Source organism: Bubalus bubalis, chromosome 3, assembly GCF_019923935.1.
Source record: "Bubalus bubalis isolate 160015118507 breed Murrah chromosome 3, NDDB_SH_1, whole genome shotgun sequence".
Taxonomy (NCBI): Eukaryota; Metazoa; Chordata; class Mammalia; order Artiodactyla; family Bovidae; genus Bubalus; species Bubalus bubalis.
The window spans coordinates 158,374,082-158,662,439 of NC_059159.1; the positions used below are offsets into that span (position 1 = coordinate 158,374,082).

Consider the following 288,358-nt stretch of genomic DNA (forward strand, 5'->3'; position numbering starts at 1 on the left):
CATTTATATTATTTTATCATCATATTTTACCATTATTATAACTTTCACTTCCACAATTATTAGAGACAAGATTTCTTCCTAATATACATTTTGCCCTTTTTGAAGACCTCCTGGGCTTGATGATCCCCTATGTTCATTTAAAAATTGTAGATTGTCTTTTTCTTATTGGATAAGAATAATAATGTTTACCCTTTGTTATATATGTGGTAAATGTCTTCTCCAGGTCTATCATCTGGCTTTTAACTTTCTTCACCTATAACATTTATTATGTAGATTAATTGGTCAATCTATGTCATTTTAGAAAATCCTTTCACACCCAAGATTATAAAAATATTTCTCAATGACTCCAGTATGCTACAGTTTTGTTTTTCTGTCCTTATAATTTTAATCCATCTGGAATTTATTTTTGTACATGGTGTGAGAAAGGAATATAATTATTTCTTCCCAAGTGGAGACATTTTTCCAAAATTAAATCTAAAATAATCAATTATTTCCAACTGATTTGAAATAGTAAATTCATTATACACTAATCTTCATGTGTACATAGGTGGTTTTGAGTTTGTATTCTATTCTTCATTGTGCTCCATTCTTACTTTGCTATTTATATTCTATTCTTGTGCCAGTACCACACTGTATTCGTCACTGTATCTGTATAATTGTTTTGATATATGATGAGGAGTTTGGCTTCATACTATTCCTATTTTTTTTTTAATTTCCTCTTATAAATAAACTTTAGAATCAGTTATCCAGTTAAAAAAGAAAAGGCCATTTTGATTTGGACCACTACTAATTTGTAGATTATTATATAGAGAATAAAATTTTACCATATTAAGGATTTTCATATGAGAGCGTGATGTGTCTCCATTTTTTCCAAGTCTTATAAAGTATTTCAGTAAAATTTCTTTATATCATCACACAGGTTTTACATATTTCATTGCTTATTTATTTTAGAAATGTTATGAATTTTTACTTTATTTAAGTATTGTTGCTTTATAATGTTAATTTCCACTATACAGCAAAGTGATTCAGTTATACATATATATATATATGTTCTTTTTTCATACTCTTTTTTATCAGAGGATATTGAATATTTTCCCCTGTGCTATACTGTAGGACCTTGTTGTTTATCCATTCTATATATAATAGTTTTCATTTGCTAATCCTAAACTCCCAATCTGTCCTGTTACGATTTTCATATAAGTGATTGGGATCGTCTATTCTTATCATATTTTCTACTTGATATAGTGACATGCTGTGGGAGGCATCTACCAAGTAGTTCTCTGATTACTTGTCCGTTGCTAACAAAATCCTAATTTTATTTGAGGTCAGCAATGGACCCATTCCCAGAGGATGAATCATCCATCTTTGGTCTAAGCCAGTCATGGCAATCCAAATGATTGTGACTTCTGCTACTTGCTCACATTTCCTGGCATACTTGCTACCAAGGCTAGCCATATTACCTAGCATTATGCAAATTATGATACTTATTCCTCCTTGACCAAAGTAAAACCCCTTTGCTTCTGCCCTCCTGTCTTCCTACTCTTACTGCCAATGAGCAGGCATGACACCTGACTGGGATAGCCATAACGTGACCATGAGGCCACAAACACAAAGAAAGAAAGGCAACAACTTGAGATGATGGGCAGAAAGATGCAAACTGCCTAAGCTCTTGTAGACGCTACAGGGCCACTGAACATACCAGTCAACCACCTTCTTCCATATTCCCTTTTCAGTTCTAGTGGTTGTTTAGTTGCTAAGTCATGTCTGACTCTTTCGTAAGCAAAGGTTCCTGTAACTGAAGCTGAATGCAACCAAACCTATTTAAATATTACTGGAACATGGGGAAATTATTGATTTTTGTATGTTTCCCTTGTCTTCAGTGTTCTTACAAAATTCTGAGTTCTACTAATTTTTAAGAGGTTTGTTTGAGAGTTTCTAATTTGCTTTTGCAAATAATGATAGTTTGGCCCCAATATTTCTGATACTTATTCTTATATTTCTTGAATTATTTTGAAGGTTGAGACTTTACTGAAATGTTGAATTGTGTCTATGGATAACAGATATTTTCCTTTTCAGTTCCTGACTTTAATGGGAATGCTTCTCATACTTCAGTAATAAGATATTGCTATTATTTTAGAAAAATATTCTGTTAATTTTTAAAAATATCCTTTAAGTCATGGAGCACTAAAAATTCAATTTTGTTTTTTTTTTATCAGAAATAGGTATTAAATTTTATCAACTACTTGTTTGATGTCTATTATGTTACTAAGTTTATCACATAGTAATTCTACTGTGTTCAGTTAATGTGATGAATTATAGATATCCTGGGTTTGAACATCCTTGCTTTCTGGGCATAACCTTATTTATTTTCATTCATACACTGTTGGATTTTTATATAAAATATTTCATAGTGACTTTTTAATCTATATTTATAGGTCACATTCTTATGAAGTTTGATATATTTGGTTTTCTTTGTTGGATGGTGGGATGACAGAATAACAACATAAAGAATGAGCATAAACTGTTTCAATAGCATAGGACTTATATTTAAAAGTCTGTATTTTAAAAAAAATTCTGTGAATATCTATTACTTTACAATAAGAGTTTAAAAATAAATACATAAATACATGCATATATCTATAAAGAGGAATTATCAGTTTCTATAATGTACACTAGAATTTACCTAGTACCCTCTGGTGTGGTGCAGAAGGCAATGGCACCCCACTCCAGTACTCTTGCCTGGAAAATCCCATGGACGGAGGAGCCTGATAGGTTGCAATCCACGGGGTCGCTGAGGGTCAGATTTGACTGAGCAACTTCACTTTCACTTTTCACTTTCATGCATTGGAGAAGGAAATGGCAACCCACTCCAGTGCTCTTGCCTGGAGACTCCCAGGGACAGGGAAGCCTGGTGGGCTACTGTCTATGGGGTCACACAGAGTCCGGCATGACTGAAGTGACTTAGCAGCAGCAGCGGGTAGTATCACATAAGCCTCAATATTTAGTATTCTCTCTATCGTTCATATTTACATAGTTTATGTTTCAGTTTGGTTTTCTCTTTGACTAAAGGTTATTATGAAGTTTCCTATTATATAGTTTGTGTACAGTTATGTTTCCATCCTTTGGCAGTTGTTTATAGTTATATTGCACTCTGATACATGTGTTCTGCTTGCAATAGTTTTTTTTGGCTACACCACTCAGCTTGTGAGATATTAGTTCCCCAACCAAGGATGGAACCCAGGCCTCTGGCTGTGGAAGTGTAGAGTCCTAACCACTGGGAAACCAGACAATTCCTGATTTCAATATTTATTGAGTTTTTAGAGCTTTTATTTTTGTGGATGAATGAATAGCCAATTTGAGTAAATGTTCCATGAGTATTAGAAAAAGAGTATCAGGCACTTTGTTCTATACATATATCTATGATGAATTTTAATGATTTTGTTATTCAATTCTTCTATATCCTTTCATATTTGGGGGCCACTTGTTGAGGCATGTCAAAGATCTACAATTATTGTTATAGTTTTGTAAACTTTTTGGTGGATATAACAGACTGCATATATTTTAAAGTTATATTATTAGATACAAAAATGGTAATTATTCCTTTTATCAACTAAAATGTTTTTTTAGTCTGATGTTTTTGGTCTTGAATTTTGTCTGTTATCATATTTTCTCCTGCTTTCTTTATGGTAACACTTACCTGATTTCTGATTACTACCTTTTATCTTCAAAAATTTCTGGTCATTTCTTTTATTTATGACCTATTTAAATAGCTGTTTACCCTTTCTATTTCTAGGACTATCATGTTGTTTAATATCTAAAAACTGACAGATTCTGTGAACTTCAGATTTCAAAAAGGATATAGAAGAATTATATAACCCATTTAATAAATTTGATCAAAGTTCATGGCTACTTTGATTTATTGGTATGAGAGTTTCTATATCTTAATAGAGTAATTTCATCCATTAAGATTTATTCTGAAAATTGACATGAGCATATTAACCAAACAGTTTTATTTCTGACATCTTATTCTTATTCTGATATTGTATTTGTGTTTTCTCTTTTAATTTCTTCTTGTTTGTTTACATCTTTTTTCTTTTACTGCATTGATTGTGGCTCAGACGGTAAAGCGTCAGCCTGCAGCGTGGGAGACCCAGGTTCGATCCCTGGGTTAGGAAGATCCCCTGGAGAAGGAAATGGCAACCCACTCCAGTATTCTTGCCTGGAAAATTCCATGGACTGAGTGGCTCTTCAGAGCCTGGTAGGCTACAGTCCATGGGGTCACAAAGAGTTGGACACGACTGAGCGACTTCACTTTACTTTTACTTTACTTTACCTTTTATCTTCAAAAATTTCTGGTCATTTACTTTTATTTATGATCTATTTAAATAGCTATAACCATTTCTATTTCTAGAACTATCATGTTGTTTAACATCTAAAAACTGACAGATTCTGTGAACTTCAGATTTCAAAAAGGATATAGAAGAATTATACAACCCATGTAATAAATTTGATTAAAGTTCATGGGTACTTTGATTTATTGGTATGAAACTTTCCATATCTTAATAGAGTAATTTCATCCATTAAGATTTATTCTGAAAATTGACATGAGCATATTAACCAAACAGTTTTATTTCTGACATCTTATTCTTATTCTGACATTGTATTTGTGTTTTCTCTTTTAATTTCTTCTTGTTTACATCTTATTTCTTTTACTGCATTGATTGAATTTTCTTATTCCTTTTTCCTTTATGAATTTTGATTCTCTATTACTTTAACTGACTTAGTATTGAGATGAAATAAAGTTGAAAAGTGAAGGGCAGTGTAAGGCATTAGATTCAGAGACCTGAACCTAACTATATTAAGAAAAAAGCTGAGAATTCTCTGGTGGTCCAGTAGGTGGGACTCTGTGATTTTTAACTGCAACAAGCACAGGTTCAATCCCTGTTTGGGAAACTCAGATTCCACATCCTTTGGGACATGGCCAAAAAAAAGAAAAAGAAAAGAAAAAAACTCATGTAAAGTTTGAATGAATTTTTAATCCACTAATGTGCCTATAATTTTGTGAAATGATAAAGCCACCATTTAGGGGCATGAGCTAAACAATAACCTATGTTCTTGAGGGAATTCAGACTGAGTTATACAGAGGGAAATTTTGCTCAAAGAATTAATAATATCTAAAGAATACTGTGATCTTTTTCAGTTTAAAGGGATAAATCTGATAATAAAAGGGTAAATAAAAGCCAAGAATAAAACTGACACACATCTCCTAAGTTCAGTTCAGTTCAGTTCAGTCACTCAGTTGTGTCCGACTCTTTGCGACCCCATGAATCAGAGCATGCCAGGCCTCCCTGTCCATCACCAACTCCTGGAGTCCACCCAAACCCATGTCCATCGAGTTAGTGATGCCATCCAACCATCTCATCCTCTGTCATCCCCTTCTCCTGCCCTCAATCTTTCCCAGCATCAGGGTCTTTTCCGATGAGTCAGCTCTTCGCATCAGGTGGCCAGAGTATTGTAGTTTCAGCTTCAACATCAGTCCTTCCAATGAACACCCAGGACTGATCTCCTTTAGGATGGACTGGTTGGATCTCCTTGCAGTCCAAGGGACTCTCAAGAGTCTTCTCCAACTGCTACTGCTAAGTCACTTCAGTCGTGTTGGACTCTGTGCGACCCCATAGACGGCAGCCCACCAGGCTCCCCCGTCCCTGGGATTCTCCAGGCAAGAACACTGGAGTGGGTTGCCATTTCCTTCTCCAATGCATGAGAGTGAAAAGTGAAAATGAAGTCGTTCAGTCGTGTCCGACCCTCAGAGACCCCATGGACTGCAGCCTTCCAGGCTCCTCATCCATGGGATTTTCCAGGCAAGAGTACTGGAGTGGGGTGCCATTGCCTTCTCCGGTCTTCTCCAACACCACAATTCAAAGCATCAATTCTTGGGCACTCAGCTTTCTTCACAGTCCAACTCTCACATCCATACATGACCACTGGAAAAACCATAGCCTTGACTAGACGGACCTTTGTTGGGAAAGTAATGTCTCTGCTTTTTAATATGCTATCTAGGTTGGTCATAACTTTCCTTCCAAGGAGTAAGTGTCTTTTAATTTCATGGCTGCAGTCACCATCTGCCGTGATTTTGGAGCCCCCCAAAATAAAATCTGACACTGTTTCCACTGTTTCCCCATCTATTTGCCATGAAGTGATGGGACCAGATGCCATGATCTTAGTTTTCTGAATGTTGAGCTTTAAGCCAACTTTTTCACTCTCCTCTTTCTCTTTCATCAAGAGGCTCTTTAGTTCTTCTTCACTTTCTGCCATAAGGGTGGTGTCATCTGCATATCTGAGGTTATTGATATTTCTCCTGGCAATCTTGATTCCAGCTTGTGCTTCTTCCAGCCCAGTGTTTCTCATGATGTGCTCTGCGTATAAGTTAAATAAGCAGGGTGACAATACACAGCCTTGACATACTCCATTTCCTATTTGGAACCAGTCTGTTGTTCCGTGTCTAGTTCGAACTGTTGCTTCCTGACCTACATACAGGTTTCTCAAGAGGCAGGTCAGGTGGTCTGGTATGCCCATCTCTTTCAGAATTTTCCACAGTTTATTGTGATCCACACAAAGGCTTTGGCATAGTCAATAAAGCAGAAATAGATGTTTTTCTGGAACTCTCTTGCTTTTTTTAGAAAAGGCAGAAGAACCAGAGATCAAATTGCCAACATCTCCTAAAGTAGATGGATAAATGGAAACAGATGGATAATCTAAAACCTAATGTCACTACATACAAAATTATAGTGTGCAACAAAGGTGACCTTCCAATTAATTGGGTAAAGAAAGAATGTTTTTTGAAATAATTCTGAGACAATTTAGTTAATGATTTGGAAAACAATTGCATTTAATATCTACCTCATATCACATTTTAAAAATTAAATTCTATATCAATTGTAGAATTAAATGTGAAAATAAAAATCTTGGAATTAGTGAAAACATAACAAATCATGTAAAAGAATTGTTGTCCTATTACGGGGAGTGAAAGCCTTTCTTATACTATACCAACAAGAGACACTATAAAGAAAGTGATCAATAAATTTAAACACACATTTTTAAACTTTTAGGTATCTAAAAGCATTATTAAAGTTAAAAGTAAATAAAAACTAAGAAAAATATTTTACTACATATTAGAACAAATTAACATTCTTAATCTATAAAGTGAACATCACAAGTCAATGAAAGATACATACACAAAATATACATAAACAAAAAAATACACATTTAAAAAAAAAGCAAGAACAGAAACTATCAAACTGCAACAGGAGAAATATAAAGATACACGGAAAATAATAATAATTCTCTCTAAGTTTTGGAACTAGATTTTAAAATTTTTTCTGTGTTTCCTACGTTTGCTAAAATATATGTTACTTTTATAATCAGGAAATACATCTATAAATAGATAGAAAAAACATATTACTATGTCATGTTGGGAGTTTAACACTTGACAGTGTGGAAAGATGATGCTATCTGGAATCAGAAGTCCTGAGTTCAAGTCCAAGTGTTCGTTGAATGACCTTGGGCAAAGTCACTGGACTGATTGGAGCCTTGGTTTCTCCAAACAGAAAATAGAAGAAATAATCTTCATGTCATGAATTGTTGTGAAGAATAGATTTTTTTAAATGTATGTGGGAAATATTTTGTGAGATCATTTAGAGATGTGTAAGATTCCTATTTCTGATCTAGTGCATTGGGACTTTTCCCAGCTTTGGGCAAAATCGGTGCATCTTCTCACAAATACCGTGTCCCTTTGCTGGGTGAGGGCTTATGTTTCTGAGTTGTTCAGGTGACATCTTAGCTGAGATGTCTTGGATTCTGTAGTCATCTCAGTGGATGGGACAGGAGCATCCACTAGATCTTCACTGTGGTCAAATGAAGCTGAAATAACAATCACTGTTGCTTTTCTTCTTCCATGTTATATGCTTTACCATTCGGCTCTAGTATCCACAGAATTAATCTGACAACCAAGTTGATACTATAATTCCAGGTTCATGACATTTAAAAAGTCCATACTAATTTCAAATTCAGGGCACTGTTGTAAGTCAAATGAGACCACCGGCCGATCTCCTTTTCCAATGGTAGAAATAATTCCTTTGTGAATGCTGCGTGATATCGAGTGAGGACAAAACAGCCAGAACAATCAACTTTTCTTCTTTCACATGATCCCCGATAAGCAGAATAGTGCTATCTTTCTACATTTATATCTCTATGAGAAATAAAAGTAGAATTATAATTGTCCCTGTGAAAAACCTTACACTGCCTTTGTCTTTTTTTTTTTTCCTCTTGGTCCAAAGCCTATAAGAACCCTTTTAGAGTGAAAGATGAAAAGAAAAAGGTGAAGGGAAATCCCTAAACATCCCCAAGGAACAGCAGATGTGGATCTATGGAGAACACAATTAGCTGTTCTGCTAATCCTGTGAGGTTAGAAAAAAAGGATGAAATGAATTGAAAGTCATCGAAATAATTTAGAGAAAGCATTAAATTATTTATTGGTTGACTAAGCTGTTAATTACTGCTGGTTATGTAAAGTACAGTTTCTCATGTCTGGGAAACCTTAGAAAGGAAGAGAGAGAAGCAGGAGAGTGGGAAGGAGGGATGGAAAAGTTCAATACCAGCTCAAGGAACTCTCTTTTGCTAGAAGAGATAAAGTAGAAGTGATGGAAATTGCCATAAAGAGGATCTGGGTAGGTCTGGATCTTTAATAACTTGGTCTGTAATCATGGGCAAATCACTTTTCCTTGAGACCATTTTCTCATCTGCAACAGATTAGTGGTTTTCAATGTGCTCCCATAGAACAGTGCTGATCCAGAAGCTAGACTAATGAATGATGGTGATGTCTCTACAACTCACAGAAAAATGAAGTGAAAGAAAATGCTCCCCATCTGCTATAGTTTACTTATTTACATTTATTATAACAATTCCTACATTGTGTGGACTTTTCTGAGCATACACAACCATTTCTTGGATTTGAGATATCAATAAAAAAATATTTTTCTTGATTTTAAGATTTTTCTTTTCCACTTTCAAAAAACCTGTGGCTCTACTGCCACGTCTGGTGGCTGAGCTTTAGCAAATGACAAAGTAAACTAATGAAGAGAAATAAATGGTAAGAGAGGAACTTAGATACAATTAACCATACTTAGTTTTTTATTTCAAATGACCGCTGTTGATTTTTAAGATTTGTTTACATAGTAATGAATTTCTTTCATTATGTGTGCATATTCTGTTTTTGATTTCCTGGACTAGATACCTAACTCTTGACTCCAAATTTAAGGCTCTTCACCTATGCCATCTCACATTAAAACTTTGAGAACACAGTTCATATTAGCTTGCAGTTACATATCTTCATATTCTTTACATGCATTAAAAAAATCCTCATAACTACAACATTATAAATCAACACCAATGCAAATTAATTTTTAAAAATCCTCATAGCAATTCTATAAGTATTTAATTATACTTCTTTTACAGATGTGGAAACTGACACACAGAGCCCAGGGTTATCACTTGTAAGACCAGGAGTTGGAAACTAGTGAGTAGATGTTCATTGTTAGAGCTGGATCTGTCTTTAGTATAAACATAAAATCAATAAACACTCACTTAAAATCTGCACCTTGAAAAATATCAGAAAGATAGTAAAAAATAAACTTGTTCTGCATTGGAGACACTTAAAAGAACATGTATCCATGACTAACTTTTGTGAAATACTGTTTTTAGCCCTTGCTGGGAAATTAAACCTCAACATAGTAGACAGGAGAGAATATGTTTCAGGATATGTTTTATCCTGAAACAGCAATGCCTATGAAATCTACAAGGGTCAGTCACCAGGTGGTGGGTAGTAGATGCAAGGTCAAGTTACCTTGGTGCTGACAGTTATTATCCAAAATCTGTTCTAGAAGCATGGAACTGTGGGTAAAGGCTGTTTGGGAGGCTAAATGAATGGGTGCAAAAATTTCTAGGTGTGTGCATTTTAATTAAATTAGACAAATATTTGATTTTGTCAATCTTTATGATAGAAGAGAAATCTTGTGGGACTTCCCTGGTGATCCAGTAGCTAAGACTCTGCGCTCCCAGTGCAGGGGTCTCAGGTTCAATCCCTGGTTGGGGAATTAGATCTTGCATATGAAAACTAAAGATCCCAAGTGCTGCAACTAAGACCTGACTCAGCCAAATAAATAAATATTTTAAAAAAGAGAGAGAGTGAGAGAAATCTTGTAAAGCTAGCAAACTTTATTTGGAAGTTCTAACGTTTTATCTTTCTAATTGAAAAAGATATTCATTGTACAAATGTTTAAAAATCTAAGAAGCCACAGCAGAAAATGATATATAATGTACCCATAATTACATTACCTAGAAAAAATTACATCACCTAGAAACAATTACACCACCTGGAAAAAAACTAGTTAACATTTTGATTACACATTTCTAATAATTCTTCAATGCCTAGATATACACACATATTTACAAATATGGGACAGTGTTATTATATTGTTTCAAAATCTATTTTTCTCCTTATCAAAAATCATGTAACTATTTCACTATCATTTAATTTTTCTTATAGAATTTATAGATATATAACTTCCTACAGGGATTTATCTGGCAGTCCAGTGGTTGGGACCCATCACTTCTGATGCAGGGGGTACAGGTTTGATCCCTGATCAGGGAACTAAGATCCCACATGCTTCAGGGTACAGCCAATAAATAAACACATCTTCCTGTTACACGGATAAACATAATTTAACCATCACTTATCGTTGGGTATTAATGCCATAATTAACTCCTTTGTACAAAAAATTTTGACGATAGTTGAGTTTTCCTAAGTCAATTTTTAAAAGTTAAATTCCTGGGTTAAAGATCTCTATCAATAACCTCAGATATGCAGATGACACCACCCTTATGGCAGAAAGTGAAGAGGAACTAAAAAGCCTCTTGATGAAAGTGAAAGAGGAGAGTGAAAAAGTTGGCTTAAAGCTCAACTTTCAGAAAACTAAGATCATGGCATCTGGTCCCATCACTTCATGGGAAAGAGATGGGGAAACAATGGAAACAGTGTCAGATTTTATTTTGGGGGGCTTGAAAATCACTGCCAATGGTGACTGCAGGCATGAAATTAAAAGACCCTTACTCTTTGGAAGGAAAGTTATGACCAGCCTAGATAGCATATTAAAAAGCAGAGATACTACTTTGCCAACAAAGGTCAAGGCTATGGTTTTTCCAGTAGTCATGTATGGATGTGAGAGTTGGACTGTGAAAAAAGCTGAGTGCCAAAGAATTGGTGCTTTTGAACTGTGGTGTTGGAGAAGACTCTTGCAAGTCCCTTGGACTGCAAGGAGATCCAACCAGTCCATCCTAAAGGAGACCAGTCCTGGGTGTTCATTGGAAGGACTGATGCTAAAGCTGAAATTCCAATACTTTGGCCATCTCATGCAAAGAGTTGACTCATTGGAAAAGACTCTGATGCTGGGAGGGATTGGGGGCAGGAGAAGGGGCCGACAGAGGATGAGATGGCTGGATGGCATCACCGACTCAATGGATGTGAGTTTGAGTGAACTCCGGGAGTTGGTGATGGACAGGGAGGCCTGGCGTGCTGCGATTCATGGGGTTGCAAAGAGTCAGACACGACTAAGTGACTGAACTGAACTGAACACATTGAGAAAGATTGAAGTTTTTCATATTTCCACTAACAGTGAACTAGAGGATCTATTTTTCCATATCTTCAGGAACTGGGAATTATATATATGCTTAACAAATGGAAAAGGTAAATAAACATACATATATATATATAATATATATATACACACACACAGTATCTATTTTAATTTTTAGGTATAAAAGAGCATCAGAGCTTTCATTCACAAAACTGATAAAGATAACCTTTTTTCATATAGGTCATTAGAAAATTTCCTTTGATAATATTTGGTAATGTTTTTGAGATTATATGGAAGTCTAGATTTCAAAATATAAGAGTAGAAATTGGGAGAACTGGATTTTAGTCTTCTTTACATTATAGGGTTGGAAGATCTTAAGTTAAATCACTGGTCCTAAATTTCCTTTTATATATAAAATGAACTCATAATACTCAAATATTCCTATTGTCCCTGTAAAAAGCAAATTAAATTATCTTTGTGAAAACCAGATACAGTGACACTGTTCTATTAGCAGTATTAATAAGACACATTAATAATTACTAGATACAAGAAAGTGGGTTCCACCATTTAGCTTTAAAATGTTTTGAAATACTTGAACAGATAGACAATTCAGTTCAAACAGTCAATACTATGTATGTATATGTATATATACACATGTATATGTATATATGGTTTATATATTTACAGAACTTATAGAGATCATTTAAAAGTTCTACAGTTTCTAAAATTTTTATAAGTCAATTTACTATTGATACCCTTTCAAGGTGATTTCTGAGTGTATGCCTTATGAAAAATATTCAGTGATCTTAATTTTATATCTAGGTTTTTAACATAGTATGAGGCCATTTTTCTGTTTAATTACAAAATCTTCATAAATAATTGTAAGTGGCTTAATATGTCATAGTGAGGATTTATTGACTATGATTCCTCTTCTCTTAATCACAAGTTACTCTCAATTGTTTATTTTATGCTATCATTTTTTTTAATATAAATCTTTTCTACATTTTTGACTGTTTCCTTAGGGTAGGTTCTAAGAGGTGGAATTAAGGGAACAAAAAGTGTGAACATTTTAAGACTTTAAATATGTATTGTTAAATTGCACTGAAAAGCCTTGTGTTAATGTTTAACTCCTCTGAGAATGTATAATGCAAAGGCTTACTTTGGGGTTATACTAGGGACCACTAGACCATACAACCTTTTTCTTATTTTTTAAATTATAAAAATGATTCCTGTTTGTACACCAAAAAGTAATTCAAACACTTTCTTTTACACCTTTCTCATTCCTTACCATTAAGAGTTCGGCAGGTATACTTTCAGACTAATTTTTTAATCCAAAATCTTTTTTTCTTTATTCTAGTTTTAATAATAAATTTCTTTTGATGTGTATTGAAATTTTATATATAAATAGCCCACCAGATGTGTGATTTCATGAGTATTATTTTTGATGGAGATAAGATTTTTTTAAAGTTTATTTTAAAATAATATATGTTAAGTAAATAACAGTACAAGTAGTATGGAAGCATGTCAAAACAAAAGAAAGAAAGAAATCAGAATGATAACTTTTAGGAAGCTGTGTTCCTGACCAGGTTACATCTCTTCTCCGAGGTTCAGTTTGAGTGTGAGTGGTAGGAATCTGGAAATACTGGTGTGTCTGCTGGATGGGACACTCAAAAAATGGCCAATCTTTCAGCTGTGTCTTTTTCTTATGAATTTCGGTTAATACAATCATAGATGGTCTAACACATCTCCTTCTTCCTAAAAAGATCTTCTCTAGTTAGAATTTCATGTTAAATTATAAGTTAAGGCAAGACATTGGCTTTAAAGTAAAATCCCAAAATTTTAACAGAATATTACTGCCTAATAACTCTGTAGTATAAACAAAAATGTTTAAATTAATGTTTCCTTATTGGCCAATGTCCTGTATTGTTTTCGAGTGAGTAGAAATCTAAAGTTCTGTGTAAGTCCACATAATGGGATTTTAAAGCCAATGGTTCCTGGAGAACATCATGCATTTAGACTTCGACTTATTGTCTCTTATTCATCTTTGTACCACTAGTATTCAGCTGAGTATGCCATATCGTAGATGCTAAACAAATATTCAATTGTTGATGGGTATTCCACCGAATGTTCCATACTACAGAACCTAGTTTGGTAGGAGTGTAAATTTAACTTCTACCATTTGGGGAAAAGACTTTAAAAAAAGGAACATTGGTATTGAAACATCTTTGTTATCCACAGGTATATATGCAAAGATTGACGTAGGGTAAGTTTAATATTAGTTATTGCAATTTCTCTTCCTTTGAGAGATATTCAGAATCATGAATTATCTGTGTTTGTCTTCTTCCAGTCACTTCTTGCTAGGCATGGACACCAGTCAACTAGTTACATGTGTTTAGATTTGGGTTTATGAGAAAATACTGATTTTTCTGTAAGGGATCAGAAAGATGTGTTAGTGACTTCACTTATTTGATATCTGAAGTCCATAGTTATCCAATTTGAAGTCTTAAAAAAAAAAACTTTTTAAAGACTAATTTTCAACAAGAGTAAAAGATTTTGAAAATTCAAAATAAATAGCCCATTGAAAATAATAAATGCAAATAGTAAAATGACTATATTGAATTGAATGGAAAAGTAGTTTTACATAGGGCAGGAAAGAAAATACCTCCAAGTTCAAGAGGTGTGTGGTCAAACGTTTAAAGATGAAATATTGTTTTGCTAAAATCATCAGCTTGAACAGTTTTCCAGCTGAAATTTAGAAAGTGGGATTTATAAACTGGAATTTTTTTTTGCACAGTTTTCAGGAAGCAGGGCTTTTTTTTTATATGATATAATGTCAGTATTGAACCAATGACATTAAAACATTTATTCACTCTTGTTTCGGTTGAAATTCTATCTTTTTAACGGAGCTTCTGGACCAACTCTTCTTTCTTTCCATGATTCCTTCCTACAGGGGATAGACATCCCCTTTCCCTTCATAAGCACTTTTCTTTGAGACGTTTGGGTGCTTTCCTTTCCTAACCTTTAGAAACCAAAATGATTTATAGATTATCCCTATCCTGCTAGGGTTGGGCAAGTAAGTGGATCATATTTGCATGGGTCACTTTGATTATAAGACTCTACTATTTCTTGAACTAAAATTGCAAGATTTATTATTCTATTAATGCTCATAAAGGCACTCTTCTGATGAGCCATAACTTCCCTTTATGAGGACTGTGTATGCTAGTCACCCACGATAAGGGAGAAGGTCCCGGCTTCCCACATATTCCTATTTCCTGGAACATAAACAGAGTCCTGAAATACCATATCACTCCAGGGGAATAATGGCATAGGGTACAGTAACAAAAGGCAAATTTCACGGAGTCAACATGTCCTCAGGAGACTTGCTTCACATTGTTGCCTGTGTACAAAATCTAAGCTTTTCCATTTTAATTAAGAATTTTATAAATTAACCCTCCTGGTGGAGAAGAGAGCCCACCAATGAGGCTTATATTATCTTTGTGAATATTCTTAGGGAATGAAATAGCAGGAGGTGTGAACTTTCTCCTGTTTATCTTAATGGTCCGCTAATGGCAAAGCATAATTACAGTTACTTAAGCGCCAAGTCTGTCAAGGTTTTCACTAAAACCTTCAGCTTCAACACTTTACTTGAGTGACCTAGCTTTTATTTATCCAAATAACTTTCTTATCATTTGAAAGAAAACCACCCCCAATAAAAACAAGCAAGCAACAAAAAGCACATTCCCCGACCATGTTTATTTCTTTCATGTTAATTTCTTTCGACTATTTTTAGATGGATAGTTCAGGCACTTGTGACTTCAAAAAATGTCGAAAAATTTGTGTATGGTGTCATGAACTGAATTTTTAGCCTTCTCACATTCAAAAACCAGGGCTATGCAGGAGTTTTCCAGTAGCTTGCTTCACGGCTTTGGGAAGTCAATTTGCTTCTAAACCAGAAGATGGTCTTCTCAAGAGTATCCTGTATTTGGAATGGAAACTGAGCCATTGTCCCTTTCACCCAAAGCGCCCATTTGAGAAGCCCGAAAGCCACCTATCTCTCCATCAGTCTCTGGATCTCCTCGCTGCCTTTGTCCCTTCTAGACGTGGAGGCTTGGAGAGGAGGTTTAGTTTCCAAGGATTGGAGCGTTTGAAGGGCGGGGCCATCTCCAAGTCCATCTCCCCTTTTTGTCCTCTTCTCCTGGGACGGGAGGGAGGAGCCAGGTCCCCCCACGGCCGGTTCGGGAGCTATCTCGGTCGCTCGAGGTGAGTCTGAAAGGGCGGCAGCCCGTTTAATTGCAGCGCAGGTTAATTTCTTGAGTTCACCGCAGTCGGTCCGCCAGCCGCTTCCCCGGTCTTTGCCAAGTGGGTTTATGAGGTCTGAGGCGTGTTGGGGCGCGCTCACGTTCTCGCGAAAGGCTCCTCCCCAGGGCTCATTCCCCGACTGCGGGAAGCCCTTTGGTGCCCCAGGAGCCCTGCGTTTCCTCTGACCTCGTCGCTTCCTCCTCTCTCCGCACCGCCGGGTTCCCCGCGCCCCTGCCCCCCTGCCCCCAGGGAAGAGCGGCCCCCATCTTAGGACTTCCGACCCAAGCCATCCCAGAAGGTACCTTCACGTCGATGAAGATTTTATCACAGCCTCCAAAACCCGACAGTGATAGGAGCTTTCAACCTGAAATAACGATTGTTATTTTCCCGGTGCAGAGCTTGACAGAAAAAGTCAGCTTTTTATTAAAGACAAAGAGGTAAATTATCAGCCGGGGCAGTGGAGGGACGATGGAGACCTGGCGCGCTTCCTCTTGGTGCCACGAGGAATTTATGGGGGAGCGGCGGCCAGCGCTCAGACATCCCTGGGGTCCTGTGGGGGAGGAGCTCGGGGCAGAAGGACTTCCCCAGGTCCCTCCAGGCACCTGGAAGGGGGAGTCCTCCCAAGTCTGTACAAAGCCAGGGTCACTTCAGTCCTGCCGAGTCTTCCCGTCCTCCTCTCTCCTTTCTTCTTTCTCGGATTCCCGTTTCCCTTTCGCCTCGGAGCTTTCCCCTCCAGGTTTTCCTCTCCCTACTTTTTCTCTTCCCTCTCCCTCCCCCCTCCTTTCTTCTCCACCGCACGCGTAGAGTGTCATTTATTTATTTATTTATCACCCCCGCCATCAACACCCTTTTAGGGCTCCCAAGCTTTTCAATGTGAGTGGGAGGAGAAAAGGGCAGGAAGTGTTGACTGGAAGGGGTTGAAATCGTGCCTCTGGGTGAGAGATTCTGCCCCAGAATAAACGATTGGGGAAAAGCTGGGAAAAGGAGTCAGATCTGTTTCTAAAACCCCGCTATCTGGTGGGAACCAACTCCGCGCGCGTCTCCTCCTCCCCTTTATTGTATGGGCTTATGGGGATGTCTGCCCGGACTGTTTTTGGGGGTGGGTGGGGTGGCGGGGAGGTAGTGATATTACAGAGGACAATCTTGCCTTGGATCCTCTACACCGCGCCTTCTCCACCGGATGCGCGCTCCCCAATGTAAAGGAATCCAGCAACATCCCCCAATTCAGACGCGGACAAAAGAAACTTTAATTAAGGTCTCTGCCCCTCGCGCTGTGTGTTTCTCTCTCTCTCGAGACTGTTGATGTCCAACTCGAGGATGCGAGGAATAGAAATGGTACAAGCAGCCCATGCCCTTGAACTTCAATTGCTTCTGACTTGCTGTATTGATTTTTTTATACTGTAGGCACCACCTCCCGCCCCCTCCCCCATCAAATTAAAGCCTTAGGAGACGTTGGACTTAGAGAGGAGGGTAAACGCACTCCTTTGCAAAATAAATAGTTCAGAACGATTTGTGGGAAATTACACCAAATAAAAATTCAAGGTGTGAAAGCTTCATCTTGGTTCTCTTGTCTTCAACACCATGACACCTTATCATTAGTAGCTCTGATTGTTACTTTCTGAGCTTTTAGATGATCAGCCAGAAAGTGCAAACAACGCCGGGCTGGAGGGTGTAAAGTTATTTAAGTAGGCTTTTTTCCCCCTTTTGGTGCGCCGTCAAAACACTTAACAAGTTAGGAAAAGAAAGTGGTGGTCCCGAGGCTCAGAATGATGGGTTCTTTCGCTCCCCCAGCCCCCCTCCCATATCAGAAAAGAAATAAAATGCACAATGAGTCTTTATTTCGGAGGAGAAGACTTCAAAATACGTGCCAGTAATGGACAATTTGAGCTTTTCACTGGAGATACTCACACCGCAAGCTGGAAAGGGATTAAAAAGCCCCACGTGGTTGATCTGGGTTTAGACTTGCAACCTCTAGTTCCCCATGTATGTTCTTTTGCAAAGATTGGCCTCTAGATGGATGCGTGTGAGGGACTCTCTGGGGCCAAGACTCGGCTCCTCGGGCAGGGCTGATGGTGGGAGAGCTATGAGCGGCCGGGCAGGGTCCTCACTGGGGGCTTCCTCTGCCGGCCGGGGCGGCCGGGTGCCTCCGGGACGCGAGCGCGCACGCCTCAGTCCGGCCGCCGCGCTCCTCGCACCGCCTTCTCCGCAGGTCTTTATTCATCTCATCTGCCTCTTCCCCTTCTCCTCCTCCTCTGCCTCCTTCTCCTCCTCTTCCTCCTCCTCCTCCACCACCTCCTCCTCCGCCGCCGCCACCGCCTCCTCTTGCATCTCACTGGCCTGGCTCTGTGTTGCTCTGAGTGACAAAGACAATGTCCCAGCCTTAACTTTGCAACCACCTTGCCTCCTTCTGGGGTTCAGCGAGGGGGAGGGGGGACAGCAGCCGCAGCCTCAGCATCTCCTCCACCTTCTTCTGCTCTTCTCCAGCTCTTGGATAATTCTTCGCGTTCCCCCCCACCTCCAGCCCTTTCCTCATTTCTTTCTTTCTTTCTTTCTTTTTTTTTTTCTTCTTCTCTCCCGCACGTTGTTGTTGTTATTAGAAAGGCTTCGCGCACCCCCTGGTGCTCCGGCGTTTTGTGTGGCAGAAGATTGTCTGCCTTCTCTCTTTCTGTCTTGCTTTCTCTCTCCCTCTGGTTGCTCATTATTCAGAGAGAGACACAGAGGGAGGGAGAGAGAGAGAGAGCGCGCGAGGGAAAGGGAGAGGAGAGAGAAGAGGAGAGAGAGAGAGGGAGAGAGTGAGAGGGAGAGGGAGGGAGGGAGAGAGAGGGAGAGAGAGAGACGGATATCTCAGGTCATCTGCAGCTGCAGCGAGTCTGAGGAGCCGAGGAAGGCAGGGAAGATGGCGATCCTCCATTGCTGAGACCCGGCAGAAGCACATGAGACTCCCAAACAACTTCCACAACAATAACCCGAGCAGGAAGAGGAGAAAGAGAAAGAGGATAAGGAGGCGGTGGGGCTGGAGAACCCGAAACACCTCCCGGCGCCGGGACGCTTCTTCTGTAAGTTACTGCAATTAACCAGCACCTCGGGGTGGTCCGAGTGCTGCGGGGAGGAGAGCGCGGGGTGGTGGAGGCACAAACGCGCTCATTCATTCGGCCGAGGAGGGTTGGTGGAGCCGGGAGGAGAGGAAGTCCCCTGCATGGACTGGCTGTTGGAAGAGGAGAAGAAGCGAGAGAGAAGAGGGGGAGGAGGAGGAGGAGGGAGAGAGCTGGAGGGGGAGGAGGAAGAGGAGGAGGAGGAGAAGCGAGGGAGGAAGAGGAGGAGAAGGTGGTGGTGGTGGCAGCGGAGGTGGCTGTGCTTTTCCTGCTGGCTGCTCCTTCTGCTGGGGGGCGGGGGGGGGAGCGGAGCGCTGTGGCTTAATTAATTTCGTGTAGTTCTAGGGAGAGAAGAGAAAATGAAAGATGAGTGAGAAGAGAGCTGGAGGCTTAGGACGGATGCTCCGGGTGTGGGGACAGGAGTAGGGACCGAGAGCGGGGCGGAGGGCGGGAGTCGAGGAGACCTGAGCCGAGAGAGCCAGAGGGAGCGAGCGAGGGGCAGAGGAGGGAGCGCTCCCGGCCGCCCCGACCTGAGCGGGTTGACCTCTTTCTTTCTGTCCCTCTCCTTCTTTCCCCCTCTCTGTCTGCCTGTCCCCAGCCCGATGGCAAAGCCGTGCGGATTGGCACCCCCCCTCTTCCTCAGGTATTTGGCTCTCTCTCTCTCTCTCTCTCTCTCCCCGAAGTTGGGATGCGGGGTCGGGATGTGTCGGGGGGTGGCGGCGGCGGCGGTGAGCAGAGAGGCGAGGAGCGGGGGGCGCCGGCCGGGTGGCGGGGCTGTGGGAGTCGGGGAGGGGGGCGCAGGTTCAGGAGCCGCTGAGGAGCTGTCTCCAGGCTAGGGGTTCAGAAGCGTCTGGTGGAGGAGACAACGGTTTCTGGAGAGGAGAAGCCATTACACACGCTTGGCTCTCCTCTGAGGAAGGGAGAAAGGACCCCCAGGCAGAGGCCCGGGGGTCGCCTGACTCCTGGTGCAGTTCCCAGGGGTCTGCTCTCCTTCCAGGCGCGAGGGGAAGCCGCAGCCGCCCCCCATTGGAGCAGCCCCTCTCTTTCCCTTTCTTTATCTCCCTGTCCTCCATTTGCAAGCTGTCTGCTTTGGTTCCAGTCCAGACTCCAAAACACAAAGCTTCTTCTCACGTTCATTCTCCAGGCTTTTCACCATTCCTGGAGGAACCCTCATTTTCTTTTCATTGTATCTTCTAACCTACCGAGAGGGAGGGAGGCTGCCTGGAGTTCCTTTTATATTCCTCCCCTACTTAAAAAAAAAAAAAAAAAAGTTTCATTTTTAAGCACGCGTCTGGGATGGGAAAAGACCAACCAGTTGGGGCTTTCTCCCAGGGCTCCCGGGGGCTGTGTCTGAGTGTCTGTGTTGGCTGTTTGGTTTGCTTTGGTTTTGTTTCTGGAGGTGGCTTGCAGGATTTTTGAGGAAGTAACTAGTTTGGTTGAGAGCTGGGAACTGAGTCAGGTAAGCCCGTGTCATGTTGTAACTCCACCAGAAAATGGAGGAGAGCGGGTCTCCAGGAGACAAAGCTGAGAAGTGTTTATAAAATTATGGATGTCTCCATTTTGAAGCTCTGTTGGTGATGGCTGGAAGAGGAGGCTTGCCTGCCTTCTCCTTCTCCCTTTCTAGGGGGCGAATCTATGGTGGTTCCTCACTATCTGTTCATTATGCAAGGAAATGAGGGGCTTGGAAGGGCTTCTCAGATATTTCTCCCACCCAAGGAGTACTTTCACAAGTTATGGAGGCATTTGTTTCCATTTTAAAGTAAACTTTTGGGATTTTTCTCTCTCCTTTTGAGTGGACCTGTAGGGTTTTGACCTCCTTTGGGAAAGGCAAGGCAAAACCTTAAACATTTTTCCACTGAGGTCCTTCACAGAACTTTTAAGCTGCTCCAGGTCTCCTGCAAGTCACCAGGAAATGTGATTTCCTCATTGTGAAGATGGTGGTGGCCCTGAGCTGAGATTTTTGGAGTTCTGGGGCTTGATTATCATCATGTTTTGATGCACTGCAAGACTTTATTGTCTGGTTGGGGTTGATTTCTGCAAAACAACAGCAGCAACAGCAAATCTTGCAAGATCTCAGAGGAACTCTTTAAGACTGGCTGACACCAGTTTCTGGAAGGTCTACATTTCTTTTCAGGATGCTCCATTTGTGTACTAGGCCTTCTTTTAGTTCCTTTGTTTTCCCTCTTCTCTTCCATACTGCCTTTTTTTTTTTTTCCTTTCTTTTTCTGTGTTCTCAAGTATTGTAAGTCTTCAGGAATATCAGATGTCTTCTTAACAATGTCACTATGGAAACAAAATTTTAAAATATTATGTCAGTTGAGAAAACCTTCTGTCCAGGTAGCTTCACCTTTCTAATTGGGAGGAATTTATTAGTCTTAGAGGAAGACATTTTGTGAGGATGATTTGAAGAAAGGACCCAAATCTACCTAGTCCACACACACACTGATTGGAGTTCTTCACGGATTAGTTCTAGAGAATGTATGTAATCAATCCCAGTAAAGAACTAAATCCTGAAATGCTTGAGGAATTTATAAAAGCCAACCATGAACATGTTGCTTTTCCATTAGGTAAGGTAGCCATCTTGAGGATGAGGGAAGATGTTGGAAGAATATTAGATGGGCTCTTGAAGATAGGTGAGAAATGCTCCACAGTGGAATGGAGGAGATTCAGAACCAGTTAATTTATTGGAAGGAGGCTGATTGGACCTTGTTTTCAATTAAGGAGGAATATAGAAAGGTACCAGCTTCAACAGAAATAAGGAACACATTGGTGAGCGACTTATACCAGCTTTTTTCTGGCTTTGCTTTCTCATTATATGTCAGATTTGTGTGTGTATATAAAGTTCTTTATGTCTACAGTATTTCTGTACAGATTGAGGTGGTTTTAGATTCCAGATGTAATTATATTCTGTTGAGTAACTGGGAGCAGTGTCATTCAGTAAATGCACCGTGCTGTATATGACAACATCACATTTTTCGAACCAAACTGTTGTGTCATTAATTGAGGGTTATTGTTCTTCTGAGAGGTGTGAAAGGAGAGAAGAAATACATGGTTCTTTAGCTGATAATTGTCCATGATCAATGAAGTAAAACCCTGCTTTTGCAGACACAGATGTATGGTTTTCAGGATTCTCAGTTGATGTGTATACTTATTTAAAAATACTCTTCAGAACTCTGCTTCTTTATTAATAACCTAGGGCTCTCCAAGAGCACTTAAAAAAAATCTTACTTGCCATCGTACCTTTAATTACTCATTTTTGAATGTTATTTCTGATATCATAACTTTTGCTCTTAAGTAGAATGTCATCAATGTTATATTTAAATTTGCTAATGTATATATGTATATATATGCATGCTACGTGTTCAAACTCAGAAGTTCAAATGCGATGGGATAAAAAGAGTTATTTGGGGAAGTAATTACCAGATAATTTTGCACCTAATTAACCATATATGATTATGTAAACATAAATAAATTATTTGTTGATCTTGAAGCAAACTTCTATGATATCTTTGTTGGTGGTGGTGATACCAGAACAACCAGTTAATTACTTCTCTCAGTGGGGGGAAGAATCTGACAAACTTGTTGCCAGTCTAGCAGTTTGACTCATATTTTTTACTTTGCAACCAAATATTTTGGTGTTTTTGTATGTAGACAGCCTTAGAGCTAAGCTTTTCGGGGGTGGGGGTGGAATTAGGTATCTAAGAGGCATTTTGGAATTTGCGAATGTGTTCCAACCTAAGACTCATCCATCTCTGATGCTCATCACCAAGAGAAGCACCATTATATTCAAGACATGGTTTCTTGATTTTTTCTAGATATGTGCATTTGAAATGGGACAGTTACTTTGGATAAACCACCATGAGAGAAATAAAGAAAGTGTCCAATGGAACCTTCTCATTTGATGTCAAAACTCAGAGATCCTTTTTGTTTTGAGACACCAAGTTGATGAGGCTTGGTAGGCAAGCTTTTACCTAATTTGCTGTGATATAATCACAGAGAGAAATCATTCTGGAGACTGTGTGAACTGTGATGTACCCTGCCATAAAAAATACTCTTGCTGGGTCTTCAGATTCCATAATTTTTCTCATATTTGATTTATGTCTGCCTAATTCATTGATCACATTCTCCCAGGACTTGGTTTTTTTCCTTAATCTTTGGAATTGGAGATAACTTTTAGATGAAAACATTATATATATATACACACATATATATATGGTAATATAATATACATATACACGTATATTCTTTTTTTCTAATGAGTCTTCTGTAAGACAACAGGGGAAAAAGAAGTCCAACTCTACTAGTGGACTTTAAAGTACTTGTAGTTTTCCTGAAAGGAAAGAATGGTAAAGTTGCCTTGGGAAAGAGTCCTGTTTTCTGTGTGATGGAGTTTAATAAGGTCTAGCCTGTCTTGGATTCTTCCTAGTGTTGAGATTTCTTGGTTAAGGTAACCTTACTTATCTTCTTTGGTATGTGCCTTTATCAGTCTTACAGTTCACTGCCTCTTGGGACAGAACATTGACAAAGCTGCATTGAGTGTTTCGAGTTGATGGCTAGGAAACAAGCTATTTCTCGATGCCATACTCAAATTAGGAAATAATAATGAACTCAAATTGCAAAGGATCTGACATGGGTAGATGATTGGATGGTTGGTATATGGAAACTAAGGAAATTCAGAGGAAGTGGGGGGAAATACTTCCAGTGTCTATTACTAAAATCTAGTGAACTGAAAAAAAAAAGTCATTATCCATGAATGTGTGTGTGTGTAAGCCAGTATCTTGTGAAGTTCACATACTTAGAAAGTTGGCGGCTTTGAGAGAAACATTAGGTGGGTGTTGGTGACCTGTTAATTGATTATGAGAAAACAGAGAGGAAAGTAGATAATGTTAGAAGAAAATTCCTCTTTTTGTGCGATATGCCAAGACATCTGGCAGATGTTATGTTGGACCCTAAGGAATGGACAGTTTAATTTTAGCGCTAGCAAGGAAATGGGAAGTTCTAAGCTCTTTTAATAGCACAAGTCTTAAGTTTGGGGAAGGTTGCTTAAAAAAAGAAAGGAAAAGAGACATTTATTGTAAGATAAAAGAAGGCTGGAGAACATGGGGATTAAACTGAGATTTTGGGGCTGGTGGACAAATGCATTATTTCCCAAGTAGAAATTAACACTAAAAATCATGTCAAAGCTGACTGCTTGATAACACCCTAAACAATGAATATGAAGTCAGAACTTCTCACTGAGTTGCTTTGTGCCTTAGAGAGATCTTCTCCTTCACCTCTGCCCCTCCCCCTGCATTGTAAGGAGGAGGAAACTGGCACAGAGACCTTGCACAGGTCAGAAAGTTCATTTGTAACAAAGCCAGGCCTAGAACTCAGGTCTGCTGACTCCCGCCCCAGTGCCCTTTCCACTGCCTGTGAGTGTAGCAGTTTGTGAAATACCAGCTCTCCTCTCCCGAGTGCAAGGCTGTCTCAGAAACTCTGAAACCATATGCTAGCGGGGCAGGAGTATTGATTTTTTTTTTTTTTAGTTGGTCTAGCTCGTTGGGGAGCCTGAGGCGGAGCGTGGTCATTCACAGGAGTAATATGCTCCAGAGGCCTGTTTTGTTCATGGGACTTGCAGCTCTTGGGTTTGAAGCTGTGTCTTTCTTCTGATTGTCCTCCTCCCTGTACTTCTGTCATTCAGGGATGGGGAGTCCTTTTCAAATGCCCTTTCTTTGGAAGTTTGTCTGGGTCTATTGCAACTTCCCGAAGTGCCCACAATTGGACTCTGAGGATCTGTTTTGCAACCTGGTACAGATTTCAACTGGCTTGCAGATATGCCATTTTGTAATACTGATGAATGGCTGAGAGTGAAATCTGGTCTTTAGTGATGACTGGTGGCTTCCCAGTTTTCCAGACGCATCTAAAAATGTGTCCTCCATGTATCTTGTCGAGACCCAGTTCTCTCCTGCAGACCTGTGACTAGCTATTTCCTGTGCCCCAGTAGACACGACGTCTTCCTTAAAATGCTGTTTGAAAGGCACGTGCCACATTTAACCACGACAGAGGGATGGGATAGTGCTTAAAGGGTGACCGTGGGTTTCCATTCCCCATTCCACTTGGACAAGTGAGAGTAACTTTGTAAAGAAGAAGAAGGATGTTTGGAAGTTTCCACGTTTTCTAAGCTTCTTCCAAACGAAAGCATAAATTCTTAATCCAGGAGGCAGTCTGGAGAAGGTAGGGCTGTATGTGGACTTCTGGCAGAAACACAGTTAACGCTATAAACAGTTGGACCTCAGTGTGGCACTCCTCCAGATGAGTTGACTGTCGAAAATAAAATGTTCCAGAAGAACTGGGAGAACAGGAAAGAAGTTAAAACAGCATGGTTTGCATGCCAGTACTGAAGGAAGAAAAAAAGTGTGGGGTTGGGTTGGCGGGGCCTGGGGGGTGGGGGGGTGTGGATTGGAGAGAAGATAATTCTAAGGGGAACTGTCTCTGGGATTTATAAAAAGAGGAGAAGTTTCCAAGTGAGGGGAAAAGGCATTTTTATGAATTTAGGTTGCATTGACAGTTTATTAGGAAGCTCTTTGGAATCTTTTGACCCCTTGAACTTTGTATCGGGAAACTGCACGCACTGGGAATCTGGATTTACGTTTTCCGCTCTGAAATGCTGTTGTCAAATGTATCTACTTTCTAAGGGATCCTGTCCTTATCAGTTGACCCACGCCTAGGATTTGTAGCCTTGGGATGTGTGGCTCCAACACCAGGCTGGATTTTTCAGGGCTTGGAAGGACAAGAGGTAGAGTAGTTTGGGGTGAGAGGTTCGTCGTATGGTTCACCTGCAAAAGCATTGTGTTTCTTAATTCTGGTGAGCAGATGACTTGGTGTCTTCAAAGCATTCTTGCCCAATTCCTACCTGGAGACAGTTTCTTTCTTCTTGGGTTATTCTTGGAGAGAAGGTTTCTTTTTGTGCCACATCATGGGTATTTTGGTATTGATTTCCTTGCTTTCATGTATTTGCTTGTGTAGTTCACTGCATGTTGCTTCTGAATATTAAGAAAGCACTTCTGTCAGGTCTGACCACAGCTTATCCTACCAGAGGGTAACAGGAAGATGAGGGGAGGGAGAGGACTTATTTGTCCAAAAAAAAAACACAAACCTTTGAAGGCTTAATTCAAAAAGTGACTTGCCAGGCTTTCTAGTAGGTTTTTCACCAAGACCATACAAGAAAAGATGAGGAACATTCCTCTAGCAAACCCATGGGTCCTGACGAAAATGTTTTAGGATCCCTTAGTGGGAAATGAAGCATTTGTCTAAGATGAGGAGGCCAAGACTTACCTTTGGATTGAGATTGGTTTGAACACAAAAGGAGCTGGAAGCCCAGGCGAGACAACTGTGTCAGAAGCAATTAAGCCCAGGATCTGTGGAGAGGCTTAGCTGCCACAGAGCCCAGCTGGGGAAGGCCAAACTCGCTCCCTAAGCCCTCGTCTGGCCAGTTGAACCAGAACACGAGCTAAAGCCTTCGTATTTTGGAATTCTTCTCTTCCCTGTTCAGGTTTAAGACTGGGAAAGTCTTCAGTTTTGCTCCCCATCAGCTGAGCGCTTTTCTCTTGAACTGGGAAATACCAGAGGCTGGGTGGGGGAGGGGGCGGTGGTGATCTTCTCAGAGGGAACATTCTCCCTTTTTAACGTGACAAATGTGCCTCTAACGTTGTACTTATTAGTCAGACAATAATTGTGCGGTGGCACAATGTGGGATACTTGAAAGATGTTTGCTGCACAAAGGTTCCCATACTCACCTGCAGATTAAGAAATGGGTTTCTAAACCATCTGATTTCTCTTGCTAATGAAAAGCTTTGGAAAGCACCTGTGAATCAGAACTCCAGCTGCTTTCATGCTAGGGGAAGTTAGGCCTTGAAAGGATACACGGATTAGCCCGTCAGAAAAGCAAACAGTGGCATCAGCACAAGTAGAAAATAGACAGGGTTGTTAAGCTAACAGAAAAGTAGGCTAAAGCATTGCCATAATTATGTGGTGGAAATTTGCTGGGGAGGAGAGACTGCTTGGATAAGAGGAGGAGAAGAAGAAGAGAGGTGGGAGAATGATTGACAAGTCAGGGGAGAGAGGGCTGTCCACTGGGAAGAGCCTACAGGAAGAAGGGCATTGCTTTTAAGAAAACAATAAAGCAAGTGGAAAAAGACCTTGTAATTTGGTACCTAGTGCACGTGAAATATGAAGACCAGGGCTCAGATCCACATTCTTTGGTCAGTCCTTATTGTAAAAAAATAGAATTGGTCTTGGGAGACAATTTATGACTTTGGGGTTAAAAATACGGGGTTGCTGGTAAAGGACAGATGGAAGGTTGATGGAGCTGGTTAAGTAGATGTTGGTGGAGATTTTCCTGGAAAAGGAGTGAAGTCGAGAATAGAGCACAGCAGAAAGTAGCTGCATTATTAATGGGCAGAACATGTGATAGTCCACGCTAAGGTTATCCATAGAGCTTCTCTACCTGCATTCTGGGTGTTAGAAGTGAGGAACAAAGAAGTGCTTATTTCAGAGGCCAAAGGCATGGAGCATGATGCCTACCTGTGTCCAGCTTGGGATTAAGCTGTTTGCTGGAGCCAGGCATCACAGGCTGGTCTGTCAATCCAATCCTGGTATTTTAATGTCCAAAATAAGGCCACCATGGTCCAGAATGTTCAGCTATTCTAATCCTTAATTACATCATCCTCTGTGTCATGACCAGTAAGTTTGCAGCCGAGCATCAGATCACCCAACCCAGACTGTACCCGATCTGGGGGGTCCTACTGTGGGGTAAAAATTGAACACTGAGTTATAGGCTGAAGATGGCCAAAATGTAGATACCAGCTAGAGATTATGTAAAGATTTCTATAATAAAGTACTTATCACCCAGAAATTTTTCTCTTCAATGGTTTCTATCTTAAATGGTCTTCTCTGAAGACTGTTAATTAGTATTTCATAATGATAACTGGGGAAGGGGTCTGGATGGAAGAGACCATTTTCATTTGAATGTCAGAGTTCAGCTACAAGAACTTCTGGGCCGGCGGGGGTGGGGGGTGGGTAGGGGGAAGGAAGAAGCGGAGGTGGATGTCAGTCAGGGGTTAGCAGATGCACACTATTCTATTTAGAATGGATAAACAATGAGGTCCTATATAGCATGGGGAGCTATACCCAATCTCCTGGGAGAAAACATAATGGAAAAGAATATAAAAAAAAGAAAGCAAATGTGCATACAACTGAGTCACTTTGCTCTGAAGCAGAAGTTAATACAATACTATACTTCCATTGGAAAAAACAAAACAAAACAGATTTCTCCCCCTTCTGCTGTCAACTGAGTATTGTCCCTTCTGATGTTGGGCAAGAAGAAGACCTTGCAAAAGGAGATTAAATATGATTGCTTCATCAAAAATTTCAGCCAACTTCTCTGTAGAGTGGGAATATCACATAAACCGTTAACAAAACACTCACAGTTAATATTTAATACGAGGTAACATTTGTTTAACATTGAATATGAACCAGGAGCTGTTTGAATGGTAGAGAAGGCTGAGGTTTGGGGAGGTAAAGTAATTTACGCAAGTTTCATGGAGATAGGGGGAGCCAGGATGCACGCACAGGGGGACCACCTCCTGACTCGCAGCTGCTGGGAACTGGCCTCGGTTATTACTTAGTATGCTAATAGCTTATGTTCCTGATGGTTTATCTCTTACAGTTGCTTATGCCAGGAGTATATCCTGGTGTTCTGGAAGGAAATCTGAGCTTAATGGAAAATTAATTGTAATATATTAGTTGATATGAGAGATATAACTTATTGTAATAGCTTGACAAAGTGTGTTTAACTAGAGTGCCCTCTCTTTGTTCTTCTGAGTTACAGAGGAGATGGTGGGGGGGGGGGGGGGGGGAAACACAAAAAACCCAAGAGACCATGTGGGTGGAAATTTAGAGAATAAATATTTAAAAATTGTACTGTATTGAACTCTATTATAATGTAATTATACACCTGGCTGTTTAAAAGGTGCCCCTCCCTGTTACAAGCAGAAAGATAATGCTGTGTGACTTTTTTTTTTTTAGGAAGAGATGATGGTTTTTTTCCTTGTGAGGGCCCCCTTTGAAAGTCTCAGTGCCCTATGTTGGCTCTGTTTACTGGAAGCACAAGAAATGTTTTTCAAAAGCCACACAGACATATTTGAAAATTAGTTCCACTGTCTAAGAGTGATTTTTGGAAAATAATGCCAGTACTCTTCAAAGCATGGGTGCTAGTATCCTCCAAGCCTTTAGTGATCACCATGTGCTCTATTTAGATCCTGGAGACATGATGGGTGTTTGAGTTTTATTTGCCTCTCCCTGAAACATCACAGTACAGTAAGGAAGCTGTTGTTCAGGGATGACCACAAATGCCCTTAATAGAGTAACAAGCTGTACTAAGGGCCATGGAGCAGGTCCAAAAATCCCTCAGATATCTAGGACAGTAGCTTTTCTGTAGGACAGACAGTTGGGCGTTAATTGCTGAGTAGACTCTTTAACCTCCAGGCAACTCCTGGTGGTTTTCTAAAACCTTTTTAACTTTGCCATGGATCTTTTCAGGTGATTGTCTGTCCTTAGACAGACTCCAACCCAAAACCTGGCTAGGAGGAGAAGCATGTGTCCTGTTTATAAAGTGTCCCAGAGGAGTCACAGAGCCATTCGTTTTTAACCTGTCATCTGTATCATTATCTACCAAACTTATCAGAACCATTATTTTCTTAGATTAAAAGCTTGTAATGGGAAAAAGGCTCAAAAACAACAACAACAAAAAACCCCAAACAAAAACTCAACAGATCACATAGTTGAAAAGAGTAAAATTGACCTGTACCAAAGCATGGGATTCTTTGGGTGGAATTTCTAACGTAAGAACCACAAAGACTCTCTTCAGCCTTCACCATAGTGCCTAGACATCTAAGATGCTCCCTCACACCAGCCTGTCTCAAGGACCAGACCTTCAAATATTTCTTCAATCTTCCTCTTAATTCTTTAAAGAGTCATCTCCCTAGGCTACCCTCAGGAGCATTGCAGAAAGTGTAGGTAAATTGAGTCAAGGTCTCTTTATCGGTGCAGTGACATCCACTTGGGAACAGGACATTGAATTTGAGAATACCCAAGATCTAGGGAGGAGAGGGAGCTTTAGAATGTGTTTGAGGAGGTAAATGTATAAAGTTTATGTATTTAGGGCTGGTGGAGAAATCTTCCATTAACCTGAAAAAAAAAAGACAAAAATCACTCAACACAGATTGCATTATAATGTGAAAAAGCACATTGTATAGATCACATAAAATAGCACGTGCTTAAGAGAACTGACCTGCATCCTTCCACTGGTGTGAAGTTCCCATCATTTTTTCCATCTTCTCCCATGGTCTTGCCTCTCAGTAATTTTGGGTGTGCTGAGCAGCGAAGTGGAATTGAAGAACAGATTTCAGCTGTCCCTGAATTTCGTCCCCACCCCTTGGTTGCTTCTCATGTTTGAATCCCTCATTCAGTCTCTCTGACCAGTGGCTGTTGCTTGTTAATAGTGAATGAACATCACCCATAGGTCCTAAAATGAGCAAGTGTTAAATGTTATGTGATTATTAGGGGAAAAACAAGATAATCTAGTCAGTGAGCTTAATTAGGTTGTGATTGCCCAATTGCTGCTTCATGATAATTATATTCATAACCCCGTTTCTAGACGTCAACTACAATTATCAAAATTGACCCCAACTCAGGTAAGTGTTAGCAGTCTTCTCTGAAGCAGCTTCTGAAGGGTGAATTTCGGATGTTTCCAGTATTTTCCTCCTGTCCTTTTTCCCTTCTTGCCAACTTCCCATCCTCTTTTCCTCTACTTTAGTAAAGAAGTTGGTGGCAACATCATCTGTCTGTGTCCCCATGCATACATTATATGGCTTGAACTGATGTCTACAGAAAAATAAACTCTTCAGTTTTTAAGAGTAAAACATGGCTGGAAAACATTAATAAATCAGCGCATGGGAATCTTGAAGCATAAAAAAAATAAAAAACCGGCTAGATTTTCCCCTCAGGCCATGATACCTTTTCAGTAGATTGGAAATGATTCATTTGAATAGATCTTTTATTTTATAGGGCATAGTCTTAAAGTGAAAAAGAGAGTTATCTGTGTTTAAGATGCTGCCTTAGCCATATGATCATGAAAGTCTGAGGAGTATAGAGCAAGGGCTTTTAACTTTATAGGATCCTCCCCCTCCTTGTTTGCAAATTCATCACATTTGCTGCCAGTGTATTCCAAGAGACAAAGAACATGTTATTGCTAGGGGACATCCTTTACTGTTACCTCTTATATGAAGTCAGTGATTTCTAGGAAATACAAACAGCAACCTGTATCTGAAGTGGGTATGTCAGTGTGACACTGTGAATCACTGGGCCAGATTGTCACTTGGCAGCCTTCCCTTTCCGACATGCAGTTTTATGGGGAAGTCATGCAATTAAAATTTGCACAGTATGGCTGAACTTCATTGCGTTGAACTGTCTGAAGAACAACTAGGAACTTGGCTACCATGTCTGTGGGTATATGGGGGTGTGTGTGTGTATTAATATATAAATATGTGTAAGTATGTAAATATATGTTAGTTACATAGACAGGATATTCTTTTTGGGATAAGGTGCTTATTTTTTGCTGAAGCATCAGGAATGCAGATTTCTCAGGTTTTCTGTGTGAACATGCAGTTCTTTGTGCTGGCATCTTATGAAAAGCAGTGTGTAGTGGGTGGAACATACTCTTTGAATCTTGCACAATTGCAGGATAAAATTTTTCTATGTTCCTTCCTAGCTGTGTGACCTTGAATATAATCACTTAACCTCTCTGTTCCCGCGATTGCCTATCCAGTAAAATGGGGATAACATTATGAATCTGTAGAACTGACATAAGGGCTAAAAAGTATCATGTGTGTAAGGATTCTCGTTCATAATGGGCCCTAGGAAAACGATAGTGTCTTCCTCATGGATAGAGAAACTGAGGTCGAGGTCTGCTCTGAGGGATTTTTCAGGTGTGAATTGTTTTGTCCTTGGTCTTAGACTCCATGTTTGGATTAACTTTGCACCATTTCTGTCTTACGTGATGAGTGGTCCTCGTTGCCATGGTCCATTCACAGGTAGACTTTTCCAGGTTGTGACCCTCTGGTCTGGCTGGCTGTGGACCCTGCCATACTCCGCATGTTCCCATGTGCCCAGTAGGGATTCTGTCAACCACTCGAGGATGACGCCACATCCTCTTGGAAAAGTGTACTTACTGTCTCACCTTACAGAAATATTCCCTGCAGAGTTGTGGGAACAATTTTTAATCAATGTGAACTTCTTCGAGCTTTTTAGGAGAAAGGTGTCATTCCTCCTGTTTGGCATCATTCTGGCAAAAATGATCTAAGAATACCGTATTTGTTCAATGAGAACACTGGGCCGTGCTGTCTTTTATAAATGTTGATTGCTTCTGTATGGCTTCACTCGGGTAGGTAGCTCTGAGCCGGCTGGAGGGCTATCCTGTGGCCTTGCTTTGAATTGCTTTGGTCCTGTCTGTGCAAATGTTTATTTTAATAGTCCATGTCCACTTTGTCTTACTTATGTCCTGTAATATCAGATGCTTAGAGATCTCAAGGGTAAGGAGGCTAATTTTAGAGTGCCTTCAGGGTAGATGATATTTCAAAATGTGGAAGGGTGTTGGTAGGGCCTAACAAGACTTAGCTACTGGTCTGCTCCAAGTCACAAGAACATTCATTGGTGGCTCCTTGGTGGCAGTGTGGTGGTGATGGTGGCAGAGATGGAGAACATGTAAGTGGTTCTTGGGTAGGCCAGTTGTGATTCTTCACCTTTCAAAGTGGATTACCCATGGAGCCTTATGTATTTAGTTTTACATTTTGAACATTTACAGAGACATAAAGAAATGTTTAATTCTTTAAAAAAAATTACAGTTGCTGCTTTAAAATTGTGTGCAGAGACTTTTGAGGAGGAGGAAAAAAAAGTGACCATTCATTGCTTTATTTACTGGTGTTCAGATCTTTAGGATGATCTCAAATGAGAGCTTTTTGGTCTCAAAGGGTGGACCCCTAAATTAAAAAAGTAGCGGTAACTCTGTGGGTGTAATCTTTGGTTGTAATAATGTGGAATGCCCTCAGGAAAGTAAGAAATGCTGGAAGACACAGGAGGGGGTGTAACTAGGCCTTCCTGGGCTGGCAGAAAAGCTCTGGGACTGGAAAGATCTTTCCATTTTCCTGGAGACCTCAGGCAGGGATAGTTTGGAGGGGGGGCGGGGACGGGGGCGGGGGTTGCGGGTTGCCACCTTCCTCTGTGCCAGTTCTTTCTAAGTTGTAAGATCCTTACTCATCTGTGACAAGCAAGTTGTAGAAAAGTGATCGACTTCGCTTGGGTCAGGTTCCTCATTTGCTCCTGGCCTCTAGTTTATCTTTAGAGTGGAATTCCCTCTCTGGTGAAGGCTCAGAGGCATAATGTATGTAAAATACCCAGCACCCTGCCAGGTACTCAGTGGACGGCCAGCCACCTCTGCAGTTCATTTGCAGTGATCAATTACTGACCATCCACTGCCTCTGGCACAGATGGCTTGCTTCTTGCCATTTATCCGCTGCCTGGCTTTGCGCTCCTAGTTAGTAGTTGTGGGATGATGATAGAGCTGGAAAGAATTTAGTGTCTTCACTCTCATAAAATGTGTTTTATTGATGCTGTTATATTTAAGAACTACGTGCCCATTCATCTCTATTCATTCATCAACCATTTACTGAGGGCCCCGGGAGTACCTGGCATGCCTGCAAGAGTGCCTAGGTGGTCAAACCCAGGGGAGGTGCGATCTCTTAACCAGTTGTGTTAGCTCCTTTGTTTTGGTAATTGGAGTGATTATGGTGGAGATGGCTGTCCTTAACCACATTTAACTGCGCCAGAGGGTGGTGAACCCTTGGCTGGAGGCTGGATTCCTATTTAGATGTGTGTATTTCTGAATCTTTGTGTGTATGTATTTACAATATAATTTGCTAACCTTGTCGTTAATGCTGCTGGGGTGCGGAATCTGGCAGATCATTTAAATATTTACTCCAAAATATCTTGTTCTCTGTTGGTGTGAAGTCGAGTTTCCAGTTATTTTTAGGTCATTTTCATCTTAGCAACCCTGTTGGAGATGAACTAGACACACTGCTGTAAACTGTCCCCACATTTTGGTAGAATTTAATAAAGTAAAGTTGAATGGTTTGGTCTCAAGAGGCAAACAGACCATCTGGTTAGCAGAAGGGTTAGGTTGAGTATTGCATGGCTGCTGAGAGGGCCACAAAGCAGCCCTGACCAACGCACTGGTAATACGTCCAGTTGCTGAACGCATAAAGCATTGAAATGGTGCTTTCAAGTCTGCCGAGCCAGCAGTTCTGTTACCACCGCTGTGACGCAGGAGATAATTCAGCTGGGCAAGCGGCAGCATGGGGGTGGATCTACAGTACAGGATGTGTAATGTCAACATGAAGGATTGGAGCTGGCAGAAGGAAGGGAAGCACTCATTTCATGCCAGTGCAGGAAGCCTAGAGAGATGCTTCCCGCCCCTCCACCTCCGCTTTGCATCTTGTCCTCTTCTGGAGCTTTCCTATGATGTGTTAAATGACTACCTTGTGTATGGTCCATGGCACAACTTCAGCTGATTTTCTGCCTCTTTTGGAATCTGTCAGCATAAATGGAGTGAAGCACATTCTGCACACATGTAGGGCGGACAGAGGCAGGAGTTCGCCACACAGCCCTGGAGGAGGAGAAAGGGCTTCATGAGGCCAGAGCATCTTTGCGCTTGAGATGGAATCCCATTGTACATCCCTTTGTGCTCAGCTTTGAGACCGGCCATCCGTTCAAAGGCTGCAGTCATCTCGGAGCATTGTCCTGCAGCTGTAGTCAGGATAAGGCTGCAGAATGGCTCCAGAATGATTCTGCAGAAGCTCAGCAATTACATAATTGCTATGTAACTGGAGAGAGCCATCAGGGTTGTCTAGTTCTTCTGGAAAAGAAAGCTTCTACAATTCGAGGGGGAGATTGTTTTCCCTTGTGAAACCTGAAAGCTGATGAGCAAGTACAGCAAGCCACCAGGCTGGAACGGGGTCCTCTCATGGGCTTGAGAGGGCACGAAATGCACAAGTACACTTGGCTGGACACTCAGTGGACTTCGCAGCTGTGTTAAAGGAGAGAGAGAGGGGGTGAAGTCACTGACGCCTTGAAAAGTGGATTCTCATATCAGCTGAACTCGCTTCTCATACCTGGGACTCCCTTCTGTATGCATTTGAAGTATAGAGTATTCCAGGCTTCCGTTCCTAGGAATGGGACCAGCAGAGTTGCACTTGATCACCAAGAGCCCTCTCAATTTCTGCTGCCTGCTTCTCAGAAGGATCTCGCAGCCTCTCTTGAATGAATACTCCCAGATGCAGATCAGCAGAAGCCCTGTGAGACCTGCCTGTCATCAGCTGTTCCTAAATGCTGCAGCCCTCTTGTGTGTCAACTCCTGACACAGCGCTCGGCAGCCTGGGGGCTGGAGCAGACCCGACAGTTTGCCTGGGAAGACCTCACAGTCAGAAATGAATTCCTTCTTTCAGCCACCTTACCACTTGTTTTCCCCTGTGGAGAAAATACTGAGGTGGAGTTGCTTAGATGTAGGCTTGAGGGTTGCATTAAACCAGTCAGAAAGCCCAGGCTCCAGATTTCATCAGATAGATGGAGCAGTCACCTAAAATTAGCCACACCTCCTAACCCAAGTGTGGGTTTCATGTGTATTTATGTTAAGTAGCTCTAAATTTCACCAAACCCGCCTTTCTCGGGTCAGTTTTGTGGGGCTGGTAGAATAGAAAGAGTGGTTGTTGGGGCACATTTTTATTAATGGCAGAAGCTAGGCTTTTCATAACTATGATACTCATCTATAGTTTTCTATTTCAGTGTGTTTATAGTTAGAACTTCAGTGTAAGGGAAAATTGTACATTGCAACTCCTTTGTGAATTAAAGAATAGCCAGCAAGCAGTATAAGGACTTGGACTTCCAACATGGTTTAGGTCCATAGATTCCTAGACCTTTTACCTTTAGACCGCTGCTTGACTCTGTACCCGGGTTGAATGCTGAGGTTGACGGATGCAAGGAATTTCTCTCAGAGGTTTGAACCCTGTGAAATGGTGCTGGTGGGTTTTTAAGGAGCCAGCCTATTGCAGCACCGAGCTTTTATTTTGTAGCAGTCTGGAAGGATATAGGATCACCCATGGTGACCCTCGTCTGCGTCATTCCTGGCAGGCCTTGGCATGCTCCAGCAGATGAGTAAGGACGAGGGCAATTGGCAGGAGGACCTGCTGAGTTCATCTTGCTTCATATCTTAGGAACTGGCCTGACCTTGTTCCATCATCAGTGTTTGGGCACTTTGAGAAACACTGGACCCTCTTTGAAGGGTCCTGGAGATTGTGTTGGGAGCAGTGTGCTCTCTTACTGGGAAGGAACATCTGACTCTAATGCAGAGATCCAGCAGAAGGGAACCCTTTGCTATCAGTGTTTGGAGGCCCCCGAAGACCTTGGCAGTGAGGGCCATGATATGTAGTGGGAAGAACTTAGGCCACAGAGCCAGTGAGTAGCTGTGTGACCTTGAGTGAATGATTTAATCTCTGATCCTCAGCTTCCTGATCTAGAAAGAAAACTCATTTTGTAAGCTTTTTGTGGGGAATAAATAAGATCACCAGTGTCAGCCTCTACACAGCCTGATACATTGTGGGCACATAAAAAATACTAATTCCCTCTTCTCCCACCCTCGAGTCTCTATAGAACCCTGATTGTAGGTAGGGCAACTGTTGAACAGGAGTCAGAACACACTTGAATCCACATGAGATCCCTGTGAAGGGGCTCCTTGAAGCTTGTCCTGGTGGGACTGATAAACATTTAGCTTCTTGGCTTTAGGAGCCAAGCGGTATCTTTTATTACATGGTGATTTTTAAGAGCCAGGGTGCTCCTCAGTGAAACAGGACTCCAAAATCTGGTAAAGGGGAAGAAAAGTAACCTTAACCTCTGTTTGCACTATCTTGAGCATTCTATGTAATAGATTATTTATTAAATTCCTTCGATGAGGTTCTGGTGTTTTCGTTTTGACTGAGTCCCTGAAAAGAGAAACCTGACATTTCCTAAGAAGAGCACTGATGGGAGAGATATGGGTATCCAGAATTCAAAAGATGGCCCAACACGGGTGACTCTTACGGGCTTCTTTTCTTTGATCTCCAGCCTAGAGTGTCATTCCTTAGGTTGGTGCTCAAGAAAGCCTTGATGACTGTTTCCCAGGGAAAAGGCCTTACTTAGTTAAAATTTAGCTGTATCAATTTGGAAGGCCAACCACTGGTTTGTCTCATGGTCAGTTACTGAATGGAACCAGCCAGAAGCTGCAGAAGGGCTGGTGCAGGGTTTCATCTCTGTATGTCAGTGCCTTGCAGAGTGCCTGGCCAGATATAATCGGTGAGTATGGGTTGAGTTTGTTAACCAAGTCTAGCACTTTTCAAAAGGTTGTATTGCTCCTAAATGTCTTGTTCCCCAAACACATCTAGCTCTCTGAAAACAATCGTTTTCTCTTAGTTGCTTTTAAGCCGTGGTGGCTACTGAAAACCTCCTAGACATCCAGCATTCAATTTTAGTAAGCGGAGTTTTTTTTAAATGGGGATTTGGCACTGACATTTTAATTGAAAAATGAGAATTAATATAAATGCTTAATCAAGGGAAACTGCCCAACTCTACGATCTGTATTAAATATGTTTTGGAAGTAAGAATGTGTAGATTGCAGTCTAGGTCAAAGAAGCCAAAGAGATTTTGATTGTTGGTAGTTTCTGAAGGCTGCTAATTTGAGCATGATGGTTTACTGGTAGGATCCTAAATGACTCTGCAGGCCATTGTAAAGTTAGATTTCATAGAGTTGAGCCTGAAACATTGGAGAGGAAACGTTCAAACTCGGGAGTACTCAATGATTCAAGGCCAATGGTTCTAGAGGAAATTCATTTGTTGTTTTATATGAAAAAAGAAGACAGATATTTTCCCAAGACTTTATTTGGCTTATCAAGCCTAAGTGGATCGTGGCATATATTTCATGGAAGCTCAAGGAATATAGAAAAGTTATAGAGAGAAAAGATGAGCATGCAGTGTTTCCTATTGTTTAACAAATTGGAAGAATGAATCAGGGGAACCAGGATAGTAGTCATGCCCCTTGAAGATGGTCAAGCAGGTTCAGAAACCATGTTTCCTCACCTTTGTCTTTGGTTCCTGAACATTTCAGTAGAATGTTTAAACCACTGAAAGTCTAGGATGTGCAGAAGCCTTCTAGGTATGAGGTGACCTTGCACTATTAGAGAAACCCTTGGTTCCTGTTAGTTCCAACCTCACTGAAGGACATATTCTGAAGAGCCAGCTCATTAAGCAAGCTTTTGAAGGGTGTGCGCTGCAGAGCAGTTTCCTGTTATTTGGTTAATGGTTGACCTAGTTCTATTGCCATATGCTTCCTGGAACGCATTCTAATATAAAGTATGTGTTAAAGCAAGACTAGGATAATAGCAGGAAAGTCAAAGCCTTTCTGAAGCAGAGACCCTGTGAATGTTGGCCCAGTGAAGGCAGAAGAGTGTATGAACAGAAAATGAAAAGACTTCTCTTCATGGTCTTATTTTCTGATTCTGATTTTAATCCTCCTGTTGCATCCCAGTCTATTCTCAGGAGTTGCATTTTCCCAGGGTACCTCATACAGAAGCCCTGCATCTGTGTCCTTAGTTATTTCCCATGCATGCGAGGCTAAGTTTGACGTTCAGGTACCCTGAGAAAAGTTATTGCTTAAAGGGAAGATGTGATTTGATGTGCCTAAGGACAGTTGATTTTATTCTTGTGTTCTTATTTCTGTTTCTGTATGGCCAGCAAGGGATTAGTCCATCTTTTGGTCTGAAATTTGGTTGGAATCCAGTCTAAGTCTGAGACTCCTTTGAATTTTTTTTTTTTTTTTTTTTCATTTTACCTGGACTCAGCAGCCTTGGTTGGTTCATTTAGATGGATAAGGGAGCCCACACAACCCCGGGGGCTGCTGAGCAAACTTTGCACCAGACACAGTGTTTGTTTTAACAGCTTCAGAATGTGAAGAATCTGTGGGTCTCATGTGCTGAGTGCTGGATATTTGGGTGGTGGTGGAGGCGACTGCTGTTCTCTTCGTTGCTCAGAAAGCAAATGTTTGAGGAACCACAAACGTGGGGAATCAGGTGGGAGGGGGTGGACAGGTCCTTTTAAATTTGTTTTTTGGCTTTTGAATCACCATTAATTGTATAGAGCTGTGATTCCTACAAACTGGGCTGATCTTCAGAATCATTTGGAGAACTTGGAAACAAAAAAGAAGATTATTAAAAATAAATTTTCAGTTTCTACCATTGGAGAGGGATTTAGTAGGTCTGGGGTGGGACCCCAGAACGTGTGTTCTTTGAAGTCAGGTTTAGGAACCACTGGTCTTGGAAATCGTTAGGTTGGCACAGAGGAGAGAAGCAGCCCCTGGTGCTTTCCTGTCTCACATGCAGGATGTAGGAAAAGGAAAAGAGATGCTGTCAGAACTTGGTATTTGTAGCTGCTGATAATTTGAGCTATGGAATAGGCTTTCGTCTTTCCTTCCCCAGGAATTAAGTACCTCCAGGGCACCTTAAGGGTACAGTATACCAAGTGCTTTAGGTTTGGAGAAATGTCATCTTAGTGGCAGACCACTTACTATGCTTCACCACCGTTATCCCCCATCCCCCTTCCCCTCCCTCCGCCATGGAGGCCCATGTTAGCAGAATATCTGTCATTCATCAATTAAATTAGATGCAGTTTTTTTCATATTAGTACCTTTGGCAGAAACAAACGGAGGTTACATTGTGCTGATTTCTATATACAAAGAGATTGCTGCTGAGCCATCCAATTAGCTGTGTGTGTGTGTGTATTCTGTTAACAATAAAGAGATGCACCTGTAGACCAAGGGTTTGCTCCATATGACTGCCTGCCTGTCCCGTTCCCTCTGATATTGGGCCATTTGTGGGTCACTGACCCATTTGTGAATCAGAATGACCTTGACTACAGGATCACCCTGATCTGGGGTCTAGTAATGTGCCTGATAAGTGATAGATCTTCAGTGCTTGGTTGGTGACGAATGAATGAATGACCCAGTTAAATAAACATTGTCCCCAACAGAGAAGAGGTAGCTTAGAGAGAAGATTCTGCTTCAAAGCAATGTGTTTGGTCAATGTAACCTTTTTAGGGTGTTTCTTCATTAATCTCAACAAAAAGGAAGATGCTCCTGTTGCAGAATTTGACTGATCACTTTGCCTGGCTTTTTCTCAGGAAGCCAATTATTTTTCTTTTTCAAAATTTTATTGGAGAGTAGTTGATTTACAATGTCGTGTTAATTTCTGCTGTACAGCAAAGTGATTCAAGTATACATATATGCATAGTCTTTTTCATATTCTTTTGCATCATGGCTTGTAACAGGCTATTGAATATAGTTCCCTGTGCTAAACAGTAGGACCTTATTGTTCAGGAAAATTATTTTTTTTCTTTATGGTGTTTGTCCCCCAAATAATCATCAACATTATGGCAGAAAATCCCCCACACATAAAAGAGTGGCTACAGAACAAATATTTTAAAGATGTTTGATGTTCTTTCTCCATTCTTCCTCTGAACTTTGAAGGTCTTCTTGTAGGGAGTGAGAAGCAGGTTGTTTTAGAAGCAGCAGAGAAGAAACAGTTGAGTAGAAAGAAGAAAGTTGAATGTCTCTTCTTGACGGTCATTTGTTAGGAACCGAGAACAGTGATCACGGCCTCAGAACTCATGGTCATGTCCTTGGCATGCTTAGAAGCTCCAAGAATGGAAGAGAGTCTCTTCAAAGTTATTTTGAGGAGTTGGACACTACCTACCAGGCTTCTAACGCTTACCCAAGTTAAGAGGTTGAAGTCCCTCCAAGGCTTTAAGTAGCAGCTGAACATGTGATCTTGTTAACCCCGAGATGTTGCTGAGCAGTGACTCAGATCACTGTGGCAAGCGATCCTGGCCCATTCCAGCTGCCCCAGCAGAAATCAGCATGAGGTCACCCTTCAGGCATATGGTACAGAGCTCATGCCCCCATCAGGACTTTAGAACCAAGACAACCTGAATTGGCTCTTCTGCACGAGGGACTGCTGTTGAGGACCACTTGGTGCTTGGGACCCATCTGATTCCTCAGTGTTTCCAGTTCCTTCCTCCATCCCTGACCCTCTCCCCTCACACACACCACCTGAAGACACAGGGAAGATGCCAGACAGAGTCCTCACAGTGCTTTGCTCTTTGGATGTCTCCTCATCTAGATAGACGGAGGCTTGTGTTTGCCCCCGGAGAAGGTAAAGTATGTTCAAGGTCGCCTGACAAATGTGCGATGCCTGTTTGGAATCAGATAACAGCCTTGAACCGTTTGGCTTTTACTAAATACTAATCAACTCATACCCAAGGCGCTGGCATGTTGGTCTTCTCAGGAGAGATGACTCATGGAACGTCTTCGATTTTGTACAAAAGGCAGAATGAGGGGTGGGGTGGCAAGAAGGTAGCTGAGGTGGTTTACTCACCAGACCACCCTTGAAACTTCTCTGCCTTTTCATGATGACTCCAGTATGTTTGTGTAAATCTGAAATTATTTTGAAGCTTGAAACATCTTTCTGTTGAGCCGAGTAAATGTGTGCCTGTTTCGAAAGTTGATAATGACTCAAGGGTTTCCAGCTCTCAGGATTCAAGCCACTGCATGTTGGCAGTGACATTGGATCCCAGTTTTATAAATAAAATGCTGGGGTGCCGCCTGCAGGATCCAGACATAGTCTGTGAGCACATTCTAAATCTTGACCCATGGGTACACAGCAGGTGTCAACTACAAAAAACAGGAGGAGATAGGGTCCAAAAGGGAAAGGAGTTCCTGTCTTTCTGCCTTGAATGTCAAGTCACTGGTTATATTCAAAGGGACAACATCTCAGGCTAGAAGAGGCCCATGAAATCATCGTGGCCAACCCCGGTATTGTGCATTTCTGGAAAGGCTACGGTGATTTGTCCAAAGTCCACAATGTAAGGAGTTACTTAAGAAGCCTGAGATGGAATTTCAGTTTGCTGTCTAGACCATCTATGCATATTCCCCTACCATAGTGCTGGCAAAGAGCTTCCAGTTCTTGTGCCAATTTTAAGCGATTGGTGGAGACCGCCTGGAGCCCCACTTGGAGGAGTCTGTGCCTTGTCTAGGCTTGTTGGGAAAGAGTGTGGAGATGAAGCAGAGAAGGAGAAGCCTGTAGGAGAGGGGAAATCCTTGGTGGGGGCACTTCCTCATAGTTGCAAGTATGTGTTTTAAAGTCACAGACTCACTCCCTCCCAAGTGCCTACTCTCTCAATTCATCCCACCCTCCCCTTTTCCCACTGTGTCCACAAGTCCTTTCTCTGTGTCTGTGACTGTGTCTCTATTCCTGCCCCGCAAATAGGTTCATCAGTCCGGTTTTTCTATATCATACTTGTGTTCAGTCTTGCCTGACTCTTTGTGACCCCATGCACTGTAGCCCGCCAGGCTCCTCTGTCCATGGAATTTTCCAGGCAGGAATATTAGAAATTCCTACTGCAGGGGATCTTCCAACCCAGGGGTAGAACCTGAGTGTGTTGTGTCTGTTGAATTGGCAGGTGGATTTTTTTTACCATCGCGCCACCAGAAAAGCCCCAGATTCCATATATCTGTGCATCAATGCTATCTTCTTCTTTGTTCTTACATGTTGTCCACAGTTTGCCTTTCATTGCCAACCTGCTGGAAGGGACCTCCCAGAACATCTACATTAAATCCCTTCCCTCTGCAGATGGTTCAGGAAGGTTGTAAACTTGTCCAGGGTCAAGCAGTTAAGTTGCAGAAGCCAGCCAAGCTAAGATCCCTGGGTCCTGACCATCATGGCACCAAGATATTGCCTGATAGTCTCCCTACCTGTTAGATGAGATTTTGAAAGTAGATGGAACTTGGAGATCATTTATTTAATCTCATTTTATGCCAGAGAAATTGGATCCAAGATCGAGCACTTGCCCAATGTAACTAAGTTGTTGAGAAGCACAAAAACCCTCTAGATCTTGAGGAACAAAGCCAAACCCACAGTGTACACTTTGTTTCTCTCTCTTTCCTTTATTTTAATGAGAAACATGAACTGTTGATCACAGAATCCACCGGGGGCGTGATTGCCTTGCCTCATGTTAGAACCTGTAGATGTTATACCGATAGAATGACCAAACTGTCTTTAAAGAGGACTTTTAGAAGTTATTTTTCGGTAGTTGATGTAGTAAATTTGGAAGGAAAAACTTTGGTCATAAATTTTCTTGTGATGTGACCCCTCACGAGGTTTTAAATATAAGTTTAGAACCCTTTCTACTGCCAGCGATGAGCTGTCATTAGGACCAGTGGTAGGTATAAATGTGCCTGGGAATTTCAAGAGCATTGTGAGTTTGTGGCTGTCAAGCCCAGCTCTAGGCAGGCAGGGGAGTGGTGGTGTATAGATGCAGCTTTGTTTATCTGCAGGGTGTGGATCATTGACTACCAGAACTCTGCCATCGTTTTCCTGTGTATGAACAAAGTGTGATAATACTTTGCCCGGAACCGGGTCAGCATTTGGCAGGGAGGGAGCTCTGTTTCACAGGCAGAGCAATCTGTTAACGTGTAATTTGAGATCACCGCTATTGATAACAGCATAGTAAGGGCTCTGTGATTTCTCATGCAGGTGCCTCCGTTGGCCCCTCTTGGCTGGTCTGGAAAACAGAATTGAGGCTTTCCTGTATTTTAGCATCTTCAGCGGCCAGTAGCTCCTCTTAAGCAATGCCGCTGCCGGCTGTTCCCATTGGCCATCTCACCTGTATACCTGTTCCTACCATGTTAGCCAGTGAATAGGAAAAGTCATCCAGATCTTGGTATTCAAAAGAATGTTGACTTCAGACCTTTTGGCAAGTAGGTGAGGTAGCCCACCTTGGTGCTTTTGCCCTCCGCTGGAACATTTCCTTTAGAAACATTGCTGCTTTTAGAATCATCAATAAAAAAACGTTTCTTTAGCTCCTTCTGGAACAGCCATCTAACCTTGAGCCTTTGTTTTGGAAGATAATGGTCTAATTTCTGCACAAACCGGGGAAACAAACCACTCTTAAATTTCTTTCCCTCCCAGTCGGTTGTTTCAGCAAAATGATCCCCTTTCACTTTAACAAAAAGATTCCCTTTCTAGTTTAAAATATTCCGGATATGCTTTAACTTGCCTTGGGGTCATAGCACTTGTCTTCCAGGACTGATGAGTCTTGTCAGTTGCCCCAGGGTGAGAACTTTAATAAGCAAATTGCACACACCTGGTTTTCCAAAATATTGGCCTAATGGGGCACCTAGGTGGAAGTCAGTACTTCCCCTCCCTCCATACACACCCTTCCTCTGCACCCCCTTTAAAAGAGAGGGCTCAGAAATTGAGCCTCCCTGCCATTTGTCTTACAAAACTTGCCTGTCTCTTTGCTCCCCTGTTGGGATTGTTAACAAGCTCAGGTTGCTGCCATCCCCGCTGCTGTCTTTTGGATTTGAAAGTCATGCCCATGGTGGGATATGGGATATGGAGCGGACAGTCTAGTTAAAAGGGAACAGAGCTGCTGAGCGCTTCTTTGTCAGGTTGCGCAGCCCCTGCCCTGCTCTTTGATTTGGGGTTGCCCTTGGTGCTAGCATAGTCTTTCCTGGCTCAGACTCTTGGTTCGTTGAAGAAAGAAAGCCTGGTAACCTGGCTTTGAAGGCTAGACACCAGACTTACTTGTATTTTACTCATTCATTTTGTCATTCATTCAAGCATTTACTGAACGTTTGTGCTAAACATTGGAGATGGACAGAAAGACCAGCTCCTGTCTTCTAGAAGCTCATAATCTAGTGTTTCTATCTCCCATAGTCAGCAGGTGTAACGCATGGCCACACCTCGTAGGGTGCACCGTCATGAATTTTCTTGGGCTTCTGTGCTCTCTCTACTTGCTGAAGATCAGCCCCCTCAATAAAGAGATTGGATGTCTTTCTTGTGATCTATTCTTGCAGATATGTCAGGACAGCCAGGTGATCAGAATGCAGGATCAGTTTCTTAAGAAGCTGCACGTGGCATTGATGTAGAGGTATATCCATACCAGTGAATGGACATCACCCTCCCCTTGAATGCTTTATGCTCTAGACTGATTTCTGCATTGACTGTGTTCCTTCTGCCTTCTTCTAATATGCCTATAGGATTCTTTGTTGTGGTTAAGTTGCTGAGTCGTGTCTGAATCTTTTGCCCCGCCATGGACTGTAGCCCACCAGTAGTCTTAGGCTAGGCTCTTTCTGTAGAGGGCAACCTCTGTACGTGTCATTGCTTGACATTCTGCTAAAAGTTGATAAAAATCTAGTGACGGCATGCAGTTCTTTAGGCAATTAAAACCACAAATACGGCTTCCCTGGCTCTGAGTGGGCTGTGGATGACCTTCTTCTTCAAGTTTGTTGTCAGTCTGTGTTCAAGCCTTATTTGCATGTATGTACCTCAGAAATTCCAGTCATCACCCCAGCAACCCCTGAAGTACCTCTTTCAGGAACAGTGGAGATTTTTCTGGTTTCTTGCTTTGGAGGAGTTTCCCAAACATCTTTAGGAAAATTTGTTCATCTACTTCTAGAGGCCCTTTTCAGGCATATAAAAACCTAGCACACTCTATAGCACATGAAACAGTTCAGTTAAATAATCTATATCTATATTTCACAGTTCTCTGTGCCCACAACCACAATGGGTATTCATTGTTTTATTATGTGATTAGGCTAAACACTGTTTGTGATGAGAAACAGTCGAGACTTGTCTCCACTCACGGGGCTACATTTTGGCTTACCTTCATTGTATGGGTGAGTGTCTCAGGCTAGCCCAATGTGTCCAGGTCAGAGGGCATGTGCTTTGCTATGGAATTCCAGAGGTCACTCTCTGCCTTTGTCTTCGACACCAAAGCTCATGTCACTTGCATCATGCTGTGACATGAAACAATATTGCATCGTAGGGAGTGCATAATGGGGCTGTGTTGTCCAATTATCATGAGATTACCAAATACTTTTGCCTGGAAACTTGCCAGCAAGTGTGAACAGAGAGATGCCCCAAGCCACTTTCTCATCTTTATTCCTGAAGACTAAATGGCATTCCTAATATCCTCTGTACCTTTCTAGTTAAGTAAAAGGATGAGGCCTTTTTTTTTTTTTTTTTGGGAGGAGGGGCACAAAGAATGTGGCTAGCGCAGGAAATCAAGATTTTTTTTTTAAGCTAATTTGATGAGAATTAGTTTAAAAAGTCAAAAGGGTGGGGCAGAGAATACACTGGCTCGAAAAAGGAGATGATGGATTTCTAGGAAATGGGAGATGGAGATAATTACCATATTGAAGAAAAGTTCTTGCTGGAATAAGAGTACTGAAGAAGTAACAAAAAGAGGCAAAAGAAAGCATTTTTTTTCTAGCACACAAGCTATGAAGCCCATTCTTTTTGGTACTGGAAATTCTGACATTTCTTGACTTCTCCCACTTTCTTGATTTTTTAATTCCAACAATGAATTCCCAAATCATCTTTCTTCATCTCTGTGTTTTCATCCCCCCTGAGTTATCTGTGTCCTTGGAAAGTTTAAAAACAAGTGGTATTTTCTTTTTTCTTTCTCTTTTCTCTTGGCGGACACACACAATGGGCTGCCTTTCCCCTTCTCTGTGTAAAGAATGGAAACAGAGTCAGCCGCCAGAGGAGCTCCATACGGATTGACATTCCTTGCTTCTGCTTTTGAAGTTAAGATGGTCACGAGAGAGAAAAATATTTTCGGTTCCAAGCCTAAGAAAAGGACATTCCTTTCCGTCTTGGCACTCTTGTTTTCATGGTGTTGATTTCTCTGCGAATCATCTTTGGTCCCGTTAATACATCACATCTGAAAATGAAATCACTTGTGTAAGTTCTTTTCCTCACCACATCCTTGATTATAGACAAGGTGATGTTTTCTTAGATTTATCTGAAGTTGCTTAAGATATATTTTCCTGGCATTTTTTTTTTTTAAATCCTGGATCAGTTCCCATTGTTGATCAAGCACATTCAGAGTTTTCCAGAGCCCTGAGAGACCCATCCGTGAATTTTGTTCTGTTAAACAAGGAAGAAAAAGGGGGGGAAAAGTTTCATTTTCACCTTGCTGTAGAGAAGGGAATCTCAGAGGAATCATTTTCCTTTCAGGAAGATTGGGGTTTGTAGGTTAAATTCCACATTACACAAATTCCCTGGTGACAAAGAAGCCATGCGATCAACAGTCTTTCTTCAAAATGCATTTCTCAGTTGAAAGAGGAGGGGATTCCATTTGAAGCTGTTGATTAAGACATGAAGATAAGGTCTGAAATTGGTGGTGGCCCAAGGTCATTGGTAGAACGAATGGACCATTTGAAAATTATTAGCAGCTGGTTTAATAGACTTGTAATAACTACAGCTGTGTGAGAAAATCCACGCACAAGATATTTGGAATGTCCCCTTTGAGGTCCTTTCCTATTGTTCTAGAATGATCCTGGCATCCATTTAACAAAAGCACAGCTTCAATAGAAGATTAAGTAGCTTTATGCATGAGCATGTAATACAGGCTTTATTTGGTTTAGATTTTGGACCATCTTTGTTTTTTTTTTAATTTTAACTTAGAAAAAAATTCTGGCATCATTAAGCCTCTCACACAACCCCATATATCCCTGTGTCCCACATACTAAACCATGACTTCAGAGGTTCACAACATTTGAGAATTTTAATGGCTTGTCAGAGGAGTTCTCTTCCTTTTTACCTAACATTTTTTATTAAAAATATTTAATTTGTATCATAGGATTTATGGCGTTTAATTTGCCAAACTCCGAGGCAATGAAGAAGACACCTGAAGAGATGCTATACTTTCTACAACCCTTTTCTTAAAACACAGTGTTGATTTCTGCTTTTATACAGCCTAATAGATCTTGACCTTTGTAGCTAGAGGCAGGTGCACACACATGCATTCATGTATGTGTGCCTATATAAAAATTTGGTCTGCAGAGAAATAACGCCTGTTTCCTCCCTGTGTCATCTGTACCTTGCTAACCCAGAGACTTGACAGGGAAGAGAAATACAGAGAGCATTCCACCGGCTTAGGAATTCCACAGCCATGAGTCACCCTGGCCTCAGGCTTCTTGCCTCTTTGCCTCATCCTATTCTTGCTTTCAGAGTCAGAGGTCTGGATCTCCAGTTCTTAACTCTGGAACTGGGAAAAGAGGTAGAAGATGATACAGCTGACTTAAGGCTATTCTTTATCTTAGAACAAATTTCCAAAATATGCGACCAAGGCAGTAAAGTGTGGAAGTCAAGTTCATCTCGCCTTGTGTGTTGATCTGCTGAACTCTTCATCAATGAGGCAGGGCTTTCAGTACACACTACGTACATTTGTTCTCCACCACAATGCTATGAAGCACATGTGCTCTCTTACCCACAAAGGTCAAGTGACTTCCCCAAAGTCACAGTTGGTGGAAAGCCAGGACAAAGTCCCAAACCTTGCCTTCTGACCAGTCCTTTCCAGGACACCATGCATGACTCACCCATGAATGACAAATGCTTTGTAGGCTTTTAAAGGAAGTTGAGGATATTCAGGAGACATCCTCTAACCTTGTGAGAATGTATCATTGTGGAAGGAAATTGCCATGCTCTTCATAGAATAGTCCTTCTTGGAGCCAGTGACTCTGATGGCTTGCTGTGGCTTATGTGGAATGGATTTTGGTGATGATTAAAGACACGGTAAAGATTTGATAAGACAGTAGATGCCCACTGAAATAGTAAACAGTCCTGTCATAATGGTTTCCCTTTGCCTTCACTCAGAAGAGATGCACCCTAATTCATTCCCAAATTAATGTGTTTTGTTAGGCTCTGATGGAGGAGGGGAAGGGAAATGTAAGTAGTACTCAAGAGAGGGCAGGCCCTATCATTTCTAAGGGCCAGATGACCCACTCTGTTGTCTAGTCTTCACCATTATTATTCAGTAGATCCTATTTAGCAGATGAGAAAACGGATGCTCAGAGAGGTTAAGTAATTGTCACGTGGTCACATCTGTGTTAGGTGTCAATGCAGGGATATGAACGCAGGTCAGCTGTGCTCTTGCCCTTGGGCAGTACTGGTACAGACCTCTCTGAGATTGTTGAAAAACATGGTTCTGGTGTTTCTGGAGGACCAAGAAGTCCTTGAAAATAATGGCTAAGAATTACTGGTGACAGACTACGTGCCCAAGTAGTTTTTATATATTACCTCACTTGATCCTCATTTGATACTATAATTCTGTGAATAGTACTATCTTTTTTAAAACATTTCTTTTTGCAGGTGAAGAAATGGAGGCATAGAGGGGGTATACAATTTACTAAGACCAGACAATAAGTAAGTGGGTACAAACCCAGGCAAATATGATCTGAGCCCATGCTGTTAACTGCCATGCTGGATGCTGCTGGGCAGGCCATTTGCCAGGTTCAAAACAGCCCTTGTTGGCCCAAGGTGTTTTTCAGCTGGATCAGCCCTGGGGTTGGTGCATTACAAAACCAGCTTGACTTTATAGGTAGAGAGAGTGTGCTTTAAGGCAGATCTTTGTATCTCTGTTCTTATAGAAGATGTCAAGATGTTATTTCGATAATCCATAAAACTTAATGTGACAGACTCTCCTTGAATGGAAGAGATCCCTAACTGGTTAGTCTTGAGGCAAATGTAAAGATATTGTAGGGCTGTAGGTCAAGGAAGTGGTGTGATTAGATTAGCATTTAAAAATCTTTTACTCCAGATGTTCAGCTGCAGTAGAGGCTACCTCAAGGTGAATTACAGTGAAAACTCAATTGAATAAGTGCTTTGTTTTTGGACCCCCCCCATTGTCCAATACAGTAGCCCTGAGCTATTTTGAGCATTTGAAATGTGCCTGGTCTGAATGGAGATGGTGCTATAAGTCTCAAATAGACTAAATTTTTGAGACTTAATGGAAGAAAAATGTAAAATATCTCATGAATGTGTTTTTGTTATATGTTGAAATAATACTTTTGGATATATTAGGCTAAATAGACTATATTACTGAAACTAATGACACCTGTTCCTAGCTGTCAAAAAATTTAAAATTTCTCTATCTGTGGCTTGCATTTATTTCTTTCTGACAGTGCTAGTCTAGGTAATTTCCTTGCTATCTTGGAAAATACATGCAAATGCCATTATCATATGTTGATGGAAGTATTATAGCTTGATGGAGTATCTCTGAGTACCATCCAGTGAAGTATTCCACCCTAAAGACTGTTGCTTCTTAAAGTTCTTGGATAATAGTCTACACCTTCATTGGCACTGTTCTTTTTAAAAATGCAGTTAAAAAATACAATTTTTCATCAATCATTGAAGAACTAACTCTTCTTGACAGTGTTGAATAAAAATCAACTTGGACCACATCTTGACAGTTACTTGCTGTGTCAGAAAGTGTTGACCAGGTGGTTAGATCAGCCCTCAGAGCATTAGCTCTTGTCATCTCTCCCTTCTAAATACTGTGTAGGTTTTACCACCTCCTCCTCACCTCCAGGACATCTTCCTGGCCAGTCCTACTTTGTCTCATCCCTGGACCATCTCAGCAGCTGCTTTAGCAGCGTGTGTCTCTTCCTGCCCTCCTCGCTCCCCTAGAAGTCCTTCCTATTGCTGCCAAAATCATCTTGAGAGGATGTAGCTTTCATTATATCACATTCCCCTGATTAAGGATGGTAAGAGTTCCCTGATGCTCTCCCACTGAAGGGAGGGAGGGTGGGAGGGGCCTGACATTTGAGACGCCATTGACATTATCTTATTTCATCCCTATGAGATGGATATTTTTAGTTCCATTATACAGGTGAGGAAGCAGTTGAATATCTAGCCTGAGGTCAGGTGGTGGGCAGTAAAGCTAGATCCTAACTTCTAGGGCGAGATCCTTTTATCTCTCTTCGCTCATACCTGGGCGAGTTCTACTGACCCAGCTGGCTGCTTAGCTTTCAAGAACATTCATTATCAAACCCATGGACCCACTGTGTCCTTTGCTTTCCCAGCTGTTCTCTTCATCTTTGTACTTGGAAACTGTGCCGTAACAATCCACGGTTCATTATCAAGTGTTTAGAATTCTTTATTCTCTACTTTCTTTTCTGTTAGTCTTGTCCCAACTCTATTTTAACTTCCATGAGAAGGAGCATGGCTCACACCTACCTTTTGTCTCCCCATATAGTGCCTTTCATACCCCCGACCATGTTTCTTTGTTCCCCCAGGTCTAGAACCATACTAGCCATCTAGGAGGCACTCAAGTGTTCAATAAATGTTTGATGCTGGCACATGGTAGCTGGTCAATAAATGTGTTTTGGACTCAGTTGAAAATGATTTTTCTTTTAAATGAGGGCAGAGAGCTCCAGGTCAACGACTCCATTTTCACCCGCCTAGATGTGTGATGTAATGGTCTTGGCAATGAGAAGATACTTCTAAGCCAGACTTTACCTCATTGAGTCTCAGATTTCTCACCTTATCTCAGTTGTGGGATGAAGTGGTCATGACTGGTGTCCCATGTGTCTCCAGGGGGCTAATGGATTATGTTGCCTCTAATATTTCCTGCAGGGACATTTAAGATGTACCTGTTTTGAAGTATAAGATAAAGGGTGCAGTCCCTGGTGAACAGTCTTTGTCTTTCTTGGGCCGCATAGAACAAAACTGAACATTAGATGGAATGGTTTGTTAACTGGGTTCGCTGATTGATTAAAGTTTGTGTTCCAGCCGAACCTTGCTTTCTCAAGTGGTATGGGATGCACCTGCTCCCGTGTGAAATTCCTGTAGAGAGCTAGCAAAGCATTGCCATTGGGCCCATCTGCTAATAGGCAGTTAGTGTTCTGTGGTCAGTCTTGGCTGTGCTGCTTTTGTTAACATGCCCACATTATTATGTGGACACATATTAAGTATTTACACACCAAAGTGATCACACACCCACATGTTCCCTAATATGTGGGCTGACTTGTTGGACCTGGGGATTTTTTTTTTAAGGGGAACTGTTTTGCTTGTTTATTTCTCTGAAAACACTCAAACTTTTAAAAAATCATCTGCAGCTCGTAAAACTGACATACTAATAACAAATATACAAACATTCTAGAAGCTGGAATTCAGGGAAAGTGAAAGTCCTTTTTAACTCCACTCCCAGAGATCACTTCACCGTGGAGGGTTTGGGGAATATATTTTCTCATTGTTTTCCTGTATTTATATACTAACATCATTGTTATTACCATCATTATTTAACTAGCAAGAGACAGTGCATTCTGTTGTGCAGCTAATTTTTTCACTGATTTATACCTGTGAAAATTCTTTAGAATTTTCCCCTAAGAATTCCTTAAGGAGAAGCACGGGCTTTGTAATGCAGGCCAAGGAGCTGGATGCCTGGGGTACTTAGCTTTGGAGACGAGAGCTTTGCCTACTCTGTAGTGAACCTTGACCATCAGTGACCTCATTTCTGTTTAATATGTGGGCCTTCAAAGACATTTTTTTTTTTTGAGAAATTCCATAGAAATAAACTGTTTGGAGACCAGTTAGTTCTTTTCAATCCTGACATTTCCCATCCCTCCAATACATCAGCTTCCTGGAATACAGCAATGTTTTATGAGTGAAAATGGTATTTTGTAAGGACACTCTTCTTTGTCTGAAATTTCATTGCCAGAGGCAGGGACAGTATAAGGAGCGTAGTAATGCGCACAAGGATATGAAGGGAGGAGGATGAAGGTAGAAACGTATCGGTAAGTTTCAAAATTTCCAAATCAGCCAGGAAGTCTTAAGACAAGGACAGCATTAAGATTAGGAAGGAGATAACTTAAATTTGAGAATACAGAGGGAAACCAGCAGAAGGGTCTTGCTGATCTCCTGGTAGAACAGGCCCCCAGTTCGTGGCCATGGAGGACTGAGGCTAAAGCCCATCTCTCATTGTGATGCTCAGCTCATGCATTAACATTCCACCTGCCCCCGCCAGACACATGCTGCCCTTCGGTCCAGCCTGATGCCTTATTTTCTAGCTACTGAGACACTTGCCCCCACATTTGTACAAGAAGGATGCATGTTACAATCCAAGTTTACATTTTTTGCATGGGGTTTTCTAATCTTGAAAATCTATATTAAAGTGTTGGGGTGGTGTTGTTTAGTTGCTAAATCATGTTCAGTTCTTTTGCGACCCCGTGGACTGTAGCCTGCCAGGCTCCTCTGTCCATGGAATTCTCCAGGCAAAAATACTGGAGTGGGTTGCCTTCTCCAGGGGATCTTCCCACCCAGGGTTCAAAGCCATGTCTTCTGTGTTGGTAGACAGATTCTTTATCACTGAGCCCCCAGGGAAGCCTATTAGAGTGTCTTATAACCAGTTTGTTTTCAGCGGGAGGAAGAAGAGTATGTGGGTTCCAGAAACTGGCATGGGCTGAGGTTGAACCAAATAGACCCGGCTGCCAAGGAATTTACACTGCAGTGTGAGGAGACAGGCAATTAGGCAGACAGTGCTGTGTGGGAAATGCTTGGGAGGGTTAGGAACACCTAGGAAGGGTCTCAGCTCAGCCCTGCAGTGCTGGACAGGGTTTTCTGGAGAGAGTGGTTCTCACTGGGGATGATTTCCCCCAAGTGTCTCCAGTGAGACCAGCAGAAATTTTTGGTTGTCACTACTGGGGGTGAGTAGGGGAAGGGAGGGAGATGACACTGGAATCTATTGGATGCAGGCCAGGGGTAATGCCAAGCATCCTCCAGTGCCCAGGACAGCCCTCCAACAACAAAATCTGGCCCCAGATGTCAGTGATGCTGAGGTTGAGAGACCCTGGTCCCAAGTGAGACTGAAAGATGAATGCAGTTCTGGGGGAGACAGGCAGTTCTGGGGGAGACATTTCTTCTGTATCCAGGGGAAAGAGTTATTTTAAAGGAGAAAGCAGGTTATGATAGAGAATGGTGCAGAAGTCACCGTTGAGTTACATAAGGAGTGGAAGTATTCTTTCATTGGTCCGAAGAAGGTCATTCCTGACCATGGGTGCGTTTGTTTCTGCAGAATGGTAGTTACAATACCAGATGGAGAGGACTGAGGGAGAAGGAAGGAGCACGAAAGCAGCTTGTCTGTGAAAAGGGGGAATTCTTGGTAACTATGGCAATTACAGTTACATCTTCCTATATGCCAGCTACTATGCCAAATGCTTTGTGGTCATTATCCAGATTATTCCACACAACTACCCTATGAAATGTGGATTTCTGTGTGTGGATGAGGAAATAAAGGTTTGGAGAATTTATATATTTGTCAAGAATTCATATAGCTCATAAGGCATAGAGTTGAGATTCAACCCGAGGTGGTTTTGACTGTACTTGTGTTGTTTTCCCAGGGGAGAATATAGGTCAGGGGGATGTGGAGTGTGTAAGTGTGTTTGTGTGTGTTTTGAGGAGGGGTGAGTGGATAGGAGACTTTAAGATGGGAAAGACTTAGCTGTAATCAGAGAGAAATTGAAAATGCAGACTAGGTGGGCTCCCAGGTGAGGCAGGAAAGGGTTGGTCAGAGCCCAGGTCTTAGATAGAAAGGAGTGCAGCCTGCCTTCCATTGTGGCAAGAGAGGAGGGAGAGGATAGGTACCCATGGGCAAGAGAAATGGAAAGGGAGACAGAAGCTGGAAACCTCTTCCACTTCTCAGACTGCAGACTATGGGTAAGTTTGAAACCATGAATTTGCAGGGATACCACTGCAGAGTAGGGAGACAACATTGAGTAACACAGATCCAAGGCTGAGATTCTTCTAGATGGTTATGAGGGAAAGACATTGGTTTGGGCCTCTTAATTTGATTTCAGGAGGTCATCCTTACAGTTTTCCACCCACTTGCTTAAAATTCCTTAAAGGAGGAGATAGAGTATAGCTTCAATACATGGGTGGAGCAACCTGTTGCTTCAGACTTGATTATATGCAGATATAATCCATGAAAAATTGTCTTTCTGACCTTAAAGCTGGAGTTCCTGAAATTACTAGATAGGGATCATCTGACATTATTGACTTAAGGAAAGAAAGGAAAGGAAAGGAAGTTGCTCAGTCGTGTCCGACTCTTTGTGACCCCGTGGACTGTAGCCTACCAGGCTCCTCTGTCCATGGGATTTTCCAGGCAATAGTACTGGAGTGGATTGCCATTTCCTTCTCCAGCAGATCTTCCTGACCCAGGGATGGAACCCAGGTCTCCCGAATTGTAGACAGACGCTTTACCATCTGAGCCACCAAGGAAGTCCATTATTGACTTAAAGAGTCATTAAAGAGTCAAATTGGGTAGAAAATGGAATGCCAGGGTTGGCAGAAGAGTCAATATTCTTGGTGAACTGAGGTACAAACCACTGATAACTAACAATACCTTGCCAGCTCACTCTGGTGCTTGACATTTCATGGTGGTTTTAAATGTTAAAGTAATAACATCTTGTTGAAAGAAAAATATGTTAAATTATTAAGTAGAAAGTGTCATTCACCTGGGCCCACACTCAGGTGAATTATCTGGTAAATATTAGAGACTTTATCTCATATTTTCCAATTGTTATGTCTCTCTGTTTTCTTGTACAAGTGCATTGGCTAGGATTTCCACAATGCTAGGTAATAGTGATGATCCTTGTCTGATTTTTATTTGAATTTTTATAATGTATTATTATTAAGCATGCTGCTGAGTTTTATATATATATACATTAAAATGTTTATATATATCTTACTAAAACATCTTAATAATAAATAGTTCTGGGATTTCATCAAATGGTGTCCAGTCCCTCTATGTTGATGAAATCATTTTTTTCTTCTTTGACTTCCTAATATGGTAGAATATAGATTTTCTTTTTTGGCTGTGCATGGCTTCTGGGATCTTAGTTCTCCAACCAGGGGTTGAACTGCGCCCTCAGCAGTGACAGTCTTAACCACTGGACCACCAGAGAGTTCCCTAGATTTTCTTGTACTGAAATACTGCCTTCCTTTAGTGAACCCCACTTGAGCATGGAGTGATATTCTTGTAATATGCACCTGGATTTTATTGTGAATTTTTTCCCTGATGTTTCTAAGTGCATTGGTCTACTTTTATTATTTTTATATTACTATTTGTTGTTTTGGCAGTGAGCTTTGGTATTTATGCTACACTGTAGTGTGTTTGGAGATAAATTGGTGAAACTCTTATGCTTTAGACTTTGGACCAATTTAAAAATCATCTGATATACTGAATTTTTGAAAACCTTCTTTGATTGGGTTTCTTTTCTTGGATTAATTTTGGTAGTGTATGTGTTTCCAGACAATCATCTCTGACACTTAGGTTTACAAATATTATTATGAGTTGTACATAGTAATTTTTAAATTATATTTTATTTTCATTTACATTCTGGATGTTTTCTGCTTATAATTTTTTTATATTTGTGTTTTGCCTTCCCTCCACTTATTAGGCTAGATAGTGGTTTTTATTTAATTTTGCACAGAATTGCATTTTTAAAAAATAAGTGATTACTCAGTCAGTTTTATTGGGGTTTTTTTTGACTCCTGATTTTTTTATCTTTATCTTAATTAAATTCTTTCTTGCTGTTTTTCTTGAGTTAGGTGTTTAATTCATTTATTCTTATTTCTTGATTTACAAGAAGTATTATTATTTCTTCATAATTTTCATAGAGCTATGAAATTTCCTCTGAGTACAGCTTTTCTAAATTCCACATTTTACATAATAAGATTTTTAAAGTCACATTCTGTAGTTGAGTTTTTGTTTCTGGTTATCCTGATTGTTTAAAAGAATGTTAACGATTTTTTTTCAAGTGTTTGGAATTTCTAGTTTTCTTTTATCCCCAGGTTTTGCTGCAGTGTAAATAGAAATGATAGACTACTTTTTTTCTATTTGTAATTTATTATCTCTTAATTCTGGCATTATAGACACTTGTAAGCCTCCATGGGCATTTGAAAACCTTTGTAAATGTGTCATGCTGCTGCTGCTGCTGCTAAGTCGATTCAGTCGTGTCTGACTCTGTGCGACCCCATAGACGGCAGCCCACCAGGCTCCCCTGTCCTTGGGATTCTCCAGGCAAGAACACTCGAGTGGGTTGCCATTTCCTTCTCCAAAACATGAAAGTGAAAAGTGAAAGTGAAGTCTCTCAGTTGTGTGCGACTCTTAGTGACCCCATGGACTGCAGCCCCCCAGGCTCCTCCACCCATGGATTTTCCAGGCAAGAGTACTGGAGTGGGGTAAATGTATCATACTTGCTTGAAATGAAGATGTGCTTCCTGTTTACACGATACAGAATTTGAAATGTATCTCAACTCAATTTTATTAATTCTGTTAATTCTATCCTTAGTTTTCTTTCTCCATTTAACATATTAAGAACTTACGTCTGTTTCTTCTTGTATCACCTTTTTTTTCTTTCTCCAGTTGGTGCTGTTGGAGGCATAAATATTCATGATCAATCTTCATTGTGATTTTTTTTTTACATAATTTTTTACATTATTAAATATTCACGTTTGGGGTTTTTTTTTTGGCTATGCCACATGGCATGTAGGATCTTAGTTCCCTGACCAGGGATCAAACTTGTACCCCCTACAGTGAAAGGGTGAAGTCCTAACCACAGGACAGGCAGGGAATTCCCTGAATATTCACTTTTAAACTTTTAAAAATAGAATTTATTTTCTTCTACATTTGTTGTTATTTTCTCTCTCTATTTTTACAAAAATTTGAAGCTAAGCTTATAGGCTTTTTTATCTTGAATTGAACCATGATTAATATTTATCAATATCCCTACTTTTCTTTTCTTGATATACTTTGACCATAATTTTAAAGCATTTGTGTCATTTTGCTATATGTGTGTCCCTTGTAGACAAAATGCATTTGGAGTTTGTTTTTGAATCTAGTCTTGGAATATTTTCCATAGTCATTGTCCAGTTCACATTTATGGTTTATCTTCTGTACTTGATTCTGATTAATTTTTTGCATGTACTTGTGTATTTCTATGCACTTTCCTTTGTTCTCTGTTTTTTACTCCATGGGCTGTGTTTTCTTTGATCAAAAAGAAATTAAAAGTTATGCAGTCAATTTTTATTTTTATTATTAATTAAAATTTTAACTTTAACACCTCTGTTTATAAACTCTAGAAAGAATGCTATCACATATTTGTATATATCCTTCTGTGAGACTTGAGAATGTTCTCCCACATCTGTTTATCTTCTAAGGCCTCTTCACCCCCACATCTTTATTTTTGTTGTTATGCTTGAGGATTCCCAATTCTATATAATTTTATTGTTATTATTATATGGAATAACCTATTGTTATTATAATTGTTCCCCTGAAGGGATTGTAATTTTGTTTTGTAATTATTATAAATTGATCAGTCTTTGTTTTTAATGTAAGTGGATTCAGTGTTCACATCCTTTCCTTACCTCTAAATTCCCTGTTCTTGAGATCTTGATTTTGAACTTTCCCTTGGATATACTACATCACTGAATAGAAATAGATTCTGAAGAAAACTCACTAAGTGCTGCATTCTCTTACCATGCTGATTGGAAAATGTGGGGTTTTTTTATTATTACTTTTATACATGGTTGCAAATTCAGTTGGGAAATGAATACTCTGATCATGCTCTTTCTCTGTAGACATCCACTCACTTCTTTCCATCATTGAAAGTTACTGGGAAGAACTCTGTGGCTGTCTGGACTTATCTCCCTGCAATTGACTAAAAATCTTGACTTTATGGAAATCAGTGTTTATCCTAGAAAACTGTAACTTTACCAGAATGTCTCAATTTTGATGATTCTGTTACTTTTCTTTGGAACATCAGATATTCCTTTATTTCAAGGAAGTTAGTTTCCATCACGGATTTGAGCATCTTTTGTTTTGCTGTCTACTTCGAGAATACCTTTTATCTGTATGTTGGGTCTGTGTTTTCAAGCCCTCTTATCTGTCATCTTCTCTGTTTGCTTTCATCTACTTGTCCTTTTCCTCTGCATTTTGTGCAGTGTTTTGAAGACTGTTTTCCATATCATCAACTCTGTTTTTGGTTTGTGGATTTTGCCTCTTATTACTTTAATGTATTTATTGGTTCTGCAGTGATATTATTTTTGTTGTCAGTTTCTTTCTTCAACTGCCAGCTTCTCTTTTATCTCATTCTGATGTTTTATCACCTTATCTTTGATATCTTCTTTTATATTATCTGTTGTTTTATATAATATTCTTCTGTGCCCTGTTCTTTCAAAATAGATTGTTCATTGGTCTTTTCCATGCCATGTTTCTTTCACTTTTTTTTGACCTCAGTTCATTTTTTCCTAACTTATATTTAATTAGGATATACCTCTGAGAACTTTCTTTTGCCTTCCAAGTAAGGAGGGTAGTATCTTAAATTTCGTTCTGAAGTCCTGCTTACTTCTGCTTTCACAACCTGAATCTGGGTGTTGATGGCTTGTCTTTCTTCTGTAGCCTTCAGCAATCTACAAAGGTCCTGGTTAGATGCGTTGGTACGACACAGTTGATGAACTCTGTGATTCTAAGTTTTAAATCCTGCTTTTGATTTGAGGGTCCAGTGGATCTACTGGTTTGGGGTGGGCAATTTTTTTTCTTTGTTTATATTTTCCTCTTTCTTTTCCTTTACTCAAGCCTTTGTTTGTAATTTGAGACAGTTAGCCACCTTTTTTTTTTTTCTGGAAGTCCCTTGGTCAGCTGAAAGCACATACCCTTCTTTTGAGGGATTTCCAAACACATTTATGTTTTCAAATGTTGATTCTTACAACAGATTTAACTCAGAACTGCAGCTTTAGTGTGATAATCAAATAACCACTCCAAGTTTGAAAGTGTTTTCTAGTAAGATTTTGTTTACTAAGAAAGCTTCCTGTCATGGAAGAGTCTAGGGTCCTCAGGATTTACCCAACTCTTTGTATTTTTTGGATGAAGCACTCCAATTCTTTCCTTTGTGGATTGCCACATCCCACTTTAGAAATATCAAGGACACCATGTCATGAATGGTTTGAAATTATTCAGTGAGATGAATATCAGTATCAGCATTGTCTTGGCCACAGTGTTCATTCTTTCACAGATATTAACTTTGTTTTTTACGGGTGTGCTCTTACTAACTTCTGATGCTCGATTCTACAACTTAGTATTTTCCCAGTAATTGCTAAATAAGAAGTGAAATATTTGCAAACATGAGTCCTCTCCTAGGCTCTTTAAAGACTGCATAGCTATTATCATATTCACTCAATCAACAGCCCTTGTAAGTAGGATTCCCAGTGCAAAGAGAAGGAAACTCAGCATTTTAGCTGGTGGTCTCAGGGACTGGAAGGAAAAGTTGAGCTTTATCTTAAAACTGGAGTGAGCATCAAAATCACCCTGAGGGCTTGTTAAAAATATGGATTGTGGGCCCTACCCCAGAGTTTCTGATTCACTGAGTCTGGAGTGGAACATGAGAAATTCCATTCTTAATGAATTCTTGGCGGATGATGATATTGCTGGTCTAGGGACCTCTCTTTGAGAATCATTTACTTAAAGGATGAAAATTACGTGGATCTTCAAAATGTCCATGCAAGTATTCTATGGGAAGAAAAACACGGACAAACATGGAGATCTCAGCATCTTCCTGATTTCCAAGTCATTCTTTTCATTATGATAAGGGACCCTTTCCTAAGAGATTTTACAGGGAATATTTGAAAAGTTAAAGATGATTTCTGGCCTTTTGGATACATTTAGCTTTTAAAAAATTTTTAAATTTATTTTTGGCTGTTCTGAGTCTGTGTTGCTGCACATGGGCTTTCTCTGTTTGCTGCGAATGGGGGCCACTCTAGTTTCGGTACGCAGACCTCTCATTGCAGCGGCTTCTCGTGTGGAACATGGGCTCTAGAGAGCCTGGGCTTCTGTAGATGTAACGCCTGGGCTCAGTGGTTGTGGCTCCTGGGCTTAGTTGCTCCGTGGCATGTGGGATCTTACTGGATCAGAGATCGAATCTGTGTCTCCTGCGTTGGCAGGCAAATTCTTTACCACTGAGCCAACAGGGAAGTCCACATTTAGGTTTTCATATCCAACAAATGGATAGAGAGATCTATTAGGAATATAGATAAATCTATATACTTAATATATATGGTATTAGTAAACATGGTGAAATATTCTAAGTTGTGGTTGGTTCTAGGACATGATAACATAATTTGGAGTGATGGCTTCACCAATAGTCTGGAATTATCGGTCTGAGCCACTTACTAGCTGTGCCACAAGGAGAAAGCTTTCCTGCCAGTCGTTTGGAGGACTGACTGCTCTTCGCCTTTGTTTAAATGAACTGACCCTGATATTTCCAGATACCCCTAAGACTCATTCAGCCAGCCTCTTCAGTGACTTTGTTGGCAGAGCACATTTTCCATAAGAAACAAGACGATGTTTCTCATGGGGTAGATTTGGCGGGCATAAAGCTACTACATAACCTTGTTCTGATTCTACGAGGTTGGATTCTGAGGGAAGATAATTCAGTGTTATAGCTCTCGTCCTTCTGTGTATACCTTTGTCAGCAACTTTCAGGCTTCCAAATGTGTTTCCAAAGCAGGGGCACACTGTTTGCATGCCTAAGAAGATCTTTGAACAGTCAAACTGCAGACGATGGATTTTGCACCTTTTCAGTTAAGCTCCTGAGTATAGAATTCAGAGTGGAGGAGACACTGGGGGTTATGCTGGAATCTGCCTCCTCAGTGAAGAAACACTCCTGTTAGTGAGAATATATGGAGTATGGACTTCAAGTGTGAATAGCTATTAATGAACTGAATAACATTTATAGAGCATTTTCACTGCTGATTTCCTTTCCCAAATTATGGAATTCAACAGATTTTTTTTCCTCCTGCTCCAGAGAATATGTTCCAGAAACCTTGGGCAGACTAATTTTCCTGAGACCTTCAGTTTCACAAGCTAAAAAATGAAAATATTGGGCCATGTTGGACTAAATGGTCTTTGAGATCTCCTCTCATAATTTATTGTTGCAATATTTTTAGAGAAGCCAAGGAGAGAAAACTCTAAAGTGTTAGTCCACTCAGTCATGTCCAACTCTTTGGGACCCCATGGACTATCGCCCGCCAGGCTCCTCTGTTCATGAAATTATCCAGGCAAGAATACTGGAGTGGGTTGCCATTTCCTTCCTCCCAGGGGATCTTCCTGAACCAGGGATCAAACCTGGGTCTCCTGCATTGCAGGCAGATTCTTTACCCTCTGAGCCACCAGGGAAGAGCTTGAGAAACTCTGCTTTTGTCTAATGTTGTTATATTGCTTTGGCCAAAAAGTTCATTTAGATTTTTCTGTACCACCTTACAGAAAAATCCTGAATGATTGTTTTGACCAACATGATAGTTCCCTCTACTGAAAAGGTTTATACAGTTTTGAGCTACAGGGGAGAATGGTTCCTCTGGGTTTCCAGAATCTTTGCAAACAAGAATTGAAAGGTTTTTTGGTGGAGTGTAGGCAACCAGACTGGAGAAGGAAATGGCAACCCACTCCAGTACTCTTGCCTGGAAAATTCCATGGATGGGGGAGCCTGGTAGGCTGCAGTCCATGGGGTCGCACAGAGTTGGACACGACTGAAGCGACTTAACAGCAGCAGCAGCAGGCAACCAGACAGTCCAGTGAAGACCCAGGTGATGATTCCAGGTGTCACATCAGTTCAGGGGAGCTGAGCAGTGTTAGAAATACGTGGTGGAATGGTGTCACCAGAGTACCTTCTCCCATTTGATCCTTTTTGTTTCCTTATTTGGCTGCACGGGGTCTTCGTTGCTGCATGTGGCCTTTCTCTAGTTGTGGTGAGCGGGGGCTACGCTCTGGTTGTGGTCTGCAGGCTTCTCGTTGCAGTGGCCTCTCTTGTTGCTGAGCACGGACTCTAGAGCGCAAGCTCAGTAGTAGCGGCACATGGGCTTAGCTGCCCTAAGGCGTGTGGAATCTTTCCAAACCAGGGATAGTCCAGTCCCCTGCACTGGCAGGTGGATTCTTACCCACTGGACCACCAGGGAAGTCCCTCAGATAGTGAGGAAAGTAAGATGGCCTCTTCACATATGACGAACAAGTGGGAACTTAGAAGTCTTCCTATCTCAGTCGTCAGCCAAGCACTGTGATGTGGCTTCATGAACTTTATTAGCTGACTGGGGGCAGGATCATATGGTGCTAAGTTTTATTTTGCTTTTCTGGTCATGGAAGCTCTCTGGAATTGCTTAGCTTCCTAAATGTTTAGTTTGTGTTGGTACCACTGGTTTAATTTCCTCCTGGAATGCAGGCATGCGTACACTCATTCATCCCACAGGTCATGTCAGGGAGGGCCAGATCTATGCTGGACCCTGAGGATATAAGAACCAGAAGGAACATAGTACTTATCCTTTGAAGAGTGATTTTGATTAGCCTGGGGCCCCATCACTTTGAGAGAAGATATTTTTTTATGTTGGAGAAGAGAAAGTGTGCATGATATTTTTCATAGAAATTTTAGTTGGACGCCGTGTGCTAACTTCAGGACTTGACAATTTTTAATGATGTTAAGCCCTTATCCACAAAACCCATAGGGTCATCATCAGTGCAAGGGGCTTATCACTAAAGAAAGATGGACCAGTAGCATGCCTTAATGTTGGATTTTTCTTGAAACATTTATAGTAAAATGCCCAAATCAGAAAAATAAAATCATAGGACAGGAAGGCTGCTGAAGTCATTATGAATCATAGAATCATAGAATATTTGAGCTTGCTGAACATCTAGTCCAGAGTTTCCCCGGCCAGGACCACATGAAAGGCTTATGAAGGCAGGTGGCTTATATTCAGAAACTGAAAATACCTCAAGACCACTCGTGACAGGGTTTCCAGCCTCCCCATTTTTGTCATTTTGAACCAGATCATTCTTTCTTACGGGGTTTGTCCTGTGCATTGTAGGATGTTTAGCAACATCCCTGACCTCTCCCCATTAGATGCCAGTAACACCACCTCCTCAGCCAGTTGTGAGAACTGAAAATGTCTCGAAATATTCCTGGGCTGCAGTCTGTGGGGGCAAGAGTGCCCCTTCTTGCGACCACTGCTCTATGACAGCGTAGGACAGAAGAAGACTCTAACTCTCATGGCCAATCTTTTTATGTTCGATTGGAATCCAGTCATTCCTAAGGTCTGCTTCATTCATTCATTTGTTCATTCATTCAACGCATTTGCTGAGTACCCGTGGTGTGAATTGTCTCCAGTGCTGAAAATACCCATGTAAATAGACAGGCCTGCTCTCAGGCCTCTGTTCTTGCAGAGGGAGACCCCACGGGTGTCATAGCCGCAGTGAAGCAACTTACAAGGCAGCATACCATGGTAGAGAGGATGTGAGTACGGTCAGAGTGGTGGATGGGGACTCGGTTTCATGGGAGTAGGGAAAGCGGGCTAGTTCGATGGACTTGTGAGGAAGCTCCTAGAACTTTGAGCCCAGAACTGCATGAGGAGGAGTCAGCCATATAAAACAGGGCATTTATTTGCCTCTGAGTATAATAAAAAGCGAAGGATGAATTAAGTCAGAAAAAAATCTTTCAAACTGTGAGAAGAAAATTTTATAAAACCCTCCCATTGTACAAAAAGGTTGACTATCATAGTCTAATCTCTTCATTTAGCGAATAGTCCAAGTAAACGCTTCCAAAGACTTGTTCAAGGTGAAGGTGGGAGGAGAGGTTGTCACACCTGCTGAGAACGAATTCTTTTACTTGTTGGAGAGGCATTTCTGTATCCTTGTCTTTTTTTTTTTTTTTTTTTTGAGCGGCTCGATAGTGAATAAGCTGAAAAGTTTGTTGCAAAGTGAGATTTATCATTAAGGATTTATGGAATGTGGGGCTTGGTCAAGTGCCTGGGCCACTGTAGTGTTTTCACATGGTGATAAAAAAGAAAATTCTGTTGTGTTGGCAGACAAATGTCTTAACTTTCTGCTTAGAAGTTCTTGAGGTGCAGCAAGTAAACTTACTTGGTGAGAGTAGATTGAAGATTACAAGAGAAAAGAAATTCCTTCAGTTCAGTTCAGTTCAGTCGCTTAGTCGTGTCCGACTCTTTGCAACCCCGTGGACTGCAGCATGCCAGCCTTCTCTGTCCATCACCAACTCCTGGAGCTTACTTAAACTCATGTCCATTGAGTTGGTGATGCCATCCAACCATCTCATCCTCTGTCATCCCCTTCTCCTCCCACCTTCAATCTTTCCCAGCATCAGGGTCTTTTCCAGTGAGTCACTTCTTTGCATCAGGTGGCCAAAGAATTGGAGTTTCAGCTTCAACATCAGTCCTTCCAATGAACACTCAGAACTGATCTTTAGAATGGACTGGTGGATCTCCTTGCAGTCCAAGGGAGTCTCAAGAGTCTTCTCCAACACCACAGTTCAAAAGCATCAATTCTTTGGTGCTCAGCTTTCTTTATAGTCCAACTCTCACATCCATACATGACCACTGGAAAAACCATAGCCTTGACTAGACAGATCTTTGTTGGTAAAGTAATATCTCTGCTTTTTAACATGCTGTCTAGGTTGATCATAGCTTTCCTTCCAAGGAGCAAGCGTCTTTTAAATTCATGGCTGCAGTCACCATCTGCAGTGATTTTCAAACCCAAAAACATAAAATGTCTCACTGTTTCCATTGTTTCCCCATCTATTTAAATTCCTTAGCTATCATTAAAAATATATATATTCCTAATTCTTGGGTATCTGCCAAATCCATACATAAACACATAGTTTGTTTTTCCTGTTTTCCTGGAATAAGGGTGGGAGAACCAGTGGATCTGAATGGGCTAGTTGGTTAGTTTAATAAGAGGAAAGACAACCTTCTAATGATTTCTGATTGAGGTGGAAACCAAGGGGAGAAAGAAAGAAATCACAATCTTCATGAACAGGAGGACTTCGGAGTGTTCACAATTCATGATTCACACAAGCCCAGCCACTGTTTACCTTTCTAGAAAGCAATCTGCTTAGGGCTTTCATCCTGACAGGTAGTTAGATCAGGAACTAGGGTGTGATTATATTTTGTCAAATATAAGAAAGACTGGAAAGGTCATTGCATTGCGTGAGTCAGGGCTTTGTGTACCACAGATAGAGGCATTCTTGGGGCAATTCTCATTTAAAGAAGTGACTTGTCTGAATTTTCTGAGCGAACCATGAGCACAAAGCCATGAATAAGTCTTGCAGGGATTAAACTGGGATTTTTGTGGGCTTTCCCTCAAATACAAAAGGTTCTTATACTTCCATATACTTTCAAAAGCCATAGATCCTTTCATTTTGTTTTGTTTTTCACCAAAAGTAATAGGGAGCAAGGTAAGTTGTTCAAACGGTTTCTGGATTCATTCACTCTGTGTGTGTATTCATCTCAGTCGTGTCTGACTCTTTGTGACCCCATGGACTGTAACCTGCCAGGCTCCTCTGTCCATGGAATTTTCCCAGCAAGAATATTGGAATGGGTTGCCATTTCCTTCTCCATTTCACTCACTGAAACTGTAGAATTTAGACTTTGTGGAGTTGGCCAGACTTCCTGGGCCAGGCACAGATCTGGCCCTGAAGACATGCTCAAGGCCTGTGGTCACAGAGACCTTCAAACCCACAGAGGAGCTGCTCAGAGCGTGGTTTGGTCTTTCATGATGTGGAAGATGTCTTTGAATGCAGCTTGTGCTTACTCTGCGTCTTAATCAGTTCTGTAATGAAGACCCAGCAGCATATCTGCAACTTCCCTTTAATTTTACAATTTTTATAATGAGAGTTCTTGTAGTGTGCAAAGTGCCTGTGGAAATGCAGCCAGCATTCTGAAGAGTCTATGAAGGAACACCGTGATTCTCTGTCTCCGCCACTGGGGCAAGGTTTGGCTTTAGAGGCAAGAAATCGGGTCTTTCTTGGTCTCAGACAAGAATGTCTTCAGAGTTTCCAAGGAACTTCCAGATGGACTCATGACATTTCAGAGAATTCATTCAATCCAGAGAATAGTTTTCTGTCATTTGGAAGAACAAAATGAGCCGGGATCTCATTTGTCATGGTTGCCTTTTGAGAATTTTAGCATGTGGAGGCATCTTCATTTGTTTTGTTTCTCAAGGAGAATATTGTTGAGACGCTTCTCAGAACAGGATTTATCTGGCGAACTGCAGGTTCCCCTTCCCAGACAATGAAGTCTAAAGCTCCTGAGATACCACCCTGCTTCCTCCCTTTCTTTTCTAGTCCCTTCTCTCCTCTTTTATCTCCTTGTTCAAATCACACGCTTCCTTTTCTAAGGACAGGAGAGCTGGCAGGCTGCCTATTGGCCTGTTGGCCTCAATTAGCCTTATATCATTGCAAAGGAATGCATGAATTCTCCAGAAGGTATGTACTATCTCTTTCTGTATTAGACACTCACTACCTGCTTTCATAACAGATCACTCAGAATGGCTTCTTGTTTACATATCTGATACTTTGGAGGGGGGGTCACTTGGATTAAATCATCTCATTTGAATAATGATCCCCAAGGTACCTGTTATGAAATACTACTTCAACATGCTCTGTAAAACTTGAAAACTTGATTCAGGAGAACAAAGCTAAAATAAGAGAGAACCTGAAGACTAGCATCCTTGGTGGGGAGGGGGCTGGGGTTATTAACCTGCGGACTGTCTGTTTCAGACTTTGTCCTGGAGATGCACCAGGCCAACCACATGAAACAGAGGCCATCCATGGGCATTGGCAGCATTCAGGGTCACCTAGTATTTCTCTGCTGCTATTTAAATTCTGTCTCATCTTGAGGGTTACATATGTGATTGCAAATTAATCCTTTCTCTTCTGAAAATTTGGTTTTGAGGAACAGCTGTGTCTCCCTTCTGAATTCCTTAATTATTTATCCTTCCTGATATGTTAAACCTTTCATTAGTGTGGTGAATTGCCAAGAGTACACAGAACTGCTTAGATCATGTAGCAAGCAGTATAAACACTGGATAGGACATTTGAAGACACCACATGGTGAGCCAGAATCTATAGTTGTAGCAAATGTGGGATTGATGGAGGTAGCTTGTTGAAAGTTCTTTGTTGGTTTATTTTGCTGGCTTATTATTTTGTTAAATCACTATACCATAGGAAGAATATGTATGTCATTGGTAATTATTCGGAAGTGTTGTAACAGAACGCCTGTTAAATTTGGAGGGCACATGCCCATGTCTGAGTTCAAATTAAATCAAGAAAGTTATTTTATATCTACATACACATATGTATATATGTATGTGTAGAGAACAAGCACCCTATGATATATGTGTGTGTATATGGGCATGCATGGGCTCTGGTGTGTGTGTGTGTGTGTATACACACACATATTCTGTATTTGCATTTGTAAGTATGGTTCCATAACAACTGTTCCTGAAAGAAGGTTTTACCTCCATTTCTTGGAACACTCCTGGTTGGAAAGATGCTTTAAATGATTTTTAAATTATTAGCACTACCACTTGGACTATTACAAGGGTAAATGATAAGTAGTGATACACAACACACCTTGTTGCTGAAAGTAGCAACCCACACATACAAGTGGATTAGTGATTTTTTTCCCCCTCATTTTTCAGCCTAAGCATGAAAATTCTGCTTTCTTCCCAAACCATGTTCTTGGGGCTTGAAATGAAAGGTGTTAACCTCCCAAAACATCCCTCAGCTCTTTAACCTCCTCATAGCAACAGTTTCTGATCTCAAATACATTTGCATTGTGGAATGATCTTTGAAGTTTCTGATTTTTCTGTCTTCCAGCTGAACAGTTCCAAAGTTTATGCCTTCCACGACCTGACCTTGGGTAATTGGTTTTTCCATTCATAGGAAAGGAGAAAGTAAAAGCACAGACAACAGGTGCTCACTAAAGCCTTTTCTTAGAGTTATGATTCAGGAGAACTGGGAAGTTCAGCGTCTTATAAATGAAACTGGGTTTCTGGAGTGGACAGAGGAAAGGCATCTTACGGTGTTTCTGGTTCTATTTCTCAGAGGCTTTGAAGCATATAATTAGTTGCTCCTGAATCCCTGGGGCTGCAGCGCTTCACGGCTTTATTTCTGGTCTGCAGTCCTTCAGTCCGGGAACAGTGTAGGTCCAGACAAGGCCTGCACGTTTTCACGTGGACACTTCCTGGAGACAGTGGGGATTTTGACTAAAAATACTCATGCTGCATGCAAGCTTGGAGAACAGTGCTCCCCAGCCTGACCTGGGTGCAGGTTGGTGGGGGCAGGATTGTGGAAGCACCCTCCAGCAACCCAGGGTGCCTCCCTTCTCCTGTTGGGTCTGGCAGTGAGTGGGGAGGACCCAGGATGAACCCCTGGAATGTAACCTTTCACTTTCACAGGAGGAAAACAGAGGCATAATCAGCTCCTGGGGATTGTAAACACAGAACATGGTGGGCACATGGTAGAAATTAAAATCGGTGATTTAAAAAAATTGAAGTATAGTTGATTTACAATGTTGTGTTACTTTCTGACATACAGAAAGCAATTCAGTTATACATATATATATTATATATATATATATAAAATATATTCCTTTTCAAATTCTTTTCCGTTAGAGTTTATTATAAGATATTGGACATATTTCCTTGTGCTGTACAGTAGGACTTTGTTATTTCATATATAGTAATTTGCTAATCTCAAACTCCTAATTTATCCTTCCCCCCACTCCCCTTTCCCTTTTGGTAACCATAAGTTTATTTACTATGTCTTTGAGTCAATTTGTTTTGTAAATAAATTGACAATTGCTGTTGTTAAGATTGAGAAAGAACAGCCACTGGCCATTCTTTCCATTTCCCTATTCTCAAGTGTGTATTCCCAACCTTTCACAAGATCTCTGGATTTTCCTTAAAAATGTCTTCAAGAGTTTATCCAACATGAAAGTTGGGTTTTGAGTTTTCCATCAAAATCCCACCTCATGAAACACCCAGCCTATAAATGTAAAGTGAACAAACCAACCAATGGTAATCAGTAGTAATGCAGAGTCATGGAAAATTGGAATAGTCTAGAGCCTAGACCATTCAGGTATGACCTAAATCAAATCCCTTATGATTATACAGTGGAAGTGAGAACTAGATTTAAGGGACTAGATCTGATAGGTAGAGTGCCTGATGAACTATGGACAGAGGTTTGGGACATTGTACAGGAGACAGGGATCAAGACCATCCCCATGGAAAAGAAATGCAAAAAAGCAAAATGGCTTTCTGGGGAGGCCTTACAAATAGCTGTGAAAAGAAGAGAAGCGAAAAGCGAAGGAGAAAAGGAAAGATATAAGCATCTGAATGCAGAGTTCCAAAGAATAGCAAGAAGAGATGAGAAAGCCTTCTTTAGCGATCAGTGCAAAGAAGTAGAGGAAAACAACAGAATGGGAAAGATTAGAGATCTCTTCAAGAAAATTAGAGATACCAAGGGAACATTTTATGCAAAGATGGGCTCGACAAAGGACAGAAATGGTATGGATGGACGTAAAAGAAGCAGAAGATATTAAGAAGAGGTAGCAAGAATACACAGAAGAACTGTACAAAAAAAGACCTTCACGACCCAGATAATCACGATGGTGTGATCACTCACATAGAGCCAGACATCCTGGAATGTGAAGTCAAGAGGGCCTTAGAAAGTATCACTACGAACAAAGCTAGTGGAGGTGATGGAATTCCAGTGGAGCTATTTCAAATCCTGAAAGATGATGCTGTGAAAGTGCTGCACTCAGTATGCCAGCAAATTTGGAAAACTCAGCAATGGCCACAGGACTGGAAAAGGTCAGTTTTCATTCCAATCCCAAAGAAAGGCAATACCAAAGAATGCTCAAACTACCGCACAATTGCACTCATCTAACACGCTAGTAAAGTAATGCTCAAAATTCTCCAAGCCAGGCTTCAGCAATACGTGAATTGTGAACTTCCAGATGTTCAAGCTGGTTTTAGAAAAGGCAAAGGAACCAGAGATCAAATTGTGAACATCTGCTGGATCATGGAAAAAGCAAGAGAGTTCCAGAAAAAACATCTATTTCTGCTTTATTGACTATGCCAAAGCCTTTGACTGTGTGGATCACAATAAACTGTGGAAAATTCTGAAAGAGATGGGAATACCAGACCATCTGACCTGCCTCTTGAGAAACCTATATGCAGGTCAGGAAGCAACAGTTAGAACTGGACGTGGAACAATAGACTGGTTCCAAATAGGAAAAGGAGTACGTCAAGGCTGTATATTGTCACCCTGCTTATTTAACTTATATGCAGAGTACATCATGAGAAACACTGGACTGGAAGAAGCACAAGCTGGAATCAAGATTGCTGGGAGAAATATCAATAACCTCAGCTATGCAGATGACACCACCCTTATGGTAGAAAGTGAAGAGGAACTAAAGAGCCTCTTGATGAAAGTGAAAGAGGAGAGTGAAAAAGTTGGCTTAAAGCTCAATATTCAGAAAACTAAGATCATGGCATCTGGTCCCATCACTTCATGGGAAATAGATGGGGAAACAGTGGAAATAGTGTCAGACTTTATTTTGGGGGGCTCGAAAATCACTGCAGATAGTGACTGCAGCCATGAAATTAAAAGACACTTACTCCTTGCAAGGAAAGTTATGACCAACCTAGATAGCATATTGAAAAGCAGAGACATTACTTTGCCAACAAAGGCCCATCTAGTCAAGGCTATGGTTTTTCCAGTGGTCATGTATGGATATGAGAGTTGGACTGCAAAGAAAGCTGAGCTCTGAAGAATAGATGCTTTTGAACTGTGGTGTTGGAGAAGACTCTTGAGAGTCCCTTGGAGTGCAAGGAGATCCAACCAGTCTATTCTAAAGGAGATCAGCCCTGGGATTTCTTTGGAAGGAATGATGCTAAAGCTGAAACTCCAGTACTTTGGCCACCTCATGCGAAGAGTAGACTCATTGGAAAAGACTCTGATGCTGGGAGGGATTGCAGGCAGGAGGAGAAGGGGACGATAGAGGATGAGATGGCTGGATGGCATCACCGACTCAATGGACGTGAGTTTGAGTGAAGTCCAGGAGTTGGTGATGGACAGGGAGGCCTGGTGTGCTGCAATTCATGGGTCGCAAAGAGTTGGACACGACTGAGCGACTGAACTGACTGACTGAATTGAGAGGTTTCACATTAGGAGGACTAATCACATTAGGTGTTAGCTTATTTGGGAACAAACCCATATTCATCTGCCTGCCAAGACATCGTCATGGATGGTGTTGGGAGTCTAGTCTTCCGATGCCTGTTTGACCTTGAATGGTCTGGAGATACTGCACTGAGAGTAGGAGATGTGGGTGGGGGGTGCTTGTTTGATTTGTAGATTCATCTCATGACCTTTTGAAATAGCATTTCTTTCTAGTTAGTTCAGAAGCTTTCTCTTCTGCTTTTGATTTTGCTGATTTGGTCAGTGGGAAAAAAAAATATTGCTAATAATCTCATTATCACAGCTGTATTTTTAAATAAAGTAAGTAGATAGGAGATCAAGGCTGTTAACTTTAAACCATCATTTGGTAGCTATCAGTGTCTGGTTTAGCCTTTTAGGGTTGCTGTTCTTTCTCGGTTGATGAAACAGTCAAATATGCAAGGGTGTATTTCTCATCTTTGTTCCCATCTTTGTTGTTGGTTTCTCAGAGGATTACCATCTGCTGCAAAAACATCCTTGGGTTGATGAATGGGTCATCCTCAGGTCCGGCTTTCTTTGTCTCTCTCCTCCCCTTTTCCATCTCCTCCTCCTCTCGCTTCTTGCCCATGTGTCCATCCTCAGTCTCATAAACACATCAAGTCTCTGTGTCTTTGATTGTTGAGGCCATGCTGGCAATTTCTGTTTTCTTCTTCTGTCAGTGTCTCCAGGAGCAATGTGTGCACAAAGACAAAATGCCTTTCAGAGGAGGCTACATCCTCATTTCAGGACATCAGATTGAAGGCCGTTCAGCTGTACCTGACGCTGGTTCTCTCGGCAGCCTGGAGATTAACCTCTTCTAAGGCTCTGCGCTATTTTTGAGGTAGAGTCTGCAACAACATTAAAGCTAGAACCCATTAGGAAATCACTTTCATCATCTCTTCTTTTTCCAAATCAGGGCCTTTTTTTTTTTCTGATCTCTAACCCTTTAATCTCCTTTGTAGCAGAACAAGAAGGCTGTTGATTTGTGTTTGCATCCAGTGAAGTCTGAATCCTTGATAACAGCTTTGGAAGACACCAAGATATTAGAGACCCGTGTGGAGAGATGAATTTCATCTCGGGGTGGATGACTTAATGCCAAAGGTGTCCTGCTTTCCTTGGGCAGAACTGTCATTTTTTGGGTGGATGTAGTGAGAAGGAGGCTCAAACTTTCCAAAAGACAGACAGCAGAAAGCCTTCTGTTACATTATTTCTAAAGGCTTGAAGTTTTGAAGGGAAGAGATTTTGTTTTCCTCTCGGCTACACAATGGAGCTTTCAGAGAACCTCTTTTAAAAGGAATAGCTACAGCCTTTGTGTTGAAGGGTGTGCCTGTTGGCAGGGTCTGCTGATGCAGACAGACTGGCTGGTGATTAACAAAGGTCATTAGACTTTGGAATCCGGCAAGCAGAGTCGGATGGTATGTCTTCTGTGTGTGGAAGGACGACTCCCAAGAAGCCAAGGCATTCTGGAGGTCCCCCCCCCCCTCCAGCACACCCCCAAAGGCTGCTGGAGAACAGGGTCATGTCCAGGAACGTCCTGCAGTAACCAGGGCTGTGCTGGGATGAACGTACCAGCCCATCAATCATGGGATAAAAGAACCTTCGGGAGATCCTTGGTGAATGACATGTGAGGAGGAGAAAGGTGCTGCTTTTTCGGGAAGGAGTGAAAACAGTTCCTTCTTTGTTGAGAGGAGGAGGGCAGAGGAGGGGCCCAGACTGCTCCTCTCCTGTTTCCTCTGCCTGTCAGCCTGGCAGCATCCATCCCAGAGAAGCCATGTTGTGCTCGGAGGGGAAGCTCTGAGCTAAAATGGCCGCTCCTAAAGCTCAGAGGACTAGGGCAGCTTAGTGAGACTTAGAGCTTCAGTGACGCAGGAGCTCCTATCTCTTGAAAGTGTGATAAACACATTCAGCAGAGCTGTGGCTTGTTTGGCTGAGATGAAAGGACTAAGCTGGGGGGATGGGGAGCGCACCCTGGATGATCCGCCTTTTTGCTGTGAAGTGTTCTAAATGCAGGAGTCGTCTGCACTATGGAAAAATTTGTTTTCAGGTCTAATGGGCTGTGCGAAAAGGAGAAGTGGGGTGGGGCGTCCGTGTCGGCTGTAATTTGATCCAGAGCTGATAGCAACCTCTTCCACACAATTTGGGTTGGTGCTGAGACAGAAAAAAGCTGGTGTGGCCCGGAACATGGAGGCTGAGTTAGCTGAAAAGAAGTCTGGTGCACAGTTCAGGGTTTATTGAAAAAGGAGAAACTGCTGGGTGAAAGGAGAGAAGGTAAATAAGTGCCTCTCGCCCTACGAGCGCAGGCTGTCCAGAGCTGGACTTGCCAGGAGTTATTTTCACAGGCTATCAGCAGGAGCATTCTTTCAGAGAAAATCCTCCTGTCATAGCTCCTTTCACTACATTGACAGATTCCTCGACTTTATTCCCCTTGCAGAAATAATTGATCTTTTACAATAAAAGTATAGGAAGGTGCTAAATACGATCAATGTAGTGAAAGGTTTGGCTGTGGCTTTTGTGCTTGGACATCTGGTTCTAGATTATGGTGGCTTCGTAGAGTCTGCCATGAGCTCAGTGAAGTAACTCCGTCATTAGGATAATAACTGGGTATCTCGATTCAGGATATACATGAAGATAGGAAGGGCATGCCTTCTAATACATTTTTAACTTCTTAATGATGAGTCTCTCCATTGAGTTTATGGCAAGCTATGTGTATCTTTCAGTCACACAGTAAATAGCAGGGCAGAGGTGGCCAGGGCAAGTTTTGCCTTATTCGAAATCAGCTTCCCAGCTTTTTATGCCCAAGTACGCACTTCACATTCGTAAAGGGGAAAAGTGGAAAAAGAGAAGGTCCTGCCTTAGAAGCCCTTCTTCCAAACCACATGTGTTTCTGTTGCCTTAGTGTGAATCAAGGTACCAAGGTGCAACTTGAAACTAGAAACTGGATTGTCATCTAGAGTTGGTTGTTTGAGAATCTCATGAGAAATATTTTATGACCTAATTAGATTGGAGAAGCTGTTAGGTTATAATTGGTAGGTAGTAAAAAGCAAATAACCATTTAGCTCATGAAAAAAAAAAAATACACTGTGTTAGAAAGGGAAGGAAGGAGGAGGTGTATCTTAATATCAGTTAAGACAGTAGAAGAATGAAAAGTACAGTAAAAGCTTTTTCCACTGCTACTCTGAGGCTCCACACTGTTTCACATTTGGTGATAAAACATTGATGTTCTTGTATTAAAACAGCTAATGAAGATTGAAGTTCACTCTTTCTTCTATATGGGCAGTCTCTTTACTTCTGAGAAGATTCCGGTTCAAAAAGAAAATAGGTCTCAGCCAGAATCAAAGTCAGTATTAACTTACCAAGAAATTTGAAATCAGTCAAGACATTCAAAAACTACGAAAACTTTTGCAGTATTAACGGTTTTCTTGACAAATGGCATTTGAAGATATATCAAGCTAGAAAAAGTTTATCTTTTTTTTTTCCTCCTTTCTTTGAAGTTATGATGTCAAGGACACCATTCCTATTATGTCCGATTTCCTTTCTTTGACCACTGTTCCATCTGGCAAAGTCCAGTGAGAGAAACTGGCTGATACTGGAATTCTTCCGTTAGTGGACCCGTAGCCCCACCAGCTTGGGGGTATGCAATGAGTGCAGGCCTGAAGACGTTTTGTTCTGCCTTCTGCCCCAGGTTCCTAATGTGAGAGAGTAGACCCAGATGATGGAGGTGCTTCAGTGCGATGGCTGTGACTTCAGAGCCCCGTCTTATGAAGATCTCAAGGCGCACATCCAGGATGTCCACACGGCATTTCTGCAGCCAACGGACGTTGCTGAAGACAATGCGAATGAGTCACGATCTGGGTCCATGAATGCCAGTAACCAGACAGAGGTGGAGTTTTCATCTATAAAGGATGAATTTGCGATTGCAGAGGACTTAACAGGTAAATCTGTCCTAGGATCGACGCGTCTGGTGTATTTCACTACCCTCATCTATTTTGAGCCTATAGCTGTGGTTCTTTTTTTAAAATTTTTTGACAGGAAAGTAGGATTTACTGGTGGGCATGAGTAAGAAGGAGACAGCACCAAGACTGTCATGAGTGCAGAGCCTACCATTTGTCCAGAGGGCCACGATAAGGGGTGTATTTGACCACACAGCCATCTGGGATGAGCCACTTTTCTGCACCATATTTCCAGATTTGTCTGCAGGAAACTTAGTAAATCCCCACTTCCTGGAGGAGTGGCTCTTCTAGTGGCCCGGGAACTTGAACTTGGCCTTGTGGAGGGCCTCAATCACATACTCTTTGTTCTACAACTTGGTACGGATGGATATTATGACTTGGCCAATGTGAACCCTGGCCACTATGTCCTGGGGCTTTCTAAAGTCCCAGCACATACCCTGTCTGGAGCTTGGATTGGGGTTGGCATGCCAGTCAGGAATGTCCCCTGGAGGGGACTGTCTTCAGGTTCCTTAGAGCAACCTGTACAGGCAAAGGCTGTGTACCCTACTGAGGCAGCTGTAGCCATGGTTCTTGACATGCACAGCTCCTACAGAGTTTCTTGCTCCTTGTGAGCCATTTTTCTTTTTTATTTGGCTGCACCATGCAACTTGAGGGATCTTGATTCCCTGACTGGAGACTGAACCTGGGCCATGGCAGGGAAAGTACAGGGTCCTAACCCCTGGAATCCCTCTTTGTGAGCCATGTTTGTGATTTGGGCATCATGTTTCTCTTGTTGAGTAGCCCAGGCAATAGTCCTTTCAGCTTCCTTATGTCTCTTCTCTTCCTTTCAATTTGGAGCATAAGGTAGTATCTTGGAAAGTTCTAGAATGAATATCACAGTTTGTGAAACTTGCACAGCTCTGTGGTGCATAGATAGCGATGAGGGGAGTCTTGCACCTGAAGCCGAGCACTATCTTCCATCCATGAGCGGCAACATGTGTATGTTCATTAACACTTTGTTACTACTCTTCAGGGCCTCATCTTGAGATGTTAGGCCTTTTGAATGTGATGTTTATTAATGAAGAATAATTGAAAAGCAAACTGGATTTGCATGATTGAGTTTCTTGATTTGCTTTTGCTTTGCTTTTCTCTTCCCACTTACCTTATGCTTTCTCTTTAGGTCAAAATGCAGCCGCATTGGGGACTGGAAGTTACTATGGCCATAGTCCAGGATATTACAGTCAGCATATTGCCCCTAATCCCAAACCAACAAACAAGTTTTTTCAATGCAAGTTCTGTGTACGCTACTTCAGGTCAAAAAACCTCCTCATTGAACACACTAGGAAGGTCCACGGAGCTCAAGCTGAAGGGAGTTCAGCCGGACCCCCTGTTCCAGGATCCTTAAATTATAATATCATGATGCATGAGGGATTTGGAAAGGTCTTCTCTTGCCAGTTTTGCACATACAAGTCACCAAGGAGGGCAAGAATAATTAAGCATCAGAAGATGTATCACAAAAACAATTTGAAGGAGACCACTGCTCCCCCCCCTGCCCCTGCTCCAATGCCAGACCCAGTGGTCCCACCCATGTCCCTGCAGGACCCCTGCAAGGAACTGCCAGCAGAGGTTGTGGAGCGCAGCATCTTAGAATCCATGGTCAAGCCACTGACCAAGTCTCGAGGCAACTTTTGCTGTGAGTGGTGTAGCTATCAGACCCCCCGCCGAGAACGCTGGTGTGACCACATGATGAAGAAGCACCGCAGCATGGTCAAGATCCTGTCCAGTCTCAGGCAGCAGCAAGAAGGGACAAATGTGCCTGAGGCGCAGAACAAGAACGACCTCAGCCCCAATTCTAACTCCACCTATCTGTCCATGAATGCTGCCAGCCGGGAGTTACCCAACACTAATGTCTCCAACTTCAGGGGCTCCATCGGCAACTCCATCATGAGACCCAATTCTTCTTCCACTTCCAAGTTTTCACCCATGTCTTACCCTCAGATGAAGCCGAAGTCACCTCACAATTCTGGCCTCGTTAACTTGGCGGAGAGATCCCGTTACGGAATGCCCGACATGACCAATTCTTCTGCTGACCTGGACACTAACAGCATGCTGAATGACTCTAGTTCTGATGAAGAGTTAAATGAAATAGACAGTGAAAATGGCTTAAATGCTATGGATCACCAGACAGTAGGCATGTCTGCAGAGCAGCTGATGGGCTCAGAGGGCAACAAATTATTGGAGACCAAGGGGATCCCGTTTAGAAGATTCATGAATAGGTTCCAGTGCCCCTTTTGTCCTTTCCTCACCATGCATCGACGTAGTATTTCCCGTCACATAGAAAACATCCACTTATCTGGAAAGACAGCCGTCTACAAATGTGATGAATGTCCGTTTACTTGCAAGAGCTCATTAAAACTTGGGGCTCACAAACAGTGTCACACGGGTACCACATCAGATTGGGATGCTGTGAATTCCCAGAGTGAAGGCATTTCCTCCTCACTGAATGAAGGTGTCGTGTCTTATGAGAGCTCAAGCATCAATGGCAGAAAGTCGGTCCTGTTGGATCCCTTGCAGCAGCAACAGCCGCCCCCGCCGCCGCCGCCGCCGCCGCCACCACCTCCGTCACAGCCGCAACCGCCGCAGCTACAGTCGTCCCATCAGGTGCCGCCCCAGCCCCAGCTGCCCCTGCCGCCTCCCCCGACACCTGCGCAAGCCCCACCCCTGCACCCCTACAAGTGCACCATGTGTAATTACTCCACCACGACTCTGAAAGGGCTGCGAGTTCATCAGCAGCACAAACACTCTTTCTGCGACAACTTGCCAAAATTCGAGGGGCAGACCTCAAGCCTGCCATTGGACAGCGAGACAGACAGCCACCCCTCTTCCAGCAACACTGTGAAGAAAAGTCAGACCTCAATTCTTGGGTTGTCCTCCAAGAACAATTTTGTCGCCAAGGCCTCTAGGAAGCTCGCTAATGACTTTCCACTTGACTTATCGCCCGTGAAGAAGAGGACCAGGATTGACGAGATAGCAAGCAACCTGCAGAGCAAAATAAACCAAACAAAACAGCAAGAAGATGCGGTGATCAACGTGGAAGATGACGAGGAGGAAGAGGAGGACAATGAAGTGGAGATCGAGGTGGAGCTGGACAGGGAGGAAGAGCCGCCGGAGCCCGTCCTGGAGGTGCCCACGCCCTTCTCTGCCCAGCACATCTGGGCTAGAGATGCCCCTGAGCCCCCGAAGGAGCCCAACTTCAGAACTGTTGCCCATGATTATAATGCCACCAATGGGGCTGAAATAGAGCTCACCCTTTCTGAAGATGAAGAGGATTATTATGGCTCCTCCACCAACATGAAAGATCACCAGGTTTCCAATACTACTCTGCTCAGCACCCAGACTCCTATCTACGCAACTGAGCACAATAATGAAAATACCGACTTTAGTGACTCGGGAAGGCTTTATTATTGCAAACACTGTGACTTTAACAACAAATCTGCCCGGAGTGTCAGCACCCACTACCAGCGCATGCACCCGTATATTAAGTTCAGCTTCAGGTACATCTTGGACCCCAACGATCACAGTGCAGTGTACCGGTGCCTGGAATGCTACATCGATTACACCAACTTTGAAGACCTGCAGCAGCATTACGGCGAACACCACCCAGAAGCCATGAATGTCCTCAACTTTGACCACTCGGACCTGATTTACCGGTGTCGGTTTTGTTCCTACACAAGCCCGAACGTCCGAAGCCTGATGCCACATTACCAAAGAATGCATCCCACCGTGAAGATTAACAATGCCATGATATTTTCGAGCTACGTGGTGGAGCAGCAGGAGGGGCTAGGCACAGAATCCCAGACGCTGCGAGAGATCCTGAATTCGGCTCCGAAGAACATGGCCACGTCCACTCCCATGGCCCGTGGTGGCGGTATGCCAGCTCCGTTCCCCAAAAACACTCCTTCCAAGACCTTTCCTCCAGAATGTGAAAATCAGAAGGACCCCTCGGTCAACACCGTTGTCGTGTACGACTGTGACGTTTGCTCCTTCGCGAGCCCCAACATGCACTCTGTGTTGGTTCATTATCAGAAGAAACACCCAGAAGAAAAGGCTTCCTACTTTAGGATCCAGAAAACCATGCGAATGGTGTCTGTGGACAGGGGCTCTGCCCTTTCTCAGTTATCATTTGAGGTGGGTGCTCCAATGTCTCCCAAAATGTCCACCATGGGTTCCCCACCCCCCCCACAACCCCCGCCACCAGACCTCAGTACTGAGCTTTACTACTGCAAACACTGTTCCTACAGCAATCGGTCAGTTGTGGGAGTCCTTGTCCACTACCAGAAAAGACACCCAGAAATAAAGGTTACTGCCAAATATATCAGACAGGCTCCTCCCACATCTGCAATGATGAGAGGGCCGGAGGGGCCCCATGGCTCCCCCCGGCCACCCGCCCCTATGCAACAGCTCAACCGGAGCAGCTCCGAGAGAGATGGCCCTCCCATGGAGAATGAGATGTTTTTTTGCCAGCACTGTGATTATGGGAACCGGACGGTCAAAGGGGTCCTCATTCATTATCAGAAGAAGCACCGAGACTTCAAGGCCAACGCGGACGTGATCCGGCAGCACACAGCCACCATCCGAAGCCTCTGCGACCGCAACCAGAAGAAGCCTGCCAGCTGCATGCTGGTCTCCCCCTCGGGTGTGGAGCGGGACAAAACAAAACTGCGAGCGCTCAAGTGTAGGCAGTGCTCATATACCTCCCCCTACTTTTATGCCCTGAGGAAGCATATCAAGAAAGACCACCCTGCCCTGAAGGCCACGGTCACGTCCATCATGCGATGGGCATTTCTAGATGGCTTGATAGAAGCTGGCTACCACTGCGAGTGGTGCATCTATTCCCACACAGAGCCAAGTGGTTTGCTCCTGCATTACCAAAGGAGGCACCCCGAGCATTACGTGGATTATACCTACATGGCCACCAAGCTCTGGGCGGGGCCAGACCCGTCCCCTCCCTCTCTCACTATGCCAGCTGAAGCCAAAACATACAGATGCAGAGACTGTGTTTTCGAAGCCCTCTCCATCTGGGACATCACCAATCACTACCAAGCATTCCACCCTTGGGCCATGAACGGAGATGAGTCGGTGCTGCTGGATATCATCAAGGAGAAAGATGCCGTGGAGAATCCCATGTCTTCCTCTGAAGACCTGGTGGGCACTGTGAATTGTGAAAACAGTATGCCCGGCCCACTCGCCGAGCAGGAAGCCGAATGCCCCGAGGATGCCAGGCTGTCCCCTGAGAAGACCATCCAGCTTGCCTCAGCTAACCCCGCCATCTCCTCCACCCCATACCAGTGTACAGTGTGCCAGTCTGAATATAACAACCTGCACGGCCTTCTGACCCACTATGGGAAGAAGCACCCAGGCATGAAGGTGAAGGCTGCCGACTTTGCCCAGGACATCGATATCAACCCCGGTGCTGTCTACAAATGCAGGCACTGCCCTTATATCAACACCCGCATCCACGGGGTCCTGACCCACTACCAGAAGCGACATCCGTCCATCAAGGTGACCGCAGAGGACTTCGTGCACGACGTGGAGCAGTCCACTGACATAGCCCAGAACGACGTAGAGGAGACGAGCAGGATCTTCAAGCAAGGGTACGGCGCCTATCGCTGCAAACTGTGTCCCTACACACATGGCACTTTGGAAAAACTCAAAATCCACTATGAGAAGTACCACAACCAGCCGGAATTCGATGTCTTTTCCCAGTCGCCCCCAAAGCTGCCCATGTCCCTTGAGCCCGAGATAACCACTGAAGTGAGCCCCTCCCAGGTCTCGGTGACGGAGGACGAGGTGGGAGAGGAGCCTGTGTCCACGTCTCACTTCGCTACCTCGCACCTCGTGTCCCACACTGTGTTCCGGTGCCAGCTGTGCAAGTACTTCTGCTCCACGCGGAAGGGCATCGCCCGGCACTACCGCATCAAGCACAACAACGTGCGTGCCCAGCCCGAGGGCAAGAACAACCTCTTCAAGTGCGCCCTGTGTGCCTACACGAACCCCATCCGCAAAGGGCTGGCTGCCCACTACCAGAAGCGCCACGACATCGACGCCTACTACACCCATTGCCTGGCGGCCTCCAGAACCATCAGCGACAAGCCCAACAAGGTGATCATCCCGTCGCCGCCCAAGGATGACTCCCCGCCACTCAGCGAAGAGCTGCGGCGCGCCGTGGAGAAGAAGAAGTGCTCCCTGTGCGCCTTCCAGTCCTTCAGCAAGAAGGGCATCGTGTCCCATTACATGAAGCGCCACCCGGGGGTCTTTCCCAAGAAGCAGCACGCCAGCAAGCTAGGAGGCTACTTCACCGCGGTCTACGCCGACGAGCACGAGAAGCCGATGCTGATGGAAGATTCGGAAGAGAGAGGTGGCTTCGAGAAAGCCGAGGTGGAGGGAACCGAAGGGCAGGACATCGAGTGGCTCCCGTTCCGCTGCATCAAGTGCTTCAAGCTGTCCTTCAGCACGGCCGAGCTGCTGAGCATGCACTACACGGACCACCATAGCCGGGACCTCAAGAGGGACTTCGTCATCCTGGGCGGCGGCCCCCGGCTGCAGGGCTCCGCCTACCAGTGCAAGCACTGCGAGAGCAGACTGCAGAGCACCGCCGAGCTGACCTCGCACTTGAACATTCACAATGAGGAATTCCAGAAGCGTGCCAAACGTCAGGAGAGGAGGAAACAGCTTTTGAGCAAGCAGAAATATGCAGATGGTGCTTTTGCAGATTTCAAACAAGAGAGGGTAAGGATATGTTTTGATTTCCCTTCCCCCAGGAGGCCTCTCATCACTGGTGCCCACATGCACTTCTTCGCTGCCAGCCAAACCGCTCCGGGCTTCCTAGTGACTTAGCTTGCCAGAGAGCTCAATAAGTCAATTAAACATTTCGAGCTTGATTATCTCCCCCATTCTCTGCTCACCCTTCTCCACGGCCCCGGTCCCCCTCCCTGTGGTCCCTCCCAAGGCTCCCCAAGGGAGGGTCGGGTGGTTTTCCTGTATTATCCGAGGCCTAGTTCACAACAACCGCTCGCTCTCTTAACCAAGGCAGTTGTGGGCCATCTCTCGTGTCCTTAGTGCTTCTCAGCCATGCCTTGGTTTGCAGTGTCGGCTCCACGAACCAGACATCTCCAGGAGTAGATTTTTGTTTTTCTTTTTTTTTTTGGTCAAGAAGTTCACTCATGGCATAGCTCATGCAACGTTTCACCTGCATAGTTGAACGATGGGTTTGAAAGCCAGATAACTGGGTGGCAGTGACGATGAGGCTTCTGCACCAAGAACTTCTCTCCTTACAAGTCATCACCTATTGGGGTTCCGGAGACTTTGCGTAGTCGGCAGCGCGCCTCGCCTCTGATGAATTCATTATGTAAAAATGCTCGCATATATCTCCCTTGGTTTTTAACCTGCTAATCTGCTGTAACATAAAATCTAGTAAGCTGCAAGAATAAATGCCGGCCATTAGGGAGGGCTCGGAGTACTGATGGCTACCACTGTATTTTACCAGCCTTTTGGTCACTTAGAAGAGGTGCCAAAGATCAAGGAGAGGAAGGTGGTGGGCTACAAGTGTAAATTCTGTGTGGAAGTGCATCCGACGCTCCGAGCCATCTGCAACCACCTCCGCAAGCACGTCCAGTACGGCAGTGTCCCCGCCGTGTCCGCCGCCGTGAAGGTGAGCACTGGGAAGGTCTGGATGAGAAGTCTTGTGTGTGAGCCATTCGCGTTCCTAATCCACGCCGCTGCTCAGAGACACTCAGGAAAGGGTGTCCCAGACGTGGGCATTCCTGAGTTACACTGGGATCGGTCTGGCTTGTTTTGATTTCTTTACAGGTTGGATCCTCCTCATCTTCCGTGTCTCCACCCGGTTGCGTTTCGATCTGGTTCCCTTCCACGCGGATAGTTCAGTGGAAACAGAAGATCCAGGCCTCAGGATACAGGAGGCTTTGGGTCACCTTTCTGTGCTGTGTTTGTTTGTGCTTCCAAGTGTTTCGAGCTCCTGAGAGGAGCCCCGTGGGTTCTCTCCCCATCGTATTCTGCTCTTCCCACCGCCTGACTTCTTTTCTGTCTTTCTCCTATAGTAATGGTACAGAGATCCCAGGAGAATCTGTCTTTTAACTTCTTATTCTGGGTCCTCGGAGGAGCATTAAGAAACGTTAAATCTAAAACTGAAAGCGTTCAAGTCACAGTTGGCCCTGTGAGCCCTTTGGCCTGATTTGTCTCCCCCATCCCCTTTCCCTATATGTTGCTGACAAGTGCCTCCCCTCTGCCTCCGACGTGTTATCAGGCCACCTGTTTTGAACATCACTATCTTAAATATTAGTCACTGTGTTAATAACCAAGCCGAAATCCCTGCTTTCTAGGATATTGTTAGCCACTTCCAGCAGAGAAGTTAGTTCAGAGCTCTGCCCTATCTCTTTGGATACATGAATGTGTTTTTGTCACCGGCCCTTCTTGATCTTGCGTCCTGTTTTGCCATCGTGGCCTGGAGGTAAAGCTTCCGCTTTTCCCATTGAAGACTGGAGCCTTCCTGCTGGCGACACAGCCGTGAGTGGTGCTGGGACCAGCAGTGGCCATGTCCTTGCCCGCCATCGTGGTGTGTCCCGGCCTTGCGTCTTCCAATCGCTCGAGGGAGACAGAGCACCTCTTCCTGTGTAATCAGTAATCCAAGAAACCACCTCGAAACACAAGCAACTTAAACCCAGGCTTCTCCTTAATTTTTGTGTTGACTATATAGTAGCCTTTGGTCAAGGGGTGACGTTACCATATATGGGCTAGAGATGAGCATGGTGGCAAAGAGCTGGGTCTTTCCGTCTCCTTCCTCTTCTGAGGGTGTTCCAAGGCTCCTAAATGCCCAAATCATTCTGTTTTTCCTTCTTCCTGCCTCTCTTCCTTTCTCAGAGCCATAACCCTAACCTGCTTTGTATCAGTTTCAGTAGGATCCCAATTAGAATTTTCTTTGTAAGATGGGAGATAAGGGAGTGAACTGTCTTCAAAAGTGGGAGAGCCCCTCCCTCATAGTTCTCAGACGGTAGCAACCTATGTCCAGATGTTGCCCTCATATCACCACCACTGCATGAGGATGGCATTTGGGTGTGCCCTTCCTCTAGGGGGAGCCAGAGAGGCAGGGGAGGAAGCCTTACCACGAAATGCTGATGAGTTTGGGAGAATGAAGGGAGAGGAGGAGAGCTGGGGGCAATGATGTTGGATATTTATTTTGTTGGTGGGGCATGTGTGTGTGTGTGGTTCTCTTAGCAGGAGGCTGAAGACCCTTCCCACTTGTTCCTGGATGGACTGGAAGCAGCCAAAGATGCCACTGGCGCCCTGGTGGACCGGGTGGATGGTGAACACTGCTTGCTTGATGGAATGTTGGAGGATGAAACCCGGCCGGGGGGATACCATTGTAGTCAATGTGACAGAGTCCTGATGTCCATGCAGGGGCTGCGTTCTCATGAGAGGAGCCATCTGGCCCTGGCCATGTTTACCCGCGAGGACAAGTACAGCTGCCAGTATTGCTCCTTTGTTTCTGCTTTCAGGCACAAGTAAGTGCTCACCGAGTGTCCACAAGTGGTAACTGGGGAGGGGCGCGGAAGGCCCGAGGGGTTTGAGGAGTCTCGAGACCCCTTTCATGGTTCACGCCCACTGTTTAGCTGGCTGTGTTACCTTGAGCCTCAGTCACCTCATCTGTCAAATGGGGCTGAGAACAGGAGACTGTTCACTTGATACCAGACTTGGCAAAATCAAGCATTTTTTAAAAAACTGGAGTGTACTTAATTTACAAGTTTGTGTTAAGTTTCAAGTATATAGCAAAATGATTCAGTTACACACACACACACACACACACACACAAATATGTACACATATTCTTTTTCAGATTCTTTTCCAGTATAGGTTATTATTAATATAAGATATTGAGTATAGTTCCTTGTGCTTTACAATAGGTCCTTGTTTACGTATTTTATATATAATAGTGTGTACTTGTTAATCTCCCTACCCTGCCCCCAGCTATCCCCTTTGGTAACCATAAGTTTGTTTTCTGTGTCCATGAATCTATTTCTGTTTTGTAAATAAATTCATTTATATCATTTTTTAATATTCCACATATAAGTAATATCATACGATGTTTTTGTCTGACTGACTTCACTTAGTATGATCATCTCTAGTTGCATCCATGTTGTTGCCAATGTCATTATTTCATTCTTTTTTATGACTGAGTAACAATCCATTGTATACATATGCCACATCTCCTTTATTCATTTATCTGTCAGTGGAAATCGAGGTTGCTTCCGTGTCTTGGCTGTTGTGAATAGTGCTGTTGTGATATTGGGGTGCATGTATCTTTTCTAATCAGAGTTTTCTAAATTGGGCATTTTTTAAAAAAATGACGGTTTGGGAGGAATTGCTATGATGTACACCAGGAAAGACCGGAGAGTACATGAGTTTACTGGTGCATCTGTCAAACATTCATCCAGAACCTAGTCATCATAAGAGGAAGTAAGTTTCCATTTGGGAAATTAAGTGGCTAAGGAGGTAAAATTAGGACTGCTAACCCATGTGACCAAAGAGTCATTGCTTGGCATTAAAAAAAAAAAAAAGACCTGGAATGGTAAAGAAGTTTATCGATGCTGGAGAGATGCTTGAAATGTAGTGGGGTTGGGAGAGGGAGCTTTCCACTACTTGGCACAGCTTTGAAATTGCACGTTGGGTTTTTATGTGAGGCCATTCAGAGTGACGGGAAGAGGGATGGTTCTGAGATGCAACAACCTTTTGTTGCCTTTCTCTCACAACTGTATGAGAGAGAAATATTCAATAACACATTCTACAGTCTTGGATGAAGGTGGCTGATTGTGAGGCTGACATGCTGTTTATTTTTATCATAATTGAAAATAAATGATGGGCTGTTTGCTTCTTCAAAAAGATAAAGTGCTAGTTAGTGGTTGTTGAAAGGCAAGAAGAGGAGATGCTTCTACGGAGGTTAGGGAGGGTTGCAATGGCTTTTATGATTATACAGGACCTAGTATCTAATCTTTGTCATCAGACGCATGCCCTGGCCTCAAGCTACTGTAGTTCTCACCTGTTCAATAAATGTTTGTTGAACAGCGACTCTCTTTTCTGACACACAGAACCTCAGTAAGTTGTTGTGAATAAATGAATATGCTCTGTTGTAAATGCTTTGGGGGGAATATAAAGATGAATAGGACACAGTCGGTGGTCTAAGGGAACTCAGGGTCTAGTTGGGTTATAAGTAAAGCAAGCATACAAATGACTGGGCAACATAATGCACGTGTCTTTAAAAAATGTATCAATAAAATGCTACAAAGTTTCAAAGAAGAGAGATGGTACATCCACTTTTGAAGAATCAGGAAGATTTTATGGAACAGGGAGTTTTGGAGTCAAGTCTTCAAGTGGGAAGGTAGGACTTCAAGAGTTTGGAAAGGACATACAGTATGAAAGGAAAGATGAGAGGCCAGGGTCCTGAGGAAGAAGGTGAAGTTCAGAGGCACTTAGCTGGGGGTCCTGTTGGACTTTCTTGGGTGGGGGCCACAAGATATGCAGGATCTTAGTTTCCTGACCAGGTATCAAACCCATGCCTCCTGCAGTGGAAGCATGGAGTCCTAACCACTGGACTGCCAGGGAAGTTCTTGGTTGGACTAACTTTTAAGTGATACAGTGGAAGGTAAAGTCTGAATACTTGAGACCGTATTTGGGGTCTTTGAATGCGGAATGCGTGCTTTGTAATTTACATTACTGGTCAAAAGAAGACTGTAATGAGTAGGACATCTTGATCACTGACATGTATCAAGCCTCACTGTGTGCCAGGCATTGTGCTAAGTGCCTTCAAGCATTATCTCATTTTATTCTCAGAACAGCCCTATGAAGTATGGTGCCATTATTATCTCCATTTATGGATAAGAGAAGTGAGGCCTTTTAATGTAGAGAAGTTGTGTAACTTGCCCAAGGCCACTCGGCTTATGAGTAATAGCTGGTGTTTGATCCCAGGCAGTCTGACTCCATGGCTTGCGCTTTTGAGTTGGGAAAAAAAAAAATGGGGGAGACCAATTAGAAGGGTCATGATAGATAGCTGAGCCACCGGGTTAGAATGGAACTTTGGAAACAGTTAAGGGAAGGACGATCTTCATGGCTTGGAAAAATTGACTTCTTGGAGGGGAGATGGGACAGAGTACAGTACAATTGACATGGAGGTTTCCAGTCTGGTTGACTGATAGCATGGACGTGTTCTTTCTAAACACAAGGAAATGAAGAGAATGTGTTTTGGATTTAAAAAAAAAAAAAAACCAACACTTCTGTTTCAGGTTGGTTGAGTGTAAGATAGCTGAAGGACATCCAGAAGGAGGTGTCCTGAGGCAAGGGAAAGTGCTGCTTAGGAGCTTGGGAGAACATTATATATTTAAATGCTAAGAAGTACCATTCCCATATGAGTCATTTAGAATGGAATCTAGTTCTCTGGGGCACTGATACAAATTAGAACGTCTTCCCACACCTTGTTTGGTAGATTTATTATTTTTTAACAGTAGTAATTATTATGAAATACTGGGAGTTGATTATAATAATTTCTGTATAAGTTGCTTCTGAAAGACTGGTATATAGCAAACATGGTTTTATCAGAAGGCAAGGCCAGCCTTTGGATCACGCAGCTTCCTGTAAACACGCCTGCCCCAGGCCTCCATATTTATAGACTTTGGAAACAGACAGCCCATCACAGATAGTTCAGCTACTTTGAAAGCTCCCTGCCCTGCACAGGTGTTCATGGTGGAATTAAGATTTAAAAAGAAAGTCAGCCCTTTTTACATACAAAATTTCTCTAAATCTCACTTTTTGGGGGGGGGTGGGGAATAAGTTCAAGGCCTCTTTGATAGACACTCCACTGACTGCAGAAAACTTAAATTTGTCTGTATTTTACCTTTTGTTTTTGGATGTCCTCTCCTACTTTGCAATGCTTTAGAGAAGGGAAAATAAGTCTACCAAGACCTGTTTCCACTGCCATGTCTCTCAATCCAAAAACATTTTTTATTTCTTTCTTCCTTCCTTTAGCTTCCCCAACTCTTGCCAGTCTTTTTTTTCCGGTTAAGTGCCATCCTTGGAAAGTAACAAAATTACTTTGAACAGCTTAGAAATGGGATTTCTGGAAAAGGGCAATGAGAAAATGTTGGATGCTGTTTTTAATCCTGTCATTTCCTTTTTTTTTTTTTCCTTCTACATCAAGCTTGGATCGCCATATGCAAACCCACCACGGACACCATAAACCATTCCGATGCAAACTCTGCTCCTTCAAGTCCTCCTACAACAGCCGGCTGAAGACACACGTCCTCAAAGCCCATGCTGGTGAGTTGTTGTTCGCTGTACACTCGTTCTCTGAATTTGAAATCCAGTAGTCTTTAATTTTAAAGAGGGAAATTTTAAGTCGCTTGCTCCATACGCATGAGAATAAGTTTTCTTTGAAATCGTCATGTATTCAGTTTTATCTCAATCTAATAAAAATTAGAGAATGGCCCAAAGGCAAAATAATACCGAGCCCCATGTCGCCCATGTCTTAGTCAATTCATTCAACTAGTATGTATCCACTAACAGATTTTTGCTACTCACGGGCTCTGTTTTTTTTAAGAGAAATTTCTAAATTACATAGACTTTCTAATGGAAGTACAAGAATTGGTACATCTACCAAAAGTAATTTCCAACTACAATAAAGTTACAATCTTGGAAATGTTGAAAGAGGCAGAGAGAAATCAGGATATCTGAGATTTCTCCTGAGATACCCTTAGATGCATTTCCATGCCCCAGATAAGAAGAGACTTTGGGCCCTGAGTGTCCAGGAGCTGTGCTGACTCTGTTACTCTGTCTTCTCATCGGGCTGGTTTCATGAACATCCCTTAACTACCAGGATCTGCCCTAATAAGATGTGATATTCATCATCTTATGTAATCCTCAAAACAGCCCTAAAGGGTGGATGCTCTTGTCACTCTTTACTCTTCAGGTGAAGCTATAGAGACTCAAAATTAAGTGTCCTGCTCATGTCTACCCTCATGACTCAGATGGTAAAGAATCCACCTGCAATGCAGGAGCCCCTGGTTTGATCCCTGGGTCAGGAAGATTCCCTGGAGAAGCAAATGGCTAGCCACTCCATTATTCTTGCCTGAAGAATTCCATGGCCAGAGGAACCTGGTGGGCTATACAGTCCGTGGGGTCGCAAAGAGTAGGACACGACTGAGCGACTGACACTTAACACTTTGTCAACCACAGAGCCCATTCACTAAGAATTTGACTCCAGAACAAAAACCAAACATCCTTGCACTCACATGGTGCTACCTCTCTCTGTTTTGCTCTTTTCTACTTGGCATATGATGGAGATGCCCACAGATAGCTAATCAGAACTCGGCCGAGAGAGGAAAGAGGCCTGAGTAGGAAAGGCAGTGGCGAGGGGACCCAGGGGCATTTCCCATGATTCCTCAGTCCTCTGAGAAGCCCGACTGCACAGCGGCCTGTGGCGCCCTCTCAGAGGTGTTGACAGCCCTTCAGGAACTTGCTTCAAACACAGGGAAATTGGGGAGTCAAACACTTTAGAATAGCTACCGATACTATCAGAGATTCTTCTAGAGATCAAGTCTCCTCCATGAGTTTCTTCAGCTAAGGATTTAGAATACTAGTTGAATTCTAGTTTTACATTGTTTACTTTTTTATTAGTGTATAATTGCTTTGCAGTGTTGCATTCTTTTCTGCTGTATAATGAAGTGAACCAGCCCTATATAAACATATATCTCTTCCCTTTTGAACCTCCCTTCCACCCCTCCCCACCACGAATTCTAGCTTTAAATTTTTCAATCAGCTAGAACTTTCCCGTCTCACTTATTAAATTCCATTGTATGGTTATAAAAAATCATCTCTTCATCCCCTGTGGAAATAAGACCATCTCTCCATTATTTCCTGAATGCTGGGTTCTGTTGAACTGTCTTAATGGAGTAAAACTACTGAAGCCTTAAGTTCACAGCAGTTGTGGGGTGGGGTGGGGGGTGGTCGGCAGGTTAGCTGTATAGGCTCTTCTCTGGTAGTATTTTTGTATCTCCCAGAACATTTTACTAAAGTCCAAGGAGTAAGAGGCTTTGGGGATCAAACCACTCTTTCCTAACTGGTGTATATTGTAAATTATTCAGCTGGGACACCATCCTCAGAAGTTTTTCCTATAGATCTCAGCCTTGTCAAAAACACTTTACCAGTGGGAGTTGGGTAAGTGATTTGGCCTGTGGGAAGGACTTAAAAATAAAGTGCCACAGGCTACACACTGACTCTAGGGCACTGAGCTGAAGCATATATTCTTGGAGCTGACCAAGCAGACTGGCCTTCTGTGCTCACTGGTTGGCAAGAAGAAAGCGTCCAGAGAGAGTGGAAGCAACGTTATCTAGTTCTCTACACACCTTGGACCACTGGTATCTATGACACAGCTCAAGTCAAATCATTTTCCAAAAAGACTCTTGACTTGTCTGTTCTACTCAATAGACTTTATTTGAAAGGGTAAAACCAGATACCTGGATTGGAATTCTTTCTCAGGTTATGCCACTTATAACCACCCATCAAGGTTCATGTAGCCGTCTTTGCACTGAAAAATCGAGACGTGAAATAAGAAGAGCAGTGGTATATAAAATGACATATATACTTATTATTTTAATTGTTTATTAAAATGTTTATTTATTTGGCGGTGCCTGGTCTTAGTTGCAGCATGTGGGATCTAGTTCTCTGACCAGGGATCAAACTTGGACCCCACCAGGGAGGGCCCTGTATTTCTTATGTTAGTAAATATCATTGTTCATGCCCAGCATTATCCTGTAGCTCCCAGGCCATGGTTTGAGGAGCGTGGAATTGACTGATGTTCTTGTTTGGGTCCTCTGACTTCTTTGAGCTTCCCTTCTGCTTTGGGCTGTAGCATGTTGCATCATTCAAGGTTTTGTGTGGATCTTTTCAAGGCTTTCTTGGAAATGCACGCTGTAGGGGTCATCAGTTGTAAAAAGGAGGCTGAATGCAGGACTTTGGATGCTGGGCTCGCCTCACATGAAACCACTCAGTAATTTTCCACTTAGTAATTAGGTGGCAGGAAGGTAACCATCACAACAGGGTGAGAGCGAGGATGGAGGTTTACCTGCTCTTCCTTGCCTTGCTATAGTGAGCATTTGTCTTTGCACATTAGCAGCATCGTCCTCAGTTCACATTCACTGGTCTTCTCCTCTGGATTTTACATTTTACCTTAAAAATAAACTAAAAAAATACATGTTTGTTAGGGAAAATTTGAAAATGAAAGAAGAAATGCAGTAGCCATTCACAACCTTATTATCTAAAGACCAGTTATTAACATTTGACAATATTTCCTTTCAGCCATTTCCTCTGTAATTATTTCTCATAGTTATGATTATAATTTAATGTATTATGTCCTTCTATATATTTTTCTGAGTATCAGAATTTTATTTTCCTATGTATGACCAAATCTTTAAGAATTAATTTTAATGAATAGTAATTTATCAAGAAGATATACCCACATTTACTTAATCATTTCCCTGGGGTTGGAGGCTTAGGTTGTTTCATCCCCTTTTTAAGAATAAATAATGTATATTTCTAAATAGAGATTTCTAAGTACTAACGGATATTTCCTTAATATAAACTCTCAAGTGGAATTATTGAATTTCAAGCCTGAGCTTTCTAAATTTATTGTTGTTAAAAGCAAAATTGCTTTCTGAGTTGATTGTACCAGTGTTTGTCTGTCCAATGACGTATGCATGTCCATTTTACACCCTGCAGTTCATTTAAAAGCTGGCTTAGGGCAAAAGTAAATCATATTCTCATTTAACTTGATCATAGTGATCTGTGCTGTATTTCAGTGGTATTAAAAGCAATTAAAAGGAAAGTTCTTTTAGAAAACAAACTTATGGTTCCCAAGGAAAGAGAGGGGATAAATTGGAGATTGGGACTGACATGCACACTACTCTTATTAGGTAACTAATAAGAGCCTCCTACTGTTTAGCGCAGGGAACTCTACTCATCACCCTAGAATGACCTATGTGGGAAAAGAATCTAAAAAAAGTGGATATATGTATATGTATAACTGATTCACTTCGCTGTACAACAGAAACACAACATTGTAAATCAATTATATTCCAATTAAAATTAATTTGAATAAAGCAAAAATACTTACTTCTACTTAGGGAAGTGAAAGTCGCTCAGTTGTGTCTGTTTGTAACCCCAAGGACTGTATAGTCCATGGAATTCTCCAGGCCAGAGTACTGAAGTGGGTTGCCTTTCCCTTCTCCAGGGGATCTTCCCAACCCAGGGATTGAACCCAGATCTCCCTTATTACAGGCAGATTCTTTACCAGTTGAGCCACAAGGGAAGCCCAAGAATACTGAAGTAGGTAGCCTATCCCTTCTCCAGTGGGTCTTCCTGACCCAGGAATTGAACCAGGGTCTCCTGCGTGGCAGGCGGATTCTTTACCAACGGAGCTATTTCTATTTAAATGCCCTTTATATTGAAAATATAAAATAAATATAAAAATATATGAGCTACACACAGATGCACACATTTTAATATATTTATACACCTCTGTCGTTTAAGAAATCATTTTGACTCATTTCTGTACTGTTGATCAGCTAGGGAAATAGTTTTGTTCTCAAGTTTGTGAACTGGTCCAAAGAAAACCCCACACACAGGATGTGTAAAATCCAGGAGGCCTAGAGTCATCGCGGAAGTGAGTTACGAGGATGGCACAGTAGTTTGCACTGAGTGACTTGGTGCTGGGAAAGCCACCTGTCAACCCTTGGAATAAGAATGAAGTGTATTATTTTCTGTGGATGATGCAAAGGCTGAAATGAAAACTGACATAGTCATTTCTGTTGTACAGACAGAGGGAGAGAGGGGGGAAGACTTTCTGAGGGACCTAGCTAAACATTTGATTTCAGGCTCTGCTGGAGAATCAATTACAGGCTCCTTTGCTAAACTGAGCATGGGATGAAGAGGAACCAGGTCACTTGATGCTGGGGGGTGGGGGGTGTTGCTGAGGGGTTGGTCTGAGAGGGTTCTCAGACCAGGCAGCTTGAGGCGTGCTCTCTGGAGTGAACTAACCACGTTATTTCCACCCGCCTCCCCCCTTCTCCCCTCCTTCTCCTCTGCTGCCTCCACTGTCTTCTCCAGGTGAGCATGCCTACAAGTGTTCTTGGTGCTCCTTTTCCACCATGACAATCAGCCAGCTGAAGGAACACTCCCTCAAGGTCCACGGAAAAGCCCTGACCCTCCCCAGGCCACGAATTGTCAGTCTCCTTTCCTCGCACGCCCACCACTCCTCCCAAAAAGCCACCCCAGCCGAAGAAGTGGAAGATTCCAATGGTAAAACCAGGCTTCGAAGCGGGCATCAACCATTGGGGTGGTGGTAGACGGGGATTAACAGCCAGGCCTTCTTTTTAGAAGAAAATCGTATATGAAAACGTGATGGTTCAGGTGAAGGAAGAAACGTGAAAAGGTTGGAACAGTATAGACGTTGGAGGTGGAGGGTGAAGTGAACTGGGTGAGCATCTGTTTGGTTCCGAGACAAAGCGTGTCTGCATTGCTATGTGTGCGCAGCTTATGGAGAGAGCGCGTGTGTGCTGGGTTCGTGTTGAGTTCTTCCTTGGTGGTTGAGTGCAGGAAGGTGAGGAATGCTGGGCGTATTTCTTTGTTTACTTATTGGTATGTATGCTGTGAAGTGTTTGGGGGTACAAAATGTATATGTTAACACAATTCAGAGTGGGAATGGAAAGAGTGAATGGTGGGGATGTGTCATTTCGGGGTCACCTTGTGATTTTTTTTTTTATGGCTGAAGAATGATGAGGAAGCATCAGTTGAAGGGAGGGAGTAACTGCCCACTTTCAGAGCTTCACAGGCTACATCCGGGAAGCCCTGGAGGGAGTCTCCTCATTGGCGGTGTAATCAAAGCTGTACACCAGAGAGGATGAGAGCGAGATGGCCGGTGTGGCAGAGCCGAGCAAAGGATGGTTTGTTTTGATCAGCCCAAGAAACAGAAGGGTGTTGATTGCTCACCTCAGATGACTGCAGAGTCACATGCTTAGGAGAGGAAGAAGTCTGTAGATTCTTGTTGACATAGGAGACCTAGGAGCTGCTCTCTTCCGTGACCTGGTTGTTGACTGCCTTCTGCAGCATCTCTGGTAACCGGTTATCTACCGCCAGCCTGAATACTTCCCAGGTCAGGGAACAGACTGTTTCCCAAGCAAGGCCTGTCGTTACGTCCTTGGTAGGAGCTTAAAGGGCTGGCTAGAAAGTTCATGGGCTCTTCGGAACAAAGGCTTGGCTTTGAGTCTTATTTTGCTCAATGCCAGTTGTGTTTTCCTGGGCAATCTTAGCTTCCTACACTCAAAGGTCAAATTGGATGATGATACCTACCCCTTGATGACCTTGAGAGATTAATAAGAAAAGATATACATTTAATAAATGGTCATTTTATTCAGCAATTTACATCCTTGGATTGCAGTTTTGGTCTTTATGGCTGAAGCATGAACTTGGGATTATGTTTAATGTAAGGGTTTAAAAAGATAGACTTCTCAGGTTACCTGAAGATCTGACAGCCCCAACACGTCCACGTGGTCTGACTATCTGATTAGCAAAAGAGTAAGTGATGAACCTTCATTCACAAGGTCTGAGCAGAGAAAACTGGGAGGAAAAGGAAAGGTAAGTCTGGGGCTAAAAGCTCCCTTTGCTGAGTTGCAGAATTTGGTGGCCTTTCCTTTGCCAATCAGTAAACACCAGGTTAAACGTAGTAACTCCTTGCTGGTGTTCCTGTCTGGAAGGACTTCGTTTAACAATGAAGGTTTGTTATTAGGATGGTGGCTCCTGATGAAGTGAGCACACTTACCTCCTCTGCTGACGTGTGGCAATTTAGCCTGTGTTTGTTGTTGTTGTTTTCCAGGAAAATTGAGAGTCTCAAAGCTAAGGGGGTGGAGTTGGGAGATGGGGGTGGGGAACACATGTGAAACACTACAGAAAATGTCCCCTTTGCACCTTGAGATTCTGTTCCTTGGAAGACATTGGTATATTGCAACAAAGGGCAAAATAGAATTTTATGTAATTGTAAGGTCTTCGCATGATAACAAACACTCACATGATTGTTAATGAGTTGCTTTTATCTGAAATGGAAGCTACGTTTGTGTAGCCATTTGGGTAAAATGGGGCTTTCCTGGTGGCTCAGGTGGTAAAGAATCTGTCTGTAATGTGGGAGACCTGGGTTCGATTGCTGGGTTGAGAAGATCCCCTGAAAAAAGGAAAAGCTACCCACTCCAGTATTCTTGCCTGGAGAATTCCATGGACTGAGGAGCCTGGTGGGCTACAATCCATGGCATCACAGAGTCAGACATGACTAAGCAACTAACACTTTCACACTTGGGTGAAATAGATCCATCCAAGTACCATTCCTCACAAAGGCTTTTCCTGGGGAATTTGTCTCCATGGTTTACCTTCTTTCCCCTTTGTCCTCCTCCCTTGGAAGGTGGGTCTTAGTCTCCAGCACATGGACATCCTGCAGACCACTCAGTGCATGGCTCACCTTCCTCTGTGTGCTGCTAGCTAAGTCACTTCAGTCAAGTCTGACTCTTTGTGACCCTATGGACTGTAGCCCACCAGGCTCTTTTGTCCATTGGATTCCTCAGGCAAGAGTACTGGAATGGGTCGCCATGCCTCCTCAGGGGATCTTCCCGACTCAGGGATCAAACCTGTGTCTCATGTTTCCTGCACTGGCAGGCAGGTTCTTTACCACTAGTGCCACCTGGGAAGCCCTACCATCCTCTACATAGGCTAAAAAAGAGTCAAGTTCAGTCAATTTCCTGAGCCTGTACTCCCTGCCAGGAGCTATGTGATGCACAAAAGAATCATAAATTAATACAGTGTCATTCTGAATGCCCAGAAGTTCAGAATCAAATGTTTAGAAGATATTATCAGCATGGTATTGAACTTACCGCAGCTCTTAGCCTGAAGCCTCACCTTTTTGAGGGGTGATTTCTGATTCTTGGAAGCTAGACAAGGTTAGGACCTTGGGAGAAGGGTGGTTGCAGAAACATGATGAAATGATATTGGCTAACTCTCTGTGTAACACAGGTAGTCTATTAGCCACAGGGAGATAAGTTGCAGTATTTAAAAGTGTTTTTCTCTTTCTGTAGAAGAAAGGATAATGAATGTAAACACTCTGGGTGGCCACTCTAGTGAGGCTTACACAGAACTCTTTGGATCTGTGCTGATTTCAATGTATGTAAATAATCTGGATCAGTGGGTCAGGAGTGATTGTTTAAGTGGGATGAACCTAAAGGTTTAAGGTGGGGTAAACAGAAAAAAGGTTTCAAATGGGCTCTTCTCATTAATGGATAATATGGAAAGAAAAATTAACAGTTTGTCCATTCAATCAATATTTTCTTGAATCCTTTCTATGTAGGTGTTGTGTGATTCAAAATGCCCAAGAATGGATGACAGAAGAGGTTGAACATGGGCAGGCTGTTTGCTGGGGAACTGATTGGTGGATTCCTAGAAATGGTTACATCTAGGGGATGAAAAAACATCTGTGGGGCTAGACAGTAGCCTGTAAATCACGCCTTGAATGGTGTTTGAAACACGCATGTGAAATCCAGTTGCACATTTTAATAGGGAGAAGCTGTGGGGCCGTTGGCTCTCAGTTAAGGTTTCCCACACTGCCAGGTCGCTCTGAACACAAGAACCAAAAATGTGTTGCAGGCCTGGGGGGAGTAGAGATCCATAAAACCAGGGAAATCACCAGTGTGTCCTTGGCTTTCTGATCCCCTAGTGAGACATGTGAATAAAACGACTTGACATGCTCGCTGCTGTTTGCAGTGGTCAAATGTTTGCAGTCTTGAGAGTGAGCCAGTCTTTTCCGGCAGAAGGAAACTGGCTGAGCAAGAAGGTTCTTCCTAAGCTGCTTTGCCTCCCAATCCAGAGGGGAGCCCTACAGGGGAGAGAAGGGAGCCCTCCAAGAGAGCGAGGGAAGCCAAGAAGGCAGCCGTGAGAAGGTGGGGGGTGGGGGTGGGGGCTGATTGCTTTCCCACTGCCTGGCCACACACTTGCTCTGGACATAAACTCTTAGACTCTGGGCTGTCAGTCTTGACATGTCTCACCAGCATGTGGTCTCTCTGTGTTCTCCATGATCTGTGGTTGGAAAGAAAAGCAGTGCTGCTTCTGTGTGTAAGATAATGGGAAATGACACATAATTGCTATTCTAAACAATGCATTAAGTTGAAATCATAAGGTTGTCAACAAGAGGAAGTGTTCTGCTGTGTTTGTGTTTACTGGGTTCCTTCTGCCATATAAAATAGAGGACTGGGTTGTATCAGGCTTTTTCTTAGACTGCTTTCAGGACAGAAAAACACACATACCCATATACCTATAAAACAAGAGACAGACTTAGAACAGTGTCGCTTCATGATGAGATTTGTTTAGGTCTGAGTAGTTCCCCAGGGCCTGGGTGGTGGATACATAATTTGAAATTCAGCTCTATCCTTTGTAAGAGGTCAGGCCAATGGTGACGTTCCATCTTTTTCCTACTTTCAGTTTCTTTCTTCGCTCCGTCCAGTTAATGCTGCACAGAATGGCCTGCTGTAGGAAGCAGCTACTGTGGTGTGCTTAAAACAAAAATCAGACACTAAGACCATGTGCAAAATACATAACGTATATGAGAATTAAGATAGTTTTTAGCCTGTGCCCTAATGGCAACCTAGGGAAAACACCCAGAACTTTTGGTCATGAAATCCTTCTCCGTGTAATACAGATCTCCATATAGTCCACCCAACAAGAGAGGCCTTTGCTAGTATAAATTGGTAGAAAAACATAAAGAGCTTCGTGATTTTTTTTTTTTAATAAAGCAAAGGGTTTTCTGTTACAACTTTTCAGTTGGCTTTTCGGTTGTAAACTCTAGAATGATATTTGATCAGCAGCATTTTTTTATCAGGGCATCTCTCCTCAAAAAACCACAGGCACTTCTCATGTTGTATCAAAATCCAAGTTGTCTGCATTGCATACAAAGTTTACCACTTGGTCACACGTTCTCCATCCTGCGTGTTCTCGCCAACAAATCCTTATGTTTCCAACCATCTCTGTACTAACTGCCCCCAGCGCCTGAGGTCATCATTTCCATTTCTGTGCATTTGAAGCAGCTCTGCTGGGAGCTTGGAAAAATTTCCTGTGTGCTTCTGTCTGCCAGTCTCTGACTTTAACTTCTGCTAAAGACTGACATTTACCAGCCATTGGGTACTCTGATTACTCATCCAGTGATGATCTTCTTGGTGTTCATTTGTACTTGTGGATATGCTTTTGGTTCTGTCCCCTAATTTTCCAGTCGAAATAGTTAGATACTTATACTGACTTCTTTTAACTGGCCAACGATTTCTTGTAGGCATCACAGTTTGCAATTCAGTTAGTTCTACTCCTAACATGTCTGACAGACTCCACAGAACCAAGCTGTACAAGGGTAAGTGTATTTCATTTGCATTAAAGAGGCAAGTTCAAAAGATAAATGATCCAAAGATGTAACCTTAGGGATTGCTGTAACAGAAACTTTCTGACACATCAGTCTGCCAAGAGGAAACAATCTTCCTTGACAGAGTATTTTCAACTTTATTGTTGTTCACTAGATAACAAGACCTTCTGTAGAAGTGGGAAACTGCAGGTTGAGACAAGTTGTAAGCCTTTCCAGTCCTCAGGAGGAGACAGCAAGAGTGGTGGTGCTGGGGACATAGGCATTACAAGTGTGGTCCCCTGGTAGCAGAGCCCCTTAGAGCAAGCACACATAATCATTTGACCCTGGAATGGAGTAGCTTTTTTTTTTCTGTGTCTTTGTCCAAAAGCATAGAGTGTTTGGTTGCAGTTAAATCCAATTCAGAGAAGCTATAGAGTGAAACTAACCAACAAAACTCATAGATTAATAAAAAATTTTTATTCTGCTTGAAAGTTTTGCCTGCCAGTCTTTTGACATAATATATGAGTTAGAGGAGGCTTGTTTTGCTTAATTTCTACAGGCTATAAATCAAGGATTTGGCAGACTTTTTCTGTAAAGGGCCAGATAGAAAATACTTTCCAGTTTGTGGGCCACAGAGTCTCTGTTACAACCATTCAACAGTGCCATTGTAATAGGAAAGCAGCCATAGATAATATGTAAACAAATGGACATGGCTGTGTTCCAATAAAACTTTATACGCAAAGGCGTGAGCATGGACATGGATTTGCCCTGTGGGTAGTTTGTCACTCACCCCTTCCATGGTGAGTGGAAAAAATTATAGTAGAACCCATGAAATTAATCCCGTCTTTAATAAATGTCATTACAGACCTTTATAGTTAACATATAGGCTATTCCTAGAGGTCACTTAAAATATAACTTGACCTAAATACATGCTTTGTTTCATATATGATATGTAAGACATTAAGTAGAGCTTTAAAATATTAGTGTGTGAATTACACTTAAGCTCAAAAGAAAATCTTCTCTAAGAATTGTATTGAATCTAGCGCCAAACCATCAATTCATTTAACCTTGACTGCAGCAATACTTAACACTTAAAAATTAAGATCTGAGATGCCTGCTTTTTGAAGAGAAGCTTTTCAGATTTCTAAATAGGTAAGACATAAAACACAACCTTTAAGAGGATCCAATTAGTTGCTAGGACATCAGAACCTTCCACACAGGTTCCAGTTGGCGATCAGATTTCTCTTGGGGTGAAAGAAAGAAGAGGTGGTTTCTTTAAAAATGACAGTAATGAAATGGAGACTCTCCAGTGAATAATTGTGAAGTACCAAGATTTACATCGTTTTTAGCACATGGGATATGAGACATAATTTTAATGGCTTAGCCATAATTTTTAATGGGTTCTGCTGGTCTCAAAATTATCTGGCCAGAGAACACTAACCTTCCATTTTTGACCTCAGAATTTCTACATTAAAATGTGATCTCGAGTTTACTTTATGCTTATGAAGAGTGGCATTTCTACTATAAAGACCTAAGACAGAGTCTGTAAGTCCCGGGGTGCAGAGCAGTACAGGTGATTCCACATCTTCTGTTTGATATCCAACAGTCTTTGGTGGTTAAATTATTAGACCTTGCCCCGTCAGCAAATAGAAAGCCTCCAAAATTCTCACTGCCTTAAAGTTGAATATCATGTGATAGACCCTTCCCAAGAAACCCACCTGCCTGAGATGGGTTTTTGAATTAGCCACATGGGTCTGTGACTTTTTGAATTAGCCACAGTTTCATGTGCCAAGGATGGAAAAAACATTTCAAGTGAAAGCTTTCCATGTCCTGGGAACTCAGTCAACTTGCCCATCTCCCTCTTCCCATGCCAAGAAAAACATTTGTTCATCAGAAATACAAGCATATACTACCCAACTCATTCAGAGCTAGTTCCCAGCAGCTCCAGAATTGCTGCATAATTCCACAGCATACTGTTGGTTGGAGATTACCACACTGAGGTCCTCCAGAACCTCAGTATGGGAAATATCTACAAGGAAGAAGTTTATTCTGTGGCAGAAAATGCATTCAGTTGTTAGTCAAATCATCTGAAATTATTAATCTCAGTTCTTTTTTGAAAGAAAGAATTTTTCTTTGTCTTATCGTTGCCCGCTTCAATTTCCTCCCCCCTGGAACCAGAGCTAAATGTTTTAGTGCAATTATATTGAATATAAAATCCCTCAAACTCTTTTGAGACTTCTTGTGATTCATAGATCCTCTCCTCTCTTCCAAATTCTGTTCTGCGCTAGAGAATTTTACACAAGTATTGGATCTGGGAGGACGAGTATGTGTGAGCCATGATTCAAGCAGTAGAAATCCTGGGACAGCTTTGCTGGAACAGAGGTTATGTCCTGACCAAGATGGGCATGTGAAAAAGAATTCTCAGAGCTGAGATGAGAAGAAGATGCCAGAAATAACCTTCTCCAAACAACTATTATTTATCTTCTAAATTATGTGAGTTTTGATTGTATGGCCCAGTATGTCCAAATGATGCACATGTTTTTTCATTCATTCATAATCCTAAATAATAATATCCTATAGAAAAATCCCAGTGATGGTAGTTAGAAATAGTGAGATAAAGAATGGCCAAAATGATGGGAGCGGTTCAGGTGTGAACAATTCTGCTTGCCTTTTCCTGAAGTCAGTCCCTTGCTGTTTTTGCCCAGGAAGGGCCATGTTCCTGTCAGAGGGCTCTTCTACTTTGTAACTAGTTTCAGAGTCATCAGGCTCAACCCAAAGGAGGTGTTTGGCTAAGAGGGCAGAGCCCAGCTAAGGTATTACTTACCTGTTCACTGCTCTTGGAGAAGTCATTCCAGGGCGAGGCTGTCCAGCTCCTTAGGAACAAAGAATATTCTTATGTGCCGCCTGTAAGCCACCCTCCTTATATCATCTTTTATGTTCGTGTTCTGTGAGCCCTCCAGCAAAGCTCCGTGATCACTACAATGAGCAAGGCAGGACCTTCTAAACCTTCTCTGTAGTCCTTGATTTTAGCACTGCTGGTTGTCCACTCCCCCCCTCCACAAACACACCCCACCCCGAGTAGTTTTAAAGTCAACCCTTCTGGTTTTTATAAGGATTCTGCCTGTCACTTTGTTTTGAAGTGATAAAGTTATTACAATTTTTATTCTGCTGATTGCCTTAAATTTACCATCAGATTTAATATGTCTAATGAGTCAGAAGTACAGATTATTAGTCTTATTTTATAGAGAAGGAAACTGAGACCCTGAGGGCTGAAATGATGGGTCCCAAAGTCACAAAACCCATATGTGGTAGACCTTGTCTGAATCCAAAGCTCATGCCCTTAACCTTTGTTCCATTTCATCAAAGACTTGCAGCAGAAACACATAGCCATAAATGAGCCAGAGTGTTGAAGATGCAACCTCTTATGTGTCTGGGGATGCTGGAAGTTTCCAAAGGAAGATGAAGCCAAATTTTATTGTTGATTGATATTTAGAGCCTAAGTTAATAGACACGTAGAGTTAAGTTAAAAGAGCAGAATATAATGAATGAGATATCCTGCTTGCAGATTTTATTGACTCTAGCCATAGAGAAGAGGAGGAATTGACAAGTCCTGGAGGGCTTCTTGACAGATGTGGGGGCTCAGGCTGAGCCTTGAAGGGCGAGTAGAAATTGTACAGCTGAATGGAAGTCCATTCTGGTAGGAAGAGTATCAGAAGCGAGCAAACTTGCAGAAGAAGGGATCCTGGGACAGCCAGGAGACTGGTCTGGCTGGAGTAGGGGCTTGTAGGGAAGTTGTTGGGTGGACAGTTGGCAAGGTGACAAGAGGTAGAACCAAAGTGTAAGGGTAATTAACACCAGGAAGAGGCCTTTGAATTGTTAAGGGACAGGCTAAACAAGGAAGACCAGCATAAAGGCCCTTGTCCCCTTCAAAAGTGGAGGGTACTTTTAAACTATGGGTGCATCCTGCTGATCCCTGTAGGTATCTTCAAGAATGAGTGTGCTTTAAAAGTAGTCAGTTTATCCCTTTTTAAGTCAAGTTATCCCTTTTTAAGATGCTACATAGACTTTTTCCTTCTGATTACAAGAGTAATACCTACTAGATTAGAGAACAGCCTTATGGCAATGTATACCATGAGATGTGAGGGTCACCCATAATGCCAGCCTCTCTGTACCCAATAGAGTCTTAATAACAATCAGCTGTGGAATCACTTAGACATTGGTTCTTTGCATATACCAACAGGCTCTGTTTTGTTATTTTAATTCTTTTCAAAACTGATACTACAGTATACAAACTACCTTTATTTATGTTTTTGTCTTTACTTGAAAGATTCGCTATTTGACTCACTGTAGTTTTAAAATGTGAGCATCCATATTTCAAAACAAACCAACAAAAATGATTCCCCTTCAGATAATAAATACTGAGTACCTAAAGGCTTGAAGTATTTTCCCGTGTTTGTGATATATGTGTTTAAGACGGGAGTCTCAGAATTACATAAAGCCTCTGAGGTTTAGCCAATCAAAACTTCATTTGTCTAGTTTAAGTTTCACTCATCTTCTAAAAAATTACTTAAGTCTCTTTTCCTACTGTTTAAGACTCAATACATTTGAAATATTGGCAAATGGTCCATAAGTTAAATGACAATATCAAGATTACAGACTGTCTAGACTGTTCAGAGTAATGAGCTGAAAATGAGATTCTGTTAGGATATAAATATAAAACATGTTAGGTAGCTTCTGACCTTTGTATTCACTTCCATTACTAGGCTTGCCAGATATTCTTATAATTATCAGTTATCATATCTGTCTCCCCAGCTAAACTGTGTGCTCTCTGAGGTCAAGGACTATTCCAGAGTCTTAGCACTTGGCAGGCCATTCAATAAGTATTTCTTAATTTGAATTAGTGCAGCAGAAGGGGAATGGACAAAACAAGAGTTTATGTGTGAAAAAGCCTGGGAATTCTAGTGACTTCAAGCTCACCTGTGTCACATGATGTTTGGAAAAATCCAGTGGTATTGGGCTGCGTGAGTATCGTGATGCTGCATCGCAATTGGTTTCCTTGGGCACACTTCTCTCCTCCAGTTAACCAGCTTTGTGCCCACCCCCCATAATGGCAGCCTCATCTCCCTTTCAGTTCTCTGCAGCCAAAGTCACTAATCCCTTTCCTCCTAGCAGCCAAGAGGAGCAGTGAGTGCAACCCTTACTTTCTGCTACCTGTTCAGAATATTTCTGCTTCCTTCACTTTTCGAATGTCTGCTCTCTGCTTATTTCCTTCTCCTTCTGGAATGTTCCTTCTTCTTCCACAGTGAACTCAGCACCAGGTTCACAACCTGCCTTTATATCCTAGCCGTGACCATCGTACTTTGGAATTTTAATATACTAGACTCAGTGATATGACCCAATGAGTATTTGGTCTCTTCAGATAGGGAGGGTCACCTCCACCACCCTTCATCTGTGGCTGGACTGTCCATGAACACTGTGCCTCCAGCATCTCAGACTCTTACATTCTCTCTGACCATTGCTCATCCCTTGTCTACCCAACCCAGACCCTAGGCTCAGCCATTTCAAAAGGACTTTGTCCTGTATCCTGTGGCTCTACCTCCTTTGTTCTTGTCTGGTTTCCAACCTGTCAGATCCCAACCTTGACTAACCCTCTCACTCCTGTACGTCCTCTGATTTCTGCCAGTCCTCATGGCTCTAATCTCACACTTTCCAAATCAGTTTTCAAGGTTATCTTTGTTAACCACAAATCTGGCTTAACCTTTTTAAAAATGAAGTATAGTTGATTTACAATGTTGTGTTAATTTCTGCTGTACAGCAAATTGAGTCACACACACATATATATATTCTTTTTTAATGTTCTTTTCATTATGGTTTATCACAAGATATTGAATACAGCTCCCTGTGCTGTGCAATACGACCTTGTGTATTCATTCTGTGTGTCATAGTTTACACCCACTAACCCCAACCTCCTGCTCCATCCCTCCCCTTGGCAACCGCAGGTTTGTTCTCTATGTCTGTGAGTCTGTTTCGTAAATAAGTTCATTTGTGTCATGTTTTAGATTTCACATATAAGTGATATCATACAGTATTTGTTTTTCTCTTTCTGACTTAGTATGGTCATTTACAGCTGCATCCGTGTTGCTGCAAGTGGCATTTTTCCATTCTTTTTTATGACTGGTAATCAGTTCAGTTCAGTTCAGTTGCTCAGCCATGTCTGATTCTTTGTGACCCCATGGACTGCAGCACACCAGGCTTCCCTGTCCATCACCAACTCCCAGAGTTTACCCAAACTCATGTCCATTGAGTCGGCAATGCCATCCAACCATCTCATCCTCTATCGTCCCCTTCTCCTTCCACCTTCAATCTTTCCCAGCATCAGGGTCTTTGCCAGTGAGTCACTTCTTTGCATCAGGTGGCCAAAGAATTGGAGTTTCAGCTTCAACATCAGTCCTTCCAATGAACACTCAGAACTGATCTTTAGAATGGACTGGTGGATCTCCTTGCAGTCCAAGGGACTCTCAAGAGTCATCTCCAACACCACAGTTCAAAAGCATCAATTCTTCTGCGCTCAGCTTTCTTTATAGTCCAACTCTCACATCCATACATGACTACTGGAAAAATCATAGCCTTGACTAGACGGACCTTTGTTGGCAAAGTAATGTCTCTGCTTTTTAATATGCTGTCTAGGTTGGTCATAACTTTCCTTCCAAGGAGTAAGCGTCTTTTAATTTCATGGCTGCAGTCACCATCTGCAGTGATTTTGGAGCCCAGCAAAATAAAGTCTGACACTGTTTCCACTGTTTCCCCATCTATTTCCCATGAAGTGATGGAACCAGATACCATGATCTTAGCTTTCTGAATGTTGAGCTTTAAGCCAACTTTTTCACTCTCCTCTTTCACTTTCATCAAGAGGCTTTTTAGTTCCTCTTCACTTTCTGCCATAAGGGTGGTGTCATCTGCATATCTGAGGTTGTTGATATTTCTCCCGGCAGTGTTGATTCCAGCTTGTGCTTCCTCCAGCCCAGCATTTCTCATGATGTACTCTGCATAGAAGTTAAATAAGCAGGGTGACAATATACAGCCTTGATGTACTTCTTTTCCTATTTGGAACCAGTCTGTTCCACTGTTGTATATATGTACCATGTCCTTTATTCATCTGTTAATGGAGAAGGCAATGGCACCCCACTCCAGTACTCTTGCCTGGAAAATCCCATGGACGGAGGAGCCTGGTAGGCTGCAGTCCATGGGGTCTCGAAGAGTCGGACACGACTGATCGACTTCACTTTCACTTTTCACTCTCATGCTTTGGAGAAGGAAATGGCAACCCACTCCAGTGTTCTTGCCTGGAGAATCCCAGGGACGGGGGAGCCTGGTGGGCTGCCGTCTATGGGGTCGCACAGAGTCGGACACGACTGAAGCGACTTAGCAGCAGCAGCACAGCAATGGACATTTAGGTTGCTTCCATGTCTTGGCTGTTGTGAATAGTGCTTCTTTGAATGTAGGGGTGCATGTATCTTTTTGAGTTATTGATTTACTTTTAAAAATGTTTGAGATTTATTCCTGTATAACATTAGTCTACTTGTAAGTTTTTCAAAGTACTTTTGTTGAATGAAAGAGATGGGCGTGTGGTCAGATCCAAGGTGATAGAAGTTGCAAGTAGCTGCACTGTTTACCTTGCCTGCCCAAAAGTGAGCGTGAATAAACGGAGTGAGCAGCTAGAGAGTTAGTAGCTGTGGTATCACAAATTTTTACATTGTGCTTGTGAGTTGTGATTTCCTGTTACTCTGATTTAATAGTATTTTAAAATGTTGCCCATGGGTAAGTTTTTAATTAGGAATACAGAGAAAGAAAGATGAAGAAATCCACATCTAACTTGCATGCAAGCAAGAATAATGCCACCAACATGTCTGTTAGAAGGAACAGTTGTGATAACTCAATTAAAGGCACATGTAAAGTGTAAGTAAGCTTCCAAACTGAGGCTTCCCAGGTGGCTCAGTGGTAGAGAATCCGCCTGCCAATGCAGGAGACACGGGTTTGATCCCTGGGTTGGGAAGACCCCTGGAGGAGGAAATAGCAGCCTGCACCAGTATTCTTGTCTGGAGAATCCCAAGGATAGAGAAGCCTGGCGGGCTACAGTCCATGGGGACATAGAGTCAGACACAGGTTAGTGCTGAGCATGCACACAAGCTTCCCAACTAACACATTAAAATCCTTATGTTCTGTATATTGTTAACAATAAAATAAGACCATTTTTGCTAATATATCTATAGTTTACTTTTGCATCTTGGTTATGTTATCTGCATAATGAAAGACTGGGGGGGGGAACCCCCTAAAAAATTAAGTTCAGTGTTAAAATACTAAATGGAGGGACTTCCCTGGCAGACTGTGGTTTAGACTCCATGCTTCCACTGCAGGGGGAACAGGTTCTATCTCTTGATGGAGAACTATGATCCTGTATGCTGTGTGATGTGGCCAAACATAAATAAATAAAATATAGGCTAGAAAGATTTATTTTTTCCAGTTCTGTTTTTTCCCCCAGTGGTTTCACTCTTACGTGCGTCTATCCCTGTAGCTTAATAAGTAGGTGTATAGTCCTTTTCACTACATTTCTCCCTCTTCTAACTTTCTGGGATATTACCTAAATCACAGTATCCCTAGGGAAGAATGTTGGGTACATAGATATCCACCCATTGTATGTTGCCAGGGCAGAAAAGAGTGTTTGAGAACTATAGGAGGAAGGGATGGTAGCTCTGCGTTAAGTCAAGGGCAGGTTTAATATTTTATTTACTTATTTACCATTTTCTAAATGGGGAGAAGGCAACAACAGTATGTGAGAAAGCAGCTTTCCTATGTACGGAATAGATTGGTGGTTTTTACACTAATCATCATGACTCAGTAAAGGGAGTGATGGTGACATAAAGCCATGGAAAGTTAAGCGATGCTGAGCCCGGCTCCATCCACAGCCCCAACTCTCCATGTGGACCAGGTGGAGCATCTTTCATCTGGCCCCTGGGCTTCCGGTTACCTGGAAGGCGTAGAAGGTGATTGACAGCAGCATGTGAGACAGGAGAGGTCCTGCTCTAGGGAGTCTGGTAGCCGTGGCCCCCGCCTTGGGCACCCCAACTCAGCAGAAGCATCCGAGGGTTCCACAGAACCTCTTCTCAAACCAGAATGATTTTTTGTCCGGTGTGATTTTGGAGTCACGCTGCAGTGCTGGTGTGGAGCACGACTCATCCTGCGTGTCGCTAAGTGCACTTTGATTGAGCCGATGCCAGGAGGACCCGTTTTGACCCAACTGGAGCTAGTGAAAATGAGGGGCAAATGGTGTTTTCAAAGCCAGTTCTCCATATAGATCATCTCTCTGTAATAACCTGTGTGGGGTTGTTGGACCCCTGAGTTTAAAGTCCAAATCCAGAAAGTACCACCGGAGTTGGAGGCCAGGGATCACCCAGCATGTGCAGCCTGGGGCAGAGGGCCTGACTGCCTCCGTCTCACATGTGTGGCAGAGATAAATCACTGACCTTCTCTTACTTCTTATTCATAAGATAATGATGCCTATTTGATGGGGTTATTTTGTGGCTCAAAGGAGATAACATATGAAAATGCTTTCGCAGTCTAAATTACCATAGAAATCTTAGACACTATTAAAATAGCGTGGTAGAAGTAAATTCCTTGTCAATTTATGATCATTTGTCAGCAACCAGGGATGAATAAGGGTTTTTGTTTTTGTTTTTTTTAATGGCAAAGGAAAAAAAAAACTTTCACATCTTGTCATGGAAGCTTAATGAAATCTCTTAACATCATGAACTATTTCTTGGGAGTTTAATTCAGAGTTTGGAAAGTGGTGCTTAAACGAGAGTCCTATTGATTTGAATTTTTTGAACTTTGGGGTTTAACTGAAACCAGCCACACAAGAACCTCTTTAGCACTTGATGTACTAATAGGTAGATGTAATGCATTGAGAAAACCCTAAGTCAGACATTATTATTATTATTATTGGCATTAATATATATTTCTTAAGTTAATGATGACTATCATTTGTTGCATGTCTATTAAATACTTTATGAACATTGGTTTAATCCACACAGCATTTCCATTAAACAGGAACTTCCATAACCACCTCCTTGCTGGTTTTGGAAGGAGGAAAGTCACCTTAAGCGTGGTCACAGTTTCTGCCTGGTGGGCTTGGGGTAAGGGTTGGGGTCGGCCTGCCTCCACAGCGCTGGCTACTGTGTTGCACTGTCCCTAATCTCAGTTCTCAGATGTGTTATTTTTCCCTGGGAGGCTAAAAAAAGGAGCCCCTTGAGCCCCAGGCAAGTGCTGGGGCTGTTTTACATACTAAAACCATTCTTGGATAAGACCTTGTGCTGTTTTATTCCCGCAGTTGGGATCTTAGCCTCCAAATCTCTTGAAAGAACCAATTACTCCCAACTTAGTTTTCCTCTCCATGCCTTCTTTTCTCCAACGGCTAGAATCTGTGCCTTCAGCATTTTATTGAAGCCACTCATGAAGTGACCTCCTGCTGGCTGGGTCCAGAGACTGGCCCTCTGGGAAAGAGTCATTCTTCCCTTGTTTACACCCGCTAACCGCCCGCCCCCACCCCACCCCCCACACCGCCATCCTCCCCTGGCCTCTCCGGAATCCCTTGCCATGTGACTTTGGCCCTAGCTCGTTAATGAAATGGCTTTTACAAGGATGGGCAGCGACTCCAGACAAACAAGTCCCCAGCCTCTGCCCCTGCCTCATCCTTTTTTTTTGTCCGTGGCATTTAAAACTGCTGACCTTCCTCCCCGGGAGACTCCTCCCATGGTTTGGGTCCTCCTGTATGTTTCAGGCTCTCTGCTGGCCTCTCTGATGATACTGTCTCTTTCCTCTGTTTACATCGACAGCTGCCGTCATGTGGACCCCAGTCTGGTCCTCAGCCCTTTCCTCTGCTCTCTCCCTCTTCACAGACACTTGTGATCGACTTTCACTTTTCTGAGAATGCCATCAAAATCTCTGCATCCAGCCATCATCAGGTTAAGCCCCAGACTGTCTTTTTCTATCCACTCCTCACGTTATCCACTTGGGCGTCTCACTCAACCTCTAGGAACTCATGAGCTTTCGCCCAAACCTGTTCCTCTGCCAGGGCTCTTGGCACCCAGCTAGAATCTCTTGGTATCTGTCAAATACCTAACACATAGTAGATACAATATTTTTACGATGAAACAAACCATTTATAATAATGAACCCAGAAGAACATTAAATCACTTTGTGTACTGTGTGCTAAGTCAATCAGTCATGTCTGACTCTTTGCAATTCTATGGACTGTAGCCCCCAGGCTCCTCTGTCCATAGGATTCTCCAGGCAAGAATACTGGAGTGGGTTGCCATGTCCTTCTCCAGGGGATCTTCCTGACCCAGGGATTGAACCCAAGTCTCTCAAATCTCCTGCATTGGCAGGCCCGCTCTTTACCACTAGTGCCTGGGAAGCCCACTGAAACACTTTACAAAATAGTATTTTGTCTATTGAGTTGAGTCTAAATGAGTCCTTGGGTTGACACCTGGGTACTAAAATTAAGGAGCAAAATACAGATAGAGAAACATTTTGGATGTTCCTGAGACACTGTATTTGAAAAACAGACCACAGGATCTTGGCTGATGCTTGCACATTTTTGATGTTTGCCAACGTGTGGACACACCGCCTGGTTTCCTGTGCTGCCTTTTTATTTTCTTACAGGTGAAGGGTTGTTAGGGAGCAGAAAAGGTAGCCTACTCGGTTTCCAGATTTCCTTCCCATAGGTAGGGCCATAATCTATTCCAGATGTAAATGTAACGTGTTCAGTAGAAACAGTAGGAACTGAATTTCAAATGAACGATTCCAAGCTGCTAGTGAAGTCCAGAGGGGAAAAGTTAGCACGTTGGTGTTTTCTACTTGCAAAGACCAAGTATGGAGTTGTAGGCAGCTTCATCAATAAGGAGCATGCTGCTTGTTGGTTTTCCCTCCCAGTGGGCATGCGGTTATGCCTAGCTGCTTTCCCCATCTGAGAGATGGGGCAGGACTCTGGGTGCAATTTATAGACACAGAAAAGGTAAGAAAAGGCGAAGCCTTTATCTCACCTGGTTCCTGCTTCAAGCCCTCCAGTGGCTGGCTGCTCTGCCTTCAGAACAGATTCCAAGCTCAGCATGGAAGCCAGTGTTTGAGCCCGTTTCTCTCAGAGTCAGTCTCATCCTTTCTCTCCACTGTGTCCCTCACTGCAGCTGTTCTGAATGCCTTGTTTGCGTGGGGTCCTGCTCTCACCCTCCAGGCCTTGCTAGCCGTTCCTGGAGTGTCCTTCTCCACTTACTTTCTCCTGACCTCCTCTTTGTTTCATTCACTTGGCTAATTCCCACTCATCCTTGAAAACTTGAATCTTGTCTTCTCCGGAAGCCTTCCTAACGCTTCCTATATGACTGAGGGCCTCCTCGCTGTTCATGTCTCTGAGCGCTCTTTAGTGTCAGAGCTGATCGTACTCTTGTTGTATTAATAAGCGTCTGACTTTCCACCGCCTTAGACCATCCATGTGTTTTTCTCAATTTATTTTATTGAGGTCTAGTTGATTTACAGTGTTGTATTAATTTCTTCTGTAAAGTGATCCAGTTATACGTATATATACATTCTTTTTCATATTTTTTCCATTATAGTTTATCACAGCATAAGTATAATTCCCTGTGCCATACAGTAGGACCTTGTTGTTTCCCCATTCTGTATGTAATAGTTTGCATTTGCTAATCCCGCACTCCCACTCCGTCCCTCTCCCCGTGTCCTTGGCAACCACAAATCTATTCTCTATTTCATAGAAAAGTTCCTTTGTATCGTATTTTAGATTCCACATGTAAGGGCTACCTGCTTCTTGAAGGCAGAGGCCGTCATTTTATTTTGAGTTCCCAGAGGGTGGCAGATTGCCTTGCGCACACAGGCAGGGAAGGAAATGAGCTGTGTAAGTGAGTGACTCCAGTCTTCAGCGTTGACGTTCGTGGTGCCGCGCACTGGCCACGACCCTCTGGAGGCTGAGGTACGTAGTGGTGCGATGGTAGGGTTGCCTCTTCGTACAGACGCTTGCGTTTCTCATGTTGGGTCTTGGGCAGATACTCTGTGCCCAGCTGAGCCAGCAGTTCCCAAGAAAGATCAGAGGGCATGGGTAATGAAATAAAATCCCAAAGTCCATGCAGGTTAAGAAGTTTAAGACAAAACCCCTCAAGAGATAGTGGGGTAAGCCAACCAATCGACCAATACATACGTACTGTTGATCAGATGGGAAAAAGTGCAATCAAGAGAAAGAAAACACTGTAACAGGCAGAAAAGGACAGGAGCAGCAGTGTCAGGGAGAGACGTTCATGAGAACGTCACTGATGGTGGGGATGATCACCACACCTGCCGGATTCCCAAGGACCTTGCTCAGAGCTGGAGGTGAGCGACTTCCCTGGTGGTCCAGTGGCTGAGGCCCCACACTCCCAATGCAGGGGACCTGGGTTCAGTCCCTGATCAGGGAACTAGATCCTGCATGCTGCACCTCAAGATCCTGCATGCTGCACCTCAAGATCCTGCATGCTGCAGCTAAGACCTGGTGCAATCAAATAAATATAAATATTAAAAAAAGAAAGAGAGCTGGAGGTGATGTTAGGATGAAATAGACCCCAGAGTGGTTGCCAGGAAAGCCTCTAAAGTTTGAGAATTAAATTTACTCTGATGTGCCTCTTCATAGCAATTGTGACAATCCTGTGTGCTGAGCTGTCTAACAAAATGGGGGTGACTTGGTGTGTTATTCGGGTTGAACCCTGCCTCTGGGCTGGATCCAAGCTCCTTGATCAGTCCCCTCCCCATGGCAGCCATCCTCACCTACAGAATAAAGCTCTTTGTGCAGGAAGGGGCAGTGCAGTTGGCTTTGCCCAGAATCAGTCAGTCAGAAATGAGCAGCTGAACACCTGCCATGCACCCAGAGCTGGGATGAATGTCAGTTACATCTGTGTAGAGCGGTGTAAGAGATGCCCGTTCCACTCCATCCCGCAGTCCAGATAAGGAGATCAAATTCTTCCGTCTACAGAAAGCTCTTCATAAACACCAAGAGGCAATTAATCATTTAGTGCAAAATGTACCACGTCAGCTTTAATTGCTGTGGGACTGAGGCCCTTAAGAACCCCCACTTCAGCCATGCCAGGCACCATGCTTCACACACTGCTGTCCTCTGTCCACGGAACCCTATGCAGCTGCCGGTGTCACCAGCTCCATTTTCAAATGAGGAACCGGAAGTCTGCTTAAGGGAGAGTGCCCAGGGTTACGAGGAGGCGTGCGTGCATGCCCCGAGGAGCTGAGAAGTGGCCTGTTTCCCAGGTGCTCCCTTGGCTTTCCCATCTGTAAAGTGGGAAGTAACAACACGGCTTATGTTACAAGGTCATGGTGAAGATCAAGGAGAGACTTTGTGAGGAAGCACCTGCCAGAATTGCTGACCGGGAGCCGCGAGGCCAGTACAAGACGAGCCTGGGTCTCACTGCCTGGTCCCTCTGCTTCTGGGAGGCTCATGCCCTCCACTTGAGCCCAGCACTTGTCCTGAAGGGGAGTTTGGAGTGAGTGGACAAGTGTGTGTCCTAATAGAGGAACTAACTGCTTTAACGATGATTAAAATATATAACTTTATCTAGAGCCAGCATTTTCTTCCCCTGCTTGGGAATAAGTGAAAAGAAAAGAAGGAAAGGGTAAGAAACCCACTGGGTGTGTTGGTTCAGAGATGCCCGCTGCTGGGAGACAATTTTAGAATAACTGTGCACTTTAAAGTGTGGCTGCTTCCTCTTGTTCTTGATCCGCTGTGGTTGTTCTCACCCGATTTCCATACAGTCGCTTAGAACTCGACACGTATCTAAATATATACGCTTCTCTTCAGATGTGTTCTTTCCTCTTGATTTCGCTGAGCTTTTGAGAAGTCTCTGCCTTGTTCCCTGGGCGGGCTCTCCCTGGCCTGATCGTCGCAAGCCGTATGCTGTGACTGCCTCCTTGAAGTCAGTAGGTATCTTCCCTCCAGTTGAACCTTGAGGAGGAAGCACGGTGGCCTTGCCCACAGCCTGTGAGCTCTAAATACCGTCTGAAGTTGCTAGCAAGCTCTGGACAGTGGCGGCCAAGTCACTGATACAAAGAGGCTTTTGTCCTCCACGTTGTTCATTGGATTTTCTGTGTGGTAAAGACATCTATATGATCTAAACGAACAGCGGGAAGCATTACTTCCTCATCACACAATTCCAAAGAGTCACAGGTGAATTATGCATTCGATATCGTGAGAGCATCTTAGTGAACAATGGCAGATGCCACCCAGAGCTTCCTCCCAATAAAATAGGAGAAAGAGGCTCCTTCGCCACACGTTCATTTGCTTCCTGACAGATTTCCAGCCGGTTTCAAGGCGGGTTTCTCAAGAACACACACTTAGAGTTACAAATATCATTTAGTACAGAGGAATACCTGCAATGTTTGCTAATGGATGTGGCAGAAAAAGAACATGTTTTCAAAACTGGGGCATGCAGGAGCCCTGGGTTATGTTCCTGTCTCTCCGTTTACTGGCTGGATGACATGAAACCATCTCTGCTTTTCTGAGCTACCAGAAGTCCTTCCACAAAATAAATAACCTTACCCTACGTATCTGGGAGGAGAGTGCAACCGTGGTGGAGGAGAATTGGTAAAATATTTCATGCAGTGAGGATGCACTGCTGAATGTCATCCATGAACACATCCTGGATTGCAGAGGCGTCTATTCTCATGGCCTTAGGAACTGACGGTGGTAGCAAAGTCATGGTGCATTTAAATACACGGTACCTCTTACACCTGCGCATTTTGCAAACATCTGTACCTACCACAGATCTGTGCCTGCCAGTGGGTACAAAAAAGGAGAGAGAGCTGCATTCTGATTCATCTGAAGTGGCTCCCACATGTCCTGATACCATCTATTTCAGAGTTTAGACTTATTGCTGATTTAGGGTGAAAACCAGAAATTATGCCTGTGACTTCTTGGGATGGCTATGGATCATGAATTTCCTGCCATTCAAATTTTCAGATGTTCCAGAAGTCATTCTTCAGGTAATTAAAAAAAAAGACCCAGACATATTTCAATAAAAGTGGATCACTGTTTCAGTGGGCTGGCTCTATTAACTTCAGTGTTCAAAGAGAGAGTGACATTTGGTTAATTGGATTTTCCTGTTAAATCTTGGTTTTCCAGAGCAGTTTTCCCAGTTTGAACTCTTTTGGGATCTTTATACCATGTTTATTGAGCACCTCTTTTGGCTCAGGCCCTGAACTAAGTTCTGGGAGATAATGAACTTTAAAAAAATGTGATGGATGGATGGATGGATGTGTGCATGCACAGATATCCTACTTGCAAAGAGATCATAGTCTGCTGGAGGCAAAAATAAATTAACCTGCATGCAGGAGAGCGTGAAGGGGGAATCGAATAAGTGTATCTAGAAAGATCAAGGAAGATCTGCATAGTGATGGTAAATTTGAACTGAATTCAGTCTTGAAAGATGAATTTGCCAGGCTGAGAAGTGGAAGAAGGATATTGCAGGGATATTCAAGGAAACAGTGAAAAAGAGCACACGGAGTGAATGTTAGAAACCTTCCGCGTGGCTGAGAGTAGCACGGAGTGGGAGCAGGGTGGATGTGGACTGAGTTAGGTCTGGGAAGATGAAGGTGGGCTGGGACACCGCTGTTCAGAGGTTGGACATTTTCCTTGTAAGAAGGCATGAATACCTTGATCATACTTTTAGAAAACAAAGGGAACTTAGGGGGAGAAGACGCTTGAAGATAGAAAGCCAATTAGGAACATCCTGCAATGCAAGTTTACACAAGCAGCCACAGGGACCTGAACCAGAAGCAGGAGCTGTGCAGCCGTGAGTGGGTCACAGATACGGGCTTTAGAGGAGGTTGAACCAATAGGGCTTTCTCAATCCTTCAATGGAAGAGAAATGAATCAAAGATTCGTTTTGATTTGGTTGGGTGGATGGTGATGCCACTGTGGAAAAAATGATACAGAGACAGATTGTCTTGTCCCCCACGATAGGACCTAATGACTTGCAAGTCCAGGAGTCTTCTGTTTTAGATCAGACTTGCCTGAATTCCTTGCCAAAATATAGAGAAAATGAGAACATGAAGCTTCTTGCCAATAAGGCCTTTGAGAGACCCTTTCAGTGACCTTACGGATTATGAGATACTAAATCTCAAAAAGGGACAGTGGCTCTTATTTTTTTTTTTTTAAATACTGTTTTTGTCATTTTGAAGACTTAACTTTTTGTTTTGTTTTCCCTGATCATATTTCAAGGTTTTGTTTTTACTCATCAGAATGACAGGAAGTTTTCAGTGTGTGTTTCCTTCAAGTTTGGCCTCAACCTTATTTTCAGGATTAGGCATTTGTTTTTCCGTTTGCCTCCATGACAACCAAGCCCAGAATTCCTATATATAGTCATCCAGCGCCCATTGTCCTCCTGGTCATTGTATCATAATCTTGTGCACCCAGGCCAGAGAACTCTCCTGATGACAGAAGACAAGGAGGTGCCAGAGTCCTTGGCCTGGAGATTTTCAAGGCATAATCAAAAGAAGGAAATAAAGTCACATGGCTGCCTCTAGAGATTTATGTTCCCCCTTTAGATACTATCCAGGAGGAGCTGAAATGGCTTGTGTTCCAAAGCTTAGTTTCTAATAGTTTTCCTTCAGAATGGCCCAGTCTTTTATCTGGAGAGCCTTTTTGAGAATCTTCCAAGGAAACACTTGGGAAGTTGCATTGGTGATTTGTAGTTGGTCGTGTTGTGGGCACCACATTCTGTTCCCTGTTAACATGAAGCAAACAGCAGGTATCTTGAGAAAGAAACTGAGTTTCAAACGAATTTGATAGAACCTAAGAAATCTTAAATAAATCTTTTGAATCTGTGAATCATCTTGACAGCTCTATGTGACATACAGTTTTTTGTAACTTAGATAGATATACAGAGGTATAGGGTAGAATATAAGAAAATTGCTCACAAATTCAATCCAACAAACATTTTCTTAAGTACCTTTTTTTAATGAAAGGACTGTCAGTCTCTGGCTATAAAAGCACACAAGATACTATTCCTGTCCATCTAAAATGTAAGTCCCACGAGGGCAAAGATCCTTGCTTTTTTTTTTTTTTTTTTCCACTGAAAGGTACCCCAAGTGCCTTAGAAATAAAAGCGTCTCAATAAATATTTTCTGAATTAATATAAAATAGAGTCAAACATTGGAGAAGGAAACAGAAGCCCACTCCAGTTTTCTTGCCTGAAAAATCCCAGGGACCGAGGAGCCTGGTGGGCTACAGTCCATGGTGTCACAAAGAGTTGGATACTACTGAGCAACGAAGCATAGGGGCAAACATATGGACAGATATAGTTGAAACTTATTTGGTATAATCAGACCTGGTTTCCCAGTAATATTTGAAAATTTCTTAATGCAGGGAATCTTTTGGAAAATGCCTTACGTGTTTTATTTTCATTTAAAAGTGCATTCATTCAGGGACTTGGCAGTCCAGTGGTTAAGACTCCACACTTTCACTGCAGGGGGCATGGGTTTCAGTCTCTGGTCGGGAACTAAGATCCCACGTGTGGTTCAGCCAAAAAATAAAAAAAATTCATTCATCAGGATTGTGTTGTAGGATCAAACTTGGTCTTTTGATTGAATTCCCCGTTTTTCTCTCTTGCATAAAGCACAATCACCTATACTAGTTCTGGTTTTAGGTTTCTTTTAAGTTGAATGATAATTTAGACATTTATGAAAGAGTCTTAGAGCAGAGTCCTTCTAGATTTTTATGTTCTCTTTAATCTTTTATCTTGCCAAAATGTAATTTGACAATAATTTTTTTTAGCAACTTTCTCAAATCTTTTCAAAGCATTTTCATAGCTTTCATAGAAATGGCAATTTTTATACCCATCTTTCATCCTTTTTAGTAATATTAATTAAATTGAATAAGCTCAATTATAAATATAACAAGTACAAAAAAATTTAAGAGAAAATAAGACGGATTTTTGTTAGTATTAACACAACTGCTGAAAGCAAAAATGGGTCGGCCTGCTAGAGAAAGTCCCAACAACCAGCCCGTTTCCTGTTGCAATGGGATGCTTTAAGGTCAAGGCATTGATCTGCCCAAGTTTGTTGGTGGGGGTTGCTTAAGAGAACTTAAAAGTGTAAACTGAAGTCTGATAAGATCCAGGTGAGGATCACAATGTGTGTTGGCAAAGCACAGAGGAGAGAAGGTTTCTGTCTGGGTTTGGGAGGGAAGGCGTTGGGCTGGGCTTTGAAGGATGGGTAGGGGTTTGCTGGGCATGAAGAAGAGGAAGAGCCTTGGATAGTTCTTGACCACGGATTCCCAATGATGATATATGTAGAAAGTGCAAGGAATTGGAAATTAACTAAAAGTGAGGCTGGAAGCACAGGGTGAGACCAGACTACTGAGCTATGTGTACCAAGGAGTAGACTTTATCCTTGAGCCCTGGGGCATCATTATCATATTCCTGTAAAAAGCGATATACATTATATATCTGTGACATGTACACTTGCCAAAGTAGAATAGATCTAGAAGGAAGAAAGACCAGCTTATAGGGTGTTAGAGATGCCCATATGGGTTCTATGGACCTGAATGAACAGTGAGAAAGGAAGGCAGGGGCCTGGAGAGGAAGGTGATTGGAAGTGAGAAGTGATCTGTGTCTCTGAGAAATGTGCTACCACAAGAAATGCCTGACCGTTGGAAGGAGGAGTCCCACACTTCGGGCTTGAATGAAGCGTTGAGTCACTGTCGCACATTCGGAGCACCAGAGGAGATGTTTGAGCAAAGATGGTGGCTGTGTGCAGCATGCTGAGTTTAAGGCGTCTGCCAGACACCATTTTTCAGCTTTAGATGAAGACTCAGGTCATGTCTAAGTTTGCCAATAAAGTAGGAAGATTCTCTTATCTCATTACCAGCAGATACCTGCGTTGCTATCATGTCCATGGAAATACTTGGACCCTTTTGTCCTTTGCCTGAGTTTTTTAGCCGTTGTATGATGGGAGCTGATGCTGTTCCAGAAGCTTCCTGGCTATGAACTGAAGTATGTCTTTAGCCTGCTCTCTTGCCATTGTTAGTGTGCCTTTTGTCAGTCTTTTTCCAGAAACAGTAGGATGTATTTCCAGCACATTTAGGTCCCACCCCCATGGGCTTCCCTAGTGTCTCAGATGGTAAAGAATCTGCCTGCAATGAAGGGAACTTGGGTTCAATCCCTGAGTTGGGAAGATCCCCTGGAGAAGGAAATGGTAACGCACTCCAGCATTCTTGCCTAGCGAATTCCATGGACAGAGAAGCCTGGAGGACTGTAGTCCATGGGGTCACAGAGTCAGACATGACTGAGCCTCTAGTACTTGTACACTTTCCAACTCCCTAACTCTGGGCATTTACAAAATTTGTTGTTAAATTATCTACAGGTAATATTCTGTTTCTGTTTTCTTACACCGCCAACCTTTAGTTGCCAAATCACCTGCTTTTCTGAAGAAAATCATAATCCGTTCATCATTTTGAACACTATGCTATTTTAGGCTCTGAAGATGTTTAATCTTCCCCTAAGCGATCTCTTTCAGCCTCCAGTGTACATGGTTTCCCACTCAGACTCATCCTCTGATCTTTCTTTCTTTTCCCTGTAGGCATTAAGTCACTTTTTTCCCTGTTGTGAAAAGAATGTAGTTGTTTTAATTTCTATTTATGACTAAAGATGGAGGTGTGGTGAGCTGAACACTTAGGCAGCTCCATGTTTGGTGTTGCTTTCATTAATAGACACACTAGCTAATACTAATTCCATTTGTTAGTGGGAATCAAGGTTTTCTTGACATCCTCCTTCTGTCTCTCTCACTCCCATTCCCGTCAGTCACCGTGTACGGCTGATTTTGTCTTCTCCACTAGGACCATGGAGATAGGCACTCCCTTAAGACTTTTCTGGGGGTGCAGGGTGTCCCCATCAATTATTTACACGTCTGCCCAAGATGGTGAGTTGCTTGAGGGCAGGGACCACATCCACCTGTTCCAGAACAGGGTCTCACATGGACTTACATACTCAGTAAATGTTTACTGAATGAATGGGTGTCATTTAACCATCCCCCACCCCCCACACCCACATCTAACATTTGCTTGCCTGAAATCTTCTTGTCTTTTATTTTCTCCTGGTACTTTCTCCCTGATGAAAGAGCCTCTCTTCTAAGTCTGCTTGAAAATCTAGCTCAAATAAAATGTGGTTGCTGGCACCAAGGTACTTCTACCACTTTTTCACCTTCACTCACACCTTCTTTGCAGAGCTGTAGAAAATTGAGAATTGATCCTCTTGTACAGCCTCCTTTTTAGGTCACTCAGTGCGTTAGGGGGCTGTCCTCCCACAATTTACTGCTCAATTGACTCTTAACTCTTCCCTGTGTCTTCCTTAATGTAGCAATAGTTAAACTCCCCTGTTACTGATCATTTGTTCTCTTTGCTTCTTTTACTCCTTCAATCAGTGGCGGAAGTGTGTTAGATGTGGAGCAGGCATGTATTTTCATAACGGCCAGCTACTCTGTGTCTCTAGATCTGGGCTTATGGAAGGCACCTCTAGTGCCTTTTTTTTTTCTTTTTAGCTGTGCCTCATGACTGGTGGGATCCCCTGACTGGGTATCAAACCCCCACCCCCTGTACCTTGATGTTTTTGACCACATGGTTTGTGGGATGCCCTGACCAGGGATTGAACCCGGGACTCCAGCAGTAAAAGCGTGGAGTCCTAACCACTGTACTGCCAGGGAAGTCCCACCTCACACCTTCTTTGACTTTGAGTCCCTAGAGCCTGCTCATGGCCTGGCACAAAGAGGGTGTCCACCAAGTGTTTGTAGAATCAGAGTATTCAAGCAAGCTTCTTTCTGTCATGGTTTATTGTTCTTCCAGAGTTCAATAGATTTCCAGTGATGTTTCTATGCTGGTGCGTTTTTGGAGAAAAAAGAAAAAAACTCTTTGAATGGATACTTAACATTGGTTTGGCCAGAATTCTGGGGAGCTGGAATGAGAGTCAGAACTTTCCCATTTCTCCAGGAACCTGACTGAATGAGAGTGGCCGGAGGTCGCATCTGGAACTTAGTGCTTTCTATGGTTTGAAGTCCTGAGCTGTCCAAGAGCCACAGAAAGCACCTGTCTCCCATTGGTATTCGGATACCTTTCTTTCCCAGCCATGTTCCACCTAAGGCATTTTAGAGCGTGATTATTTGAGGGCAGTTTATCCAGCATCTAATCGAAGCATGACATGTGGGCCGGCACATCTCCAGTTCTGGGTGCTTGGCCATGCTTACCTGCGCAGCACGTGTATGCAAATACCTGCTGGGTTTTTGCGTGTTTTTATAAAGCATTTTGAAATGTTGGATATTCTTTTTCTTTCCCAGGAATCTTACCTTGTTGATTCTTTTTTTCCCCATGTGCTCTGAAATGCTCATTTTAGTGTTTTCTTGGTATTCAGTTGAATGTTATTTTCTCTCATTTCTATCCATTTGGATGTTACTTTCTGTCTTTCTGCCACCTTCTCTTTCTCCTCTCTGCTATGAGTGGGTTGCCAATGGAACACTCAGGTGTTCTTTGGTGTTCTTCTGACTTGCATTGTGGGACCCCAGAGGTCAACCTGTTGAGTACAGATGTGTAATAGACAAGATTCATATTTTAAAATCAGACAGATCTTTGTTCAAATCCTACCTCTGCCTCTTGGTAGCTGTGTAGCCAACCATTCTCAGCCCCAAAAACCTCATCGGTAAAACTGGGATGAGAACCTATGCCATACGCAGTAGTTGTGGGAATCCAGTGCTGGCTGTTGGTAACTTCCAAACCCACATCTAGAAACGCTGTAGCTGTCCACGCTAAAGTTCTAGTGTGAGCCTGCTTTTACAAAATCATTTTCCTATTATAGACAGTTTACAAAATGAATAGCTCCATATAACTTAGTTAAATTTATTTTATAACTGCAATTATAAATCATAATTTAATTTCCTAAACTCTGTCTATCAGTTCAGTTCAGTTACTCAGTTGTGTCCAACTCTGAGACCCCATGGACTGCAGCACACCAGGCTTCTCTGTCCATCACCAACTCTCAGAACTTGCTCAAACTCATGTCCATCAAGTCAGTGAAGCCATCCAACCATCTCATCCTCTGTCGTTCCCTTCTACTCCTGCCTTCAACGTCTCCCAGCATCATGGTCTTTTCTAATGAGTCAGTTCTTTGCATCAGGTGACCCTAAGTATTGGAGCTTCAGCTTCAGCTTCAGTCCTTCCAATGAATATTCAGGACTGATTTCCTTTAGGATTCACTGGTTTGATCTCTTTGCAGTCAGTCCAAGGGACTTTCAAGAGTTTTCTCCAACACTGCCAATTCAACAGCATCAATTCTTCGGCACTCAGCTTTCTTTATAGTCCAACTGTCACATCCATACATGACTATTGGAAAAACCATAGCTTTGACTAGATGGACCTTTGTTGGCAAAGTAATGTCTCTGATTTTTAATGCTGTCTAGGTTGGTCATAGCTTTTCTTCTAAGGAGCAAGCATCTTTTAATTTCATGGCTGCAGTCACCATCTGCAGTGATTTTGGAGCCCCCAAAAATAAAGTCTCACGGTTTCCATTGTTTCCCCATCTATTTGCAATGAAGTGTTGGGACCAGATGCCATGATCTTAGTTTTCTGAATGTTGAATTTTAAGCCAGCTTTTTAACTCCTCTCTTTGACTTTCATCAAGAAGCTCTTTAGTTCCTCTTCTCTTTCTGCCATAATGGTTGTGTTATCTGCATATCTGAGGTTATTGATATTTCTCCTGGCAATCTTGATTCCAGCTTGTGCTTTATCCAGCCCGACATTTCACATGATATACTCTGCATATAAGTTAAATAAGCAGGGTGATAATATACAGCCTTGACATACTCCTTTTCCAATTTGGAACCAGTCCTTTGTTCCATGTCCAGTTTGAACTGTTGCTTCTTGACCTGCATACAGATTTCTCAGGAGGCAGGTAAGGTGGTCTGGTTTTCCCATCTCTTGAAGAATTTTCCACAGTTTGTTGTGATCCACACAGTCAAAGGCTTTGGCGTAATCAGTGAAGCAGAAGTAGATGTTTTTCTTGAACTCTCTTGCTTTTTCTGTGATCCATTGGATGTTGGTAATTTGATCTCTGGTTCCTCTTCTAAGTCCAGCTTGAACATCTGGAAGTTCTCTGTTCACATACTGATGAAGCCTGGCTTGGAGAATTTTGAGCATTACTTTGCTGGCTTGTGAGATGAGTGCAATTGTGTCGTAGTTTGAACATTCTTTGTCATTGCCTTTCTTTGGGATTAGAATGAAAATTGACCTTTTCCAGTCCTGTGGCCACTGCTGAGTTTCCAAATTTGCTGGCATATTGAGTGTAGCACTTTAACAGCATCATCTTTTAGGATTTGAAATAGCTCAACTGGAATTCTGTCACCTCCACTGGCTTTGTTCATAGTGATGCTTCCTAAGACCCACTTGACTTCCCATTCCAGGATGTCTAGCTCTAGGTGAGTGATCACACCATCGTGGTTATCTGGGTCATGAAGATCTTTTTTATATAGTTCTTCTGTGAATTCTTGCCACCTCTTCTTAATATTTTCTGCTTCTGTTAGGTCCATACCATTTCTGCCCTTAATTGTGCCCATCTTTGCATGAAATATTCCCGTGGTATCTCTGATTTTCTTGAAGAGATCTCTAGTCTTTCCATTCTATTGTTTTCCTCTATTTCTTTGCATTCATCACACAGGAAGGCTTCCTTATCTCTCCTTGCTATTCTTTGGAACTCTGCATTCAAATGGATATATCTTTCTTTTTCTCCTTTGCCTTTTGCTTCTTTTCTTTTCTCAGCTATCTATAAGACCTCAAAAAGGCAAAATGGTCATCTGAGGAGGCCTTACAGACTCTGTGTGTAAATAGTCACAAGTCAGAGACCAGCATTCTTTGCTGAACTGCACATCTCAGGGTTGGATTAAGAATGGATGGACTGACACCCTCTTGGCTGTTGGTTCCATTGTAGATATATCTGGCCATGCCAGGGCTAAAGAAGGAACTTGTGTGGCCAGCAGTTGGGTACAGGGCTTTTCTCTGGATTCACTCTCCTGTACTCCACCTGCTGTATGTTCCCATGACCACAAGTTGGGCCCTCTGAGCAAGCACAGGGTTTCTTTTTTTACTTTCCTTTCTTAAGCTTGGAATGAAAGAAAATAGCCATAATGATGATTTTTAACTTATGTGACATACCCTTCACTGCTAACAATCTGTTTGTCTTTCTAACTGGGCACAAAACCACCCTCTTCTGCTCTTCCGGCCAGGCCTCGCGAACAAACTGGGATTTTATGTAGCTCAGTAGGTAGACTTTTTGGGGATAAGTGAAATCAGATATACTCACATCTTTGTCATTTTAGTGCCTGAAGTGTTAAAGCTTGTATTATTCACAAACTCCAAGTGAGAGCGAGGAACAGTGTGTCTTGGCATGATAGAGGACAATAAAGCTCTCAGGAGACCCCAAAATTGTCACCTTGGCATTCTTTCAAATGTATCCTAAGTGGTGGGATCTGCTTATTTTTGTAAGTAAACCTGTCCACCTGATTCTAACCAGGAAAGAAGGATTTTATGACACAGGTACGTAGAGTTGTTCTTTTTCACACTGCCATTTGAGACAGGTGATGAATTTCCTCTCTTGGAATGCTTTCTCCACGACTTCTTGCATTTTTATTTCTTCAAGTTTCATATCACAGAAGTACCGGTGTGAAAATCGAAGAATTTGTTTTTTTGCGATGGCGTAATTAATATGCCTTAGTCCCTAGAAACGAGAAAAAATGTATTGTCAAATGCTTGGGAAAGTTTACCCAAGAGAGTTGTTCATGTGCTAGACTAGGGGTGATGGAAGGTAGGGGAGACAGAGACCTGGTTTATCATCACATTAGGAGCCACTTTGAGATTTTGGTATAAAGGGATTGAAGCTGTCCAGTGTCTTGTGTCCGAGGTAGCATCCGTGCTAACTTGTGGGCCTCACTGAAGCGGGTGCTGAGTCTTGGAGGCAGTTTTTGTTCAGGCGCTCAGTCGTATCCAACTCTTTGTAACCCCATGAACTCACCAGGCTCCTCCGTCTATGGGATTCTCCAGGAATACTGGAGTGGGTTGCCATTTCCTTCTCCAGGGGATCTTCCCCACCCAGGGATAGAGCCCAATTCTCCTGCATCCCCTGCATTGGTAGGCAGAATTTTTACCACTGAGCCACCTGGGAAGCCCACCTTGGAGGCAGTGGTGGCTGCTTACTGAGAAATGGACTGTTCCTTTGACTTGGTCTCTCTCTAGGTAGACTTGTGAATGGTCAACAACTCAGGGCAGTTGGACCTGACTTTGGCCTTGTCAGTAGCAGAATTTCTTTCCTACAGAACTGAGGGCAAGCCAGAACCAGTGCTGCCCAGAGGTTAGGGCTGACCAGGGTCCTGGGGTGGTGGTGCTTACCCAGGAGCTCACGTTCCTGTTAACAAGAGAGGTGGGCAGAGAGTGCCTTTTGCTTCACTGTGCGTGTGTCTTAAACAGAAACTAGTGTTGAGAGCTTAAATAGAAAACATCTCAAACAATCCATGAAATGGTAAACAAACCTGCTATTGAGGGAAAGAAAGAGAAGTTGACAATTGCATTATTCTGATCCTGAGTGGGTTCATCAGCTAGGGTCGAGGAATAAAGAAAAAGGAGATAAAAAGAATCGGGTGAAATGAATTCAGTTGTGTCATTTCTTTCTTCCTTTGTCTTCGGTTTACACCTGGTAATGAACCCATGGAGGCTTGGAGATATTGTTCAAGTTTCCTTTTGTTTTATTTGAGTGTGTATATGGCAGGTTTGTTTACAATTTCCAAAGGGTTTTTTTTTTTTTTTTCTTTTCCTCAATCCTGAGGAATACAAATTGAGGAGGGGGAGGAGAAAACAAGAAGGGGAGGTATTTTAGTGTTTTGAAGACAGGAGGTGGCCCCACAGTACAGGAAGCTGCTGTCATTGTTTTTCCTTTCAAAGAGGCCGACGGGATGGATGGTACCAGTTTCATCAAATGTGGGTTTTTACAGAGCCCCCACGTGTCCCACCTGGGGGAGTCACACTTTGGAAAATTAAGTGTCCATCAAATCAGGAGGAGGCTGGTACAGTTTCTGTCCCATTTCACCCCTGCTTTTTTGAAAAGCGTTAAGAAAAGAGCCCTTTGTTTCCTTTTCAAGGAAAGTTACACTGAAATTCATCTGTATGGGATTCACATGGCCCATCTGTGTCATTCATGGGTAGCCATAGGTTATACGGGACAATGTTGATGACGATGCTGGTGAATTCCTGACTTCAACATTCAGACCGGTGTGCTGGGGAAAGGTTGAAGACCTTTTATTTTTCACTTTCTTTCTCTTTCTAAAACTTAAAAAAAAAATTATTTAAAGAGGAAACTGAGATTTTTCTCACCTACCTTTTACATCAGATTTCCCCACCGCATGCCAGCAGAGCTTCACAGGCTTAAGATTTGTGCCTGTCGCTTCCGACATTTTCCTCCGAATTGCAAAACTTTCAAATACCTTTCAGGGAGACTTGTTTGGAATTTCATTTTAATGGGATTTATGAATAAATCTCCATCTTAATGCTGACTAAGCTTTAAACATCCATTCCTGGAGAACACTATTGGATTTTTATATTTTAAAATTTAAATCGCTTGACAGCGAAGGCATAAAACATTTTTATATTTGTGAGTGCCATGTGCTTGAGCATTTCTGTTGAAGACCCTTTTTTTTTTCTTTTTTTCCGGTTGGGTTGAATAATTCTGTTCTGCAAAGTTGGAGATACTGCATCTCCTGCTTTGCTTTCTCGTGAGGATGCCTGTGTACATTATGTGGGTTCATTTATCTCGCCTACAGGGACGGGTATTCTGTGGCAGCCTGTTGCCACACTGCAATTTCCTTTAAAAAACAGTTTACTTTCTTCCTTCACTTTGAAACCTTTAACCTCAGAATTTTATTTTTAAATGCCATGAACCCTCAAAGTCAGGTTAAAAGAAGTGACGCTTCCTCCCTTCCTGCCTTTCCCCAGAGATGCGTTGTAGAATGTAAATGAAGATGAAAGCTGGGATCAGTCAGCCCCCTTAAGAGAAAAGTACTCGAAACTTCTTTCAGGGGTTTTCAAGTGTCAGACCGCCACTGTGTTCTCTGTGTCTGGCGTCATTTTCCCCTGTCTGTCCACAGACTCATCCTACTCTGAGCCTCCAGATGTTCAGCAGCAGTTGAACCACTATCAGTCCGCTGCTCTGGCAAGAAACAACAGCCGTGTGAGCCCCGTGCCTCTTTCTGGGGCCGCGGGGGGCGCTGAGCAGAAAACAGAAGCCATTCTTCACTGCGAATTCTGTGAATTCTCCTCTGGCTATATCCAGAGCATCAGGCGCCATTACAGGGACAAGCATGGCGGGAAGAAGCTCTTCAAGTGCAAAGACTGCTCCTTTTACACAGGCTTTAAGTAAGTGATGCGAAGAACAGCCTTGAGAAACAAGGTGGCTGCGCCTGCTCCACCCCTCACTACACTCTTCCCTTACACTCCTCTGTCTGGAGCTCAAGGGAGGCCCTGCCCAAGGGATGATGAACAGGTGGGGTCCAGTCTTCACAAAAAGAGGCTAGTTCCAGACACTGCTTTTAGGTTTGGGGAAGGGATGAAGAGCTATATGAGAACAAATGAGTTTAAAAACCAGAGCAAATGGGTGCCCAAGAAGTGTAAAGGATTTCCCTGACCCAGTGCGTGAAGCAGTGAGTATTTTCCCATTTGGAAATCGATGCCCTCCACCTCCCCACTTTTTATTTTGTCTTTGGGAAAACCAGTCTTCTCAGAAGCAAAGTCAAAGTCGAGAGAGAACATCCAGTGATAGAGACAGTCTGCTACCCTTGTAAAGAATTCTTATTTCTTAAGATCATATTATTGAAAGAGAACCAAGACTTCACACTGGGAAGACTAAATTTGAACAATCACAGAAAGATTGTCCCCACATAGAAAAAGATAATCCACAGTCATTTTTGCTCCTGAGTATGACAAAGATTGGAGTGCTTCCTGTCATTTAATCTAAGCTCCTGTGATTTCATCTCATCCTGGGAGATTCCACTTAGGGTCATAGTTACTAGTGTAGAATATGGAGCCTGACTGCCTGGGTTTGAACCCCAGCTTTGCCACTTACTGATGGTGTGACTTTGGACAAGTTACTAAACCTGTCTGTGTCTCTGGTTCCATATCTGTAAAATAAAGATAATAATAGTACATACCTCATAGGGCTCTTGTGAGGAGTAAAATAATAATAAATGAAGCTATAAAGTGCTTAGCATACTGCTTGGCACAAAGGAAACACAAAGGAAATGCAAAATGTTATTGTATCATAGAAAGCTATTATAATGAGATTAGATGCTGTATTACAGGTATGAAGCTATTATTATCTGCTCCTGTTGCAGTCAGGGCCTGGGCTTTAGGTCTCTCCAGTATTTCAATACATCCTCCACAAGGAGAGGCTGGCGAGGATGGGCTTCATAACCCCTCCAAACTTGAATTGATAGAAAAACAAGTCTCTTTTCCAGCAACATCTTAGTCACTGGGATTTGATGGAAAATGTGTAACATCTCTGACTGTTAATGTGGTTCAGTTGTTTTATAGATAAATATGTATGTGACCTTAGAACTGAGAGAAGTCGAGAAGGACTCAGATAACAAGGGCCCATTGACAGGTGTACATGTTTCCCCAGAGAGAGGCACTCGGGTTAACAAGAAGAGGACCTTGCCCATTAAACTTTGGGTTTCATCCATTTTTATGAGACATTTAAGGCTTTGTAAAATTTGAAGTTTTAAAAAGGATGGAGTGAGGGAGGCAGTGATACCCTCCACGTTTGAGCTGGTACAACAGCTCTGAGCGTCTTTACGTGGTCATTGACCTTCCTGCTTTTCCAACCAGCCCGCCCTCCCTCCTTCCCTGGGAAGAGTCACCGAGGCAGCTGATGAATCATCCCAGCTTCTCCTTCCGAGCATGATGAGAAATCCATTCTCGTAGGGATTTTGTTTTATATTTTTAACAGGCAACTGCTCATTTTCAAAAATAAAATGGGGAGTCTATTTCTTTTTTTTTTTTTTCAAACTTGCCCTGAGCCCAGCCAAGTAGCAAAATTTCCCCCAAAGAAGTTTAGCACTGCAGAAGAGTGTTCAGTCATTGCCCGAATAACTGAGGAACTTGTGCTCAGCAAGCACAATGAACCACTACAGTTTTGGGTAACCCACCCCCGCAGCAGGGTGTCTCCATAGGACTGCCGGCAAGGGGTGTGAATGTGATGCTTTTGGGTCCCACTCATTGCCTCTCTCCCCGCTCCCTCCCAGATCTGCTTTTACTATGCACGTGGAAGCCGGGCATTCGGCGGTCCCCGAGGAGGGCCCCAAAGATCTCCGCTGTCCTCTCTGCCTCTATCACACCAAATACAAACGCAACATGATCGACCACATTGTGCTGCACCGAGGTAACCTTCTGAGCTTGGTTTTCTTGGGATGCAAGGGGTAGGGGGAGGGTGGCTCAGGTGGCATTAGAGGGAAGCTGTCTCAAGGTGGCAGCAACACCTTTTCCCCAGTCCCTTGTTCCTCCCCTTATCTCCCCAAAAGAAATCACAGCGGTCACCCCAGTGACAGCCAACAGGGTAAGAGCATCTTTCTGCTGAGAGGATTTCCTCCACCTGGAGGGAGGCAAAGGTGATGGAGTCCGCAGTGAACACTTCTGCGGGGCTTCCCCGTGAGAGAGCGATTTTGTATCCCGGGTCTTCTGCTCTCATGACCTTGCTAAGGAGGGAGGGAATGAGAAGCAGCGTGGGTGGCTGAACTCACGGTGAAAGGTGAAGAGCCCTGTAGTTGTAAGCAGTTCAAAGAAGGAAGACCAAAATGATGATCTCCAAAGCAGAATGTGGGGTTTCCCTTGAAGTGGATGGAGAAAATTCTTAAAACTAAAAGTAGCCTGATAGATGTTAATTTTTATTTTTTTTAATATTTTGTGCCACACAGCATGTGGCATCTTAGTTTCACAGCCAGAGGCTAAACCCACATCCCCTGCATTGGAAGGGCAGAGTCGTAACCACTGGACTGCCAGGAAATCCCAGCCTGATACATGTTAAACGCCGTAGACTGTGGGTTTAAATTCTGTTTTTAAAGCCTCTTGTGTTTTACCTCTTCTCCGTAAAGAGGTGATGACCATGCCTCTGAGGTGGCATGTTGAGTGTCTAGTGTGTTCCATGTGGATGCATCTTGGGTGTTTGTAAACGCTGGTTCCTTTGGTATATTGGGATACTTTTTTTAGTGATATATTGGGATATTTCTTTTCGGTTTTTTCTTTGAACTGAGTTTACTGCTGGCCAATCAAAATACCATTAAACAACATGTGCCCTCTGCATTGGAAGGAAAAATATGCAACAACTATACTTTGTCCGGAAGAGATTCCAACCAGAGGTGGATGGAAAAAGATGACTAGAATACCTGTTACTATTTCCACCTACTGACCTTTCTGTCTCGGTTTCCTTCCTCCCTCCCTTGCTTCCTCTTCCTGCCTATCTTCCTTCCTTTGCCTCCAACCTGGGAATGCTTTTCAGTATTTGCCACCTGAGACTCAAATGCATTAAGTGTCTTCTGCTGCCCTGTGGAGATGTTACTCTGAAATGCTGGGTATTCAGGGGGCATTTCCCGTGTTTGCAGCATTTCCCCAGAGCCACTGCCTTTGACTGGTGCATTATGTGACATGTCACCCACGTCTGCTGCAGACCCCACGGAAGATCAACCTTCAGCACCCTTAGGTCTCCCTTCTCCCCAGGCAGACTCGAGACGTGAGATGCCTGCTGACGAGGACGTCCGCCTGCAAGCCGTGCAGGAACGTTTAGGCAGGAACTCCTGGGATCCCTCGTGGTATGCTGCCTCAGTCACTGGCTTTTGGTCCCTGGGCCCATGTATGTGTCAGTGGCTCCATGTCCTCCATTGCTTGGACCGAGGTCATGAGTCACGCTACTGTGGAGCAGACAGGAGTGGTAAGACCCCACCTCATTGGTGGAGTCTCGTTTCCATTTGCTGCCTGCTGGGATCAAGCTTCCCAGGTGGCACCAGTGATAAAGAACCTGTCAGCCAGTGCAGGAGATGCAGGAGACTCAAGTTTGATTCCTGGGTCGGAAAGATCCCCTGGAGGGGGGCATGGCAACCCACTCCAATATTCTTGCCTGGAGAATCCCAGGGACAGAGAAGCCTGGTGGGCTACAGTCTGTGGGGTCACAAAGAATTGGACGTGACTGCAGAGACTTAACATGCATACATGCCTGCTGGGATCAGAGTCTTGATGCCTAATGCAAGCTTGCTGACTTTCCTTCCCTGAGCTGAGAGTCCAGGAAACGAGAAGGCAGAGAGAAACACTTAGTGCCTGGAGCACGCCACACCTGGCCCAGTGCGTCTCACACAAGGTCACCACATCATCCACCCACGCTGGGAGGATGATACTTTGACCTGTAGTCCTGTTTTATGTATGTGAGGCTTGAAGCTGGCAAAAACTATTTTTTCTTTGTTTTAGTGTAGTGTTTTAGGGTCATTTCGGAGAAGGCAATGGCACCCCACTCCAGTACTCTTGCCTGGAAAATCCCATGGACGGAGGAGCCTGGTAGGCTGTAGTCCATGGGGTCGCTAAGAGTTGGACACGACTGAGCAACTTCATTTTCACTTTTCACTTTCCTGCATTGGAGAAGGAAATGGCAACCCACTCCAGTGTTCTTGCCTGGAGAATCCTAGGGACGGCGGAGCCTGGTGGGCTGCTGTCTATGGGGTTGCACAGAGTCCGACATGGCTGAAGTGACTTAGCAGTTAGGGTCATTTCACAAAGAATTGAAGATATGTTAAAGATAGTTGTGCAGAACTGTAGGGTTAAAAACAAGAGAGGAGATTGGGGCAATTGCAGAATAAGGGAAAAGTAGTTGAAAGTTCATGTGAAAGTATGAGAACACTCACCTAGAGTTTTGGTGTTTGCCGCAAGATACCGTGCGCTTGTTAGCAGCGGGCTACTGTCTCAGCCTGGGACTCCAGCCCTCTGTGGGGGAGACAGCAACAGAATCAATTTGATTTTGGGTGTTCATTAGACTTTTGCATGTTCAAGAATCTGAGGTGCTGGAACCTGAAAGGAGTTTCTCCAGGGGGTTCTCCTGAGGGGCGGCCGTGTGAATTAGTGCATGCTGCCCCCAGCCTGAAAACAGTGGTGAACTCCCCCCAGCCCCCTCGCTGGACCCTTGAGGGTAGAAGTAGTTCCAGCAGAGTCACCCAGCCGGTGAGCAGGGAAGCTGTGTGTCAACTCAGGTTTCTGATCCCATGATCCATCCATCATATTGCCTGTCACTGGTTATTTACAGTCTATTCTGTTTATTTACAGAGATAATTTATATTAGAAGAAGCATCAGCATATGTAGAGTTTGTCCTCATTGGGGTCAGAAAGTGCACAATCTGATATGAACATGAGTATTTGAGGATTGTTGTAATAATGACAACACCCACAGCAACAGCAATAGTTACTGAGGACTTTCTAGGTAGCAAGTACTGTGCTAAGTACTTTCCAGTGAGTCATTTCATGGAATTGTCACAAAACCCTAAGTGGTGGGTGTTAACTCTTATCCCTGATAACAAGGGAGAAAACAGGTTCAGAAAGATTGAGCATCTTACCCAGGTCAAATGACTAACAAGCGACCCAGCTGGGATCTGATCCCAGGCCTGCGTCACCCCCAGTCCCCGCCTTTACCCACCAAGTATCACTGTCTCACCCTTGGGAAGGTGGTTGGCGTCACCCCGTTGAGCATTCCAGTGGCTGTGGTATCTGGGTCTGGGGATAGAGTCGTCTGAAGGTTGGGGGTCAGAGACGGGGACCCCTGAGCCACAGGGAGGCAGGGCACTTTGGGATAGCATATCTGCCATCTGCGTCCTGGCCTGGCTTTGGGGTCCATCTCAATCAAGATGGCAGCTCAGTGGGAGCTAGTCTTGACAAGGAAGACAGGGTTGGTGGGTGTCTGCCTGGCAGTTTTGAGTTGGGGCTGATCTCAGAGTAACAAGATGTGGCTCTCTCTGCACCTGTCCTTACTCTGTGGATGAATAAACATCTTTGGTCTCTGGGGCCTGCAGTAAGAGATCTTTCTGAGACTTTGGTTAATTAAAATATTTGGAATGAATGGCAAGAAAAACAACTTCTGAACTGGCCCTGAGAATAAGCTGCTGTTTGCAGGAATACAGTCTCCTTAGCTTTTTGTCCAGACAAATTGCTGTATTTAAATAGGGAGGAAGGAAAAGGAATTCATTCCACTCCTGGATAATCTGAATGAGAAATCACATTGGCTGCTACAAAAGAGAGCATTCTGTTGGTCCATGCATTCAGTAGACATGTATTATTTGCTTGTTCCTTGCTGTACCATGCTGGGTTCTTTGGGTTAAGATGGGGTACCTGAGAGCCAGTCTGCCTTCCTCAAGAAGATGAAGTGTGTGCATAAGTATGTTTAAGATAGTGAGTGATAAGTACCTAGGAGATTGACAGTGGCAGTTTGGAGTATAAAAAGGTGGTGGTGGGGGGGTGGCTTTCAAACTGATCCATGATAAGATTTCAGCAGTCAGAGAGGACTTGAGGTGGGTGTATTCATTATGTAGGGGACTTAACAGAAATGGATTCTTTTCCCGTTTTGGAGCCTAGAAGTCTGAAATGCAGTTGTTCGTAGGGCTGTGTTCCCCCTGAAGACTCTAGGGGAGAATCCTTCCTAGATTCTTCCAGGTTCTCCTGGCTCCCAACTTTGCTTGGCATCCCTTGCCTTGTAGCCACATCACTCCAGTCTCTCCCTCCCTCTGCACATGGCCTTCTTCGGGGGGGGGAGGGGGGGGGGTGTGTGTGTGTGTGTGTGTCTCTGTTCTCTCTTCTTCTTACCCTAACTTTAGGGCACACCCCAATCCCATACGACCTTATCTTCACTAACATGCAAAGACCTCAGGTCTCAATAAGGTTACATTCTGAGGAGCCAGGTGGACACAAATTTCTGGGGACTCCATTTGACTCATTGCAGAGGGTAAGGAAAATTTTAACAAACCACCCAAGTGAGTAGAGGGAAGATGTGTTTACGGAGTGAAATTAGAAGGTACTAGGAGGCAAGGCTAGAAAGGTATATTCTGGCCAAATGAAAGAGGGCTTGGATCCCATCGCAGGAGTAGAATGCTACTCTGTAGACAGTTGGGAAGCTGGGGTACTGATGAGATACCTGGTGAGTTCTAATTTAGCAGAGACTAAAGCCAAGGATTATAGACCCATCTCTTTGAGGAACCATGAACTTAGGTCAGATCAACATTTGATGAGGTTCACCATGATGGGACCAGTGTAACCAGGGAAATATTAAGCCCTGAGACTTCTGGTTCAAGGAGAAAGTGGTATGATGTTAGATGGGTTTTCATTCATGTTACAAATGTTTATTGAACACACACCACATGCTAGCATTGCTTTAAGCTCTAGGGGTACTGCCAGGAAGAGTCGGGCAAGGTTTGGGCACTGAAGGAGTGTGAACTTTAGTAGGAAGAGAGACAGTGAACAAGGGAAGAAATAGTTTCAGAGTACATGAATGTTTTTGGTTGCTTAGTCATGTCCAACTCTTTGCAACCCCATGGACTGTAGCCCACCAGGCCCCTCTGTCCATGGGATCTCTGCAGGCAAGAGCGGGTTGCCATTTCCTTCTCTAGCAGATCTTCCTGGCCCAGGGATTGAACCCAGGTTTCCTGCATTGTAGGCAGATTCCTTACCGTCTGAGCCATCAGGGAAGCCAGAGTACATTTCTACTCAGTTCTTACAACCATTGGAAGCACAGTGAATGCCTCATGTGTTGCTTGGCCTGGATGTCCTTTATATACCTATAGCAAACCTGAGAAATTGGGCAAACACTGAATTACAGGCATGAAACAGTTTCATCAAATGTTTATAATTACAGAGCTGTGTAATCACTGAGATTGGTCTCCAGTTGGCTTATAAACTTAAAGTTTCTTTTTTGCAGCCTGTAACCTCAGTACACACGTAAATGCTAAATATAACTGAACCCTGCAGGTGGGTATGTTTTTGGAACAAAACTAATCTCCCCTAATTTATCTGATCAGTATCATTTTTTCTTGAGGGGGGGTAAAAAACACTACAGTGAGCCTGACAGTCTTTCATCTTACTCAGTGAAATTACATGTTCCCTTCATCCCCATCACATACTTCTTCCTGTTAAAGGTACAGTTCCCAGCTCTTGTCTGGCTTGAGAGTAGCTTGGCTACTGTCAAAACTTTTTACAGGAACTGTGTGCTTATGTTTACATGTGTCTGTTTATGGTTATATTTGGGGATGGTGGCTTTCTGGTCCTCAGCGTTTGTCACTGGTTTGTGAGTTAGAGTAACAGATAGATCTTTGGTTTGGCTCAGCGGGGGTCTAGGCCTTCTACCATGGCAATCTGCGTTCAGTTGGTTGGAGTGAGTGACTTTCAAATCCCCACCCACTTCACCCACCCCTCAGCCCCCACCCCCTGCTACCCCCAGCCTGGCACACTGTGGGGAGGAAACCCACGTGTGTTGTGGGCCACCTTTCAGGAAGAATTGTTACTTGGTGATTTTGGGCTCCATGGTGATGTGGTTTTTTTCACTGTTTTGAGTAGAAGTAACCCCCTCTCCCCCGACCCCCGCTTAGTGGTGGCGATTTTACAGATTATTTTCCCACCCGGCATACACTTCTGGGCTCTTGATGAACCTTAGCACCCATGTGCTTTAGTGTGGCGCTGCTGCAGGCTGGAGCCTCTTGAGTGTTGTGTCCACCTGCAGCACTCAGTATCTTTTAAGTGTGAGTCTCTGATGGCAACCCACTCCAGTACTCTTGCCTGGAAAATCCCATGGACGGAGGAACCTGGTAGGCTACAGTCCATGGGGTCGCAAAGAGTCAGACACGACTGAGCGACTTCACTTCACTTCACTTCAGATGAAAGACATGATCTATCTTGTAGTCAAAACTGGTGAAGTCATAATATTTTTGCAGTCAGTGGTGGAAGCTGAGTCACAATGAGTGTGATTCAGGCCTTGATTTCTTACCCAAGGTAATTTTGAGAGGTGTGAAGTCAAGAAAAGACTCACAGTTGTCACTGCCCCCTGTAGGAAAAGCCCCAAGTGGCTGAGCTTCCGTAGCCAAGACAGGGCTCAGGCCCTACCTGGAAACAGTCCAGTCTCCCAGCTCATGTCCTTCACTGGCCTCCGCCATGAATAACCTCATTCAGAAAACGCTGTCGGTCCTTTGCCCGCCTTTCAGAGTCTGTCTTATTTTTTTATCTTGGTCCTGTTAGCCATGTTTGTAGAAAGGGGGGTGGGGAAAAGGTAACTTTGTTTTCTAAAATTAACACCCATAACCCATATAACTAAGAGACTTGGGAGTTATTATAGTTAATGTCTTAGTTTGGAAATGAGGAAGTCATACCTTTCAGAATAAGTCATCAGGGAAATGACCTTTTATGAAATCCAGGAGATACTTGAAAGAAATTCAGATAAAAATGGTCGCCTTAGACACTGAGAGCTTTTGCGATTTTGAACTATTAGGAATAAAAGGCTGAGAAGTGCACGGCATACAGATTGGATGTGGCTGGAGAGTTCTTTATAGGAGAGACAGAGGAGGGTGCATGCAGGCAAAGGTCAGCAGACCTGGGCTCCCAGGCCACAACTTTGTGCTGAATTAGAGGACTGACTTTGAGGAAGTAGCTCAGCTGAGCTGGTTTCAGTTTCCGCTGAAGACTCTCAAAACTGACTTTGCAGGGTGTTGTGAGAATAAAAAGTAGCCAAGAGAGTCCAACACATAACCATGCTTGAAAGGTAGTGAGCCCTTAATAAGTGGGAGTGGCTGTTTCCATTCAGTGTTACAATTTCACCTCCAAGGTATTATTCTGAACGCTCCCGTCTTTGTGCAAAATGCACTGATACACACGTAGTGAAATTGGAAACTGCAAAGAAAACTAACCAAAGGAATTGAAAAGGAGACCTATAAGAAAAACCAAGTTTGAAAGAAGCGATTATTTACAGCGAAGAAGGGAAGGCTGGAGAGCAACTGAATGACTGTCTTCAAGGTGTTGGAGGCATCGTTATGCGGAAACTTCCAGCTGTTCTCTGTCTCCACCGAAGTGGACAGAACCAGGGCAGGTGGGACAGGCCAGAGCCAAAGAAAGAGCTGGGGAAGCAGTAGAAATGGCAAAATTGTGTAAGTCAGGAACAAACACAGAGCAATGGAGGGGGATGCAAGTCTCAAAGAAGGTGCCAGAAAAGTTCACATCAACACTTCCCCATGACCTCCTGAGGTGTTGGATGTGGGGGCCGGTCTCCTGGCTTCAGCCTGGAGCCCCATCTCTTGCCATGGGCACCAGCCTGCTCATGTCTACATGTCCAGGGTGGCTGGACTGAACAGTTGGCACTTGGCTTGGAGCAGTCTGAACCAGGGTCCATCTTGCCTTCTCATGATGCAGCTGTCTGGAGGCATCTTCTTTTGTCACGATGGGGAGGAGGGGGCACTGCTGGCTTTGGTGGGCAGGGGCCTGGGGTGCTGATATACATCCTACAATGCATAGGAAACCTCCCAGAGGAAAGAATTATCTGGCGTCAAAACATCAGTAGCGTTGTGATTGAGAAGTCCTGGGTTAGAGGCATAGAATGACCGTCATAGCCCTGGCTTCCTTCAGGCTTATTGGTTTACATCAGAGCATTTTTTTTCTCCTCCCATTTACACAAAACCATGAAACTAACTGAATGGTTAGAAGACTGTTACAACATTTGCTATTCTAAGAAAATGTGTGGATTCCATTATAATCATGTGTTTCTTAGCTGTCTGTGACTTTGGTTTAAAAATATTTATATTTCTAAATAAGCGACTGACTCTTTGTATAGGGAAAATAACATATGCATTAGAGCTCCCAGGAGTATGGTGCAGACACCAACCTTCCACGCTTCCTCTGCCCACATTCTCGCTGGCCAATTAATTGCTGCATTCAGGGACTCCCAAGGCAGGGACTGCCCTGCAATGAGCATGTGCTGGTTAAGAGGCAGGCAGGCCTTCGGGTGGGAGAAACTCCCCAAGGGGCAGACACAGGCCAGCCCAAGAGGGAGGGCTCCCAGAGCGAGCGACTTCAGCGCACAGCATCCTGATGCTCTATGAATGTTGCTCCTGGTGACCGAGGATATAGCGCGCCTTCCTGACTTAATAATACATTGCTGTTTCTAAATAATATAAGTGTATGTTGTGTGCGTCCATTGTAAACTTTCAGAGTCTTCTGAAATCCAGACACAGCATGAAAACACATGCTATATTTGATCCTTGCATAAATAGCACAGATTTTAATTTTATCCCAGTTATGGATATCTGGCGCGTGTGCCGATACTCTGGGCAGACTGGTGTGAAATTTAATTTGAGCAGTTAAACACAAGGGTGAGAGAGTACAAAATAAACAAGCACACACACACACTTCCAGCCCTACAGCATTTGGTATGTTAACGGGAAAAGCACCCAAATCCTCTCTCTTTTATTTTCTCCCTTGATGACAATCACGTTACAGATTTGTCTGAAAAGGCACAAATCCTCCACATCTCCCACGCCACCCCCACCCCACCTCTCCCGGAAGATTGCCTGCAGACATTTCATCTGCGGGAGCTCTTCCCGAGCTGGGGTTGGAGTTTCAGTGAATGAAAGTGTCCAGGATTCTTTGTTTTCAGATTTGATCTTCGAGATTCTTTTGGTTTCAAGAAAAGGCAAACAGTCTCCTTGAGAACGTCTTGGAAGGGGAAACAGGAATGGAATTGGAAATGATGGGAGAGAACCGATTTGCAGTTCGGTAGACAGACATGGGTGGGGTCCCAGTTTAGGCAGTTACAGAGTCTGTGACCTTTGGAGACGGACTTGAAAGCTCAGTTCCTTGTATTACTACTTTGTAGAAATGGGACTAATTTCGGCCTAACAGTTGCCAGGGAGGTATACAGTGGTGGCACATAAGTGCTCCAAAAATGTCATTTTCCTTCCCCCTTACGGACATCTTGTTTTTGTTGTTGTTTAGTTGCTAAGTCATGTCCAACTCTTTTATGACCCCACAGACTGTATTTAGCCCTCCAGGCGCCTCTGTCCATGGCATTTCCCAGGCAAGGACACTGGAGTGGTTAAGGACATCTGTGTAAGTCTGAATGCCACTTGCTGGGGAAGTAAGATAATTGCTGTTGATAATCATTCATGTTGGTGAAACTTCTATTCTTGGCTCCTCCTTTAATCACCTCCATTCAGAAATCCACAGCACCTTTCAGCCCGCCCACTCCTATTTATAGGTCATTCTGGATATCAAGTACACAGAGCTTTTGGCCTTAGAAACACCCACGTGTCCCAGTGGACTGTTGACTTGGGGGGCGGGAGAAGGGACAGTGGCATGTGTGTGCAGTTCACAGACCTGCAGCCATGAGAAGTTTCAACAGTGGATGGGGGAATTTTCCCTTATACTCCCCAGAAAGACCGTCTGCTTTCCATCAGTAAAAGTTCCCATCTTTGTATTCAATTTGTTTCCACAGAAGAGCGGGTTGTCCCCATTGAAGTGTGCCGATCCAAACTGTCCAAATACTTGCAGGGAGTAGTTTTCCGCTGTGATAAGTGTACCTTCACCTGCTCCAGTGACGAGAGCCTCCAGCAACACATAGAAAAGCACAATGAACTGAAACCTTACAAATGCCAGCTCTGCTACTATGAGACCAAGCACACGGAAGAACTGGACAGCCACCTTCGGGATGAGCATAAGGTAGGGGCCTGGCCTCCCCGCTCCCACCCTCGGCACGGCGTTGGGAGGGGCCAGGCCGAATCTAGCTATGCCGCTCTGTGCAGGACAGACACATGTGCTAAAATAATGTTTAAAGTGAGGTTCAGTTTATTCCATTATCAATGAACTGTAAGGTCATTTTAGAAAATTGGAACACAGATGAGGGAAAGAAAACCATCCATAATGCCACCCCCCACATCTAACTGCTTAATGGTTTTGGTCTCTTCTGTACCCACTTTCCTTTGTTTTATTTCATTCTGAGTATATGCGATCCCTTCTATGAAAGAGTGTATCTTCCCTTTCTTGTTTTTGTCTTACCCTAACTAGAGTACTTTACCATATTATTTTAAATGTATTATCACAAAGGTTGATAATTTTTTTCTGTAAAGGGCTGGGTAGTAAATATTTTAGGCTTTGCGGGCCAGATGGTCTCAGTGGCAACAATTCAACTCTGCCCTTGTAGCAAGAAAGGAGCCCTAGAGAAGACATCAATGAATGGGCATAGCTGTGTTTAAAAAAAAAAAAAACTTTATTTACAAAATTAGGCAACGGGCTGTGGACCCATAGTTACTGGCCCCCTCCTCTCTGATGGCTCTGCCAGCAAGTGTCTCAGTCATGTAGGTTGTTTCCTAATATATTGCTGACTACAGACATTTTCCAGGGCATTGCTATTCATGTCTAAGCATTATAAGGACTGTAAAATGTGTGTTATATTTGCGGGAGGGAACAAATTGGTACAGGACATAAAATATGGGGTTTATGAAAAAAATTCTCTTCCAAAAGTCTGCTGATCAGAGGGTAAGATATCCCAGGTGGCTTCCTCACTTCTCGGAGGATAGCATAGCACGGATTAAGACCATTGTTTCTGGTTTTGTATATTGTCCAGAGTTCGGGGAGTGTGTGTGTGTGGAGGGGGGCAGGGGGAATGATTACTATTTGTTTCATGAAAAGAGCCTGTTGAAATGTTTTGTAATTAACCAACAAATCCCAAACATCTAGTGAGTGTTTACTTAAGGCACAATGAGAAGCACTTTTGGTATTGTTTCCTTTTTCTTGCTGTGTGCTGTCATTGGAAATACAGTTCCTCTTTTCTGCACTTAAAAACCCAAGTTAGAAAGATTCCTGTCTGAGTCATCTACACCCAAGGGTTAGAATTTTTCTATAGGGTGTTGAGAGAAGGCTGAGCTTTATCACCCACCTACTGTTTAATGGCATTATTCCTAACTTATCTACTTTGGAATGCATTCATTTTTTAATGTGTCTCCCCAAAATGAGAGCAGAGAAAAGCCTGAATTACCTCACTTAAAAGCTTTTAATACCAGAAAAAAAAAAACACACCAAATTTTAATGCCCTTTCATATTCAAACTTCCTTGGCATTTCTGCCCCCACACTGAAAGGAAAGTCACTCATCTATGTCAAGCTAAGCTGTTTACATTTGTGTGCTTGTGTCTTATTTGTGTTACCACCTCAGGTCTTTTTATTGTAGTGTTGAAGCCATCAGACTAGTATTTTGGGACAGAGCAAACCTGGAAGGTAGATTCTTCCCCAGTGGCTGCATAGTAGCTGTGAGTCACTGGGGAACTCCAGACAAGACTAGAAACTATACCAGATATGGAAGCGGGTGGGAATGTGTGGGCTTTAGAATAAGCATCAGGCAAATGGGTTACTCAGGAAACTAGGAGCCCAGTTAAGAACTTCTGGAGCCAAACAGACCTAGGATTGAATTCTGTCTTCACCACTTAACTATAACTGCTTCAGCAAGTTACTTCAATTTCTGTATCTGTTTCCTGATCTATAAATGGGAATTGCATAGCCTTACATACTTTACTCAGAAATTTTGTAAGATTAAACGAAGTCTTGGTATCTCCCACACTTTGAGAACCATGTCTCAGTCTGTCTGTGAGTTGAACTGTGCTCAGGGTTAACAACCACCCATCAGAAAGGCAGTTATGGTTCCTAAAGACCTAAAATAGACTATAAAATCACCGACTATACTCTGCACTTTAGACATGGGCTTTGATATGTTGTATTTTCACTATGCTGTGCTTGGTTCTTTAATCTTACTCTCTCATGGTTGACCAGCTTATTAAGTCCAATGAGCACCTAATTGAGGCTAAAGAATCACCACTCTCAGCATGCCTAATGATCTTCATCTTTGTCTCAGTTGTTGTTAAGTATATGAGACTTGTGCTTATTAATGATTCCTTCTTTTCTAAATGATGAATACAAAATGCAGTTTGAATTTTTGAAATAATTACCCAAACACTGTTTTATAAACAAAGACAGCTGCTGAAAGTGAATTTTTGACTGACAGTGACATTATGCATTAATTAAAAATGGTCATTCCTTGGTGTAAAGGATATACAGAAGTCTGATTTCAGCATTCCTGAAAAGGCTATAAGAGTGTCAATATACAGTGTACTAAAGAGAAGTTTGCTAATGACTGAGATACAAAAGTCAAGAACCATAAGGTAAGAATGAGAAATTGAAGCCAAAGAATTGGAAAGGAAGAAATAAAACTGGTTTTGTTCATAGACAATGTGATCTTTGTAGGTAGAAAATCCTAAATAATCCATTTAAAAAGATACTGGAATATTCATGAGTTTATCAGAATTGCAGGATACGATCAATAATAAATTTCTATACACTAGTAATGGACAATCTGAAAATGAAATTTTAATATCAATTTCATTTATAATGTCAAAAAGAATAAAATGCTTAAGAATAAAACTGTGAAAGCTATATGCTGAAAACTACAAATGCTATTGAGAAAAGAACTAAATTAATGTAATATATACCGTACTCATGGATTAGAAGACTCAGTATTGGTAATGCTTCCCAAACTGATCTACAGATTCAGTGTAATCTATCAGAATCTCAGTAGGCTTTTTTCTTTGGTAGAAATTGATAAACTCACACAAAAATGTATATAGAAATGCAAAGGATCTAGAATAGCATAAGCAGTATGAAAAAAGAACAAAATTGGAAGACTCATCCTTCCTCATTGCAACTTTTACTGTGATCAGTGGTGCAGAAGAAAAAGTTCAGAAATAAATCCTGATATATGTGGACAGTTGATGTTCATCAGAGGTGCCAAGGTAATAAGGAAACAATAGTTTTTCAACAAGTAGTGTTGTTACAGTTGGATTTCCATGTGGAAAATAGAGATTGTTGACCCTTATGTCACTCAATGGACATGAATTTGAGCAAACTTCAGGGGATAATGAAGGACAAGGAAGCTTGGTGTGCTGTAGTCCATGGGGTCGCAAAGCATCATACACCACTTAGCAACTGAACAAGAAACACAATGTCACTCAAATTTCTCTTGGGGAAAAATTCTTAGATATAATAGCTGTGATCATTAAAAAAATCAATAAATCAGGTGTCATCAAAATTAAATTGTTGCTCTTCAGAAGACTTCATTAAGCAAATGAAAAGGCAAGCAACAGATTGGAGGTAAATATTTGCAAAATAACTGTCTAACAAAAGACTTCAACCAAAACATATAAAGAACTTTTGCAGCTCAGTAATAAGAAGAGTAACAGTTCAATTAAAAATGAGAAAAAGTTCTGAATAGGCACTTTATGCAGGAGGATATGCAAATGAGCTCATGAAAAGATGCTTAATAAGACTCACCATTAATAAGACCCGTCCACTAGAATGGCTAAAACCAAGAAGACCAACAGCACCAAGTGTTGATGAGGATGTGAAGAAACTGGAAATCTCACACATGGCTGAACGGAATGTCATCTGGTACATCTGCTTTGGAGCATTTTATCAATTTGTTTAAAAGTGAAACCCATACTTTACCATCTGATCCAGCAAGTCTGCTGTCACCTAAAGTGGCTGCATAAACAAAATGTGCTCTATCCAGACAGTGGAATACTACTGATCAGTAAAAAAAATGAGCTACTGATACGTGTACCAGTGTGGCTAAATCTCAGAATCATCACGTTAAATAGACAAAGTGAAAGTCATTCAGTCGTGTCTGACTCTTTGCGACCCCCATGAACTATAGCCTGCCAGGCTCCTCTGTCCATGGGATTTTCCAGGCCAGAATACTGGTGGGGGTAGCCATTCCCTTCTCCAGGGGATCTTCCCAACCCAGGGAAGGAACCCAGGTCTCCCACATTGCAGGCAGATTCTTTACCATCTGAGCCACCAGGGAAGCCCAAAGCCAGACACAGAATACTAGATGTGTGATTTCTATAAAAGGCGGAGTTAAGGAGACAAAGCAGATCAGAGCTGTTTGGGACTGGAGGTTTGGAGCAGAGATCGATGGCAGACGGTATGAAGGTGCTTCTTAGAGTAATAGAAGATGGTGCAGGGTTGTACCAGTGCATGCATTTACTAAAACTCATTGAAATGTTCATTTGAAATAGGTTAATTTTATGGTAATTATACCTCAGTACCTAAAAGATGCAAGTTCCCCACGAGCTGACACATGGTCAGCCTTCAGTACATGTTAATTTTCTGCAGTCTTCTTACAAGGTGGATCTTGAGAACAGATAGATCTATAAAGATGCAGAGATCCAGATGAATGTGTATATTGTCAAAAATAAAATGTGCAAAAGACGTAGCTGATGCTGCTGCTAAGTCACTTCAGTCGTGTCCGACTCTGTGCGATCCCATAGACGGCAGCCCACCAGGCTCCCCCATCCCTGGGATTCTCCAGGCAAGAACACTGGAGTGGGTTGCCATTTCCTTCTCCAATGCATGAGAGTGAAAAGTGAAAGTGAAGTTGCTCAGTCATGTCCGACTCTAGCGACCCCATGGACTGCAGCCTGCCAGGCTCCTCCATCCATGGGATTTTCCAGGCAAGAGTACTGGAGTGGGGTGCCATAAGACGTAGCAATTGGTTCTAAACTGAGGTTTACTTGCTTTTCTAGTAAAATGATGTGTTGAGTGTGTTGCTCATTACATTCTTCCACAAGTGACTTTAGGTGATTTTGTGTGGTGGAGAGAATATATACAAGAAACTAAAAGACACTATAGGATGTATTTTCAGTCACAGGAGTTCATTAAACAGAACTGGACATTCAAAACTGGACTCCTGAATTCTGCCTGCAAAGCTTGTAAACTTCAGGAATGTCTCTGAAGATGTCAGACTGTATCATTTCATGGACTGGACAGAATACTAGTTCAGCAGAAAGGATCCCTGAAATCAAATAAACCATTTCATTGAAGAACCAAACTCTCAAGTGCCCTGGATTTACACTGCTGTGTTTATCCTCAGAATGCGAAGGTGAAATAGAAAAGGAGTGACAATGAGTACTTTCATTTTTTTTGTTTTTATTTGTTTTAGCACCTTCATTTTTTAGGTGACACAGAATCTTGTCTTCCTCGATCTTTATCTTTGCACCAGTGAACAAAGAATCTTACTTGTAATCTCTTGGAATCTAAAGTAAACAGTACAGGCTATTTAGAATTTTAGTTTTTCATCCTTCAACTCCCTTTTTTTTTCCTTGCACAAGGTCTTCTCGAAGTGGACTATTCTATCCTTTCAATCTCTCTTTATGTTCCTCCCTCTCTCACACACACAGTTACACACACACAGAATGAAATTATATGTCAGTAATGCCATTTATTAGCGATGCTGGTGCAAGATGAAGATGTAACATTCTAGGAACCTTAAAGTCATGAAAAAAGCCAAACCTCACACTTCTCACACTTAGAAAACCACCCATATATTTTTCTTTGAAGAAAGTTTAAGTATCTGCAATACCTTGTTAGTGTTCTTTATGGTTCTGAAGTCTCTTTGCTAGTTTAAGGAACATAAAAATATATTATCTCTAACATGGTTTGCTCGTAAAATTGTCATGTTAGCTATATTAAATTTAGAAGGATAGTCTATTCAGGCAATACACATTCACTAATTGAATTTACTTTGAAATGTTTTTAATTTTTTATACAAATGGAGCCTCAGGCGGCTGAACTCTAAGGAACTCGTATCTCTTACTTTTTGTCATTTTGAAGGAAGCAGCAGAACATTCAGCTTAGGAGGAATCGCCAATGTTTTACTTATTCCGGTAAAATTGTTTCACTCTCTGGACCGGTGAAATCCATGATGGCAAAAAAAAAAAAAAAAAAGTCACATCAAATATTTGTTTCCAGCAAAGGAAATGAGAAGAAATAAAAGAAGAACCTTCGCCGACTCCAAATCATAAAATACACTTTAAGCCATGCTCTTTTGGACTGGGTTTACTTTCTGAACTAAGTCTTAGCATCCAGCTTTATCACCTCCATGGGTTCCTGCAAGCTGAAGTCTTTCCAAAAGATTGTCATTTCATCTCTGCTCTCCCTCGTGTTAGTTGCTTCTGAATTTGTCAACCATAGACCTGCTTCTTTCATGTATTTTGGAAGACAAAAAAAAATCAGAGGTAGATGAGCAAAAGGTGTGGTAATTTTTCAGACGGATGTGCCTGGCAGAACCATAGGTGGTATTTCTCAAGTAGGTATTTGAAGATGTTCTTAGCCTGTAACCTTTGCAACAGTCCACTGAAGTCTCCCACCAGTGAGACTTCCCCTAATGGTCCAATGGTTAAGATTTGACCTTCCAATGCAAGGGTTTGATCCTTAAGCTAAGATACCACATGCCTTATGACCAAAAAAGCAGAATATAAACAATAGAAACCATATTGTGACAAATTCAAGAAAGACTTTAAAAATGGGACACATCAAAAAAAAATCTTAAAAATGCATACATTTGTTGCTGTTCAGTCTCCCAGTCATGTCTGACTCTGCGACCCCATGGACTGCAGCACACCAGACCTCCCTGTCCCTCACCATCTCCCAAAGTTTGCCCAAGTTCTTGTCCATTGCCTCGGTGATGCCATCCAGCTATCTCATCCTCTGATGCCCTCTTCTCCTTCTGCCCTCAATCTTCCCAGTCATCAGGGACTTTTCCAATGAGTCAGCTATTCTCATCAGATGACCAAAATATTGGAGCTTCAGCTTCAGTCCTCCCAATGAGTATTCAGGGTTCATTTCCTTTAATATTGACTGGTTTGATCTCCTTGCTGTCCAAGGGACTCTGAGGAGTCTTTCCCAGCAACACAGTTCAAAGGGAATGGCAAACCACCCCAGTATACTTGCCATGAGAACCTCATTAACTGTATAAAACACAAAAAGATATGCACCGAAAGATGAGTTTCCCAGGTTGGACGGTGTCCAATATGCTATTGGGAATGAGCGGAGGACAACATACTTACGTGCATACATAAAAAATAAAGTATCCAGCCAAAATGAATGGCCTCTGCTTCCAAACTTGCGTAGAACTTTCCTTCTTCCTCTATTCAGGCACGTGTTCATACAGCCTTAGCTTGTACTTAACTCTTAACAAGATTCTGTCTTGCCACTGGGTGCAACATTCTTAAAATGGAAACCACAATATTTACCTCTCTTTCCTTCTCAAATCTCACCATGGTGCCCTGCATATAATTAAGTCTCCAGTAGCTGGTTGCTAAATAAATCAATAAGTGAAATCACTTTTCGGATGAGAAAATTTAAGTATCCTGTTTGTCCAAATAACCAGAACATGGCAGCAGCAGCATCTTGGCCTCTGGATTTCGAGTTCTGGAGATTGGCAGCAGCTCAGTTGGCCGACAACAAAGTTCTTTGACTTTAATGATGCCTTTCACGTGGCTTTCTTGAGTGCTTGTGACTGGGGTTGTGCTGAGATTCTTGAAATGATTGATTTCGTCTGGACTTTTGCTAAGTCAGGTCTGGCAACAGCGTGTTTTCTGTTCTAACTCGGTGATCGCAAAAGAAAGTAGGTACTCTCCTTGACTTCTGTGCCCCATACCCTTCCGATCCTTTACCAGCCTATATTCTTACTGTCCTTTTCCTTAAAATGGTTTTTACTTTTGAAGAAAATATTCTCAAAAGATTCTTCTTGCTTCATCCCATCAAACTTTGGAATGAACGTTATTGTCACGGTACTTTTTTCTCCCTTATTCTGTGTTCAGCCAGTGTCCCGTGGATAATTTTTACATGTTTTGTAAGCAGTTTTGCATTTCAACAGATGATCTGTGTTCTAATGGGGAAAGCTGGCGCTGTGTTACCTGAAGGTGTGAGTTCAAACCTGGCCCATCACTTACTTGTTTTGTGTTCTGTTTTCCTCATCTGCAAATATGGAAGATGACACATAGCTTGCAGAATGATCATAAGGGTTAAGTGATATATGTAAAAATGACTGGATTAATTTTTAGCATATAATTATTTGGTAAGCATTAGAACAAAATCTTTTAGAAAAATGTGCAATTTTATTAGCAAGTAAATTTATACCTTGGCATACAATATTATGAAGTCCTTTATACTTTATAATTGCCTATGGGTTTTTATGTTACTGGTTTTTATGTTACTGGTAAATTCAGATAACATGTGTTATGTGTCAACTAGATGACTGGCCTTATACTCTGCACTGAGCCTATAAAACTAAATAAGAAATGGTTGCTACCCTGGAAGAGTTTATAAGCAAGCAGGTGAGATGAGCTTAAACAAAGAGTCACAACCATCATGGTAAGTACTGGATAAAGGTATCTATCAAATAGAAGGGCGGCATAGTTGCATAGCAAATGTGGTGTCATGGCTCATCTTTCAGAGAACCTTAATACACTGGGCTGCATGTCTTTTCTAGAAGCTTTTCCAAGAGCTCTGATTGAAAGGCTCGTTGAGAATTCATGACTTTTACCTGCGTCTTTGACCATCTCCGTGTAAAATTCATAGAGACAGCACTTTGCTGAACCTTTGTCCCACCGGTTCCTTTCCCTCATTCCCATTCTGACTTTCAGAGACAGGCAAAGAAGATCCACTGGGGAAACCACCTGAAAGCCTGAGTCAGGGGTGGGCAAACGCTGGCCTGTGGACCAAATTGGAACCACTGCCTATTTATATGGTCTGACAACCAAGAATGGTTTTGACATTTTTTAATCAAATCAGATCAGTCGCTCAGTCATGTCCGACTCTGCGACCCCATGAATCACAGCACGCCAGGCCTCCCTGTCCATCACCAACTCCCGGAGTTCACTCAGACTCACATCCATCGAGTCAGTGATGCCATCCAGCCATCTCATCCTCTGTCATCCCCTTCTGCTGCCCCCAATCCCTCCCAGCATCAGAGTCTTTTCCAATGAGTTAACTCTTCGCATGAGGTGGCCAAAGTACTGGAGTTTCAGCTTCAGCATAATTCCTTCCAAAGAAATCCCAGGGCTGATCGCCTTCAGAATGGACTGGTTGGATCTCCTTGCAGTCCAAGGGACTCTCAAGAGTCTTCTCCAACACCACAGTTCAAAAGCATCAATTCTTCGGTGCTCAGCCTTCTTCACAGTCCAACTCTCACATCCATACATGACCACAGGAAAAACCATAGCCTTGACTAGACGGACCTTTGTTGGCAAAGTAATGTATCTGCTTTTCAATATGCTATCTAGGTTGGTCATAACTTTCCTTCCAAGGAGTAAGCGTCTTTTAATTTCATGGCTGCAGTCACCATCTGTAGTGATTTTGGAGCCCAAAAAACTAAAGTCTGACACTGTTTCCACTGTTTCCCATCTATTTCCCATGAAGTGATGGGACCAGGTTCCATGATCTTTGTTTTCTGAATGTTGAGCTTTAAGCCAACTTTTTCACTCTCCACGTTCACTTTCATCAAGAGGCTTTTGAGTTCCTCTTCACTTTCTGCCATAAGGGTGGTATCATCTGCATATCTAAGGTTATTGATATTTCTCCCGGCAATCTTGATTCCAGCTTGTGTTTCTTCCAGTCCAGCATTTCTCATGATGTACTCTGCGTAGAAGTTAAATAAGCAGGGTGACAATATACAGCCTTGACGAACTCCTTTTCCTATTTGGAACCAGTCTGTTGTTCCATGGTTGACAAAAATCAAGAGAGTAATATTTCATGACATGTGAAATTACATGAAATTCAAATTTCAGTGTCCCTAAATACAGTTTTCTTGGAACACAGTCACGCTCATCCATTTCTGTACTGTCTGTGACTGCTTTCAAGATAGAGGATAATTGAGTAGTTGTGACAGGCTATGTGGTCCAGAAAGCCTAGGAAAACTTGCTCAACTGGCCTTTCACAGGAAAAGTTTGCTGGCCTGGGCCGTCAGTCCTTTTACATCTTTGTAACTACGTATTCTCAGTTGGTGACTGAGATGGGCATTTCTGATGTAGGAGGCACTTTTTCCATGTTCTCTGCTGTCACTTCTTCTAGATGTAAGAAGTTCACTGGGCCTTTCTCCATAACACGAGCACGCACCAGTAGGTAATGTGCACACCCTGACCGGGTGTCTCTTTTTGAATGTACAAGTGTTAAGTCGCTAGGAGGGGGCCTCTGGAAAGGTTAAGTAGATTTTTCTTCATCAGCATCTCCTCCACTTGATGTCTGCTAGGCAACCCGAAGATGAGAGCACCCAGGGTTATTCATCCCTTTACAAGCAAGTTTATATCAGTCTTTCCTGTAAAACTGGTTTGTCCCCCAGGACAGTATGAAAATGCATGTGCAACTTGGTTATATTTGTAAATCACATAACACTCCCCTTAGAAGTAAGAACTCGAATTCTTAGAAGAATTCTTAGAAGTAAGAATTAGTATGGAAATGCTTTCCTCTGCTAAGGACAGATCAAAACCCTTTGCTGACTGGCTAAAAAGCAACTAACAAAAAGACAAAGGAAGTGCTGCAGCTTGCGTATCCAGCACGAGCGTGGAAGGGTTTGCCATGTCCCCACTTCAGTGTGAAGGGGAACAGGTTTTGCTGCTCACTGGCACTTCATCTCAATTCCGTACTAGACAAGTTTCCACACAGTTCTGAGTGAGTAGCCCTCACAGGTGACTTTGGGTTCATGGACATTCACAAATAACTTTCACAGGATATGAGGATCTACATGTAATTTTACTGTCTTGAGTGATTATGTATTTGAACAGTCTACCCTTTAAAAGCGTGGATGGCTTCTCCTGCCTTCAGAAGGCTCCAGGGAGCCAGGTTCTAGAACGCATACTCAGCCTTGCTCTCTTTCTCCCTCTGTTGTGGCCCTTTTGGGAAACAAGGTGATAAATTGCTTCTCATCTCCAAAGAAAAAAAGTGAATGTCCCTCCATAGGTCTTCTGACCCATTAAGAAGTTGGTCAGATACCCACCAATTTCTGGGTCCAGAAAGTATTGATCATGTACCAGTATGAACATTTTAGAAGCCAACTTAGAAATATATTGGAACTGTAATATAAAACCTGTATATCATTTGACTTTGACACTTGATTTCATGTCTGAGAATTTAGCCTAAACATGAAAGAAAGGTTTATATACTGTCAGTGTTACTACTGTGTTTTTTTTAATGTGTTTTAAAAAATTTATATTGGAGTATAGTTGAATTATAATGTTGTATTAATTTCAGGTGTATAGCAAAGTGGTTCAGATATATATATATACACACACACATATATACATTATTTTTCAGGCTATTTCCCCATATAGGTTATTACAGAATATTACAGAATATCCCCTGTAATATACAGTAGGTCTTTATTAGTTATCTGCTTTATATATAGTAGTGTGTATATGTCAATCCCAATCTCCCCTTTATCCCTACCCCTCTTCCCCCCATAACCGTAAGTTTGTATTATATATCTATAACCCTATTTCTGTTTTGTAAATATGTTCATTTGTACCATTTTTTTTAAGATTGCACATATAAGTGATACTGTATGATACATGTCTTTCTCTGACTTACTTCACTGAGTGTGATAATTTGTGGGTCCATCCATGTTGTTACAAATGTCATTTTCATTCATTTTTTTATGGCTAAGTAGTAGATGGTGGTTTAGTTGCTAAGTCGTGTCTCACTCTTGTGACCCCATGGACTGTAGCCTGCCAGGCTCTCTGTCCATGGGATTCTCCAGGCAAGAATACTGGAGTGGGTTGCCATTTCCTTCTCCAGGGGATCTTCCCAACCCAGGAATCGAACCTGGGTCTCCATCATTGCAGGCAAATACTTTACCGACTGAGCTATGAGGGAAGCCCAAGTGGTATATATGTACCGCATATTCTGTATTCCTTTCTCTGTCAGTGGACATTTAGCCTGCTTCCATGTCTTGGTTATTGTGAACAGTGCTGCATTGAACACTGAGGCACGTGTATCTTTTCAAATTATGATTTTCTTCAGATTTATGTCCAGGAGTGGGGTTGCTGAGTCATTTTTAGTTTTAAGGAACCTCTATACTGTTTTCTTCTGTTAGGTCCATACCATTTAATAGTATGAACCTAACAGAAGCAGAAGATATTAAGAAATACACAGAAGAACTATACAAAAAGATCTTCATGACCCAGATAACCACAAAGGTGTGATCACTTTCCTAGAACCAGACATCCTGGAATGCAAAGTCAAGTGGGCCTTAGGAAGCATCATTATGAACAAAGCTAGTGGAGGTGGTGGAATTCCAGTTGAGCTATTTCAAATCCTAAAAGATGATGCTGTGAAAGTGCTGCATTCAACATGCCAGCAAATTTGGTAAACTCAGCAGTGGCCACAGGACTAGAAAAGGTCAGTTTTCATTCTAATCCCAAAGAAGGGCAATGACAAAGAATGTTCAAACTATCACACAACAGTTGCACTCATCTCACATGCTAGCAAAGTAATGCTCAAAATTCTCCAAGCCAGGCTTCAACTGTACATGAACCATGAACTTCCAGGAGTTCAAGCTGGATTTAGAAAAGACAGAGGAAACAGAGATCAAATTGCCAACATCCATTGGATCATAGATAAAGCAAGAGAGTTCCAGAAAAACATCTACTTCTGCTTTATTGACTACACCAAAGCCTTTGACTGTGTAGATCACAACAAACTGTGGAAAATTCTGAAAGAGATAGGAATACCAGACCACCTTAGCATACAGAAATCTGTATGCAGGTCAAGAAGCAACAGTTAGAATTGGACATGGAACAACAGACTGGTTCCAGATTGGGAAAGGAGTACATCAAGGCTGTATATTGTCACCCTGCTTGTTTAACTTATATGCAAAGTGCATCATGTGAAATGCTGGGCTGGATGAAGCACAAGCTGGAATCAAGATTGCTGGAGAAAACATCAATAACCTCAGATATGCAGATGACACCACCCTTATGGCAGAAGGTAAAGAGGAACTGGAGAGCCTCTTGATGAAAGTGACAGAAGAGAGTGAAAAAGCTGGCTTAAAACTCAGCATTCCAAAAGCTAAGATCGTGGCTTCTGGTCCCATCACTTCATGGCAAACAGATGGGGAAACACTGGAAATAGTGACAGACTTTATTTCCTTGGGCTCCAAAATCACTGCAGATAGTGAGTGCAGCCACGAGATTAAAAGACACTTGCTCCTTGGAAGGAAAGTTGTGATTAACCTAGACAGCATATTAAAAAGCAGAGACATTACTTTGGTGACAGAGGTCCATCTAGTCAAAGCTATGGTTTTTCCAATAGTCATGTATGGGTGTGAGAGTTGGACTATAAAGAAAGCTGAACGCTAAAGAATTGATGCTTTTGAACTGTGGTGTTGGAGAAGGCTCTTGAGTCCCTTGAACTACAAGGAGACCCAACCAGTCCATCCTAAAGGAAATCAGTCCTGAATATTCACTGGAAAGACTGATGCTAAAGCTGAAGCTCCAATATTTTGGCCACCTGATGCGAAGAACTGACTCATTGGCAAAGACCCTAATGCTGGGAAAGATAGAAGGCAGGAGGAGAATGGGACCACAGAGGATGAGATGGTTGGATGGCATCACCAACTTGTTGGACATGAGTTTGAGCAAGCTTCAGGAGATGGTGGTGGACAAGAGAGCCTAGCATGCTTGCAGTCTATGGGGTGGCAAAGAGTTGGACATGACTGAGCGACTGAACTTAAGACTGATACTGTTCTCTATAGTGGCTGTACCAATTTACATTCTCACCAACAGTGTAGGAAGTTTCCCTTTTCTCCACTCTTTCTCCAGCACGTGTTGTTTATAGACTTTTTTTGTGGGAGCCCGCACCATGAAGCATGTGAGATCTTAGTTTCCCAACCAGAGATCGAACCTGTGCCCCCTACTGTGGAAACTTAGGGAGTCTTAACCACCGGAATGCCAGGGAAGTCCCGACTTGTAGACTCTTTAATGATGACCATTCTGACCAGTATGAAGTGATACATAATTGTTGTTACGTTTTGCATTTCTCTAATAATTAGCAATGTTGAGCATCTTCTAATATATTTATTGGCCATATGTCTTCTTTGGAGAAATGTCTATTTAGATCTTCTGTCCATTTGGTTTTTTTGGTTTTTTGATATTGAGCTGTATGAGCTGTTTATATATTTTAGCCGTTACTCCCTCATTGGTCACATTGTTTTCAAATATTTTCTCCCATTCTGTGGGTTGTCTTTTCATTTCATTGATGATTTCCTTTGCTGTACAAAACATTTTGAGTTTCATTAGGTCCCATTTCTTTATTTTTTTTTAATTTCCCTTACTCTAGGAAATGGATAGAAAAATACTGCTGTGATTTATGTTGAAGAGTATTTTGCCTATGTTTTCCTCTTAGAGTTTTATATTATCCAGTCTTATATTCAGGTTTTAAATCCATTTTGAGTTTATTTTTGTGTATGATGTTAGAGAATGTTCTGATTTCATTCTTTTACGTATAGCTGTCCAGTTTTCCCAGTACTACTTATTGAGTTAGTTCAGTTCAGTCCCTCAGTCGTGTCCGACTCTTTGCGACCCCATGGACTGCAATACACCAGGCCTCCCTGTCTATCACCAGCTCCCAGAGCTTGCTCAAATTCATGTCCATCAAGTCGGTGAGGCCATCCAACCATCTCATCCTCTGTCATACCCTTCTGCTCCTGCCTTCTATCTTTCCCAGCATCAGGGTCTTTGCCAGTGATTCAGTTCTTCGCATCAGGTGGCCAAAGTATTGGAGTTTCAGCTTCAGCATCAGTCCTTCCAATGAATATTCTGGACTGATTTCCTGTAGCATTGACTGGTTTGATCTCCTTGCAGTCCAAGGGACTCTCAAGAGTCTTCTCCAGCACCACAGTTCAAAAGCATCAATTCTTTGGTGCTCAGCTTTCTTTATAGTCCAACTCTACATCCATACATGACTATTGGAAAAACCATAGCTTTGACTAGATGGGCCTTTGTCAGCAAAGTAATGTCTCTGATTTTTAATATACTGTCTTGGTTGGTCATAGCTTTTCTTCCAAGGAGCTAGCATCTTTTAATTTTATGGCTGCACTCACCATCTGCAGTGATTTTAGAGCCCCCTCCCCCAAATAAAGTCTCTTACTGTTTCCACTGTTTCGCCATCTATTTCCCATGAAGTAATGGGACCAGATGCCATGATCTTAGTTTTCTGAATGTTGAGTTTTAAGCCAACTTTTTCACTCTCTTCTTTCACTTTCATCAAGAGGCTCTTCAGTTCTTTACTTTCTGTCGTAAGAATGGGATCATCTGCGTATCTGAAGTTATTGCTATTTCTTCCGGCAGTCTTGATTCCAGCTTCTGCTTCATCAAGCTCAGCATTTCTCATGATATACTCTGCATATAAGTTAAATAATCAGGGTGAAAATATACAACTTTGATGTACTCCTTTCCCGATTTGGAACCAGTCTGTTGTTCCATGTCCCGTTCTTACTGTTGCTTCTTGACCTTCATACAGATTTCTCAGGAGGCAGGTAAATTTTCCAGTTTGTTGTGATCCACACAGTCAAGGGCTTTGGTGTAGTCAATAAAGCAGAAGTACTTGCTTTACTTCTTGCTTTTTCTTGCAGAACTCTCTTCCTTTTTCGATGATCCAACAGATATTGGCAATTTGATCTCTGGTTATTCTGCCTTTTCTAAATCCAGCTTGAACTCCTGGAAGTTCATGGTTCATGTACAGTTGAAGCCTGGCTTGGAGAATTTTGAGCATTACTTTGCTAGCATGTGAGATGAGTGCAATTGTTGTGTGATAGTTTGAACATTCTTTGTCATTGCCCTTCTTTGGGATTAGAATGAAAACTGACCTTTTCTAGTCCTGTGGCCACTGCTGAGTTTTCCAAATTTGCTGGCATATTGGGTGCAGCACTTTCACGGTATCATCTTTTAGGATTTGAAATAGCTCAACTGGAATTCCATCACCTCCACAAGCTTTGTTCATAGTGATGCTTCCTAAGACCCATTTAACTTCAGATTCCAGGATGTCTCTTTCTGGGGAAGTGATCACACCATCATGGTTATCTGGGTCATGAAGATCTTTTTATATAGTTCTGTGTATTCTTGCCACCTCTTCTTAATATCTTTTGCTTCTGTTAGGTCCATACCATTTCTGTCCTTTATTATGCCTGTCTCTGTATGAAAAGTTCTCTTGGTATCACTGATTTTCTTGAAGAGATTTCTAGTCTTTCCAATTCTGTTGTTTTCCTCTATTTCTTTGCATTGATCCTGAGGAAGGCTTTCTTATCTCTCCCTGCTATTCTTTGGAGCTGTGCATTCAAATGGTTGTATCTTCCCTTTTCTCCATTGCCTTTCACTTCTCTTCTATTTTCAGCTATTTGTAAAGCCTCCTCAGACAACCATTGTGCCTTTTTGCATTTCTTTTCTTGGGAATGGTCTTGATCACTGCCTCCTGTACAATGTTACAAACCTCCGTCCATAGTTCTTCCGGCACTCTATCAAATCTAATCCTTTGAATCTATTTTTTACTTCCATTGTATAATTGTAAGGGATTTGATTTAGGTCGTACCTGAATGCTCTAGTGATTTTCCTACTTTCTTCAATTTAAGTCTGAATTTGGCAATAAGGAGTTCATGGTCTGAGCCACAGTCAGCTCCCGGTCTTGTTTTTGCTGACTGTATAGAGCTTCTCCATCTTTGGCTGCAGAGAATATAATCAATCTGATTTTGTTGTTGACCATCTGGTGATAATCCATGTGTAGAGTCTTCTCTTATGTTGTTGGAAGAGGGTGTTTGCTATGACCAGTGCATTCTCTTGGCAAAACTCTGTCAGCCTTTGCCCTGCTTCATTTGTACTCCAAGGCCAAATTTGCCTGTTACTTCAGGTATCTCTTGACTTGCTACTTTTGCATTCCAGTCCCCTGTAATGAAAAGGACATCTTTTTTGGGTGTTAGTTCTAGAAGGTCTTATAGGTCTTCACAGAACCGTTCAACCTCAGCTTCTTCAGCTACTGGTCAGGGCATAGACCTGGATTACTGTGATATTGAATGGTTTGCCTTGGAAACGAACAGAGATCATTCTGTCTTTTTGAGACTGCATCCAAGTACTGCATTTCAGACTCTTTTGTTGACCATGATGGCTACTCCATTTCTTCTAAGGGATTCTTGCCCACAATAGTAGATATAATGGTCATCTGAGTTAAATTCGCCCATTCGAGTCCATTTTAGTTCACTGATTCCTAAAATGCTGATGTTCACTCTTGCCATCTCCTATTTGACCACTTCCAATTTTCCTTGATTCATGGACCTGACATTCCAGGATCCTGTGCAATATTGTTCTTTACAGCATCAGATTTTTCTTCCATCACCAGTCACATCTGCAACTGGGCGTTGTTTTCACTTGGCTCTGTCGCTTCATTCTTTCTGGTTTTATTTCTCCACTCTTCTCCAGTAGCATTTTGGGCACCTATCAACCTGGGGAGTTCATCTTTCAGGATCATATCTTTTTGCCTTTTCATACTTTTCTCAAGGCAAGAATAGTGAAGTGGCTTGCCATTGACCTCTCCAGTGGACCACCTTTTGTCAGAACTGTCCACCATGACTTGTCCAAAGAGACTGTCTTTTCTCCAGTGTATGTACTTGCCTCATTTTAATTGACCGTAGGTACATGAGTTTATTTCTGAGCTTTCTATCCTGTTCCATTGATCTGTATTTCTATTTTTGTGCCAGTGCCATCCTGCTTTGATGTCTAGCTTTGTAGTATAATTTGAAGTCAGGGAGCCTGATTCCTCCAGATCAATTTTTCATTCTCAGGATTGCTTTAGCTATTCACAGTCTTTTGTGTTTCCATACAAGTTTTAACATTTTTTGTTCCAGTTCTGTGAAGAAAAATGCCATTGGTCATTTGATAGGGATTGCACTCAATGTGTAGAATGCTTTGGGTGCTATAGTCCTTTTGACAATATTGATTCTTCCCATTCAAGAACATGGTATATCTTTCCATCTGTTTGTCTCATCTTCAGTTTCTTTCATTAGCATCTTATAATTTTCAGAGTACAGGTCTGTTGTCTCCTTAGGTAGGTTTATTCCTAGGTATTTTATTCTTTCTGATGTGATAATAAATGGAACTCTTTCCTTAATTTCTCCTCCTGATCTTCAAATGTTAGTATAAAACACTTCTGTGTATTAGTTTTATATTCTGCAATCTTACTGAACTCATTGATGAACTCTAGCAGTTCTCTGGTGGCATCTTTAAGATATTCCATGTATTGTTTTCATGTCAGCTGCAAACTGTGACAGTTTTACTTCTTTTGTAATTTTGATCCTTTTATTTCTTTTTCTTTTCTGAGTGCCATGGCTAAAACGAAGCATGAAAGCCTTATATAGGAAGGCTTACTACTGCATTTTTAATAGTGAAAAGCCAGAAATAACCAAAGGTAAACTCCACATGGGAAGAGTCAAGTAAACTATAATATATTCACTTGACAAAGTATTATATGGTGATTGGATGTATACATATATTAAATGTATACATATATTAAATAGATATATATAGAGATTGATATTTATTTCATACCAGGCATAAAAAAACAGTACTGTACATCATCTGTGAATAGAGAACAGAGATACAGAAATATAACAACTTCTTCACAGGTACTCTGTATAGGTTGTTGGATTTTACATGATTTTTTTTCCTGTTTGCTAATTTTTCATTGTATATATTTATGGGAAAGAAAAATATATTAAATGAAAATGCAGACACCTAGTAATTAGGATGGAGAAGGCAATGGCACCCCACTCCAGTACTCTTGCCTGGAAAATCCCATGGGCGGAGGAGCCTACTAGGCTGCAGTCCATGGGGTCGCTAAGAGTCGGACACGACTGAGCGACTTCACTTTCACTTTTCACTTTCATGCATTGGAGAAGGAAATGGCAACCCACTCCAGTGTTCTTGCCTAGAGAATCCCAGGGACGGAGGAGCCTGGTGGGCTGCCATCTATGGGGTTGCACAGAGTCGGACATGACTGAAGTGACTTAGCAGTAGCAGTAGCAATAATTAGGAGGTGAGAACCATGCCCTCTTCAATCTGGACACCTCGCTGGCCAGTGCAGATCTGGCTGAGCTGCAGGGTGTCTGTCTTCATGGAGTTTGTTCTGTTGGGGAGGCAGGCCAGAAGATGTTAATTACTGAGTTTATTTTTAATTAAAATATAGTTAATTTACAACATTGCGTTAGTTTCAGATGTACAGCAAAGTGATTCAGTTACACATACATATGTTCTTTGCTATCATAGGTTTTTATAGGATACTGACTACAGTTCCCTGGGCTATGTAAAAGGGGAGGGCAGGGGAGGCTGCTGTGGAAGCCTTGAGCAAGGATGCAAGGATATTTAACCAAGCAGGAATTGAGGGAAAGTCCCCCAGATGCAGTGACATTGGAGCAAGACTGGTATGGTAGGCTGAGGAGGAACCACATCAGGGAGGCAGGCTGGACAGAGTTTCACACGGAGGTCACGGCCTGTGCAGAAAGAGGCCCAAAGTCAAGAGATTGGCCTGTTCCAGGAACCTCTATAAGTTCAGGATTGTGGGAGCAAAGGGGAGTCAGCAAAGGGGAGAGGGTGGGCCAGAATGTAAGATGATAATCAGACACGTAAACCACAGTAAGGAATTGGGGTTTTATACTTAGGGCAAGCAGAGATTGACATGAGCAGATTTAATTTAAAAAAAAAATTCCTTCCATTCAACCGCACTGGACAGATAGATATAAGAGGTGGTAAGAATGTACACAGGGAATCTGGCAGGAGGGAGGGAAGGAACAGAGGCTCAGAAATGCAGCCGGAAGGCTTCCTTTTGTATGATGATGACTCCTAGATTGCTAGTTTGGAGATTAAAGATATAGTAAGAACTCAACCCTATAAAGAATTTTTAATTTAAAATCTTCTAATTACATAGCAAAAAAAAAAATTCATTTATTTTAGAAATCTTTAGGACAAATACATCCTAGGTGAGTCCCTTGGGTGAATGTTATACCATGAAAATGTCATGCACTCCTAAAATTGTGCAAAATCCAAAATGCTAACAGTTTTCCTGTAAAAGGAGAAGAAAGAGGAAGGCGGAAAAGAAAAAATAACATTTGGTTTGGTGACAGATCTCCTTCTGTCACTGTGAGTTCCTTGATAGGCACAGGGCCTGGCACACGGCAGGGCCGCTGGGAGTCCTGAATGAATGAATCAGTGAATGAATGAGCGCAAACTGCTGGATTAAAGAAGGCGTTGGAGGATTGTTTTTTGGCCTTTCTCAGTCTCATTATTTTTGTTTCCTGGCAATGCCCACCTCTCCTGCCCGTTCCACATGCCTGTAGCTGACCTGGATGAAAGTGGGGAGAAAGTGACAGGAAAAGGCTGCCCCTTTATGATGTGAAGTACCGATCATTTCAAAATTTTTTTTCTTTGCATAATTCAAAATTAGGCCAGTTGGAATCTTGCCTCCTTTTCCTGAAAAAGAAAAAAAAACCTGGCAACCCAGAAAACTTTTATTCGGATATTTGTCATAAATGCTATTTGATTAAAATGTAGACTTTGTGGTAAAACATAACTTCATAAATATGCATTCATGATGCTTCTTATACACATTTCCAAAAGCCAAAAATTGGAAAAGGCCACATTCCCAGAAAGGGAAAGGGAAACCACAGTTTGGTGAACTGTTGTGTTTCGGGTACTATGATGACCCTCTTTATCGATACAGACAAGGACACTGAGGCCGTGTATGTTCAGAGCCCCGTGGTTCATGGCAAACCCTAAACTTGAACTCAGCTCTGTCTGACTTCAAAGCTCCTGCTCCTTGTGCCCTCCCTTTTTGCTTCTTTGTTATAAAAATAAATATTTTTAAAATCTATATAGGTCTGTAGGCATGAGGACAGTAAATAAAACCCTAATTAGGAAGGTAGTCTAAGCAAAAGCCCCTTGCTTGACTGGTACCGTAAACTCTTAGAGGGAAAGAAAAGGAAGAAAGATTCTAACTAGGCTTCCTTCTCTTTGCCATAGCCTGTTGTTCATTGGCTCAGTCGGGTCCGACTCTTAGCGACCCCATGAACTGCAGCACTCCAGGTTTCCCTGCCTTTTACCATCTTCTGGAGTTTGCTCAAACTCATGTCCATTGAGTCGGTGATGCTGTCCAATCTTAATCTAATCCTTTTTAAAACTTTTTTTCATGAGCAAACAGGAATTTGCCTTCCCTCAGGGTTTCGTGCTATGATCATGGAAGACCTCTTTTCCACCCTCATGCTGAGCTGTTTTCCAAGTCAACTGATTTCATTCTTACAGTTGTATCAATGGATTGTTTCTCTTTTTCTAAGAGAGCTTTTATCTTGAGTTTTCTTCCTCGTTTTCAATGCTGCCGACCCGACCGCCACCCCTCACCCCACACGCACACACATGGTGTTGTGGGGACAAGTATTACATTTTCTCACAGGACTGTCTGCTGGCCCTGATACTCTGAGGCTCTCTGTTGCGCATTTGTCACAGTTGATGATGATGTTTCCATCTGCCAGGCATATGGAATTGGTGGTGCTCGGCACATCTTAGTTCCAGGCTGGTCCCAGGGAATATTTTGGAACCATCTTGTAAATTCTCCTTAGCATCTCCTGCGCCCTCATTACGCGCTATCTCTACTGTAGCAACTATGGAAATCTGCCTTGGAGTCTAATTAATGAAGTCTGTCTTCCCTCTTCAACTCAAAACTCTGCCTCAGGAGGCCAGAACTGGGTCTCATTTATCTTCATGGGCCCCTCCCTTGGCCCCCACCAGGGAAAGCATGGAACCCATCGCCGTGCTGGTTTGAGTCATCTTATTGGCTTGGCTCCTCTGCTGTCATTCTTGATCATTCTGTGCATGCAACTGAACAAGTTCGGAAAACAGATTAATTGAAGAGGGGGCATTGTGTGCTACCATTGTTATGAGAACCCCAAATAGAATATCCCCACGGAGTTTTCATGGGGTGAGTTTTTATTTCTCTTGGATGACATTTTTGAAGCCAGTTTGGAGTCCCACATTATTCTAACCACATTTTATATAAACACAAATCAGCCACAGTTAACACTTTAAAAGAGTTTTTAGGAATTTGTCATCTAGATTTTTTTCAGATAATCCCAGCTGTGATGAACAGGCTGTGGTCAGCTTCACAAACAGTAGTAATGCTAAACAGTAACAATACTGTCTGACCCTTAAACTGGAGTTAGGAACTGAGCAACTGTCATTTGGTCAAAGCTGGGACAGTCCCACAGCCCTCCAGGTTGATAGGCTGTGGTGGAAATGTTGGGACTCTCTCTGCTAGTTTTCAGAATACTTACAGAGCTACTTTCCCTCCAGATATATTTGAAATTTGGGCTTCCCTGGTAGCTCTGATGGTAAAGAATCTGCCTGCCAAATGCAGGAGACATGGGTTCAATCCCTGGGTCGGAAAGATCTCCTAGAGGAGGAAATGGCAACCCACTCCTGTATTTTGACCTGGAGAATCCCATGGACAGAGGAGCCTGGCAGGCTACAGTCCATGGGGTCACAAAGAGTCGGACACGATTGAGCGACTAACACACACACGTGAAAGGAACACCCTTGAATTCAACTCAAAAAACGTTTATTGGACATCTACTCTACACCCCAGGCTTCATGAGATGTGATTTTCTGCCATCTGCAGCTCACATTTCTAACTAAATTTGGTAAGGAAGGTCCAGTGTTGACAGTTCGAGTGAAAATGAACGTGGGAGCAGAAGACAGATGTGCCTGGAAGAGGGTCAAAATGAAGAAAAGGACCACTTAGGCACTGGTGTAATTTGGTCCTGGTTCTAAAAACACACCCATAGGAAAATGACGTTGGACAGCTCTGTCCTCCAGGGAGAACGGCGTTCAGCTGTGGTTTGTGATTCCACTGTTTTTGGGTCTTTTTCAGGTAAGCCGAAACTTTGAGCTGGTTGGACGGGTTAACTTGGATCAGCTGGAACAGATGAAGGAGAAGATGGAGAGCTCTAGCAGTGATGATGAAGACAAGGAAGAAGAAATGAACAGCAAGGCTGATGACAGAGGTTGGTCCCGTCCCTGCCCCCTGAGCCCCAGATGGCATGCAGCCTGGCCGTGGGGAGACAGAAGGGAGGCAGAAGGTTGTTGGAGGAGGAACAGAAGGAATGATCCTTCTTCGTTAAGTAGCAGAACAGACTGGCTGCAACACGTCAGGGGCCATGTCTTTGTAAACTATTACCAGCTAGAGAATCTCCAAGGAAAACAGACGTTTTCTCTTTAACTGTAGATATACATTTGTTAAAAAATACATGGCGATGATTTGTTTTTATTCAGGAAAACTGTTATCTGGGGAATCTGCAGAGTAAGGACAGACAGCAAGATGGATGGCCCTGTAAAAGCTATCGAGGAATGTAAATGAATTTCCAGTTGAATGCTTATTTAAAATTGCTGCTGCTGGGGTATCTTTTGCTGGGGTTGGGGGGAGGGAGCCACAGAGGGCTTGAGCCTGAGGTCCAAACCCCTCCACGTGTCCTTCTGCATGGCCTTCCTCTTAACCCCTTGGCTTACTGCTTTTGCTTTGTAAAGAGAGAGAGAGAGAGAAGGAGACCAGTGGCATTTGACTGTCTTTACAGGGGATAGTAGGCAAAGTTTTGAGGGACTTTTGTACTGTTTTTCAACTTGCTGTGATTCCGTAATTATTTTCAAAATGAAATTTTTTGATGTTTAGTTGTAGGCATACATTTACATGATCTAGAGTTGGTATTCTGTATTGTTCGACATAGAATATTGTGGAAAAACCAAGATACTACATAAAGAATATAGGTTGGGATATCATACTGTAGTTATTGCAGACCTATCAAAAGCACATGGATAACCTAAACCTGAGAAATAAATATGATGTCATCCCTCTGATGAGGAGCATGGTATTAGTTGCCATTGCGGAACACCATTATGGGCCAAGCCCAGTGTCGGTGGGTTTTATTTAATCTTATATACAGTTAGAGGGCTCTGCAGTTGGTCTCTATGGATTTTGCTCCCAGTTCTGCTGCTTTTTAGTTATATGACTTTGGGTAAATTATTTTATTTCCTGCACATTCATCATCCTAATAATAACTTCCTAGGGTCACTTCCTTAGGGTCACGTAAATCTTAAATGAGATAGCACACAAACATTATTAGTCCAGTTCCTGGAACACAGTAACCACTTAATAATGATGATAAAACCCTGCAGTGTAGATGGCATTATTGACATTTTACAAGTAGGGAAATAAAAGCCCAGAATATTTAAGAGCGTGTTCAAAGTTAAAACGAAAACACTGGAGGTTGGGGTTAAGTCTTCTGGCTCCAAAGGCAAAGTGTCTTTACATGCTGTGCCACGTCCCCTACCCTTTGTGGATGTTCTTCATTGATGGGAACCTGGCCCTGAATTCCATCAATTCAGTGGTCATTGGGCCTCATTGTAAGGCTTCCTTTTGTGGAATTTCTTGGGTTTTCTTGCTAGTCATTCTGCCAGCCTAGAAAGCCAACTTGGTGGTCATTTTCTTCCAAGGTTCTCCCTCTTCTTTTACTTGATTTTTCCTGATTTCCACCCCATGCCTCCATATTTTATCTCTGCTATAGTAGGAGACCACAGCTAAGTGATGATCCAGTTTGGCTTCTGAACCCCCATGCCTGTGGTCAATGGATAGATAGAGCACCCGCACCATATACACTGATTGCCCTTGTAAAGTTACAACTTTTATTAGTAGGGGGCACAGTGATCTATTTCTTACAACGGCTGTGATTCAAGAAGCATGGGTTTTAAATTTTCTCTTCCTTCTTTCTTAAAAAGCATTTCACAAATATGTCCTTAGCGATGAATTCTTCAGTGTCATCTGTGCACTGTTAACAGAGATCTCTCAAAGAGGAAGCTTCTGGCAGAGGGCACACAGGCTCCTTGTCTTCACAGGGCTCTGTGCCCCACCATCCCTCCCCAGGAAATGAATTATTCCTCATTGGAGACCATGACTTTTTAATCTCTAGAACCAAGCATGCATGGTTTTACAGGATATAAGCATCACAGAGGCAAGAAGCCCTGTTAGTCCTCCCCTCCCATGTGCCACGTCCAAAATAATAGCATAGACGATGAAAAGGAAGAGAGGGCAGCTAGATGTGCACAGTGCCAGTCATGATTTGTTGACCGCCCTTGCACAGGCACTGTGGCATCAGACCAGCTCAGTTTGCCTGTGAAGAACTTCGTGGTGTCTGATTGCTTCTCCCTAGAAAGCGCAGCCTCCACATTCGTGAGCCTTAACCGCATGGGGAGAAAAGACTTGGGGGTGGAGAAGCCTGTGTTCCTCTCTCAGAGGGCTGGGGATTTACATGAGTAACTTCCAGTCACGTTAATGGGGAAAACCTTCCCGTCCCCCTCGTTGATTCTTGAAAGAACAGCCTCCTTTGTCTCATCGCCTTGGAATCAATTTTCCACCATCTAGGTGTATTCTTGCCAACAAGAAGAAACGGCACACAGTAGCCTCAGGGTGTTTTTGCCAGACGTTCTGTCTTCCAGGAGTAGAGAGAGCGGGAGGTGGCGTTAGCACAGCTCTGGGGCTAATGGAAGCCATTTGATGTGTGACAGGTAATGATTGGCCTCCTCCTTTGAGGATGAAACAGCATGAGCCGTTGGAAAGAATAGATGGTTGGTTTCATGTTTCCTCAGGGTAAGCAAGTGAGTGTGCCAGGAGCAGGCCCCCTCGTTGGCAGCAGAGACCCTCGTCAGGCGCTCCATTCGGGGGGCTCATGTCCTTGGAGCTACCCTGTGTCCAGCGTGCCTTCCCACCACGAGAATCCAGGAGAGACCTGACCATGGCCACAAGGCAGGTCCTGCCTCAGAAGGCAGCTTGGAGGGACTTTGAACGGGAAGAAACCAGGCATGAAGAAATCAAAATGCGCCCAAGCAGTGTCCTCCCCACCCCCTCTCATTATGCAGTTGGGAGGAGTCAGGAAGGCATTCTGTTGATTTCTTGCCCAAGATAATCCCTGCTAAGGAATTAATGCGCAGAGCAGATGGTGCTGTCTCATTTCCAATGAAAAGAATCAAGGAAGATAGTCTGTGCAATTATTTTTAATGGCTTGTGTGGTGATCTTCTTAATTTGTGAGAAAATGTTTCATCTTTTGTTAGAACTGGCCCCATTCACAGTGCTTTTTGTGCTGCAGATGAAGGCAGCTCAGAGACACCTAGCCTGTTAACATCATCCTGAGGATTTTTTTTTATTAGATGGAGTATTTCAACCAGGAGACACCTTCCTGTAACACCTCTTGAGCCCAGGCACACGGTGATCAGAGGGGCAGAGATGAGCAGCGTTTGTGAGCCCTCACTCTCTGGCATGGCTGCAGAGCCGTCTAGGTCCTGCTGCTTATTACCCATGTGAAGATCTGGCCCTCTCTGCTATAATGAAAGACATATGGGCTTGGGACCCAGGATAACACAAAGGCCATATAAGCTCTCGTCTTTGAGTTTGCCAGGAGGCGGGGCCTCCAAACAATGAGCCAGTCAGTCCCCATTTAGCAGGCCCCTCAGGGCCGGGGAGGAAGTAAAACGATAGTCACCACTTGATTACAACAGACCTGTCCAGAAAGGCATCTGCACATCCCCATGTTCAAGAATACACCGATGGAGGGCAGCTGGCCAGAACCCCTTACTAGCTGAGGACATGCTTTCACATTCCCGTCTCCCCCCGTGTTCCTGCTCGGTTCTCTGCTTTTGGGCCTCGTTTAGGGCTTGCAGCCACCCTGGGAGGTGTAGATTAAGATACCCGTGGCAGAGGACCACAAGTGGTGAGCCCTCAGCTTTCCCTGGAACGTGTGGACACCTTGAGGTCTTCCTACAACATAACCTGGCCTTGGTGCTTTCCGGAGCCTGTGTTCTTGTTAGTGAGTGGAGAAAAACTGTGTTAAATAGAAAATGAATAGGTGCTGAACTATGAGGCACCGAGACAGAGCACTACAGGAGAGAGAGATTTGATAGAAGAAAATGCTCAGACGCCATTGGAATGAACAGAAGGGGTTCTTAAGGCAAGACAAACTCGGGTTATTGGTGACAGAAACAGTTGGGAGGCGAAGAGAGGTGGGGATGCCTAGGGCCTGGGAACAGTTCTCGAGAGTTTCAAGAAACAATCCTTTGGTGAAAGGCCAGCAGGAGAAAGAGTAAGGAATCTGGAAATGGGAGGAGGCTCCTAATGAATATTGACTTCTCTTCTGCCCCTCCAGCTCACAGGTAATACGCCTGCTTTCTCCTCACAGATCTCTTGAGGTTTTCTGACCACGGGGCTGCTATCAACACTGAGAAGCGTTTTCCATGTGAATTTTGCGGACGGGCGTTTTCCCAGGGCTCTGAGTGGGAAAGGCACGTGCTGAGACACGGCATGTAAGTCCCGTGAAGGCCTTCGCTCATCGTGCGAGGTGGCGGTGGCTCCTGACAATACGTAGACCCCTGTGTGTCACACTTCCGGGTCCGGGAGGAGAGGCAGTTGGTCACGAACTGGGTTTCTCCCTTTCCGCTGGTTTTTAAAATGGTCACCCAGACACGAGTCACAGGAGGAGAGATCGTCTTTACGAATGACAGATCCCGCTCAAGCCCTCGTGTATAGCGCTCTCTCCAGCCCGTGTCCCTTCAGCTTTCGTTAGCATGACGTTCTCTGTAGAGCGTGGACCGGGGTCCAGAGATCTGGCTTCTGTTCCTGCCTCTGTGATGACTCACTCCCCGAGTGGCCTTGAACCTTCCCACGCACCTCTTGGTGCCTTCAATGCTCTGCCTCGGGGACAGAGCCCGCTTCTGCCTGCCTCCCAGGTAGGTGGGAGCACACCTGCAGAACACTCGTAAGACCCTTGAACGTAGCACTGTCCCCCTAGACAAGGCACTTCCAGGCCAGCAGACGCTGGGATAGCCTAGGAGTTGGTCCCTTAAACAGAAAATGCCCAGAAATAGGTAGTATCTAGACTTCAGAGAATGTAACTAAGCTTCCCAGAATATAACTGGGATGAGACATGGGTCTCATCTCCAGGTTCTTGCTTTTTGTTCCTTTCTATGGGTCTTTCCATTAACTCTTTAATACCCGAGTTGTGCTTTCAGTCCTGATAGGTATAGCAAATCTGCATTTTCTAGGTTCCTCTGATGGATCTGAGCATGACAGTTCTTGCTATGACCACTTATGACTGTGTTGTTCCCAGTATAGGAGGGAACATAAGATCATTATGTCGCTCTAGAAGCAAAGAATGATGTAATCAAAACATAGTATAATGGATAGGGCTTCCCTGCTGGCTCAGATGTTAAAGAATCCTCCGTCTGCAATGCAGGAGACCCAGGTTTGATCCCTGGGTTGGGAAGATCCCCTGGAGAAGGAAATGGCAACCCACTCCAGTATTCTTGCCTGGAGAATCCCATGGACAGAGGAGCCTGGCAGGCTACAGTCCACAAGGTCGCAGAGAATCAGACACGACTAAGCGACCAACGTTTTCACTTTCTTTTCATTTTTATAGATTCAGATTTTTAATAAGATAACCAGAAATATATGAGCTAAGTATAACAGGTAGCAGGGATAAATCACCCACAGTCCAGTCAATTTGTCTGTGGCACTTGTAAGACTTCCAAGACCTTTTTAGGATCAGAGACATAAGGAGGTGAATTTTTTTTTAACTAGGAAAAAATACATGTACTCACCTGTCACTCCCCATGAATGTTTTCCCAGGGCATTGAATGACACCAAGCAGGTGAGCCGAGAAGAAATCCACCTGAAGGGCAACATGGAGGACAGTATTAAGATGCCCTCTATAGAGGAAAAGGAAGATGATGAAACAATCGGGATAGACTTTTCCTTAAAGGACGAACCAGTAGCCATCTGTGTCGTAGCTGCTGACAAATCTCTCCTGGAGAATGCAGAGGCCAAAAAAGAATAAGCGTTTGGTGAAATTCTTAATCACCCCTTACTTGAACCATGATGAAAAAGAAAAGTGGGAGGGCCGGCTTGGGCTGAGAAGGGGGGGACAGAAAAGAGAAGACAGAACAAAGCTGCTTTTTAGGACTGAACAATCTATTTTCAAAGCACTGGTACCTGTGTGAGTGAGTATGTAAATTAAAGTTATTTAAATGGTTGGAATATGTGGCTCCTTTTCCATCACTACACCTTTCCTTCCGGATCTTCATCGTGGAAGTTTCGTTTGTTGCGGAAGCACCGGAAGCACCTCCCTTGCACACCTGTGCATTATGGTGGTCTTGGACAGTATGTGGAAACAGAAGCTCCGTGACAGTAGAAGACTTCTCTTAGGGGAACAACTTTTTGACGCACAACTTTTGGTGCGTTTTTCTAGTTTTAATACCTTAAGCTTTTTCAAGACCTAACTGCAGCCGCTTTGGGAAAAAACAAACAGAAAAAAAACAAAAACAAAACAAAACAAAAAAACAGAAAACAAAAAAAAAAAACTGCTTTGCATAAAACAGTCACCTGTTTCCTAGTACCTCAAACTTAACCAAGGGAATTCTCTGCATTTGTCAGTACTACCTGTCGTCATTGTGGTTAAATGTAGAGAGAACTGCTGGGCAAGATGGTGAATGGAGAAAAAAAAAAAAGAGTTTTAAAGAAAGGAACACAAATTGTGCTTAAAATCCCCACGTGGGTTTTATTTCTTAAAATACTGTGATTTTTTTAATTATTTTAGTAAAAAACAAGACAAAAAAAAGAAACAGACTTTAATTATTAGATAAATGTTTGTGAATTGTCATCCTTTATTCCAGGTAAGCTGTTTATTAGTGTTCAACTATAATTTAGAATTTGGTAGATTTCATGTGAGCTAATTTTAAGGTGACTTTGGAGTTTTGTTTGCCACATGTTTATTTTCTATCAGTTTGAGTGTTACAAACACAGCACAATTCAGTTTTCATATAAATTGTTTTTTGTGTGTGTGTTGTTATTTTGTTTTGATTTGGGGGCAAGGGAGATTTAGTTTTTTGTGAATAGGTATGTTTTTATTTTAAACATGGAAATAACAAAGAAGTTAACGTTTTTTTAATTTAACTAAAGAACCAAACTTTTCGGCACCTCTATGCAGCTTGTGGGCCAGACGAGGAAGTCCTCTTCACCCTTTCGTTGCTGTCAAATATACACATTATCCGTCTCACACAAATAATCTCTGTTAGGATGGGCTGGCTTATGTGTGTGATTTCTAAATCTGTGTTCTGTTTTTGTTTGCATTGTGGGGTTTTTTTGGGGGGGAGGGGATTCTCATTTATTTTTCAGGACAAGGGGATGTGTCAAATCCCATCCCTTTGGTGAGAGTGTTCAAGAAATACTTATATCCTACAAGGAGCCTGGAGAACTACTTTTTGTTTTTTTTTTTTTAATCTAGCTGCCAGCTGCTCTGTTTCCCCATATTAGCTTTTTCAGGAGGGAGCAGCTTAGACGAAATCTAAGTCTACATTTATAATACGTTCTGATTGTGAACAAAGGATTTCGTTCCAAAAAAGTAGAACTTGCCTTGAATCCTAGGTTTTAGAAGCCTGTGTGTGAGAGAGCTTGGATGTGTGTGTGGACATGTGTGTGTGTGCAAGTCCTTTGGTTTTCATGATTTTTTGTTTTGTTTTGTTTTTTTTAACTTGGAAGGGTTGGGGGAGGGGGGAGAAAGGGAAGGGAATTGCTGAGATGACAGTGTCCCACACAGCTTCAAATAAAATCCATGGAAAGATATTGCATTTGTGGAATAAGTGCTTACTTGAAAAGCATGTTCTTCTTTTATTTTCTTGCTGTTAAGAATTTTTATTTGTGGGTGTTTGTTTTAATTTAAGTTTTTTTTTTTTAGGGATGGGGGCCATCATGTGGAAAACCAGAATATGGGGAAAGTGTGAACTATCTAGACAAAGATTCATTTTGTGTCCATATTTGTTTTTAATTGGCCTCATTTCAAATGTGCTAAACAGTTCCATACCTGGATTGGGTGTTTGTAATGGTTACCAAAAAAGCAAAAAAAAAAAAAAAAAAGGAAGAAAAAAGGAAAGAAAAAAGGAAAAAAAGAAAATAATTGTGACATGCTTTTATCACTACTTTATTTTTCAAATAACATGTAAATATTGTAATCCATTGGATTTTGTTTTGCTAACCTGTTAATAAAAATATGGGACCATTATCCTTTTAACAAGGCTAGAATGTCATTTTTTTTTCTTTTTTCAAACATATACCTGATATTTTGTGGCCGCACATTTTGGATGCATTATTATAATTCTGTTGACTGTAATGACATAGAATTTACAACATTTTTTTTGTTTAATTTATACAGAGGACATTTTTTTTCAGAGCTTGAGAGAAGAAAATAAATAGCAAAATGATAACCTATTGACTCCAATAATCAGTGTTTCCCAAAACTTGATAAAAGATAGGGAGATCCTGAGTTCTTGAAGCCAAGGGTTTAAAAAAAACAACAAAAAACACACAAGTAGGTTATTCAAGTTGTTTGCAACATACATTTTGTAATGAAATGTGAGAAATTAATAAAGAATTTTTTTCACATGTGTCTATGTGCATCTGTTGTAAATCATTTACAGATATGACTACACGTATGAAATGTAGAAATTATATAGCATTGCTTTTTCAATACATGTGCATGAGAGCTATTTCAAACCATTGAATCTAAGCCTTTATGAAAAGCAAAGGTGACTTTAAGGTGAGGTATGAGCTGGGATTTTAAAATGTTAACATTTCTGCATCAGATATTTATAACCAACTGGGGGCATTTTATGAAGGGAATATTTTCTGTCAAAAATGGGAATCAGGGACTTCCCTGGCAGTCCAGTGATAAAGACTCCAAGCTCCCGTTGCAGGGGGCGTGGGCGCATACGTTTGATCCCTGATTGGGGAGCTAAGAGCGCCCACAAACTGCACGGCATGGCCAAAAATAAAAAAGTGTGAATCAAGTGGTGTATGAACCTTCAGAAGGAAAAAATGCCAGTGACTGAACATCATCTGGGGACCCTGAACCCATGAGCACGGTTATTTTCATGTAACTGCAAGTCGCAACCATTGCCACAAACTCTCTTACGATGCATCCCGCACCAGTAATTATCATCATTAACTTATTCTTTGAGCTACCCTGTTATAAATCAAAGGAAAAATTAATAGTCATGAAACCTAGAAGAGTAAATTAAAAACAGCACTGATTTCTAATCTCAAAGCTGTTGTACACAATCTGCCTTCATCAGTGTTAAGAACGGCTTACATCCAGAGCCCATTGGAAACTTGATTTTCACCCTTCCTTCTTTATCATCTTCACAAAGATTTTAGGAGACTTACAAGAGTGCATAAAATCCAATTAAAGAAAACAGGTAAATCAAGACCCACAGGAGAAATGACTGAATAGCAAAACCATAGTAGAGAATTGGCAAAAATGTACTCCATGAGACCATACATATGCTATGTACTTGGCTCTGAGCTTCCTGGGAGGCATGGCATAAAAGGTTAATTCAAAAGCAGTTTCAGTAACTTATTATTGAGTGTTCAAGAAACATTCAACCTTTTCTAGGATTTCAGGTAAAAAAGTTTCTTCTATGTGTTTTCCTACAGGAGAGAAAGTGATGTAATGGACTTGTTCATTGTAAAACATAGCTATTCCTTTTGTGAAAGTGAAAGTCACATCCGACCCTTTGTGACCCCACAGACTGTATAGTCCACGGAATTCTCCAGGCCAGAATACTGTGTAGCCTTTCCCTTCACCAGGGGATCTTCCCAACCCAGGGATCAAACCCAGGTCTCCCACATTGCAGGCAAATTCTTTACCAGCTGAGCCACAAGGGAAGCTCAAGAATACTGGAGTGGGTAGTCTATCCCTTCTCCAGGGGATCTTACTGACCCAGGAATCAAACTGGGGTCTCCTGCATTGCAGGTGGATTCTTTACCAACTGAGCTATGAGGGAAGCCCATTCGTGGCCTCCATCAAATATTTAATGAACATTGTTTTTATTAAGTTCATGTCTAATCCATACTCCCACTTGGTTTTATGTAGAGGGAACTGGAATATACTGAAAAATTAATCATGGTAGGGCCTGTAACAAGACAACTGCTTAGCTCTATAGAGTTAGTTAAGTTAGTTTTTAACACCAATTTCCAGTGAGAGTCAGTGGGAATGCCTTTCCATCTAGTGTCCCAGGAATTTCAAGCTCCTCCATCTGATGTTGCTACCATCTCAACCCATGAATCCTGGAGTCATTGCTGAGAGCTTGGAGGTGGTCTCCCCACTCAAATGCCTCACCCAGGAAGTAGCTCACACTTCCAGTCTTGCTTCCTGGGCTAGCCCTGGTCATACAACCAGCCCCACCTACCAAAGGGGCTAGAAAGTGTGCAGTTTGTCTACCAGCATGCCCAGGAAAGACTCAAGCTGGCAACCTCTACAGTAATCAGGAACTTACAGAAGTGTTCCTTTGGAAACAGAAGGGAAGACAGACACCGTCTATTTATTGACTGGGAAGCACAGAATAGGGACTTCCCTGGTTGTCCAGTGGCTAAGACTCCATGCTCCTAATGCAGGGGGCCCCTGGTCAAGGAACTAGATCCCACATGCTGCTAAAGTTTACATGCCATAACTAAGACCAAGGGTGGTCAAATATTTTTTTAAAAGAAGGAAAGCATGGGATGCTGGTCCCATCACCGATGCACTTCACCAGTATTTTTGAGCAAATGTTTGGTGCTAGCCACTGGGTAACAACAAACAAAACAGTCGTGGCACTTGTCTTCCAAGAGCTCACAAATGGCGAGGACAGAGATGCAGTGTAAGAGAAATGCCTACCACTGAAGATGTTAGGACTCGCAGGACTGTTAGGCTCCTGTTGGGAAGGCTTTGCCCCCACCTCTGTGGCTGCTGGCAACTTGAGGGGAAAGATAGCTTTGACTGAATACGTTGTCTATATTCAAAAGCACACAATTTGGTTTAGGGAGGCATATGAGGAATTGGTTACTCAGTTGGCTGAGACAGTAAAGAATCTGCCTGCAATGCAGCAGACCCAGGTTGGAACCCGGGAAAGATCCCCTGGAGAAGGGAATGGCAACCCACTCCAGTATTCTTGCCTGGAGAACCATGGAGTGGAGCCTGGTGGGCTACAGTCCATGGGGTCGCAGAATCAGACATGACTGAGTGACTAAGCGCACATGCATTTGGTGAGTCTTCATCCCTAGGCATAACAAAGATTCCTACAGGATATGCTGTTTCTTTGTAACTATCCAAATTTCAGGGCCAAAGGGTCTAATAGGGGACAATACTAGATGGTAGGGACTATTAGATCTTTCAAAGTATTGTGCTCATCATTTCCTGGAAGGGTCAGTTTTTTCTCCAAAAATCCTGCCCAGCACATAGCCTTCCCTCTGCCTTCAGTATTGAACTTTTCTTTACTGGAAATTACCTATCCCTTTATGATTCAGCCTAAGTGTAACTTCTGATGTGAAGCTTTCCCTGAATTCCTTCAGGTCATGGACGGTCACACTACTTATCACCTGTCCCCTGTCTAATAAACATTTATTGGAGAGTCTTCGCCTTTCTTCCCCACCCCCAACTCTGACAAAAGTCTCAGAGACACATTGCTGTCAGATGCAGCTAGCCTTTTTAAATTCAAATATATTCCTGTTGATACCAAGTGTTAGCTCTCATCTGATTTGGCATCAATGTTACGTTTTCCTTCAGAGCCTGAGATTGCTTTTTTAAATATCTAAGTAAAAATATGCGGCTTGGTAGATGAAAAATGTCTTTGTCTGAAACTCTAGGCTCTAGGGGAGAAAGCGTCAGAGAACCAACCCCAGCCCTCCCGCTCCTTAAGAGCTCACTTTGGCCATCCTCCTCCTGTCTTGTCCAGAGCTGAATAGAAAATGGATGGGGAGGTCTACTGGGTCTGAAGGTTAGACAGCCGTGCTGGCCAGCTGGGGAATGGGGGAGCAGAAGCCAGAAGAACTGGCAGTGGTTGTGGCGGTGGGCATGTGTGGCTGTGGCAAGCGGGGTAGATGACTGTGTTGAGATGCGTACGGGCGGAAGCAAGCAGGCAAGAGTGAGGATGCGAGCTGTCGAGGGAGGTTGGAGGGAAGCCTTCTTTTTGGAGTTCGAGTGATTGGGATGTGTTCATTACACTTGAGTTATGGCAGCTGCGGGAACCGTGAAGCAAGCTCATGATGAGATCCAGGACACAGTAGAGGAAACGACTTTGCAAAGAGGAGGGGCTCTTTCTATCCCTGGGAGGAGAAGGAAAAGGAAAGAGAATGTGCTATCTGCATGTACGGGTGGGAGGCGCAGGGGCCCCTGAGTTCAGAACCTAGAACCTAGGCTCGGAGGTGGAATACCGAAGGAGGGGCGGGTGGCGAGTCCACAGAGAGGTTAGGATTTGGAGCTGTATTTGAGGACCAGATAGAAGAGAACCGAGACACAAGGAAGCTGAACGGGACGGGAAACATGTTCTCTGTATGATAGGGAAAAAGCTTACTCGGTGGATCCAGGGTCCTTAGAGGATCCATAGACCTTCTTCAAGAGCTTCCCTGAATACCCACCCCCGTGGCCCCCAAATTGTTGCTGTTTACTCGCTCAGTCACATCCAGCTCTTTGCTACCTCATGGACTGTAGCCCACCAGGCTCCTCTGTCCATGGGATTCTTAAGGCAAGAATACCGAAGTGGGTTGCCATTCCCTTCTCCAGGGGATCTTCCTGACCTGGGGATCGAACCTGCATCTCCTGCATTGTCAGGTGGATTCTTTACTACTGAGCCACTAAGGAGGCCCCCCGCCCCCAACACACACACACACACACACACACACACCCTAAAGAAAGGAAAAGGAGAGAGAGAGAGAGTCAGCTCTTGGAATCAGAAGGGACACTTCCTTTCTCCGCCCACTTAATTATCTGGCTTTTTGAATTAGGGGTGGAAAGCAAACTTGCCTCGTTTCTATTCACAATTTCCCTCTTGAGTTTGCTCCCATTAATGAAGCAGCTTAGTTTGGTTTAGCTAACTGCATGCATGACTTCCAAAAACCACATCACAATGCAGGAGGAATGCAGCCTCTAGCTACGCTACAGCGGCTTCACCACATTGTTTAAAGAGCGGAGCAGAGGCCGCGCCAGTGCCTCTGAAATCCATTTAAGACGTGTGAAAACATGAGATCAAAATGCTGACCTCTCCTTGAAGCTGAAAGAACCTATTCCAGGGGGCTGTTTGGAACACTGCAGCTGCAGGCTTGGGCCCATCCGAGACTCTGCAGGCCTCCGGCTCTCAGAGGCCCATGTAGCCAGGAAGCCCTACCTCTGTGTTCTCTGCCTCCTGCAGGGCATCAGCCTGAAGGCTGCGGGGCACCTTGGAAGGGGAGATGCTGCTTAAGGAACGGTTGCGGAGGCCAAAAGAGGAGAGGGGTCATCAAAGAGCAAAGAGAAGAGGGAAACCTAATCTAAACCCCTTGGGTCCACGTCTGTGCCCATCCGCTGCCTTTTCAGATGCAGGTCAGGGAGGGGACTGTACCCAGATGGGCTTTTGGAACTAATCCAGGTGCCAAAATGTTTGAGGCATCCTGGGGCAGGAGGTTGGCCATAGAACTTGGAACTTGATTAACATGACTGAATTTTTATTCTGTGACACGAAAATGCACAGAATTTTGTCATGGAAAATAGTGGATAAATAGAGCACAGCTGGTTAAGAGTGGAGTCTCCTCCTTTTCTCACCCCCATCCCCACTTCTTAGGCTGTCTACCGGTCCTCAAGCCCACCTGCCAATTTTGTCAGCAGGTCGGGTGTCGTCTCTGTTTCACATACAAGGATATCAAGACCTCTACCGGGTTGGCCAAAAAATTCATTGAGGTTTCTCCATAAGATGGTACAGAAAAAAACAGAATGAACTTTTTGGCTAAGCCAGTGTTACCCTGAGTCCCCGGCTGATTTGCCCCATTGATTCAACTGTATTATGCTAATCATCATAAAGGCCACAACCTGAAGAGAACTTTTTCCATGTAATTGTCATCACATCGCCAAGTCCTCCTACTTGATGCCCCAGGCTTAAATCTTAGGCTTTGTCAAGACCTGAACCCAGCCCCTCTAATGCCTGACCCCCCTCACCCCCAGGGTCCCTTGTTCACTCCTGTGTGAAGCCTACTGAACAAGTTTACTCCAGAAGACCCAACCTCAAGGATGAGCCCCTGATCAATCCCAATGCAGAACGGTTCACTGAGGGAAGCAGTTTCATACAAGAAGGGGTAAGAAAGACCAGCATGCCATAGTCAGCATGCAGACAGTTGTTGAGTCTGGAGTTCTACCCTCTCACATTTCTGCCCCAAAGACCAAATTGATCACCTTGACCTGAGGACTCCAGTTAAGAAAGAGATTACGAATCAATATATACACTGATTCCAAGAATGGATTCCTGGTGCTTCATGTCCAAGCTGCCATATGGAAAGGAAGGGGATTACGAATAGCCAAAGGGCCCCCTGTAAGACACCAGGCGAAAATTCTAGAACTCTTAGAAGTGGTTCAGCTTCCAAAGGAGGTTGCAGTCATTCACTGCAGGGGTCACCAAAGGGGCCACACAACCCTTACAGGAGGAAAAACCCTGGTCAACAAGGCTGGTGAGGCAACAGCCCAAGAACAGCCAGGCTGGGACGTCCGTTGGGACTTGGCCCAGTGGCTAAGACTCCACGTTCCCAGTGCAGGGGGCCCAGGTTCGATACTTGGTCAGGGAACTGGATCCCACATGGCTGCAACTAAGAGTTCACATGCTGCAGTTCAAGACTCCATATGCCACAACAAAAGAAAAAAAAGAATGCTATATGCTGAAAATAAGACCCAGAGCTGCCAAATAAATAAATATATATTTTAAAAAAATCAAGCTTTACAAGCTGCAGCTCTCATAGTCAACAACCCACCCTCCCCAGTGATGCCATCTTACACCCTGAAGAACTCAAGCGGCCTAACCATGGGGATGGAAGAGGCCTCTCGGGGTGGCTGATAAAAGATAACAAGCTTCTCAGACCCCAGGCCAAGTAATGGAAAACGATTCAGCACTTCCACGTATCCTCCCACTTAGGGCAGGACTCTCCCTATTCAAACTAGTTTACTCAGGCGTTCTGTGTAAGGGATTGTTCCAAACTTTAAAATGTCACCAGGGCTTGCGAGCTTTGTTCCTACAGTGACTCAGGAAGCCACCCCATTCCTCCACCCCTAACTCAGCCCACACAAGACTGGGGAACCCATCCAGGGGAAGACCGGCAGATGGACTTGACACAAACACCCCCGTGTAGCAGAGGGAGATGCCCACTGGCAACACCTACTAAATGGACATGAGTTTGAGCAAACTCTGGGCAATAGTGAAGGACAGGGAAGCCTGGTGTGCATCAGTCCATGGGGTCACAAGGGTCAGACACGACTTAGCAACTGAACAACAACAAATTTATAGACAGCTTTACAGGGTGAAGAGAAGCTTTCCCTACTGGAAATGAAAAAGCAATAGAAGCATCCAAATTTCTGCTTAAAGAGATAATTCTTTTTTTAATTAATTTAATTTAATTGAAGGCTAATACAATACTGTGGTGGTTTTTGCCATACATTGACCTGAATCAGCCATGGGTGTACATGTGTCCCCCATCCTGAACCCCCGTCCCACCTCCCTCCCCATCCCATCCCTCTGGGTTGTCCCAGTGCACCAGCTGTGAGTGCCCTGTTTCATGGGACTGGTCATCTATTTCACATATGGTAATATACATGTTTCAATGTTATTCTCTCAAGGCATCCCACCCTCGCCTTCTCCCATAGAGTCCAAAAGTCTGTTCTTTATATCTGTGTCTCTTTTGCTGTCTCGCATATAGGGTCCTCATTACCATCTTTCTAAATTCCATACATATGTGTTATTATACTGTATTGATATTTTTCTTTCTGACTTACTTCACTCTGTATAATAGGCTCCAGTTTCATCCACTTCATTAGAACTGATTCAAATGTATTCTTTTTAATAGCTGAGTAATATTCCATCGTGTGTATGAACCACAACTTTCTTATCCATTTGTCTACCGATGGACATCTAGATTGCTTCCATGCCCTAGCTATTGTAAACAGTGCTGCAATGAACATTAGGGTACATATGTCTCTTTCAATTCTGATTTCCTCAGTGTGTATGCCCAGCAGTGGGATTGCTGGGTCATATAGCAGTTCTATTTCCAGTTTTTTAAGGAATTTCCACACTGTTCTGCCATGAAATTAAAAGATGCTTACTCCTTGGAAGAAAAGTTATGACCAACCTAGACAGTATATTAAAAAGCAGAGACATTACTTTGCCAACAAAGGTCTGTCTAGTCAAGGATATGGTTTTGGCCGGTAGTCATGTATGGTTGTGAGAGTTGGACTATAAAGAAAGCTGAGCACCAAAGAATTGATGCTTTTGAACTGTGGTGTTGGATAAGACTCTTGAGAGTTCCTTGGACTGCAAGGAGATCCAACCAGTCCATCCTAAAGGAAATCAGTTCTGAATATTCATTGGAAGGACTGATGTTGAAGCTGAAACTCCAATACTTTGGCCACCTGATGTGAAGAGTTGACTCATTGGAAAAGACCCTGATGCTGGGAAAGATTGAAGGCGGGAGGAGAAGGGGACGACAGAGGATGAGATGGTTGGACGGCATCACCAACTCAATGGGCATGAGTCCAAGTAAACTCCAGGAGTTGGTGATGGACAGGGAGGCCTGGTGTGCTGCAGTCCGTGGGGTCACAAAGAGTCAGACACGACTGAGTGACTGAACTGAACCGACACTGTTCTCCATAGTGGCTGTACTAGTTTGCATTCCCACCAACAGTGTAAGAGGGTTCCCTTTTCTTCACACCCTCTCTAGCATTTATTGTTTGTAGGCTTTTTGATAGCAGCCATTCTGACCAGCTTGAGATGCTACCTCATTGTGGTTTTTATTTGCATTTCTCTGATAATAGCTGATGTTGAACATTTAAAGAGATAATTCTGAGATATGGATTACCAAATAACTCACAGGGTGATAATGGACCTTCCCTCACAGCCAAGCTCACCCAAGAGCTTTCCCCAGCTCTGGTATTAACTACTGCCTCCACTCTTCCTGGAGGGCCCAGTCCCAGGCGTGTTAAAAGAAGCAAATCATGTTCGGAAAAGAACACTTGCTAGGTTGTGCCCAGAGACTTCAGAAAGCTGGGTCTCCCTCCTTCCTCTAGCCCTTCTAAGGACCAGGATGACCCTAAAGGGGATTTTAAACTAAGCCCATCTAAAATGACTACAGGAGGTTTTTCTTGACTTCAGATCTCTGATAAGAAAACCCATAAAGTGGTCTCCCACATTGCTGCTGCTGCTGCTAAGTTGCTTCAGTCGTGTCCGACTCTGTGCGACCCCATAGATGGCAGCCCACCAGGCTCCCCGGTCCCTGGGATTCTCCAGGCAAGAACACTGGAATGGGTTGCCAATTCCTTCTCCAATGCATGAAAGTGAAAAGTGAAAGTGAAGTCGCTCAGTCGTTTCCAACTCTTAGCCTGAGCCAATTTCAAAGGGCCCTCAAAGAATATGGAAACAAAGCGCTGCCCACCCCCACGAAAGAAAAGGTCGAGGTCTCCATCCAGTCAGGGATCTTTGTCCTACTAAAAGCTTGGAAGACCACATCCCCTGAGGACCAGCTACAACCAAAATGGAAAGGACATATCGAGTGTTACTAAGTATCCAACTGCTGTTCATCTGTAGGGAATTACTAGTTGAGTGAGTGTGTGCGCATGTGCAAAGTCGCTTCACTTGTGCCTGAATCTTTGCGACCCCATGGACTGTAGCCCACCAGGCTCCTCTGTCCATGGGATTCTCCAGGCAAGAATACCGGAATGGATTGCCATGCCTTCCTCCAGGCGATCTTCCCAACCCAGGGATCGATCTTGCATCTCCTGTCTCCTGCATTGCAGTCAGATTCTTTACCCACTGAGCCAGCTGGGAAGCCCATCTGTCTAGACTAAAACCTGTATAAGTCCCAACAAGAACAAGAAGAGACCTATGGAAGCGGGAGCCCTGGGATACCTGTTCAGGGCCATAGATAAGTGACTTCATGTGACTATGATGGGTTGGCCTAGTCACCCTTGTGTTTCTGACTATCATGCTTTTATTCTGCCACTTTTCAGAACCCCTCCTCCTGGTAAACATCTTTGTTCTGGCTGGGTCTAAGAGAAAAAATACAGTAATATGATATCCAAAGTCATGATCCTTCTAGTTGGACTTCCAACAATGGTTGTAGCTCAAGGAGAATGGGAAAATAATGCTTCAGTAAACATAACTAAAATAGTCATCTGGGGAGAAAAACTAGTTACTTGTTGGGTCTGTCACAAAAACCCTGGCTTACAACAATCATTACAGGTACAAATAGGTACACACAGAATCACACAAATGGTACACACCATACAATCATGAGGTACAACACCCCTGTTAGGCCCAATGTCTTGCCTAAGTTTAATTCTTTTTAAAATGTGACTTATACCTTTTCTATTCATAAAGGCTAATTTTGTCATAGGGATTCCCTGGTGGTTCACAGTAAAGAGTCTGCCTGCAATGCAGGAGACCTGAGTTCTATCCCTGGGTTGGCAAGATCCCCTGGAGAAAGAAATGGCAACCCACTCCAGTATTCTTGCCTGGAAAATCCCAAGAATGGAGGAGACTGGCGGGCCACAGTCCAGATGACTTTTGTCATCCAGAAAACCAGTCATGCTTCCAATGCCACTGTAGCTCTAATGTTCTCTTGGCTACTATGAGCCTCTTTGGAATAATCCCTGGCCACCTGATGGTAATATCACCATAGTGTTTTGGAACCTGGCATTCCCATCATTACCTCCATTCTGTGTGCTTAGAATGAAATCCAGGTTGAGGGTGCCTACAGGACAGGGATGGAAAGCACTAAAAACTGGGCGAAAAATTGTTAGGCCCTATGGAAACAGAGGATGAGATGGTTGGAGAGCATCATGTCCAACTCAGTGGACATGAGTTTGAGCAAACTCCAGGAGATGATAAAGGACAGGGAATCCTGGCGTGCTTCAGTCTATGGGGTCGCAGAGAGTTGGACACAACTTAGCAACTGAACAGCAACATGAAAAGGTGGGTAAAAACCTTCTGAATTCACCATTTCATCTAAGCTGAGGGCATGGAATACTCCTAGACTTAAACTATTTTGCATATATTAATGGGCTCCTGTTCCCGCATTGCATTCTTAATTTGTTCCCTTCATGCGTCTGGACCGTTGCTTCCTTGTTAAATTCTTCTGTTCCCAGATCTCTTACTGCATCCTCAGAATGTGTCTGGATATGTGGCACTGCCTAGAACAATGGTCCAAAGACAAGTGCACCCCAGGGTCATATGGCCCCTATATAAATGCTTATCCTTCTGCGGATGTGTGGCCGGAGAGAGCCTGTCCATTAGAACATTTGGTACCATGCATGTTCACAGTAGATAATAATGCTCAGGATCATCCCAGGAAGGCCGTCGGATTAGTGGCAGGAATACTGGCAGGGAGGTGGCAGCTCCATGGGGAGACTTAGCGTTCCACGAGGTAACTCTGGAAAATCTAACCAATACTTTAGAGAGCCTAGCCCTGGGCACTGGAAATACCCTAGACAGACCTTCCACTTCTTTAATCTCACTGGCCAGTGTGATCACGGGCAATAGGTTGGCCTTGGATTACTTGCTGGCCTAGCAAAGTGGTATTTGTGCAGTCATAAACAAAAACTGATACACTATACCTGTGTGAATAATTCGGGCCCAACTGAGAGGGACATCAAAAAGATTTATGAGTAGATGGCTACACCCTACAACCAGGGTTCAGACCCTAATGCCATCTGGTCCTCCATTAAGAGCGCCTCCCTGGCCTTACTTGGCTCCTGTCCTCCTCGGCCTAGACATGGTCATGCTCCTCCTCCTCTTAGGAGTTAGACACGGCCTCTAACTTCTTGGTAAAGCTGATGACTTCCAGGTGACAACAGCCCCATGTCAATATGATAGCTACGTAAGGATTCGAGCCTAAACCACCCTGCACTCAAAACAAGAAGCTGTCCTGCCCCTGGCACCCCTAGACCGGGCAGCCAGAGATTTTTACCCCCTGATAGGCAGCATCCACTGGAGAAGGCAATGGCACCCCACTCCAGTACTCTTACCTGGAAAATCCCATGGATGGAGGAGTCTGGTGGGCTGCAGCCCATGGGGTCACTAAGAGTTGGCATGACTGAGCGACTTCACTTTCACTTTTCGCTTTCATGCATTGGAGAAGGAAATGGCAACCCACTCCAGTGTTCTTGCCTGGAGAATCCCAGGGACGGGGAAGCCTGGTGGGCTGCCGTCTATGGGGTCACACAGAGTCGGACACGACTGAAGCAACTTGGCAGCAGCAGGCAGTGTCCACACCCCTGCCTAGCCCTGAAGCAGCTACAGAAGATTAACCCATTGTCCCTCTGCTTCTCATGAGAACATAGGAGTGAAATCTCTGAGGAAGCATGAAACAGGAGGAAAGGGACCAAATACAGCTGCAAGATCAGTGAAGAGGGGGCACAGCTGTTGGGCTGTGATAAAAACTGGCTGGAACTGGCTGAAACCAAGGTGGTTTTGAGGATAGTCTAGTCATTGACCTTTAGCTCATTATGCCTTGATTATAATACACCATTTTACTCCCCCTTAGGCCATAGCAGTTCTGAGGTGGACCATAAAAGACCAGTGGGCAGTGGCCCAATTCCTGGGAAATCCCCACCCTTCTCCTAAATAGAAAGAATATTCCTCCCACTTGTTACTGTATGAAATTACTCAGCCCATCAAAACCAACAATCCCATGCCCTGGGGCCACTCTCACTTTCTGAGCCCGTCTGCATTCTGCCTATGAAGCGTGTCTCTCTCTAAATAGACTTGCTTTCCCTTTCCTTTGTCTGCTCTTGAATTCTTTCCTGCATGAAGCCAAGGACCTCATCTGGCACCCAGTCCTAAGGACTCTGTGGGTCCCAGGACATGACATTCCCTTCCCTACAACCACCATATGCCTGGTATAAGGATTAAATATACAAAGCACGTAGCACAGTGCCTCTCCATGATCTGTGCCCAACTCAAGTAATCCATCCTTATCCTCATCACGGTGGTTCACTAATTGCTCAGGACCTTCATTTTCCTATCTGCAGAGAAGAGACCACACCTTGTTGCTATTAGAATGGCCTCTGATAACAGCAGGAAAGAGAGAATGGGATGTGTTTGGCCCCTGGTAGGTCCTTGATAGATGGTCACTGAATTTCTACATCTACTGATCTTCTTCTTGCTGGGCCCTGCAAAAAGGGAGAGGACTTGGCTTCTTCAAGTATACTGTGTAGTCACAGAAGAGATTTAGCTTCCAGTATGGGCTCTGGGGTCAAATCAATTTGGGTTTGAGTGCCAGGTCCTCTTCTTTGCCTTATAAGCTTAGACAGCTTTTTAGCCTTTCGATTCTTCATAAAATGGAGAATAGTATATACTGTGAAAATGCAGGTTGTGGACCAGAGGAGAGCCACAGATTGTGAGATGCATGCTTCCTGGGGGAGGTGCTCTTTAGCTTCCTATGATGTTTGCATGCCTATGAGCACACCTGCCCACCACGCGTGGATATGTGCTAAGACGCTTCAGTTGTGTCTGACTCTTTGTGACCCTATGGACTGTAGCTCCTCTGTCCATGGATTCTCCAGGTAAGCATACTGGAGTAGGTTGCCATATCCTTCTCCAGGGGGTCTTCCTGACCCAGGGATTGAACCCATGTCTTTTACATCTCCTGCATTGGCAGGCAGGTTCTTTACCACTAGCACCACTTGGAAAGTCTGCTCATCCTAAAAGTGCTCAGTAAGTATCTGCCACCCAATTGCCTGATGCATGAGGCAGGAGAACTTTAGTATCAACTTCTGAGAGGAGGCGTGGTCCAAAGGGACCTCATGATTTCACCAGCAGCTCCGCTGGGTCAAGCTGGTGCTCATGTTCTCAAAGCCTTCATGTCAGAGGAGCAGGAGTCACCCTTGCTCAGTTCAGCTCAGTCATGTCTGACTCTCTGCGACCCCATGAATCGCAGCAAGCCAGGCCTCCCTGTCCATCACCAACTCCTGAAGTTCACTCAGACTCACGTTCATTGAGTCAGTGATGCCATTCAGCCATCTCATCCTCTGTCGTCCCCTTCTCCTCCTGCCCCCAATCCCTCCCAGCATCAGAGTCTTTTCCAATGAGTCAACTCCTACGCATGAGGTGGCCAAAATACTAGAGTTTCAGCTTTAGCATCATTCCTTCCAAAGAACACTCAGGGCTGATCTCCTTTAGAATAGACTGGTCACCCTTGTAGATATCTTTTAATTTTTAAGCATAATTCTTCTTGAGTCTTCTAGAAACAGAATCATTGCTCTGCAAAATGCTTCTCTGCAAGTGTTCAGAGGGCACTTTTAAAGTTTTACCCACTCACCCCCCCTCAACACCCCCACCACAGCCAGAAAAAAAGCACCTTCCCCAGAACTCACACAATAGCTCGTCATGGTTTGCTGGAAGCGATGTGAAGAGATGTCTGGTTTCTATTCATTATCCTAAAATCAGTTCTTCAGTCTGGCCAGAGACAGAAATATAGTCCCTGTCCTGGTTTAAACATAAGCAGTACAGGACTCTGGCTTATGGACCTGGTGAAGATGCTGGAAGATCCTGCCTAGCTTCTACAGCACACATGCAGAGCCCTTGGAAACAAAGGTTCCAGGTCATTAAAGAATTGAAAGCAACAGCAGTGATGATGATAATGATGTTAGTATCAATTGAATACAGACTACAGGAGAGGCACTGGGTTAAACACTTGCCATGGATAATTGTATTTAATCCTCATAACGTGTATACAATTAGAGAAAGGGCTTCTCTCTCCTCACAGTTTACTAACCAAGTGCACACTCAGCTGTCTGGTCCTTAGTCTTTAGGGAACCAATAAGCATCAGCATTTGAGGGCAAAACATTTTCTACTCCATAGCCTGTTGGCTGGAACTTTTTGAAATTTTAATCTGAGCACACCTCAGGCTCACTGTATATCTCCTTTTTCTAGCAAATTCCCGCTCATCCTTCAGATCTGGGCCGATGTGCTATCTCCTTGGGAGGTGCTCTCCCGTCCTCAAGGTCAGGTGAGGTCCTCCATAGCCTTCAGAACTCACTGAGCTCATTGCACTAAGGACTCAGAATGCAAATGTCTGCTCACTGTGAGCTTCTCCCCCTCACCGACTGGCTGCATCCCCAGTGCTTGGCATTGTGTCTGGAACAAAGGAGCTTGATTCAGTCAAGATGCTTTGTGCTGCAAGTAATAGCAAATCCCAACGCAAACTCCAATGGGTGTAAACATTGAGGAAACGTATCATTTCCCAAAATCAGAAGTCCAGACACACTGTGGAAACAGGTGCAGTAGGACCAATGGCTCAATGACATCAGGCTCAGCTCTGATTCTTTCCTCTGACCACCGTTCATATCAGCTCCACCTGAAAGCTGGTTCCCCTTGAGTCACGGCACGACTTTCAGTGCCACACACTTCATTGTTCGCATGTAGAAGGGACACCTCTTCCCGAGCATAGTCTATAAGTTTCTCGTAATCTGATTGAGTCAATGGAGCCTGGCTCACACATACAGTCCTGGAGCCCTGCCAGGTCATCACCATCATCTGATTGTCTTAGGTTAATCATGATTCCATCTGGAGCAGGGGTGGGGTGGGGGGAAAATCTGGGCTCAGTTAGGAAGGAGGAAAAGGAAGCTAGATGTTGGCTCTGCAACCAGCAGTACCCCTTCCATGAAAAAGTGAAAGTATTAGTCAATCAGTCATATCTGATCTTTGTGACCCCATGGACTGTAGCCCACCAGGCTCCCCTATCTATGGGATTTTCCAGGCAATAATACTGGAGTGCCATTTCCTTCTCTAGGAGATCTTCCCAACCCAAGGATTGAACCCTGGTCTCCTGCATTACAGGTAGATTCTTTACCATCTGAGCCACCAGGTGCTAAATAATAATTTTGTGGGTGATATAATAAAAATTAGAGCATGGCCTGATGCTCCTAGGAGTTGTTCCAATGCAGAACAAAGTCAGAGTGGCTGAGGCACTGGAATGTCCTTGGTTTGGGGAACCTTTTGCTGATTTAAGAACACCTGGCTCCTTTCCAGCCTGATGCTTCTACTCCTCAGCCGTCCTCTTGCTCAGAGAGAATACTGGTGAACTTGTCCAGTTGCACAAAAGCATTAAAAGTTTAGCAGGCAGTAGCCACATCCCCCCGTCGTAAGCTGTTTCCTTAACTCTGGCGAGGTGCTTAGCAGACCTGCTGCTCTTATGACCCAACCTCTTCAGGCCTCATCAGTTTTCAAGAACCAGAAGTCTCTCTTTGGAGACAAAGAGTTACAGTCTTTCTTCCCCAGCCTGTATACTATAGTCTACCAATCCACTTCTCAGGAGAAGGTGGGGGCGGCTGGTAATAAGGGCCTTTGGGATCTGATGGGTCCCGACCCAGAATGGGATGACTGGATGATCACTTACCCTCTCTGAGCTCTTTTTCCCTTTCCTGTGTAATAGGGTCTTTATAAATAAAGCACTATCTCCCCTACCTTAAAGAATGAGCTTCTGCAAACTGCCAGAGTAGGAGAATTTGTTTGTTTTGGGGGCCATGCCATGTGGCATGATGCATCTTATTCCCTGGCCAGGGATTGAACCCTTGCCCCCTGCACTGGGAACATGGAGTCTTAACCACTGGACTACCACGGAAGTCCCCAGAGTAGCAAAATCTGGATTTGAGGAAATTAAGACATTATAGAGAATTGGGGGAAAGCAGGGGGCAAAATCAGCAATAAGCCTATAAAAGGTCTCATGAAGTTTTCCTAAAATAGTTTTAAAGGACAAAATGGCATGATATTTAACACATATTAAAACACGAATAACAAGTACTATCCAATTAACTTCTATTTACCGTCCTTTGCTTGTAAGAACATTTTCAACATCTGCCCCCACGACCCCCCCCCCCGCCCCTCCCCACCACTACCTTACGTTTACAGGAAATGCTGGAACGTCAGACTGTAAGTAAGCAAATTAAGAGGCGCTTGTTGGTTGGCCTGTTCTCGCTTTCAGGCCTCCATCCATATACTCATCGTCTTTCTGTTGGTTTGCTCGGGTACTGTTTTCTCCCACTCCCCAGAGACCCAGGTTCCAGGCACTGCTGAGAACAAACCCTATGCACCATCCGTCTACACTGGGCCTGCTCCTCCCCTAGGGCTCCCAGTCTCAGGGAAGCACAACCACTTCCCCAGCCACCCAAGGAGAAATCTTGGCACCGACCCTGACTCCCCCCCTCACCCGAGCTCCTCGGGCCCAGTCCATCCACAGCACAGCACCCTGAGTCCATCAGCCTCTGACCACACTCATTCCAGGTGCTATAGCTTAGCTTTCATTACTTATCATTACTTACCACTGCAATCTATCTGGCTTTCCCCAGGCCAACCTAGCTATGCAAGGCAGCCAGTAAGGAGACAGATCGGACTCTGTCACTCCCTTTCTTCCAGCCTCTCAGGACTCTCTAGTTCCACCCTCCCAGGCCCCGGCCCCATAGACAGCAGTCAATAAAGAACACCCTGCAGTCCCCCTAATTATTCCTCACACTCTGTGGATGCCCCATGCTTTTCTACATGTGGATCCAATTGCTTGAAACATTTCCCTCTACCCCAACCCATCTAACCTGTCTTTGCCCTTAAATACTCAGTTCAAATGGAACCACTATGCCTCAGTTTTATAAAATGAACATAATAATAGGGCCTACCTCATAGGTGGTTGGAAGGAATCAATGAGTTCACCCGTATAAAGCAGTAAGAATTGTGCCTGGCAGTTAGATAAACAGTAGTTACTATTATCCTGTCCATACTCCCAAGATGTATGGACCATACTCCCAAGATGAGGTGCTTCCACACTGCCCCACACTTCCCTCATCACAACCCTCCCCATGCTGGACTCAGGTGGAATCACTAAACTGCATTCCTTGAGAGCCTGTGCAAGCGTGCTAAGTCACTTCAGTCATGTCCGACTCTCTGCGACCCTATAGGCTGCAGCCCACAAGACTCCTCTGTCCATGGGATTCTCCAGACATGAATACTGGAGTGGGTTGCCATGCCCTCCTCCAGGGGATCTTTCCCACCCAGAGACTGAACCCTTGACTCTTAGGTCTCCTGCATTGGCAGGTGGGTTCTTTACCACTTGAGTCACCTGGGAAGTCCGCTGGAGAGCCTACCCAGGTCATATTTATCTCTGTGCTCAGAGTAGGGCCGGGAGCACCGAAGGGCTACAGTGAATGCTAGTTAAAGGAATAAAGATTCAAGTCAGGAAGCCTTTTACCACCACCTGGAAGTCATCCCAGGTGAGTCACAGAAATTTCCTCTTCTGGGATTTCCCTGACCATCCAGTTGTTAGGACTCCACACTTCTGCTGCAAGGGGCATGGGTTTGATCCCTGGTTGGGGAACCAAGATCTTGCATCTCCCCAGGCTTCTGACAAAACATCCTGAGATGTCTGGGCTTCTGCCCCAGCACTCCCTGGACCGGAGACAACCCCATCAACCCATGATATTAGTAGCACGACAGGGTGACTCCTTTGCTTAAGAAAGCAAAGAAAGGGGACTTCCCTGGTGGTCCAGTGGTCAAGAATCCGCCTTCCAATGCAGGAGACTCAGGTTTGATCCCTGGTTGGGGATCTAAGACCCCATATGCCTTGGAGCAACTAAGCCCGCATGCTGCAACTAAGACCCAACACAGCCAAATAAATATTTTTAAAAAATTAAAAAAGAAAAACCATGAAGAGGGAAATGACATAGTCATCACTGTCAACCTTGGCAAATAAACGCTGCTATTACACACTCCAAAACTCGAGCATCGACACGTAATTAGGCACAGTTTCAATCAGCAGCACGGTGCAGTTAGGTGGGAGCGCCAGGGTATGAGTGGCTCATTTGCACTCGGAAGAGATGAGGATGTTGATTTTCATGCAAACACTGTCTCTAAGATTCCCAATTAAACACTCACACTAATGCGTTTAAGGCCTTACCTGGGTGAAATACTTTTTCGGAGAAAAGGAGCAGGGAGGTGGTATGGCTATGTTTCTGAGTGGCAGCAGCAGGTTTATTAGGACTTGTTTTCTGATTATAAAAGTAATATCTTTTCATTGTAAACACCTTGGAAAGTATAGAGAACAATAAAGAAGAAAATAAAAATCTATAATAATCTTATCACACACTTGATCCTATCACCCATTTGATTCACTCTATCTACAGTCAGTAACTCACTCAGTAAATGCTTGCCTCTAGTCCCAGGGATTTAAATGTTGTCTTTATGCACATGATTCTCAAATTAATATCTCCAGCCTCCTCCTGTCCACCAAGATCCAGACTAGGTGTCAAGGGATAAAGCCCTGTGGGTATTTAATAGCATTAGAAACTCAGTGTGGCCACAGTAAACCTCTTGCTTTCTACCCTCTCCTCGAAGAACTGTTTCCCCCTTGGATCTTCCCCAATAAACACCACTGTTAGTCACCCAGTTACTAAACCCAAAATTAGAAGACATCATGACCTAACCTTCCCACACGTTATCCATCAGCAAGTCTTAACCTTACCTCCAAAAAAATCCCAGTTTCCTATACATCCTGCATCTTTACTGCCATACCCCAAGTGCAAGAAGCCAATATCTGTTGCCTGGAATTAAAAAAAAATTTTTTATTTATTTTTGGCTGTGCTGGGTCTCCATTGCTGCGTGGGTTTTTCTCTAGTTGTGGCGTTTGTGGGCTTCTCATTGCAGTGACCTCTCTTGTTATGGAGCACGGGCACTAGGACACATGAGCTCAGCACTTGCAGTTCCTGGGCTTTAGAGCACAGGCTCAATAGCTGTGGTGCAAGAGCTCAGTTGCTCCGTGGCATGTGGGACCTTCCCAGCCCAGGTATCGAACCTGTGTCTCCTGCATTGGCAGATGGATTCTTTACCACTGAGCCACCACGGAAGCCCTGTTGCCTGCAATTTCATAAGACCATTTCCTAACCCATTTCCTGGCTTTCTCTCTTCTTTGTACAGCAGTCAGAATGATAGCTGGCTATTTTCTTAAGCCAGATACCCAAAAGTAGAGTTGCAAAACACAAATAATTTAATGTCTTGATTATATGTATATGTATCCAAGTCGATTTCCAGAAATCATCTCCTAATAGCCCTTCCCAGCAGTATCTGAGCATCTAGTTCTGAGACAGCATCCCCAGTTGCACCACACACTTGGCCAAGAGCAACCCTGGATCTTTTCATCACTGGCTTACATTCCAGCTCTGCAATTGACTGAAGCAATGATTCCTTCTATGATCTTTTCATATCTATATACCAGCACGAATTTTCAGTCTTTGGCACAAATGAATCAAAAATATAATTAACAATATTTTCTTATAATTAAACTTAGTATCTATCTGGAACCCCCATGTTGTCTAATGGTAGTGGTTGAGTCACTGAAGTGTCTTGACTCTTGTGACCCCATGGACTGTAGCCTGCCAGGCTCCTCTGTCCTTGGAATTTTCCAGGCAAGCATAGTGAACTTGCCATTCCTTTCTCCAGGGGATCTTCCCAACCCAGGGATTGAACCTGAGTCTCCTATACTGCAGGCAGATTCTTTACCAACTGAGCCACCAGGGAAGCTCCGAACTCAAACCTACTTAATTCTAAATACACTAAATCACTTAGGGGTTTTCTATGCTACCTCATATCAGACCACCTGACCTGCTTCTTGAGAAACCTATGTGCAGGTCAGGAAGCAACAGTTAGAACTGGACATGGAACAACAGACTGGTTCCAAATAGGAAAAAGGAGTACATCAAGGCTGTATATTGTCACCCTGCTTATTTAACTTATATGCAGAATACATCACGAGAAACGCTGGGCTGGCGGAAGCACAAGCTGGAATCAAGATTGCCGGGAGAAATATCAATAACCTCAGATATGCAGATGACACCACCCTTATGACAGAAAGTGAAGAGGAACTAAAAAGCCTCTTGATGAAAATGAAAGAGGAGAGTGAAAAAGTTGGCTTAAAGCTCAATATTCAGAAAACGAAGATCATGGTATCTGGTCCCATCACTTCATGGGAAATAGATGGGGAAACAGTGGAAACAGTGACAGACTTTATTTTTTTGGGCTCCAAAATCACTGCAGATGGTGATTGCAGCCAAGAAATTAAAAGACGCTTACTCCTTGGAAGGAAAGTTATGACCAACCTAGATAGCATATTCAAAAGGAGAGACATTACTTTGCCAACAAAGGTCCATCTAGTCAAGGCTATGGTTTTTCCAGTGGTCATGTATGGATGTGAGAGTTAGACTGTGAAGAAAGCTGAGCGACGAAGAATTGATGCTTTTGAACTGGTATTGGAGAAGACTCTTGAGAGTCCCTTGGACTGCAAGGAGATCCAACCAGTCCATTTTGAAGGAGATCAATGCTGGATGTTCTTTGGAAGGAATGATGCTAAAGCTGAAACTCCAGTACTTTGTCCACCTCATGCAAAGAGTTGACTCATTGGAAAAGACTCTGATGCTGGGAGGGATTGGGGGCAGGAGGAGAAGGGGATGATAGAGGATGAGATGGCTGGATGGCATCACCGACTCGATGGACGTGAGTCCGAGTGAACTCCGGGAGTTGGTGATGGACAGGGAGGCCTGGCGTGCTGTGATTCATGGAGTCACAAGGAGTCGGACACAACTGAGTGACCGAACTGAACTGAACTGAATGCTACCTCTAGTTTAAACTCAGTCAATTTGGATTTTCCCTACCCCTTCCTTCAGCTCATGACCTGAGATTTATCTAAGTTGATAGACATAGCATTATAGGAGGGACTTTATAGAATCATGGCCCCAGACAGAAAAGGGGGAGTGGGATATGGTTTACAACTGTCATCTGTCCTGGCTGGAATCTACTAAGAAGAACTTTGTGTTTTATAGTCTTTTTCAGCTGAGATGTCCCCTACCCACCAGAAACACCAGATGTCAGTGGATCCAAGCAGCCCATGTCTGACCCTCAACAGAGGGTCAACCGTCACTGGGGCTCTTGGGGATGCAGGGAGCTTGCAGACAGTCCTCCATGGCCGTGGGGCCACACTCAGTCCTGTGTCCTGCTGCCATTCCACTTCCACTTCAGTCCCTGCACTGCCTCTCTGGGCTTGTGTTTGGGGAGTTCTGACCAGGCCCTTACTGCAGGCTTTCCAAAACTATCCAAGCATTTGATCAGCTCCCGGCCTGGGATTAAGCTCAGAGAGGAGAGGATTAGCATGGTAAACGTGCAGACACGCTGCAGCCTGGATCCCTTGTCATGGAAGGACTTGCAGCCCAGCTGCAGGGAGTGAGCGAGTCAGCAGATGGCCTCCAGCTGTCAGCTCCTCTGAGATGCAAACAGCCACCTCTCTCAAGGTCATGCCCTTCCCAGAGCATCTTGTGCTGAAGACTAAGGTGGAGATATAAAGGTTCAGCCATTTCACCGAACCAGAGTCCATGGGTGAGTGATACTGGCTCCATGGCTCTTGTCAGGCTCGCATCCCAGTTTACTTCCCCCTTGGCCCAGTGCTGCTTTCTTATCTTTAATTTCTCCGATGCTAATTCTGTGTCAGCATTTTGCACTTCTAACTTCACCTGAGTTTGCTTGCAGAGAACCGATCCGGGAACATTGCTGAGCTGAGCCATGTTTAGGGGTCCCTCTCAGAAATACTCCTACTCTGCTGCTTCTCCTAGGACCCCTTGGTCTCCATACATGTAGCCTGTGAAAGCTCTATAGACTCTACACAACTAGACCATGAACTTTTAAAAATATTTTAACATTTATTTTTTATATATCACATAATCTCCCTAAATCTATTATAAATATCATAGCATATGGCTCTTGGCACAAGAAAAGCCAAGTTTTTGAAACTCAGAAACCTTTTCTATCAACCTGTTTTCTTTGCCAGGACTTTGAAAAGGCTCTTTGAAACTCAAGATTGAGAACTGATGCCTTTGTTCTCTTTGTATGATTGTAGCCTCCCTTCCTTGAGGCAGTGAGCTTAGACTGCCCTAGCTGCTGTCTGGAATGATAGAAAGTTCCCATGGTATATTAGAAATGTTGAGGTGGGTGTGTGTGGAATATGGAAAATACTTGAGCTAACTCAAAATCTTATGCTAGCTTATTTGCTAAATACCCATAGCCTTTTAAATGCCACTGAAAACAGTTGAAGCTGCAGTGTGTGCTGGTTCTGAAATCCTGACATGGGAGGTGAAGCTATTGAGCTGAGAGTTCCCTAAAATCATAATTGCACTACTTAAAAGCTAAATGATGTTCTATTGAGGACTTGGAAATAACTTTTCTCCTCAAAAAAAGATGTGAAGTCATCTGAAAAAGAGTAGCATATAAAAGAGTAGGACTCTCTTACAGCTCAGTAGATACATCCTTCAGAAGATGGACTTAGAAATGTTCAAGCTATATCAAAATAAAGAATTCCAATAATTTTTTTTTTAAAAGAGACTCCCTGGTGATCCAGTGGCTAAGACTCTGCTTTCCCAATGCAGGAAGAACTAGATCCTGCATGCTGCAACTAAGACCCAGCACAGCCAAATAAATAAATAAAAACAAACATTAAAAAAAGAAGAGAGTCCCAGAAGCTGATGCACACAGTCCTACTGGAAAGTCCTTACCTTTGTGCAGGTTGAGGAATGTAAAATGTTTATTCTGTTACGGTGGTGACTCACAATGAGTCACAATCTGTTCAGTCCCTCCCTTAGAATCCAGACTGGTCCTCTGACACATATTAACCAACAGACTGCAGAGGAAGTGATGCTGTGTGGTTTGGGGGCATAAGGCTTAAGAAGACCTATCTGCTTCCACCTTTATGCTCTTGGGAACTCCAAGCCCCCATGTTAGAAGACTGCCAACACTGCTGAAGAGTCTATCGAAAAGCCATGGAGAGAGAGGGCCTGAGATTATGTGGAAAGGGAGGAGGCCCAGTCATCCCAGCATTCCCGTTGAGCTGATCCCTTACTGACCTGTCGACTGAAAAGGGCCACATGAGTGACCTCCAGTCAGGCCAGTAGAAGAACTGTCCTGCTGAGCCCAGTTCATTTTGAAGATGTATAAGAAACAACATATAACAACTTCTGTTTTAAGTTGCTAAGTTCTGTGGTTGTTATTGCCTATTCAATTCACCTTACTCCCTCTGTGCTAATTCCTGGATCACCCAACAACTTTCCAACCTATCCCTGACCCTGAGCTCCTGCCCAGCCATGCTGCTCTGACTTCAGGGAAAGAAGGCACTAGTGCAAGACTGGTGAGAACCTTATTCCTGGCTTGCAGAGGGCTGACTTCCCACTATGTCCTCACAAGGCCTTTCCTCAGTGTGTGCGTGCAGAGACAGCGCATGCTTTCTGATGTCGCTTCTCATAAGGACACTAATCCTATCGGATCAGGGCCCTGCCTTTACGATCTCGTCAATCATCTGCTTATAGGCCCTGTCTCCAGATACACTGACACTGGGAGCTCTGGCTTCTCCACATACAACTTTTGGGGAGACAGAAACATTCGGTCCATAACAATGGGTAAAGATACAGATCAGTTAGAAAGCAACAGGGAAGGGAGTGGAGGAAGTGCCTGCCTAGTGGCTGTTTATTGTCTGTGACCTAGGATATAAGATCATCTGTTGATAATGAGTGGGACATGGAGATAGTGGAGACCAGAGGAAAAGCACAAAGCTTTAGAAAAGAGTAAAAGAAGAAGGAGACAGGACAGTGGAAACCTTGGCATTGAGGATTGAAAGCCCTATTACAGGTGAAGGCATGGATGTGAAATGAAGCTAACCCAGAGCATGGGGAAGCACTTTAATTTGGGAGCCATCAGGGGTTCAGGAACAGGAACACAGGGGAAAAAAGCAGTGAATTTATCCCAGGCAGGAGAAAAGGAAGGAGGGGAGAGGAGAGAAGGGGTGTGGGTAGGTATGTGGTTGTGGGTGTGTGAGTGTCTGGAGTTGGGGATGGAATGAGGGGGGTGAATGTTCATGGGCTCCAGGCTAGGTTAGGAAAGGAGCAAAAATGAGATGGAATCAGAAAATTTGGGATAAAAGTAAAGAGAGGGCTTAGGAGTATCTGAAAAATAGCCTCTCATTTCCCTAGGACTCAGGAAGGTTAATGATTCTATTTGTGTCTAAACCTGCAAAGCTGGGTTTGGTAGCAGTTCGGTTACCTTTCAGGCTTGGTGTCTTTCTTTCCTAGAATGGACTGCCTAGCTCACACATTCATCTGCTGGATCATTTTTGTTACAAAGCCATAGAGATAATGGGAAATTTGTATGAAATTGTATTTATAAAGACAGGCTCCTCAAGAAAGAATAATTGAGAATTTCACCAACTGAAAAAGACACATTTCCTTAGAAGACAGAGATGATTACTTGAGGTATCTGTGATATGACTCTCATACGTCAGTGGTGGGAGAAATCTCCCAAATGGTCCCTAGTCGTGTCCATAGCCCTGGCATAGTGTTGGGGCCACCAGCTCAGCCCCTCCTAGCTATGTGACCTAGGGCATTTAAATCAACTTTCCTGAGCCTATTTCCTAACCTTGAAAATGACTTCCCTTCCAGGGCTGTCATGTGGGCAGAATGAGACAACGGATATGAAATCCTGCAAGGGTTAGTCACTAATTACTTGGTGGAAGTAAGTGTCCTACCAGTCCAGATTACTTGAAGGCTGATGTTTTTAAAGAGCAGACTTCCCTGGAGGATGATCTGGGAGAGGCTTACTCACTGCTTTAAAGGAAGTTCCTTCAGGTCCCATTCAGGTCTACTGAGGAAAACTGAAGTACGGTAGAGTCCACGAAGCTTGCTGCCCATGTCAGAAGCAGCTCCTGGGCCGGCGGCCGTGGTTCTCAAGCTTACCATGCTTCACAGGCACCTGGAAGGCTGGTTAAGCAAGATGGCCACGTCCCTCCTCCAGAATTTCTCAATCAGTACCCAGGGTGGAGCTTGAGAATTTCCACATATAGCAAGTTGCCAGGTGCTGCTGCTTTGGTTCAGGAGCCCGCACTTTGAGAATCATCACTGATGAAAAATAACCACAGCCCTGATGCCAGGTGTGGCTCCCCACATGGCCTCTCTTGTGGAGACACCAGCTCTGCTCCCTGCTAGCAGAGGAAGACTGTAAGGACCCTTTGCCCTTCTTTCCCAATCAGTGGTCAGAAGTGAAAGTCACTGGCTCTTAGTGATTCAACTTGAGAGCTGGCTTGGCCAGTGGTCCAGGGAAGAGGGTTTAACCACACACCTAAATGAATGGGTTTGATCAATAATTAAATGAGCTGTTTCTGGCATGATTGTGATGGTGAAGCCGTGGTCACGCCGCCCGGTGAAGGAGGCAGTTAGGAGCGGTTTTGCTTGTTCATGCTGGGTTCAAAAGGGCTTCAGGGAGTCCGAAACTGAGCCAGACAGAATAAAAATAATTTTTAAAGAAGGAAACCAGCCCTACTGAGAGGTAATGGTGAGAGACTATAAAGTGTTGCTAAGGGTTGGTTTCTAAACCTCCTTCTCATAGTTGGGAGTTGCCAAACTTATAAACTTGAGTCCACCTCCCACAAAAGAGACTGAAACTGCCAGGCACTTGCCTCCTGGCCCTTCCTGGCATTTACGGGACCTGATGGAGACTCTATCCTTGTGTGCACGAACTTCAGACTCTACTAGAAGTTAAAGACCCAAGAAACAGGCATCACCAAGAATCCACCTGCCAGTAGGCGGGACAACAACACTGAGTTTCTAGAAGCATCTGGGGCAGCAGTCCAAGAAACCTCACAAGCACACAGGTGGTTTCAGGTATGTGAACCGTGGTACCCAATGCCTAGGGAAGGCTGCGCTGGTGCCTCCGCCAGGCCAGCGCTGTGCCTGCTGGCTGCAGCCCAGTGTCAGAGGGATGGCGGCAGGCTGGGGACTTCTTGCCTGTTTTTATAACTTTTGCTCCCAGTTAAGAACCCTGTGCAACTCAGAGTATGCTTCAAATAGACTCTTAAATCAAAAAAACTAACTGAGTTCTGCTTTTTCATTTTTTAGTCACTTTGAACAAATCTCTTAGCCTCTCCAAGCCATAAGTGCTTAAACTGAAAATGTTGTTTAGTGGATAAATCATTTCTTTTGGGACCCTGTGGACTGTAGCCCGCCAGGCTCCTTTGTTCATGGAATTTCCCTGGCAAGAATACGGGAGTAAGTTGCCATTTCCTTCTCCAGAACATCTTCCTGACACAGGGATCGAACCTGAGTCTCCTGCATTGGCAGATAGATTCTTTACCACCAAGCCACCAGGGAAGCCCAAGCTGAAAACAGAGAAGAGTAATTTCTACATAAAGGAAGAAGGGGAGTAAAATGAAATAAAATGCTTTGAAAAACATATCATACTATAAAAATGTGAATTACTACATTTATATAAATACGGGCTAACACCCACGCCCTCTCGATGACAAAGGCTATATTTTGGCCCTTCCTCCAAATTAGTGAGCCTTTTTCTTCTCTGTGCTCATCAGTAACTCAAAGCATATCTGCTTAAAGCATTTTCACAATGAATTTTAATTAGCTGTTTACTAATCTATCCCATTGGACTATGAGTTCCTCAGGGGTAGAATAATTAGACCTTTTATTTTCCTCTGATGTCTACTGGTACATAGTAGGTTCATAGTCATTGTCAGTTGCCTGAAAAAAAATTAAAATTTGCTGGGGCCTCCGTGAGTATAATAGGAAGCTTACAGCTCAGATGTAACTCTCACTTTCTTCCTTTGAAGCACTTTTTGAATCTGAGGCAAAACACCCCAATGGACAAAGGGAGCAACTGGATGGAATATGCTCCTGGCGAAGCTCCTACAGGTACAAGTGATGGACACAGAGGAGGAAATGCGTCTTAATTGGTAGCATGAAAAACATTTCCCAGGTGCTCCACTGGGTTGTAAGTGCCATCTGTCCTGCCACAGAGGATTAGAGGGAAGAACACCTTGCTCTGGGTTCTGGGAATGGTGTAGGCATCGAGGTGAGTGTTGATATTAACTTGTCTGTGCTCTGCCTGGATAATTGCAGGCGAGGGAATCTGTCTAGGGTTTCTTATCTTGAAATCAAATGGATGAGGCGGCAGCAAGTTTCCCGTTCCCAGGTGTTCAGCTGCATTTGCTACAGGGCATTCTGGGAAAAATGAGAATTCAACAATTTCTGGCCTATTCTGAAAGGTTCTGGGTCAATATGTGTGCTCAGTCGCTCAGTTGTGTCCAAATTTTTGTGACCCCCATGGCCCACCAGGCTCCTCGGTCCATGGGATTTCCCAGGCAAGAATACTGGAGGGGGTCGCCACTTCCTTCTCCAGGGGATCTTCCTGACCCAGGGATGGAACACGAGTCTCTTTCCTCTCCTGCACTGGCAGCGGATTTCCCACCCCTGCGCCACCTGGGAAGCCCTCTGGGTCAATATACTCCGTGTTATTTGATGCCTGATTTTTCAAGGGAATGAGAAATAAAGTTTACTTCTTCATTCTGGCCCTGTCTTCTCTTAGACATCCTCTTTTACTTGTTTATTAACTCCATAATTACTGAGTTCCCACGAAGGGGCCAAGCTCTATGTTGGGTCCTGGGGACACGAAGGAAGAGATGACATTTTTTTCTGAACTCAGGAAGTTCACTTTCTTGGATGGGAGGTGGGGAGGGCATCAGACATGTAAACAAAATACAACACAATGTAATAAGCGGATATAATAGATATACAAAGAATCCTGGGGAGAGAAAGAGAGGGATATATATATGCATTCATACATGATATCTGATGGCATTATTAGCTAAGATTCCTGGAACTTTCAGCTCCTTTGGCCAATAAATCTTTTTGTGTAAGCTAGTTTGCTCCCAGTTTTAGGCATTTCCAATAATACAGGAATCACAAGAGGGCTGGGTGCCCCAGAGAGTATGTTGCATGCAATGCCGTGAGAGAACAAGGCCTGTCTTTGGAATGTTGAGATAATTGATACAATTGCACTTTCATCATATGGTCCAGATGATTCTAAACATGCACAAGAACCCCTGCTTTAAAGAGTACCCATCTATTGGTATCTGACAAATCCCAATTTTGATCCTTCATTGAAGCAGATTTTTTCAAAAACTTTATACAGCTACTCATCACACTCACCCTATGGAAATAAGCTTAAGAAATTTTAATCCTATATCCTTGGCTTTCAATACCAATATGCTTTTTGAAAGGAGGACTAAACAATTTATCTAAGTATTCTTTCTAAAATAAGGGAATCCCTTTCTTTAAACAAATGATGGCACCTGGTTGGGATAATGTTTCTCCTTGGCACTCACAGATGAAGAATTGATGGGTAAGGAATACATATACATCAATATTACTGCTTGGAGTATTTTGGGGAGGGCAGCATTATATACATTGATGAATATTAAGATGTTAATGCCCCTTTGCCTAATTCATGTGTAAACCTGATGTCTTGTACTGCATAAAGTAATATTTGAGACTTCCCTGGTGGTCCAGTGGTTAAGACTCTGCACTCCAATGCAGGGGGTATGGATTTGATCCCTGGTTGGGGAACTAAGATCCCACATGCCAAATAATGCAGCCTAAAAATAAAATAGTTGTTTTTTTTTTTTTTAAGTAAAACTCAATGAGGAACAGCAGTCCTATGTTCAGTAAAACAGTAATAAAAGAATGATATTCACTTACTAGGTAACTTCTCTGTGTCCAGCTCTGTGTGGTTATATACTTGACCCAATTCTGTTGTTAAAACAACCCTGTAGTAATTATAGTCTTCCCATTTTAGAGATGAAAAGACTGAGGCCCCAGGGTATTTAAATAATTTGCCTGCAGCTAGTGGAAGTCAGGATGGGAATCCAGGCGTTACCTTTCCACTACACTCACCTCTCTGTCTCTCCAATTCCCTTATTAGTAGTTCCAAATCCACCCTCAGTGTTTGCTTCTGGGCAAGTGAGTTTCTGGCTCTTTCAGTGTCCAGTGGAAGGTGATCTTTCAGCAAAGAAGTCTGAAAGAAGAGAGGGAATAGCCATTTGGAAGGTTGCCCCAGTGAGCCACGTGGGACAAGGCTGAAGATACTGGAAGCATTTACTCCTGAGGGGAGAAAGGGCATGATGACTCTTCCCCAAACATCCCAAGTCCCTCACTTGAGTACTTTAGAACAGTGGTCCCCAGCCTCTTTGGCACCAGGAACCGGTTTTGTGGAAGAAAAGTTTTCCACAGACCAGGGGGTGAGAGGTGGCTTCAGGATGATTCAGTTGCATTGCATTTATTGAGCACTGTGTTTCTATTACTATTACATCGGTTCCACCTCAGATCGCCAGGAGTTAGATCCTGGAGGCTGGGACCCCTGCTTTAGGAGGTTAACTTAGGACAGCGGTGGAGAGTTCAGTAAGAATCTTCTAAGACCAGTGATCAAGAGAATGGGCTGAACAGCAAAGAGGTAGGTGATCTAAGGAGTTCAGATCCAGGTGGCAGTTCGTGGGCAAGAGGGAGTGCTCTGGTCTCAGACAGACTGGGGTTGGTCCAACTTTGCCACATCTGAGCTCTGAAGCCTAGGACGGATGATATACACTTTCTGTCTCCTTCCTCATTATATATTAATATCTTAATAATACCTATTCTGCAGGCTTGTGAGAATCAGAGGTTAATACATATTCAGAGCTGCCACAGAACAAAGGAAATAATACTACGATAATGGTTGCCATAGATTGGACATCTCTCTTAGCTGTTTTAGATACAAGAATCCAACAGCAAGCGTGGAGCCCTGAAATATATTACCTGTAGAGATCCCTCCAGGGTAAAGAGAGCTTTTGTAATCATCACTTCCCAAAATGTGGAGAGAGCGCAGCACTGATGGGAGGACAGGGGAAGTATTCCACAGGAAGTTTTTTTCTCGCTGCGTGCTGCGTTGTGGGAGGGGTCGGAGAGGTTCCCCTATTATGTATATTTCATCTCCAATAAGAGATCAGTTTGCTCTGACGTAACCGCAGGGAGCCCGTTATTTACCCTCGATCCCTGTAAAATTCTCACTACTGAGTTTACAGTTGATTGATTGTTCATTCCACATACTATAATTGCTTCATTAGAAGCTTCAGATGGTTCATTGTGTTGGCAACTTCCTGTAAAACTGTCTGCACAATCAGGGCCAGACACATGCCACTTGAGTCATCAGGAACTGAAGCATTTGTTTGTTTGTTTGTGTGTATGTGTGTGTGTTTGCAAAAGGCAGCATATTACAGGGGGTTTAATCCTGAGGCCGGGTACTATCCTGCCAGCTGGGGGGGTGGGGGGTGCAGCACAGGGGCAAACCGATCTCCGTGATCTCAATCACTGCAGGGCCAAAATTACCATCCTTCTATTTATTTTGACAGTACCACATGGCATCTGGGACCTTACTTCTCTGGCCAGGGATGGAACCCATGTCCCCTGCATTGGAAGTGTGGAGTCTTATCCACTAGACCACCAGGGAAGTACCAGCATCCATTTGTTAACGATTCCCTGATTTATAGCTCCAGCCCCATGTGTCTCAGGAACTTCGGAACGAGATAGCCAAACACCTCAACATAGCTGCCACCCTTGCTTGGATTGCTCCATGGGCATCTCCAACCAACGTCCCTGATACTAAATTTCCAATCCCCACTGCATCCACACCCCCAACCCTGTCCTCTCCTATCCCCATCTCAGTAGACACCACCATCCATGCAGCCACAGGGTCTCTGGTCATTGTCCACGTGGCCTCCAATTCCCTCATGCTTACACCCAATCACCAAGCTCGATCAATTCCTCCTTCTGTTCCTTTTTTTTTTGTCAGTGGGGTGCTCCTTCATTTCCATGGTCACTACTTGGTCTAAACTTCCATTATTTCTTCCATGGATACAGCAACAGCCTCTTCTATTTGAGCTCCCTCCAGCACACAGGAGCAGAGCCATCTATTAAAAACTCAAGCCTGATACGATCACCGCCATATTGAAAACCCTTCAAAAACCTTCCAGGAGGCTTCCCTGGTGGCTCAGTGGCAAAGAAACTGACTGCCAATGCAGGAGACACAGGTACGATCGCTGGTCCCAGAAGATCCCACATGCCCAGGAGCATCTAAGCCCGTGTGCCATAACTGTTTGGACCTGTGCTCTAGAGCCTGGGAGCCACAACTGCTGAAGCCCTCAGGCCCTAGAGCCTGTGCTCCGCAACAAGAGACGCCACCGCAGTGAGAAGCCCTCACCCTGCAAGTAGAGAGTAGCCTCTGCTCGCCACAGCTAGAGAAAAAGCCCAAACAGCAACAAAGAACCCCGATCAGTCCAAAATAAATAAATAAAACTTTCCAGTGTCCTCAGGGAAAAATTCTTAACTGACCGTGTTACACCTGGTTATACCTTTTTCTTAGCACCTTGTATTCCTTGCTCTTCTTCTCCTTTTTCAAACAAAATTCCTTACTCTTCAGAACCCTCCTTACTCCCTGATGTCAGGAGCTATTGTCTTTCTTGTTCACCACTGATTAACCCCCTGATTATCAGTCTGCCAACAACAGAGAGACAGACATGACTAGCGACTGAACAACAACCACAACCCCAGAGAAGGAGCTGAGGAACTATCCACTGACCTGAGACGCAAAAGAACAAGAAGGCGTTTCTGCTAGCTGGCTTTTCGCCCCTTTCCCCTTTCACCCCTTGAGGGGTGGAGAGAGGAACACTTCAAAAACCAAATGGCAAAACTTGACAAATCCAATCACCCTGAGGACGGGATGTAAGGCCCCTCACAATTGTGCTTCTGCAGCCTCAGGTCCCCCAATCCTACACTCTTCTCCCACATCCACCACTGTGCTCAGTGCCAGGAATTTTCCTTGTTCTCCACACACCCCATCTCGTTCAAGACTACCACTGCTTTTCATATTATATTCCTCTGCCAAGAAAGTCTCTTCCCTCCTTCCTTTCCTGGGGAAATCTGATTCCCCCTTGAGAAGTCATATGGTCAACAGCCATATCTCCAGCTCCCCAGGTAAAGATAGCTGCTCCTCTCTTGTCCTAGTCTGCTTGGGCTGCCATAAAATAATGCAAGAGACTGGGAGGCCTGAGCAGTGCATGGTTAATTCATACAGTTTGGGAGGCTGGGAAGTCAAAGATCAAGGTGCCTGCATGGTCAGGCTCTGGTGAGAACCCTCTCCCTGGCTTCTTGCCTTTTTGCTGTATCCAAATACAGTGAGGAGAGAGCAAGCTCTCTGGGGTCTCTTCTTATAAGGGAGCTAATCCCATCATGAGGGCCCCACCCCTACCCTACCTGCACATTTTACTATGTAATTATTATAATGGCTATGAATATCTAGCACTTGCTATAGACTTCATATTCTTTATTTCATTTAATTCTCACCCTATACCAAGAGGGTGGTATTTTTGTCCCCATTTTAGGAATGAAAAAAAAAAACAAACAGTTTCCAAGTGCCCAAAACTATACAACCACCAAGGTGACCTCAAGCCTGGAACTGGGGCTGCTGACCCCACAGCTAGGATATAACCACTCTCCCATACTGCCTAGACCACCACTTGCTGAATGTTTCTGTATAGGGACAGATAGACAATATTTTGAACTTCCTGGGCCATACATTCTCTGCCATAACGTTTTAGCCCTGCCCCTGTATGCAAAAGCAAGCAGCCACAGACAGTATGTACATGAATAGATACAACCTGACTTATGGACTCCAGAATCTGAATTTCATATAGTTTTCAACGTGTCACAAAATGTTCTCCTCTTGATTTTTCTTTCCAACCACTTAAAAATGTAAAAACCATTCCCAGCTCACAGGCTGCACAAAAACACCTCGTTTGCGGATCCCTGGCCTAAACAACTGCAACTTCAATAGTAAATATCTGTTTGAGATATTTCACGTCTCCAACACCTCCTGTCCCATAATCGTCATTCCATGTCTCCAACAGCCTTCTTAACATTTCCCACCACAGGGTCTTCTAACCCGTTACTCCCTCGGCCTGGAACGTGTGTCCTCCATAGAGCAACAGGGCTTCTTCCTCAGGCCCCTTCTCACACGAGGCCTTGTCAGCGAGGTCGTCTCTGGCCGTCACAGCTGCAAAGCTGACAGAGCCCTCATCACGCCTTTCCTCATTCCTCCTGCTGTATCTCTCTTCTTAGCACTCATGACCCTCTACCAACCACTCACCTTCCCCACTTATCCTGTTTATTATCTTACCTCCATTAGAATGTGAGCTACAAGCAGGCAGGCCCTTCTCTTCTGTTCACAAATGGAAAACCAGAACCTAGAAGGATATGTGGCCTAGTGTTCTTGCCTGGAGAATCCCAGGGACAGGGGAGCCTGGTGGGCTGCCGTCTATGGGGTCGCACAGAGTTGGACACGACTGAAGCGACTGAGCAGCAGTAGCAGCAAGAGCTAAATAAATATTTTATCAATCTATTCATGCACCTATTACACCTATCTATTCATGTTCATTCGTTCAGTCATCCATGAACATCTAGCACAGAGGAGAGTCTCAAAAATAAAAGCCTAGGGACTTCCTTGGTGGCCCAGTGGTTAAGACACTGTGCCTCCAATGCAGGGGCCACAGTTTGATCCCCGTTCGGGGAATTAAGGTCCCATACGACCCGTGGCAGAGCCAAAAAAAGAGCTTGGACATATAGAGAAGGTATGTATCCAGTTTCTCCTGAGATCTTCCATTTTAGGGTTTGTGGAAAAATCTCGTTTCCCATGGAGTTTGCACGGGATGAACACAGGCCCTTGCTTTTCCCTCTGGCCTCCCTGTGAGGCACTGATCTGTGCTGAGATTTCTTTGAGGCGTGAACTCCTGACCCTGTTCCTTCTGGAATGCCGAGCTGGAGGCTCTTGGGGAGGAGGCAGGACGTGACTGGGGCCTGGGCATCAGCCCCAGACGGGAGCAGCAGATGGAGCCCGGGACAGCTCAGTAAGGGAGGCACAGAATCCTGGCAGAGGAGGGGCAAGGTGAGTGCCAGGGCTCCTGGGCGGGCTGGCAGAGGAGGACGGGCTTCTTGTCAAGTTAATTGAGGTAATTTTTGCTGCCACCTCTTGGATAGTGACAAAATTCTCCTTCTTCCAGTGACTGATCGCATCTCTGACTCCTGCCTCGTTCTATTGTACGGAGATCGTGGTCTAAATTTAGCTCCATTTATTTAGCTATTCCTTAAAACTTTGTCACTTAAAACATAATTATAGGATTTCTCTGACAGACTCTGTAATACATGGAGTGCACCAAATTACAGGTATAATTTGGAGATCCAACTGGGATCGCCAAATAAAACTGATAGCTGTGGCCTAATTCCAGGGTCATCCATGTGGCCACTGGAGAGACTGTGTTCCTTAGACTCCTCTGTTCAAACTGCGCATTAAGCTGAGAGGGTGAAGAAATGAAAAGAAGTGGTCTCTAGCCCCAGGTATGGATCCTGGGGAAAATTCAGTCTTCCTTCTGCTTGGCAGAGCTAAGAAGACCACCCAGGCTTCCAGAAAGTCAGACATGCTCCCCACAAGTGCAGAGGAAGCCAGGCTGAGGCCCTGCTCTGTCTATCCACCCAGAGAAGAGCCTGACATAGGTGACCTCTGGGAGAGGGCTTTTATTCTTCTCTTAAAAAAAATAAAAAATAAGAAAATTCTTTTGGATTTTCTGTGATTGTAAACTGCAGAATCCAAAGTCAGTCTCGCAAGGGAAAAATGATGCCCAGGAGGAAAAGAACGGGTCCCTTTGGGGAGTGAAGACCCCACTCAGTGGAGTCCTGGTGGACATAAAAGCCAGGGGAGATGAGTAATTCTGTTTTCGATTCATTCCACAAATGGTACTTCGTTCCCTGGGGACCTGCGGCAAAACACTGGAACAAGGGTGATCTATTCAGCCTAAAACCTTACAGAGGAGCCCGGGAAGGGCAAAGAGGGCCCAGGGAGTAGCGTTTGAGTAGTGGCTGAGCCTAGAGGATGGCGCTGTCCTGCTGGTGAGCGGTGGTGTCTGCGGATTTTAATCACACTCTCCACAGGCGGTTCATTTGGCTTCCCAGGGTGCAGTAAAGGGCTCTCTGATCATTTCCCTAGGGTGCTGGATGGAGGCTAGGGTCCAGGGCTGTAACTAGCCCTTCCAAGGTTCACCCTGGCACACCTGTGGTCTCAGAGCGCCTTCAGCCCTAAGACCCAGCTGGTCCTCTTGGAAGGGATTGCCTTGGCTCTTCACTCTAAGCTCTGTATTTGTCAGAGTCACTGACTCAAGCCCAGAGCAAGGTAAGTGACTTGTCTCAGACCACAGAGCAAAGCTGAGGCCACGTTGTGAAAAGGAACTGGGTCCCTGTGTCTCAGTCCAGGGCTACCATGTGTCAAGCGACTCCTGGGCCAGTGGGAAGAGCGCTGGCTTTAGAGCCAGACGTTCTTCGACCGGAATCCAGACCCTGCCACAGAGGCACGGGTAGGTCTCTCAATGCCGCTCTTTGTCCATCTGTGAAGTGGGGATGCTCATCTCTGCCGGGCCTCCTGCCCTGGCAGTTAGCAGAATCAAATGCTCCAACCCCAGGGAAAGTGTGCTGTAAACGGCAAAGCGCCAGGTGAATACTGCTCACTCTCACAGTTTCTCATCCGTGATTCTCATCCCACAGGGGCCCATCCTGCCGGCTTCAGTACCCAACAGGACAGCGTGTATGGACAGGAATGGTGACCGGGGAGGGTGGAGGCCCACATGCCTCTTTAAAAAAAAAAATTTTTTTTTAATTTATTAAAAAAAATGTTTGACGTGTACACACTGCTTATTTAGTTACCTATGGCTGTGCTGGATCTTTGTTGTTGCACACGGGCTTTCTCTACTTGCAGTGTACAGGGCTCCTCATTGCAGTGGCTTCTTTTGTTGCGGAGCACGGGCTCCAGGCACAGGGGTTTAATAGTTGGGGCACACAGGCTTAGTTGCTCCGAGGCATGTGGAAGTTTCCCAGACCAGGGATCAAACCCACGGCCCCTGTGCTGGCAGCTGGATTCTTATCCACTCTGTCACCAGTACGTGCGAAGTTGCTTCAGTCATGTCTGACTCTTTGCGACCCCGCCGACTGTAGCCTGCCAGGCTCTTCTGTCCGCGGGATTCTCCAGGCAAGAATACTGGAGTGGGTTGCCATGCCTTCCTCCAGGGGACCTTCCTGGCCCAGGGATCGAACCCATGTCTCTTATGTCTCCTGCACTGGCAGGCAGGTTCTTTACCATTAGCGCCAGGGAAGTAAGTTCCCAAATGCCTCTCGATCATGTCCACCTGACACTCCCACCTCAAATATGGCAGCAGGTCCATAACAGGACACAGCATCTTCATCTCTGGGAAGGATCATTCATGGGTCACTGAATGCATAAACCTGGTGGTGTGTAGGGTGGGGCTACATTCCCCAACTCCTCCTGGGTCCTGTTCTTTCCAAGCTGTAGAGATTCTAGCTTCTAAATCTCCAAGAAGCACCCAGCTCTCCCTCTGCTTGGCCACATCCCAGTTCTTCCTCCCTTCAGGGCTCTGTTACGTTGCTGCGGTATCTTCCTGACCAGGTTCTCATCCACCCAACTCACCCTCCGCCCAGAGCCATTCAATCAGGCCGTGCCACTTCCCTACTAAAAACCCATTAAGTATTTCCCTCTGATCTTCAGCACCAAATCCCAGCCTTTTATCTCCCTCCCAGAGCACTTCTAGAGGGGCCAGACTTCACTTTCCAGCCCCCTCTCCTGCAGCTGCCCACCCAGCAGCCCTATCATGCTCCAGGCACTTAAGTCTGCACTCAGTTCTGGGAAACCTTCTGGATGTTTTCATGTCTTTGCACTGCTCTTCCCTCTGGCAGGGAGACTATCCCCTCAACATTTATCCTTTAAGTCTCCCTTGAGAGGTACTTCCCCCAGAAGCCCTGTCCACCCAACTGGCTTCAGGTAGGTCCCCCCTTCCCCTGCCATGGCAGCTCGTGTCCACCTCTTTCCCAGTACTGCCCACCAATCCTGGACCATCACTGCCTGGTTTACTCTCCTACCAGAATACAAGCAGCATCTCGTCTCCTTCAACTTCTGCTCTCCAGGGCCCAGAACAGTGCCCGTGGTCCTTAATCAGTGACTGATATGGTAAAAGTAAAAGCACACACCAAACATTTACTGAGGACTTAGACAGCCAGGCACCATGCTAGGTATGCATATTATACCATTTAACCCATACAACAACCCTAGGTGGTAACTAATTCATATTCCCATTTTACAGGTAAGGAAACTGAGGCATGGGAATGTGAAGGGTCAAATGTTTCATCAGTGGAGAATAGAGCCCACAGCTAATTCATGAATGAAGCAATGAATGAGGAAATTGTGAATCCAGGAGACAGTGACTCAAGCTTCTGCCCAGAATTATAATCGGAGTACATTCCAGTGGCAACAAGGACCATGTGATTCTGAGTAAAAGTTGCAGGAAATGAACTCTGAATTCACCACGGGAACTGGAAGACCACCAGGGCTCATTACAAGTAAAGAATCTGCCTGTAATATAGGAGATCCATGTTTAATCCCTGGGTCAGAAAGATCCCCTGGAGGAGGAAATGGCAACCCACTCCAGTATTTCTGCCTGGAGAATTCCATGGACAGAGAAGCCTGGTGGGCTACGATCCATGGGGTTGCAGAGTCAAACACAACTAACACTTTGATTTCACAACTCTTTGAAACTAACCAGCCATCCCACAATTCTGGAGGCCTGAAGTCACCATATTCCTAACGAAAATGAGGGGAGAGAGGTTTTCCTCATTTGTTTTCCTTTCCACCTTCCCGGTTCCATCCTCTTCAGCCCCCCCTCACCCCCCACCCCTAGTCCACTGAGCGATTCCCAGCAGCACGAGCCTCCCTGGCAGCCGGAAGAACCACAAACCCCACCCCTCCCTTCAATTACAGCCCCCTCCCCCACCGCGCCAATCCCAGGCTATGCCAAGCACACATGAGGGCAGAAAATGCTTTGAAATCTGTATGCAGCAGAGGTTGGGAAGGTTGGAGAGAGCAATTTTTGTTTCACATCATTCCTTTGTATAATGTTGTATCCTTCTGACAAGTCCGCATAATACGGCTGAACTTCACCAATTGCTGCCTTAAGAGAAAACAGTGAAGACCTATCTTTAATGTCAAATGAACAATGGGCAACCTTCCAGAGGAGGAAAATGACTTGCTTTGAAAGAGTTGGAGAAGAAAAGTGCGAAATGTTCCCAGCTTAACGGGAGGGGGGAAGAAAGTCAGCAGCTGTGTGTTGGCACATCGGCTCCCCGGCTGCAAGCCCAGGGCGGCCTCCGCCAGCCTCCCCTGGCAGGCGGGCCCACAGGCTGAGCAGGGGGCCTCTGAGCTGGGGTGGGGACAGACAGCGGTTGTTTGTTCCTGGGGAACACTGAGCCAGCTGCCTTCAGCCCAGGTGTGTGTGTGGGGACTTATACATTTGGATGTAGAGCTCTCCCTTCAAAGACAAGGGACCCCTGAAAGTGTGTGTGGAACCCCCTGGAACCTCAGCCACTGGTTCTCCATCTTCTGCTGGAGCTTTCTGTTTGCACCTCATAGCTTCCCAGGTGGTGCTAGTGGTAAAGAACCCACCTGCCAATGCAGGAGACCTAAGAGACGCAGGTTCTATCCCTGGATGGGGAAGATCCCCTGGAGGAGGAAATGGCAACCCACTCCAGTGTTCTTACCTGGAGAATCCCACGGACAGAGGAGCCTGACAGACTGCAGTCCATGGAGTTGCAAAGAGTCAGACAAGACCAAAGTGACTTAACACACTCTCTGTGAGTAGCCACTTCCACTAGGCACTGAGATTTTGACCAACATTGCCATCAAGGCTTGGCACAGTGAACACTCTTTCTTTCTTTATTTTTCTCTCTTTCTTTCTGCTATTATGTTTCTGATTTATTTTTTAAATTTGTTTAAATTTATTTTTAATTGGAGGATAATTGCTTTATAATGTTGTGTTGGTTTCTGCTGTACCACAAAGTAAATCATTTCCCTGTAGGACATTATCCTGTAGGAAATTTATCAATTTATATGATTTTCCCTCTATTAGGTGATGGTTGTCTCAGGGGCAGGGACTTTGTCTTGTTCATGTATACATGCACATAGATATACACACATATACATATGAATTGACATGAACATGGACCTAGTTCAGGGACTGGCATATACTAACTGTTCGATAAATGCTTGTAGATTAGAGGGTCTAAAACTCAACTTCTCAGTCCTGAGAACTTCTAGCAAACTAGAATTACCCAAGGAATTAAAAGCAAAATAAGACAAAACAATGACAGCATCCACACCACCTTGGAACTCCAGACCAGCTCAGACCCAGAATCAGACCCAGACCCAAAATCAGAAGCTCTGGGAGGTGAGGTTCAGCCACTGGGGCTTTTATGAGCCCTCTAGGTCAGAGGTCTCCAACCTCCGGTGGAGGCCCCTCATCACTAAGCATCACTATCTGAACAATCCCCCACACCGCTTGAATTACTGCCTGAACTACTCTCCACTCCTCCACCCCCACCCACCCTCCTGGAAAAATTGTCTTCCATGAAACTGGTCTCTGGCTCTAGAAAAGGCTGGGGACTGCTGCCCTGTGCTGTGCTGTGCTGAGTCGCTCAGTCATGTCCAACTCTTGTGTGACCCCATGGACTGTAGCCCACCAGGCTCCTCTGTTCATGGGGATTCTCCAGGCAAGAATACTGGAGTGGGTTGTCATGCCCTCCTCCAGGGGATCTTCCCAACCTAGGGATCAAACCCAGGTCTGCCACACTGTGGGAAGATTCTTTACCATCTGAGCCACCAGGGAAGCCCATGAAAACTGGAATGGGTAGCCTATCCCTTCTCCAGGGGGTCTTCCTGACCCAGGAATCGAACCTGGGGTCTCCTGCATTGCAGGCAGATTCTTTACCAGCTGAGCTACCAGGGAAGCCCACTGCTGCCCTCGGTGATACCATTATAAGTTGTTTCCTTTGTCTAGAAACTCAAGGCTAAATGACATATTAAATCCTCACCCCCACCCCAACACATCATACATGGTGGTGAAGAAAGAACAACAGAGCTGCAATGAAGAGCTCCCTCTTAGAAAAACAGAGAGTGGGGAGCAGTATCTTCTGATCATGAGGTGGAGCATTAACACTAACACATGTATGGATGGGGATAACAGGACAGTGGGCAGAGATAACCGGGACACTTCCGCCCTGTGATGGAGGCCGAGCAGACTGCCTCCCCTGGTTCTCCCTAGACAGACTTGTCTGTTGACCCTGCAGCCATTGCTAAGAGGGCCACTGGGTGGTTTTCCCTTCTCGGGGCTGTTCATTTCTTCCTAGAGTTCATGGGGCTGGAAATGCCTTCGATCACTTTGTTGCAGATAATCATTTTCAGGTTTTGTGTTTTTCAGGCATTACAATTTTCTAAAACCTTAATAAGCTCTTGGTTGCTTTGCAGCCAGTCAAATCCAAAGTCGGAATTATGGGTTCTTGAATCTAGACCACTGTCTGAAGGCTCCAGTCCCTTAGTAGCAGGCCTTCCAATTCTATCCATCTTTTTGATGATACACTGGGATGGGTGTGGGGAGGGGCAAGGCTAAAATTCCTTTTGCTTCCTGGCTGCATCCCAGAGGATAACTTTCTAGGCTGTGGAAGAAAGAAGATGTTGTAAAGTGTGTGAATATCATTCTACCTCTAGGTTCCAATCTTTTCTCTCTCTCTGTCTTGAGATTCCCTCACCTCACTTCAGCTAAGTTTAGCTTGGAATAGAGAGTCCAGCTTTGCCAAACCACCACACTCCTCTCTGTCGGCCTGGACAGCTGACCGAGACAGGGTGGGCTCTGTCTCCTTCCCACTTAGCTTGCTTCATCCTAACAGGATGTTACTTAAGGCCTTACGAAGCAGCCGATCCTCTCCAATATATTTCCTTTTTCAATCTCTAAAACACAGTTCGAGTCTCAAGATAGTACATGTGAGAGTTCAACCCAGCTGCTCTGTGAGACATTACTGGGATTTCCAACTTCCCAGCCAAGAACTGAGGAATTCTTGGTGCTCTGCATGCCACTATGATTCAGCCGGTTCTAGTTTTTCGGATGCCACTTATAAAGCCCCACTTCCAAAAGCTGATGTTGCTATCATTTAAGACCTACTCCCTGGCAAGTGAAAGAAACCCACCTTAAGAGGGCTTAAGCAAACAGGGGGAATACACTGGCTCACCCAGATGGGTAGTTCATGGGGTCTCCTCTCTTTAGATGTGCTTGTATCTAAGGTGTGAAATTCTACCATCAGCCTACTCTCTCTTGCTCTCTCACAATCTCAGCTCTGTCTTCCTTTGTATTAATCTCACTATCAGGAGCCCCAGCAAAAAGAAAGTACCACTTTTCTAATAGTTCCGGAGTCCCACTGCTGACTCGCATTAGCCCAAAGTGGGTCACAGTCCCATCCCTAAACCAATCACCGTGGCTAGAGAGGATGCGATGCAATGATTGAGCACGTGCCCACACTTAGAGCCAACAAGTGAAAATTAAACCTAAAACACACAATCTGAGCTTCAGAAAGATGTTTTTCCCAAAAGAAAAGACTGATTCTGTTAGCAGAAGAGATGGTAGCTGGGCAAACCATAGAAGTTCACTGTAACAATCATGACTGTGATGAATGGTGTGGCCCCAGAGCTAAGTCCAATGCCTGCCACACAGGGCATGCTCTATCAATGTGTTGAATGAGTGAGTAAACAAGTGAATGAACTCAGACTATCTATTCCAATCACTCTATGGGGAAGCCCAGTGGAAAGATGAACTCTTCAAAGACTTCCCTGAGGGACTTCCCTGGTGGCCTAGTGGTTAAGAATCCACCTTGCAGTGCAGGGGATGTAGGTTTGATCCCTGGTTGGGGAAGCCCATGTGCTTTGGAGCCTGGGCATCATAACTATAGAGTTTGTGCTCCACAATAAAAGGTCCCGTATGATGCAACAGAGATCCCAAGTGCTGCAACTAAGACCCAATGCAGCCAAAAAAAAAAAAAAAAAAACCCAGACCTTTCCTGAGTTTTTATTTTAAAGCCTAATTTTAATGACTGCTGGATTTGCCTAACTGGAGATATAATCCTCTTCTCCTCATAGGGATCCTTCTTCCCAACATTGTCACCAGAAGGGAAATCTGGCAACATTTTTCCAAATGAAAACACAACAAATTTCTCTGAAGCAGCAAAGCTGTATATTCATTCTTTCTTTAAATTTCTTTAAATAAATTTCATTCATTCTACAAGCATTTCTCAAGCACCTCTTCCATATCAGATACTATGCTATGTACTAGGAAATAGGTATAACAGATTATAATCTCTTACTTTAAGATGCTTAAGCCTATGGAGAGACCAACAAGTGATTTAAAAAAAAATGGAGGCAGCTTATGGAGTAACAGATCATGGGCTTTGGAGTCTGACCCAGTGCCAGCACTGAATTCTGATTCCACCTCTTAATTACTGTATGAACATCAAGAGTGTTATTAATCTTCTCAGGCTTCTTTTTTCCTTATCAGTAAAATTAGTTATAGTAATATCACCAACCTCATAGAGAGGTCGTGTGAATTAAATGATAATATATATGAACAGCACATAGCTAAAGCCTGGCACAAATGGTAGCAATTCTGTTTGAGATTGTCAAAGATCAGAGGAAAAAAACCAATTCATTCTTTAGAAGTCAAAAAATTTCTGATGGAAGAGATGAGAATGGAGCTGGTTCTTGGGGATGAGCAGGAGATCACAGTGTAGCCGGTCTAAGAGGAGTGCATTCTGACAGAGGGAACAGTTTATTCAAAGCTTTGAAAACCCAGGGAAAACTGGTACGCTTACAGAGCAGCACATATGTCTAGATGCCTGGCATGCGGGTGGAATAGTGCTGGGAGAATAAAGGTGTGAAATGCCAACATTCGGGGAAAGAACAAGGATCTTAGAACTTCTCTGTCCAATGGGAGTACAGGGCAACTGGGAAGCCCTGCCCGGTAACCATAAATCACCGGCACCCCAGGTAAGTGGGTGTCAGAAGAGCCATTATCTCTCCCATACACACATTAAGACGGTGTCTTTCAGATGGACCTGAGAAGTTGAGGGTCCGTTTACCGTTCCTTTCAAATGACTCTCAATAAATCACAGCATTTATTATTCACAATCTGGTTTGAATGGAGCAGAGATGTTGAGTCGGGGGTGGGGGGTGAAGGGTGTGTCTGGACTCCGAGGGGAAAGGTTGGGGGATTTAATGAGATAATATCCATAAAACACTTTGATCTCCCAGAGGTGATATGCTGCAGCTCCTGCTCAGGGACTGGGAGATCCAGGGAGATAATGTTTCTAAGTAGAGATGCTAGCCTGAGCAATGCTAGACACAATGGAGGGGAAAGACTTGCTCCTTAAGTAATTTCCTTATCAGCATCACGGCCAGAATCATCCATTACAGCAGGAACAAAGAAATGCTGGTTAGGGGAGTGAGATCCAGACACTCAGGCTTCTATGGCACCAGGGAAGAACCCACTGTTCCCACCATGACCCACAACACACCAGCCATCCGGGTTCTGGATCCTGCGCACAGCCTTGGTCCTGAACCTTTCTCTCTCACTGAGCTACTGCCCAATTTTCCAACCTAACTCAGACTGCCAGTTGTGACGGAGGCAAAGAGGATCAGGATCCAGAGTTCCAAATTCCTGAGTAGCTGCTTATAGGCCCCTCATGGGTGCACATCACAGAAAGAATATCCATCTTTTGCTAGCAACAGGAAGGGCTTCCCTGGTAGCTCAGCTGGTAAAGAATCTGCCTGCAGTGCAGGGAGATACTGGTTCGATTCCTGGATCAGGAAGATCCCCTGGAGAAGGGATAGGCCACCCATTCCAGTATTCTTGGGCTTCCCTGGTGGTACAGATGGTAAAGAATCTTCCTGCAACGCGGGAGCCCTGGGTTCAGTCCCTAGGTTGGGAAGATCCCCTGGAGGAGGGCATGGCAACTTACTCCAGTATTCTTGCCTGGAGAATCCCCATGGAGCCTGGTGGGCTACAGTCCATGGGGTTGCAAAGAGTCGGACATGACTGAGCGACTAAGCACAGCACCAACAGGATGGTGGCAGAGGCGGGGGAGAGGACTGGGCTACACATGTGAGAGATGAGTGCATTATTCACTTCTCTCACCCTGCTCAGGGCCTCCTCTTCCCTGGATCACTTTCTTATTCCTAGCCATCAATACACACAGACACAGGAGAAGCTCCGGTCCCATGAAGGAAGCATTCTGGAGAGCATCCAAAAGGGTGAAACAGTAAAGGAAAGTATCCACAAAGAAGAGGGAACTTTAATTCTCCTTATCCCCTCCCCCAAAGCCTGCACCCCTTCCCAGTGACCCACTTTTATGTCCCTGATGACTATTTGAACATAATCCATTTTAGAATTCCTTCTCCTTACACACATATTATTAGTTAGGATGAAATTAACTGTTGTGACAGAACTCCAAAATTTCAGAGGCTCAACTTTGTAAAAAGATGATTTAAAAAAATTGTGATCAATGTGTATTTTTTTTTCAGTCATGGGGAGTGGGGCAGGGGGTGTGGAGGGAGTGCTATGGACCCAATGTTTGTGTCCTCTGCCCCTAGATTTATATGCTGAAGCTCTAATCTCCAGTGTGATGTATTGGGAGGTGGGCTTTGGGGAGGCAGTTAGGTCATGAGGGTGGAGCCCTCGAGAATCATATTAGTGCCTTTAGAAAAGAAGTGGTATAGAACTCACCTGCATTGCAGGAGACATAAGATATATGGGTTTGATCCCTGGGTCAGGAAGATCCCCTGGAGGAGGGCATGGCGACCCACTCCAGTACTGTTGCCTGGAGAATGCCATGGACAGAGGAGCCTGGTGGGCTACATACAGTACATGGGGTCACAAAGAGTTGGACACGACTGAAGTGACCAACATGGGCTCATTAGAAAAGAGATGGTCTCTCTCTTTATCACCTGAGGACACAGCAATGGAGGCATCAGTCTGCCAACCTGGAAGAAGGCCCTCACCAGGAACTGAACTGGCCAGCACCTTCACCTTGGATTTCCCAGAACCATGAGTAGTGAATTTCTGTTGCGTAAGTCACCGGGTCTACGGTATCTGTGTTACAGCTGCCCCAGCTAAGATAAAGCAGCTTGTGTTCCCTCCAGGAATTCAAGGCGACAGGCTCTGCCATCTTCATCAGGCGGCTTTCAGTCTCACCCTGGGGTTCAGCATCCAGTCTGCAAAGTGGGGAAGAACATGAGGGATCAAGCGTGAGAGACTGTTGTGGGCCACGCCCTGCAGGAAATGCCTCGTATTCCCTGGTGAGAATCCGGTTCCGAGGTCCTGGGTAAAAGTGAGGAAGGCAGGAGTGCAGTGCTTCAGCAGCAGGCATAGGGGTCTCTAGGTTTGCTGAGCAGCTCGCCAGTTGCCATGATATGGGTCTTCGAGGTCCAGATGGTGGAAGGTTCTATGAGAGGCAGAGGACAGGCGTTGGAGGAGGGGAGCAGCACCTGCAGACCCCAGTGAAACCCGTGGAAAACCACCTGGTGAGGGAAACTGACGCTCTGGCTCTGGAAACGCTGCCGGCAGGACCCGTAGGAGCTGGTGAGCTGGACACGGGGCTGGGGCCGCAGAGGCCCAGGGCAGCGGTTACAGCTCTGGGCAGAATGGCCGTCGGGAAGACCAACCACACAGACAGTGGGACAAGCTTCGAGATAAAGACAGGAGTTTACTTAGCTCCTTTTGGCCTATTTCTAAGTCTTTGAGGAAGACAACAGACATGTGGGAGGATAAGAGGTCTGTGAATGAGATACAAAAATCCTGAGGGGAAGTGGCATGGAGGCTGGTTAAGTACCATCACTGGGGGTAGGAAAAGAGAAGCAGGATTGCCCTGTGGAAGGAGGAGATGCAGAAGGAAAGAGGGAAAGGTGATTTTCTGGACAGGTAAGTGGGAGGCAGGAGGGCCAACCCCCACGCCTGGGCCTGAGGTGGAGGCTGTGAGAGGGCCCTGACGGGCACAGAGGGTTGGTGCAACCCAATCCCAGCTCAGGTGAAGTGGTGGAGGGTGTGCAGCAGGGAAGCCTGGAGGGTGGAAAGGAGTCTTCTAGATAGATGCCCAGGGCAGGGGGGCCAGGGCTGACCTGGGTGGGGCTTTGAGAAAATGGGAGAGGGCAGCTGATCGGAGGGACCGTGGCCTTGGGGAGGGGGAAGAGAACCCCTGTTATGATCAGTGCATTTCACAGTATGTGAATCATACTCAAATTTATTAAAAAATGGAATGAACCCCATAGGGCAGTGGGGTTTAAAATGATGTAAATTACACAGAAAAATATCAACCATCTCAGGCAAAGGAAGAGACTTGTGTCACATATACATTTTTTAAGGCATGGAGTACGAAGAAGATAAAACTACTTTTTAAAATGAACATATGGGGACTTCCCTGGTGGTCCAGTGGTTAAGACTTGGAGCTCCCAATGGAGGAGGCCTGGGTTGGATCCCTGGTCAGGGAAATAGATCTCACACACCATAATCAAGACCTGGCCCAGCCAAATAAATAACTACATTTTTAAAATGTTTATAAAATTGGACATAAATGGCTACTACGTGAGCAATAACGACTATTTAAGAAATACCCAAACTCAAAGGAACAAATGATCCCGCTGTTGTTTCACTCACATTAGGCTTATCTGAGCTGGTGAGTCTTTCAGCTCAGGTTGGAAATGCCTGACAGAGAAGTAGAAAGTTCATTTCACCGGGAAAAGAAAAGGATGGATTCCACTTTAAAGGTTAAATTTTGATCTGGGAGCTGTAACAGCACTGTGAAATAATGATTATTGTTATTTTTACAAATCTATTTCACTTTAAAACAAGTTGGGAAATTTCTGACTTCGTTTAAATGAGACCTCCATTCTCCCAGGCCTGATCAGCCACCTGAGGCAGAGTCTCCTGCTGAAAAAGTGCTGTGCTGAGTCATTCAAATGGCAGCTCCCACTGAGAGAAATAACGGAGCCAGATTCTCACAGCAGAGCTGCTCAACAGTAGCGGGAGGGAGGCGAGGAGGAAAGCTAATTTTTCCAGGCAGATCTGAATGCTTCTTTTTCACAGGCACTCTTAGTCAATATTTATCTAGCTATTCAAAGAGTTATAACTAATCATTTATCTCTTTTTCCTTTTTGTCATATTTCTCTGCCTCTTTGGGGTACACTGAATGTGGACCGCAGAAGGAAGTCCCAGCCCCTTCATTGCAGATCTCAAGATGTCAGAAATAAAACTTCTGGCTGAAGGATGACCAGATTGTGAACCTCGGAGAGTTGGTGCAAGACCTGTGAAAAATGAGGCTTACGCCCCCTTCTTTTGGGTGTTGATTTAAAGAGGAATTAGAGTTGGACCATGAAGAAGGCTGAGCATGGAAGAATTGATGTTTTCAAACTGTGGTGCTGGAGAAACCTCTTGAGAGTCCCTTGGACAGCAAGGTGATCAAACCAGTCAATCCTAAAGGAAATCAACCCTGAATATCCATTGGAAGGACAGATGCTGAAGCTGAAGCTCTAATACTTTGGCTACCTGAGTCGAAGAGCTGACTCATTGAAAAAGACCCTGATGCTGGGAAAAATTGAGGTCACCGGGAGAAGGGGATGACAGAAGATGAGATGGTCAGATGGCATCACCGACTCAATGGACATGAGTTTGAGCAAACTCTGAGAAGGACAGGAAAGCCTGGCATGCTGCAGTCCTGGGGTCGCAAAGAGTTGGACACAACTGAGCAACTGAACAACAACGAACCTTTATGAGCTACGACTTAGTCTTCTAAGAGTCTTTTTTATTTTTTCCCATGGTACTGTTTTCAGTGGCTACTAACCTAGTCCTTCTCTGACCTACAATTTTCTCTGACTTGGGGCATTAGAATAGCTTCCCTGGGGGGGAAAAAAAATTCTTGTCTGCTGTGAAGTGCGGTGGGATACACAGTGGTTGCTGTCTTTAGAGGAATCAGTTCCACCCTGCATGTCTGTAATTATTGAGTAAGAACCATGGAGGAGCCAAGCCCTTGCACTGAGCCCTCAAAGGAGTTGTCATGCCATCCCTGATTGACGTCCCTGGAGGACAAGAAGCCAGGGGATAAGAAGTCAAAAGTCAAGTTCTCCGGGCAACAGTCAGATAAGGCAGCTTGTGTGCACTGTTTTCTTGGGAAGGAAGTGAAGGAAGCAGGATTGGGTAGAAGACCACAGGGAATATGACCTGGGATGCAGGTCCTGTGGGTCCCAGGGGAGCTCTGAAGCTGAGGTGACTCTTCAGCGAGGTCCAAGGCTGAGCTGACAGGGCTGGGCCTTTGCGTCCCACACTGAACAGTGATTGGATGGAGGCTGTCCTTGGGGAGGAGCTACCTAGGGAGACGAAGACAGCGTCCCTCCCACCCCACCCCACCCCCACCGTCCCCGCAGTGGAAGCATGGCATTTTAAGCCCTGGACTGCCAGGGAAGTCCTCAACCTCATTCCATAAATGGAGGAACTGAGGCCAAGAAAGGAAGAATAATTTACTCCAGGCAGTAAAGTACAGTCATGGCAGAGCTAGAATGGGAACCCTGGTCTTCTCACTTCCAACACCCATCTTTTTCCACTGTCTATACCTGCTGCCTCTGCCTCCATTTTATTCTCACCGTGGCCGTAAAGCACAGGCAGGAAAGGTATCAGATGTGGTAAATAGATAATGTGATAGCAAAAGTCACAAAGCCATAAAGCAGAAGTATTCCAATCCAAGTCGGCTTGAGGACAAAAAGGGTGCCGTGTCAACCACACCATGCTGGGGGCCGCTCCCAAGGGTCCCACTTCTAGTCAGTTCAGCTCAATGATCATTTACTGAGCATCTGGACACTGTGCTAGGCCCTGGTGATACAAATATTGGACACTATATCAACTTGCAGTGAGGTCACCTACTTAAATAGAAAAAAAAAAACAAAAAAAAAAAAAACAGAAAAGTATAGATCAGTTCAGTGTTGCTCTGTAAACATTCTGATAGAACTAAACAATGCCATTAGGGTACGAAGGAGAACCCCCAACTCAGCCTGAGGGCTTCCTGGAGGAGGCAAATGTGTTTACATTTGAACAAGAGCCCCTCATTCTCCTTGCACACCCTCACCTGATCTTCCCTAGCTGGGGGTAGGGGAGTGGCTCCATCATCCACTTAGTGCCTGGAGCTGGGCACGTAGAAGAGGGGGCCAAGGCCAGACTTTCCTCCAGCAACCCACCTGTCCCTGGGGAGTCACTAGGCTTCCTCACCTCTCCTCCAGTCCCCTCTTTTTCTTGGTTTTTATGTCATGACTTCTTAAGTGGATGTGTAAAATCACCTCCTGCCTGGCTCTCTGCCCCCATCTGTTCCCTGCCCTTTCTGCCTGGGCCATCTTTATATTGGGCAAATATGCCTCTCCTTTTCCCTGTTAAAAATCCTCCTGTGACTTCACACAGCTTTTTCCTGGTATGAAGGTCTTGGTACTTGTATGGCTTTTCATGTGCCTGGAAAAGAAGGCATTAGTTGAATCCTCTTCTTTACCTTGCAAATGTCTACTCTTTCTTTAAAACTTAGCTCAGACACCCATCTCCTCCAGGAAGCCTTCCCTGATGTCCTGCTCTGATGGACATATCCCCACTGCACGCTGTGAGGTCTTACCACACAGTTCTGTACTCAGTGCTCCAGATGCATGTCTTTCTCATTAAGCTGTAAGCTCCTAGAAGGGAGGAGTCTATTTGCTCTGAATTCCAAGCACCTGGCACATGGAAGCCATCTAGTAATTGAGAGAGGCAATTTCAGGTAGCAGAAATAGGTTGCGTAATGGCATGATGGAGTGCAACAACGGTGCATTGGGGGGTTCTGAATGGCAGAAAGTATCGTGACAATGTAAAGAGGGGACATCATACTTTCCCTAAAAAGGATCAGTTCAGTTCAGTTCAGTTGCTCAGTCGTGTCCGACTCTTTGCGACCCCATGAATCGCAGCACGCCAGGCCTCCCTGTCCATCACCAACTCCCGGAGTTCACTCAGACTCACATCCATTGAGTCAGTGATGCCATCCAGCCATCTCATCCTCTGTCATCCCCTTCTCCTCCTGCCCCCAATCCCTCCCAGCATCAGAGTCTTTTCCAATGAGTCAACTCTTCACATGAGGTGGCCAAAGTACTGGAGTTTCAGCTTTAGCATCATTCTTTCCAAAGAAATCCCAGGGCTGATCTCCTTCAGAATGGACTGGCTGGATCTCCTTGCAGTCCAAGGGACTCTCAAGAGTCTTCTCCAACACCACAGTTCAAAAGCATCAGATAGTAAATATTTCAGGCTTTGCAGGCCAAGAGGCCAAACTGAAGATACTGTGTTGGACCTTTTAATCTTTACTCTTTTAATAAACACCTGTTTAGAAATACAAAAGCCATCCTAAGCTTGTGGTGTCATCTGTGAGTGGCAGATCTAGCTCTTGGATTGCAGTTGTCAGCCATTACAAAAGCTGAGCAGGTGAGGACCACCGTGAGTGAAAAGCTGGTGAGGCAGGCAGATTGCCTGATCATTCAGGTGGAGGATTTCGGACTTGATTCTGTAATCAAAAGTGAACCATCAAAGGGTTTTAGGCAAGGGAGTGAGATGATCTAATCTGTGTTTTATAAAGGTTAATTGGCTGCAGTGGAGGGGACTCTGTTCAACCTGGCAAACCCACCTAGCCGGTCACCACCTTCTGACTCTGACATGCAAGATTCATCTCAGATGAATCTCGAACACCATCTCTTTCCTCAAGTGAGGAATTCCTGGAAAGAGATGTTTCCCCTCCCCTCACTCTCAAGACTGTTGCTGCTGCTGCTGCTAAGTCGCTTCAGTCGTGTCCAACTCTGTGCAACCCCATAGATGGCAACCCACCAGGCTCCCCCATCCCTGGGATTCTCCAAGCAAGAACACTGGAGTGGGTCGCCATTTCCTTCTCCAGTGCATGAAAGTGAAAAGTGAAAGTGAAGTTGTGTCTGACTCTTAGCAATCCCATGGATTGCAGCCTACCAGGCTCCTCTGTCCATGGGATTTTCCAGGCAAGAGTACTGGAGTCGGGTGCCATTGCCTTCTCCCTCTCAAGACTACTATCTCTTACATCTTCCTGCATGAATTAGGGGCCTTGAGTTAGGTGGAACATTCCCAGGGACAACTTTTCTCCTCCCTTCCAAGACAAATGAATCAGCTCATTTAGAACCAACAGGACAGAGCCCACCAAGAACATTCCCTGTGGATCTGCAGACCCATTTCTGCCTGGGTTTCTTCATGACAATGGTTATTTATCTGACCTTGACTTCCACATTGGTCCAACTCCCACACTTAGTTCCAAAACAGGTCTTAAATCACTCGAGAGACAAGCCAAGCCAGGCTGAAAGAGGAAGTAACCTTGGCAGGGTCTGTGTTCCAGCACACTCTATAGACATCAAAACAAAGTGAATCACTCCAACAATGAAAGCAAGATGTTGGCATCATCTTCAGGGACTGGCCCAAATTAAGATTGTAATGTCCGTGGATAAGACAGGCAACTGAGTCAGAAGGCATTCCATGGGGAGGTCTTAGTAGCTAAATCAGATGATGACGATTACTGGGCATTACAAATTTATACACAAATTAAATGGGTTTTGCTTTTGAATGTCTATTTTGACTCAGGAGGCCACCTCCAAAGTGACTATCTTAACACAGGCCTCTAGAGCAACCACACCCACTGTTACTGCCTATATTAACTTTCCTCTACACATTTCCCTCCCAGAAAGCAATCTTGAACCTGACTCTACTGACCAGCTGAGGTTCCTGGTAAGTATACTTCCCCATTGTCTTTCTGGTTCTACATTCTTACTCAATTTCCTTGGAGAGGAAATGTGTTTTAGTGCTGGTGTGAGATCCAAATTGTTAGCTCCAGGCTACAGTGAAACCAAATTAGTCATTTAAGTACTGAGTCTTCCAGTGCGGCAACTCTGCTCCTCCCATCCCACTACATTTTATTCAGGTAAAGTGGCTTCCTTAGGTTCTGCAAAAATCCTCTGCAGATGATGTTACTAAGGGAGGCCACAGGTCAGACTTCCCCAAGGTCACCTATTTACAGCTTTTGATTTTATGAGTTCTATTTAGAATTAAGCTAATATGAATTAAATAACTTGAGACTGGACAACTCCAAAAGTTTTTAAATTATCTTAGGAAAGCCAGGGAGAAGGCAATGGCACCCCACTCCAGTGCTCTTGCCTGGAAAATCCCATGGACGGAGGAGTCTGGTAGGCTGCAGTCCATGGGGTCGCTAAAAGTCGGACACGACTGAGCGACTTCACTTTCACTTTTCACTTTCCTGCATTGGAGAAGGAAATGGCAACCCACTCCAGTGTTCTTGCCTGGAGAATCCCAGGGACGGGGGAGCCTGGTGGGCTGCCGTCTATGGGGTCGCACAGAGTCGGACACGACTGAAGTGACTTAGCATAGCATAGCATAGGAAAGCCATCATGAGAAGTACTTCTAATTCCCTCAGAATAGCATGCTCAGTATTCTGATGATCACAAGTTGCCGGGTCCCTAAGGATCTTACAGTCCAGGCCCTCGTATTTTAACATCCTAATAGCAAACTTTAAAATGGCTATCCTGGGGTGGAGAATGTGATTGACACTTTGAATAAAAGGGAATCTGTGTAAGACGTTGTGACTATAGCTAATCTAGCTAGTAACCCTTGGCTACTTTGTGACCTGTAGGGAATTCATTTACTTTCTGCTGTAGCAAGAATCCTTCTGTTCATCTTTAAGGAAGGGACCTTGGCAGACAGGACGTGTTTATTTGGGTAGTCCTCAGAATCACATGGAGAAGGCAATGGCAACCCACTCCAGTACTCTTGCCTGGAAAATCCCATGGACGGAGGAGCCTGGTAGGCTGCAGTCCATGGGGTCACGAAGAGTCAGACACGACTGAGCGACTTCACTTTCACTTTTCACTTTCCTGCATTGGAGAAGGAAATGGCAACCCACTCCAGTGTTCTTGCCTGGAGACTCCCAGGGACGGGGGAGCCTGGTGGGCTGCTGTCTATGGGGTCTCACAGAGTCGGACACGACTGAAGTGACTTAGCAGCAGCAGCAGAATCACAAGGCTCCAGGAGTTAGAGGTATTATAGGATGTTTGTAAAGGATTATTTCTGAATTGCTAAACCACTTATTGACCTACTTTGAGGTTATCCGGTTAAGACCAGGACACTACCTGATAGAAAAAAGCTCCAGGAATAACAGTAACCCAGACATTCCCACCAGAACCACCACCAACCTCTCAAACCTTCTGAGAACTGGAGAAGGCCTAGCATTTGAATTCTGCCTATTAGACCATATATTATAACCTGTCTTCGCAAAATATTAGGGTTTCCCTGATAGTTCAGTTGGTGAAGAATCCGCCTGCAATGTAGGAGACCCGTCAGATTCCTGGGTTAGGAAGATCCACTGGAGAAGGGATAGGCTACCAACTCCAGTATTCCTTCACAAAATTCTACCAAGTCCTTATTTTATACAGAGAGGTCAGCTTTGAGGGTCTGGAGTTATATTGCATTAGGGCAAAAATGAAGAGGAGAGGGAGGGGCAGGAAGGAGAAGGTGGGATGAAAGGAGAGAGTAGCATGGAAGCATACACACTACCATGTGTAAAATAGATACCCACTGGGAATTTGCTGTATGACTCGGGGAACTCAAACTAGGGCTCTATAACAACCCAGAGGGATGGGATGAAACGGGAGGTGGGAGGGAGGTTCAAGAGGGAGGGGACATATGTATACCTATGGCTGATTCATGTTGACGTGTGGCAGAAACCAATGCAATATTGTAAAGCAATTATCCTCTAATTAAAAACAAATATGTTAAGTTTAAAAATAAAATAAAATAAATAAATAAATAAAAAGAGTTATGCAAATTAAAAAAAATAAAAAAAATAAAAACAACTACATTTTTTAAAAAATAAAGAGGGAAGTCTACAATTCTATCAAAGGACTTCATATATGAGAGACCAGGTACCCAATTCACAAATCAGAACTCTTCAATAAGCAATAAGAGTTCAAATAAGCAATCACACACAAGTTTGCAGAATATATGTACAGTGTCACTTGTACGGCAGTTTGAAGTGAGGACTGGGTTGGTCCACCTGTTCCAAGATGAACCAAGAAACTCCAGTTTGCACATTTACTGGCCATGGCAGCAAGGAGCCAACACACAGGAAATACATTAATGTTGACAATCTCTTTGCCCACTGTGCCAAGCTTAGTTTACCATCCAAAGTTACCCAGATTATAGGAGAGAGATCATTATTTGTGGCTTCTCCACCGGAACTTACCAAATGAAGGGGAAATTCTGAAACTAACTTACTGTGAGAAGGCCTGAACCTAGCAGAAGTCCAGTTAAACTTCAGAGTGGAGATTATGCATGGGCCCTGCCTGTGCCCTAAATGAGCTAAGTGGCAGATATCTCAAATTCCTCTTGCTGAGTTCCTGGCTTCTGCTTGGCTGACTCAATTGTGTTGGGCTATCTGGGGGCAGGCGGCCCTCCTAACCAGCTCTCTGGACAATCTATTTCACAGACTTGCCACTCATTTCAGGTACTTTGAACACATGCAAGGGTTCGGGAGTGGTCCTCCAGGGTTCAGCTCTTTTGTGCTTTCTGTGTAACCCTTAGCTCTGCAGGCACTAGTTCCCCTTCTGGGGGCTCTTGGTGCCTTAGCTTTGGATCATAACCTGAATGAGGGTCACAAGCAAGACTCCACTAGACTAAGACACTGATCACAACCCACCGACTGGCCAGGGCAGAAGAGCCCATTGTGTGAGTGGGGTCATCACTGAGCTTTGTAACTTTGCCTTCCCATTGAATGAGGGCCACCAACATCCAATCTATGATCCTAGACCTTTCACCACAAAAATCTGGTCACTCCTTGAGGGTATCTTCCAGCTATACCACTACACGCTCATAAACTCCCAGAGCTTCTTGGTGTGGGAAAGAAGCTAAGTCTTGCAGTTGAACAGGTTCACTCAAGTGCCCTTGAGCTCAAGGCAGAGGGTGTGGACTCACCTTGGACACATTATTAACAAAAGAGTGTAGGCAGAGAACAGGAAGTTCTGCTGACTTAAAATGATGGCAAACACTGGTCAAGGATTGACCACATGGCAGATACTAAGCACTTTGCAAGGGGGGTGAAGTCATTTAAGCCTCCCAGCAATGAGACAAGCCCATACTGTTTTTGTTTTTAATTTATATATAATAAAAGTGAATCACAAAGAACTGAAGGAATTTGCCTGTAGTAAGTGGCCCACTTGGAGAGTTGACCCCAGGCTACTGACTCTTAACGCCCCTTCTTCTGGATACAGCCCCCGCTAGGACTATATTTCACATTCTCTCATCTAATGTTCCTGGATACCCTAGAGCTTTTCTAGTCGCATTTTATAAATAAGTAGGTGAGTTTCAGAGGTTAAGTAATTTCCAAAAATCACATGGTAGCCAAATAGGCATTTCAGTCACTGCCTCTAAGGCCTCCACTTCCCCCATACAATACACTCAATTGGTTCACTTTTCCAGAAGTTTTGAAACCCATGAGGAAGAGAAAGAAAGGGAGGAGGTGGGAGAGAAGCTCAGAGGGAGAAAAGAAAATGGGTATTTAGGGGACAATGGAATTAACGGAATATTTATTTTCCGCATGTGTTATGGATCTGAAGTTATACCACGTAGGATTCAGAACATAAAAATGTGGTATGTGTTACTTGGTTTGCAAACAAAATGTCCATGCCTCATTCATTTAATGACATGAAAGCCTAAGAAAGGACTAAAACAAACTGGGACAATTAAAAAATAAACAAAAATAGGGCCCTTAGGGGATTAAAAAAAAGGAAGAGCATGTTTTCCGCCAATTAAAAAAAAAATCATCGTGGTTTCTCATCTTTGGTTTTACAGGGCTCCACAGCAGTCGCACACAATTAGCAGTTGACCATTCAGGAGAAAGTATTTTGGTGTAAGTGGGCAGCCTCTCTGCTTCACCCACAAAGAGGAGGGTGCGCACTCCAAATAGCAGCTGCCATTCATCCACCAGGCTTTTAGACTCGGCTTTTAGAGCCACCCCATGGGGAAGGTCAATTGTTCCTCATGGTCCCAAGGGAAGACATCAGTTTGGCTGTGACAGTCCCAGAATCACACGCACAATTGTTCCAGGGGAAGTATTATAGGACCAACAAAAAGAAATCTGTGCTGTATTATTCTGTAGGTTCCAACTGGTTGGATATAAAACAAAACAAAAAAGAAATTACATACTCGATGTGAAATTAGAGCATTTAACATTTCTATTTCTTTTAGACATTTTAATCTATTCCTCCATGAGGATAGCTAATGACTGTCTAAAAAGCTTTTGCCATTTTTCTAGTGCATTTTAAGATGCCTATTTTCTTATGCTGGTCCTTCCAACAAAACCATATTCATTTTGTTCTTAGGATTTATTTCCAAGGATACAGTTCTTAGAGTAATTTAGGAATTATCCAAAGAATTATTAAAGGATTTAAGAGTCTTAATATAGCAGTATTAGTTTATTCTAAGGGGTCCTTCAAGAAAAAATTTTGAATGTCTTGTGGTGAGAAAAATCTTAGAAAAAATATCGAAGCAAAGGGCTTCAAAATGATTCATAATAAAAGAGGTGGAGAGAGGTAATGAAATTGTTAAAAAATAAGTTTTCTCATATATAAATGTATACAGAGGCATGTTACATTTACATCAGGCAAATCCCCTTAATGGCGGTATGCTAATATTTTTCCTCAAATGCATTATATTTTCCCATCATGAAGAGGTCCGTGATGTGTAAGATAACCTGTCAGGAAGGATAATGTGTGTGTTCGTGAGCACCTTTTCTATTTACAGTTCTAGTCCTAAAGCTAATGAAGTTCTCCTTTGATCTCAGGCTTAATAAGAAGAACAATTTGGGTTTCAAAAGTTATATTTAATATCAGAAAGACAGTCCTTGAAGTGTTTCCTTGTGTTAGCTACTGCTGAATGAGCCAGAAGGTCTTAATCAAACAGTCAACCTTGAGCAGAGAAGAGTACACCAAAGCACAATCAGCAACTTCGGGGGTGCTTCCTCCTGCTCCCCATTATATAACACTGTGTTTTCATCCAGAACATATGAGGTGCATCATCTTCTTTACTCACATATCACCCCAATGATGAGTAGAAAACAGAAATTCTCCTCCATAGAGCATTTCCATACTTTGTGGGAATGTGTGGTGAACGCTACGTATGCAAGAGTGAGAGAACAGGAGTCATGCTCAAGTGTAAAAGGGGGTTCCTGACTCGCCTTGTAAGCTGGTGGGTCTGTGAAATGGCCAGCCGGAGCTTTCGCTGAGCTCCAGGGTGTCATTTGGAAATAGCATGTGGTACAGAGCTGACCTATGGGGAAAGGGAAAGGATGGTGACCAGTCCCTCGGTACAATAGGATAGAAAAGTAGGACTTCTTGTGGTTGGGCAATAGACAAGGAAGTGAGGAAGAGGGAGATATGTGGACTTGGGGTTCCAAGCCCAAGGTTGTTTAATGTGGGGTGCGATCCCTCTTTGTTCCTTACACAATCTCCAGTCCACATTACTCACAAATGCTACTGTACAAGTTAATCCCACAGGGGGGTGCATGGAAGAGAACAAGAAGACCTGGTTTCCTGGTTATATTCTCAATACAAGTAGTGACACCAACCCCCAAATCCACAGGCTTACAAATGAGTGAAAAATTGTGAATGATGCGCTGCTTTCCAGAGGTGAATGACAGGGAACTGACACCAAATTCCTCCCTATGTAACTCAAGAGAGAGATCTATTTCACAGTGCAAGTGTTAGAAGTAAAAAATAAATAAAATTATAAATTTGTGTTGGACCATAAAGAAGGCTGAGCGCCAAAGAATCAATGCTTCCAAATTGTGGGGCTGAAGAAGACTGTTGAGAGTCCCTTGGACAGCAAGGAGATTAAACCAGTCAATCCTAAAGGAAATCAACGCTGAATATTCATTGCAAGGACTGATGCTGAAGCTGAAGCTCCAATACTTTGGGCACCTGATGTGAAGAGCCAACTCCTTGGAAAAGACCCTAATGCTGGGAAAGATTGAAGGCAGGAGAAGAGGGCAACAAAGGATGAGATGGTTGGATGGCATCATCGACTCAATGGACATGAGTTTGAGCAAACTCTGGTAGATAATGAAGGACAGGTAAGCCTGGCTTGTTGCAGTCCATGGGGTTGCAAAGAGTCGGACATGACTTGGTGACTGAACAACAAAAAACAATGTTAAAAAGCTGTAACAGCACCAATTGAATGCCTCCCATTTCAAGAAGACAGACACATTATCATCAAGTGGTTTGGCTGTTCCTTCCACGGAAAGAAGCAGTTTGGAGTTGTGGAAAGAATATAGTTTTGGAGTTGATGAATGAGACTTAGTTTTAGGAAGTTTATAGCTCAAAAGGGCAATAAGATACAAATTTTCTGTTCACTCAAAAATCTATTAAAAGGAAGAATGATGCAACATCAATCTGAGACATAGAAAATACCCCTGTGTGTGATTATAGGTCCAGAAAAGAGGGGCACTGTGGTCAATTTCTGGGGCATGGGGTGGGTATAGAGAGATCCATTCAGCCCAGGGGTGATGGGGAGGAAAATTTAGGATCTGTTAAAGTCTGTGGAGGCCATTCATTCTGTGCTGACAGAAGTCATTAAAGGCCGTGCTGAATCTTCAGGTTGGATTTTCCAGGTACTGGGGAGACATCATAGGTTTCTGAGCAGGAGAGCAACACAATCAGAGCTCAGCTTTGGGTAGAATACTGTGGTGGTTGTGTTTATTATGAGTTGGAAGAGGAAAAGTGTGGAAGCAGGGAGAGCAATTGGAAATGTGTGGTTAAATCAATTATATTTTCTAAAGTGGCAACCAGAAAATTGTCTCCAATTCTTTGGAGATTTAATTACACATGAAGTTCAGAATCCATTAAGTTCACAGAACAAGAGAGAGTGTTCAAAAATGGAATTAGAACAAAGAAGCATGTCCCTGCCAACTGCCTCCATTATCCCTCTTCCTACCAGTGAATGTCAGAGAAGCTGGTGATTCATTTTACCATTTTCCCTTTTGAAAAAAAAAACAAAAAACATTTACTAATGTTTTACATTGCTTTAAAGTCCATCCTAAAGGAGATCAGTCCTGGGTGTTCACTGGAAGGACTGATGCTGAAGCTGAAACTCCAATACTTTGGCCACCTCATGCGAAGAGTTGACTCATTGGAAAAAACTCTGATGCTGGGAGGGATTGGGGGCAGGAGGAGAAGGGGACGACAGAGGATGAGATGGCTGGATGGCATCTCCGACTCGGTGGACGTGTTTGGGTAAACTCCAGGAGTTGGTGATGGACAGGGAGGCCCGGCGTGCTGCAATTCAGGGGGTCGCAAAGAGTTGGACACGACTGAGCGACTGAACTGAACTGAAAGTTAACATGTAGTAGGCACAAATATTTGGGAGATTAAGTTATGAATGAGGCCCTGATTTCTAGCTATGGAAAGAATTACTATAGACATACTGAGATTAACTGTGTACATACCACCTACAAGTTGACTTTGATGAAACTTTGATGAACCTTAGTCATTTCTCTCTAAAACAGTGATCATCTACCCAGTATCAGCAACCTTTTTATTTTTGCATCTGGGCCACTTAAGGGGGAAAAAAGTACATGTAAAATTTCTGTAAGTCAAAATGAAAAAAAAAAAAGCTTTATCAATTTATATGGAGAAATGTATATTCTAATAATTTATCTACTTATTAAATAGAAAAATGCTAATGAAAAACTTGGCACTGCTTTTCAGTCACTAAAATGATAATTTTTTGCATATTGGAGAAATTGCAGCAAGGAAACAGCTTCCTAGTTTTTAACTTCATGCTTAAATTAGATCAAAGATGATATTATTTATCATAAATTAACACATGAATTAGATTCTGTGTGTATCGAGGTAAGCCACATGCATTCTTCAGGCTGAGGGTTGTTCATTGCTGACTTAGAAAGAGCATTATCTTGGACTTCCCCGGTGGCTCAGTGGTAAAGAATCCTCCTGCCAGTGCACAAGATGTGGGTTTGATCCCTGGATCAGAAAGAGCCCCTGGAGAAGGAAATGGCAACCACTCCAGTATTCTTGCCTGGAAAATCCCATGGACAGAGAAGTTTGGCAGTCTATAGTCCACGTTGTTGCAAAGAATCGGACACGACTTAGTGACTTAATAACAAACAAACAAAAACAACTATCTTGGACATATAGAAAATGAGTACCAGAAATGTGCAGTGATTTGGCTGTGGTCATATGCCTAATCACATTACTGAATTCTACCAAAGATCATTCATTTGGGATCCTGCATATTTATCACCTTCATATTGTTTGGTCAACAAATGTTTATGGAGCATGAACTAAACACCAGACACTTTCAAAGTGCTGGAAAAGTAAAGAAGACAAAGTCTCTCCCCTACCTAAATCCTAATGAGGAGGGGAGATAAATAAACCAAATAATGGTAACTAGAAGAATAAAAATAGCCATTTATTCAGTGACAAAAGGTATGAAAGAAAATCAAGCAGGGTAAAGGTACAGGCTGCTCTTGCAGAAAGAGAGTTTATTTTTTAGAACAGTTTTAGGTTCATAGCAAAACTGAACAGAAGGTACAGAGATTTCTCATTTACCTCCTGCCCCCAACATCATGGCTTCCCCCACTATCAACATCCCCCACCAGAATGGCAGATCTGATGAATCTACACTGATAAATCATTATTACCCAGAATGCACAGTTTACATTAGGGTTCAGTCTTGGTGGTGTACATTCTATGGGTTTATTGTTGTTCAGTTCCTAAGTCGTGTCTGACTCTTTGCAATCCCATGGACTGCAGCATGCCAGGCCTCCCTGTCTCTCACTATCTCCCAGATAGTTTGCCCAAGTTCATGTCCATTGAATCGTTGATGCCATCCAACCATCTAGCCCTTGATTCTGTCTCCTGTCACCTGTTAAAGAAGGACTGTGAGTCAGAGTGGTAAGACCCCTCCCTCTGTTCCTCACCCCTTAATGAGACCAGTGCATCCCAGGAACACTCAGTACAGACTGGCTGCATCAGACCATCCTCCTTAGCAAATTCATTTGGTAGCCAGGAAGGGTGAAGGGGAATCTCCTTCTTGGCATCTGTATTAGTTTCCTGTGGCTGTTGTCAAGTGGGCCTTAGAAAGCATCACTACGAACAAAGCTAGTGGAGGTGATGGAATTCCAGTTGAGCTATTTCAAATCCTAAAAGATGAAGCTGTGAAAGTATTGCACTCAATATGCCAGCAAATTTGGAAAACTCAGCAGTAGCCACAGGAGTGGCCACAGGAAAAGGTCAGTTTTCATTCCAATCCCAAAGAAAGGCAATGCCAAAAAACGCTCAAACTACCACACAATTGCAGTCATCTCACACGCTAGTAAAATAACGCTCAAAATTCTCCAAGCCAAGCTTCAGCAATACATGAACCGTGAACTTCCAGATGTTTAAGCTGGTTTTAAAAAAGGCAGAGGAACCAGAGATCAAATTGCCAACATCTGCTGGATCATGAAAAAAGCAAGAGAGTTCCAGAAAAACATCTATTTCTGCTTTATTGCCTATGCCAAAGACTTTGAATGTGTGGATCACAATAAACTGTGGGAAATTCTGAAAGAGATGGGCATACCAGACCACCCTGACCTGCCTCTTGAGAAACCTGTATGCAGGTCAGGAAGCAATAGTTAGAACTGGACATGGAACAACAGACTGGCTCCAAATTGCAAAAGAAGTACATCAAGGCATATATTGTCACCCTGCTTATTTAACTTATATGCAGAGTACATCATGAGAAATGCTGGACTGGACTGGATGAAGCACAAGCTGGAATCAAGACTTCCAGGAGAAATATCAATAACCTCAGATATGCAGATGACACCACTCTTATGGCAGTAAGTGAAGAAGAACCAAAGAGCCTCTTGATGAAAGTGAAAGAGGAGAGTGAAAAAGTTGGCTTAAAGCTCAACATTCAGAAAACTAAGATCATGGCATCCAGCCCCATCACTTCATGGCAAATAGATGGGGAAACAGTGGAAACAGTGGCTGACTTTATTTTGGGGGGGCTCCAAAATCACTGCAGATGGTGATTGCAGCCAAGAAATTAAAAGACGCTTACTCCTTGGAAGGAAAGTTATGACCAACCTAGACAGCATATTAAAAAGCAGAGACATTGCTTTGTTAACACAAACTAGGTGGCTTTAAAAAATAGTAATGTACTCTTTTATAGTTCAGAAGGCCGAAAGTCCAAAATCAAGCTGTTTACATGCTCTGTGTGAAGGCTGCAGGGGATCCTTCCTTGCCTTGCCTAGTTTTCGGTGGCTGCCAGCCATCCTTAGTGTTCCTCGTCTTGTAGATGCATGGCTCCACCCCTCCCTCTTCACATGGCATGCTCCCTACATACCTCCTGTCTCAGTGTCTCTTCTTTTTTATAAGGACACTGGTCATATTGGATTAAAACTAATCATCTTAACTTGATTACTTCTGCAGTGACCCTATTTCCAAATAAGTTCACGTTCACAGGTACTAGGGGTTAGGACTTGAATATCTCTTTTGGGGCAGGGGGAGGACACCCTTCAACTCACAACAGCATCCAAAACCTTCCATGTACAGCTTAGTAGAGAATTATATAACATCATCATCCACACACTGCAGAGAAGATTAAACTTCTTTCCCTCCTCTCTCCAGCAGAGACAACTGTAACCCCAAAACCCCTGAAGAAGAAACAATGATTTCTTTTTCTAAAAAAAATAGTTGAGCTAAGATTTTAAACGATTATTTTTTTTTAATTTTATTTTATTTTTAAACTTTACATAACTGTATTAGATTTGCCAAATATCAAAATGAATCCGCCACAGGTTGTGGTAAAACATATATAACATGAAATTTACTATCTCAACCATCTGCTTAGTGTACGGGTCAGTGGGATTAGTACATTCATACTGCTGCGTGCCCCTCACCACCATCCACCTTCAGAACCCTTGTTCTGCAAAACTAAAACTTTGTACCCATTAAACACTAACCCTCCTTTCCCTTCCCCCCGATGGCTCTTTTAAATATGGAATTTATCATGAATGGATAATAATTGAGTTGTTCTAAACCAAAGTTTTTATTTTATTTTGTATTATATACATACATATATATATGTGTCTCTGTATGCATATGTATACACACATATGTTGATCAGAACTGAAAACAATGATTCTGGTGAGAAGGTCTCTGTTGTGGAAAGACATAATAAGTAGTCTGGTGCAACTGAGAAAAGTTTTACACTGCTTGTCCCAGAATGTGACCCAATTCCCTCATTTGACTGATGAAATTATTGCCTAAGCAAAAGTGACTTGGGCCCCTTGAGGATATTTGTTGTAAACCCTCATGGGAAGGTGATACTGGCCCCATTTAAAAGTGTATTCAATTCAATGCTACAAACATTTGTTCATAGCTCTTATCTGTGTTAGACACTACTCAGAGCGCTGGGGCACAGAAATAAATAACACATCCCAGCTCTCAAAAGCTCAGGTCCATAGTTTAATAGCAGGGAATATCTGGTATAAAAAAAAAAATACATCCTGCCTTTCTACCCTTAAAATATTTTTTAAAAAGATGCTGCAATCTTTTAACCTTCTTCTTCTTTACTCCTCCACTTAGTCTGTCTCTGATCCCTGGTATTCTACCTTTTAAATATTTTTTTCGAGAGTCAGCTTTGCAAGGAAGGATGAAGTGCTCGTGGGTGTCAAAGAGACACTAGAAAAAACTCCAGGAGAGTTCTGTGTTGGAAAGACAGTTTGTGAGCAATTAGCTGGAAGCAGGCACAGAACATCTGGTGACTATTATTCCCCAGGGGTGCCACATCTGGTGCTTCATCCTGGTTGAGGAGTAATTGTGTTCCTTCATCAAAGTATATTGCCCAGAAGAATGTAGGGCACCCTTTTCTAGGAAGCTCCTGGACATCCTGAATTTACTCTTTTTCTGCCTATTCTTAAATGTTGGTATTCTGTCCTGGGTCTTTTCTATGATACCTTTATCCTATCTCCCTGGGCCATCTCATATAATCCTGTGGCTTTAATTATCATATATAATAACCTGATGACTCCAAAATTTAAGTTACCAACACAGGTTTCATTCCTCAGTTTCAGAAGCACAGATCCAACTGCCTTACAGACATTTTCACATAGATATTCTGCTGGCATATTCCTTGAGCATATCTAAAAGTTACCTATCTCCCACTGCCAAACCTCTTCATACCATAAGGCATGTGTGTGTGTGTGTGTGTGTATTGTTTTATCTTAGTGAATTGCACTAACATCCATCCATTTTTTTCTCTATCACTGAGACATGGTGGGGAGAGCAACATACATAAGAGCCACAACATTCTCAATGGTTTTGGAATAAGATTATCTGAAATTAAGGGGTAGGTAAGAATACATCACCGGGAGTTGGTGGTGGACAGGGAAGCCTGGCACCCTGCAGTCCATGGGGTCACAAAGAGTCAGACATGACTGAACGATTGAACTGAAGAACACATAAAGATTAATGGTGTGATCTCCAATCCCTGTGCCCTTTATTCTGCGCTCCTATGTTTACGTTGTGTTTAGTAGCGCATCAAAAGTTGGGCAAGGTGGAGATGTGTATAGACCACCAAGAATAGGCACATTAGGAAAAATTAAACCGGATCAGTATTCCATACTCCAAACCCAGGATTATCAGGGCTGTTTTCTAGTGAATCAGTGATTTTTAGTCCTTAGTTTGACTAATGGTTTTTGCAACTCTCTATATCCTTAGTGGCTCAGACAGTAAAGAATCTGCCCGCAATGCAGGAGACCCAGGTTCCATTCCTGGGTCAGGAAGATCCCCTGGAGAAGGGAATGGCAACCCCCTCCAGTATTCTTGCCTGGAAGATTCCATGGACAGAGGAGCCTGGAAGGCTACATTAGTTTCATGGGGTCACAGAGAAGTCAAACACAACTGAGCGACTAACATAGCTAATGAGAGAGAGAGAAAAAAATTGTCTTTATGGCCTGTGGGATTTTATCAAAGATTATTTTCTGCATAACAGATTGAATGTAAGGAGAGAAGGGAGAAGAGAGGGAGGGAGCAAGAGAGAAAAGAATGATGAAACAAAGAAAGGAAGACTGTTAAGTCATATCTAGGTTCAATTGGACCAGAGTTCTGTGGTCAATTAGCAATGTCTGCCGTGAAGGTTGAATAATAACAAAGGTGTCACAAAGGCCGTGGTATGCTGGTAAAGGTCTAATAACTAGTTCTGGGAATTGGAGCTAGGGGTGGTATCCAGATTTGTAGCATTTACCAATTTATATGATGTAAACATCTCCCACTATGGCCAATTTCAAGCAATCAGTAAGTTGTGAACTGAAATAAATGAGCTGTATTTGCTGTCTGTGAGATAGTCCTATACTTGCCTTTTATGGGGAGAGAACCTGAAATCCAGAGAAGAAGAAAAAAAAAATGGATCAACAGAGACCAGTTCCCTGGCTAAAACGCTGTCTTTCTTTGTGAAGACCTTCAGATGCTGGCAAGAGTGTAGCACCACAAGTCTCTGTCTTGAGAAGGTTTATTAAGAGCTGAGAGGTCATGTAGCAAAAACTTCTGGCAAGGGCCCAAGAGGTGACACACTCCTTGTTTGCCAGAAGTTTGGCCAGGCAGCGAGGTTTTTCAAACACTTGTATTTTGCTTGGGGAACAACACTCCGCTGTAAACCGTCAGCTTCTTTTTCTTGAACTCAAGTTGCTTCTTCAGGCTACATGGATCTGAATAAAAGGGCCAAGGAGCTGATCAGCTATCAAGTCAAATTTTATATCTCAAGGAGTTAAGCTTAGGGACATTCTTAAAATTTGGTGTATGTAACTCAAAATAGAATTTAATTCAAAATTTAAAAGAGCACCCAGGGGGACTTCCTTGGTGGTGCAGTGGTGAAGAATCTGCCTTGCAATGCAGGGGATGCAGGTTCGATCCATGGTCAGGAAATTAGATCCCACATGCCTGCAACTAGAGATCCCACATGCCACAAAAGACCCCGCATGCTGCACCTGGGACCTGGTGCAGGCAAATAAAATAAATAAATACAAAAAAAGAACACATACAGAGAAACAAAAAGCAAAATTCACCCCCTGCAACTTCAGTCTTCATCAAGCTACTCCTCCTTCTATGACAACACTGAACATGCTGCGTTTATTTCCTAGGGATATTCCTGCAGTGGACTGATTGCTCTTTGAGAGCAGGAAACTGTCCTTACTCATCTTTATTTCTTTCCCCAAGTCGAATTTTCAAAACATCCCAGACATGTCTCATAGAGCTTAGCTGACTGATTTGCTGAACTGAGAAACACAGAACCCTATAACCAAGTAGAAGCAAGGAGATGGAAGACCTGGGGGTTCATCCCAGCTCTCTCACCAATTGTTGGGTCATTAGACAAACCATTTCCTCTCTTAGGACCTTAGTGTTCTCATCTAGAAAATGAGGCAATTGGACTACAGAATCACCAAGGTCTCTCTTGTCCTTAAAAATCTCAGTATTGAACAGTTTTCAGACTGCTTTGTTGCAGGGATGCATACTCTAATTCTATAAAAACTTGTGTCTGATAAATAGGGTTGTTACATTTTTAATCAATATTATTTTTTTTTTTTCTGAAACTTGAAGTCGTTGACTAAATTTTTTGTCTTAACTTTTTCCTAAAAGCAAAATGAGTGAGCTATTTCAGAATACAGCCCTGTTTACATCTGTAAAACTAAGTTAATAACCACTGTGTAATTGAAAGCATATGATCTTTGAAGCCAGGTAGAATTGTACTTTTAATCCCGCCCCTTTCCATACTCGCTATGTAACACTGAGCAGATTATTTCACGTCTCTGAGCTCTGCATCCCTCATTTGAAAGAGAGACTATGAACCTCTTTATGGGGTTGTTGTGAGGTATCAAGGGGGAAAGATGGGTGAAGTGCCCAGCACCTAGCAGGCAGTCCACAAATCATTATGTCTTTGCCGCTTTGCCCTTTTTATCTACATCCGGTTTAAGAATATGCAAAAGCAAAAGAGACAATATTTCTGATATATTTTTGAGTAAATACACTTAACATGTGAATTGGATTTGCTTAAAATAAAAATTACAGAAACTTCCCCCATTATGGCATGGAAGCTTGCTATAGTGAAAAACCACGTTGAGACTGATGTATCCCTTAGCAACTTTATTAGTGCTCTTTGCACCCAATGAGCTTCCTCTGTAAGGTGAAAATGTTCATAGATTTAGAAGAAAGAGGAGGAGGAAGATTGGGAGGAGGAGATAATGGAGAACGAGGAGGAAAAGCAGAAGAGGAAGGAGAAGGAGAAGACAGAGATTTGGCTGCTCCTGCCCTTTGAATTAGGGTGATGTGCGGGGAAACATGCAGAGTAGGAGGGATCTAAGTCAACGTCATTAACTTGAGCGGACTCTGGCTACTTGTGCAATTTACTTCAAGATCAGCTATTAACGACTTCATCTAGAACCAGAGTGGTTTATCTTTTTAAGGTTCTGTTGCATGTACTTTTTGAATTGTTATACAACTCACCATTATGAAGTATAGAAAAAATAAGAAAAGAGAGAAAAGAAAACACAAACAAAACATCATATTCTCTTATAATGTGGTTCGCTTAACAAATCATATTTGCTTGTAATTTTTGTTATGTATTCACGTAGAATTACATTTACATCAATGGGATTTAACTAGACATCATGCTTAAAAACTTGCTTATTCCCACATAATTATGAACAAGTTTCCCTTATCAGTTGACATCAACACCATTATCATTTTTTTGGCTGCATATTATTATGTTGTAGGGGTGTACAAACAGTTAACTAATCCCATTATTCGTCACTTTGGTGTTTTCAGGACTGGGCAAACCACAGAATCACTTTGAAATTAGCCTGATCCTAAAAAGATAGACTTTAAACAAGTGAAAAGAACAGATTACAGCTGAAGTAAGCTTTGGAACTTCATTTCTCCAAGCTTATGGCACTCTTTCTAATTGCAGTGTAAGCACAAGAAGGGCTAAGGGAATTTCTGCAGCTGCCAAACATTTTGTAAGACTTTTCTTCTTTTTAAGGCCATAGACCAAGGGTCAGCCAAATCCAGCTCCCCACCTGTTTCTGTAAGGTCTAAGAGCTAAGAATGGCTTTACATTTTTAAATAATTGAAAAAAATCAGAAGATTTCATGACACGAGTAAATCATATGAAATTCAAATTTCAGTGTCTATAAATAAAGTTTTTTTCCACCTCACGTAGTTACCAAAGTTTTATTGGAGCACAGCCATGCTCATTCATTTATGTATTGCCTATGGCTGTTTTTGTGCTATGATGGTACTGCTGAGTGGTTGCAACAAATATCTTACAGCCCGTAGTGCCTAAAATGGCTAAATAAATATGACTGTGAACATAAGAAATTCTAACTTTGAGCCCTTGGAGGGCATTGGCAAATTATGTAGAGGGCCATATTTTAGGCATATTTCCTCCCTTAAACTTTCAACCGCTCCAATCTATTGGAAGAGACTTTTCTGAAAGTACAGTCATAAGATGGAGCTGAGATACACTCACAGCTCAAAGGGACTGTTTCATGTGATGAAGAGGAGCTATCACACACCTCTTTTTCAAAAAAGTTTCAGATCTTTGTGACTTTCTGATATAACCACTAATTGAGCTCCTGCTATTATGCACATGTGTGGCTTGAGGTATGTTGTGTCTGGGGGGGAAATCCTAGTGTGAATTCAAAGACTAAAGTTTCTAAAAACTTCTTCAGCTCTTGTACCCAAATGGGGCTTCTTCGTGGATACCAGGTTGACCTTCTGTCTTAGCCCACCGGGCTGACCTTTTCTAGACTTCTCGGGCACAGTAAACCAAGATTCTTTGAGACCATGAACGTATCTTTAAAATTTTTATTTATTTGTTGGTTGCACTGAGTCCTCACTGATGCTCATGGGCTTTCTCTAATTACAACAAGCGGGGGCTTCTCCCTAGTTGCAGTGCATGGGTTTATTATTTCAGTGGCTTCTCTTGTTGCAGAGCATAGGCTCTAGGTGTTCAGGCTTCAGTAGTTGTGGCTCCTGGGCCCTAGAACATGTGGGATCCAATAGTTGTGGCATGTGGGCTTTAGTTGCTCCATGGCATGTGGAGTCTTCCCAGAACAGGGATTGAACCCGTGTCCCTGGCAGGCAGGGACAGATTCTTATCCACTGTACCACCAGGGAACTCACTAAAATTAATGTGATAATAATACTGTAATAGCAAACATCCATGAACATTATTGAACATCTATGTTCTAAGCTCTGTGACAAATATGTTACAGGCATTTCATATTTAATCTTCATAATAACCCCCAAACTAAATGTTACTAGTTCATTTTCCAACAAAGAAACCAAGGCTCAAGGAACCTAAGTAGCTTGCTCAAAGTCACAAATTCAGCTTGAGATACACAAGACCCAGAAGCCAGATCTGTCTGACTCTGACATCCTTGTTTACAATACAACACTGTATTACAGTTTTACTACTCATTTTCCTTTAAATGCATACCCTCCCAATTTCTTTGAATTATGTCTGCTTTCCACAATTTGATTCCATTTAATTCAACTAATATTCAGGTTTCTAGTCTAGGATACAATACACAACCCCACTCTTATTCATTTGAACAATTTTCTGCTAATCCTGTTTATGTTCACGTCTTGATTTAAAACAGCTAGTTTGCAACAGCCACACAAAAGATCTCATCTTAATTCTGATCTAGTTTCCACATACACCAACCCTCCCTCAGAGGCTCTCTTAACTTAGCTGTATCTGCAAAGCTTAGCACAAGTGTACTCAACAACGAAACCACAGGGACAGACACATCCTTGAGCCCCTCCTGATGGCTCCTGGACCTTCCACAGCCCCCGCTGGGGTTCAGCCTTAAGCAATCATGTTCTATGATATGATCCTCTCACTTTTATTTATTTACTTATTTTGACTTAATGGAAATTCACTCCTCACTGTTCTGGGCTTCCCTGGTGACTCAACTGGTAAAAAATCCACCTGAAATGCATGAGACCTGGGTTTGATCCCTAGGTTGGAAAGATCCTCTGGAGAAGGGAGCAACTACCCACTCCTGGTAGTATTCTGGCCTGGAGAATTCCGTGGACTATTCCATGGGGTCCAAAGAGTCAGACACGACTGAATGACTTTCACTTTTCACAGTTCTAGAGGCAGACAAAGTCCAGTATCAAGGGACTAACCAATTTAGTTCCTGATGCGAATCCTCTTCCTGGTTTTCAGATAGCAGTCTTCTTGCTATGTCCTCATATGGCAAACAGAAAGATCACCTTCCTTGTGTCTCTATGATCATCTCTTTCTTTGAACTTAACATATGAAAAGCCAATCCATGCCAACAATTTATGAGTTCATCTAGTTGCCAAAACAGGGACAAACATTGCTAATCAGAGCCTGAAAAAATTCAAAGCAGGAAATGCAGAGAGATTCACTCAACTGGCAAAAGAAGCTAAAGCTAAAAAGTTCCAAAGAACTAAAGTACTAGGTGCCATGAATGGGACCAAGGTATGAATAGAACAAATAAATGAGGTAGAAGGAGACATGCAGAGCAAAGGGTTACAGAATTTGTAGGTAGAAGCAATTGCCCAGATGTACGTGGGCCAGACAGATAATAACAGCAATGATCCTTGCAGCCTAGAATTCTCAATGAGCTTCCAGACAGTTTCCATGTTGGAAACAGTTCTTGATTTCCTGTGAGTCTTTTTTGTCATATGTATGTTTTCATTGAATTTACATTTCTGGAAGTAGCTTAAGTCAGTTATGATACTTTGGAACCCCAGGAGACTAAGATACACAGGAAACATAAAAAACTATTGGTTGACAGGCTGTCTGAAAGACTGAATGATGGGCCTTCAGTAGTTATCTGTAGTTCCTTATATTGGCCTTGTAGGGACATGGATTTTTTTTTTTTTTCCCTAGCTGAATGTGTAATTGGCACTACAACCCTTGGGCATCAGACAAACTAAAAAGCTTGTGTGTTAGGGGCCTTCCAGCACAAACCATCTGCAGTTCTGCAATAAGATCACCAAGGGCCTTACATGCCAGACTAAGGAGCTCAGATTCCATCCTGTCACCATAGCAGATGCAAAGAAGAAAATAAAGATCTGCTGGAAAAAATGGAGTCATGATACCAGCAACTTCTTTATTAACAATTATTGTGCTGAGGCCTCTTCCAAGGCTTGCTGTGTCAAACTGTGGCCCTTATTACTGCCATTTCCTGGTATGACAGAAAGGCAAGACTGATACCATTTCAGCAAAACATCAATCTCAAAATAAGGATGAACCTCTGTCATTTGCAGTTGTCCTCAGGGGGTTGATGTCCTTGCAGCTGGACAAGGCTTCATTTCCCTAGTTGTGTGCTTGTCCTTATTAAAAGCTAGCAAATAATTGCTCCAAGGTTTTACAGTATCATCCATCCCTCACTGCTTGTGCTGGAAACTTGTGAAATAGGAGGTGAATCACCTTTGTGAGGGCTGATAGAAATCTGTGAAATGAGAGTTTATCACCAGAGAACCCTAAGAACAGCTGTACTCTAAGAATAGGTTACTTCATGTGATCCTTTCAGAGTCTCCAGCAGGGATGGCTAATGGAGTTTATCTGTTATGTTGACTCTACTGGTAACAATTTGCCCTCCCTCCCTGAAAGCATGTGTAGAAAACTGTTAACTTTTGACCATGCTCAGTGGAGAGAGGGCTATTTTCAATTAATAATGTCTGACAAGTACATAGGAGGGGAAAGAGGCAACATATGTGCCATGAACTAGAGTCAAGCATAGGTTCCTACAATGGATAATCAGTTTCTGCCCCTGTGATCATATAAAAGTGAGTCATCTAAAGATAAAATGTTTGAGTCTTTCAAGGACAGTTTAGGGATGGGAAGAAGAAGTTAGAGAAAAGGATTATTGTTCCTATATTTAGTTAAGGTACAGTAATGCTTTGACCTTGTAAGAAATAATTGAGTTTCTTCATATCTACAGTGTCAACATTTTCCATTTTCTGGCCCTGTAACCTTCATAAAATCATAAGATGTTGAACTTGGACTATACTTCAGACCAGACGAATCTAATAGCCATATATTAAAACATTCCACTCAACAGCAGCAGAATAAACATTCTTCTTAAGTGCACACAGAACATTCTTCAGGATAGATCATATGAAATGTCATATGATAGGTCACACAACAAGTCTTAGTAAATTTAAGACTGAAATCATACCAAGTATCTTTTCTGACCACAATAGTATGAAATTAGAAATAAAAAACAGAAATAAAGCTGGAAAATTCACAGATATGGAAACTAAACAATACATTCCTGAACAAGCAATGTCTCGAAATAGCAAATCAAAAAAAGAAATAAAAATATCTTGAAACAAATGAAAATGGAAATGCATAAATCAAAACCTATGGGATGCTTCAAAAACAGTCCTGAGAAGGAGGTTTACAGCAATAAGTGCCTACATTAAAAAAAAATCAAATAAAAAAACTCACTTTATACTCAAGAACTGAAAAATAAGAACATACTAAGCCTAAAATTAGCAGGAGAAAGGAAAGAGCAAGGATTAGAGTATTTTAAGAAGACTCAAATAAATGAAAAGATAGCCAGAGTTCATAGATCAGAAGACTCATTATTGTTACAATCTCCATACTACTGAAAGCCATCTATAAATTCTATGCATTCCTATCAAAATTCAAAGGGCTTTTTTTTTATAGAAATAGGAAAAATCCTGATATACGTATGGAACCACAAGAGATGCCAAATAGCCAAAGCAATCCTGATAATAAAGAACAAAGCCAGAGATGCCACACTTCCTGATTTCAAACTGTACTACAAAGCTATAGTAATCAACTGTATCAGTTCAGTTCAGTCCCTCAGTGGTGTCCAACTCTTTGTGACCCCGTGAATCGCAGCATGCCAGGCCTCCCTGTCCATCACCATCTCCTGGAGTTCACTCAAACTCATGTCCATCAAGTCAGTGATGCCATCCAGCCATCTCATCCTCTGTCGTCCCCTTCTCCTCCTGCCCCCAATCCCTCCCAGCATCAGAGTCTTTTCCAATGAGTCAACTCTTTGCATGAGGTGGCCAAAGTACTGGAGTTTCAGCCTTAGCATCATTCCTTCCAAAGAAAACCCAGGGCTGATCTCCTTTAGAATGGACTGGTTGGATCTCCTTTCAGTCCAAGGGACTCTCAAGAGTCTTCTCCAACACCACAGTTCAAAAGCATCAATTCTTTGGCACTCAGCTTTCTTCACAGTCCAACTCTCGCATCCATACATGACCACTGGAAAAACCATAGCCTCGACTAAATGGACCTTGGTTGGCAAAGTAATGTCTCTGCGTTTCAATATGCTGTCTAGGTTGGTCATAGCTTTTTTTTCCAAGGAGTAAGCGTCTTTTAATTTCATGGTTGCAGTCACCATCTGCAGTGATTTTGGAGCCCAAAAAGATAAAGTCTGACACTGTTTCCACTGTTTCCCCAAAATCAACTATATAGTACTGGCATAAAAATAGACACATCACCAACAGAACAGATTCAAGAGCCCAGAAATAAACCTTCATGTATACAACCAACTAATATTTGACAAGGAAGTCCAGAATATTATATTCAGTGGGTAAAGCATAATTTCTTCAATAAATGCTGCTAGGAAAAGAGGATTATCACATGCATAAGAATAAAATTGGAGCCTATCTTCAGTTCAGTTCAGTTGCTCAGTCGTGTCCGACTCTTTGCGACCCCATGAATTGCAGCACACCAGGCCTCCCTGTCCATCACCAACTCCCGGAATTCACTCAGACTCATGTCCATCAAGTCAGTGATGCCATCCAGCCATCTCATCCTCTGTCGTCCCCTTCTCCTCCTGCCCCCAATCCCTCCCAGCATCAGAGTCTTTTCCAATGAGTCAACTCTTCGCATGAGGTGGACAAAGTACTGGAGTTTCAGCTTTAGCATCATTCCTTCCAAAGAAATCCCAGGGCTGATCTCCTTCAGAATGGACTGGTTGGATCTCCTTGCAGTCCAAGGGACTCTCAAGAGTCTTCTCCAACACCACAGTTCAAAAGCATCAATTCTTCGGCGCTCAGCCTTCTTCACAGTCCAACTCTCACATCCATACATGACCACAGGAAAAACCATAGCCTTGACTGGACAGACCTTTGTTGGCAAAATAATGTCTCTGCTTTTGAATATGCTATCTAGGTTGGTCATAACTTTTCTTCCAAGGAGTAAGCAACAGAATGTGGTCCACTGGAGAAGGGAATGGCAAACCACTTCAGTATTCTTGCCTTGAGAACCCCATAAACAGTATGAAAAGGGAAAATGATAGGATACTGAAAGAGGAACTCCCCAGGTCAGTAGGTGCCCAATATGCTACTGGAGATTAGTGGAGAAATAACTCCAGAAAGAATGAAGGGATGGAGCCAAAGCAAAAAGAATACCCAGCTGTGGATGTGACTGGTGATAGAAGCAAGGTCCGATGCTGTAAAGAGCAATATTGCATAGGAACCTGGAATGTCAGGTCCATGAAGCAAGGCAAATTGGAAGTGGTCAAACAAGAGATGGCAAGAGTGAATGTCGACATTCTAGGAATCAGCGAACTAAAATGGACTGGAATGAGTGAATTTAACTCAGATGACCATTATATCTACCACTGCGGGCAGGAATCCCTCAGAAGAAATGGAGTAGCCACCATGGTCAACAAAAGAGTTTGAAATGCAGTACTTGGATGCAATCTCAAAAACGACAGAATGATCTCTGTTTGTTTCCAAGGCAAACCATTCAGTATTACAGTAATCCAAGTCTATGCCCCAACCAGTAACGCTGAAGAAGTTGAAGTTGAACGGTTCTATGAAGACCTACAAGACCTTTTAGAACTAACACCCAAAAAAGATATCCTTTTCATTATAGGGGACTGGAATGCAAAAGTAGGAAGTCAAGAAACACCTGGAGTAACAGGCAAATTTGGCCTTGGAATACAGAATGAAGCAGGGCAAAGACTAATAGAGTTTTGCCAAGAAAATGCACTGGTCATAGCAAACACCCTCTTCCAACAACACAAGAGAAGACTCTACACATGGACATCACCAGATGGTCAACACCGAAATCAGATTGATTATATTCTTTGCAGCCAAGGATGGAGAAGCTCTATACAGTCAACAAAAACAAGACCAGGAGCTGACTGTGGCTCAGATCATGAACTCCTTATTGCCAAATTCAGACTGAAATTGAAGAAAGTAGGGAAAACCACTAGACCTTTCAGGTATGACCTAAATCAAATCCCTTATGATTATACAGTGGAAGTGAGAAATAGATTTAAGGGCCTAGATCTGATAGATAGAGTGCCTGATGAACTATGCACTGAGGTTCGTGACATTGTACAGGAGACAGGGATCAAGACCATCCCCATGGAAAAGAAATGCAAAAAAGCAAAATGGCTGTCTGGGGAGGCCTTACGAATAGCTGTGAAAAGAAGAGAAGTGAAGAGCAAAGGAGAAAAGGAAAGATATAAGCATCTGAATGCAGAGTTCCAAAGAATAGCAAGAAGAGATAAGAAAGCCTTCCTCAGCGATCAATGCAAAGAAATAGAGGAAAACAACAGAATGGGAAAGACTAGAGATCTCTTCAAGAAAATTAGAGAGACCAAGGGAATATTTCATGCAAAGATGGGCTCGATAAAGGACAGAAATGGTAAGGCCCTAACAGAAGCAGAAGATATTAAGAAGAGGTGGCAAGAATACACAGAAGAACTGTAAAAAAAAGATCTTCACAACGCAGATAATCATGATGGTGTGATCACTGACCTAGAGCCAGACATCCTAGAATGTGAAGTCAAGTGGGCCTTAGAAAGCATCACTACGAACAAAGCTAGTGGAGCTGATGGAATTCCAGTTGAGCTATTTCAAATCCTGAAAGATGACGCTGTGAAAATGCTGCACTCAATATGCCAGCAAATTTGGAAAACTCAGCAGTGGCCACAGGACTGGAAAAGGTCAGTTTTTATTCCAATCCCAAAGAAAGGCAATGCCAAAGAATGCTCAAACTACCGCACAATTGTACTCATCTCACACGCTAGTAAAGTAATGCTCAAAATTCTCCAAGCCAGGCTTCAGCAATACGTGAACCATGAACTTCCAGTTGTTCAAGCTGGTTTTAGAAAGGGCAGAGGAACCAGAGACCAAATTGTGAACATCCACTGGATCATGGAAAAAGCAAGAGAGTTCCAGAAAAACATCTATTTCTGCTTTATTGACTATGCCAAAGCCTTTGACTGTGTGGATCACAATAAACTGTAGAAAATCCTGAAAGAGATGGGAATACCAGACTACCTAACCTGCCTCTTGAGAAATTTGTATGCAGGTCAGGAAGCAACAGTTAGAACTGGACATGGAACAACAGACTGGTTCCAAATAGAAAAAGGAGTATGTCAAGGCTGTATAATGTAACCCTGCTTATTTAACTTATATGCAGAGTATATCATGAGAAATGCTGGGCTGGAAGAAGCACAAGCTGGACTCAAGATTGCCAGGAGAAATCTCAATAACCTCAGATATGCAGATGACACCACCCTTATGGCAGAAAGTGAAGAGGAACTAAAAAGCCTCTTGATGAAGGTGAAAGAGGAGAGTGAAAAAGTTGGCTTAAAACTCAACATTCAGAAGACTAAGGTCATGGCATCTGGTCCCATCACTTCATGGGAAATAGATGGGGAAACAGTGGAAACAGTGTCAGACTTTATTTTTGGGGGCTCCAAAATCACTGCAGATGGTGATTGCAGCCATGAAATTAAAAGACGCTTACTCCTTGGAAATAAAGTTGTGACCAACCTAGATAGCATATTGAAAAGCAGAGACATTACTTTGCCAACAAAGGACCCTATCTTACACCACTTGAAAAACTAACCTGAAATGGATTAGTGACTTAAATGTAAGACTTAATACTGTAAAACTGTATATATCAAAAAAGCTCCTTGACATTAGTCTTGGCAAGTATGTTTTTGGATATGACACCAAAAACAAAAATAAACAAAGATATAAAACTTTTAGGAAACAAAATGGGAAAATCTTCATAATGTAGGGCTAGACAAAGTTCTTAGACAGGACACCAAAAGCACAATCCATAGAAAGAAAAGTGATTAAGTTGAACTTCATCAAAATTAAAAATTTGCTCTGTAAAAGATTCAATTAGGATGAAAGCATAAGAATAAACTTGCAAATCACATATCCGACAAAGGACTAGTATCCAGAAGAATACTTAAGACAATATTAAAAGAACGAATGATCAATTAGAAAATTGGCAAGATACATGAAGAGACATTTTACAGGAGAGGATAGACAGAAAATAAACACATGAAAAGATGTTCAACATTTTTAGCCACTGGGGAAGTACAAATAAAAGCTACAGTGTGGTATCACTGCATACCTATCAGAATAGCTAATATAAAAAATTAGGAACAACACCAAGAATATGAAGAATTGCTGGTGTGAATGTAAATTGGTATAGCCACTGTGGATAAGTTTCTTAAAACAGTTAAGTTTCTCTCACAGTTTCTTAAAACAACAATACCTGTAACTGACATATGACCCAATAATTATCCTCATGAGCATTTGTCCCAGAGAAATGAAGACTTACATCAACACAAAACCCACTCGTGAATGTTTATTTTTATTTATTTATTTTCTTGTTTGTGTACTGCATTTATTTAACAATCTTTTTAATTTCAGAGATTAAGAAGTAATTTGGGTTTTTTTAGTCACCCCTTTTCTTCTTTCATCTCAGTGTACTTCTTTTTTTAATTTAAATTTATTTATTTTAATTGGAGGCCAATTGCTTAACAATATTGTATTGGTTCTGCCACACATCAACATGAATCCGCCACAGGCGTACACGTGTTCCCCATCCTGAACCCCCGTCCCACCTCTCTCCCCGTACCATCACTCGCGAATGTTTAAAGCAGCTTTATTCATAATAGCCCAAAGCCAGAAATGACCTAGATGTCCTTCAATGGGTGAATGATTAAGTAAATTGTAGTATATTCATACCACAGAATATTGTTCAGAAATAACTTTTTAAAAAAACTGTCAATACATGCTACAGTCTGGATAAATCTCCAGACAATTATGCTAAATTATGGAAAAGCCAACTTAAAGGGTTATATATTGTATGATTTCACTTACATAATATTCCTGAAATGACAAAATTATAGAAACAGAAAACAGATTAGTGCTTTCTAGGAGTCAGGGCTGATTGAGAAAGATGTGTGCATCTCTATAATAGGGCAACATGAGAGATTCATGTGGTGATGGAAATATTTCACATCTTGACTACACTAATGTGAATATCCTTGTTATAATATTCTACTATAGTTCAATAGGTTTTATTATTTGAGGAAATTAGATAAAAAGTACACAGAATCTTTCTGTATTATTTCTTGCAACTGTATGTGACCACAATTATGTCAAAATTGAAAGCTTAAAAAAAAAAAGCTGAAAAGCTCCTTCAGTCCAACTCAATAATTTCACAATTCAAGAAACCAAGGCTCTGAAAGGAGTCATGACTGAACTCTGTTCTTTGGCCACCCACTGGCCAATTTTTACTCAGGAATGGGAAACACTTTCTCAAGATTCAGCTTGGTCATCAGATTGGTAGGATGGAAACACCTGTGCCTACCAAGTACCAGATCATCAGACCCTCCTTTGCACCAAGGCTCCCAAAGAAGGGGGTGGGTGCTGAGAACCACAAGGGACTGTGGGGTATGTCCTGAATAGATTCTCCATAGAACAGAACAATAAGGTGGTCAGGACAGAAGACGGTTTGAGAAGGAACATGGCTCCAAACAGATCAGTCTAAATGCAAAGGAAAAAATAGAGGAAACCATAGGAACTCATTGGAGGCAATTTCTGTAGCTGAAAGGTTTAGAAAGCAGTACTTGAATGATGGGAGGAAGGGAATTCAAGTCTTATTCCAATTTCTTGGCTGCAAGAAAGAAGACCTGGTGGACCAAGGAAACCACAGATTTCTTAGACACTGAAGTCTCCAGAGCAAAGACAAGTTTCAACCTCATTCTTTATTAAGGCAAGAAAAGCCCACAGGATGACACTCAAATCAGTGACTACAAAGCTTTGAGAGAGCTCCAGAAAGACTTCCCTGGACACATAACTGGACAAGGCCTGGCTACCATCAGCTCCTTCCTGACCTTCCCAAGGACTATCAACTCCTGTTCATAGTGCCTTCACCACTCTATTGTAAGTTCTACAAGACAGATACTGTTTGGTCTTCTTCACCCTGTATCACTGGTACTCAGCATGAATCCTGGTGCATCACAGAAGTCCAATAAATATCTGTGAAGTGGATTAATGAACATTTGGCCATCTACTGTACAGATACAGAACCTGAGGACCAGAGAGGCACTGACCCAGAGTTCAGCTGAGCATCAGTCCCAGAGCCAAGACCAGGAATAATGAAGATGATGAGAAGGCATGAACACTTTACTAAGCTTCTGGCACTGTGCTAAGTACTAGTCATCTGTTATCTAGGTCAGTCCTCATCAGATGACTATGAGGCAGCTCCGAAAACCAGATGCCATCCTGGATTTCCTCTTTCCTGCTTTCTCTCAGCTAATCCTTAAATTCTACCAGCACTACCCACAAAATCATCTGACTCTGACATCTTCTCTTTATCTCCACCATAATCTAAATCAGTGTAACTGATTACCCAGACTCCTGCAACAGCGCAAGCTGATCTCCCCACTTCTACTCTTGCCCCCGCCTCACCAATTTATTCTCCACCAGTTGCCAGGGGGATGTTGCCACTGCCAGAGAGGCCATGCCATTCATCTGCTTAAAACCCTCTAGTTTTCCATCATGCGGTAATGAGATACACGTTCCTTACCGCAGCCCGTGGGATCCCCGTAAGATTTGGCCCCTGCTTATTCTCTGACCTCCTTTACCACTTTCCCCATTTCTTGTTTCTCTCAGCTACACTGGGCACCTTTCAGACCTCTAGCTCCCTGAGTTGATCAAACATGTACCTACTTCTGAGCCTTTGCCCAGACTGTCCCATCCACCTGAAGTTCTTCTACCTTCTCACCGCCCAACTTCAGGTGCTGGCATAGCTGTTCATTCTTGTCATTCAGATCTCATTCAGATGTCACCTTTTCAGACAGGTCATCCCTAAGTCACCCCAATCTAAAGTATCCCCCTTAGTCATCATATTACACTGTTTTTTTCCTTTATGATACTCAAAACTACATAAACTTTTCTTGTATAATTCTTTTTACAAAAATGTTACTGGAGTATAGTTGCTTTACAGTGTTGTGTTATTTTCTGCTATACAGTGAAGTGAATCAGCTGTATGTATACATACATCCCCTATTTTTCAGATTTCCTTCCCATTTAAGTCACCACAGGCACTGAGTAGAGTTCCCTGGGCCATATAGTAGGTTCTCATTAGTTATCTATTTTATACATAGCAGTGTATATATGTCCATTCTAACCTCCCAGTTCATCCCACCCCCATCTTTCCCCACTTGGTGTCCATACACTTGTTCTCTACATCTATGTCTCTATTTCTGCTTTGCAAATAGGTTCATCTGTACCATTTTTCTAGATTCCACCTATATGTGTTAATATATGATATTAGTTTTTCTCTTTCTGACTTCACTCTGTATGACAGGCTCTAGGTCTATCCACATCTCTGCAAATGACACAATTTTGTTTCTTTTAATGGCTGAGTAATGCACTCAATACTCAGCTATTACTCAGCCATAAATGAGTAATGCACTCAATCGGAGAAGGCAATGGCACCCCACTCCAGTACTCTTGCCTGGAAAATCCCATGGAAGGAGGAGTCTGGTAGGCTGCAGTCCATGGAGTCGCTAAGAGTCGGACACGACTGAGCGACTTCACTTTCACTTTTCACTTTCATGCACTGGAGAAGGAAATGCAACCCACTCCAGTGTTCTTACCTGGAGAATCCCAGGGACGGTGGAGTCTGGTGGGCTGCTGTCTATGGGGTTGCACAGAGTCTGACACGACTGAAGCGACTTAGCAGCAGCAGCAGCAGCAGCAGCAATGCACTCAATATGCCAGCAAATTTGGAAAACTCAGCAGTGGTCACAGGACTGGAAAAGGTCAATTTTCATTCCAATCCCAAAGAAAGGCAATGCCAAAGAATGCTCAAACTACCACACAATTGCACTCATCTCACACGCTAGCAAAGTGATGCTTAAAATTCTCCAAGCCAGGCTTCAGCAATACATGAACCGTGAACTTCCAGATGTTCAAGCTGGTTTTTAAAAAGGCAGAGGAACCAGAGATCAAATTGCCAACATCCGCTGGATCATGGAAAAAGCAAGAGAGTTCCAGAAAAACATCTATTTCTGCCTTATTGACTATGCCAAAGCCTTTGACTGTGTGGATCACAATCAACTGTGGAAAATTCTGGAAGAGATGAGAATACCAGACCACCTGACCTGCCTCTTGAGAAACCTACATGCAGGTCAGGAAGCAACAGTTAGAACTGGACATGCAACAACAGACTGGTTCCAAATAGGAAAAGGAGTATGTCAAGGCTGTATATTGTCACCCTGCTTATTTAACTTATATGCAGAGTACATCATGAGAAACGCTGGGCTGGAAGAAGCACAGGCTGGAATCAAGATTGCCGGGAGAAATATCAATAACCTCAGATATGCAGATGACACCATTCTTGTGGCAGATAGTGAAGAGGAACTAAAAAGCCTCTTGATGAAAGTGAAAGAGGAGAGTGAAAAAGTTGGCTTAAAGCCCAACATTCAGAAAACAAAGATCACGGCATCTGGTCCCATCACTTCATGGCAAATAGATGGGGAAACAGTGTCAGACTTTATTTTTTTGGGCTCCAAAATCACTGCAGATGGTGACTGCAGCCATGAAATTAAAAGATGTTTACTCCTTGGAAGGAAAGTTATGACCAACCTAGATAGCATATTCAAAAGCAGAGACATTACTTTGCCAACAAAGGTCTGTCCAGTCAAGGCTATGGTTTTTCCAGTGGTCATGTATGGATGTGAGAGTTGGACTGTGAAGAAAGCTGAGCACAGAAGAATTGATGCTTTTGAATTGTGGTATTGGAGAAGACTCTTGAGAGTCCCTTGGACTGCAAGGAGATCCAACCAGTCCATTCTGAAGGAGATCAGTCCTGGGTTTTCCTTGGAAGAACTGATGCTAAAGCTGAAACTCCAGTACTTTGGCCACCTCATGAGAAGAGTTGACTCATTGGAAAAGACTCTGATGCTGGGAGGGATTGGGGGCAGGAGGAGAAGGGAATGACAGAGGATGAGATGGTTGGATGGCATCACTGACTTGATGGACGTGAGTCTGTGTGAACTCTGGGAGTTGGTGATGGACAGGGAGGCCTGGCATGCTGTGATTCATGGGGTCACAAAGAGTCGGACACGACTGAGCAACTGAACTGAACTGAATTCTCTGCTGTATACATGTACCACATCTTCTTTACTAGCCATCTGTTTCCTTCACTGTTGCATTGGTCCCCAGAGTTATCATCAGTCCCTAATGACCTGAGGCCCCTAAGACCTCATCTATCTCATTTACCACCGTACCCCTCATATCTAGAAGAGTACTTGCTCAGTGCTTAGTACAAACTTTTTGAATTCATGAATCATTACCCGCTTTCCAGATGAGAAAACCGAGGCTCAGGGAAATCAAGCGAGTTGCCCAAGATCTCACATTTATGAATTGGCAGAATGGGGATTCCACCGCATGTAGCCTCTCTCCAGAAACGTCACCTCAATTCAAATTATCTAGACCTGAGCACACTGCCCCACTCCCTCAACCGTTCTGGATTCTTAGAAAGGAGGGACTGTGTGGTTTTTTCCTCTAGAGTGGGTGAGATCCCCAGATAACTCAGGCTTAAAGAAACCATCCTTCTCACCACCACCTTAGGGAGGCATGGCACCAGGGCTCTATCGGCCCCTCCCTGCTGCCCAACCCACACATGAAGACATTTTGGCAGTGCCCACTCTGCCATTTAGGGAAATAGCCCTCATACAACCCTGCTCCTGGGCCTCAGGTGGTAAAAAACCAATTCTTTCAAAAAGTGATATATCCTGCCTGCCTTTTGGAGCTTAGCAGAAGATTCTAGCATGATCTGGTTAGTGCAGGCCACTCATCCTGGACCAGTGTAGTACGACTGTGGTCTTGAGAAGACATGACGGTGAGACATCAGAAACCACGGGGCCACATACTCAGAGGACCCCAGATCCCTGGTGGGCCATCACCCATGGGTCAGCCTTGTCCATTTTTGGAGAAGTCTCGGAAGTCGAAGGACCACAGTCCAGAAAGCATCTGAAGAAGGACAGCTTTGTCACAAAGCCAAAAGAGTCAGTGCCTGGGCTGTGAGAGAGTGAGGTTGACCGAGGGAGCCAATTCTGCTCGTGCACAGGTGGAAGGGCTGGGATCACTTCTTGTCTGCCCATCCCCTGCCTGCCACCGCATCTGAAGGCGCCACCTACGAGCCCCGCAGCGAGTGCTCTGTGCACGTCCCGAGGCCCAGCACACAGTTGCCCCTGACCTCCTCATGCTGGCAACCACGTCTTGTGCTGTTTAACAGCAGTGAGAGGAGCCGTGGCCTACCCTGGGGAGTGTCTGCAGAGAGAGAGCAGGCACAGAATTGATTTTCAAGATTAACTGTCATCCCCAGCTGGGAAGCAGCCCGCCCAGGAACTGAGCAATCTTCCTGGGTTTTCCTCTGCTTCAGAAATCACTTTCTCTGCCAGGTGCCTGGCAAGGCTGGAATGGTGGGTCCTAGGAGAGGTGTTCCTGGCCACTGAAGGATGACGCTGTCCAGGGAGCAAGCATGAGGAGGCATCAGGAGAACTTCTGTAAGAAGTGCTCACCCTGTGCATGTTGAGTTTCATCTCCTTTGCTGTGTGGTCCCAGGCAAATTGCTTAACCTCTCTGATACTTTCACTCCTCATCCAGAATAAAACATTGACTGTTAACATCTATTTTATCAAATGTTTGTGAAAATTGGAGGTAATGTGTATAAAGTGAAAGTGAAAGTTGCTCAGTCCTGTTGGACTGTTTGTGACCTCATGGACTGTTATATAGTCCATGAAACTCTCCAGGCCAGAATACTACAATGGGTAGCCTTTCCCTTCTCCAGGGGATCTTCCAAACCCAGGGATCGAACCCAGGTCTCCCTCATTGCAAGCAGATTCTTTATCAGCTGAGCCACAGGGGAATCCCAAGAATACTGGAGTGGGTAGTCTATCCCTTCTCCAGTGGATCTTCCCGACCCAGGAGTCGAACCGGGGTGTCCTGCATTGCAGGCGGATTCTTTACCAGCAGAGCTATCAGGGAAGCCCCAGTGTGTATAAAGGCACTGGATAAAAGGAATAGTGATGGTTACTCAATTCCCACCTCTCGGGGAACTGACATCACCTAAGGCTATTCTCCCAAACGAGGCTGACATTTTCAACAGGAACTATACAAAATAATAAGGGAGGTCAAAAAGGAAATGAACAAATAACTCTTATTTGACATAGAAAACTGTTAAGTTTCCAGACCTTGGTGGTTGAGATCACCTTCTTTCCCACCAAGCTCACCTACCCATTTCACCTCTAGGTAGTCCATAGACCATTCTGGTCTTCAGAATAGAACTAGAGATTTAGTTTATCCTGAGACTGGGGCCAAAGGTTTTATTATTTTTGACTCTTTCCCTTTGGAATCTTCCACACCACAGGAATGCTTCTTTTGACATAAGATACCTGGTTCCCACCTTACTTGTAAGACTATTGAGTCCATCTACTGAGATCCAGTGAATGGCCTGGGTTATTAGTCATGCCTGCTTCAATGTCATGGTGTGCCCTCTCCTTTGAGAATCCAGTTCCCTGCCACAGTTTCTACCCAGCATTCAGTGTTTCTCATCTAAATCATGATCAGATTGGATGCTTGTTAAACATGCAGGGTCCTGGGGCACACCTATGCCTACCAAGCAGACTCTCTCAGGATGAGGTTTGGAATCTGCCCATATAGAAACCTTAATTCATTACTATTCCTACAAAAGTTTAAGAACCACTTAAGTATAGTAACAGGAAGGATTCTTAAAATGTCCCTTCTGCTTTTATCTGTTGGAAAGAAGATGTAAACATCTGAGCGAGGCAATCCACCATGTGGAAGCATTTACTATCTATGAGCGGCCTCATGTTCAAAGAATCATGATGAGGAATCTTAGGGCAAAAGACTAGTTCCATATTCAGTTGATGAAAGTGAAAAAGGAGAGTGAAAAAGTTGGCTTAAAGCTCAACATTCAGTAAACTAAGACCATGGCACCTGGTCCCATAACTTCATGGCAAATAGATGGGGAAACATTGGGAACAGTGTCAGACCATTTCTGGGGCTCCAAAATCACTGCAGATGGTGACTGCAGCCATGAAATTAAAAAACGCTTGCTCCTTGGAAGAAAAGTTAGACAGCATCTTAAAAAGCAGAGATATTACTTTACCAACAAAGGTCCATCTAATCAAAGCTATGGTTTTTCCAGTAGTCATGTATGGATGTGAGTGTTGGACTATAAAGAAAGCTGAGCACCGAAGAATTGATGCTTTTGAACTGTGGTGTTGGAGAAGACTCTTGGGAGTCCCTTGGACTGCAAGGAGATCCAACCAGTTCATCCTGAAGGACATCAGTCCTGAATATTCATTGGAAGGACTGATGCTGAAGCTGAAATTCCAATACTCTGGCCACCTGATGTGAAGAACCAACTTATTGGAAAAGACTCTGATGCTGGGAAAGATTGAAGGTGGGAGAAGGGGAGGGCAGAGGATGAGATGGTTGGATGGTATCACTGACGTGATGGACCTGAGTTTGAGTAGGCTCTGGGAGTTGGTGATGGACCAGGAAGACTGGCGTGCTGCAGTCCATGGGGTCACAAAGAGTCAGATACGACTGAGTGACTGAACTGATATTCAATTGATCTATACATCATTTCATGCAGCACAGAGCTGGCCAGCAGAACATGTGAATTGAATACTGAGTTTATGTCAACCTCCATGTGATGGGCAAAGGGGATAGAAGCGTTTAATTTATTTATTTTACTGAATTTTATTTATGACTGTGCGGGGTCTTCATTGCTGTGCGTGGGCTTTCTCTAGTTGCAGAGAGCAGGGGCTACTCCCCAGTTGCGGTGACTTCTCTTGTTGCAGAGCAGAGGCTCTAAAGCCTGGGCTCAGTAGTTGTGGCACACAAGGATTAGAGGCCTCAAAGCATGTTGAATCTTCCCAAAACAGGAAGTCAAACCCGTGTCTCCTGCATTGGTAGGCAGATTCTTAACCACTGGACCACCAGGGAAGTCCAGAAGCATTTTATTTTTATTTGAATGTTGCCAGTATGAATTTCATTTTTTAAAATTATAGATTGCATGTGTGTGCTAAGTCGCTTCAGTCTTGTCTGATTCTTTGTGACCCTATGGACTGTAGCCTGTCAGCCTCCTCTGTTCGTGGAATTCTGGAATTCTGAATACTGGCTGCTGCTGCTACTTCTGCTAAGTCGCTTCAGTCGTGTCCAACTCTGTGTGACCCCACAGACGGCAGCCCACCAGACTCCCCTGTCCCTGGGATTCTCCAGGCAAGAACGCTGGAGTGGGTTGCCATTTCCTTCTCCAATGCATGAAAGTGAAAAGTGAAAGTGAAGTCGTTCAGTCGTGTATGACTCTCAGCGACCCCATGGACTGAACCCTACCAGGCTCCTCCGTCCATAGGATTTTCCAGGCAAGAGTACTGGAGTGGGGTGCCATTGCCTTCTCCATATCTCATGCTAGTAATCCAAAAATGATTAATTGTCTTAAGTAGGTATTATTGTCCTTAATTGCCTTCAGATCACATCAGATCCGTCCCTCAGTCGTGTCCGACTCTTTGCGACCCCATGAATCACAGCACACCAGGCCTCCCTGTCCATCACCAACTCCCGGAGTTCACTCAGACTCACATCCATTGAGTCAGTGATGCCATCCAGCCATCTCATCCTCTGTCGTCCCCTTCTCCTCTTGCCCCCAATCCCTCCCAGCATCAGAGTCTTTTCCAATGAGTCAACTCTTTGCATGAGGTGGCCAAAGTACTGGAGTTTCAGCTTGAGCATCTTTCCTTCCAAAGAAATCCCAGGGCTGATCTTCAGAATGGACTGGTTGGATCTCCTTGCAGTCCAAGGGACTCTCAAGAGTCTTCTCCAACACCACAGTTCAAAAGCATCAATTCTTCGGTGCTCAGCCTTCTTCACAGTCCAACTCTCACATCCATACATGACCACAGGAAAAACCATAGCCTTGACTAGACGGACCTTTGTTGGCAAAGTAATGTCTCTTCTTTTGAATATGCTATCTAGGTTGGTCATAACTTTCCTTCCAAGGAGTAAGCGTCTTTTAATCTCATGGCTGCAGTCACCATCTGTAGTGATTTTGGAGCCCAGAAAAATAAAGTCTGACACTGTTTCCACTGTTTCCCCATCTATTTCCCATGAAGTGATGGGACCGGATGCCATGATCTTCGTTTTCTGAATGTTGAGCTTTAAGCCAACCTTTTCACTCTCCTCTTTCACTTTCATCAAGAGGCTTTTGTGTTCCTCTTCACTTTCTGCCATAAGGGTGGTGTCATCTGCATATCTGAGGTTATTGAGATTTCTCCTGGCAATCTTGATTCCAGCTTGTGTTTCTTCCAGTCCAGCATTTCTCATGATGTACTCTGCACATAAGTTAAATAAACAGGGTGACAATATACAGCCTTGACGAACTCCTTTTCCTATTTGGAACCAGTCTGTTGTTGCATGTCCAGTTCTAACTGTTGCTTCCTGACCTGCATACAAATTTCTCAAGAGGCAGATCAGGTGGTCTGGTATTCCCATCTCTTTCAGAATTTCCCACAGTTTATTGTGATCCACACAGTCAAAGGCTTTGGCATAGTCAATAAGGCAGAAATAGATGCTTTTCTGAAACTCTCTTGCTTTTTCCATGATCCAGCGGATGTTGGCAATTTGATCTCTGGTTGCCTTAGGTAGGTATTATTTGGCCCAACTTCAGATAAACATTGTGGCACAGAGTTTAACAATTTTCCTTATTTCTTACTTATTAAGTGGCACAGCTCATCTTCAAACTAGAGTCTGGCTGATTTAAAACCTGAACCTTTAATCTTTATTCTTTGTTTCTTTATTAATTTATCTTTGTGTGGCTCTTCATATGAAGCAAAGCTTGTCCAAGGAGACCAGGGCCTACTAGGGAATATAAAGGAAATAGATGAAAATCTATATTAGGACATTGACCTGGATTTGAAGAGAGATATAACATCACAGTGGTTCTGAGGAGGTTGCATTTGCATCTCACTGTAAGGATTTGGGATTGGCCTGGAAGGATGGGAAAGCTTGCTCTAGGAGAGAGAGAGAGGGTATATCATCTGGGAGGAACACGGTGAGCAATTGCACAGAGGTGGAAATAGCAAGGGGCTTCCTTAGTGGCTCAAGTGGTAAAGAATCTGCCTGTCATGCAGGAAACCCTGGTTCAATCCCTGGGCACTTAGATTGACTGGAAGCCAAGGCCCCAGAAAGAAAGCAAGCATGGACCTAGAAAACGGCTGCTGGACATTAATATATCTTTCCAGCAACACTTTGCAGCCTTAGAGATTAGGGGCAAAAAAACAACACCAGGGCTTGTTTAGGCAGAAATAGACACATGTCAATTCATAAGGGTGGGCAGGAAGGGTACTACTCTTGGAAAAGCTGGCTCAGGAGCCCAGCTGGGCTATGGCACAAGGGGAATGGTAGGAAATTGAAATGGGCCATGGGAACTTGAAGAATTGATAATTAAGAGGAGGGCCCCATGATGAGAGGTTTAGCAATTTGGATGCCCTCAGCTGAGAGGAACAGAACACCCTAAATCAAATTAGCTTAAATGGTGAGGAAATATGTGAGTTAACCCACCACGTGACCAGAAGTCCAGGGGTAGGGTATCACCAGAGGAGAGCTGAGAGGGCTCTCTTACAACCCAGGGGTGCTGCCCTTCATGATGTATATTGGCTTCATCTTCCGGCTGCAGGAATTACAGAGGTCACCTTTAAAGAGTACCTTATCCAGAGGGAAACGGGGACTGTCTCCTTAGGTCTCTCATTCGGAGAAAGGAAACCTTTCCCACAGGCCTTCCCAACAGACTTCCCCTCATGCATCAGCCAGAATTAGGTCACTTACCCATGCTTAAACCAGACACAGCAGAAGGTAAGAATTCTCCTGACTGACATCATCTAGAGTGGAATAATTTCGAGGACTCAACTAAGTGGCTACCACAAGGGGAAAAGGAAGGAACTCACATGTTCTTTCTAAGACCCTGGGTGTTTCTCAACCATCCTCTCTTTCATTCTCTCATCCACACTCATCCAGGTGTGTGCTATTACCCACTCCATACTGAGAAGAAAACAGAGGCTCTGCCCAGGACCCCATATACGTACTGTGCTCCAAAGCCCCTGCTCTTTTTATTACTGGGCACTGCAGACTCGGAGTGCAGTGGAAAGACAGAAGCTGTGCCCAGAGAGAGGATTTGCAGTGTTAAATATCTTGTGGCAACATTTCTTTTGAAGTGTTACATGCTTGGTTGGCTTCAATGAAGACCTCTAGGACTGAGGACCGTGAGAGCAACAGTTGAAAGCATCAAAAAAAAAAAGAGAGAGAGAGAGAGTCCTTAAACAGGTAGGGTTCCCTGGGGAATAATTTTGGAACTAGCCAGTTTGATTGGGGAGGGTGGGTCAGGTACCAGACGCTGAGGGGCCCCAGGACAAACCATGCAGAGTAAACAGCTGGTCAGGGCGGCTGGGTGAGGAGCCAGCCTTCTCGGGTAAGTTGGCTCAGACATCATTATTTTCTTTGCTTCCTCCTTACATCACACCAAATATGGAAACAGACACCTGCCTACCATCTGTCCCCAAAGAGCGACAGCTCCACAAGTCATTCTCTGGAAGGTGGGAGCCAGATGGGGTGATGTTTTCCTTTTTTTCCTGGGCATTCATAGAATGGGAAATCTATGAGCTGGAAGCAATATGAGTGATCATCTAGTCATTCTGAAGTGAACAAAAATCCAGGGCAGCCAAGTTACTTGCCCTGGGATGGGAGGAGAGCTAGACTTGAACTAAGCTTCTTATCTCCCAAACCAGGGCTCCCCCCTTTTTTTTAGGCTGTACCAGGGGGCATGTGGGATCTTATTTCCCCAACCAGGAATTGAACCCGTGCCCCCTGCATTGGGCATAGAGTCTTAACCACTGGACCACCAGGGAAGTCTCAGAGACCAATGCCCTTTCCGCTGAACTGTGCTGCTTCCCATCATCCAGTTGACAGTAAACCTGAAAGCCGACTCCCTCCCCAAGAGAACCCCAGCCTTCGTGGATCTGTCGTCTTAGCATAGGTGAGCACCCTCTTGTGTCCACACTGAACTTTCTCAGGCAAATAGTGCCAGAAGGTCTCTGTCTCTCTGGGTCAGCCTTAGAGTATAGAGTCTGCAAGGACTGTATTTCACATTCTACTCCACAGCGACTCCTGTTTTGTGCCAACAGTGTCCCCTCCCCTCTAGGAACTTAATGCAGTTTTTCTCTTTGGCCATTTAATCCACACTCCGAATAACTGATGCTTTCAAACTGTGGTGCTGAAGAAGATTCTTGTGAGTCCCTTGAAGAGTTCAAACCTGTGAATCCTAAAAGAAATCTAACCTGAATATTCATTGGAAGGACAGATGCTCAAGCTCCAATACTTGGTCAACTGATGCAAAGAGCTGACTCATTGGGAAAAAAAACAAAACAAAACAAAACCTGATGCTGGGAAAGATTGAAGGCAAGAGGAGAAGGGGATGACAAAGGATGAGATGTTTGGATGACATCATCAACTCAACGGACATGAGTCTGCGAAAACTCCGGGAGATGGTGAAGGACAGGGAAGCCAGGTTTGTTGCAGTTCATGGGGTTGCAAAGAGTCAGACACAACTTAGCAACTGAACGACAACCATAGTAATAATATAAGGCCAAACCATTAGGAATTACTGGAATTGAAGACGTGGAGGCAGAGGTGACCTGGAGTGACAGCTTCTCTTTATTTAGGATAAACTTGTTTATAATTCCTAAAGAGCAGATGACACCACCCTTACGGCAGAAAGTGAAGAAGAACTAAAGAGCTTCTTGATGAAAGTGAAAGTGGAGAGTGAAAAAGTTGGCTTAAAGCTCAACATTCAGAAAACGAAGATCATGGCATCTGGTCCCGTCACTTCATGGCAAATAGATGGGGAAACAGTGGCTGACTTTATATTTTTGGGCTCCAAAATCACTGCAGATGGTGATTGCAGCCATGAAATTAAAAGATGTTTACTCCTTGGAAGGAAAGTTATGACCAACCTAGACAGCATATTAAAAAGCAGAGATTACTTTGTCAGCAAAGGTCTGTCTAGTTAAGGCTATGGTTTTTCCAGTAGTCATGTATGGATGTGAAAGTTGAACTGTAAAGAAAGCTGAGAGCTGAAGAGTTGATGCTTTTGAACTGTGGTGTTGGAGAAGACTCTTGAGAGTCCCTTGGACTGCAAGGAGATCCAACCAGTCCATCCTAAAGGAGATCAGTCCTGTGTGTTCATTGGAAGGACTGATGTTGAAGCTGAAACGCCAGTACTGTTGTGAAGAGCTGACTCATTGGAAAAGACCCTGATGCTGGAAAAGATTGAAGGCAGAAGGAGAAGGGGACAACAGAGGGTAAGATGGTTGGATGGCATCACCGACTCAATGGACATGAGTTTGGGTAAACTCCCACAGGTGGTGATAGACAGGGAGGCCTGGCATGCTGTGGTTCATGAGGTCGCAAAGAGTCAGGCATGACTAAGCAACTGAACTGTGTGTGAACTGAACTGTGAAAGAGCAATGGACTAGATTTTGAACTCATAGAGTCCAAGTGAAAAGAATGGGGAGATCTGAAGGGTCCTTAGAAAAATATAGGGGCTGCTCCACCATCCTACTCTCACCCCACTCAGCTGAACAGTTATCTAGCTTGACTTTGAATCCTGGATCTTGGTGATACAAGATGAACCTATATCTAATACTCATTTATTTGGCTGCACTGGGTCTCAGCTGCAGCACGTGGGATCGTCAATCTTTGTTGCAGCATGCAGGATCATCAGTCACAGCATGTGAACCCTTAATTGAGGCATGTGGGATCCAGTTCCCTGACCAGGGATTGAATCTAGGTCCCCTGCGTTGGGAGCACAGAGTCTCAGCCACTGGACCACCAGGGAAGTCTCCAAGATGAATCTATATTGTAGGAATTTCTAGAACCACCCTCTAGGCCTAGTGTACAGGAGGTTGGTATCCAGACAACAGGAAAAAGTCAGTGGAAGTAGTCAACACCCACCACTTACTTGAGGAGACTTGCAAAAAGCTTTTAGGAATGCAAACTGGTGACAGTGATTGAGAGCGTGACACAAGGACATGGATGTAATCAGGACTCGTCTGCAACAGGAACGCTGATGGCTAAAATACTCCTACATTTGCAGTGTAGGGGTATGTGGTCTAGACACTCATGCAATGCCCTATGTGGGTGGTTAGTTGGAACTTTGTCCAGTCCTCTCTCCTCCCCATAGCTCATCACATTTTAAGGGTGCAGATCCAAGTTGTGTTCGTCCTTCAGTCCCTGGTACCTCCCTCCAAGGCCCGGACTAGGGTGAGACAGCCAGGCACCTAGGGCACAAAATTTAAGGAAGCACTTACTCTGAGTTAAATTCTAAGCACCTGATGTGCCTCACCCTATGTCCTACACCATCGCCCTCCTTAATATCTGACATGCAGGAGGTGAGTGATGAGTATTTGTTCGCTCCACTGCGCGAATTCCTCAAATGTCTTCCCATTACCTGTGAGCCCAAACTCTTGAAAGTGGCCACACGGCCCTCTATGAAGTGGCTCCTGTCCTCACCCTGAGTATCAGAGACCCCCTGCTATTTGCCTTAGTTTGTGTGTATACATGCTCAGTCACTCCAGGCATGTCTGACTCTTTGCAGCCCTATGGATTGTGGCCCACCAGGCTCCTCTGTCCATGGGGATTCTCCAGGCAAGAATACTGGAGTGGGTTGCCGTGCCTGCCTCCAGGGCATCTTCCCAACCCAGGGAATGAACCTGAGTCTCCTGCCCTGCAAGCAGATTCTTTACCACTGAGCCACCAGGGAAGTCCTCTTGCCTTAGTTTACACTCGAGCAACGCTCAACTCCTTGAGGTCATGACTTCCCATGACCTCTAGAACAGGTCATGAAAGATGGCCAAATGAATAAATGCGAGACCTGAAACACTCTGAATATACTGATGGCAAATGACGAGGGGCTAGAGGGTCTAAGGAAGAGGTGTGGTGGTGACCAAGAGCACAAGCTCTGGGTGTGATCCTGCTCCATCAGGAGCTGTGTCCATGGATAACTGATTTTCCCTCAGCCTCAGTTACCTCCTTGAAAAAGAAGAGTGAAAAAAGCACCTATTTTATCTGCTGCTGTGCAGAGTTTTAAAAAATGCATCACAGAAATCCTTAGCACAGTGGCTGACCCCTATAAGTGCTCAATAAGTGGTCATTAATGTTATTACAAATTAGAAACAAAATCTCATCTCAGAGAAGTATTTATAAATCAACCGACTGCTACTGAATTTCAAGAGGTGACAGCGACATAAAGCTAGCACTTAGACGCAGCCAGTCATCCTGAGAAGTCCAAGTTCTCTCTTTGACATGTTCCTGCCAAGACCGGGACTGAGATACATCTTCCCAGGCTTGTGCTGGGGAGGCGCCACAGAAGAATAAAGAAACAAAGTCTGGGTTTCCATGTATCAGTAGCAAGACCCTGCACCAGAATTTGTTACTTCATTACTTAGTGTCTGAGCCTTGAAGAAAACATGTAAATTATGCAGAAAGGCACCATATTGTTGGAGGCAAATGAGACCTTCATTATCCCTGTGTGAGCAGGGCTTAGCCAACAGGGCAGAGAGAAACAGTAAACCCATCGAGGTCTGGCAGCACAGATGGGCGCTCAAAAAGGTTCCAGGGACCCTCAGAGCAGGGCCAAACGCAGTTGTTACTAAAGCAGTTAACACATGGCTAGGCACGTGGTGTCCCTAATGATCTGCTTCTCTGCAGCCTTCTCCAGGGGCAGCTGTTCATCTGTCCACAATTGTTACCACCATGCCCTTAAAACACACAGCCCTCACAACCCAGGTGGTTAGTATTCTCCTCATCCCCCACAGATATTTATCAGAATTTCCATTCCCATGTGGTTCAAAGACATGTGTCTCCACAAGTCACAGTGATACCAATGCATAGACTATGCCCTATGCTATATGTCTCCTATACCCACCTCTCTCACTCACTGACTATATTCAAATTTATCACCTGTGCCTATTGGGCATGACGGTGTCCAGTGCCTGGCATGAAGCAGACCCTCACTATGCAGAGTTGGTGTCTGTTGGCATTGGTTCACAGCCTTACTCTCCACCCCCATCCTTGCCACCATTTCAGATGCCCTCAAGATACATAAAGCACCTCATCTTCCAAAGTCTTGTTTTACCTATTTCTATACCCTTCTCTTCCATTCCAGGAGATTACATTTATGACTTGCCAACATCTACCTCTGGGTTTCCCTGGTGGCTCAGCAGTAAAGAACCTGCCTGCCAATGCAGGAGATGTGGGTTGGATCCCTGGATCAGGAAGATCCCCTGGAGAAGGAAATGACAACCTACGCCATTATTCTTGCCTGGGAAATCCCATGGACAGAGGAGCCTGGCAGACTACAGTCCATGGGATCGCAAAAGAGTCAGACATGACTTAGTGACTAAACAACAAAGAGCAACATCTGCCTCTAAAATGCTGACCTTGGAAAATCACCCATCTGATCTCAATGTTTATCCCTTCCCCTCTCCCATTCTTCACAAACTTCATCCAAACCACCAACCTCTCAAGTCCTGTCGTACACCCATTCTCACACTATCCCAAGCATCTCTTACTTCCCAAAGTGAAGACCGCCACATATAAATTCCCCCAGATTCCTTCCAGTCACTTCCAAAATTAACTGTATTTTCTCCTATTATAATGTCCTCTCTCATTGTGACTTAGGAAAGGAAGCGTATTTCCAAAGCGAATCCCTCTATGCTTGCATCCTATCATTATCTTCTTGAAATAGTGCACATTTCGAAACCTCTTTCTTCTGTCACTCCACCTCTGAAGTTACTGCCTATTTGTCAAATCCAATGAACTTTTAGTTCTTAACCTTAGTTGATCTACCTGAAGCATTTGACAAGGCTGACCACATTCTTCTTTGAATCCTCTTCTTTGTCATCTGAACCAGCATTCATCCATCTTGGGTTTTTCTCTCGCCGGTTGCATTCACCCATGCTGGTAGCTTTCTCTGGATGCTTTGCCTTTGCCTTCTCTTTCAGTTCTCATGTTCCTGGGGGATTCGTCATGGATTTCCTTCTCTTCTCACTATGGAGCCTCTTCTTGGGTTATGGACCTGCTCACACGGCTTCTATTATATCTGTACCCGTATCATGACTTGCAAATCAGTAGTTCCCTTGAGCTTCAGACCCAAATATCCAACTCTACATGGAGACCTTCACCTGGATGTCTCTCAGGACTTCAACAGACTCATGACTCTGCTGTCTCTTCCCCCATCATATTCATCGAACCCGCTCTGTTCCTGAATTCCCCATCTCACTTAGTGGTCCCATCACCCCTCTGGCCAAGGCTCAGACATGTGAGTATCTAGCCCATGATCTGGTCTAGTGTTTTTCTTTCTCTCACTGAGACTGGATAAGAAAAGCCTGGGCCCACCATGGATTGACTGCAATGGTTAGCTTTGACCTGAACAAGGAAGCATTTTCTGCCAGGATAGAAGAGAGATTGTTATACCCAACTGTCCATCGATAGATGAATGGATAAAGAAGATGTGGTACGCATATACAACAGAATACTACTCAGCCAGAAAAAAGAATGAAATAATGCCGTTTGCAGCAACATGAATGGACCTAGAAATTATCATACTGAATGAAGCAAGCTAGACAGAGAAAGACAAATATCATATCATATTATTTATGTGTGGAATCTAAGAAAAAGGATACAAAGAAATTTATGCACAAAACAGAAATAGACTCACAGGCATAGAAAACAAATTTATGGTTACTGAAGGGGAGAGGGGAGAGGGATAAATTAGGAGTTTGGGATTAACATATACACACTACTATATATGAAGTAGATAACTAACAAAGACCTACTGTATAGCACAGGGAACTAAACTCAATATCTTATAATAACCTATAATGGAAGAGAATGTAAAAAAATAATTTATATATATAATAGGAAGATACCATGGAGAAGGGAATGGCAACCCACTCCAGGATTCTCACCTGGAGAATCCCATGGACAGGGGAGCCTGACAGGCTACAGTCCATGAGATTGCAAAGAGTCAGACACGACTGAGTGACTAATATGTATATATGTATAACTGTACTAACTATATTTGGTTATACATATGTATGTATGTATATTTTACTGTATACCTGAAACTAACACAGCACTGTAAATCAGCTATACTTTAATGAAAATTAAAAAAAGAAAGGGCTTCTCTGGTGGCTCAGTGGTAAAGAATCTGTCCACCCATGTGGGAGACACAGGTTCAATCCCTGATCCGGGAAGCTCCCACATGCCTCCGAGCAACTAAGCCCGCGAGCCACGTCTACTGAGCCTATGCTTTAGAGTCCAGGAGCCACAACTGCTGAAGCTCTCGCACCCCAGAGTCTGTGCTCTGCAACAAGAGAAGTCACCGCAACGAGCAGCCCGCACACGACCACTGGAGAGCAGCCGCTGCTTGCTCAAACTGGAGAAAAGCCTGCACAGCCACAAAGACCCGTAACACCTCAATAAGTAAATAAACAGCTATTTTTAAAAAAGAGAAGAGGTTGTCACTAAGAAATTGACTAGGAGGTAGGGATTTCTGCGATCTTGAAGAGAGAAAGAAAGATAAATTGTGAAATGATCTCTGGCATTTAACCAAAAGCTCTTGGAGTTGCTCAACACCGCTGAAGAGCATCCCTCAGTGTGCTGCTTCCCTGACACTTTAACCATCTCTCCTGGTAAGGAATCTGCCTGCTGTGCAGGAGACCTGGATTTGATCTCTGGGTTGAGAAGATTCCCTGGAGAAGAAAATGGCTACCCACTCCAGTATTCTTGGAGAATTCCATGAAAAAAGGAGCCTGGCATTCTTACAGTCCATGGAGTCACAAAGAGTTGGACACGACTTAGCAACTAACACGAATGCTATAGTGACCCTTACCTCATCCTTCCTTGTACTACAGGGTTTATACACAAGCCTCACATCCTCCAGTACAATATTGGCTCCAGAATGGTATGGCCATATCTGATTCATTGCTGCACTTTATAAACAAGGCCTGGCACCCAAGAAGACGTACAAGAAATGTTTGTGGAATAGAAGGATAAACATATAGATGGGTAAATGAATGGATGGAAGAGGAAAGGAAGGAATGAGTGAATGAACTTATGGGCTGAATTGAAAATGAGAACCCATTTTCATGGGTCCTCCCATTTCATTTGGGAGGAACCCCAAACAGCCATTACAGACAGTGCTGAGATACTATTTGCTACAAAGCCTGATGAAGAGAAGAAAGACACTGAGCCTGACATGATGCTGAAATGCAAATGCAGCCCCAGGTCTGGCCGCTGAGAAAAACACTCTTCAGGTCTCAACAACCCCATATTATAACACCAACAAATTTGGCTTCACTGCATGTGGATGTGGGTACTAGTTTTCTGGAACTGTTCACTTTAATGAGGCCCTGACTCTTCTTCCTGACCATTAATAAACAGTCACAATACAACAATGCAGTAATGGAGAATAATTCTGTTGCACTCACAATGTGCCATGCACTCTTCAAGTAGCTCATGTAATTCTCACAACAATAATAGGAGACAAGTAGTGACCCCATTTTACAGATGAGGAAAAGAAAACTTAGAAAAGTTAAACAATTCTCTTAAGGTCACTCATCTTCCAAATGGCAGAGTCAGAATTCAAACCCATGTCATCTGACTTCAGAGCCATCCCTCCTAATCACTCCCACCAGGTTTTCCAGCAACACGTTCCCATGGCTGACTGGGGGAAGAAATTTCCATTCATTAAGCACTTGCTGTGTGATGCACCAAACACTCCTGGACGTTGAATCCACAATAAGCTTGTGTCCAAGGTGTCATCTTGATTCCTCATTTTATAAACAAGATGCTAAAGTTCACGTGACCAAGTGACACTACTAGAAAGTCACAAAGCTGGAACGTGAAACTGAGTTGGCTGATTCCAAAACTCATGCTCTTTACCACAATATACTGTAACCTAGCAGCAGTGCTCAGAGTTTCTCTCTTGTTCAACAGATGGTCGTGAGGTCAGACAAAGAGCCCTGCATCGGGAATCGGATCATTTGTGTTCTAGTCTTGTTTATTCCACATAGGTCTACACCTTGGGCAAGTCATTTCACATTTCTGGGCCTGTTTCCTCTTCCATAAAATAGAGCCAATCATACCCTTTGTAGAATGACTGTGAGGGTTAAATAAGAAGTCGGTGTTGACAAAAATGCTGTGCAAGCCTTTATTTTTGTGAAGAAGAAAGGGATCAATAGATGTGATTACGCTTGTCCTAGGAGTGGATGAAATGAGTCTCATAGAGATTGAGTGTCTGGTCTACCAATCTCACAGAGAATCCATTCATTAGACCAGGAATAAAGCCCAGATGTCCCTAGGCAGAAGTCCATGTGTCTTCTGCGAGGTGGCCAGGGATGGTTATGTTGCCAGGGCAAGGTTCTGCCAGCCCCATGGGCTTCTTCAGGTTCAATATGCATCATCTCTTCCCTGTTCCACACCATCCAGCTCTTTGGAGGCCCCTTGGCATTCAGGGCAGAAGCTGTTTTCCATCTTTCCTTGGCTTAACTGTTGGATTAAGTGGCCTTGTGCTGTGAGAGTTCCTCTGAGAATGAGCAGTTGGAGAGGAGGTGGCATGAGCCTGGCCAGGCATATTTGTCAAGAGCTTGAGACTCTCTGCTAATGAACATTGTTATGGAGCTGCTTGGGATTAAGCCATTATCTGTATGTGCTTCACCTGACCCTTATGGGCCAAGATTCATTCATTGTATTTCCATGCTTAACTAGGAAGGCTTTACAACTCCCTTCTCCCCTGGTATCATATCTCTTTAATCTCCAGGACCCATTATGCAGCAATTTTGCTTTCTCCAATTTCATTTTCACTTTCAAAGTGAATGTCATTTGTCAGGCAAACCACATATTCTTTGGATCCCTATCTGTTAAATTATTTCTGAACTTGACTTTTTGGGGCCCCATTCTGGCTGACCTAAATTCTTCTCTGTCTTCTACCATTTCCCTCTTCTTTCTGAAGGCAGCCATTTGTGGCTTCACTGCCTAAAGAAGCTGTTTCTGGAAGCACTTATCTGTTACCCCAGTTGGAAAGCTATCATTCCTATCTAAATTAGCTACTGTGATCTTTTATCTGAACTCCAGGCCGATCTGATCCTTTGTATGACAACTTTCCATCAGGCTTCAGACCCATCCACAGCATCATTCTCAGATGATTCTCTTTGGAACTAAGATCCAAATGTTTCCAATGCAAAGATCATGTCTTTTAGCCACTTTTTCTACAGAACATGAAAACAGTGATGGACTTTATTTTTTTGGGCTCCAAAATCACTGAAATTTTGGAATTCCATGAAATTAAAAGAGGCTTGCTCCTTGGAAGAAAAGTTATGACCAACCTAGACAGCATATTAAAAAGCAGAGACATTACTTTGTCAACAAAGGTCCATGTAGTCAAAGCTATGGTTTTTCCAGTAGTCATATATAGATGTGAGAGTTGGACTATAAAGAAAGCTGAGAGCCGAAGAATTGATGCTTTTGAACTGTGGTGCTGGAGAAGACTCTTGAGAGTCCCTTGGACTGCAAGGAGATCCAACCAGTCCATCCTAAAAGAAATCAGTCCAGACTATTCATTGGAAGGACTGATGTTGAAGCTGAAACTCCAATACTTTGGCCACCTGATGTGAAGAACTGACTCATTGGAAAAGACCCTGCTGCTGGGAAAGATTGAAGGTGGGAGGAGAAGGGGACGACAGAGGATGAGATGGTTGGATGGCATCACCAACTCGATGGACATGAGTTTGGGTGAACTCTGGGAGTTGGTGACAGACAGGGAGGCCTGGCGTGCTGCAGTCCATGGGGTCGCAAAGAGTCAGACACGACTGAGTGACTGAATTATGTCATGCTTGCAGAGAAGTTTCCTGGAATTCCAATCAAGCCATCTCTTGCCCCCAACCATCACAGAGGAAATGTCCTGCAAGGACCCCTGGTCTTTTCTGCCCTAGTGTTGCCAACTGCAGAGAGAATGCAGGATGAGGGGTTGGGGTCGGAGACAGCCTCAGGGTAGCAAGGAATGGTTTCATACAATTCACCTCCAGGAGCAGCAGCAAAGAGATTTTGCAACGAAACTATGTCAGTTAACACATCTCAAAACTGATCTCACAGCAAGGCTGGCAGTCCTGCTCCACCCCAGGTTGGACAGACAATGGGTGGAATGTTGAGATGGGTTTGAAGTAACCCAAATCCAGAGGACTGGACACATGCATACTCCACAGAGAACAACCAGGCTTGTGAAGAGACCAAACTGTGTGAAAGAAGGTTAAAAGAACTGGCACGTTTAGCCTGGAAAGGAGACCTTTTGCGGGGATAAGCAGGGTGGAAAATTCTATCTCAGACTCCTGTTTTAAAAATTAGAAACCAGAGACTTGGGGAGTACAGACCCATGGAATCAGCAGAGCAAACTTTTTAAAGAACAAATGAGATCATTTTGCTTTACTACTTAAAACCCACCAATGACTCTCTCACTGCTGTTAGAATAAAGGGCCAACCCCAAACCATAGCTTCCAAGACCCCGCATAACTGCTGGCCCCCTGGTACTACATAGCGGAGCACCTAAGAAGCTACCATCTAGAGAACCCCTAATGCAATGGCTTAGACAAGGTAGACGTTCATTTCTTTAACCTATTATAAATAACACTACAAGTTGCAGACCAGCCCAGGCTTCAGTAGGAGCCAGTTAGCAAAAACTATCAGCTGAATCTCTAGGAACATATCCATGAATGAAAAAAAAAAAAAAGAAAAAAGATGCTTGCTTACTTTGTCTACTTGGAGAAGAGGAACGAGAGGAGACTGAACCAGAAATTGGAGGGTTGCAAATGGCTGGAGTGAAGATGTAGCACATCTTAAAGGGAGCAAGAATAATGCTAATTAATGCATGAAGTGATGTGTGATACATTTAAGAACCTGAAGACTGTTAAATTTTGAGACTTCCCCAGTGGTCTGGTGGTTAAGACTGCGTGCCCCCAATGCAGGGGACCCAGGTTTGAGCCCTGGTCAGAGAACTAAATCCTGTATTCCACAACTAAGAGCCCACATGCTGAAACTAAGGCCCAGTAGAGCCAAACAAACAGCTTTTAAAGATTGTTAAGTTTTATTGTAAATAAAAAGTTTAAAGGATGAAAAAAAGTCAGAGATGAGCAGCCAAGGGCAGGCTGGGAGGCTCTGTCATCCTTGAAGTGGAGCTTCTGTATCTGGGAGCAGGGGGCTGCCCCTGGGAGCCTTCACCTTTCACTGTCTGCTTAAATGTCAGCTCCCTGGGGAGGCATTCCCTGCCCACCCTATCAAAAGGCACTAGCCCATCACATCTCAGCCCAACCGCCTGCTTGCTTCTTTCACAGCCCTTACCACGAATTACACTTATTCACTTGATTTGATTCCTTTGTCTATTCTTCTTCTTCACCCCTACTTCACTAGATTGTAACTCCATGATGGTAGGGGTAAGGATCTCTACCTTGTCCTGGTTGCTACATTATTAGCTCTCTGCTGCTGCTTAGCAAAGTGCCCCCAAACAGAGTAGTTTAAAATAATCAACAATGATTATCCAGTCTCTGTGGGTCAGGAACTCAGAAGCAGCTCTGATAGATGGTTCTGGACAAAAGTTCTTCTCTACATGATTTTTTTTTTAATATTTGTATTTATTTATCTGGCCATGATGCTGGACTAGAAGAGACACAAGCTGGAATCAAGATTGCTGAGAGAAATATCAATAACCTCAGATATGCAGATGACACCACCCTTATGGCAGAAAGTGAAGAGGAACTCAAAAGCCTCTTGATGAAAGTGAAAGTGGAGAGTGAAAAAGTTGGCTTAAAGCTCAACATTCAGAAAACGAAGATCATGGCATCCAGTCCCATCACTTCATGGGAAATAGATGGGGAAACAGTGGAAACAGTGTCAGACTTTCTTTTTCTGGGCTCCAAAATCACTGCAGATGGTGACTGCAGCCATGAAATTAAAAGACGCTTACTCCTTGGAAGGAAAGTTATGACCAACCTAGATATTATATTCAAAAGCAGAGACATTACTTTGCCAACAAAGGTCCGTCTAGTCAAGGCTATGGTTTTTCCTGTGGTCATGTATGGATGTGAGGGTTGGACTGTGAAGAAGGCTGAGTGCCGAAGAATTGATGCCTTTGAACTGTGGTGTTGGAGAAGACTCTTGAGAGTCCCTTGGACTGCAAGGAGATCCAACCAGTCCATTCTGAAGGAGATCAGCCCTGGGATTTCTTTGGAAGGAATGATGCTCAAGCTGAAACTCCAGTACTTTGGCCACCTCATGCGAAGAGTTGACTCATTGGAAAAGACTCTGATGCTGGGAGGGATTGGGGGCAAGAGGAAAAGGGGATGACAGAGGATGAGATGGCTGGATGGCATCACTGACTCGATGGACGTGAGTCTGAGTGAACTCTGGGAGTTGGTGATGGACAGGGAGGCCTGGCGTGCTGCGATTCATGGGGTTGCAAAGAGTTGGACACGACTGAGCGACTGATCTGATCTGATCTGGCCATCATATGTAGCTTTTGGGAGATCCCTGACCAGCAATTGAACCCCGGCTGCAGCAATGAAAGCCCAGAATCTTAACCATTTGGATTGCCAGGGAATTCCCCAGAAGTCTTTCTTGATGTTGCAAGAAATATGTCAGGTGGGCTGCAGTTATATGAAGGCTTGGTTGGGGCTGATAGATCTATTCCACAGCGGCTGACTCACATGGTGCTGGTTATTGGGAGGAGGCCTCAGTTCCTTCCCGCACAGGCCTCTCCAAGCCACTGAGAATCCTCACGACATGATGGCTGGCTTCCCCAGTGTGGGAATTCCAAGAGAAAGCAAAGCAGACATCACTGTGCCTTTTATGACCTAGTCATGGGAATCATGGACTGTCATTTCTACATTATCCTATTGTTTACATAGATCAGCTACTCATTGAGGGAGTGTGATATTCACAAGAATGTGAATATCAGAAGACAGGAATTGTGGACCATCTTGAAGGCTGGCTACAACCACCCTATCCCTCAGCAGCCAATACAGTATTGGCCTGTAGCAGGCAATTAATGTATGTTTGTTCAACGAATGAACAAAGGGTGAGAGCTGAAGTAAACTTAGAATTATCAGGATTAGTAACCTAACTCAGTCTTGAAATCAAGTCTTCAGTCTCCTGCTAAGTGCTCTTTCCTTACATTACAGGACCTTCTTTGTGACCCCGCCTACCGTATTCTGTCTTTTCCAGTACACAAAACCATCTCTCCCAGCCAGACCAGCCTGTAACCAACCCTCATGAAGGCCTTTCCAGAAAACAAATGCACTGCTGGGATATGTCTTTACTTTAATACCTGGCAAACTTTGCCCACAAAGGTTGGTATAGTCAAGGCTATGGGTTTTCCAGTAGTATGGATGTGAGAACAGGACAATAAAGAAGGCAGGGCACTGAAGAATTGATGCTTTCAAACTGTGATGCTGGAGATAACTCTTAAGAGTCCCTTAGACAGCAAGGAGATCAAACCAGTCAATCCTACAGGAAATCAACCTGAATACTCTGGCAGGACTGATGCAAGCTGAAGCTCCAATACTTTGGCCATCTGATGCAAACAGCTGACTCATTGGAAAAGACCCTGATGCTGGGAAACATTGAAGGCAGAACGAGAAGAGGGTGACAGAGGATGAGATGGCTGGATGGCCTCACCGATTCAATGGACATGAACTTGGGCAAACTCCGGGATATGGTGAAGGACAGGGAAGCCTGGTGTGCTGCAGTCCACAGGGCAGTGAAGAGTCGGACTCGATTTGGTGACAGAACAACAACAGCAAGGAGAGAGCAGAAACCCTGGGGGGGCTGAGGGGATGTGAAGGCCCAATGGATCCATAAGTAGCATTTGACAGTCCAAGACCACGGTCTGGAAACTCAGTGTGCAGAAGGTTCAGCCAGGGAGTGGCACCTAGGGTTCTTCAGTCAGGTGGGCTGGAGAGAAGTTCTAATTGTTGATGGTTACAGGACAAGCACCCCTGTTGCTCTGAATCCTTGGCACCACTAAGCATATCCTTCCTAAGGGCATCCATAGAGAGGTGGGTGGGCTTGGGATGAGGAAGCCCAGCCATAAAGCTACCAAAGTAAGAGAGTTTATACAAACTCACCAGGAAAATTAAGGCTGGGGAGGGAGAGCAAGAAGGCAAGAGGTTCTTTAGTAGTTTCTCTGTATGGAACATGCGTGTTGGGTGGTTGTGTTTTATAGAGTTCTTTGCAGGGGCTGTGTGTGTGTGTAAGTCAGCTTCCTCTGGTATCCAACTGGGAGTCTGATTCATTTAACTTGTTCAGAGTCAGTTGCAATAAACCAGGTGGTTTTGCATTGCTCATGCAAATCACTTTCTCCTCGCACATGGCTATAGTCCCAGCTGCCAAAATGTTGTCATGTTCTTGTCTCCAGAGCCTTAATAAGAAGAAAAAAAATACAGTTTGTAGCCTATATGTTTTTAACACACTCCCTGGTTATCAGTGAGCCTGTGTGGTCACTGCTACCCCTGTCAACAGGCCAGTTCAAGCCAGAAGAAGAGATGGAAGGATGCCAGTGGGGCTGAAGGGCCAGGACTCTGGCTCCTTGGGTCACCAATTTGGCTCACCTACTCAGAGTGTCCCTTATTAGAGCCAAAAGGACCTTAGGATACGGAGAGTAAAATCCCAGGTTCCACCTGTTCAATGCTCTCTGGTGACCTAAATGGGAAAGAAATCTAAAAAAGAGGGGATATATATATATATATATATATATATATACACACACACACACACTCCAGTAAAAATTAATAAAAAATATCTCAAATTCAAGTCCTGTCTTTGTGTTAACAGCATCCTAGTGCCCTGGTTCTTGCGAGAATTAGTAATCAATCAAGGTCAAGATTTTCAATTGTTTTTACTTCATGGTGTAGAAAAGGATCTGACCAGTCCATCCTAAAGGAGATCAGTCCTGGGTATTCATTGGAAGGACTGATGCTGAAGCTGAAACTCCAGTACTTTGGCCACCTCATACAAAGAGTTGACTCCTTGGAAAAGACCGTGATGCTGGGAGGGATTGGGGGCAGGAGGAGAAGGGGATGACAGAGGATGAGATGGCTGGATGGCATCACTGACTCGATGGACGTGAGTCTGTGTGAACTCCGGGAGTTGGTGATGGACAGGGAGGCCTGGCATGCTGCGATTCATGGGGTCACAAAGAGTCAGACACGACTGAGTGACTGAACTGAACTGAACTGTAGAAAAGGATATTTGAACAGGACTCCAGGGGTAAACAGGAAAGGTTGGTTGTGCCCAAAGATATCTCTAGAGGGTTTTAATCAACCCAGCCTCTGTCCATACACCCTCTGGCTAAGGGATCAATGTCTCATGGTAAATTGACTGACTGTTCCCCCAATTAGTAGCCCTCCTAGCAAAAGGATTATGTTACTTATTCACCTTGGGGACTCATAATGGCCATGCCTCTTGCTTTGGCCAATGAAATGTGAGCAGAATTGACATGTCACTTCCAAGCTATGCTTTTAAGAGCCAGTGTATACTCTGCCTCATGCTTTCCTTCTATCACAGTGGCCAGCAATGTTCAGCTCATCAGAACCAGAGCCATAGCCAACTTACAGTGACCATATAGCATGAACAAGGAATGAACCTCTTTTGTTTTAGGAGATTTTGGAGTTATTTGTTACTGCAGCAAAACTTCTGATATCCTGACCATGCCATGACATACCCAGTTGGGACCCTTTGATCTCAAGGAAACCTCTAATTAATTGGAGAGTGCATTGTCAACCATTCATACACACAAGCACCAGAGGAGTATAAATATATATATATATATATTTTTTAGTTTCTATCAACTCTGTCCTCTGTGGGGTTCAGCTTTATTCCAAGCTCGTGAAGAGATGACTGAAAATTCCAGTAATCATATCCACACAAAAAGAGATCATCTCTTTGTCTCTTTCATAGAGAATTTAAAATCTCCAGAAGCTCTGTTGAAGTTTCTGTAGCATATAATTATAGTAGTAATGGAAGACATGGGCTATGGAGTCACCCCACATGAGTGCAGATCCTGACTGGGTGATCTTGGGCAAGGGATTTAACCTCATTTTCTACATCTGATAAATGGGAATAACAATAGGACCAAACTCAATGGTTTTATTTACCAGGAATAAAAAAGTCAGTGCCTGTAAGGGTTCAGGACCAGTACATGGCACATAGTACATACTTGGCACATGTTAGTAATGGACATCTGACATATTCTTGGCCTCCCATCTGACATTTTTCCATTAGAAATCTTCCAATATTATGAGTCCCACCTTCATCTCCCTTACAGCAGAATTATCTGTGGACGACTTGAACCCAGAATTATACAAGGAAGGGCATCATTCCCCTTAGCTAGGTTGACACAAAGCACAACTCTCACAGTCTGGAAAGGTGGAACATGGCAGACTGTGCTGGCAGGCTAAGGATTTGGGGGGACGGAGTAAAATCTTAGAAAATTTTAAATTTCTTTTTAAGTAGATTTGGCTTGATCAGTTCTGCATCTTAAAAGATCTCCTCAGTGCCAAGGGGGAGAATGACTTGTGGTGGATGGGGACAAGAAATAGTAAGAACCAATTGCTACAGCATTCTGTAATTTCTAAGGTACTGCTTCAAATCCTATGAAACAAGGAGAGATAAGAATGCACAAGCAAACAATCACTAGGGTAAATTAGTTCTAGTTATTTGTGATATGATGCAAAAGTAAAATATATGTACACACATCAAATTAAGAGATTTTTTTTTTTTTAGGGGCTTTCCTGGTGGTCCACTGGTTAACACTCCATGCTTCCACTGTATGGGGGCCCAGTTCAATCCCTGATGGGGGAATTAAGATCCCATAAGCTGTGCGAGGTGGATTATAGGATCTTGAAAAAAGAAGAGAGAAAGACTTCTTTTTTTAGGAGGCATTCAGTCCATTCAATTAGTTTCCCAAAATGTAGTAATAGTATTAATTTAATTCAGAATTTTTGCCATTGACAATGAAAGATCGTCAATATCAGAATAATTCACTTATACTTTTCTCCTCATGTACAATGTAAAAGCAGAGCTGTGAGAGATGCTGAATCTACTTACCTAGAACCAGAGAGCTTTCTGACTAATAGCTCTAGATGTGTGTGCGAATTTCAGCTCTGAGAAATGCACTGGGAAGTGGGAGAGAAGGAAGCAGTCCTGTTTTGGAGCAACCCTCTTTCCTGAATATCCACCCATGTGTTCCCCTCTCTCTCCCAGTTTTCTTTGTGATTGCTCAGGCTTGGGTGCCAAGGTCTGGCCCGCGGACTATGAGCAGATGTGATGTGTCCCGAGTCTGGACCAAGGCAGCTTGGAGCTGGGGTGCCTCCTTCCGTTTTCTGTTCCCTACTGTGGTGACTGGAGGTGAAAGACAACAGAAGTACAAGATGACCTGGATGGGACTTCATGTTTATAGAGAAATGAGTGTTTTTGTTATCTCGGCATAGCCTAGCATTGCCTGACTAATACACCTGCCAAAGCCTGTGTCAGCCACTTTCATGCCTGCTTTCCTCACCGAGCCGTCCCGATGAGCCTACCATAAAAACAGGGCTTGGAAACGTTGTGTAGCTGAACTAAGCTCACATAGCTTGTGGGTGGCACTGACGGAGCTTGAACCAATCAATATGCATCTACAACCCATGATTTCTCTATCCTGCCTCAACATAGCACATCTTAGCACCTTCCCGCGAAGGAGGCTAAAGAATCTGGCATGGCTGGACAAGAGGCACTGGGAGAGGCACAAAGATCTGGCTGGCCCCAGGTCCTCACCAAAGTCTCCAGGTCTTTAGGTTTGCCCCTCTGATCTCTTCTTCCATTTCTTGTTCTTTTTAATTCTGGAGGCAAAGTAGCACTGTGGTTAAGAGAATGGACTTTTGGAGCCCTGCCACTCACAAGCTGTGTGACCTTGACCAACATACTTCACCTCAGCAAGCTTCAATCTCCTCATTAGCAGAAATGAGGATAAAAGTACCTACCTCATAGGGTGGTCATAAGGCTTAAATGAAATGGTGTCTGCAAAGTACTCAGTGTGGGGTCTGGCAGATTGGAAATGCTTGGTGAATAGTAGCTAATAAATGTGAGAACCCAAAGCAGCCATTCATTTTAAGGTGCAATAGGTTATTCTTTCCAGCAAATGCCTTCTCCAGGGGTTAACTGTATAAACGGCCTCGGGCACAGTGGGACCAGAGTCCCAACCTCAGAGGCAAGGGGGACATTTTGTCAGCTCGCTTCCCTCACTCTTGCTTACATTCATGCTTACGTTTTATTCCCATGACTAGCTGCTATCCTTCTCAAGAGCTCTGGGCTTGGCATCAAGCAGGCTGTTCAGCTGAAAGAGTAGAACCTCTTCTGGAATAGAAATTCCATCAGGAATCTCAGGACTCTCAGAATCAGCTCCTCATCTGCAAAATGGGAGTATGGTTTCCACTTTACTGGGTTTATAGGAGGATTACAGAAAATCCCACAGGGGTGAACCTGGGGCACAGTTCCTAGCATGTAACAGGCATTTTGAAACCAAGTGATACAAGTCTGGTGGTCTCAGAAGGGAGGCTGGGTGAGTTCCCTGTAGACCATGGCATATGGCTTAGCTGGGGAAAGTGTCCTGTGGGACACGCACAGCTTTTATTCTTTATTCTTTTCTAACCATGGTAAGAACACGTAACATGAGATCTACCTTCAGCAAAAATCTAGATGCACCGTTACAGTAACGTGAGCTAGCAGCAGGAGGTCATACAGCACATCTCTAGAATGCGATCATCCTCCGTAACTGAAACGTGATGCTCATGGAATAGCAACTCCCCATTCCCCCCACCCAACCCCCAGCTCCTGGCATCCATCATCCCACATTTTACTATTTTATATACTGCCTATAAGCGGCATCGTATAGTATTCATCTTTCTGGGATGGGCTTACTTGCCTTAGCGTAATGTCTTAAGGGTCATCTGCATTTCCAATGTGGCAGGATTTCCTTCTTTTTTGATGCTGACTAGCATTTAGCTTTTTGATAGTGATGAGAGAGAAATGGGCACTTTCTCATATATTTAATAATTTTTGACTTAAAATTGTACATATAATTTATGTTAACTAAGAAACTTAGACAATCAAATAATTCCAAAAAAGGGAAAAAGGGAAATCACCCATAATTTGGACAGCAGAGGTACTTAGACATCTTTCTGAACTTTTTCTAGGTGTGCATAATTTTTTATTTAAGTATCATAATGCATATTGCTTCACAATCTGCTTTTGGCCCTTAACTATGTCTTGGATCTATTTTTCCACATCAGTAAGTATCTATAACCAGTTACAACAACTGTGTGGTATTCCATTGCATGGAATAAACTATAGGTGGTTTCCAGTATTTTGCTATTGCAAGCAGCCTTGTGATCCTCAATGCTGAAATAATCACAAGGCAAAGCATTATTTGCTCTGCTGTCTAATTTCTGTCCCCACTCCTGAATCCCTTGCTTGTCCCTACTGTAAATAATTAAAACGTTTTCCAGTTAAACCTGCTTAATTACATATTAATGGTCCCTAAGTCAAAAGATCATTGCTGAGTTTAATTACAGCAGAGCCACTTGTTCACAAAAACTCAATCTTTATTTCATATCAGAAACAACCCAATAACCTACAGACTGAACTTCACAGACTAGAATGATCTTCCATAACAAATAGATGTCAAACAGGGTCTTCTTTGGAAAGGCAGAAATTATATTACACTTAATAATTCAGACAGGGGAAAATGAGATCCAAAATAAGGGAATCTGTTTGTGAAAACAGTTTTTAAAATAGTGAGTGATGTTGCAAAGTGGACAAAGCATGAGACAGAGTCTCACAAAATGAGGTTAACATTAGCACTCACCCTTCTTTGCTGTGTGCTCTTGAGCAATTTACTTAACTTCTCTGAGTCCTAACTTCTTTCTCTTTAAAATAGTTATTAATATTACTGTGGGGTTGTATGGATTAAAATGATCGATAACACCAATGTTTTCTTTGGCTACAATTTAATAGAGAAAGAGAGCAAAATCCCTTCTTCCCATTCAGAAAGCAATAGAAGGGCAGCAGGAATAAAATTTCCTCTTCTTAATGGTTAAGACTGGGTTCCCTGGTGGCTCAGATGGTAAAGAATCTGCCTCAAATGCAGGAGACCCGAGTTAGATCCCTAGGTCAGGAAGATCTGCTGGAGAAGGGAATGGCTACCCACTTCAGTATTCTTGCCTGGAGAAATCCATGGCCAGAGGAGCCTGGGGCTACAGTCCATGGAGTTGCAGAATCAGACACTACAGAGCAGCTAACACTTTTACTTTCACTGACTGTTAAGACATGGACAAAAGCTAGAATGAAGGACTCTCCAACTTAGTAGAAACTGTCTCTTAGTTCAACCATCTTTGACGTCTCAGGTCAATAGTGCTCTCCATTAATAGGGTGGCCAAAGAGCTTACACACACACTGGGACACTTTAGAGACCTAACTGGGGTACTGTAAGTAGTTAGCGGGGGCAGCAGATACAAACTTGAACTTTCCCAGGTGAACGGGTAACCCTAGTATTAACCAGATAATGACCAGTCTACATGGAACAGGTGGACAAATTCAGGTTATTTTATTTCATTGCAAAATTGTCTTGGCTGTTACCTATGTGATCAAGAAAAACATAATTCAGTTACAGACCAAAGTATGCCCGAAGTTTATCTGGCCTGTCCAGAGTCTCCATCTCTTTGAATTGTCAATTCTATCAGTCTTCTCAGAGCTAAGCAAACACCTTTCTCTCCCCCATAAATCCTGCTGTGCAATGTTGTAAGATTTGTGTTTTTCATTTATTTGATTTTTTACACACCCAAGCCTTAGACACAAAGTGTGGGAACTAGAGAGACGGTTGAGCCATAGTTTCTGCTTGAAACTCATGGTTAAGTCAGAGAGATGAAAACAGAAGCCATTCACCAAAAAGCACAATGTGAAAAATTTCAATACAGTCGTGTGTGCAAAGGATCATAAGTCACAGAGAAGAGCATTTCTGATTCTTTTCTAGAAATTTTGAGAGAAGTGGTACCATGTGAGGCAGCTCAAATGATGTTTTCTAAGTGAAGAAGTACGGGGAGTACGTCTAGGTATAAGTCTAAGGAAGGTTGAGAGTGTGGAGTGTGTAAGGAGCTGTGCATGGTGGAGTGTGGCTGGAGCCTGTTGTGAAAGGAGAGCAGTTGGCCTCTAAATTTCCTCTGGGCTCGTGCAACCCTCTCCAGCAGCAGAAATCCACACCGAGCCGTCTTCTAGCCCCTGTCTCCTAGTTAACAGAACTCCCCAGGCCCCCCAAACTTCTTGTAAAGTTCCAACACATTTTCTTTGAACTTCTTTTACAACAATGCTATAGTTTCCATTTCTTAAAATATGTGTGTCTATGTGTGTGTATAAATGTGATATCACATACCCACTGTACCAGATTTTTTTTAAAAGGATCATTGGTTTGATTCTTTTTTTTTTTTTTTTTTTGACGTGGACCATTTTTTTAAAATTGTTATTGAATTTGTTACATTATTTCCTCTGTTTTATGTTTTGTTTTTTTTGGCCCTGAGGCATGTGGGACTCTAGCTGCCCAACCAGGGATCAAACCCATACCCCCTGCATTGGAAGGCAAAGTCTTAACCACTGGACTGCCAGGGAAGTCCCCGCTACCAGAATTTTGCCATGGTTTTCTACCAGTGAAGGCTTTTTGATGGAGACCACACTGACTTTTTTAAAGCTTTTTATTTTATATTGGAGTATAGCCAATTAACAATGTTGTGATAGTTTCAAGTGGACAGCAAAACATTACATGTACGTGTATCCACTCTCCGCTAAACTCCCTTCCCATCCAGGCTGCCACATAACATTGAGTAGAGTTCCCTGTCCTCTACAGTAGGTCTCTGTTGCTTATCCACTTTAAATATCATACTCTGACTTTTAAAACACCTAAAAGTGATTGTGAGCCTGAGATGCACCCAATACTAAGCTTACATCTTTTAAAAAAAGTTTTTCTGCTATCATTTCTGTAGGGTATAAAAAAAAAAAATCAATGTGATTATAAATAGTTCCGACCTCTTTAGAAGGCAATATGTGTTACATTTGATTCATAACAATTCCTGTATTTTAAAGAAAAAAAAAAGCAAGTGGGAAAGTGAACAACGAAGCCATGTGGAGATGGGATGACTGAAAGGCTGAGAGCCACTCCCTGGCCAGCAGGGGGAGTGCCCTCAAGGAGCACTGAGGAGGGGTGCCCTGCCGTCAGGCTGGAGGATGGGGTGGGAAGGGCAACGGGCTCACAGCGTTTCGCAAATGGGCTTCTGTTAGGCCTCTTGCTTATAAGCGACAGAAACTCAATTCAAACTGGGTTCAAGAAAAGCAATTTAAAAAGATATAGTAGATATTTTAGTTAAAAAAGTCAGGGGTAGGACTTGATCAGGACTGACATGCCAGAATGTAGATACTCAAAGGATATCACTGAAAGGTATCTCTATTTCTCAGCCTTGCTTTCTCATTTGCCCGCTTCATTCTCAAGCCCGCTCTCCCATCATGCTGACACAATGGTTGCCCTGGCTCATGTCTTCACATCTCAGCAACCCCAATGGCAGAAGAGGTTCTCTTTGCCAAAAGTCCCAGTAAAGTCCTAGGACTGAGTTTCATTGAACCTCAACATGGGTCATGAGTCATTACCTGAACCAATAATCATGTGCAGGAGTGAAGTAAGTTTACTTCACTTATTACTGTTATCCAAGCTGAACCGTCCTGGGTCTAAGCTAAGGAGGATGGAGGGTAGGAAGCAGGAAATCCCACTGCGCTGGTGGGCTGACAGATCGGGAGCAATGGCTCACCACTGCTCTGGCAGTCTCTGTCTCACTTTCCCTAATCTGTTTTCTCTCCTGGATACACATTCTAATGAATGATTTCAGCCTCCTTAACAGCTGGCTGTATCCACAGACTGAGTTCTAACTAATGGAAAGTGAGACATAATATGTATTGCTTCTAAGCCCATCAAAACCTCCCACCCACCTTTGGAAGCTATAAAGAGAAGATGGTAGATACATAAAATAGAAGGAGCCTGGTCCCTAAATGTTTACCCCCCAAACAGGAATACTCATGGTAGATATTGTGTTGTGCTTGAAACATTATGCATTTGGGGACTTGTTTGTTTCAGCAGCTCACATTATCTTAACTAACAGAAATGCAAATATCAAAAAGGGGGGATTTGCAAACTGAGTGGACAAAAGCAGCTTATGTCTACTAAACTGTTTCTTTGTGTCTGATGTTGGAAATTTCAGACCTCCTAATGGGTATAATCAGTCAGTACCCATCGAAGTCCTGGTCAAGGAGTCAAAAGACTCCAAGGAGTTCAAGGCCTGACTCCGTCACTGATAGCTGTTGGACCCTGGACATGTCCCCTCTCTTTGATCCTCAGTTTTTTCATCTGCAAAATAGAAATCTCAATATCTGCTTAACTGCCTGACTGTGATAATCAAATACAATTATTTGAATTAAAGTGTGCTGTAAACTATAAAGTTAACCTATAAACAAACTGAAAACATGCTGATTCACTCAGTGGGTTAGAGTGAAGCATTAATGAATTCATTTGGCCTCCCAGAAGAATTTTTTTTTCCCCATTCAGAACCATAAGAATGAGCACTGGGAAGACAAAATGAGAAAGATATGCATCCTGCCCCAGAAAGAGAGACCAACACAGCAGGAGCCATGGCTGCTGGAAGACCAGCGGAAGCCTCTCTCCTTCCTCCCTCACCTCCTTTCCACTTCCTCTGAAATCCAACCCACTCCTCAGAAGACTGTGTCTGTTTGTTTTCCAAAGCTGGCACTCCCAGCTCTCTTGTAGACTAGTAAAATCCAGGCCGGTCCACCAGCCACAGGGACAGTTAGTGATTCTTCTTCCAAAATGCAATTGGTCATTTCTTTGGGACCAGAAACCTCTGTTTTTAATCCTGAATGCAAGATGCACACTGCCTTTCTGGAGTGGCTTTTGGGGCCCCTCACGATCTGGTCTCAGCATCTCCCTTCTGAATCTTAGCATCTCCAGTCCATGTGGAGGGACCATCTCTCCATTCTCTGGATGTTCCAGCTGTGTTCCTGATTGTTATCTCTGCCTGGGAAGACAGAGATCTGGGCAGCAATGGTTTCAGGAGCTCAGGAGGTCTCAGCTGGAGATACAGGTTGGGAACATCTCTATAGAAGAACTGAAAATCTGGAGCTGGAAGACCCAGGTTTGGGGTGGGACTATGAGCTGAAGGAGGAAGCTGCAAGGCCGAAGAGAAATGAGACGCTGGTGTCGGGGGAGACACAGAGGAGGGCGAGAGTGCAGAGTGGAAGGAAGGGGAATAGGACCAGAAGGAGGGCAAGAAGAGCAGAGAGGACACTGGTTCAGCCAGGAGAGAGGCAGAGTGTCTTTTCAGTGGAACAGCTGGGATGGGAAGCAGTCTGAGTGGAGTCAGGGATGAGGAGGAGAGAAAAAGAGGTAGTGGAAGGAGCTGAGCCTCTGGGGAGAATAGCCTAGGGAATACGAGCCAGTTACCTAAAGAGTGACCCATCATGCCTGGTGCCTGGTTGTAGGGAGTCACTCTTGGCCTGACCCCATGGAGGTTTCAGCGGCCACCACCTGCTTCTGGTGATGCAGCCAGGCTGCAGTAGCTTGAGCCATCTTCCGCCAGCATTTGAAAAGGACCAAACAACAGGTGCTGAAACCCCATCTCCTTTAAAACTTCCTCCTCTGCTGCCCTGAGCACAAATACCTTTCTTCGTGAGCTCCTGGCAATCGTGCCCTACAACCCGCCAGCAAAAAAGTCACACCCAGTGAGGACCATCCACTGGATGCAAACTGAGCACAAGATTTAAGGGAATAAGGACATGGTTCCTCTAAGTAGGAGCTTTGTGACCTTCCGCAAGGCACGACTGAGCCTCCGTCGCTTCATCTG

The 288,358-nt window shown here is 43.4% G+C and overlaps 1 protein-coding gene and 1 long non-coding RNA gene across 14 annotated transcripts; both read left to right on the plus strand.

The window, feature by feature from the left end:
* The first annotated feature begins 15,816 nt into the window (after positions 1-15,816).
* ZNF462 (zinc finger protein 462) lies at positions 15,817-172,248 on the plus strand. 11 transcript variants are annotated; one of them, XM_025282178.3, is made up of 13 exons: positions 15,817-15,950; positions 75,874-76,123; positions 77,301-82,909; positions 83,667-83,831; positions 85,412-85,698; positions 89,382-89,500; positions 94,343-94,534; positions 127,911-128,178; positions 130,062-130,198; positions 140,303-140,526; positions 163,643-163,775; positions 167,992-168,115; positions 169,437-172,248. In XM_025282178.3, exons 2-13 carry the CDS (start codon positions 75,901-75,903, stop codon positions 169,642-169,644), a joined length of 7,689 nt encoding a protein of 2,562 aa, XP_025137963.2. In that variant the 5' UTR covers positions 15,817-15,950; positions 75,874-75,900; the 3' UTR covers positions 169,645-172,248. The 11 variants fall into 11 exon arrangements, 9 of the variants coding, with proteins under 9 accessions (XP_025137963.2, XP_025137969.2, XP_044796332.1 ...); XM_025282175.3 differs by lacking the exon at positions 15,817-15,950 and adding an exon at positions 18,807-19,045; XM_025282182.3 differs by lacking the exon at positions 15,817-15,950 and adding an exon at positions 18,807-19,045 and having other exon boundaries at positions 85,415-85,698.
* A 25,641-nt stretch (positions 172,249-197,889) lies between these two features.
* LOC123332943 lies at positions 197,890-210,191 on the plus strand. 3 transcript variants are annotated; one of them, XR_006550129.1, is made up of 3 exons: positions 197,890-198,562; positions 199,519-199,760; positions 209,968-210,191. It is a non-coding gene; the product is annotated as an uncharacterized LOC123332943 (long non-coding RNA). The 3 variants fall into 3 exon arrangements; XR_006550127.1 differs by lacking the exon at positions 209,968-210,191 and adding an exon at positions 200,024-200,256 and having other exon boundaries at positions 197,897-198,562; XR_006550128.1 differs by lacking the exon at positions 209,968-210,191 and adding an exon at positions 200,024-200,256 and having other exon boundaries at positions 197,914-198,562; positions 199,519-199,600.
* Positions 210,192-288,358: the final 78,167 nt, after the last annotated feature.

Coding starts and splice junctions, on each gene's coding strand:
- ZNF462 (XM_025282178.3), top strand. CDS start 75,901: ATGATGGAGGTGCTTCAGTGCGATGGCTGTGACTTCAGAGCCCCGTCT. Junction 83,832..85,411: donor CCGTGTCCGCCGCCGTGAAG/GTGAGCACTGGG, acceptor TGGTTCTCTTAG/CAGGAGGCTGAAGACCCTTC. Junction 140,527..163,642: donor ACCTTCGGGATGAGCATAAG/GTAGGGGCCTGG, acceptor GGTCTTTTTCAG/GTAAGCCGAAACTTTGAGCT.